General features: G+C 64.3%; 15 protein-coding genes across 21 annotated transcripts in view; 5 read left to right on the top strand and 10 right to left on the bottom strand.

Moving 5' to 3' along the window:
* HUWE1 (HECT, UBA and WWE domain containing E3 ubiquitin protein ligase 1) overlaps positions 1-33,141 on the bottom strand; it is a 91,422-nt gene extending 58,281 nt beyond the window's left edge. The window contains exons 1-33 of the mRNA XM_082300275.1: positions 33,037-33,141; positions 32,168-32,234; positions 31,407-31,479; positions 30,393-30,491; positions 28,850-29,056; positions 28,622-28,774; positions 28,464-28,526; positions 26,665-26,742; positions 26,525-26,572; positions 26,315-26,383; positions 26,105-26,204; positions 25,918-26,018; positions 25,690-25,840; positions 24,282-24,409; positions 24,061-24,201; positions 23,857-23,968; positions 23,649-23,768; positions 23,463-23,564; positions 23,294-23,374; positions 23,075-23,181; positions 21,394-21,571; positions 19,464-19,555; positions 19,156-19,367; positions 16,447-16,504; positions 16,187-16,363; positions 13,886-14,131; positions 12,080-12,213; positions 11,456-11,556; positions 10,523-10,729; positions 9,615-9,831; positions 8,706-8,828; positions 6,885-7,116; positions 4,983-5,210 (exon numbers count right to left, since the gene is read on the bottom strand). Coding sequence (XP_082156401.1) covers positions 4,983-5,210; positions 6,885-7,116; positions 8,706-8,828; positions 9,615-9,831; positions 10,523-10,729; positions 11,456-11,556; positions 12,080-12,213; positions 13,886-14,131; positions 16,187-16,363; positions 16,447-16,504; positions 19,156-19,367; positions 19,464-19,555; positions 21,394-21,571; positions 23,075-23,181; positions 23,294-23,374; positions 23,463-23,564; positions 23,649-23,768; positions 23,857-23,968; positions 24,061-24,201; positions 24,282-24,409; positions 25,690-25,840; positions 25,918-26,018; positions 26,105-26,204; positions 26,315-26,383; positions 26,525-26,572; positions 26,665-26,742; positions 28,464-28,526; positions 28,622-28,774; positions 28,850-29,056; positions 30,393-30,491; positions 31,407-31,451 — 4,110 coding nt within the window. The 5' untranslated portion in view covers positions 31,452-31,479; positions 32,168-32,234; positions 33,037-33,141. The remainder of the gene's footprint in view (positions 1-4,982; positions 5,211-6,884; positions 7,117-8,705; positions 8,829-9,614; positions 9,832-10,522; positions 10,730-11,455; positions 11,557-12,079; positions 12,214-13,885; positions 14,132-16,186; positions 16,364-16,446; positions 16,505-19,155; positions 19,368-19,463; positions 19,556-21,393; positions 21,572-23,074; positions 23,182-23,293; positions 23,375-23,462; positions 23,565-23,648; positions 23,769-23,856; positions 23,969-24,060; positions 24,202-24,281; positions 24,410-25,689; positions 25,841-25,917; positions 26,019-26,104; positions 26,205-26,314; positions 26,384-26,524; positions 26,573-26,664; positions 26,743-28,463; positions 28,527-28,621; positions 28,775-28,849; positions 29,057-30,392; positions 30,492-31,406; positions 31,480-32,167; positions 32,235-33,036) is intronic.
* A 1,323-nt stretch (positions 33,142-34,464) lies between these two features.
* Positions 34,465-63,261, bottom strand: PHF8 (PHD finger protein 8). 3 transcript variants are annotated; one of them, XM_082300319.1, is made up of 21 exons: positions 63,154-63,261; positions 60,383-60,468; positions 59,918-60,026; positions 58,931-59,091; positions 57,725-57,866; positions 56,774-56,960; positions 55,545-55,707; positions 54,391-54,478; positions 52,385-52,491; positions 50,077-50,168; positions 49,431-49,520; positions 48,787-48,948; positions 47,487-47,572; positions 45,765-45,916; positions 44,629-44,714; positions 42,826-42,938; positions 41,512-41,762; positions 39,953-40,048; positions 37,534-37,643; positions 36,425-36,812; positions 34,465-34,729 (listed from the first exon to the last, which is right to left on the bottom strand). In XM_082300319.1, the coding sequence occupies exons 1-21, from the start codon at positions 63,249-63,251 to the stop codon at positions 34,641-34,643; spliced, it is 2,856 nt and encodes a 951-aa protein (XP_082156445.1). In that variant the 5' UTR covers positions 63,252-63,261; the 3' UTR covers positions 34,465-34,640. The 3 variants fall into 3 exon arrangements, with proteins under 3 accessions (XP_082156445.1, XP_082156446.1, XP_082156447.1); XM_082300320.1 differs by having other exon boundaries at positions 41,512-41,758; positions 42,855-42,938; XM_082300321.1 differs by having other exon boundaries at positions 45,765-45,844.
* Positions 63,262-88,212: 24,951 nt separating this feature from the next.
* Positions 88,213-91,596, top strand: TSR2 (TSR2 ribosome maturation factor). The gene is made up of 5 exons (XM_082300339.1): positions 88,213-88,302; positions 88,982-89,072; positions 89,193-89,284; positions 90,393-90,623; positions 91,444-91,596. The coding sequence occupies exons 1-5, from the start codon at positions 88,222-88,224 to the stop codon at positions 91,516-91,518; spliced, it is 570 nt and encodes a 189-aa protein (XP_082156465.1). The 5' UTR covers positions 88,213-88,221; the 3' UTR covers positions 91,519-91,596.
* A 6,563-nt stretch (positions 91,597-98,159) lies between these two features.
* LOC309584313 (metabotropic glutamate receptor 6-like) lies at positions 98,160-119,108 on the bottom strand (the record flags this gene model as incomplete). Its single annotated transcript, XM_082300272.1, has 10 exons — positions 98,160-98,309; positions 102,524-102,915; positions 104,406-104,958; positions 106,942-107,078; positions 108,060-108,257; positions 110,941-111,099; positions 112,784-112,938; positions 115,024-115,159; positions 116,278-116,494; positions 118,614-119,108. The coding sequence occupies 10 exons, from the start codon at positions 119,106-119,108 to the stop codon at positions 98,160-98,162; spliced, it is 2,592 nt and encodes an 863-aa protein (XP_082156398.1).
* A 1,582-nt stretch (positions 119,109-120,690) lies between these two features.
* ABT1 (activator of basal transcription 1) lies at positions 120,691-122,482 on the top strand. 2 transcript variants are annotated; one of them, XM_082300333.1, is made up of 4 exons: positions 120,691-120,710; positions 120,868-121,108; positions 121,412-121,590; positions 122,049-122,482. In XM_082300333.1, exons 2-4 carry the CDS (start codon positions 120,868-120,870, stop codon positions 122,349-122,351), a joined length of 723 nt encoding a protein of 240 aa, XP_082156459.1. In that variant the 5' UTR covers positions 120,691-120,710; the 3' UTR covers positions 122,352-122,482. The 2 variants fall into 2 exon arrangements, with proteins under 2 accessions (XP_082156459.1, XP_082156458.1); XM_082300332.1 differs by lacking the exon at positions 120,691-120,710 and adding an exon at positions 120,729-120,748.
* A 1,282-nt stretch (positions 122,483-123,764) lies between these two features.
* Positions 123,765-135,584, bottom strand: LOC309584312 (methyl-CpG-binding domain protein 1-like; the record flags this gene model as incomplete). The annotated part of the gene is made up of 17 exons (XM_082300271.1): positions 135,479-135,584; positions 134,052-134,173; positions 133,401-133,515; positions 132,604-133,031; positions 131,986-132,071; positions 131,558-131,598; positions 130,665-130,814; positions 129,142-129,276; positions 128,966-129,013; positions 128,800-128,856; positions 128,629-128,706; positions 126,757-126,921; positions 125,565-125,675; positions 125,412-125,492; positions 125,234-125,320; positions 125,056-125,145; positions 123,765-124,211 (listed from the first exon to the last, which is right to left on the bottom strand). Exons 1-17 carry the CDS (start codon positions 135,485-135,487, stop codon positions 123,765-123,767), a joined length of 2,250 nt encoding a protein of 749 aa, XP_082156397.1. The 5' UTR covers positions 135,488-135,584.
* Positions 135,585-136,091: 507 nt separating this feature from the next.
* CXXC1 (CXXC finger protein 1) lies at positions 136,092-155,619 on the bottom strand. 3 transcript variants are annotated; one of them, XM_082300326.1, is made up of 15 exons: positions 155,550-155,619; positions 155,296-155,393; positions 154,475-154,575; positions 153,635-153,738; positions 151,997-152,152; positions 150,065-150,091; positions 149,380-149,526; positions 147,700-147,807; positions 145,517-145,701; positions 143,269-143,476; positions 142,110-142,220; positions 140,515-140,564; positions 140,045-140,141; positions 139,536-139,688; positions 136,092-136,319 (listed from the first exon to the last, which is right to left on the bottom strand). In XM_082300326.1, the coding sequence occupies exons 1-15, from the start codon at positions 155,550-155,552 to the stop codon at positions 136,179-136,181; spliced, it is 1,689 nt and encodes a 562-aa protein (XP_082156452.1). In that variant the 5' UTR covers positions 155,553-155,619; the 3' UTR covers positions 136,092-136,178. The 3 variants fall into 3 exon arrangements, with proteins under 3 accessions (XP_082156452.1, XP_082156453.1, XP_082156454.1); XM_082300327.1 differs by having other exon boundaries at positions 149,380-149,415; XM_082300328.1 differs by lacking the exon at positions 149,380-149,526.
* A 1,179-nt stretch (positions 155,620-156,798) lies between these two features.
* Positions 156,799-159,530, bottom strand: LOC309584310 (uncharacterized protein; the record flags this gene model as incomplete). The annotated part of the gene is made up of 11 exons (XM_082300269.1): positions 156,799-156,853; positions 157,329-157,418; positions 157,485-157,539; positions 157,858-157,924; positions 158,046-158,109; positions 158,263-158,352; positions 158,445-158,585; positions 158,700-158,709; positions 158,799-158,846; positions 159,054-159,128; positions 159,275-159,530. 11 exons carry the CDS (start codon positions 159,528-159,530, stop codon positions 156,799-156,801), a joined length of 951 nt encoding a protein of 316 aa, XP_082156395.1.
* A 2,377-nt stretch (positions 159,531-161,907) lies between these two features.
* Positions 161,908-167,316, bottom strand: LOC309584355 (vacuolar fusion protein MON1 homolog B-like). Of its 2 annotated transcripts, none has more exons than XM_082300325.1 (5): positions 167,185-167,316; positions 164,234-165,205; positions 162,984-163,821; positions 162,724-162,871; positions 161,908-162,100 (listed from the first exon to the last, which is right to left on the bottom strand). In XM_082300325.1, exons 2-5 carry the CDS (start codon positions 165,084-165,086, stop codon positions 161,918-161,920), a joined length of 2,022 nt encoding a protein of 673 aa, XP_082156451.1. In that variant the 5' UTR covers positions 165,087-165,205; positions 167,185-167,316; the 3' UTR covers positions 161,908-161,917. The 2 variants fall into 2 exon arrangements, with proteins under 2 accessions (XP_082156451.1, XP_082156450.1); XM_082300324.1 differs by lacking the exon at positions 167,185-167,316 and adding an exon at positions 165,698-166,238.
* Positions 166,353-167,889, top strand: PTPN18 (protein tyrosine phosphatase non-receptor type 18). Its single transcript, XM_082300336.1, has 5 exons — positions 166,353-166,861; positions 167,138-167,193; positions 167,277-167,488; positions 167,575-167,664; positions 167,759-167,889. Exons 1-5 carry the CDS (start codon positions 166,811-166,813, stop codon positions 167,824-167,826), a joined length of 477 nt encoding a protein of 158 aa, XP_082156462.1. The 5' UTR covers positions 166,353-166,810; the 3' UTR covers positions 167,827-167,889.
* A 61-nt stretch (positions 167,890-167,950) lies between these two features.
* IMP4 (IMP U3 small nucleolar ribonucleoprotein 4) lies at positions 167,951-173,328 on the bottom strand. The gene is made up of 9 exons (XM_082300331.1): positions 173,224-173,328; positions 171,949-172,057; positions 171,486-171,569; positions 170,892-171,001; positions 169,468-169,600; positions 169,126-169,280; positions 168,439-168,533; positions 168,292-168,362; positions 167,951-168,212 (listed from the first exon to the last, which is right to left on the bottom strand). The coding sequence occupies exons 1-9, from the start codon at positions 173,224-173,226 to the stop codon at positions 168,100-168,102; spliced, it is 873 nt and encodes a 290-aa protein (XP_082156457.1). The 5' UTR covers positions 173,227-173,328; the 3' UTR covers positions 167,951-168,099.
* A 162-nt stretch (positions 173,329-173,490) lies between these two features.
* Positions 173,491-175,860, top strand: VMA22 (vacuolar ATPase assembly factor VMA22). Its single transcript, XM_082300335.1, has 6 exons — positions 173,491-173,520; positions 173,948-174,048; positions 174,417-174,520; positions 174,821-174,912; positions 175,098-175,262; positions 175,469-175,860. Exons 1-6 carry the CDS (start codon positions 173,514-173,516, stop codon positions 175,636-175,638), a joined length of 639 nt encoding a protein of 212 aa, XP_082156461.1. The 5' UTR covers positions 173,491-173,513; the 3' UTR covers positions 175,639-175,860.
* Positions 175,861-175,873: 13 nt separating this feature from the next.
* On the bottom strand, positions 175,874-222,274 carry UBA1 (ubiquitin like modifier activating enzyme 1). The gene is made up of 26 exons (XM_082300318.1): positions 222,180-222,274; positions 220,268-220,378; positions 218,607-218,665; positions 213,167-213,335; positions 209,319-209,453; positions 207,929-208,035; positions 206,742-206,832; positions 205,525-205,657; positions 203,910-204,007; positions 203,118-203,264; positions 201,257-201,412; positions 200,110-200,220; positions 198,934-199,014; positions 198,107-198,262; positions 195,794-195,959; positions 193,921-194,117; positions 192,039-192,103; positions 189,133-189,328; positions 187,080-187,154; positions 184,856-185,045; positions 182,674-182,762; positions 182,146-182,238; positions 178,362-178,553; positions 177,661-177,762; positions 177,430-177,530; positions 175,874-176,187 (listed from the first exon to the last, which is right to left on the bottom strand). Exons 2-26 carry the CDS (start codon positions 220,376-220,378, stop codon positions 176,052-176,054), a joined length of 3,156 nt encoding a protein of 1,051 aa, XP_082156444.1. The 5' UTR covers positions 222,180-222,274; the 3' UTR covers positions 175,874-176,051.
* Positions 222,275-223,236: 962 nt separating this feature from the next.
* NDUFB11 (NADH:ubiquinone oxidoreductase subunit B11) lies at positions 223,237-225,660 on the bottom strand. Its single transcript, XM_082300337.1, has 3 exons — positions 225,470-225,660; positions 224,710-224,840; positions 223,237-223,471 (listed from the first exon to the last, which is right to left on the bottom strand). The coding sequence occupies exons 1-3, from the start codon at positions 225,632-225,634 to the stop codon at positions 223,348-223,350; spliced, it is 420 nt and encodes a 139-aa protein (XP_082156463.1). The 5' UTR covers positions 225,635-225,660; the 3' UTR covers positions 223,237-223,347.
* A 270-nt stretch (positions 225,661-225,930) lies between these two features.
* On the top strand, positions 225,931-270,522 carry LOC309584309 (RNA-binding protein 10-like; the record flags this gene model as incomplete). Its single annotated transcript, XM_082300268.1, has 19 exons — positions 225,931-226,004; positions 226,464-226,555; positions 229,132-229,282; positions 232,695-232,898; positions 235,390-235,459; positions 238,973-239,046; positions 242,066-242,152; positions 243,787-243,847; positions 245,908-246,066; positions 249,715-249,875; positions 250,854-250,951; positions 252,164-252,263; positions 254,113-254,308; positions 256,035-256,192; positions 257,078-257,174; positions 258,458-258,549; positions 260,676-260,843; positions 266,416-266,562; positions 270,400-270,522. The coding sequence occupies exons 2-19, from the start codon at positions 226,539-226,541 to the stop codon at positions 270,520-270,522; spliced, it is 2,163 nt and encodes a 720-aa protein (XP_082156394.1). The 5' UTR covers positions 225,931-226,004; positions 226,464-226,538.
* Between the last annotated feature and the right edge of the window lie 2,024 nt (positions 270,523-272,546).

The following is a 272,546-nucleotide window of genomic DNA, read 5'->3' as shown; positions in this document are numbered from 1 at the left end:
GAAAAGCCCGTGCCCATCAGCTGAGGGGCACGGGGGGCACAGGGAGGTCAGTGGGGCACAGGGAGGTCAGTGGGGCACAGGGAGGGGTCAGCGGGGCACAGGGAGGGGTCAGCGGGGCACAGGGAGGTCAGTGGGGCACAGGGAGGGGTCAGTGGGGCACAGGGAGGGGTCAGTGGGGCACAGGCACCCCCGTGCCCCCCCTTTTTCCCCTCTAACCACAGTTTCAAAGCCCCATTTCCCCCCCATTTCCCATCCCAAAATCCCACGTTTTCCTGGGAAAAGCCCGTGCCCATCAGCTGGGGGGGCATGGGGAGGGGTCAGCGGGGCACGGGGAGGAGTCAGGGGGGCACGGGGAGGGGTCAGCGGGCACGGGGAGGGGTCAGCGGGGCACGGGGAGGGGTCAGGGGGGCACGGGGAGGGGTCAGGGGGGCACGGGGAGGGGTCAGCGGGGCACGGGGAGGGGTCGGGGGGCACGGGGAGGGGTCGGGGGGCACGGGGAGGGGTCAGCGGGCACGGGGAGGGGTCAGGGGGGCACGGGGAGGGGTCAGGGGGGCACGGGGAGGGGTCAGCGGGCACGGGGAGGGGTCAGCGGGCACGGGGAGGGGTCAGCGGGCACAAGGGGGGTCAGGGGCACGGGGAGGGGTCAGGGGGGCACGGGGAGGGGTCAGCGGGCACGGGGAGGGGTCAGCGGGCACGGGGAGGGGTCAGCGGGCACAAGGGGGGTCAGGGGGCACGGGGAGGGGTCAGGGGGGCACGGGGAGGGGTCAGGGGGGCACGGGGAGGGGTCAGCGGGCACGGGGAGGGGTCAGGGGGGCACGGGGAGGGGTCAGGGGGGCACGGGGAGGGGTCAGCGGGCACAAGGGGGGTCAGGGGGCACGGGGAGGGGTTGAGGGGGTCCCAAAGATGAAGTTTGGGGTCCCAAGGCCGAATTTGGAGTCCCAAGGATGAGTCTGGGGGTCCCAGTGCCCAGTTGGGGCTCCCAGTGCCCTCCCAGCTCCCACTTTCCCCTCCCAGCTCCCCCTCTCCCTCCCAGTTTGCTCTCCCAGCTCCCAGTTTCCCCTCCCAGTTCTCCCTCCCATCTCCCAGTTTCCCCTCCCAGCACCCAGTTTACCTTCCCAGCTCCCAGTTTCCTCTCCCAGTTCCCCATCTCCCAGCTCCCCTCCCAGTTTGCCCTCCCAGTTTCCCCTCCCAGCTCCCAGTTTACCTTCCCAGCTCCCAGTTTCCCCAGTTCCCAGTCTGCTCTCCCAGTTCCCAGTCTCCCCTCCCAGTTCCCAGTCTCCCCTCCCAGTTCCCAGTCTCCCCTCCCAGCTCCCAGTTCCCCATCTCCTATCTCCCCTCCCAGTTTCCCCTCCCAGTTCCCAGTTCCCATCTCTCCCAGTTCCCAGTTCCCATCTCTCCCAGTTTCCCATCTCTCCCAGTTCCCAGATCCCATCTCCCCCAGTTCGCAGTTCCCATCTCTCCCATCTCTCCCAGTTCCCATCTCTCCCAGTTCCCATCTCTCCCAGTTCCCAGGTCCCATCTCTCCCAGGTCCCATCTCCCCCAGTTCCCAGTTCCCATCTCTCCCAGTTCCCATCTCTCCCAGTTCCCATCTCTCCCAGTTCCCAGTTCCCATCTCCCCCAGTTCCCATCTCTCCCAGTTCCCATCTCTCCCATCTCTCCCAGTTCCCATCTCTCCCATCTCTCCCAGTTCCCATCTCCCCCAGTTCCCATCTCCCCCAGTTCCCAGTTCCCATCTCCCCCAGTTCCCAGTTCCCATCTCTCCCAGTTCCTATCTCTCCCAGTTCCCATCTCTCCGAGTTCCCAGTTCCCATCTCTCCCAGTTCCCATCTCTCCCATCCCTCCCAGTTCCCATCCCTCCCAGTTCCCATCCCTCCCAGTTCCCAGATCCCATCTCCCCCAGTTCGCAGTTCCCATCTCTCCCAGTTCCCATCTCCCCCAGTTCCCAGTTCCCATCTCTCCCAGCTCCCATCCCTCCCAGTTCCCATCTCTCCCAGTTCCCATCTCTCCCAGTTCCCAGTTCCCATCTCCCCCAGTTCCCATCTCTCCCAGCTCCCATCTCTCCCAGCTCCCATCTCCCCCAGTTCCCATCTCTCCCAGTTCCCATCTCTCCCAGCTCCCATCTCTCCCAGCTCCCATCTCTCCCAGCTCCCATCTCTCCCAGTTCCCATCTCTCCCAGTTCCCATCCCTCCCAGTTCCCATCTCTCCCAGTTCCCATCTCCCCCAGTTCCCAGTTCCCATCTCTCCCAGTTCCCAGTTCCCATCTCTCCCAGTTCCCATCTCTCCCATCTCTCCCAGTTCCCATCTCTCCCAGTTCCCATCTCTCCCAGTTCCCAGTTCCCATCTCTCCCAGTTCCCAGTTCCCATCTCTCCCAGTTCCCATCTCTCCCATCTCTCCCAGTTCCCATCTCTCCCAGTTCCCATCTCTCCCAGTTCCCAGTTCCCATCTCTCCCAGTTCCCATCTCTCCCAGTTCCCATCTCTCCCAGTTCCCAGTTCCCATCTCTCCCAGTTCCCATCTCCCCCAGTTCCCATCTCTCCCAGTTCCCATCTCTCCCATCCCTCCCAGTTCCCATCTCCCCCAGTTCCCATCTCCCCCAGTTCCCATCTCCCCCAGTTCCCATCTCTCCCAGTTCCCATCTCTCCCATCCCTCCCAGTTCCCATCTCTCCCAGTTCCCATCTCTCCCAGTTCCCAGGTCCCATCTCTCCCAGTTCCCATCTCCCCCAGTTCCCATCTCTCCCAGTTCCCATCTCTCCCAGTTCCCAGTTCCCATCTCCCCCAGTTCCCATCTCTCCCAGTTCCCATCTCTCCCATCTCTCCCAGTTCCCAGCTCTCCCATCTCCCCCAGTTCCCATCTCCCCCAGTTCCCAGTTCCCATCTCCCCCAGTTCCCAGTTCCCATCTCTCCCAGTTCCTATCTCTCCCAGTTCCCATCTCTCCCAGTTCCCAGTTCCCATCTCTCCCAGTTCCCATCTCTCCCAGTTCCCATCTCCCCCAGTTCGCAGTTCCCATCTCTCCCAGTTCCCATCTCTCCCATCCCTCCCAGTTCCCATCTCTCCCAGTTCCCAGATCCCATCTCCCCCAGTTCGCAGTTCCCATCTCTCCCAGTTCCCATCTCCCCCAGTTCCCAGTTCCCATCTCTCCCAGTTCCCATCTCTCCCAGTTCCCAGTTCCCATCTCTCCCAGTTCCCATCTCCCCCAGTTCCCATCTCTCCCAGTTCCCATCTCTCCCATCCCTCCCAGTTCCCATCTCCCCCAGTTCCCATCTCCCCCAGTTCCCATCTCCCCCAGTTCCCATCTCTCCCAGTTCCCAGTTCCCATCTCCCCCAGTTCCCATCTCTCCCAGTTCCCATCTCTCCCAGTTCCCATCTCTCCCAGTTCCCAGTTCCCATCTCTCCCAGTTCCCATCTCTCCCAGTTCCCATCTCTCCCATCTCTCCCAGTTCCCATCTCTCCCAGTTCCCATCTCTCCCAGTTCCCAGTTCCCATCTCTCCCAGTTCCCATCTCTCCCAGTTCCCATCTCTCCCAGTTCCCAGTTCCCATCTCTCCCAGTTCCCATCTCTCCCAGTTCCCATCTCCCCCAGTTCCCATCTCTCCCAGTTCCCATCTCTCCCATCCCTCCCAGTTCCCATCTCCCCCAGTTCCCATCTCCCCCAGTTCCCATCTCCCCCAGTTCCCATCTCTCCCAGTTCCCAGTTCCCATCTCCCCCAGTTCCCATCTCTCCCAGTTCCCATCTCTCCCAGTTCCCATCTCTCCCAGTTCCCAGTTCCCATCTCTCCCAGTTCCCATCTCTCCCAGTTCCCATCTCCCCCAGTTCCCATCTCCCCCAGTTCCCATCTCTCCCAGTTCCCAGTTCCCATCTCCCCCAGTTCCCATCTCCCCCAGTTCCCATCTCCCCCAGTTCCCATCTCTCCCAGTTCCCAGTTCCCATCTCCCCCAGTTCCCATCTCTCCCAGTTCCCATCTCTCCCAGTTCCCATCTCTCCCAGTTCCCAGTTCCCATCTCTCCCAGTTCCCATCTCTCCCAGTTCCCATCTCCCCCAGTTCCCATCTCCCCCAGTTCCCATCTCTCCCAGTTCCCAGTTCCCATCTCCCCCAGTTCCCATCTCCCCCAGTTCCCATCTCCCCCAGTTCCCATCTCTCCCAGTTCCCAGTTCCCATCTCCCCCAGTTCCCATCTCTCCCAGTTCCCATCTCTCCCAGTTCCCATCTCTCCCAGTTCCCAGTTCCCATCTCTCCCAGTTCCCATCTCTCCCAGTTCCCATCTCCCCCAGTTCCCATCTCCCCCAGTTCCCATCTCTCCCAGTTCCCAGTTCCCATCTCCCCCAGTTCCCATCTCCCCCAGTTCCCATCTCCCCCAGTTCCCATCTCTCCCAGTTCCCAGTTCCCATCTCCCCCAGTTCCCATCTCTCCCAGTTCCCATCTCTCCCAGTTCCCATCTCTCCCAGTTCCCAGTTCCCATCTCTCCCAGTTCCCATCTCTCCCAGTTCCCATCTCCCCCAGTTCCCATCTCCCCCAGTTCCCATCTCTCCCAGTTCCCAGTTCCCATCTCCCCCAGTTCCCATCTCCCCCAGTTCCCATCTCCCCCAGTTCCCATCTCTCCCAGTTCCCAGTTCCCATCTCCCCCAGTTCCCATCTCTCCCAGTTCCCATCTCTCCCAGTTCCCATCTCTCCCAGTTCCCAGTTCCCATCTCTCCCAGTTCCCATCTCTCCCAGTTCCCATCTCCCCCAGTTCCCATCTCCCCCAGTTCCCATCTCTCCCAGTTCCCAGTTCCCATCTCCCCCAGTTCCCATCTCCCCCAGTTCCCATCTCCCCCAGTTCCCATCTCTCCCAGTTCCCAGTTCCCATCTCCCCCAGTTCCCATCTCCCCCAGTTCCCATCTCCCCCAGTTCCCATCTCCCCCAGTTCCCAGTTCCCATCTCTCCCAGTTCCCACCTCTCCCATCTCTCCCAGCTCTCCCGCTGCCCTCCCGGCGGTGCCCACCTGCTGCAGCTGCTGTTGGTTGACGTGCGGCTCCCGCCGGGGCCCCCCCTCGTCGCCGCCGGCCTCGTCGGGCGCGGGTCCCTCCCGCTCGCGGCCCAGGCGCTCTCGCAGCAGCGGCTCCGCGCGCAGGATGTGGCACAGGATGGCCAGCATGGACTCGGCCATGCGCCCGCCGTACACCTTCAGCGGCCGCCGCTGCCACAGCTGCTTGATGCACGCGAACGCCGCCTGGGCACGGCGCCAGCGCGGTCACGGCGCTGCCAGCGCCACGGCGGCACCGCAGAACACCCCCCCAAAGGGTTCCACAAACGGTCCCACAAAGGGTCCCAAAACGCCCCCCAAAGGGTTCCACAAACGGTCCCAAAGTGCCCCAAAGGGTTCCCCAAAGGGTCCCAAAATGCCACCCAAAGGGTTCCCCAAAGGGTCCCACAAAGGGTCCCCAAAGTGCCCCCCAAAGGGTTCCACAAAGGGTCCCAAAATGCCCCAAAGGGTTCCCCAAAGGGTTCCACAAAGGGTCCCACAAAGGGTCCCAAAATGCCCCCCAAAGGGTCCCAAAATGCCCCCCAAAGGGTTCCACAAAGGGTTCCCCAAAGTGCCACCCAAAGGGTTCCCCAAAGGGTCCCACAAAGGGTCCCAAAATGCCCCCCAAAGGGTTCCCCAAAGGGTCCCACAAAGGGTCCCAAAATGCCCCCCAAAGGGTTCCCCAAAGCGTCCCATAAAGGGTCCCACAAAGGGTCCCAAAACGCCCCCCAAAGGGTTCCCCGAAGGATCCCACAAAGGGTCCCACAAAGGGCCCCCGAAGTGCCCCCCAAAATGCCCCCCAAAGGGTCCCACAAAGTGCCCCCAAAGGGTCCCCCAAAGTGCCCACAAAGTGCCCCCCCAAAGTGCTCACAAAGGGTCCCCCAAAGGGTCCCCAGCAGTTCCCAAAATGCCCTTTGGGCGCAGCAAAATGCCCTGTGTGCCCCAAAATGCCCTCTGTGCCCACCAAATTGCCCTTTGGGTGCACCAAAATGCCCCCTGTGCTCCCAAAATCCTCTCTGTGCCCACCAAAATGCTCTTTGGGTGCACCAAAATGCCCTCTGTGCCCCCAAATCCCCATTTCCTCCTCTCCAAGTCCCCATTTCCCACCCCCAAATCCCCATTTGCCCCTCCAATTTCCCCCACGAAATCCCCCCAAAATCCCCATTTGCCCCCCCTTAATTCCCCCTTTCCCACCCCAAATCCCCCCCAAATGCCCCCCAAATCCCCCTTTCCCACCCCAAATCCCCCCCAAATCCCCCTTTCCCACCCCAAATCCCCCCCAAATGCTCCCCAAATCCCCCTTTCCCACCCCAAATCCCCCCCAAATCCCCCTTTCCCACCCCAAATCCCGCCCAAATCCCCCTTTCCCACCCCAAATCCCCTCCAAATCCCCCTTTCCCACCCCAAATCCCCCCCAAATCCCCCCCAAATCCCCCTTTCCCACCCCAAATCCCCCCCAAATCCCCCTTTCCCACCCCAAATCCCCCCCAAATGCTCCCCAAATCCCCCTTTCCCACCCAAATCCCCTCCAAATCCCCCTTTCCCACCCAAATCCCCCCCAAATCCCCTCCAAATCCCCCTTTCCCACCCCAAATCCCCCCAAATCCCCCTTTCCCACCCCAAATCCCCCCCAAATGCTCCCCAAATCCCCCTTTCCCACCCCAAATCCCCTCCAAATCCCCCTTTCCCACCCCAAATCCCCCCGAAATCCCCCTTTCCCACCCCAAATCCCCCCCAAATGCTCCCCAAATCCCCCTTTCCCACCCCAAATCCCCCCCAAATCCCCCTTTCCCACCCCAAATCCCCTCCAAATCCCCCTTTCCCACCCCAAATCCCCCCCAAATCCCCCTTTCCCACCCCAAATCCCCGCCCCCTGCCCACCTTCTGGGTGACCACGAGGAAGCGCAGGGCGCTGAAGGGGGGGTGCCCGTGGGGGGGCCCCTTGGCGGGCAGCGCGTGCGGCGACTCCAGCACCGTGCTGGGGTTCACCATCTTCTCCACCAGCATCAGCCACGCGTCCAGGAACTCGCCCGTGCCGTCGGGGAGGTCGGGGTGCTCCAGGCCCTCGCCCACCGGCACCTTGCCCCCCATGGACAGCGCCCAGTTGAAGGTCCTGCAAGGGGAGGAAGGGGAAAAAGAGAAAAATCGACAAAATAGAAAGGATTTGGAGGTGGTGGGAGGGACCTGCCCATTGCCCATCGCCCATCACCCAGCACCCATCGTCCATTGTCCACTGCCCATCGCCCACTGCCCATCGCCCATCGCCCAGCACCCATCGTCCATTGTCCACTGCCCATCGCCCACCGTCCACTGCCCACCGTCCACTGCCCATCGCCCACTGCCCATTGCCCATCGCCCACCGTCCACTGCCCATTGCCCAGTGCCCATCGCCCACCGTCCACTGCCCATCGCCCATTGTCCACTGCCCATCGCCCACCGTCCACTGCCCATCGCCCATCGCCCACTGCCCATCATCCACTGCCCATCGCCCATCACCCATTGTCCACTGCCCATCGCCCACTGCCCATCGCCCAGCGCCCATTGTCCACTGCCCATCGCCCACCGTCCACTGCCCATCGCCCATCATCCATTGCCCATCGCCCAGCACCCAGCGCCCATCGTCCAGCGCCCATTGTCCAGCGCCCACCCCCCATCACCCACCGCCCATCTCCCACCCCCAGGAGGGCAGCCAGGGAAGGGGCTGGAGGAGAACGGGGGCTGGGGGGTGTGGGAGGGGGCTCAGGGGTGGGAAAAGGGGTTTAGGGGCCAGGGCAGTGCCCAGGGACAGGGGCAGTGTCCTGGGGCAGTGTCCTGGGGCAGTGTCCTGGGGCAGGGGCAGTGTCCTGGGGCTCGTGGTTCAGTGTCTGGGCTCAGTGTCAGCGTCCGGGGCCTGCGGTCAGTGTCCTGGGCCTGTGGTCAGTGTCCTGGGCCTGTGGTCAGTGTCCAGGCCTGCGGTCAGTGTCCAGGCCTGCGGTCAGTGTCCTGGGCCTGTGGTCAGTGTCCAGGCCTGCGGTCAGTGTCCAGGCCTGCGGTCAGTGTCCTGGGCCTGTGGTTAGTGTCCAGGGTCAGTGTCCAGGGTCAGTGTCCAGGCCCCGTGTCCAGGCTGCGGTCAGTGTCCAGGCTGCGGTCAGTGTCCAGGGCCAGTGTCCAGGGTCAGTGTCCAGGCTGCGGTCAGTGTCCAGGGTCAGTGTCCAGGGTCAGTGTCCAGCCTGTGGTCAGTGTCCAGGCTGCGGCCAGTGTCCAGGGCCAGCGTCCAGGCTGCGGTCAGTGTCCAGGGCCAGTGTCCAGGGCCAGTGTCCAGGCTGCGGTCAGTGTCCAGCCTGCGGTCAGTGTCCAGGGTCAGTGTCCAGGGCCAGTGTCCAGCCTGCGGTCAGTGTCCAGGGTCAGTGTCCAGGGTCAGTGTCCAGCCTGCGGTCAGTGTCCAGGGTCAGTGTCCAGGCTGCGGTCAGTGTCCAGGCTGCGGTCAGTGTCCAGGCTGTGGTCAGTGTCCAGGCTGCGGTCAGTGTCCAGGCTGTGGTCAGTGTCCAGGGTCAGTGTCCAGGGCCAGTGTCCAGCCTGCGGTCAGTGTCCAGGGCCAGTGTCCAGGCTGCAGTCAGTGTCCAGGCTGCGGTCAGTGTCCAGGCTGCGGTCAGTGTCCAGGGTCAGTGTCCAGGCTGCGGTCAGTGTCCAGGGCCAGTGTCCAGCCCGGTGTCCGTGGCTCACTCGAAGAGCGCGTTGTGGCCGCCGGAGCAGAGGAATTTCTGCAGCATCAGGTGGTACGGGAACTTGCGCTCGTCGAACAGCATGGGCGACGTGAACCCCACCGAGCAGATGAAGAACGTCAGCCTGGGGGCCGCACGGACACCGCTCAGCCGCTGACCACGGCCGCTGACCACCGGGCAGCGGCACCAGGCACCGGCCCCTGGAGGCTGTGGCCCCTCTGCCCATCCCATCCCATCCCCTCTCCAGCCCCATCCCATCCCATCCCATCCCATCCCATCCCATCCCATCCCATCCCATCCCATCCCATCCCCTCTCCAGCCCCCTCCCCCCTCCCCATCCCATCCCATCCCATCCCAGCCCCCTCCCCCCTCCCCAGCCCCATCCCAGCCCCCTCCCCTCTCCCCAGCCTCCCCACCCATCCCACTCCCACCCCCATCTCCCCATTGCCATCCCCAATCCCCTCCCATCCCCCTCCTGTCCCCCTCCTCATCCTCATCCCAGCTCTTGTCCCCATCCCCGTCCCCTCTTATCCCCATTTTCCCATTCCCATCCCATCCCCGTCCTCTCTTGTCTCCACTCCCATTCCCATTCTGTTCCCATCCCATTCCCTGTTCCCATCCCCATCCCCATTCTCACCCCATCCCTGTTCCCCTCCCCATCCCATTCCCATCCTGTCCCTGTTCCGATTCCCATCCTGTCCCTGGTCCATCCCCTCCTCGTCCCATTCCCATCCCTGCTCCCATTCCCATCCCTGTTCCGTTCCCCTTCCCATCCCCTCCCCATTCCCATCCCCGTTCCCATCCCCGTTCCCATCCCCATTCCCATCCCCGTTCCCATTCCCATTCCCATTCCCATTCCCGTCTCCCCGTTCCCATTCCCATGCCCGTGCCCGATCCCGTGCCCGCTGACCGGAAGCGCGGTGTGGGGGTGTAGGGCGGGGGCTGCCAGCTGAGCCCCTTGGTCAGCAGGCGGGTCAGGGCCGAGGCCGTGGCCCGAGCGGCCGCGGTGGGCGCGGGGGCGGCGGCGGCCGCGTGGTGGCTGCGGCGCTGGCGCACCGGGGAGCCCACGCACAGCTTGACCAGCAGCCCGAAGAGCTCGGCCAGAGCCCGGCCCAGGCGCGACGAGGCTGCGGGGGGCACGGGGGGCACGGGGTGAGACCCTCGGGGGGCACGGGGTGAGACCCCAGGGGGGACGGGGTGAGACCCTCGGGGGGCACAGGGGGCACAGGGTGAGACCCCAGGGGGGACGGGGTGAGACCCCAGGGGGCACGGGGGGCACGGGGTGAGACCCCAGGGGGGCACAGGGTGAGACCCTCGGGGGGCACGGGGTGAGACCCCAGGGGGCACGGGGTGAGACCCCAGGGGGGCACAGGGTGAGACCCTCGGGGGGCACAGGGTGAGACCCCAGGGGGCACAGGGGACATAGGGTGAGACCCTCGGGGGGCACGGGGGGAGACCCTTGGGGGGCACGGGGCACAGAGATGGGACCCTCAGGCCCCCTAACCCATTTTTGGGGTCCCCTAACCCATTTTTGGAACCCCCTAACCCAGTTTTGGGGTCCCTCAGGCCATTTTTGGGGTCCCCAAGCTGTTTCTGGAGCCCCCTAACCCATTTTTGGGGTCCCCTAACCCATTTCTGGAGCCCCCTAAGCCATTTTTGGGGTCCCTCAGGACATTTTTGGGATCCCCCTGGCTGTTTTTGGGATCCCCTAGCCCATTTCTGGAGCCCCCTAACCCATTTCTGGAGCCCCCCAACCCATTTTTGGGGTCCCCAAACCCATTTTTGGGGTCCCCGGGGCGTTTCTGGGGCCCCCCTCACCGGACAGCAGGGGTTTGATCTGTTTGATGCGGGCGGCCATGGCCGGGGTGATCTTGGCCTTGGCTTTGGGGTCGCTGGCGCTGGGCTCGTCCGTCTCCATCGGGGCCAGGGCCTCCCCCTCGAGCCCCATCCCCTCCAGCAGCCCCTGGGCTGGGGGGGGGTCACTGCCCACCCCCCCCGCGGGGCCCGGCCCCTCCGCCTCGCCCTCTGGGGGGGAAAGGGGGTGAGGAACCCACAGAGAAACCCCAAATGAAGCCTGGCCCCCAGAGAGACCCCAAAAACCCAACCCTGCCACAGACAGACCCCAAAAACCCAACCCTGCCACAGAGAGACCCCAAAACCCCAACCCTGACACAGAGAGACCCCAAATGCAGCCTGGCCCCCAGACAGACCCCAATAACCCAACCCTGACACAGAGAGACCCCAAAAACCCAACCTGGCCACAGAGAGACCCCAATAACCCAACCCTGACACAGAGAGACCCCAAAAACCCAACCCCGCCACAGAGAGACCCCAAAAACCCAACCCTGACACAGAGAGACCCCAAAACCCCAACCCGGCCACAGAGAGACCCCAAAAACCCAACCCTGACACAGAGAGACCCCAAAAACCCAACCCAGCCACACAGAGACCCCAAAAACCCAACCCTGACACAGAGAGACCCCAAAAACCCAACCCCGCCACAGAGAGACCCCAAATGCAGCCTGGCCCCCAGAGAGACCCCAAAAACCCAACCTGGCCACAGAGAGACCCCAAAAACCCAACCCCGCCACACAGAGACCCCAAATGCAGCCTGGCCCCCAGAGAGACCCCCCCAGCCCCCCATAAATCCCTCCCAGCCCCCCATAAATGCCCCTCCAGCCTCCCATAACCACCCCCAGCCCCCCATAAATGCCCCCCAGCCCCCCATAAAAGCCCCCCCCGATGCCCCACCTGCCCTGCGGGTGCCCTGGGGGGGGCTGGGCGCTGCCTTCTCCTCCTTGGGCACCAGTTTCTGCATGTCGGCCTGGCCGAACTCACAGCCGGGGGGCAGGCTGGGGGCACGGGGGGCACGGGGGGCACAGGGGGGCACAGGGGGGCACAGGGGGGGACAGGGGGCACGGGCTGTGGCAGCGGCTCCGGCACCGTCACCAGCACCTCCTCCCAGCGCTCCCAGTGCCCTCCCAGCGCTCCCAGTGCCCTCCCCAGAGCCTCCCAGGCTCCCAGTGCCCCCTCCCAGCGCTCCCAGTGCCCTCTTCAGGGCTCCCACTGCCCTCCCCAGAGCCTCCCAGTGCCCCCCCCCAGAGCCTCCCAGTGCCCCCAGTGCCCTCCCCAGAGCCCTCCCAGTGCCCCCAGTGCCCTCCCCAGAGCCCTCCCAGCGCTCCCAGTGCCCTCCCCAGAGCCTCCCAGTGCCCTCCCCAGAGCCTCCCAGTGCCCCCAGTGCCCTCCCAGCGCTCCCAGTGCCCTCCCCAGAGCCCCCAGTGCCCTCTCCGCGCTCCCAATGCCCCCCCCAACCATTCCCAGTGCCCTCCAGTGCCCCCTCCAACCATTCCCAGTGTCTCCCAGTGTTCCCAGTACCTGTTGGGGGTGCAGAGGGACAGCAGCACGGTGCTCTCCCACACCAGCGAGCAGTAGAGCTGGCTCAGCTTGCCCAGCACGCTCAGCCCCAGCTGGGAGCCCCACTGGTTCACCGAGATGGCCCTGATCTCGCTCTGGGGGGCAGTGGGGACCCCGAAACCCCCGTGAGACCCCAAAATCCTCCGGAACCCACCCAAAACCTGCCTGAACGCACCCAAAACCCCCCTGAACCCTCCCAAAACCTGCCGGAACCCACCCAAAATCCTCCTGAACGCACCCAAAACCTGCCGGAACCCTCCCAAAATCCTCCTGAACGCTCCCAAAACCCTCCTGAACGCACCCAAAACCCTCCTGAACGCACCCAAAATCCTCCTGAACCCACCCAAAACCCTCCTGAACCCACCCAAAACCCTCCTGAACCCTCCCAAAATCCCCCTCACCCATTAAGGACGCTCCCCAGCCACCCCAAAATCCTCCCTGATCCCCCAAATCCTCCCTGATCTCCTCAAAATCCCTTTCCAGCCCCCAAACCCCTCCCCAAGCCCCCAGACCCCATTCCAAGCCCCCACACCCCTCCTGAAGCCCCCCAAGCCCCTCCCCAAGCCCCCTGAGCCCTCCTGAAGTCCCCCAAGCCCCTTCTGAAGCCCCCCAAGCCCCTCCCCAAATCCCCAGAGCCCTTCCAAACCCCCCAAGCCCCTCCCCAAGCCCCCTGAGCCCCTCCTCACGCCCCCAAACTCCTCCTGAAGCCCCCAGACCCCATTCCAAGCCCCCCAAGCCCCTCCCTAAGCCCCCCGAGTCCTTCCAAAGCCCCCCAAGCCCCTCCTGAAGCCCCCAAACCCCTCCCCACATCCCCAGAGCCCTTCCAAAGCCCCCCAAACCCCTCCCCGAGCCCTCCTGAAGCCCCCCAAGCCCCTTTAGAAGCCCCCCCCACCCCTTTGGAAGCCCCCCAAGCCCCTTTTAAAGCCCCCCCCCACTCCTTTGGAAGCCCCCCAAGCCCCTTTTAAAGCCCCCCCACTCCTTTAGAAGCCCCCCAAGCCCCTTTTAAAGCCCCCCCACACCCCTTTAGAAGCCCCCCAAGCCCCTTTTAAAGCCCCCCACCCCTTTAGAAGCCCCCCAAGCCCCTTTTAAAGCCCCCCCACCCCTTTAGAAGCCCCCCAAGCCCCTTTTAAAGCCCCCCCCCCCCCTTTAGAAGCCCCCCAAGCCCCTTTTAAAGCCCCCCACCCCTTTGGAAGCCCCCCAAGCCCCTTTTAAAGCCCCCCCCCACCCCTTTAGAAGCCCCCCAAGACCCTTTTAAAGCCCCCCCACCCCTTTAGAATCCCCCCAATCCCCTTTAGAAGCCCCCCAAGCCCCTTTTAAAGCCCCCCCCACCCCTTTTAAAGCCCCCCACACCCCTTTTAAAGCCCCCCACACCCCTTTGGAAGCCCCCCAAGCCCTTTAGAAGCCCCCCAAGCCCCTTTTAAAGCCCCCCCACCCCTTTAGAAGCCCCCCAAGCCCCTTTTAAAGCCCCCCCCCACCCCTTTAGAAGCCCCCCAAGCCCCTTTTAAAGCCCCCCACCCCTTTGGAAGCCCCCCAAGCCCCTTTTAAAGCCCCCCCCCACCCCTTTAGAAGCCCCCCAAGCCCCTTTTAAAGCCCCCCCACCCCTTTAGAATCCCCCCAATCCCCTTTAGAAGCCCCCCAAGCCCCTTTTAAAGCCCCCCCACACCCCTTTTAAAGCCCCCCACACCCCTTTGGAAGCCCCCCAAGCCCCTTTTAAAGCCCCCCCACCCCTTTAGAAGCCCCCCAAGCCCCTTTTAAAGCCCCCCTCACCTGCCCCACGCGGCAGGTGTGCACGAACATCATGATGAAGGCGTGGGCGGCGGTCAGCGCGTGCAGCAGGGGGGTGGCCTGGGCCGAGAGCGTCGCGTCGGGGACGGCGCCGGCGGCCGCCAGCTCCCGCAGCAGCACCGAGCCCCCCGGGGCCTCGATGGGCCGGTGCAGCGGCTCCAGCGCCGAGAGCACGGCCTCGAGCTGTACCAGCCCCTCCTGCAGCACCTTGGGCTCGTGGGACAGGGTCTGGGGGCACAGAGGGGAGAAAGAAGGGACAGAGGGGTCACTGAGGGGTCACTGAACCATCCTGGAGAAGTTTGGGCTCGTGGGAGAGAGTCTGGGGTGACACAGAGGGACAGGGGGGTCAAAGAGGGGACACTGAGGGGTCACTGAACCATCCTGGAGCACCTTGGGCTCGTGGGACAGGGTCTGGGGGGACAGAGAGGGACAGGGGGGTCATTGAGGGGCCTCGAGCTGCACCAGCCCCTCCTGCAGCACCTTGGGCTCGTGGGAGAGAGTCTGGGGTGACACAGAGGGACAGGGGGGTCAAAGAGGGGACACTGAGGGGTCACTGAACCATCCTGGAGCACCTCGGGCTCGTGGGACAGGGTCTGGGGGGACACAGAGAGAACGAGGGGGTCACAGGGGGCCTCGAGCTGCACCAGCTCCTCCTGGAGAGCCTTGGGCTCGTGGGACAGGGTCTGGGGGCACAGAGGGGACAGAGAGGGGACAGGGGGGTCACTGAGGAGTCACAGGGGGGTCACTGAACCCTCCTGCAGCACCTTGGGCTCGTGGGAGAGAGTCTGGGGGGACACAGAAGGGACAGGGGGGTCATTGAGGGGTCACTGAACCGTCCTGGAGAACTTTGGGCTCGTGGGAGAGAGTCTGGGGGCACAGAGGGGAGAAAGAGGGGACAGGGGGGTCATTGAGGGGCCTTGAGCTGCACCAGCCCCTCCTGGAGCACCTTGGGCTCGTGGGACAGGGTCTGGGGGCACAGAGGGGACAGGGGGGTCATTGAGGGGTCACTGAACCGTCCTGGAGAACTTTGGGCTCGTGGGACAGGGTCTGGGGGGACAGAGAGGGGAGAAAGGGGTCATTGAGGGGCCTCGAGCTGTACCAGCCCCTCCTGCAGCACCTTGGGCTCGTGGGACAGGGTCTGGGGGCACAGAGGGGAGAAAGAAGGGACAGAGGGGTCACTGAACCATCCTGGAGAACTTTGGGCTCGTGGGAGAGAGTCTGGGGGGACACAGAGGGGAGAAGGGGGTCACTGAGGGGTCACTGAGGAGTCACAGGGGGTCACTGAACCCTCCTGGAGAGCCTTGGGCTCGTGGGACAGGGTCTGGGGGGGCACAGAGGGGACAGGGGGGTCATTGAGGGGTCACTGAACCATCCTGGAGAACTTTGGGCTCGTGGGAGAGAGTCTGGGGTGACACAGAGGGACAGGGGGGTCATTGAGGGGACACTGAAGGGTCACTGAACCATCCTGGAGCACCTCGGGCTCGTGGGACAGGGTCTGGGGGGACACAGAGAGAACGAGGGGGTCACAGGGGGCCTCGAGCTGCACCAGCTCCTCCTGGAGAGCCTTGGGCTCGTGGGACAGGGTCTGGGGGCACAGAGGGGACAGGGGGGTCACTGAGGAGTCACAGGGGGGTCACTGAACCCTCCTGCAGCACCTTGGGCTCGAGGGACTGAGTCTGGGGGGACAGAGAGGGGACAGGGGGGTCACTGAGGGGCCTCGAGCTGCACCAGCCCCTCCTGGAGCACCTTGGGCTCGTGGGACAGAGAGAGGGGCCATAGAGGGGCCACAGAGAGAGAACACAGGAGAGCCACAGAGTCACCAATGCCTCCTGCAGCACCCTAGGCTGGTGGGACAAGCCCCCCTCGGACGGACTTACAGCCCCCTGAGCCCCCCAGGATGCATTTCCAGCCCCTCTGAGCCCCCCAGGATGGATCTGCAGCCCCCTGACCCCCCCAGGATGCATTTCCAGCCCCCTGACCCCCCCAGGATGCATTTCCAGCCCCTCTGAGCCCCCCAGGATGGATCTGCAGCCCCCTGAGCCCCCCAGGATGCATTTCCAGCCCCTCTGAGCCCCCCAGGATGGATTTGCAGCCCCCCCCCGGATGCATTTCCATCCCTCTGAGCCCCCCACGATGCATTTCCAGCCCCCTGACCCCCCCAGGATGCATTTCCAGCCCCTCTGAGCCCCCCAGGATGGATCTGCAGCCCCCTGACCCCCCCAGGATGCATTTCCAGCCCCTCTGAGCCCCCCAGGATGCATTTGCAGCCCCCCAGGGCCGTACCAGGATGGATTTGCAGACCCCAGCCACGGCCTGGCACGCAGCAGACGTGGGGAAGTCCACGGGCAGGTTGGGCAGCCCCAGGATGGTGACGAGCGGCCGCAGCCCCCGCTGTGCCACGAACTCCTGGCAGTGATCGTCCGTGGTGTTGTTGCTCAGGATGGACTCCACAAACTTCATCTGGGGACACCGGGGGGGTCAGGGGGGGCTGGGGGGGTCAGGGGGGGCTCAGGGAGCAGCAGGGACCCCCCCAGCCCCCTCACCACGTTGAGGATGTAGTCCATGAGCGGGATGGGGATGCGCTCCTCCGTGCCCACCACGCTGGAAGCACAGGGGAGGGGGTGAGGAGGGGGTGAGGAAGGGGGTGTGACCCCCCCCAAACCCCCCAGGACACCAAATTCCCGAGTGAACGAGGCTGGAAAAGCCTTTTGGGAGCGCTGAGGCCGAGCTGTGACTCTGGCAGGGACTGAGCAGCCCCAGGCAGGGTCACCGCGCCGCCTCCCTGCCAGACCCTGCCAGGCCTTTTTTGGGGAGTTTCAGGGGAAAAAAAAAAAAATGGGGATTTTTCCTCATTTCCGGCCTAAACGTCTCCTGGAGCAGCAAAATCTCTGTTCCCTCCAGCTGTCCCTGTCCCCTGGCAGCAGAGCCTGTTCCCCCCTCCCCCTGCTCCCATCAAATCCCAAATCCTGGGATTGTTTCCTGCTCCTGTCAACCCCAAATCCTGGGATTCTCTCCCGTTCCTATCAAACCCCAAATCCTGGGATTGTCTCCTGCTCCTATCCCACCCCAAATCCTGGGATTGTCTCCTGCTCCTATCCCACCCCAAATCCCAGGATCCTCTCCACAGACCCTCCTGTCCAGGCCCTCCCGCCTCTCCCCAGCTCGGTGCCAGCCACGGATCTGCCAAGGCTGAGCTCAACCCCCCCAGACCCAACAAAGACCCAAAACGGAGCCGGGGACACCCCCGCTGGGTGACCTGTACCCCACTGCCCCCAGAGCCGCCCTGAACCCAGCCAAAATCCCCCTGAACGCACCCAAAATCCCCCTGAACGCACCCAAAATCCTCCTGAACGCACCCAAAATCCTCCTGAACGCACCCAAAATCCTGCCTGAATGCACCCAAACCCTCCTGAACCCACCCAAAATCCTCCTGAACTCACCCAAAATCCCCCTGAACCTTCCCAAAATCCTCCTGAATGCACCCAAGACCCTCCTGAACCCACCCAAAATCCTCCTGAACCCACCCAAAATCCTCCTGAACCCACCCAAAATCCTCCTGAACCCACCCAAAATCCTCCTCACCCACCCAAAACCCTCCTGGAACCCTCCTAAACAGCCCTGAACACACCCAAAACCCCCCTGAACTCTCCAAAACCCCCCTAAACCCACCCAAAACTCCCCAGAATCCACCCAAAAACGCCCTGAACCTACCCAAACTCCCCTAAACCCTCCCAAAATCCTCCTGAACCCACCCAAAAACCTCCTAAACCCTCCTGAACCCACCCAAAATCCCCCTGAACCCACCCAAAACCCCTCCTGAACCCTCCCAAGCCCCCTTGAACTCACCCAAAATTCTCCCTGAACCCACCCAAAATCCTCCTGAAGCCTCTCAAAATCCTCCTGAACCCACCCAAACCCCCCTGAACCCTCCCAAACATCTCTAAACGCAGCCAAAATCCTCCTGAACCTTCCCAAATCCCTCCTGAACCCAGCCAAAATCCTCCTGAACCCACCCAAAATCACCCTGAACCCTCCCAAACCCTCCTAAACCCACTCAAAACCCCCTTGAACCCCCCCAAAATCCTCCTGAACGCACCCAAACCCCTCCTGAACCCACCCAAGACTGCCCTGAACCCACCCAAAATCCTCCTGAACTGACCCAAAATCCTCCTGAACCCTCCCAAAATCCTTCTGAACCCTCCCAAAATCCCCTTGATCACCCCAAATTCTCCTGAACCCAACCAAAACCCTCCTGAACCCTCCCAAACTCCCCTAAACCCACCCAAGACCGCCCTGAACCCACCCAAAATCCTCCCTGAATTCACCCAAAATCCCCCTGAACCCTCCCAAAATCCCCTTGATCACCGCAAATCCTCCTGAACCCTCCCAAAATCTTCCTGAACATTCCGAAACCCCTCCTGAACGCACCCAAAACCCCCTTGAACCCACCCAAACCCCTCCTGAACCCACCCAAAATCTTCCTAAACCCTCCCAAACTCCCCTAAACCCACCCAAACCCCTCCTGAACCCACCCAAACTCCCCTAAACCCACCCAAACCCCTCCTGAACCCACCCAAACCCCTCCTGAACCCACCCAAAATCTTCCTAAACCCACCCAAACCCCTCCTGAACCCACCCAAAACCCCCTTGAACCCACCCAAACTCCTCCTGAACGCACCCAAACCCCTCCTGAACCCACCCAAACCCCTCCTGAACCCACCCAAACTCCCCTAAACCCACCCAAACTCCCCTAAACCCACCCAACCCCCTCCTGAACCCACCCAAAACTCCCCTGAACCCACCCAAAATCTTCTTAAACCCTCCCAAACTCCCCTAAACCCACCCAAACTCCCCTAAACCCACCCAAACTCCTCCTGAACCCACCCAAAACCCCCTTGAACCCACCCAAACCCCTCCTGAACCCACCCAAAACTCCCCTGAACCCACCCAAACTCCCCTAAACTCACCCAAACCCCTCCTAAACCCACCCAAACTCCCCTAAACTCACCCAAACTCCCCTAAACTCACCCAAACTCCCCTAAACCCACCCAAACCCCTCCTAAACCCACCCAAACCCCTCCTAAACCCACCCAAACCCCTCCTAAACCCACCCAAACCCCTCCTGAACGCACCCAAAACCCCTCCTGAACTCACCCAAAATCTTCCTAAACCCTCCCAAACTCCCCTAAACTCACCCAAACTCCCCTAAACCCCCCCCTGCACCCCCCAGCACCCCCCCCCAGGGCGCTCACGTCTGGCTGGGCTCGGCCTCGCTCTGCTGCGCGGCGCCGAAGCTCTGCATGGCCTGCACCTCCTCCTCCTCCTCGTCCTCGCTCGAGGCCTCCTCGGCGGCGTGGGGCGAGCGCGGGGGCGGCGCGGCCGCCGTCCCGTCCGCCTTCTGCATCGACGGCTTCTGGCAGATGTACTTGGGGTCGCGGCCCAGGCTGCAGATCTCCTCCAGCAGCTGGAACGGGGGGATGGAGGGAGTCTGGGGTTCAGGGGGAGCCCCTAAAGCCCCAGGGGTGTCCCCCCCGTGCCTCCCCAGCCCCCCCGTCGTCACCTTGATGATGGCGGTGGTGGCGTCGGTCTTGAGCGTGGGCTGGTGCCGCATCAGCTCGTCCACGGCGCTGCCCAGGTTGGAGGCTGTGTCACCTGGGGGCACGGGGAGGGGTGGGGGGTTAGAGAAATGGGGAGGGGGGGGCTGAAGTAAACAGTGACACCCCCAAAAATTGGGGAAGGGGTTAAATGTTAAAGCGGGGGTTGGGTTAAGGGGCTGGTGTGGTCCTGGGGTTGGGCTGTGGGTGCCTCACTGAGAGAATAAAGAGCCCCCCAAAATCCCCCTGGGGTTGGGCTGTGAGTGCCTCACTGAGAGAATAAAGAGAGCCCCAAAATCCCCCTGGGGTTGGGCTGTGGGTGCCTCACTGAGAGAATAAAGAGAGCCCCAAAATCCCCCCGGGGTTGGGCTGTGAGTGCCTCACTGAGAGAATGAAGAGCCCCCCAAAATCCCCCTGGGGTTGGGCTGTGGGTGCCTCACTGAGAGAATAAAGAGAGCCCCCCAAAATCCCCCTGGGGTTGGGCTGTGAGTGCCCCACTGAGAGAATGAAGAGCCCCCCAAAATCCCCCTGGGGTTGGGCTGTGAGTGCCCCACTGAGAGAATGAAGAGCCCCCCAAAATCCCCCTGGGGTTGGGCTGTGGGTGCCTCACTGAGAGAATAAAGAGAGCCCCCCAAAATCCCCCTGGGGTTGGGCTGTGAGTGCCCCACTGAGAGAACAAAGAGCCCCCCAAAATCCCCCTGGGGTTGGGCTGTGGGTGCCCCACTGATAGATCAAAGAGCCCCCCAAAATCCTCCTGGGGTCATTCTGTGGGTGCCTCACTGATAGATCAAAGAGCCCCCCAAAATCCCCCTGGGGTCATTCTGTGGGTGTCCTGCCCCTAATGGAACAAACAGGCCCCCAAAATCCCCCTGGGTCCCCCCCAAATCCCCAAGAGGCCCCTGGGGTCATTTTGTGGATGTCCTACCCCTAATGGAACATAGAGCCCCCCAAAATCCCCCCGGGGTCACTCTGTGTGTACCCCCCCCCGATATAACAAAGAGACCCCCAGCACCCCCAAGAGCCCCTCGGGGTCACTCTCTGGGTGTCCCCCACCAAAACCCCCCAGAGCCCCCTGGGGTCACTCTCTGGGTGTCCCCTCAGCACCCCTGAGAAGCCCCTGGGGTCACTCTCTGGGTGTCCCCCCCAAACCCCCAGAGCCCCCTGGGGTCACTCTCTGGGTGTCCCCCCCCCAAAACCCCCCAGAGCCCCCTGGGGTCACTCTCTGGGTGTCCCCCCAGCACCCCCAAGAGCCCCCTGGGGTCACTCTCTGGGTGTCCCCCCAGCACCCCCAAGAGCCCCCAGGGTCACTCTCTGGGTGTCCCCCCCAAAATCCCCGAGAGCCCCCTGGGGTCACTCTCTGGGTGTCCCCCCCCCAAAACCCCCCAGAGCCCCCTGGGGTCACTCTCTGGGTGTCCCCCCAGCACCCCCAAGAGCCCCCTGGGGTCACTCTCTGGGTGTCCCCCCCAGAGCCCCTCGGGGTCACTCTCTGGGTGTCCCCCCCAGTACCCCCCAGAGCCCCCTGGGGTCACCCTCTGGGTGTCCCCTCAGCACCCCTGAGAACCCCCAGGGTCACTCTCTGGGTGTCCCCCCCAAAATTCCCGAGAGCCCCCTGGGGTCACTCTCTGGGTGTCCCCCCCAAACCCCCCAGAGCCCCCAGGGTCACTCTCTGGGTGTGCCCCCAAAATCCCCGAGAGCCCCCCGGGGTCACTCTCTGGGTGTCCCCCCAGCACCCCCAAGAGCCCCCAGGGTCACTCTCTGGGTGTCCCCCCCAAAATCCCCGAGAGCCCCCAGGGTCACTCTCTGGGTGTCCCCCCCAAACCCCCCCGGGGTCACTCTCTGGGTGTCCCCCCCCATGTAACAAGGACCCCCCAAGCCCCCCAGGGCCCGGGCGCTCACCGAGGGGGTCGGAGCTGCGGCGCCGCCGCATGGCGGGCAGGTAGTCGGGGGACAGCAGCACCTTGAAGAGGCGCTCGAAGGGCTGGCACTGCACGAAGCTCTGCAGCCCGCGCGCGTTCAGGCACAGAGCGCTGAACACGTTGGGCAGCGAGCCCAGCACCTCCCGCGTGGCCGGCACCTGCGGGCAGCCAGCGGCCACTCAGCACCGGGCAGGAGTGGGCACGGGGAGGGGACAGGGAGGGGACAGGGAGGGTGAGAGAGAGAGACAGGGATGGGCACAGGGATGGGACAGGGAGAGTACAGGGAGGGGACAGGGAGGGGCAGAGGGAGGGGACAGGGAGAGTACAGGGAGGGGACAGGGAAGGTGAGAGGGAGAAACAGGGATGGGCACAGGGAGGGCACAGGAATGGGCACAGGGAGGGTAAGAGAGAGGAACAGGGAGGGGCACAGGGAGGGGACAGGGAGGGGACAGGGAGGGCACCGGGAGGGGCACTGGGAGGGGCACTGGGAGGGGCGGGCACAGGGCAGGTGTGCGACAGAGCTCGGGCAGACACTGGGCAGGTAGGACACAGGAGGGCGTGGCACAGGCAGGTGGGAACAGGAGGGCATGGCATGGGCAGGTGTGGCACAGGTAGGGGTGGGGCACAGGCGGGCGGGGCACAGGTAGGGGTGGGGCACAGGTAAGGGTGGGGCACAGGGAGGGGTGGGGCACAGGAGGGTGTGGTATGGGCAGGTGTGGCACAGGGAGGGGTGTGGCACAGGGAGGGGTGTGGCACAGGTGGGGTGGGGCACAGGTGGGGGTGGGGCACAGGTGGGGGTGGGGCATGGACAGGTGCACAGCACACAGGGAACAGGTGTGGGGTGGAGCTGGGGCACGGGTGGCACCCGCACAGGTGGCACCCAGGGGACAGATGTGGGGACGGGTGAGGGCACAGGTGAGAAACACACCCAGGGCAGGTGAGCACAGGGGTCACGGCAGGGACGGGGTCAGACGAGAGGATGGGTGTGGGACAGAAAACGGGACGGAGGCAAAGTGGGTGAGGGGACAGGTGTGACAACAGGGCAGGGGACAGGTGAAGGGACAAGTAAGGGCAACAGATGAGGGGAACAGATACAGGACAGGTAAGAGGACAGGTAAAGGAACAGGTAACGAGACAGAGACAGGACCGTGAGACAGAACAGGTGCAAGGCACTTAATGGGACAGGTGTGAAAACACAGCAACAGCTGAAAGAACGAGTGTGGGGACACACGAGGGGACACATGAGGGGACAGGTGCTGAGAGACACCGGGGAAGAGATGGGAGGACAGGTGAGGGGACAGGGGAGGGGACACGTGAAGGGACAGGGGAGGGAACAGGAAACAGAACACGCAATGAGACAAGTGCGGGGCAGGTAACGGGACAGCTGAGGGAAAGAGGTGAGGAAACAGAAACAGGACAGGTGTGGAGACAGGTAGGGGCACAGGTGAGAGCACAGCTGGGGGCACAGCTGGGGCACAGCCAGGGACACAGGTGTGGGCACAGGTAGGAGCACAGCCAGGGGCACAGCTGGGGCACAGCTGGCTGCACAGGTGCGGGCACAGGTGCGAGCACAGGTGGGAGCACAGCCAGGGGCACAGGTGCGGGCACAGCCAGGGGCACAGCTGGGGCACAGCTGGCTGCACAGGCGCGGGCACACTCACGTCCTTGATGAGCAGCGCGTGCAGCATGACGTCGGTGAGGCCGTTGTCCTGCAGCGAGGACAGCAGCGAGGGCTCCTGGAACACGAACACCGTCACCACCTCGGTCGCTGCGGCGGGAGGAGAGACAGGCGGGCACTGAGGGCGGGCGGGGCACCGGCACGGGGCCCCCAAATCGCTGCCCAGCCCGCGGGGCCCGGGCGGGGCCGGGGCGGGGCTCACCCAGCAGGAACAGCGAGGGGCCGTAGTACTCGGCGTTGCTGATGATGTGCTTCAGCGAGGTGGGCAGCGAGCCGTCCATCACTGCGGGGCACACGGGGGGTCAGTGCCACCCCCACCGCCCCCCTGGGGACGTGGGGGGCACAGTTTGGGGCCATCGGGGTGCACCCACCGTGCCGGATGCCGTCGGAGAAGGCGGGGTCCTGGATGGCTTTTTTGAGGAAGTTCAGCATAGATTTGAGCAAGGCGGCGCGCTGCGGGATGCACTGCACTCCTGGGAGGGGGCACGCGGACGGGTGAGCCCCCCGTGGCACCCCCGGTGTCCCCAGAGGGTCCCCCGGCCCCGGGGGGCACCTACCGCCGCGCGGGGACGGGGTGGCGGCGCTGGTGCTGGGCACGGCGGGCGGCGCCGGCGGCGCGGGGTCCGGCCGGGCTTCGGCCGAGGGGCCGGGGCTGCTCTCCATGGCCACGTCGGTCACTGCGGGGGGACGGTGACACCGGAGGGGTGACCGGGACGTGGCGAGAGGGGGGGGGGGGAACACCCCCAGTGCCGCCCCTCTGCTCACCCTCCATGTCCGTCTCCATGTCCTCGCCCTCGGGGAGGGCGGCGGCGGGCGGGCGCTGCACCTTGGGCTTGATGACGAAGGGACACTCGCGGCGGCACAGATCCACCTCGTGCTGGGGGGTGCAAGGAGGGCACAGAGCCTCAGCACCCCAGAAAACCCACGGAGACCCCGAAACCCCCCCTGGCAGCAGGGTGGGGGCAGCACCTCGAGGCGGTAGATGAAGATGGAAAGGCCGCTGTGCGACTGGAAGGCAGCCATGTCCAGGTTGGTGATGAGATCCACCACGCGCACCGCCCGCGTGACGAACGTGATCTGGTCCTGCTCGTCCCCCAGGAACTTGATCACCTGTGGAGGGTGAGGAGGGCGGTGAGGGGGTCCCCAGGGCAGGTGAGACCCCCCCCCCAAGGAGGACGAGGCCGGCCCACCTTGAGCAGCGCCTCCATCATGCCGCAGGACACGAGGGCCTCGCCGCCCGCGTCGTAGCTGGCCAGGTGGTAGAGGAAGGAGAAGAGCGCCGTGGCGAACTGGTGGGGGTAGGGCTCCATGGAGGGGTCTGGGGGGACAGCACCGTTAGGGCGGCTCGCGCCCCCTGAAGCCCCACACCTGCTCAATGTCTGCCCCACACCTGCCCCACACCTGCCCTGCACCTGCCTGGTGTCTGCCCCACACCTGCTCCATTATCTGTCCCACACCTGTCTCGTTACCTGTCCCACACCTGCCCAGTGTCTGCCCCACACCTGCCCTGCACCTGCCCCACACCTGTCTCATTACCGGCCCTGCACCCATCCCCCCGTCTGCCCCCACACCTGCCCCACGTCTGCCCCTGTTCCTGTGCCACACCTGCCCCACATCTGCCCCTCTTCCTGTGCCACACCTGCCCCACGTCTGCCCCTGTTCCTGTGCTACACCTGCCCCACGTCTGCCCCTCTTCCTGTGCCACACCTGCCCCATGTCTGCCCCTCTTCCTGTGCCACACCTGCCCCACGTCTGCCCCTGTCCCCGTGCCACACCTGCCCCACGTCTGCCCCTCTTCCTGTGCCACACCTGCCCCACGTCTGCCCCTCTTCCTGTGCCACACCTGCCCCACGTCTGCCCCTCTTCCTGTGCCACACCTGCCCCACGTCTGCCCCTGTTCCTGTGCCCCATGTCTGCCCCATGTCTGCCCCTCTTCCTGTGCCACACCTGCCCCGTGTCTGCCCCTGTTCCTGTGCTACACCTGCCCCGTGTCTGCCCCTCTTCCTGTGCCACACCTGCCCCACGTCTGCCCCTCTTCCTGTGCCACACCTGCCCCACGTCTGCCCCTCTTCCTGTGCCACACCTGCCCCACGTCTGCCCCTCTTCCTGTGCCACACCTGCCCCGTGTCTGCCCCTCTTCCTGTGCCACACCTGCCCCGTGTCTGCCCCTGTTCCTGTGCCACACCTGCCCCGTGTCTGCCCCTGTCCCCGTGCCACACCTGCCCTGTGTCTGCCCCTCTTCCTGTGCCACACCTGCCCCATGTCTGCCCCTCTTCCTGTGCCACACCTGCCCCATGTCTGCCCCTCTTCCTGTGCCACACCTGCCCCATGTCTGCCCCACACCTGCCCAGCCCTGCTCCATACCTGCCCAGCCCTGCCCCACACCTGCCCAGCCCCACCCCAGCCCTGCCCCAAACCCGCCCGGCCCTGCCCCAGCCCTGCCCTATGTCTGCCCCACACCTGCCTACTACCTGTCCAGCCCTGCCCCACACCTGCTCCACACCCGCCCCACACCTGCCCAGCCCCACCCCAGCCCTGCCCCACACCTGCCCAGCCCAGCCCCACCCCATGCCCGCCCCCCGGCCGCCCGGCGCTCACCGATCATGGCCTGGATGCAGTTGCGCACCAGCACGGGCAGGAAGCCGTGGTAGGAGGCGGTGCCGGTGCAGTCGATGATGCTGCTCAGCTTCGGGGTGCGCTCCAGGTGCACGATGGACGTCAGCGTCCGCAGCGACGCCGCCTTGATGTCCTGGGGGAGGGCAGGGGGTCAGCGGGGGGGTCGGAGGCGTTCTGGGGGGCTCAGGGAGGGCTCAGGGGGGGTCTCACCATCAGCTGCTTGTCGGTGATCTGCAGCACGTCCACCAGCTCCTCGATGAGCCCGTTGTACAAGATGCTGTTGGCCGACTCCTGCAGCGCGTTGGAGTACACTGCGGGGACGGGGGGGTCACCCCAAAGCCCCCCAGAGCCCCCCTAATCACCCCCCCAATTAACCCAGCCCTTAACGAAGCCCCACCCAGGATGGAGATGGCGTGGAGCCGCGCCTGCACCGCCTGCAGCCGCTTCTTGTGGTTGGAGAAGCCGTGGGCCAGGCGGATGTGGGTGAAGAGCAGCATCTGTGGGGGGGGGGGGGGGACACGAATTTGGGGGGGGTCAGGGAGGGTCTGGGGGTCACCCCTCCCACCCGTGTGTGCCCCCAGGGTCCCCTCGTTGTCACCCCTCACACCTGCTTGTCCTTGGGGATGCTGTACATCTTGGTGAGCGACTCCATGATCTCCGAGGGGCTCTCTGAAATCTGGGGGGGCAGGGGACAGAGAAATTGGGGGGCAGGGGACAGGATTGGGGTACAGAGGGACAAAAGGGCGGTGCAGGGTTTGGGGGGGTCCCAATCAAAGCAGAACTCCCCTCCCCAAATCAAGGTGCCCCCCACGCTCACCTTGTCCAACTGCTCTATGTGGATGTAGTGCAAGGTGGTGCTGGTGGCCTGGGGGGGGTCACAGGAGGTCAAAGGGTGGCCCCAGTGTTTTGGGGGCCTCCTCGTGTCCCCACGTGTCCCCGAAGTTCCCCATCACTCACCCTCTTGTCCACCTTCACCTCGACGCCCGGCTCGGCGTAGAACTCGAAGTGCAGGGTGGTGGCGCTGGGGGGGTATTTCTGGGTGGGGGGGACAGGGGGGTCAGCAGGGTCCCCTCCCCCATAGGGACACAGCCAGGCTGGGGGACACTGGAGGTTTGGCAGAAAGGGGACAAAGGGACACAACGGGAGGGACAAAGCAGGGGGGGACCCTAAATGCGACACAGGGGGGACACGGGAGGCGGTGGGGGGCTCCGGGATGTGACACGGGAGGGACAGGACAACGCTGGGGACACCTTGAGGGGGCATGGGACAGTGCTGGGGACACCCTGAGGGGACAGGGGACAGTGCTGAGAACACCCTGAGGGGACACGAGACAGTGCTGGGGACACCCTGAGGGGACACGGGACAGTGCTGGGGACACCCTGAGGGGACACCCTGAGGGGACAGGGGACAGCGCCAGGGACACCCTGAGGGGACAGGGGACAGCGCTGGGAACATCCTGAGGGGACACCCTGAGGGGATAGGGGACAGTGCTGGGGAAGGTGGGATGGCATCAAGGAGGGGACAAAAGCACACAGGGCGGCATTGGGGATCTCAAAAGGCGTCACAGCGAGATGTGACAGGGTAAACACAACAAAAGGACCCCTGAGCACCCTGAGGGGACACAGGACAGCGCCAAGAGAGCCCCGGAGGGTGCTGGGGGACATTCGGGGCTCCTGAGCTGCAGCAGGGACACACAGGCCAGACCTGGGGAGCCCAGGGCGTGACACGGGCACACAGGACAGCGCAGGGCACCCCAGTATGGCACCAGAGAGAGGGGACAGAGCCCAGAGCAGCCACGCAAAGGGGGCAGGGGACAGCACTGGGGGACCCTGAAAGCAGTGGGGACCCCAAAACGTGACAGGAGAAGACACAGGAGAGCACGGGGGGACCCCGAGATGTGACAGGAGGGGACAAGAAAGAGCACTGGGGGACCGTGAAAGCAGTGGGAGGACCTGAGATGTGACAGAACAAAACACAGGAGAGCACTGGGGGACGCAAAGAGCAGTGGGGACCCAGAGATGTCACAGGAAGGGACAGGGGACAGCACTGGGGGACCCTGAGATGGGACAGGAGGGGACAAGGGACAGCACTGGGGGACCCTGAGATGCGACAGGAAGGGACAGGGGACAGCACTGGGGGACCCTGAGATGTGACAAGAAGCCCAAGACAGTGTTGGGCACCTCAGGATGTGACAAACAGTGCTGGGGGACCCCAAAGCACCCAAAGGTGACACGGGACAGCACAGGGAGACCCCAGGACACAACAACGGGATGTGTGCCAGTGGTGGGGAGCCCAGGGTGGCACCGGGGCACACTGAGGGCATTGGGGGGGACCACGGGACATGAGAAAAGACACAAGAGAGTGCCAGAGCTAGCAGCACACGATAAAGGGATGTGGGATGGTTTGGGGACCCCAAAACAGGACAGAAGGGCACAGGTGAGCTCTGGGGACCCCAGGATGGGACAGGAGGGCACAGGTGAGCTCTGGAGGACCCCAGGGCAGGACAAGGGGGCACAGGTGAGCTCTGGGGACCCCCAGAACAGGACAAGGGGCCAAAAATGAGCTCTGGGGACCCCCAGGACAGAACAAGGGGCCACAACTGAGTTCTGGGGGACCCCCAGAACAAGACAAAAGTACAAAGGTGATTTCTGGAGAACCCCAGGACAGGACAAGAGCACCCAGCCGAGCTCTGGAGGACCCCAGCACAGGACAAGAGCACCCAGCCGAGCTCTGGAGAACCCCCAGGTACCACTCACCATCATGTGCAGGTCCCGGCAGCACTCAGCCAGCCCGAAGCCGTTCTCCTTTCCACCCCAGCTCTGCAGGGAAACCAGCCCAGCTCAGCCCCGCCCTGCTGGGCCCCTCCCCAAACCCCCCAAAAACCCCCCAAAAACCCCCCAAACCCCCGCCCCACCTCGGCCAGGTGCTGCAGGCGGGCCAGCAGGGGCCCGCGGCGCTCGGAGCCCAGGCGGGTGATGTAGTTGGAGCGCTTGCTGAACACGTAGAGCAGGTTGAGCACGGCCAGCACCACGTGCATGTCCGAGGAGGCCAGCAGCGTGGTCAGGTGCTGCGGGGACAGGCGTGTCAGGCAACTGGGGCAACTGGGACAACTGGGGAAGGGGGGGGAAGGGGCCGTGCCCACCTCGATGGAGCTGTAGAGGTGGCGGGAGAAGCTGTACTCGATGAGCAGCGCCGTGAAGTTGAGCAGGGCCAGCAGCAGGGCCTTGAGCGGCTGCCGCTCGGGCCGGTCGCAGGCCAGCATCCAGCTCATGGCCTCCACTGGCCGGCCGGCCTCGGCCAGCAGCGCGTCGAAGCGGTCCAGCAGGTCCACCCAGTGGTACAGCTCGCACTGGGGAGGGGGCACAGGGGGTGAGGAATGGGGCTGGGGGCACAGCCTGGAGCCCTGAGCCCCCCGGGTCCACCCAGAGCCACAAACTCCTGCCCAGCCCTCCCAGTGCACCCAGTGGGGTACAGCTCACACAGGGGGTGAGGAATGGGGCTGGGGGCACAGCCTGGAGCCCCTGAGCCCCCCAGGTCCACCCAGTGGGGTACAGCTCGCACTGAGGGGGCACAGGGGGTGAGGAATGGGGCTGGGGGCACAGCCTGGAGCCCCTGAGCCCCCCACACCCACCCAGTGGGGTACAGCTCGCACAGGGGGTGAGGAATGGGGCTGGGGGCACAGCCCAGGCCCCAACCCAGCCCAGCTCCCCATGAACCCCCCCCCCCACCTCGCAGGGGGGTCCCAGCCCATGAGCCCCCACATCCCCAGGGGGACCCCAGAACCCCAAGGAAGCGCCCCAGCATCCCCAGTTGCCCCCCCAGTAGCAGCTGGGCCCCGTTCCCAACACAGGGCAGGAAAAGAGAGTTCTGCTCTCTGCTCCCGGTGGTTTTGGAATCTGGGGGACAATTTGGGTCCTCCCCAGGTGTTTGGGAGGGAACTGCGGTGCCCCCTGGGCGTTTTGGGATCTGTGGGGTGTCCCCCCGCTGGTTTTTGGGATATTGGGGCTCCTCCTTGGAGTTTTGGAGCTCTGGGACAAAAAAGATCCGCAGCCCAACAGCTCTGGGGGGAGGGAAACGGGGAGGGTCCCTTCTGGGGCACGGGGACAAACTGGGGTACCCCCCACTGGTGACCTGGGGGACTCAGGGGGTGCCCCCTGCCAGTCCAGGGGGGCTGGCTGACACCCCAGGCCCCCTCCCCAGTTCTGGGGCTCCAAAGCAAGCGGGGTCCCAGCCCCGTGCTAGGAAATGGGGGCACCGCTTCGGGGGAGCTGAGAGCACTGCTGAGAATTCCCAGCTGCAGGAAAAGCAATTAAAAAGTGGGGTGACCCCCAAGATTACTGAGAAGGGCAGGAAAGGACCCTTCCTGAGGCTCCACAAAAACCCCCAACTGCAGCACCCCAGGGCTGAGAGCTGAGCAAGGGCTCACAGTGTTCAACCCAAACCAGGGACCCCCCTCACCTGGGGAACACCCTGGGGTACCACCCTCCCATTCTGGGGGTGCCAGGGTGACCCCCCTGCCCCTGGCACTGACCGGTGTGGGGACGAGCTCAGCATCGCCCTGACAACCTCTGGATGATCCCTCCAGAAATTCCGAGGCCTCCATCCTTCTGGACCTCCCCCCCCCAGGTTTTTGGCCCCCCCCAGGTTTTTGGGGACCCCCCCGCAGATTTCGGGCCCCCTCCCACCTTCCCGATGTTCCATGTCTTGATCTGCTGCAGCTCCGTCACCAGCTGCTCGTCACTGCAGCCCTTCAGCTTCTCGATGAGGGCCCGGCAGTCGGCGGGCTGGGGGGGACAGGGAACTCAGCCCCCCGTATCCCCAACCCCCCCCCGATGTCCCCAACCCCCCCCCGATGTCCCCAAACCCCTCCTGATGCCCCCAAACCCCTCCCGCTGCCCCCAAACCCTCCCCATGTCCCCAAACCCCTCCCGCTGCCCCCAAACCCCTCCCGCTGCCCCCAAACCCTCCCCATGTCCCCAAACCCCTCCTGATGCCCCCAAACCCCTCCCGATGTCCCCCAACCCTCCCCACCCCCCCAGGGTGTCCCTGATTCCCCCCCCCACAATCACTGCCCCGATGCTCCTCGAATGTCCCCAACCCCCTCCCGATGTCCCCAACCCCTTCCCAATGACCCCAAACCCCTCCCCATGCCCCCCCCAGACATCTCCGATTCTCCCCCCAGGGTCTGCCTGATCCCCCCACTCCTCGCAGTGTGCCCCCCACAATCACAGCCCTGACACCCCCTGAGTGCCCCCAACACCCCCCGAGTGTCCCCAACACCCCTCAAGTGCCCCCAACCCCCTCCCCAGGTGTCCCCAACACCCCCTGAGTGCCCCCAACAGCCCCCGAATGTCCCCAACCCCCCCTGAGTGTCCCCAACCCTCTCTCCAAGTGTCCCCCCCCCCCCCAGTGAGCGTTCCCCCCTTTCTGAGTGTCCCCAACCCTCTTCCCAGGTGTCCCCAACACCCCCCGAGTGTCCCCAACCCCCTCCCCGAGTGTCCCCAACACCCCCTGAGTGTCCCCAACCCTCTTCCCAGGTGTCCCCAACACCCCCTGAGTGTCCCCAACACCCCCTGAGTGTCCCCAACCCTCTTCCCAGGTGTCCCCAACACCCCCTGAGTGTCCCCAACACCCCCTGAGTGTCCCCAACCCTCTTCCCAGGTGTCCCCAACACCCCCCGAGTGTCCCGTCCCCCTCACCGCCTCCGTGGGGGTTTTCTTCAGCTTCGTCCGATCCACTTTCATTTTGGGGGTTCCGGTCCTCGTGCTCTGCCTGTGGCCACACGAGGGGGGAGGGCGGGGTCGCACCGGGAGCCCCCCCACCCCCAGCGGGTCAAACCCCCTTCCCCTCCCCCCCCCCCCGCCGCTGCGGGGCTCCCCCGTGTCCCGACAGGGCCTCGCTGTCCCGACAGGGCCTCGCTGTCCCGACAGGGCCTCGCTGTCCCGACAGGGCCTCGCTGTCCCGACAGGCGCCGCGGCGGCCGCGGCCGATGACGTCGCGGCACCGGCTGAACAATGAATGTGCAAAACCCCGCCGTGCCCGGGGGGGTCGCCTGGGGGCCCCCCCGAAACCGCCCTCACCCCTCCGCTCCCCCCCTCAATTAACCCCGCGGCGGTGACGAGGGGCTGTAATTAGCGCCTGTAATTAGGGGCTGTAATTAGGGGCTGACGCGGCCGCGTGCCGGGGCTCCCCCGCCCCCCCCCTCCGGTCCCCCCCCCCCCCCTCCAGCCCGGCCGGTTCGGTGACAGTGACGCATCACATTGGGGGGGCAGGGGGGGCCCGGGGGGTGACAAAAACCACCTGGAGGGTCCCGTGCCGTTCTCCCTCCCAAAACAGCTCCGGAAAAACCCCCCCGACAGGAGATCCACCCCCTACCCCTCCCCCACGCTGTCTCACCCCCCCCCCCCAGGAGGTTTTGAAGCCCCCTCCCCCCGGAGGAACCGAGCGGGGCCGCCCTTACCGGGAATCACTCCCAGTCCATCCTCGGCCCGGCCCGGTCGCTGCGAGGGGGAGGGACCCGGGAGCTGCTGGGGGGAGGGGGGGGAAATTGGGGAGGGGGCTGTGAGGTGCTGGGGGGTTTGGGGGTCCCGGGTGAACGGCGGCTGAAGGATTGGGGGGGGGGGGGGGGATGGGCAGCGATAGAGAGGGAGCAGTGAGGGGGTGATGCCAGGAAAGGGATCCCCCAAATCGCAGCGTGTGGGGAGATGAGCGCCGGGAAAAGCCCAGCCCGAAATCAGAGTTAAATACTATAGGGGAAAAGCGCTGGGGAGCCAACGAGGAGACCCCCGAACCCTAAAGGGGCTGAAGAAGAGGGACCCGAAATGCCGGGGGTAAATCCCGGCGAGCTGCAGGAAGAAAACGGGGAACGTGGGGGGGCCCTAAAAGGGTCCCCGAAATGTCGGGAAAGCGCTGAGGGAGACCCTGAGTAATGGGAGGGGACTGAGAGAGCCTAAAAACACCACCGGGGTGCCTAAAGAATGGAAAGGCGAGAGAGCATCGTGAGGGAACCCGTAAAATACGGGGCACCCCTAAAAACGTGAGAAGACTAAATCGGGGTGGGGGGGGCAGCCAAACACCCTAAATCTCGGCGGGGAGCGCCTGAATCCCGGCAAGGGGGTCCCGTACCGGGGGAGCCCCGGGGGGGTCGGGGGAAGGGGGGCCGTGAGGGAGGGAAAGGGGCCCCCAAATCACGGGAGGCCGCTGGGGAGTGGGGGGGGCGGTGGGAGGGGGGGGGCGGGCCCCTCATGACGGAGCCGGGCGCCATTTCCCCCCTGCCGCGGGCCCCGCAGCGGCACCGGGCCGAGCCCCCCGCCCCGCCGGCCCCGGTACCTTCTGCGGGCGGGGAGAGCAGGGGGGGGTCAGAGCCCGGCCCGGGCCCGTCCCGCCGCTGCCGCCGCCGCCATCTTACACTGAGCCCCGGCCGCGGCCCGAGATCCCGCGAGAGCCGCCACAAATCCCGCGAGAGCGGCCGGCGGGACGAGGAGGAGGCGGCGCCGCGGGCAGAGCAGGGGGCGGGACAACGCCGCCGGCAGCCAATGGGAACGCGAGAGGCGCAGGGGCGAAGTCTCGCGAGAGCGCGCCGAGCAGCGGGGCGGGAGCTCGGGGAGCCTCGCGAGATTTCGTGAGGTGTATGGGGGAGGGGAGGGGGGGGTCCCTCACAGATCCCGCCTCGTACCGAGGGGAAAATGGGGGAGGGGGGCGGAGGGTCAAGGGAGGCGAGGCCCTGCCCACCACAGAGGGGCTCAATCCCCCAGCTCCCCTCACAGGCCGCGGGCCCCGCGCCGTTCCCTCAAGCACCGGCACTCACCGGCACACTGATGAGCGAGATCTCGCGAGGCGCTGGCACTGCGGCCCCGAAGCCTCGCGAGAGGCGCGCGGAGAGAAGCGAGACCGGCAACGGGACCGGGCCCGCCGAGGGGGGGGGAGGAGGGCGGGGGGAGCGCGGCCGCTGCCTCAGCGGCGGGAACGGCGGCGGCGCGCGCGGCTCTCGCGAGAGCGCCGGCTGAGGGCAGCGCGAAATCTCGCGAGAGCGCCGGCTGACTGAAGAAGAAGATGATCTCGCGAGAGCGCGGGCTGAGGGGAGCGCGAGGTCTCGCCCGGCGGCGCGCGCTGCGGGGGTCACGTGACCCAGCCGGGGGTCACTTTTTCACCAATTCCGGGATTTTTTTGTTTTGGTTTTTTTTTTTTTTCTCCTTTTTATTCTACAAATACAAAAGGGGGGCGGGGCCGCGGCCTCCGGACACGCCTACAAAACCGGGGCAGCCAATGGGAAGCGGCTCCGCCCCCGTCAATCAACCTGAAGACACTTGGGGGAGGGGCAACAAAAAAAATCCTCAGCGGGGACCAATCAAAAATGGCTCCGCCCCTTCCGCAGCTGTGGGGCGGGGCTTGGCCAATCGCCTGAGCGCGGGAATGAGAAGGCCCCGCCCCCTGCTCAGCCACAGCCAATGGGAGGGCGGGAGCGGCGGAGGGCGGGGCCAGGCTGCAGCCCAACCCTTTAGGGGCGTGGTTTGTAGCTCGTTTTTGTGGGCGTGGCTTGTCGTGGCCACGCCCCCGTGGCGATGGTATTGGCCAGTACAGGCGGTGGGCGTGGCTCGGGCGGCATTGGGGGCGTGGTCTCGGTGGACCCCGTGTTTGTGGGCGTGGTCACGTCGGAAAAGGGGCGGGGCCTGGTGCAAGCCACGCCCTTTTAGCGGGCACACCATCGCTACCACCTCGTGGGCGTGGCCCCGCCAGGCCCCGCCCCTCCGCGCGGCCCCGCCCCAGCTCCTCCCTCACAGCGTGGGTGGGCGGAGCCTGGCAGGGCGTGGTCGCTCTCCAGGCCCCGCCCACCGCGGCCGTGTCCATCCCCTGGGCTCTGCGGTGCCGTGGGCGTGGCCGAGGGTGGGCGGGGCCGGTGTGGCCACGCCCCTGGGCGTGTCCGGGCCCCGCCCTCAGAGCAGCAGTTTCCCGTTGCGGTGGATCTTGAGGATGCGGCCCAGGCGCTGCTTGGCCGTGGCCAAACCCTTCCGCGGCCGCTTCCCTGCGGCGGCACCGAGGCGTCAGCGGGACGGGGCCAGGAACCCCCCAGAGCCCCCAAAACAACCCCTAAACCCCCTCAGAGCCCCCCAAAACCCCCTCAGACACCCTCAGAACCCATTAGAGCCCCCCCAAACCCCTTCAGAGCCCCCCAAAACCTCCAAAAACCCCCTCAGAGCCCCCCAAAACCCCCTCAGACACCTCAAAAATCCCCTCAGAGCCCCCCAAACCCCCTCAGACACCTCAAAAATCCCCTCAGAGCCCCCCAAACCCCCTCAGACACCTCAAATAGCCCCTCAGAGCCCCCCAAGCCCCCTCAGACACTCCCCACAACCCCCTCAGACACCCCCAGACCCCCCTGCAGCTCCCCCGCCCTCTCGGCGCTCCATGAACCGACCCCAAAGTCCTGTCCAGACCCTCTCCGGAGCCCCCAAAGTCCATCAGACCCACCTGGAGCCCCCTCAGCACCCCCAAAATCCTCCAGATCCTCCCCAAAACCCCCTCCAAACTCCCCCTGGAGCCCCCAGACTCCATCAGACCCACCTGGAGCCCCCTCAGCACCCCCAAATCCTCCCCAAAAACCCCCTCAAAACTCCCCCTGGAACCCCAAAAATCTCCCTGGAGCCCCCAAACTCCATCAGACACACCTAGAGCCCCCTCAGCACCCCCAAAATCCTCCACAAAAACCCCTGAAAACTCCCCCTGGAGCCCCCAGACTCCATCAAATCCCACCTGGAGCCCCCTCAGCACCCCCAAAACCCCCAGATCCTCCCCAAAAACCCCCTCAAAACTCCTCCTGGAACCCCAAAAATCTCCCTGGAGCCCCCAAACTCCATCAGACCCACCTGGACCCACCTCAGCACCCCCAAATCCCCCCGGATACCCCCAAATCCTCCCCAAAAACCCCCTCCAAACTCCCCCTGGAGCCCCCAGACTCCATCAGACCCCACCTGGACCCACCTCAGCACCCCCAAAACCCCGTGATCCTCCCAAAACCCCCTCCAAACTCCCCCTGGAACCCCAAAAAGCTCCCTGGAGCCCCCAAACTCCATCAGACCCCACCTGGAGCCCCCTCAGCACCCCCAAATCCTCCCCAAAAACCCCCTCCAAACTCCCCCTGGAGCCCCCAAACTCCATCAGACCCCACCTGGACCCCCCTCAGCACCCCCAAAACCCCCAGATCCTCCCCAAAAACCCCCTCAAAACTCCTCCTGGAACCCCAAAAATCTCCCTCGAGCCCCCAAACTCCATCAGACCCCACCTGGAGCCCCCTCAGCACCTCCAAAACCCCCAAATCCTCCCCAAAAACCCCCTCAAAACTCCCCCTGGAACCCCAAAAAGCTCCCTGGAGCCCCCAGACTCCATCAGACCCCACCTGGAGCCCCCTCAGCACCCCCGGATACCCCCAAATCCTCCCCAAAAACCCCCTCCAAACTCCCCCTGGAACCCCCAAACTCCATCAGACCCCACCTGGACCCACCTCAGCACCCCCAAAACCCCGTGATCCTCCCCAAAAACCCCCTCCAAACTCCCCCTGGAACCCTAAAACTCCCCCTGGAGCCCCCAAACTCCATCAGACCCCACCTGGACCCACCTCAGCACCCCCAAACCCCCCAAATCCTCCCCCAAACCCCCTCCAAACTCCCCCCAGACCCCTCAAAACCCCCCCAGATCACGCCCAGCCCCCTCCCCCTCTCACCGTGGCTGGGGGGGGCGGTGCCAGGGGGTGCCCGGCGCTGGCTCAGGAAGACCCCCGGGGCCATGGGGGTGGGGGCACGGCCCGGCTGAGCCCCGGGGGGGGGTCCCGGCCCCCCCGGCCGCGCCGTGTACTCGTGGTCAGCCAGGCTGGGGGGGTACGGCGGCTCCGGGGGGGGCTCCGGGGGGGGCTCGGCCTCGGCTTCGCCCCCCCCCAGCTCCGCTTCCGGCTCCGGGTCCCCCTCGGGGTCAGGCTCGGGCTCTTCGTCCTCCTCATCCTCCTCTTCTTCCTCCTCCTCTTCCTCTTCCTCCTCCTCTTCCTCCTCGGGGGAGGGGGGCGAGGGGGGGCGGCGCTTGGCCGGGCCCTTCCTGCGCTGCAGCTTGCGGTGCTCCTGGGGGGGGGGAGGGGGGTTTATGGGGGGGTTGTGGGGTCTGACCCCCCCCCCCAAACCACCCTAAATAGCCCCCAAGTGCCAATCGCCTCCAGAACCACCCCCCTGGATCCCCTAAATGCCCCCCCCCAACCCCAAATCACTCTGGACTCCAGAAATACCCCAAAAACCCCCTGCACCCCCCTCAAACACCCCCTGGACCCCCTAAAAGTCCCCCTAAACTCCAATTACCCCCCAAAGTCCCCCCCAGTGCTCCCAGTGCTCCCAGTTCACCCCCTGGGCCAGTCTGACATCCCCAAATCCTCCCCCGACAGCTCCAACCCCCCTGGATTCCCACCCCAAATTCCCCTAAATGCCCTCTAAACCCCAATTCCCCCCCCCCAGTGCTCCCAGTGCTCCCAGTTCACCCCCCTGGGCCAGTCTGACATCCCCAAATCCCCCCCCAACAGCCCCAATCACCCTCAAACCCCCCTGGATTCCCACCCCAAATCCCCCCAGACCCCCTAAGTGCCCCCCTAAACACCAATTCCCACCCCAAAGTCCCCCCCCAGTGCTCCCAGTTCACCCACTGGGCCAGTTTGACACCCTCAAATCCCCCCCCCAACAGCCCAAATCACCCTCAAACCCCCCTGGATTCCAGCCCCAAATTCCCCTAAATGCCCTCTAAACCCCGATTCCCCCCCCCAAAGCCCCCCCAGTGCTCCCAGTGCTCCCAGTTCACCTGCTGGGCCAGTTTGGCGGCGGCGGCCGCCAGCCCGGTCTCCACCGAGGCCACGCGGGTCCCCTCCCGCACCGGGCGGCTCTGGCGGGGCAGCGACGGCGTCACCCGAGCTGGGCACAGCGAGAGAACCCCAGGTGAGGCGGGGGCAGGGGGGGACCCCGAAATCGGACATTGAATAAAGGGGGGACACCCGAAATCGGACACTGAATAAAGGGGGGACACCCCGAAATCTGACGTTGAATAAACGGGGACACCCCGAAATCGGAGCAGGGAATAAAGGGGGGACACCCCGAAATCGGAGCAGGGAATAAAGGGGGGACACCCCAAAATCACACATTGAATAAACGGGGACACCCCGAAATCGGAGCAGGGAATAAAGGGGGGACACCCCAAAATCGGAGCAGGGAATAAAGGGGGGACCCCGAAATCGGAGCAGGGAATAAAGGGGGGACCCCGAAATCGGACACTGAATAAAGGGGGGACACCCCAAAATCACACATTGAATAAAGGGGGGACACCCCGAAATCAGACATTGAATAAACGGGGACACCCCGAAATCGGAGCAGGGAACAAAGGGGGAACACCCTGAAATCGGAGCAGGGCAAGGGGGGAACCCTGAAATTGGAGCAGGGAATAAAGGGGAGACCCCAAAATCAGACATTGAATAAAGGGGGGACCCCGAAATCAGAGCAGGGAATAAAGGGGAAACCCCGAAATCGGATATTGAATAAAGGGGGGACACCCCGAAATCAGAGTAGGGCAAGGGGGGACACCCCAAAATCACACATTGAACAAAGGGGGGACACCCCGAAATCAGAGCACAGGGCAAAGGGAGGAACCCCAAAATCAGACATTGAATAAAGGGGGGACACCCCAAAATTAGAGCAGGGAACAAAGGGGGGACAGCCCAAAATCAGATCCCAAATAAAGGAGGAACCCCAAAATTGGAGCAAGGCAAGGGGGGAACCCCAAAATTGGAGCAGGGAATAAAGGGGGGAACCCTGAAATCAGACATTGAATAAAGGGGGACACCCCAAAATCAGAGCAGGAAATAAAGGGGGGACACCCCAAAATCAGAGCAGGGAATAAAGGGGGGACACCTCGAAATCGGAGCAGGGAATAAAGGGGGGACCCCGAAATCGGACACTGAATAAAGGGGGGACACCCCAAAATCACACATTGAATAAAGGGGGGACACCCCGAAATCAGACATTGAATAAACGGGGACACCCCAAAATCGGAGCAGGGAATAAAGGGGGGACCCCGAAATCACAAATTGAATAAAGGGGGGACACCCCAAAATCGGAGCAGGGCAAGGGGGGAACCCTGAAACTGGAGCAGGGAATAAAGGGGAGACCCCAAAATCAGACATTGAATAAAGGGGGGACCCCGAAATCAGAGCAGGGAATAAAGGGGAAACCCCGAAATCGGATATTGAATAAAGGGGGGACACCCCGAAATCAGAGTAGGGCAAGGGGGGACACCCCAAAATCACACATTGAACAAAGGGGGGACACCCCGAAATCAGAGTAGGGCAAGGGGGGACACCCCAAAATCACACATTGAACAAAGGGGGGACACCCCGAAATCAGAGCACAGGGCAAAGGGAGGAACCCCAAAATCAGACATTGAATAAAGGGGGGACACCCCAAAATTAGAGCAGGGAACAAAGGGGGGACAGCCCAAAATCAGATCCCAAATAAAGGAGGAACCCCAAAATTGGAGCAAGGCAAGGGGGGAACCCCAAAATTGGAGCAGGGAATAAAGGGGGGAACCCTGAAATCAGACATTGAATAAAGGGGGAGCCCCGAAATCAGAGCAGGGAACAAAGGGGGGACACCCCGAAATCGGAGCAGGGAATAAAGGGAGACACCCCAAAATCAGACATTGAACAAAGGGGGGACACCCCAAAATTAGAGCAGGGAACAAAGGGGGGACAGCCCAAAATCAGATCCCAAATAAAGGAGGAACCCCAAAATCAGGCACCAAATAAAACGGGGACACCCCAAAATCAGATCCCAAACGAAAGGGGGACCCCCCAAAATCAGACATCGACCAAAGTGCAGGGACCCCAAAATCAGATCCTGAACCAAGAGTGACACCCAGGCACTGAGCCAAGGGGGACACCCCAAAACGAGACTGTGGCAAAGGGGAGACCCCCCAAAATCAGACTCCAAATCCAGGGAGGGACCCCAAAATCAGACGCTGAACAGAGGAGGAGGAGACGCCCCGAGGGGGTCACCCCAAAATCAGCCCCTGCCCCGAAGGAGGAGGGACCCAGGACCCCCAGGGACCCCAAATCCCCCCCAAACCTCCCCCAAAATCCCTGAATTTCCCCTCAACCCCCCCCTCCCCCCCACCTGAAGCCCCCCAAAACCCCCTCAAGCCCCCCCAGAACCCCCCCAGGACCCCCCCAAACCTTTGGGGCTCCAGGGGGCGTCGTCCGTCACCTTCTTCTTTTTGGGGAGCGATTTGAGGGCGGGGTCGTCCTCGTCTGACTCCAGCGAGGGGTAAACTGGGGGGGGGGGCAGGAAAAGGGGGGGTCAAGGGGGTCCTGAGGGGGTTTGGGGGGGATTTGGGGAGGTTTGGGGGGGTCCTGAGGGGTTTTGGGGAGGTCCTGAGGGGGTTTGGGGGGGATTTGGGGAGATTTGGAGGGGTCCTTGAGGGGGTTTGGGGGAGGTTTGGGGGGTCCTAGAGGGGTTCGGGGGGGGTTCCTGGGGGGGTTTGGGGGGGATTTGGGGAGGTTCAGGGGGTCCTGAGGGGTTTTGGGGAGGTCCTGAGGGGGTTTGGGGGGGATTTGGGGAGGTTTGGGGGGTCCTGAGGGGTTTTGGGGAGGTCCTGGGGGGGTTTGGGGGGGATTTGGGGAGGTTCAGGGGGTCCTGAGGGGTTTTGGGGAGGTCCTGAGGGGGTTTGGGGGGGATTTGGGGAGGTTTGGGGGGTCCTGAGGGGTTTTGGGGAGGTCCTGAGGGGGTTTGGGGGGGATTTGGGGAGGTTTGGGGGGTCCTGAGGGGTTTTGGGGAGGTCCTGGGGGGGTTTGGGGGGGATTTGGGGAGGTTCAGGGGGTCCTGAGGGGTTTTGGGGAGGTCCTGAGGGGGTTTGGGGAGGATTTGGGGGGTCCTAGAGGGGTTTGGGGGGGGTCCTGGGGGGGTTTGGGGAGGTTTGGGGGGATTTGAGGAGGTTTGGGGGGTCCTGGGGGGTCCCTGATGGGGTTTGGGGGGTCCTGGGGGGGTTCAGGGAATCCCTGGGGGGGTTCGGGTGGTTCTTGAGGGGCTTTGGGGGCACAAAAAGGGGGGGGTCAGGAAAGGTTCAGGGGGTCCCGGGGGTGGGATTGGCTCTGGGGGGGGGGTCCTGGGGGTGGGGTTCCCTGGGGGGGGGGGGGCGGGGGGGGGGAGTCCCAGTTGGATCTTGGGGGGATCCTGTGGGGGTTGGGTTCCCTCAGGGGGGGTCCCAGTTGGATCTTGGGGGGACCCCAGGGGTGGGATTCACCCGGGGGGGGTCCCAGGGGGTGGGATTGGCTCTGGGTGGATCCTGTGGGGGTGGGATTCCCTCAGGGGGGGTCCCGGTTCCCTCGGGGGGGGTCCCAGGGGTGGGATTCACCCGGGGGGGGGTTCCCAGTTCCCTCAGGGGGTTCCCAGGGGTGGGATTCACCCGGGGGGGGGGGTCCCGGTTCCCTCAGGGGGTTCCCAGGGATGGGATTCACCCGGGGGGGGGTCCCAGGGGGTGGGATTGGCTCTGGGTGGATCCTGTGGGGGTGGGATTCCCTCGGGGGGGTCCCAGGGGTGGGATTCACCCGGGGGGGGGTCCCAGGGGGTGGGATTGGCTCTGGGTGGATCCTGTGGGGGTGGGATTCCCTCGGGGGGGTCCCAGGGGTGGGATTCACCCGGGGGGGGGGTCCCAGTTCCCTCAGGGGGGTTCCCAGGGATGGGATTCACCCGGGGGGGTCCCGGTCTGTATCCCCCCCCTCCCCGCAGCACTCACTGTACTCGGCGTCCTTGAAGCAGGCCCCCAGGCTGTCCTGCTCGTCCAGGCTGCCCTCGGCCTCGCTGTCCGTGCTCCGCGGGGCTGGGGGGGCTCTGCGGGGCCCCCCCGAGCCCCCGGCCCCGCCCCTGTCGGGCCCGGTGGCCCCTGGCCACCAGCCGGGGGGGCCCAGGGCGGTGCCCGCGGGCAGGTTGGCCATGCACAGCATGCCCTGGATGGCCTCGCGCGTGCTGGGCGACGCGGGCGCCTCGCTGGGGGGGGGCCGGGGGGGGGAAAAGGGGGTTTGGGGGGGTCAGGGCACATCTGGGAGTCCCAAATGGGAGCTCAGACAGCCCCAAAAAGCCTCCAGGGAGCGGCCAAAAAAGGAGCTGTGAGTCCAAATAACGCCCAGGGACCCCCCAAAAACCAACCCATGGTCCCAAATAACACCCAGGGACCCCCCCCAAAAACCCCCAGGGACCCCCCAAAAACCAACCCATGGTCCCAAATAACGCCCAGGGACCCCCCCAAAAACCAACCCATGGTCCCAAATAACGCCCAGGGACCCCCCAAAAACCTCCAGGGACCCCCCAAAAACCAACCCATGGTCCCAAATAACGCCCAGGGGCCCCCCAAAAACTTCCAGGGACCCCCCAAAAACCAACCCATGGTCCCAAATAACGCCCAGGGGCCCCCCAAAAACTTCCAGGGACCCCCCAAAAACCAACCCATGGTCCCAAATAACGCCCAGGGACCCCCCAAAAACTTCCAGGGACCCCTCCAAAGCCCCCAGGGACCCCCAAAACCCAACCCATGACCTCAAATAACCCCCAGGGGCCCCCAAAAAACCTCCAGGGACTGCCCAAAAACCAACCTATGACCCCAAATAACCTCCAGGGACCCCCCAAAAACCTCCAGGAACTCCCAAAACCCAACCCATGACCCCAAATAACCGCCAGGGGCCCCCAAAAACCTCCAGGGACCCCCCAAAATCCAACCCATGACCCCAAACAACCTCCAGGGACCCCCCAAAGCCCCCAGTGACCCCCCCAAACCCAACCCCAGCCCCCCCAAGCCCCCAGGGACCCCCAAAACTCAACCCACGACCTCAAATAACCCCCAGGGACCCCCCCAAAACCCAACCCATGACCCCAAATAACCCCCAGGGACCCCAATAACCCCCAGGGACCCCCCCAAAACCCAACCCGCGACCCCCAAACCAAATCCCAGCCCCCCCTGAAACACCTGGGGACCCCTCCCAGCCCCCTGGGGACCCCCAACTCCAGCTCAGCCCCCCCTCAAAGCCCCCCCCGAGTCCCCCAGGCCCCCCCAAACCTGAGCTGGGGGTACTCGGAGCCCCCCACTTGCCGGCTGGCCTTGAGCAGGTCCAGGATCCCGGCGCTGCCCCCCGCGCCCCCCTCGTCCTCCTCGTCCGTGGTGTAATCCTCCTGGGGGGCAGGGGGTCAGAACCACCCCAAAAACCAGCCCAAACTGCCCCAAACTGCCCCAGACACCCCGGGACCACCCCAAAACTGCCCCAAAATACCTCAAACACCCCGGAACCACCCCAAAACCAGCCCCAAACACCCCAAACCAGCCCAAACTGCCCCAAAATACCCCAAACACCCTGGAACCACCCCAAAACCAGCCCCAAACACCCCAAACCAGCCCAAACTGCCCCAAAATACCTCAAACACCCCGGAACCACCCCAAAACCAGCCCCAAATACCCCAAACCAGCCCAAACTGCCCCAAAATACCTCAAACACCCCGGAACCGCCCCAAAACCAGCCCCAAACACCCCAAACCAGCCCAAACTGCCCCAAAATACCTCAAACACCCTGGAACCACCCCAAAACCAGCCCCAAATACCCCAAACCAGCCCAAACTGCCCCAAAATACCCCAAACACCCTGGAACCACCCCAAAACCAGCCCCAAAATACCCCAAACACCCCGGAACCAGCCCCAAACTGCCCCAAAATACCTCAAACACCCCGGAACCAGCCCCAAAACTGCCCCAAAATACCCCAAACACCCCGGAACCGCCCCAAAACCAGCCCCAAAATACCCCAAACACCCCGGAACCAGCCCCAAACTGCCCCAAAATACCTCAAACACCCCGGAACCACCTCAAAACCAGCCCCAAAATACCCCAAACACCCCAAAACCGGCCCCAAACACCCCAAACCACCCCAAAACTGCCCCAAAATACCCCAAACACTCCAAAACCACGCCAAACACCCCCAAAATACCCCAAAATCACCCCCAAATACTCAGAAATACCCCGAATACCCCAAAAACACCCCCAAAATACCCCAAACACCCCAAACCACCCCAAAACCGGCCCCAAAATCCCCCAAAAACTGCCCAGAGCCCCCCAAAACCCCCCCAGAACCCCCAAAAAACCCCCCCAGACCCCCCCAAAAACTGCCCAAAGCCCCCCTAGGATCCCCCCTGAGCCCCTTGAGGCCCCCAAAGCCCCCCTGGGACCCCCCCAAAGCCCCCCTGGGACCCCCCAAAGCCCCCCAAAGCCCCCCTGGGACCCTCCCAAAGCCCCCCAAAGCCCCCACAAAGCCCCCCAAAGCCCCCCTGGGACCCCCCAAAGCCCCCCTGGGACCCCCCCAAAGCCCCCCCCAAAGCCCCCCTGGGACCCCCCAAAGCCCCCCTGGAACCCCCCCAAAACCCCCCTGGGACCCCCCAAATCCCCCCAAAGCCCCCCAAAACCCCCCCGGGACACCCCCAAAGCCCCCCTGGGACACCCCTGGGACCCCCCAAAGCCCCCCTGGGACCCCCCAAAACCCCCCTGGGACCCCCCCAAAACCCCCCAACCCCCCTGGGACCCCCCAAAGCCCCCCTGGGACCCCCCCAAAACCCCCCAAAGCCCCCCTGGAACCCCCCAAAGCCCCCCTGGGACCCCCCAAAGCCCCCCTGGGACCCCCCCAAAGCCCCCCAAAGCCCCCCTGGGACCCCCCAAAGCCCCCCTGGGACCCCCCCAAAGCCCCCCAAAACCCCCCTGGGACCCCCCAAAGCCCCCCTGGGACCCCCCCAAAGCCCCCCTGGGACACCCCCAAAGCCCCCCAAAACCCCCCTGGGACCCCCCAAAGCCCCCCTGGGACCCCCCAAAGCCCCCAGCCCCACCTCGATGTCGAAGTCGACCTCCCCCGGCTCCCGCACCCGGTTGGGGTCTGAGCAGGGCTTGGCCCGGGGCAGCTTCCGGGGGAGCCCTGGGGGGACCCCAAAAATGGGGGTTGGGGGGGGCAGAGACCCCAAAAACGGGGGGGGGTTGGGGGATTTGGGGAGGGGGGGGGGTGTCTCGGGAGGGCACCCCAAAAATTGGGGGTTGGGGGATTTGGGGGGGGGGGGGGGGGAGGGGGAGGGTCTTAGGAGGGCACCCCAAAAATGGGGGGTTTAGGGGGGTTTGGTGGGACCATAAACCCCAAAATTGGGGGGTTTGGGGGGGTATAAACCCCAAAAATGGGGGGGGTTGGGGGGTATAAACCCCAAAAATGGGGGGGGAGGGGAGGGTCTTAGGAGGGCACCCCAAAAATGGGGGGTTTGGGGAGGTTTGGGGGGGGGGGCATAGACCCCAAAATTGGGGGATTTGGGGGGTTTGGGGAGGACCCTAAACCCCAAAATTGGGGGGGTTGAGGGATTTGGGGGGGGGGGTCTTGGGAGGGCACCCCCAAAATTGGGGGTCTGGGGGGACTTGGGGGGCTGTGAGAGGGGTGGGAGGGGTCCCAAAGGGGCTTTGGGATGATTTGGGGGCTCCAGGGGGGGCTGGGGTCAGGTTTTGGGGGTTTTTGGGGGAGGTTTGGGGGTGGTTTTTGGGTGGTTTGGGGCAGGTTTTGGGGCTGGTTTTGGGGCTGGTTTGGGGCAGTTTTTTGGTGGTTTGGGGCTGGTTTGGGGCAGTTTTTGGGGTGGTTTGGGGCAGTTTTGGGGCTGGTTTGGGGCAGGTTTGGGGCTGGTTTGGGGCAGTTTTTGGGTGGTTTGGGGCAGGTTTGGGGCAGGTTTGGGGCAGTTTTTGGGTGGTTTGGGGCAGTTTTGGGGCTGGTTTGGGGCAGGTTTGGGGCTGGTTTGGGGCAGGTTTGGGGCAGTTTTTGGGTGGTTTGGGGCAGGTTTGGGGCTGGTTTGGGGCAGTTTTTGGGGCAGTTTTTGGGGCAGTTTTTGGGTGGTTTGGGGCAGGTTTGGGGCTGGTTTGGGGCTGGTTTGGGGCAGTTTTTGGGGTGGTTTGGGGCAGTTTTCGGGCGGTTTGGGGCAGGTTTGGGGGTACCCACGGGGCAGGCGGCGGGGGCCCCGCCGGGGGGGGGTCTCATCGATCTGCAGCTCCTCCTCCGAGTCCAGGTCCAGGGGGGAGCTGGGGGGGGAGCAGGGGGGGGATGGGGGGGGCCGGGACCCCCAGAGCCCCCCGGGGCGGGGCCGGCGGGGCCTGCGGGGGAGGGGCGTCAGCGGGGACCCCCTGAACCCCAAAAGCCATCCCAGAACCCCCCAAACTCCCCCCAGGACCCCTCGGTGCCCCCCCCAAACCCCCTGGGACCCCCCCAGATCCCAAAATCCATCCCAGACCCCCCCAAACCCCCCCTGGGACCCCTCAGTGCCCCCCCAAAACCCCCCTGGGACCCCCTGAACCCCCAAATCCATCCCAGACCCCCCCCAAGCCCCCCCTGAGACCCCAAAATCCATCCCAGACCCCCCCAAAACCCCCCCTGGGACCCCTCAATGCCCCCCCAAAACCCCCCTGGGACCCCAAATCCATCCGAGACTCCCCCCAAAACCCCCCTGGGACCCCCTGAACCCCCAAATCCATCCCAGACCCCCCCCAAACTCCCCCTGAGACCCCAAAATCCATCCCAGAACCCCCCAAAACCCACCCAGGACCCCTCAATTCCCCCCCCAAACCCCCCTGGGACCCCCCCAGATCCCAAAATCCATCCCAGACCCCCCCCCCAAATACCCCCCAGATCCCAAAATCCATCCCAGACCCCCCAAAACCCCCCCCGGGACCCCTCAGTGCCCCCAAACCCCCCTGGGACCTCCCCAGATCCCAAAATCCATCCCAGACCCCCCCCAAACCCCCCCTGAGACCCCTCAATGCTCCCCCAAACCCCCCTGGACCCCCAAATCCATCCGAGACTCCCCCCAAACCCTCCCGGGACCCCCTGAACCCCCAAATCCATCCCAGACCCCCCCCAAACTCCCCCTGAGACCCCAAAATCCATCCCAGAACCCCCCAAAACCCACCTGGGACCCCTCAATGCCCCCCCCCAAACCCCCCTGGGACCCCCCCAGATCCCAAAATCCATCCCAGACCCCCCAAAACCCCCCCTGGGACCCCTCAGTGCCCCCAAACCCCCCTGGGACCTCCCCAGATCCCAAAATCCATCCCAGACCCCCCCCAAACCCCCCCTGAGACCCCTCAATGCTCCCCCAAACCCCCCTGGACCCCCAAATCCATCCGAGACTCCCCCCAAACCCTCCCGGGACCCCCTGAACCCCAAAATCCATCCCAGACCCCCCCCAAACTCCCCCTGAGATCCCAAAATCCATCCCAGACCCCCCCCCCAAACCCCCCCTGCGACCCCTCAATGCCCCCCCCAAACCCCCCTGGGACCCCCCCAGATCCCAAAATCCATCCCAGAACCCCCCAAACTCCCCCCAGGACCCCTCAGTGCCCCCCCAAAACCCCCCCTGGGACCCCCTGAACCCCCAAATCCATCCCAGACCCCCCCCAAACTCCCCCTGAGACCCCAAAATCCATCCCAGAACCCCCCAAAACCCACCCAGGACCCCTCAATGCCCCCCCCCAAACCCCCCTGGGACCCCCCCAGATCCCAAAATCCATCCCAGACCCCCCCAAAACCCCCCTGGGACCCCTCAGTGCCCCCCCAAAACCCCCCTGGGACCCCCTGAACCCCCAAATCCATCCCAGACCCCCCCAAACCCCCCCGGGACCCCTCAATGCCCCCCCCAAGCCCCCCCGGGACCCCCCCCGCCCTCACCGAGCCCCCCCATTGGCCAGCAGCAGCTGCGGGTCCCCCTCAGAGTCGGGGTCCGTCTCCTCCGGGCTGGAGCTGGGGGGGTCACCCTGGGGGGGCAGCCCGAGGGTCAGGGGAGAGCAGACCCCAAACCCTCCCCCCCCCAAATCAACCTCCCAGTGCCCCCCAGTGCCTCCCAGTCACTCCCAGTGCCCCCCAGTGCCCCCCCAGTGTCCCCCCAGTCACTCCCAGTGCCCCCCAGTGCCTCCCAGTGCCTCCCAGTCACTCCCAGTCACTCCCAGTGCCTCCCAGTGCCCCCCAGTCACTCCCAGTGCCCCCCAGTGCCCCCCAGTCACTCCCAGTGCCTCCCAGTGCCTCCCAGTGCCTCCCAGTGCCCCCCAGTGCCTCCCAGTGCCTCCCAGTGCCCCCAGTCACTCCCAGTGACCCCCAGTGCCTCCCAGTCACTCCCAGTGCCTCCCAGTGCCTCCCAGTGCCCCCAGTCACTCCCAGTGCCCCCCAGTCACTCCCAGTGCCCCCCAGTGCCCCCCAGTCACTCCCAGTGCCCCCCAGTCACTCCCAGTGACCCCCAGTCCCTCCTAACCCCCCCCAGTTGGCTCCCAGTCACTCCCAGTGCCCCCCAGTGCCCCCCCAGCTCCTCCCAGTGCCCTGCCAGTCCCCCCCCAGTTGCTCCCAGTCGCTCCCAGTGCCCCCCCAGTGGCCCCCAGTCCCTCCCAGTGCCCCCTCAGCTTCTCCCAGTCCCTCCCAGTGCCCCCCAGTGCCTCACCAGTGCCCCCCCAGTTCCTCCCAGTCACTCCCAGTGACCCCCAGTGTCCCCCAGTGCCTCCCAGTCCCTTCCCAGTTCCTCCTAATTCCCCCCAGTTGCTCCCAGTGCCCCCCAGTCCCTCCCCAGTTCCTCCCCAGTTCCTCCCAGTCCCTCCTAACCCCCCCCAGTTGGCTCCCACTCCCTCCCAGTGTCCCCCCCCAGTCCCTCCCCAGTTCCTCCCCAGTCCCCTCCCAGTCCCTCCCAGTCCCTCCCAGTCCCTCCCCAGTCCCTCCCCAGTCCCTCCCAGTCCCTCCCCAGTCCCTCCCAGTCCCTCCCCAGTCCCTCCCCAGTCCCTCCCAGTCTCTCCCCAGTCCCTCCCAGTCCCTCCCCAGTTCCTCCCCAGTCCCTCCCAGTCCCATCCCAGTCCCTCCCCAGTTCCTCCCAGTCCCTCCCCAGTTCCTCCCAGTCCCTCCCCAGTTCCTCCCAGTCCCTCCCAGTCCCTCCCCAGTCCCTCCCCAGTTCCTCCCAGTCCCTCCCCAGTCCCTCCCAGTCCCCCCTCACCTCTTCCTCCTCCTCGGGGGGGGCCGGGGGGGGGTTCGGGGTCCCCCCCTCCTCAGGGGGGCGGGAGGGGGGGAGGGGCTTGCGGGGCCCCCCCTTTTTGGGGACCCCCCAGGGGGGGCCGAAGGGGGTCCCCGACATCCCCGTGCTCTGCTGGAACAGCTCCTGCAGGGTTCCCAGTAAGGCCCAGTGAGTCCCAGTACATCCCAGTAACCCCCCAAAGCTCCCAGAGACCTCCCAGTGCCCCCCCTTAGTCCTTCCCAGTAACTCCCAGTCGCTCCCAGTAACCTCGAAACAGCCTCAATACCACCCCCAGTGCCCCTTCACCCCCCTCCCAGTTCCTCCCAGTGCCCTCCCAGTCCCTCCCCAGTGCCCCCCCATCCTGTCCCAGTCCCTCCCCAGGTCCTCCCAGTCCCTCCCCAGTCGCTCCCAGTGCTCCCCCATCCCATCCCAGTGCCCTCCCAGTCCCTCCCCAGTCCCTCCCAGTGCTCCCCCATCCCATCCCAGTCCCTCCCCAGTCCCTCCCAGTGCACCCCCATCCCATCCTAGTCCCTCCCCAGGTCCTCCCAGTGCCTCCCAGTGCCCCCCAGTCGCTCCCAGTGCCCCCCCATCCCATCCCAGTCCCTCCCAGTCCCTCCCAGTGCCACCTCGGCCAGCCGGATCTCCCTGCCCAGTTCCTTGACCAGCTGTCCCGGCCGCACGGTCTCGGGGATCTCGTGCTCGTGCTCTGCCAGGACCTGGGCGGGAAAGGGTTAAAATGGGGGGGGGGGACCCCCAAAACCTCCCCCAAGGCCCCTGAGACCCCCCCAGAGCCCCCTAAACTCCCCCCCGGGCCCCCCCAAACCCCTCCGGACCCCCCCCCCAGCCCCCCAAAATCCCTCTAAGACCCCCAAACCCCTCTGTGACCCCCAAATCCCTTCAGAGACCCCAGGGCCCCCCCAAATCCCTCTGGAACCCCCCAGGGCTCCCCCAAATTCCTCTGGAATCACCAGGGTCCTCCCAAGTCCCTTTGGACCCCCCCAAATCCCTCTGTGACCCCCCCAAACCCCCTTTGGACCCCCCCAAATCCCTCTGAACCCCCCCCCCAGGGCTCCCCCAAACCCCTCTGTGCCCCCCCCAAACCCTCCATGCCCCCCCCAAACCCCCTTTGGACCCCTCCCAAACCCCTCTGTGCCCCCCCACGGCCCCCCCAAACCCCTCTGTGCCCCCCCCAAGCCCCTCTGTGCCCCCCCAGGCCCCCCCCAAACCCCTCTGTGCCCCCCCCAAGCCCCTCTGTGCCCCCCCAGCCCCCACCTCGCGGCGGGTCCAGGCTCGGAAGGCCCCGGTCAGTGCCCGCGCCCCCAGCACCAGGTAGGCAGCGGGGTGGCGGCGATTCTCCCGCAGCCCTGCGGGGACAGCCCGGGTCGGGATGGGCACCCCAAAACCGGGACGGGCACCCCAAAATAGGGATGGGCACCCCAAAATAACCCCGGATCGGGACGGGCACCCCAAAACCGGGACGGGCACCCCAAAACCGGGACGGGCACCCCAAAATCGGGACGGGCACCCCAAAATAACCCCAAATCGGGATGGGCACCCCAAAACCGGGACGGGCACCCCAAAATCGGGACGGGCACCCCAAAATAACCCCAAATCGGGATGGGCACCCCAAAACCGGGACGGGCACCCCAAAATAACCCCGGATCGGGATGGGCACCCCAAAACCGGGACGGGCACCCCAAAATAGGGACGGGCACCCCAAAATAACCCCGGATCTGGGTGGGCACCCCAAAACCGGGACGGGCACCCCAAAACCGGGACGGGCACCCCAAAACCGGGACGGGCACCCCAAAATAACCCCGGATCGGGATGGGCACCCCAAAACCGGGACGGGCACCCCAAAACCGGGACGGGCACCCCAAAATAACCCCGGATCGGGATGGGCACCCCAAAATAAGGATGGGCACCCCAAAATAACCCCAAATCGGGATGGGCACCCCAAAGTAACCCCGGATCGGGACGGGCACCCCAAAATAGGGATGGGCACCCCAAAACAACTCCAGATAGGGATGGGCACCCCAAAACCGGGACGGGCACCCCAAAATAACCCCGGATAGGGATGGGCACCCCAAAACCGGGACGGGCACCCCAAAATAACCCCGGATCGGGATGGGCACCCCAAAATAACCCCAAATCGGGATGGGCACCCCAAAATAACCCCGGATCGGGACAGGCACCCCAAAACCGGGATGGGCACCCCAAAACCGGGACGGGCACCCCAAAATAACCCCAGATCGGGATGCACACCCCAAAATAAGGATGGGCACCCCAAAATAACCCCAAATCGGGATAGGCACCCCAAAATCGGGATGGGCACCCCAAAATAACCCAAAATCGGGATGGGCACCCCAAAGTAACCCCAGATCGGGATGGGCACCCCCGGATTGGGATGGGCACCCCCAAATCACCCCAGATCGGGATGGGCACCCCAAAATCGGGATGGGCACCCCAAAATCACCCCAAAATCAGGATGGGACACCCTGAAATCACCCTAAAATCGGGATGGGCACCCCAAAATAACCCCGAATCATGATGGGCACCCTGGATCAGGATGGGCACCCCAAAATAGGGATGGGCACCCCCAAATCACCCCAAAATCGGGATGGGCACCCCAAAATTCCCAGAATCGGGCTGGGAAACTCAAAGATATCCCAAAATTCCCAAAACTGGGGATGGGAACCACAGGGGAACCCCAAAATCAGGATGGGAACCCCCAAAATTCCCAGAATCGGGGATGGGACCCTCAGGGGAACCCCAAAATCGAGATGAGGAACTCGGGGATACCCCAAAATTCCCATTCCCAGGCGGCTTTGGAGCCCCCCCAGATGGGGTCAGAGCCCCCCCAAACCCCCCCAGATGGGTTTAGGGCCCCCCCAAATGCCCCCAGATGGGTTTAGGGCCCCCCCCGATGGGTTTAGGGCCCCCCCAAATGCCCCCAGATGGGTTTAGGGACCCCCAGATGGGTTTAGGGACCCCCCAGATGGGTTTAGGGCCCCCCTGGATGGGTTTAGGGCCCCCCTGGATGGGTTTAGGACCCCCCCCCGATGGGTTTAGGGCCCCCCCGGATGGGTTTAGGACCCCCCTGGATGGGTTTAGGGACCCCCCGGATGGGTTTAGGGACCCCCCGGATGGGTTTAGGGACCCCCCTGGATGGGTTTAGGGACCCCCCGGATGGGTTTAGGGACCCCCAGATGGGTTTAGGACCCCCCCCGATGGGTTTAGGGACCCCCCCGGATGGGTTTAGGGACCCCCCCGGATGGGTTTAGGACCCCCCAGATGGGTTTAGGGCCCCCCCGATGGGTTTAGGGCCCCCCTGGATGGGTTTAGAGCCCCCCCGGATAGGTTTAGGGCCCCCCAAACCCCCCCGGATGGATTTATGGCCCCCCCAGATGGGTTTAATGCCCCCCCCCGGTGGGTTTAGGGCCCCCCTGGATGGGTTTAGAGCCCCCTGAGCCCCCCCAATGGGTTTAGAGCCCCCCCTCGATGGCTTTAGAGCCCCTTGAACCCCCCCCATGGGTTTAGAGCCCCCCCGGGTTGCTTTAGAGCCCCCCCGGGCACCCACCTCGGAAGGTGTCCAGCAGGTGCCTCCCCACGTACCAGCAGACGGTCTCGAAATTGGGGAATTTGGCCAGGTCGGGGCTGTTGAGGCGGCGCTGCAGCTCGTAGGCCCTGGGGGGGGCACGGGGGGGGCACGGGGGGGGTCAGGGGGGGCTCGGGGCACCCCATGCACCGCAGGGCTGAGGGCTCCCCAAAATCGCTCACCTAAAATGTCCCAACCATGAGAAAAACGGCTCCCAAAAGGCACTAAAACCCACCTAAAACCCACCAAAATGGCCTGAAACTCACCCAAAATGCCCTAAAACCCACCTAAAACACCCCCAAAATACCCTAAAACCCACCCAAAATGGCCGATAACACCCCAAAATGCCCTAAAACCCATCCAAACTGACCTAGAACACCCCAAAATGCCCTAAAACCCACCTAAAACACCCCCAAAATGGCCTAAAACCCACCCAAAATGGCCTAAAACCCACCCAAAATGGCCTAGAACACCCCAAAATGCCCTAAAACCCACCTAAAACACCCCCAAAATGCCCTAAAACCCACCCAAAATGGCCTAAAACAACCCCAAAATGGCCTAAAACCCAGCTAAAACCCACCCAAAATGGCCTAAAACAACCCCAAACTGACCTAAAACACCCCAAAATGCCCTAAAACCCACCCAAACTGACCTAGAACACTCCAAAATGGCCTAAAACCCACCCAAAAACCCCCAAAATGCCCCAAAATGCCCCCAAATGCCCTAAAACCCACCCAAGCCCCCCAAATCCCCTAAAACCCATCCAAAACCCTCCCAAATCCCCTTAAACCCACTCCAAACCCTCCCAAAATGCCCTCAAAATGCCCTAAAACCCACCCGAAACACCCCAAAAATGCCCCCAAACACCCTAAAACCCACCCAAACTGCCCTAAAACCCACCCAAAACAACCCCAAAATGCCCTAAAATCCATCCAAAATGCCCCAAAAGGCCCTGAAACCCACCCAAAAGGCCCTGAAACCCACCCAAAAGGCCCCCAATAGCCCTTAAAACCCACCCAAAATGCCCTAAAACACCCCCAAAATGCCCCCCAAATGCCCTAAAACCCACCCAAAACCCACCCAAAATGCCCTCAAACCCACCCAAAACACCCCCCAAATCCCCTCAAACCCACCCAAAACTCCCCCAAACTCCAAAAACCCCTTTCAAAAGCCCCCAAAGCCCCTCCCCAGCCCCCTCAAACCCCCCAAAAACACCCCCAAACCCCCCCAAAAAGCCCCCAAACCCTTCCCCAGCACCCCCCAAAACCTCCCCAAAGCCCCCCCAGCCCCCCAAACCTCCCCAAAACCCCAAAGAGCCCCCCCAAAACTCCCCCCAGAGCCCCTCCAGAGCCCCCCAAACCCCAGAGCCCCCCCAAAGAGCCCCCCCAGAGCCCCCCTGGCCCCACAGAGCTCCCCCAGCCCTCCTAAAGAGCCCCCCAAAGCCCCCAGCCCCACAAAGAGCCCCCTCAAAACCCCAAACCCCCCCAAAATCCCCCAAAACCCCCCAAAGAACCCCCTCAAAACCCCAATGAACGCCCCCAAAACCCCCCAGAGCCCCCTCAAAATCCCAAACCCCCCCAAAATCCCCCAAAAGCCCCCAAAGAGCCCCCCAAACCTCCCCAAAACCCCAAAGAGCCCCCCCAAAACCCCAAAGAGCCCCCCCAAAACCCCCCAAAAACCCCAAAGGACCCCCCAAAGAGCCCCCCAAAACCCCAAAGAGCCCCCCCAAACCCCCCAAAACCCCCCAAAGAGCCCCCCAAGCCCCCCAAAACCCCAAAGAGCCCCCCCAAACCCCCCAAAACCCCCCAAAGAGCCCCCAAAGAGCCCCCCCAAAACCCCCAAAGAGCCCCCCCAAACCCCCCAAACCCCAAAGAGCCCCCCCCAAAACCCCCAAAGAGCCCCCCCAAAACCCCAAAGAGCCCCCCCAAAACCCCCAAAGAGCCCCCCCAAAACCCCAAAATCCCCCCCAAAATCCCCCCGCCCCCCACCTGAGCTGGGTGCCGATGTTGAGGCTGTGCAGGAAGTTGCCCCCGAAGGCCAAAGAATCCACGGGGGTGAGCACGGCGTGGATCCAGCCTGGGGGAACAGGGCGCTGGGGGAACTGGGAGCACTGGGAGCACTGGGGGACGGGGAGCTGGGGGAACTGGGAGCACTGGGAGCACTGGGGGACGGGGAGCTGGGGGAACTGGGAGCACTGGGAGCACTGGGGGACGGGGAGCTGGGGGAACTGGGAGCACTGGGGGGACTGGGAGGGACAGGGCGCTGGGGGAACTGGGAGCACTGGGGGACGGGGAGCTGGGGGAACTGGGAGCACTGGGAGCACTGGGAGGGACAGGGCGCTGGGGAAACTGGGAGCACCGGGAGCACTGGGGGACGGGGAGCTGGGGGAACTGGGAGCACTGGGGGGACTGGGAGGGACAGGGCGCTGGGGGAACTGGGAGCACTGGGAGCACTGGGGGACAGGGAACTGGGGGAACTGGGAGCACTGGGAGGGACAGGGTGCTGGGGGCACTGGGAGGACTGGGAGGGACAGGGGGCTGGGGGAACTGGGAGCACTGGGGGCACTGGGAGCATTGGGGCACTGGGAACATAGGGAACATTGGGAGTGCTGGGAGGGGGCACTGGGGGCATGGGGGGCACTGGGGCTGCGTTCAGGGGCCTGTCCCGGTGGCCCTGGTGGCACTGGGGGTGGCCCAGGTGGCACTGGGGGTGCATTCAGGGGCCTGTCCCGGTGGCACAGGTGGCACTGGGGGTGGCCCTGGTGGCACTGGGGGTGGCCCTGGTGGCACTGGGGCTGCGTTCAGGGGCCTGTCCCGGTGGCCCTGGTGGCACTGGGGGTGGCACAGGTGGCACTGGGGGTGCATTCAGGGGCCTGTCCCGGTGGCCCTGGTGGCACTGGGGGTGGCACAGGTGGCACTGGGGGTGCGTTCAGGGGCCTGTCCCGGTGGCCCTGGTGGCACTGGGGGTGGCACAGGTGGCACTGGGGGTGGCACAGGTGGCACTGGGGCTGCGTTCAGGGGCCTGTCCCGGTGGCCCTGGTGGCACTGGGGGTGGCCCTGGTGGCACTGGGGCTGCGTTCAGGGGCCTGTCCCGGTGGCCCTGGTGGCACAGGCGGTCGCTGGGGGCCCCGTGCCCCCCTCACCGGTGGGGATGAAGAGGGTCTGGCCCTGGCGCAGGTGGCACCGGAAGCACCGATCCACCTGGTCCCCGAAGAAGAGCTCGGCCTGGTTCCGGGAGCTGCTCCACGCCTCGAACAGCGCCAGGTTGGCAGCCGAGGGACGCGCCAGGTAAAAGATCTTCTCACCCTGCGGGCACCGGCACGAGCACGTGTGGGGCACGGGGCATGGCACGTGTGGGGCAGCCCCTCGCCCCCATTTATCCCCCCTAAGCCTCCAGCAGCCGCCCCCCAGCCCCTCCAATGCCCGCAGGAATCATCCTGTGGGCACCCCGGGCACCCCAAAAGCCTCTGGAAGCCCCTATAACCCCCCCAAAGCCTCTATAATGCCCCCAAATCCCCTATAAACCCCCCCAAACTCCCTATAACCTCCCCAAACCCCATATAAAACCCCCTCAAATCCCCTATAAACCCCCATAAACCCTCCCCAGGACCCCCTGTACCCGCAGCACGTGGCACCAGGCCGAGGTGCCCGCGCACTCGAGGCCGAAGTCGCTGTAACCACACACCCCCAGCCCCAAATCCCCTATAACCCCCTCAAACCTCCCCAAGTCCCCTATAAATCCCCTACAAATCCCTCCTAAACCCCCTATAACCCACCCCAATTCCCCTATAAATCCCCCCAGGACCCCCCCGTACCCACAGCACGTGGCACCAGGCCGAGGTGCCCGCGCAGGCCACATGGAAGTCGCTGTAGCCGCACACCCCCAGCCCCAAACCCCATATAAAATCCCCCAAAATCCCATATAAACCCCCAAAAATCCCATATAAACCCCCCAAATCCCCTATAAACCCCCATAAACCCTCCCCAGGACTCCCCTGTACCCGCAGCACGTGGCACCAGGCCGAGGTGCCCGCGCACTCGAGGCCAAAGTCGCTGTAGCTGCACGCCCCCAGCCCCAAATCCCCTATAACCCCCTCAAACCTCCCCAAGTCCCCTATAAATCCCCCCTAAACCCCATATAACCCCCCCCAAATCCCCTATAAATGCCCTATAAACCCCCCCAGGACCCTCCTGTACCCGCAGCACGTGGCACCAGGCCGAGGTGCCCACGCACTTGAGGCCGAAGTCGCTGTAACCACACACCCGCAGCCCCAAACCCCATATAACCCCCCAAAATCCCATATAACCCCCCCCAAATCCCCTATAAGTCCCCTATAAACCCCCCCAGGACCCTCCCCAGGACCCCCCGTACCCGCAGCACGTGGCACCAGGCCGAGGTGCCCGCGCAGGCCACGCGGAAGTCGCTGTAGCTGTCCCTGGCCCCCAGCAGGCAGTACTTCTGCACGCTCGGCCGCTCCCGCGCCGACTCCCCCGGCCACAGGTTCTCCACCCACGAGAGCTTGCGCACGATGCGAGGGGTCTGCACCAGGTTGGAGAGCCTGCGGCACCCCGAAATCGGGGTCAGCACCCCAAAAAGGGGGGCAGCAGCTCAAAAAAGGGGGGGCAGGAACCCAAAATCCACATCAGGAGCTCAAAAAGGGGAGCAGGAGCTCAAAAAAAGGGGGCAGGAGCCCAAAATCCACATCAGGAGCCCAAAAGGGGGGAAGGAGCCCAAAATCCACATCAGGACCCCAAAATCCACATCAGGAGCCCAAAAACGGGGGCAGGAGCCCAAAAACGGGGGGGCAGGAGCCCAAAAACCACATCAGGAGCCCAAAAGGGGGGCAGGAGTCCAAAAAGGGGGGGCAGGAGCCCAAAAGGGGGGGGACAGGAACCCAAAAAGGGGGGGGACAGGAACCCAAAGAGTGCAGGAGCCCAGAAAGGGGGGACAGGAGCCCAAAAGGGGGGGGCAGGAGCCCAAAAAACGCAGCACTACTGACCATTACTGGGAGCACTGGGCATTACTGGCTGTTACTGGGAACACTGGGAGTACTGGGCATTACTGGGTGTTACTTGGAGTACTGGGTGTTAATTGGAGCACTGGGCGTTACTGGGAGCACTGGGCGTTACCGGCCGTTACTGGGAGCACTGGGTGTTACTGGGTGTTACTTGGAGCACTGGCCGTTACTGGGAGCACTGGGACCACTGGCCGTTCCTGGGAGCACTGGGAGCACTGGGCACTACTGGCCGTTACTGGGAGCACCGGGAGCACTGGGCATTACTGGCCGTTACTGGGAGCACTGGGAGCACTGGGAGCACCCACCGCGTGTCCGAGAACTCGAGGCCGCAGACGCTCAGTGCCCGCTCGCGCCGGGGCGTGCCCAGGTAGGCCACGAAGTCTCCGAGGCGCATGCGCAGCTCGGCCTGGCGCCCCGTGTCCACCACGGCCACCACCTTGTCGGCCCCTGCGCGCCCCAAAAACCTTCGAGGGGGGCTCGGGGACCCCGAAAACCCCCCCAGAACCCACCCTGAGCCAATCTGTGCACCCCAAAAACCCCCCAAACCCACCCTGAGCCAATCTGTGCATCCCAAAACCCACCCAAAACCCACCCTGAGCCAATCTGTGCACCCCAAAAACCCACCCTGAGCCTCCCTGTGCACCCCAAAAACCCCCCCAGAACCCACCCTGAGCCTCCCTGTGCACCCCAAAAACCCCCCAGAACCCACCCTGAGCCTCCCTGTGCACCCCAAAAACCCCAAAACCCACCCTGAACCTCCCTGTGCACCCCAAAAACCCCCCCAGAACCCACCCTGAACCTCCCTGTGCACCCCAAAAACCCCCCCAGAACCCACCCTGAGCCTCCCTGTGCACCCCAAAACCTTCGAGGGGGGCTCGGGGACCCCAAAAACCCCCCCAGAACCCACCCTGAGCCTCCCTGTGCACCCCAAAACCCACCCTGAGCCTCCCTGTGCACCCCAAAACCCCCCCCAAACCCACCCTGAGCCTCCCTGTGCACCCCAAAAACCCCCCCAGAACCCACCCTGAGCCTCCCTGTGCACCCCAAAACCCACCCTGAGCCTCCCTGTGCACCCCAAAACCCCCCCCAAACCCACCCTGAGCCTCCCTGTGCACCCCAAAAAACCCCCCCAGAACCCACCCTGAGCCAATCTGTGCACCCCCAAAACCCCCCCAGAACCCACCCTGAGCCAATCTGTGCACCCCAAAAACCCCCCCAGAACCCACCCTGAGCCAATCTGTGCACCCCCAAAACCCCCCCAGAACCCACCCTGAGCCAATCTGTGCACCCCCAAAACCCCCCCAAGCCCCCCCCAGACCTTCCCATGCACCCTAAAACGCGAATGGGGACCCCCCAAACCCCCTGGACCCCCCAACCCCCTCCCAGAATGCCACTGGGGCACTGAAGGGATAAGGGGGACCCTGCTGCTGTTGTGGGGTTGTGGGGATCCCCCGACACCCCCAGACCCCCCCAGAGCTCCCCAAAAGCCCCCGAAGCCCCCCCAGACTCACCCACGTGGTGCAGGACGTCGCGGGGGGTGAAGGAGGGCGGGGGCAGGGTCATGCCCAGCCCCTCCTGCCGCGCCACCAGGATGGGCACGCTGAAGCTGTTCTCCTCCAGGTACTCCACGGTCAGCTGGGCCCCGCTGGGCCGCAGCAGCACCTCGTCCGCACTGGGGGGGTGAGACCCACGGGGAGTGACCGGCACCCACGGGGAGTGACCAGCACCCCCTGGGACTGACCGGCACCCACTGGGAGTGACCGGCACCCACTGGGACTGACCGGCACCCCCCGGGAGTGACCAGCACCCACGGGGAGTGACCGGCACCCACGGGGAGTGACCGGCACCCACGGGGAGTGACCGGCACCCCCCGGGAGTGACCGGCACCCCCCGGGAGTGACCGGCACCCACGGGGAGTGACCGGCACCCACGGGGAGTGACCGGCACCCCCCAGAACCCCCTGACTGTGCACTGGGCCCCGCTGGGCCGCAGCAGCACCTCGTCCGCACTGGGGGGGGGGTGAGACCCACTGGGACTGACCGGCACCCACTGGGACTGACCGGCACCCACTGGGACTGACCGGCACCCCCCGGGAGTGACCAGCACCCCCCGGGAGTGACCAGCACCCACTGGGATGGAATGGCACCCACTGGGAGTGAGCGGCACCCCCCGGGACTGACCGGCACCCACTGGGAGTGAGCGGCACCCCCCGGGACTGACCGGCACCCCCCGGGAGTGAGCGGCACCCACTGGGAGTGAGCGGCACCCCCCGGGGACCCCCCAGGACCCCGGACCCCCATGGGGACCCCCCAGTTCCCACAGGGACCCCCTGACCCCTGGCCATGCATGGGGTCCCCCAGGGCGGCAGCACCCGGTCCGTGCTGGGGGGCACAAGGGGCCTGGGCACCCCCAGGAGTGACCCACAGCGGGCACTGACCCACACTGGCACTGACCCTCGCCGGGCACTGACCCACGCCGGGCACTGACCCTGCCCTCACCTGGGGAAGGTGCGCCCGCGCAGCTCCCGGATGAACTGGGCACTGCCAGTCCGGGCCGGACGCCCGGGGTCCTGCTCAGGAGCCTTGGTGGGGCCTCGGCGCCGCTTCACTGCGGGGGCACGGGGGGGGCACGGGAACGGGGGGGGCACGGGAACGGGGGGGGCACGGGAACGGGGAAATGGGGGGATACGGTGGGGACACAGGGACCCCACAGCATCCACACCCATCCCAGTCCCTCCCAGTCCGTCCCAGTCCGTCCCAGTGCCACTCACTGACACAGGGACCCCTGTCCCCCCATCCCAGTCCCTCCCAGTCCATCCCAGTGCCACTCACTGACACAGGGCCCACTGTCCCCCCATCCCAGTCCCTCCCAGTCCCTCCCAGTCTGTCCCAGTGCCACTCACTGATGGAGGGCCCCCTGTCCCCCCATCCCAGTCCCTCCCAGTCCGTCCCAGTGCCACTCACTGACAGAGGGCCCCCTGAGCACGGCGCACTGGGGGCAGTGGTAAAGGTCGATCTCGGCCGCCGCCTCCTCCTCCACCCCCACGCAGCTGTGGGGACACCCCAGTTACTCCCAGTGCCTCCCAGTAACCCCCAGGTAACTCCCCTGTAACCCCCAGTGCCTCCCAGTAACCACTAGGCACCTCCCCAGTCACTCCCAGTAACCACCAGGCATCTCTCCTGTAATGTCCAGTGCCTCCCAATAACTCCCAGGCACCTCCCCAGTCACTCCCAGTGCCTCCCAGTAACCACCAGGCACCTCCCCTGTAAACCCCCAGGCACTCCCCAGTCACTCCCAGTAACCACCAGGCACTTCCCCTGTAACCCCCAGTGCCTCCCAGTCACTCCCAGTGCCTCCCCTGTAACCCCCAGGCACCTCCCCAGTAACCCCCAGTGTCTCCCAGTAACCCCCAGGCACCCCAGAGCTCTCTTTGTACCTCCCAGTCCCTCCCAGACTTCTCCCCATCCCTCCCAGTAACCCTCAGTCCTTCCCCCACTTCTCCCAGTGTCCCCCAGGTCCCTCCCAGTACACCCCAAGTCCTTCCCAGTACCTCTGGACTTGTCTCAATCCCTCCCAGTCCTTCCCAGTACCGCCCCAGTCCCCTCCAGTGCCTCCCACACTTCTCCCAGTCCTCCCCAAACTCATCCCAGTTCTTCCCAGTACCCCCTACCGCCCCCCAACCTTGTCCCAGTCCCCCCCAGTGCCTCCCCAACTTCTCCCAGCCCTTCCCAGTACCCCCCAGGGCCTCCCAAGTCCCCCCCAGTGTCTCCCAGACTTCTCCCAGTCCTTCCCAGTACCCGCCAAGTCCCTTCCTGTACCCCCCAGATGCCTCCCAGTCCTTCCCAAATGCCTCCCAGATGCCTCCCAGTCCTTCCCAGTACCTCCCCGACTTCTCCCAGTGCCTCCCCGACTTCTCCAGTCCTTCCCAAACTTATCCCAGTCTTTCCCAGTACCCCCCAGATGCCTCCCAAGTCCCACCCAGTGCCTCCCAGACCTCTCCCAGTGCCTCACCAAACTTCTCAGTCTTTCCCAGTACCCCCCAAATTCCTTCCAGTACCCCCCAGCCCTTCCCAGATGCCTCCCAGACTTGTGCCAGTGCCTCCCAGTACACCTCAGATGCCTCCCAGTGTCTCCCAGACTTATCCCAGTCCTTCCCAGTACCCCCCAGTGCCTCCCCAACTTCTCCCAGATGCCTCCCAGTGCCTCCCAGACTTGTCCCAGTCCTTCCCAAACTTACCCCAGTCCTTCCCAGATGCCTCCCAAGTCCCTTCCAGTACCCCCCAGATGCCTCCCAGACTTGTGCCAATGCCTCCCAGTACCCCCCAGTGCCTCCCAGTACACCTCAGACTTGCCCCAGTCCTTCCCAGTACCCCCCAGATGCCTCCCAGTGCTTCCCAGTACCCCCCAGATGCCTCCCAGTCCTTCCCAGATGCCTCCCAGACTTCTCCCAGTCCTTCCCAGATGCCTCCCAGACTTCTCCCAGTCCTTCCCAGATGCCTCCCAGACTTCTCCCAGTCCTTCCCAGTACCCCCCAGTCCTTCCCAGATGCCTCCCAGACTTCTCCCAGTCCTTCCCAGTATCCCCCAGTGCCTCCCAGACTTCTCCCAGTCCTTCCCAGTATCCCCCAGTGCCTCCCAATACCCCCCAGATGCCTCCCAGTATCCCCCAGTCCACCCCAGATGCCTCCCAGACTTGTCCCACTCCCTCCCAGTGCCTCCCAGTCCTTCCCAGATGCCTCCCAGACTTCTCCCAGTCCTTCCCAGTACCCCCCAGTCCTTCCCAGATGCCTCCCAGACTTCTCCCAGTCCTTCCCAGTACCCCCCAGGGCCTCCCCGACTTCTCCCAGTGCCTCCCAGACTTCTCCCAGTCCTTCCCAGTACCCCCCAGGGCCTCCCCGACTTCTCCCAGTGCCTCCCAGACTTCTCCCAGTCCTTCCCAGTACCCACCAAGTCCCTTCCAGCACCCGCCAGGTGCCTCCCAGTCCTTCCCAGTACCTCCCAGACTTCTCCCAGTCCTTCCCAGTATCCCCCAGTGCCTCCCAGACTTCTCCCAGTCTTTCCCAGTATCCCCCAGATGCCTCCCAGTATCCCCCAGTCCACCCCAGATGCCTCCCAGACTTGTCCCACTCCCTCCCAGTCCTTCCCAGATGCCTCCCAGACTTCTCCCAGTCCTTCCCAGTACCCCCCAGTCCTTCCCAGATGCCTCCCAGACTTCTCCCAGTCCTTCCCAGTCCCCCCCAGTGCCTCCCCGACTTCTCCCAGTGCCTCCCAGACTTGCCCCAGTCCTTCCCAGTACCCGCCAAGTCCCTTCCAGCACCCGCCAGGTGCCTCCCAGTCCTTCCCAGTACCTCCCAGACTTCTCCCAGTCCTTCCCAGTATCCCCCAATTTCTCCCAGTCCTTCCCAGATGCCTCCCAGTGCCTCCCAGACTTCTCCCAGTCCTTCCCAGCACCCCCCAGATGCCTCCCAGTGCCTCCCAGACTTGTCCCAGTCCTTCCCAGTACCCCCCAGATGCCTCCCAGTATCCCCCAGTCCACCCCAGATGCCTCCCAGTGCCTCGCAGACTTGTCCCACTCCTTCCCAGTACCCCCCAGTCCTTCCCAGATGCCTCCCAGACTTCTCCCAGTCCTTCCCAGTATCCCCCCAGTCCTTCCCAGATGCCTCCCAGACTTCTCCCAGTCCTTCCCAGTACCCCCCAGTGCCTCCCACGCTTGTCCCAGTGCCTCCCAGTCGCACCTGCCATGGAACCAGTCCTGGCAGCCGTCGCACTCGATCATGAAGCGGGTCACGTCGTAGGGCAGGCGGCACAGGCAGTACACGGGCACCGAGGCCATGGCCGGGCCCCCCGGGGCACCCCCGACCCCTACGGACCCCTACGGACCCCCCCGGACCCCCCCAGCCCGGGACATCCGCCCGCTGCTCTCCGGACCCCCAAAATCCACCCCCCCCCCCCCAAAAAACCCCTCCAAACAACCCCAAAACTCCCCCCCACCAAAAAAAAAACCAACCCAAAAAACACCCCCCCGCAAAAAAAAAACCCACAACTGCTCTACAGGGGAGCCCCTAAAAACACCCCCAAACCCCCCCAAATCGAGCAATTGGGGGGCACAACCCCCCCTCCCCCCCCCCCCCCCCCAAAAAAACCCGCTACGGGCCGGGAGCACCCCAAAAAGGCCTCTGGAGCCTTGGGGTCCCCCCGAAAGGATTTATGGCGGCCTAAGAGCCCCCCCCCCAAAAGGCTCTAGAGGTGGTGGGAGACCCCTCCCAGGGTCACCGGGGGTCTGGGACCCCCCCCCCCGAGGGTCTGTAGGGCGCAGAGCCCCCCAAAAAACGCCCACAAACCCCCCCCCGCTCTACGGGGCCCGGGGCCACCCTCAGAGGGGCCTGGAGCCTCCGGGGACCCCCAAAAGGGCCGCGGGGCCCGGGGGCCCCTCACGAGCTCTGTGGGGTCCCGGCCGCCCCTTCCCCCCGCGCTGGGGGGTCCCCGAGATCCTCCAAAGGCTCGCGGGACCCCCCAAAAGCTTTCGGGAGCCCCAAAAAGCCCCCGACCCCCCCCCAAGGCTGGCGGGACCCCCTCGAGGCCTGCGGGACGCCGCGAGGCCTGCGCCCCCCCCCAGCCGCCACCTCCCGACTAGGCCGCAGCCCGCCCCGGCCAGGCCCGGCGCTTCTGGAGGCCGCTCCGCCGCCGCCGCCCGCTCGCCGCCGCCGCTCCCGGCCCGGGCCCGGTGCTGCCGCCGCCGCCGCGGCCTCTGCGCGCTCCGGCCGCCCGGGAAAGTTTTATTCAAACGCGGAAACGGGGAGGGAGAGGGCGGGGCCCTGACGCCATTTTGACCGCGTCGCGCCGCCATCTTGGGAAGGGCGCGGGCGCCATTTTGGGAAGGACGGAACGCCCCCATTGGGTGTGCGGTGGGGGGGGCGGAGCCGCCATCTTGGGAGTGGCGACGCCGTCGCCCTATTGAGTGTGGCGGGGTCGGCCGCCATCTTGAGTGTGGCGAGCCGGCCGCCATCTTGGGAGTGGCGACGCCGTCGCCCTCTTGAGTGTGGACGAGGGTCGGCCGCCATCTTGAGTGTGGCGAGCCGGCCGCCATCTTGGGAGTGGCGCGCACCAGCCACGCTTTTATTTCTTAAATTTTAAGACTTTTTTTTCCTCTTTTTTCGCGCTTTTTAACAATTCTCCCCGCAAACGAAACGCCTTCCCCCACCCTCTCGAACCAGAACACCCGTGAATTCACCCCGAAAGCTCGCTGGCTGGTGAAGGGGTGAGGTAGATGAGCGGAAAACACGACAAAATGACCCAAAAATGGGCTGAGGGAGGAGGGGAGGAGTGAGGGAGGGGCTGTTGCACCAGTACGACCAGTATGGAGGGGGTGGGGCACCAGTCCAACCAGCTCCCCTCTGCCGTGAGGAATTCCCGGCCTGTGAGGGGTTTGGGGTGAAAAAACGGGAATTTGGGGGGTCCTGAGGTGTTTTGAGGAGAAACAAAGAAATTTTCGGGCAAATGAGGGGGAGGATGAGAGGTTGGGGTTCGACCGTTCGTGTTTTGGGGTGAAACGAGGTGAAAGTTTGAGGCTTAAAAATTGGGGTGGTTTCGTGTGGGGACAAAAAGAGCGACAGGCCCTAAAAAATGTGGGGGTTTTTGTGTGAAATGAGGAGATTTTGGGGCTGAAAATTGGGGTGAGATGCTGAGGGGGGAAGGGGAGGCCATGGAAAAAGGGAGGTTTGGGGTGAAATGAGGAGATTTTGGGGTCAGAAAGTGAAAAAGGGAGAGGGGAAGGCCATGAAAAAAGGGAGGTTTGGGGTGAAATGAGGAGATTTTGGGGTCAGAAAGTGAAAAAGGGGGAGGGGAAGGCCCTAAAAAAGGGAGTTTTGGGGTGAAATGTGGAGATTTTGGGGTCAGAAAGTGAAAAGGGGGGAGCTAGGCCCCCAAAAAGGGAGTTTTGTGGTGAAATGTGGAGATTTTGGGGTCAGAAAGTGAAAAAGGGGAGCTAGGCCCCAAAAAAGGGAGTTTTGGGGTGAAATGAGGCAATTTTGGGGTCAGAAAGTGAAAAAGGGGAGCTAGGCCCCAAAAAAAGGGAGTTTTGGGGTGAAATGAGGCAATTTTGGGGTCAGAAAGTGAAAAAGGGAAAGGGGAAAGCCACAAAAAAAGGGAGTTTTGGGGTGAAATGAGGAGATTTTTGGGTCAGAAAGTGAAAAAGGGAAAGGGGAAAGCCACAAAAAAAGGGAGTTTTGGGGTGAAATGAGGCGATTTTGGGGTCAGAAAGTGAAAAAGGGGGAGCTAGGCCCCAAAAAAAGGGGGTTTGGGGTGAAATGAGGCGATTTTTGGGTCAGAAAGTGAAAAAGGGAGAGGGGACGGCCCCAAAAAAGGGAGTTTTGGGGTGAAATGAGGCGATTTTGGGGCTAAAAAATGGGGTCACCTCATGCAGAGGGGGGGGGGAAGGTCCAAAAAAGGGGATTTTGGGGTAAAAGAAGGGGATTTGGGGCAGAAAATCGGGGTCACCTCCAAAGGGGTGGGTGGGGCACAAAAAAAAGGGGAGTTTTGGGGTGAAATGAGGGGATTTGGGGCAGCAGAAAATGGGGTCACCTCGGGGGGGAGGAGTGAAAAGGGGGAACGACCCCAAAAAAAGGAGTTTTGGGCTGAAATCCGGAGATTTTGGGGGCAGAAAAGGGATTGGAGCCAGGTGGAACAAAAAAGGGAGGATTTGGGGTCAAAATGAGAGGGGTTTGGGGCCAGAAATTGGGGGAGGGGCTGGGAGGGGGGGTCCTGTACCCTAAAAAGGGGATTTTGGGGGTGAATTGAGTGGGTTCAGCCCATGGGGGGGGGGGGGGGGGCGGCAAAAAAAAGGGGAATTTGGGACAATTTGAGGGTAAAATAAGGGAATTTGGGGGCCATCAATAGGAGTCACACCACGGCAGGGAGTCAGGCCCCAAAACAGGGAGAATTTTGGGGTGAAACGAGGGGATTTAGGAGCTGGAAATTTGAGGGGGGGGGGGTTGGGGGTGAAACGAAGCGAATTTGGGGGGGGGGGGGAGGGGCCAAAAATTTGGGGTCGGTTTTTTTGAGGGGGGGTGGGGCACGAGCCCAAATTGGATGGGGGGGGTTGGGGGGGGGGGTCCCGGGACCCCTCCTCACTCGGCCCCCGGGGGGAGGGGGCTGCCCCCCCCGCGCAGGGCGGGTTTGGGGGGGGGCAGCTCCCCCCATTTTCGGGGGGTCCCGCGGGCGCCGCGCAGGGTGGAGACCCACGAGGAGGTGGCCTGGGGGGGGAGGGGGGGGTCAGGTTTTGGGGATCCCCCACCCCCCCCCCAAAAAAAAGGGGAGGTAAAGAGACCTTCCCACCCCCCCCCCCAAAAAAAAAAAAAAAAAGGAGTGTGGGGACCCTCGCAGGCCCCAAAAATGGGGTGCAGGACCCCCCAAAAATCCCCCCCAGACCCAAAAATGGGGTGGAGGACCCCCCAAAAATCCCCCCAGACCCCCAAAATCCCCCAACCCCCTAAAAATGGGGTGCAGGCCCCCAAAAATCCCCCCAGATCCCCAAAAATGGGGTGCAGGCCCCCAAAAATCCCCCCAGATCCCCAAAAATGGGGTGCAGGACCCGCCAAAAATCCCCCCAAACCCCCCAAAATGGGGTGGAGGACCCCCCAAAAATCCCCCCAGACCCCCCAAAATGGGGTGGAGGACCCCCCAAAAATCCCCCCAAACGCCCCAAAATGGGGTGGAGGACCCCCCAAAAATCCCCCCAGACCCCCAAAATCCCCCAACCCCCTAAAAATGGGGTGCAGGCCCCCAAAAATCCCTCCAGACCCCAAAATGGGGTGCAGGACCCCCCAAAAATCCCCCCCAGACCCAAAAATGGGGTACAGGACCCCCCAAAAATCCCCCCAGACCCCCAAAATGGGGTGCAGGACCCCCCCAAAAATGCCCCCAGACCCCCAAAAATCCCCCCAGACCCACAAAAGTCCTCCCAGACCCCCCAAAATGGGGTGCAGGACCCCCAAAAAATCTCCCCCAGCCCCCCCAAATGCCCCCAACCCTCCTAAAATGGGGTGCAGGTCCTCCCAGTCCCCTCATAAATCCCCCCCAGGCCCCCCAAAATCCCCCCAGCCCCCTAAAAATGGGGTGCAGGCCCCCCCAGTCCCCCAAAAATCCCCCCAGATCCCGAAAAGTGCCCCCAGACCCTTAAAAATGGGGTGCAGCCCCCCCCAAAAATCTCCCCAGCCCCCCAAAAATGGGGTGCAGGCCCCCCCAACCCCCACAAAGATCCCCCCAGACCCCCCCAAATTCCCCCCCAGCCCCCCAAAAGTGCCCCCCACCCCCCCCACCTGGGCCCGCGCCGTGTCCTGAACCCACTCATCCACCAGCCGGTGCAGGTCGTCGGTGAAGAGCCCCTTTTTTGGGGGGGCCGGGGGGGTCGGGGGGCCCGGGGAGGGAGCGGAGGCCTCTGCGGGTGGGGGAGGGGAGTTTGGCAAAGAGAGGGGGGAGGGGAAGGTGCCCCAGGTCCCACCCGCACCCCAAAATTCCCAAAGTCCGCACCCCAAAATCTCCCCCTGCACCCCAAATGCCTCCTCCCCAAACCAAGGAGCACCCCAAAAAAGCCCTTCGGGCAGCCTGAGAATGCTCGCACCCCAAAACCCTCCCTTTGCACCCCAAAACCCCCCCTTCGCACCCCAAAACCCTCCCTTCGACCCCAAAACCCTCCCTTCGCACCCCAAAACCCTCCCTTCGACCCCAAAACCCCCCTTTGCACCCCAAAACCCCCCCTTTTCACCCCAAAACCTCCCCTTCGACCCCAAAACCCCAGCTCTGTACCCAAAATCACCCCTTTGCACCCCAAAATCCCCTCTTCGCACCCCAAAACCTCCTCTTCTCACTCCAAAACCCCCCCTTCGATCCCAAAACCCCCCTTCGACCCCAAAACCCCACCTCTGTACCCAAAATCCCCTCTTTGCACCCCAAATCCCCCCTTTGCACCCCAAAACCTCCCCTTCGATCCCAAAATCCCCCCTCTGTATCCCAAATCCCCCCTTCACACCCCAAAACCTCCTCTTCTCACCCCAAACCCCCCTCTGCACCCCAAAATCCCCTCTTTTCACCCCAAATCCCCCCCTTCACACCCCAAATCCCCCCTTCACACTCCAAAATCCCCCCTTTACACCCCAAAATCCCCTCTTTTCACCCCAAATCCCCCCCTTCACACCCCAAAATCCCCCCTTCACTCTCCAAAACCCCCTTTGAACCCCAAAATCCCCTCTTTATACCCCAGACCCCCCCTTCACACCCCAAAATCCCTCTTCACACCCCAACCCCCCCTCTGCACCCCAAAATCCCCTCTTCGCACCCCAAAACCCTCCCTTCGACCCCAAATCCCCCTTCACACCCCAAACCCCCCCTTCACACCCAAAATCCCCCCTTCACACCCCAAATCCCCCTCTTTTCACCCCAAATCCCCCCCTTCACACCCCAAATCCCCCTCTTTACACCCCAAACCCCCCCTTCACACCCCAAATCCCCCCTTTTCACCCCAAATCCCCCCCTTCACACCCCAAAATCCCCTCTTTTCACCCCAAATCCCCCCCTTCACACCCCAAAATCCCCTCTTTATACCCCAGACCCCCCTTCACACCCCAAATCCCCCCTCTTTACACCCCAACCCCCCCCTTTGAACCCCAAAATCCCCTTTTTTCACCCCAAACCTGTCAGGGCCGCGCCCCGGCCCCGCCCTCGCGCCCGGGCCCCCCGAGGCCGCCGCGGGGAAGCCCCGAGGCCGCGCTGGGGGGGGGTCCCGCCGCCCCCTCCCCATTTCGGGGGGTCCCCCCGGGCCTCTTTGAGGGCTCGGAGCCGCCGGTGCAGCTCCCGCAGCTCCCGGTCCTGGCGCGCCCGCAGCTCCAGCACCTCCTGGATGTGCCTGGGGGGGTCACAGGGGGTCCCCAAAACCTGCCCGGGACCCCCAAAATCCCCCCGGGACCCCCAAAACCTCCCCGGGACCCCCAAAATCTCCCCGGGACCCCCAAAATCCCCCCAGGAGCCGCCGGTGCAGCTCCCGGTCCTGGCGCGCCCGCAGCTCCAGCACCTCCTGGATGTGCCTGGGGGGGCCGGGGGGGTCGCAGGGGGTCCCCAAACCCTCCCCGGGACCCCCGAAACCTCGTCGGGACCCCCAAAACCCCCTCAAAACCTCCCCAAATCCCCCAAATGCCCCCCAAAACCTCCTCGGGACCCCCAAAATCCCCTCAAAACCTCCTCGGAATCTCCTCGGGACCCTCCAAAATCCCCTCAAAACCCCCCCAAAACAGCCTCAACCCCCCCCAAAACCTCCTCGGGACCCCCAAAATCCCCTCAAAACCTCCTCGGAATCTCCTCGGGACCCTCCAAAATCCCCTCAAAACCTCCCCAAAACAGCCTCAAACCCCCCAAAACCTCCTCGGGACCCCCAAAATCCCCTCAAAACCTCCCCAAAACCTCCTCGGGACCCCCCAAAGCCCCCTCAAAACCTTCCCAAATTCCCCAAGTTCCCCCCAAACACCCAAAACCTCCTCAACCCCCCCCCCAAACCCTCCTTGGGACCCCCAAAGCCCCCCCAAACTCCCCCGAAGCCTCTTCGGGACCCCCAAAACCTCCCCAAATCCTCCCAAAACCTTCTCGGGACCCCCAAAGCCCCTCTAAACCTCCCCAACCCCCCAAAATCCTCCTCGGGAACCCCCAAACTCCCCCCAGGACTCCCGGTCCTGCCACACCCGCAGCTCCAGCGCCTCCTGGATGTGCCTGGAGCAGTCGGGGGGGTCCCCAAATGCCCCCCAAAATCCTCCTCAAGACCCCCCAAACCCCCTCAAAACCTCCCCAAATTCCCCAAGCCCCCCCCAAACTCCTCGGGACCCCCAAAATCCCCTCAAAACCTCCCCAAATCCTCCTCAAATCCTCCCAAAACCTCCTCGGGACCCCCAAAGCCCCCCCAAAACCTCCCCAAATCCCCCAAATGCCCCCCAAAATCCTCCTCGGGACCCCCCAAACCCCCTCAAAACCTCCCCAAATCCTCTCAAAACCTCCTTGGGACCCCCAAAATCCCCTCAAAACTTCCCCAAATTCCCCAACCCCCCACAAAACCTTCTCGGGACCCCCAAAATCCCCTCAAAACCTCCCCAAAACCTCCTCAAAGCCCCCCAAAATCCTCCTTGGGACCCCCAAAACCTCCCCAAATCCTCCCAAAACTCCTCGGGACCGCCAAAACCCCCTCAAGACCTCCCCAAATCCCCCAAATGTCCCCCAAAACCTCCTCAGGACCCCCAAACCTCCCCAAAACCTCCCCAGAACCTCCTCAAAGCCCCCCAAAACCTCCCCAAAACCTTCTCGAGACCCCCAAAACCCCCTCAAAACCTCCCCAAATTCCCCAACTCCCCCCCAAACTCCCTCTAAACCTCCCCAACCCCCCCCCAAATCCTTCTCGGGACCCCCAAAACCCCCTCAAAACCTCCTCAAAGCCCCCCCAAATCCTCCTTGGGACCCCCAAAACCTCCCCAAATCCTCCCAAAACTCCTCGGGACCCCCAAAACCCCCTCAAAACCTCCTCAAAACCTCCTCAAAGCCCCCCCAAATCCTCCTTGGGACCCCCAAAACCTCCCCAAATCCTCCCAAAACCTTCTCGGGACCCCCAAAACCTCCCCAACCCCCCAAAATCCTCCTCAGGACCCCCAAAGCCCCCCCAGGACTCCCGGTCCTGCCACGCTCGCAGCTCCAGCGCCTCCTGGATGTGCCTGAGGGGTCCGGGGGGGTCCCCAAATCCCCCAAATGCCCCCCAAAATCCTCCTCAAGACCCCCCAAACCCCCTCAAAACCTCCCCAAATTCCCCAAGCCCCCCCCAAACTCCTCGGGACCCCCAAAATCCCCTCAAAACCTCCCCAAATCCTCCTCAAATCCTCCCAAAACCTCCTCGGGACCCCCAAAGCCCCCCCAAAACCTCCCCAAATCCCCCAAAGCCCCCAAAATCCTCCTCGGGACCCCCCAAACCCCCTCAAAACCTCCCCAAATCCCCTCAAAACCTCCTTGGGACTCCCAAAATCCCCTCAAAACCTCCCCAAATTCCCCAACCCCCCACAAAACCTCCTCGGGACCCCCAAAATCCCCTCTAAACCTCCCCAAAACCTCCTCAAAGCCCCCTAAAATCCTCCTTGGGACCCCCAAAACCTCCCCAAATCCTCCCAAAACTCCTCGGGACCCCCAAAACCCCCTCAAGACCTCCCCAAATCCCCCAAATGCCCCCCAAAACCTCCTCAGGACCCCCAAACCTCCCCAAAACCTCCCCAGAACCTCCTCAAAGCCCCCCAAAACCTCCCCAAATCCTTCTCGGGACCCCCAAAACCCCCTCAAAACCTCCTCAAAACCTCCTCAAAGCCCCCCCAAATCCTCCTTGGGACCCCCAAAACCTCCCCAAATCCTCCCAAAACCTTCTCGGGACCCCCAAAACCCCCTCAAAACCTCCCCAACCCCCCAAAATCCTCCTCAGGACCCCCAAAGCCCCCCCAGGACTCCCGGTCCTGCCACGCTCGCAGCTCCAGCGCCTCCTGGATGTGCCTGAGGGGTCCGGGGGGGTCCCCAAATCCCCCAAATGCCCCCCAAAATCCTCCTCAAGACCCCCCAAACCCCCTCAAAACCTCCCCAAATTCCCCAAGTCCCCCCCAAACTCCTCGGGACCCCCAAAATCCCCTCAAAACCTCCCCAAATCCTCCTCAAATCCTCCCAAAACCTCCTCGGGACCCCCAAAGCCCCCCCAAAACCTCCCCAAATCCCCCAAATGCCCCCCAAAATCCTCCTCGGGACCCCCCAAACCCCCTCAAAACCTCCCCAAATCCTCTCAAAACCTCCTTGGGACCCCCAAAATCCCCTCTAAACCTCCCCAAAACCTCCTCAAAGCCCCCCAAAATCCTCCTTGGGACCCCCAAAACCTCCCCAAATCCTCCCCAAATCCTCCCAAATCCTTCTTGGGACCCCCAAAACCCCCTCAAAACCTCCCCAAATCCCCCAAATGCCCCCCAAAACCTCCTCAGGACCCCAAAACCTCCTCAAAGCCCCCCAAAATCCTCCTTGGGACCCCCAAAACCTCCCCAAATCCTCCCAAAACCTTCTCGGGACCCCCAAAACCCCCTCAAGACCTCCCCAAAACCTCCTCAAAGCCCCCCAAAACCTCCTCAGGACCCCCAAACCTCCCCAAAACCTCCTCAAAGCCCCCCAAAATCCTCCTTGGGACCCCCAAAACCCCCTCAAAACCTCCCCAAAACCTCCTCAAAGCCCCCCAAAATCCTCCTTGGGACCCCCAAAACCTCCCAAAACCTTCTCGGGACCCCCAAAACCCCCTCAAAACCTCCTCAAAGCCCCCCAAAATCCTCCTTGGGACCCCCAAATCCTCCCAAAACCTTCTCGGGACCCCCAAAACCCCCTCAAAACCTCCCCAAATTCCCCAACCCCCCCCCCCAAAACCTCCTCAGGACCCCCAAAGCCCCCCCAGGACTCCCGGTCCTGCCACACCCGCAGCTCCAGCGCCTCCTGGATGTGCCTGAGGGGGTCCGGGGGGGGGGGGTCCCCAAATCCCCCCAAACCCCTCCAGGACCCCCCAAATCCCCCCCCAGAAGCCCCCCACTCACTTTTCCCGCAGCCGCCGCAGCTGCTCCCGCAGGGCCTCGTCCTCGGGCTCCGAGTCGCCGTCGCTGCTCAGGGGGGTCTCGGGGGACCCCGGGGGGAGCAGGGGGGCCCCGGGGGGGTGCGGGGGTCCCCCCAGCCCCCCGCTCTCGCTGCCCGAGCTGGGGCCCCCCCAGTCGCCCTCGGGGTCGGGGGGGTCGGGGGGCGGCTGGGGGAGGGAGGGGGTGACAGGAGATGGATGGGGGTGAAGAGGGGGGGATTTGGGGGGCTTGGGAGGGGGCCTTGGGTGTGATTTGGGGGTCCCTGGGGCATTTTGAGGGTCCCTGGGGCTGTTTTGGGGTCCCTGGGGCAGTTCTGGGGGTCCCTGGGGCAGTCTGGGGGGGGTCCCTGGGGCAGTTCTGGGGTCCTTGGGACATTTTGGGGGTCTCTGGGGCAGTTTGGGGGTCCCTGGGGCAGTTTGGGGGGGTCTCTGGGGCAGTTTGGGGGGGGTCTCTGGGGCAGTTCTGGGGTCCTTGGGACATTTTGGGGGTCTCTGGGGCACTTTGGGGGTCCCTGGGGCAGTTCTGGGGTCCCTTGGGACATTTTGGGGGTCTCTGGGGCAGTTTGGGGGTCCCTGGAGCAGTTTTGGGGGGTTCGTGGGACAGTTTCAGGGTCCTTGGGACATTTTGGGGGTCCCTGGGGCAGTTTGGGGTCCCTGAGGCAGTTTGGGGGGGTCTCTGGGGCACTTTGGGGGTCTCTGGGGCAGTCTGGAGGGGTCCCTGGGGCACTTTGGGGGTCCCTGGGGCCGTTTTGGGGTCCCAGGGGCAGATTTGGGGGCACTGTAGGTTTTTGGGGGGGTCCCTGGGGCCGTTTTGGGGTCCCAGGGGCAGATTTGGGGTCCCAGGGGCAGATTTGGGGTCACTGTAGGTTTTTGGGGTGTCCCACGGGTGGTTTGGGGGGGTCCCCAAGGGCACTTTGGGGTCCCCAACACCCACCTGGCAGCGGCCTCGCCTCGGGGGGTCCCCGAGTTCCTCTGGCTCCTCTGCGGGACGGGGGGAGCGTAAATGGGGGGCACAGGGGGGGCACAGGGGGGCACACGGGGGTGTGAATGAGGGGTGTGAATGGGGGGCACAGGGGGGGCACGGGGGGGCACACGGGGGTGTGAATGGGGGGCACACGGGGGGCACAGGAGGGCACACGGGGGTGTGAATGGGGGGTGTAAATGGGGGGCACACGGGGGGCACAGGGGGGTGTGAATGGGGGGCACACGGGGGGCACAGGGGGGGCACACGGGGGGCACACGGGGCTGTGAATGGGGGGCACAGGGGGGGCGTGATTGGGGGGCACAGGGGGGGCACAGGTGGGGTTTAGGGGTACATGGGGGGGCACAGATGGATCCCACGGGGGGCACAGGTGGGGTTTAGGGGTACACGGGGGGCACAGATGGATCCCACGGGGGGCACAGGTGGGGTTTAGGGGTACACGGGGGGCACAGATGGATCCCACGGGGGGCACAGGCGGGGTTTAGGGGTACATGGGGGGGCACAGATGGATCCCATGGGGGGCACAGGCGGGGTTTAGGGGTACATGGGGGGGCACAGATGGATCCCACGGGGGGCACAGGCGGGGTTTAGGGGTACATGGGGGGGCACAGGCGGGATTTAGGGGTACACGGGGGGGCAGAGGTGGGGTTCAGGGCTCCCCGCGGGTTTCGGGGTGCCCCCGTACCTGTGTGGGGGTCCCCCCCCCCGGCGGGGGGGCGCAGGCGCCGGGCCCAGCTCTTGAGGCGGCGGCCCCAGGCCTTGCGGGGGCTGCGCAGGCGGGGGCACAGCCCCAGCGGGAAACCCCCCCCCACGGGCGGGGGGCGGGCGGGGGGCGGCGCTGCCTGTGGGGGATGGGAACGGGAACGGGCGTGGGAATGGGGATGGGAATGGGAATGGGATTAGGGGTGGGAATGGGATGGGGATGGGGGTGGGAATGGGATGGGAATGGGAACGGGGGTGGGGGTGGGGATGGGATGGGATGGGGATGGGATTAGGGGTGGGAATGGGATGGGGATGGGGGTGGGAATGAGAACGGGAATGGGAACGGGGATGGGGGTGGGGATGGGATGGGAATGGGAACGGGCGTGGGAATGGGAACGGGAACGGGCGTGGGATGGGATGGGAATGGGAACGGGGGTGGGAATGGGATGGGAATGGGATGGGAATGGGAACGGGAACGGGCGTGGGATGGGATGGGAATGGGATGGGATTAGGGGTGGGAATGGGATGGGAATGGGATGGGAATGGGAACAGGAACGGGCGTGGGATGGGAATGGGAATGGGAACGGGGGTGGGAATGGGATGGGATTAGGGGTGGGAATGGGATGGGAATGGGAACGGGAACGGGAGTGGGATGGGATGGGAATGGGAACGGGGGTGGGAATGGGATGGGGATGGGGATGGGGGTGGGAATGGGATGGGAACGGGAACAGGATGAGATGGGAACAGGGGTGGGAATGGGGGTGGGATGGGGGTGGGGGTGGGAATGGGAATGGGATGGGATGGGGATGGGGGTGGGAATGAGAATGGGAATGGGAACGGGGATGGGGGTGGGAACAGAAATGGGATGGGAATGGGAACAGGAAAGGGACGGGATGGGAATGGGATGGGGATGGGAACGGGGGTGGGATGGGGGTGGGAATGGGAACAGGGACGGCAACGGTGATGGGAATGGGATGGGATGGGAATGGGAATGGGAATGGGAACGGGGATGGGATGAGGAATGGGGGTGGGAATGGGGGTGGGGATGGGAATGGAATGGGAATGGGGGCAGGAATGGGAACAGGGATGGGAATGGGGAATGGGGGGGAGAACGGGATGGGAACAGGAATGGGAACAGGAACAGGGCGTCAGCGCGGCCAGGGGACACGGGGCTCCGCGGGGTCTTGGGGTTGGGGGTTTGGGGACGCCAAGATTTTGGGATTGGGGGGAACACGGGGGGCTGGGAGCCTGGGATCATCGAGGTCTTGGGGTTTTGGGGGACATCGGGGTTTTGGGTTTGGGGGACATCAGGAGCATGGGGGGTTGGGCTTGGGGTCATTGAGGTCTTGGGGCTGGGGTTGTGGGGTCATTGGGATGTTGGGGTTTGGGGTTCAGGGCCACCGAGGACTCAGGGTGTGGGGGGCAGGGAGGTCCTGGGGTTGGGACCAGTCACTCCTGGTCTTCAGGGAACACCAAGGTCTTGGGGTTTGGGTTTGGGGGACACCAAAATTCTGGGGCTGGGGACAGTGGCCTCTGGCCCTTGAGGGCCACCGAGGCTTTGGGGACAGGAGGACACCTGGAGCGCGGGGGTGTCCAGCTCTTGGGGTGCGGTCACTCACCTCTGGTCCCGGGGATCCCTCCTGTCCCCAAGGGCCGGTGACGAATGTCCCCAGTCCTTGGGGGTCACCTGGCTCCGGGGCTCCGGTGATGGTGGTCACTGGCTCTGGGGACACGGCCGGCTCGGGGGGGTCAGGCACGGCCGGTTCCGTGTCCCACGGGCCAGTGGCCACTGTCCCCTGTCCCTGGGGGACGGCCGGCTCCGCATGCCCAGGGGCGAGGGGCTCTGCTCCTCGGTGGCCATCGGGCTCCGGGCGTTTGGGGACAGCCACGTCCGGGCGCCCGGCTCCCTCCTGCTCCCCAGGGCTGGGGACGCTTCCTCGGGGAGCCCCCGGGTCTCGGGGGTCGGGCTCGGTCCCCTGTGGCGCCGCGGGCTCTGCCACCTCCCGGGGGCCGGTGACAACTGTCGCCGGTGCTTGGGGGACACCGAGCTCCTCGGCCTTGGGGACAGCCGAGCCCTGGCCCTCGGGGACATCCCGGGCTCTGGGGACCCCCGTGTCCAGCCCCGCCGGCCCGTCCTGCTCCGGCGCTGCTCCGCTCTCCTCTGTCCCCGGTCCCGGAGGAGCCCCTTGGGACGTCCCTGGGGCTCTCCGGGCGGGCGGGGGTCCCCCGGGGCCTGCGGGGAGGGGACACCCCGGTCAGGGATGGGGTGGGGGTGACACCCCCGGCGCCGGGGGGGCGGTGGCGGGTCCGTGTCCCCCCCCCAGCCCTGGGGACGCACCGGTGGCCTCGCGGTTCCGGATGGTTCGGTTGATGCAGAACCTCCAGCGCCCCACGGGCGACGATTGGGGGGGGGGGCCTTCACCTGGGGGGGGCGGTGGCGAGGGGTCAGCGGGTGGGGGGCGACCCCAGCCCCCTCCCCTTCTCCCCTACTCACCACCCGCTGCCGGCTCCGGGGGTCCCACCTGGGGGGAGACACATTGGGGGTCAGTGGGGGGGGTCAGTGGTCTGGGGAGGGTCAGGGGTGAGCCCGGGGGGGGAGGGGGAGCACCTGGGGGTCCGGGGCGGGGGTCCCGAGGAGGCCCCGGGCCTGCGCCACGATGGCCTTGAGCTCCTCCACGAACTTGTCCCGCTCCCCCTCGAGCACAAAGTTGTCCTCGACCTGCGGGGGGGGGACACAGATTGGGGGGGGGGGCGTGGGTTGGGCAGGGAGGGGCTCGGATCAGGGATGGACACGGGCTGGGGAGGGGGACACGGATGGGGAGGGGGGACATGGATTGGGGAGGGGGACACGGACTGGGAGAGGGGACAGGGACTGGGGAGGGGGACACGGACTGGGAGAGGGGACAGGGACTGGGGAGGGGGACACGGACTGGGAGAGGGGACAGGGACTGGGAGAGGGGACAGGGACTGGGGAGGGGGACACGGACTGGGAGAGGGGACAGGGACTGGGAGAGGGGACAGGGACTGGGAGAGGGGACAGGGACTGGGGAGGGGGACACGGATGGGGAGGGGGACACGGATTGGGGAGGGGGACACGGATTGGGGAGGGGGACACAGACTGGGAGAGGGGACAGGGACTGGGAGAGGGGGACACGGATGGGGGAGGGGGACACGGATGGGGGAGGGGACAGGGACTGGGAGAGGGGGACACGGATGGGGGAGGGGGACACGGATTGGGGAGGGGGACACAGACTGGGAGAGGGGACAGGGACTGGGAGAGGGGGACACGGATGGGGGAGGGGGACACGGATGGGGGAGGGGACAGGGACTGGGAGAGGGGACAGGGACTGGGGGGCACCATGTAGCAGGCGATGTCCTCGGGCGCGTCCCCGTCGGCGTCGAACTTGAAGGTGACCATCTTGCTGTCGTGGGTCTCCAGCTGGCACTCCACCGTGTTGTCCCCGGCCGAGGACACCTGGGGGGCAGGGGGGGACGCTCTGTCCGTGCCCAGCTGGCCCCACGCAGCCCCCCGGCCGTGGCCCTGACCTGCAGCACGGTCAGCTGGAAGCGGGCGGGGCGCTGGCACGAGGCGCGGCGCTGCTGCCGGCCACGCGGCGCCTCGGGGACGTCGGGGACGCGCAGCAGGGACGCGGCGGCCTCGGCGGGCACCGAGGGCTCCTCGGGGCCGGGCTGTGGCATCGGGGATGGCGGTGGCATCTCTGGGGCCGGTGGCATCGCCGTGGCTGGTGGCATTCCTGGGACGGGTGGCATCGAGGACGGTGGTGGCGGCTCTGGAGTTGGTGGCACCCCTGGGGCTGGTGGCATCGCCATGGCTGGTGGCAGCACAGATGGAGGTGGCAGCCCCGGGGCTGGTGGCATCATGGGTGGGGGTGGCATCCCTTGGGCTGGTGGCACCCCCTGGGCTGGTGGCATCACCATGGCTGGTGGCATCGCCATGGCCGGTGGCATCTCTGGGGCTGGTGGCATTGCCATGGCCAGTGGCATCTCTGGGGCTGGTGGCATCCCTTGGGCTGGTGGCATCGCCATGGCTGGTGGCATCACGGATGATGGTGGCATCTCTGGGGCTGGTGGCATCCCTTGGGCTGGTGGCATCCCCATGGCTGGTGGCATCTCTGGGGCTGGTGGCATCCCTTGAGCTGGTGGCATCACCATGACTGGTGGCAGGACAGACAGCGGTGCCATCCCCGGGGCTGGTGCCATCCCAACAGTTGGTGGCATCCCTGGAGCTGGTGGCAGCCCCAGAGCTGGTGACATCCCCAGCACTGGTGGCATCCCTGGCACCAGCTGCGGCTGCACGGTGGGGACTGGCTGCGGTGGCATCCCCTGGGCTGGTGGCATCCCGGATGGTGGTAGCATTCCTGGACCCGGTGGCATCCCGGGGGCTGTCGGTGGCATTCCAGGGCCCGGCTGCAGCCGCACGATGGGGACCAGCTGCGGTGGCATCCCAGGTGGGGGTGGCACTCCTGGACCAGGTGGCATCCCTTGGGCCGGTGGCACCCCCAGAGCCGCTGGCATCCCGTGGGTCGGTGGCACCCCCAGAGCCGCTGTCACCGCCGCGGCCGGTGCCATTCCAGCTGGAGGTGCCGCCCCTTGCGCTGGTGGCACTCCAGGAGCTGCTGTCACCCCCGCTGCCACTCCCGGTGCCACCCCCGGCCCCGGTGCCCCGGGTGCCACCTGTGGCTGTGACCCCGCTGCCACCGCGCCCCCCCCGCAGCCGCAGGCGATGCCAACCCCCGGCTCCCCCTCGGGTGGCTCCAGGGCGGCCCCTCCGGCTCCGTCCTCCGACGTCCCCTCGGTCCCTTGGGTCACCTGCAGGACACGGGGGGGTGGCGGGGGGGGGGTCCAGACCCCCCAGGACCCCCCAGGACCCCCCAGGACCCCCCAGCGTGACGGGCACTTACCGCTGGTGGCACCGGGGGGGCCGCCCCGTCCTGGGGGTACCCCCAGAGCTGCGGCTCCGGTGCCGCGGGGACGTCCCGGGGGGGGCGGCCGCTCTCCGGGAGCCCCTCGGCTGCGGGGAGGGAGCGAGGGGGGGTCACTGGGGGGGCTCACAGGGGTAGGGGGGCAGTTTTGGGGGTTGGGGGCAGCCCAGGGGTCTCACTGGGGGCAGGGGGTTCATGTTTTGGGGGTTGGAGGCAGTTTTGAGGGGGTCTCACCATGGTGGGGGGGGGGGCAGTTTGAGGGGCTGGGGGCAGTTTTGGGGAGCTGGGGGTAATTTCAGGGGGCTGGGGGCAGTTTTGGGGGTCTGGGGTCTCGCCAGGGGCAGTTTTGGGGAGCTGGAGGTAATTTCAGGGGGCTGGGGGCAGTTTTGGGGGTCTGGGGTCTCACTGGGGGCAGTTTTGGGGAGCTGGGGGTAATTTCAGGGGGCTGGGGGCAGTTTTGGGGGTCTGGGGTCTCACTGGGGGCAGTTTTGGGGAGCTGGGGATAATTTCAGGGGGCTGGGGGCAGTTTTGGGGGTCTGGGGTCTCACTGGGGGCAGTTTTGGGGAGCTGGGGGTAATTTCAGGGGGCTGGGGGCAGTTTTGGGGGTCTGGGGTCTCACTGGGGGCAGTTTTGGGGGTCTCACTGGGGGCAGTTTTAAGGGGCTGGGGTCTCACCGGGGGCAGTTTTGGGGGTCCAGGGGCAGATTTGGGGGTCCGGGGGCAGTTTTGGGGGTCTCACCGGGGGCAGTTTTGGGGGCCTGGGGGTCTCACCGGAGACATTTTTGGGGGTCCAGGGGCAGTTTTGGGGGTCCAGGGGCAGCCCAGGTTTCTCACTGGGGGCAGTTTTGGGGGTCTCACCGGGGACATTTTTGGGGGTCCAGGGGCAGTTTTGGGGGTCCAGGGGCAGCCCAGGTTTCTCACTGGGGGCAGTTTTGGGGGTCTCACCAGGGACATTTTTGGGGGTCCAGGGGCAGTTTTGGGGGCCTGGGGGTCTCACCGGGGACATTTTTGGGGGTCCAGGGGCAGTTTTGGGGGTCCGGGGGCAGTTTTGGGGGTCTCACCGGGGCCGGGCGGGGGCTGCTCCCGCAGGTGCTGATCCACCTCGGTGTCCTCGCTCTCGGGGCCCCCCCGGCCCTCGGGGCCCCCCCGGCCCTCCGCCTGCTGCTTCCTCTCCCGCGTCTTCCGCACCAGCGCCAGCCGGTCCCGGATGGATTTGGCCACGGCCTTGGAGTCGCTCTCGTGGAAGAACCCGGATTTCACCTGAGGGGGCAAAATTTGGGGTGGCCGGGGCTGGGAAATTGGGGTGGAAAATCGGGGGTGGGGGAGCACCGAGAGCCGGCGGCGCTGGGGGGGCTCGGGATCAGTTCCAGGGGGTGCCAGGGGGAATTTGGGGGGGTCCTTGGCTTTGGGAGAGGTTCAAGAGGAGGTTGAGGGAGGAATTTTGGGGGGAAATTGGTTTTGGGAGAGGTTCAAGGTGACGTTCAGGGATGAATTTTGGGGTGATTTTTGTTCTGGAAGGGCTCAAGAAGAGTTGGAGGCGCCAACTGTTGGGTTCACGGGTGGGTTTGGAGATTTGGTGACTTCAGGAGGGGTCACCGGTGAGTTTGGGGGGCTCGTGGGTGAATTTTGGGGCATCGCTGCCTTCTGGGGTGTTCAAGGTGAGGTCCAGGGATGAATTTTGGGGCGTCCCTGCCTTTGGGGGTGTTCAAGGTGAGGTCCAGGGATCAATTTTGGGGCAACCCTGCCTTTGGGGGTGTTCAAGGTGAGGTCCAGGGATCAATTTTGGGGCGTCCCTGCCTTTGGGGGTGTTCAAGGTGAGGTCCAGCGATGAATTTTGGGGCAACCCTGCCTTTGGGGGTGTTCAAGACAAGCTCGAGCGGCAATTTTGGAGGTTCATCGAGTTTGGGGAGAATCGAGACAAACCAGGGGCCGACCCGGAGGGGTTTTGGGGTCGCTCCCTCACCATCTCGTAGGCCACCTCCTCGGGGACATCGGCCTCCAGGTTGAAGCTGAACTCGATGGCCTCGTTGTCCTTGTGCTTCCCCTTGAGCTTCTTGGGGTCCTCCACCCAGAGCCGCAGCGCCAGCGCCGGGTCCAGCCCCGCGTCGTCCTCGGCCAGCTCCACGCGCAGCCCCGTGTCCTCGGCGAAGAACGCGTGGTCCAGCAGGTCCCGGATGGACAGCCTGGCGTGGGGAGGGGGATTCGGTCAGCCCTGGGAGGCCCTGGGGGGTTCCGTGGGGGTCCCGGCTCCCCCCATCCCACCTCTCAGCCTTGTTCTGCCGGATGCAGCCCTCGATGATCTCCTTCACCTCGGGGTCCGTCACCTTGTGGAAGCTCGCCGGCTTGATGCCCTGTGGGGAGGACACGGTGCCGGGGGGCTCCGGGGGGAGGTTTGGGGGGCTCGGGGGGCGCGGGGGGCACGGGACACCCACGCTGGTGACTTTGCGGTAGATCTGGGCGGCGTTCTGGCACTCGGAGTAGGGGTACTCGGACGTGCCCATCTCCAGCATGCACATCCCGAAGGCGTAGACGTCCACGGACTCGTCGTAGCGCTCCTCGTACATCTCGGGGGCCATGAACTCGGGGGTCCCTGCGGGGCGGGCGCTCAGGGGGGGCGGTTCCCCGAGTGGGGGGGTTCCCCGAGGGGGGGTTCCCCGGCGGCGCTCACCGATGACGCTCTTGGCAAAGGACGTGCGCATGAGCGTGGCCAACCCCAGGTCGCCGATCTTGACGGAGCCGGTGGGGCCGGTGATGAAGATGTTGTCGCACTTGAGGTCGCGGTGGATGATGGGCGGCGTCCGCGTGTGCAGGAACTGCAGCCCCTTGAGGATCTGCCGGCACCAGCTCCGCAGCACCTTGGGCTTCATCACCTTGAACCTCTTGAGGTACCTGCGGGGTCCCGTCAGCCACGGGCGGCCCCAGCCCGGCTTCCCCCCGGCCCCCCGAGCCCCTGACTCACGTCTTGAGGGTGCCCGAGGTCATGAGCTCGGTGACGAGCACGATGCACTTCTTGCCGCGCAGCGAGGACTCCCAGGAGTCGTAGAAGCGGACGATGTTGGGGTGCTGCAGCCCCTTGAGCATCTCGGCCTCCTCCTTGAAGCGCTGCTGCTCCGCCTTCGTCAGCTTCCGGTCCTGGGGGGCACAGACCCACCCCCAGACCCACCCCGGCGGCCGGCGTCGGCTCCGAATTCCGGGGTCATCGTTGTCAGCCCCCAGCCCCAGTACCGTCATCATCATCATCATCACCATCATCATGCTCTAACTCCAGTATCATCATCATCATCACCATCATCACCATCATCATCCTCTAACTCCAGTATCATCATCATCACCATCATCATCATCATCCTCCAGCTCCAGTATCATCATCATCGTCATCATTATCGCCACCATCATCATCACCATCATTGGCGTCATTAGCACCATCATCATCCCCCACCTCCAGTGTCATCAACATCGCCATCATCATCATCATCACTGTGATCATCATCATCATCGTTGTTATTCTCTAAATCCAGTATCATCATCATCATCACCACCATCATCATCATCCTCCAACTCCAATATCATCATCACCATCATCACCATCTCCCACCTCCAGTATCACCATCATCATCACCATCATCACCATCTCCCACCTCCAGTATCACCATCATCATCATCACCATCATCCTCATCGTCACCATCATCATCCTCATCATCACCACCATTATCCCCAGTCCTCAGGGTCATTGGCAGCATCATCATCACCATCGCCATCATCACCATCATCATCACCCTCATCCCCACCCAGTGATGAATTTTGGGGTGTCCCAGTGCCTGGGAGGGGCTCAAGCCGAGCTCAAAGGTTCACGGGTGGATTTTGGGGTGTCCCAGTGCCTGGGAGGGGCTCAAGCCAAGCTCAAAGGTTCACGGGTGGATTTTGGGGTGTCCCAGTGCCTGGGAGGGGCTCTAAGGACCAGCTGTGGGATTCCAGGCTGGATTTTGGGGATCACTGCGGTCGGAAGAGCCCCGGGCTGAGTCTGAGGAGCCAATCCCACCCCTGGCACGGCTTCCCCACCAACCCCAGGGGCCGGTCAGGAGATTCCCCATGAACTTCGGGCCGTCCCCATCTTTGGAAGAGCCTCAAACCCCCCCCAACAACCCAGCCCGGCTCCCACCGCGCACCCTCCCACCCCAAAGGCGCCCAATCCCACCTCCCACCCCCCAACTGGCCACCCCCACTCGCCCACACTCGCCCTGCCCGGCTCGGGGCTCACCTGCAGCTCACACCAGGCCACCTCCACCCAGGTGTCGGTGTCGAAGCCCTTGAAGACCGTCTTGAAGGCGCCGCGCCCCAGCTCGATGTCGAACTTGAGGAAGCGGCCGCCGGGCGAGGTGGCCACGGCCTTCATCTCCGCCTCCTCCTCGCCCTCCTCGCCGCCCCCCCCGAGCCGGGGGTCGCCCCGCGGGCCGGGGTCGCAGCGCTCGCCCCGCTCCTCCTCCTCCAGCACCTCCACGCTCTTGCGGAAGAAGCGTTTGGGGGGGGACGCGGGGGTTTTGGGGTCCCCCAGGTCGGCGGCCATGGCTGTCCCCACCCCACCCCACCCCCCCCCAAGAAAATTTGAGGGGGTGACCCCACTCTGCCCCCCCCCCCCGCGCGCCCCCTCCCCAGCCAGAGGTGGCTCGGCTGCCCCTATGGATGGGATGGGGGGGGAAGGGGTGTCCGGGGGTGGTTTAGGGGGTCTGGGGGGGTCACCTCGATTTTAGGGGTGTCACCCCCTCCCCACCCCCCCCCCCCCCCACCTCGGGTGTCACCGGCGGTGGCCGCGTCACCCCCTCCCCCCCCGCCGGGGAGACAAAGAGGCTTCGGTGGGGTGGGGGGGGTAATTAGAGGGGGCGGGGGGGAAGGGGGTAATTGATAAGGGCAGCGGGGTTAATTGGGGGGGTCCCCGAAATCTGGGGGGGGTGGAAGCATCCCCCCGGCCCCCCCCCCGCACAGCGGCTGCTCTTCCTGCGGAGGAAGGACTTCCGGGGGCAGCCCCCCCCCCAAAAGGATGCTACAGGTACGCCCGCCCCCAAGGATGCTGGAGGTACCCTCGGCCCCCCCGGCTGCCATAGGTACCCCCCTATGGCCCCCCCGTGCCCCCGGAGCCCCCCTGTGCCCCCCATGGAGCCCCGATAGCCCCCCCAGGAGCCTGCACGGAGCCCCCAGCCCCTATAGCCCCTATAGCCCCCCATACCCCATAGAGCCCCCAGCCCCTATAGCCCCTATAGCCCCCCTATACCCCATAGAGCCCCCAGCCCCTATAGCCCCTATAGCCCCCTATACCCCATAGAGCCCCCAGCCTCTATAGCCCCCTATACCCCCGAGAGCCCCCAGCCCCTAAAGCCCCTCTACCCCCTCCTACACCCTCCCAGCCCCCGTAGACCCCCAGCGTCCCTATAGCCCCCCTAGAGCTTCTACACATCCCTCCAGCCCCTGGGAGCCCCCCACCCCCTATAGTGCCCTCACATTGCCCCTGTGCCCCATGGCCCCCATAGCCCCCCTGTGCCCCATAGCCCCCTGTGCCCCTGTGCCCCCATAGTCCCCCTGTGCCCCATAGCCCCCATAGTCCCCCTGTGCCCCATAGCCCCCTGTGCCCCTGTGCCCCATGGCCCCCCTGTGCCCCATAGCCCTCATAGCCCCCCTGTGCCCCCATAGCCCCCATAGCCCCCCTGTGCCCCCATAGCCCCCATAGCCCCCCTGTGCCCCATAGGCCCCTGTGCCCCCATAGTCCCCCTGTGCCCCCATAGCCCCCATAGCCCCCATAGCCCCCCTGTGCCCCTGTGCCCCCATAGTCCCCCTGTGCCCCCATAGCCCCCATAGCCCCCCTGTGCCCCATAGCCCCCCTGTGCCCCCTGTGCCCCCATAGCCCCCCTGTGCCCCATAGCCCCCATAGCCCCCTGTGCCCCATAGCCCCCATAGCCCCCCTGTGCCCCCATAGCCCCCTGTGCCCCATAGCCCCCCTGTGCCCCATAGCCCCCCTGTGCCCCCATAGCCCCCATAGCCCCCTGTGCCCCATGGCCCCCCTGTGCCCCATAGCCCCCATAGCCCCCTGTGCCCCATGGCCCCCCTGTGCCCCATGGCCCCCCTGTGCCCCCATAGCCCCCATAGCCCCCTGTGCCCCATGGCCCCCCTGTGCCCCCATAGCCCCCTGTGCCCCCATAGCCCCCTGTGCCCCATGGCCCCCCTGTGCCCCATAGCCCCCATAGCCCCCTGTGCCCCATAGCCCCCCTGTGCCCCCATAGCCCCCTGTGCCCCCATAGCCCCCCTGTGCCCCCATAGCCCCCCTGTGCCCCATAGCCCCCTGTGCCCCCATAGCCCCCGTGTGCCCCCATAGCCCCCATGTGCCCCATTGCCCCCATAGCCCCCTGTGCCCCATAGCCCCCCTGTGCCCCCATATCTCTCTCCCCTGTGCCCCCATAGCCCCCCTGTGCCCCATATCCCCCATAGCCCCCCTGTGCCCCATATCCCCCATAGCCCCCCTGTGCCCCATAGCCCCCATAGCGCCCATAGCCCCCGTGTGCCCCCATATCCCCCCTGTGCCCCATAGCCCCCATATTCCCCCTGTGCCCCATAGCCCCCCTGTGGCCCCATAGCCCCCCCCTGTGGCCCCATATCCCCCATATCCCCCCTGTGCCCCCATAGCCCCCCTGTGCCCCCATAGCCTCCATATCCCCCCTGTGCCCCATAGCCCCCATAGCCCCCCAGGGCCCCATATTCCCCCATAGCCCCCCGGGGCCCCATAGCCCCCATAGCGCCCATAGCCCCCATAGCCCCCGTGTGCCCCCATATTCCCCCTGTGCCCCATATTCCCCCTGTGCCCCATAGCCCCCCTGTGCCCCATATCCCCCATATCCCCCCTGTGCCCCCATAGCCCCCCTGTGCCCCCATAGCCTCCATATCCCCCCTGTGCCCCATAGCCCCCATAGCGCCCATAGCCCCCATAGCCCCCTGTGCCCCCATATTCCCCCTGTGCCCCATAGCCCCCATAGCCCCCCTGTGCCCCATAGCCCCCCCTGTGCCCCATAGCCCCCATATCCCCCGTGCCCCCATAGTCCCCCTGTGCCCCCATAGCCCCCATAGCCCCCCTGTGCCCCATAGCCCCCTGTGCCCCTGTGCCCCCATAGCCCCCCTGTGCCCCATAGCCCTCATAGCCCCCTGTGCCCCCTGTGCCCCCATAGCCCCCTGTGCCCCATAGCCCCCATAGCCCCCCTGTGCCCCCATAGCCCCCTGTGCCCCCTGTGCCCCCTGTGCCCCCATAGCCCCCCTGTGCCCCATAGCCCCCATAGCCCCCTGTGCCCCATGGCCCCCCTGTGCCCCATAGCCCCCATAGCCCCCTGTGCCCCATGGCCCCCCTGTGCCCCATGGCCCCCCTGTGCCCCCATAGCCCCCATAGCCCCCTGTGCCCCATGGCCCCCCTGTGCCCCCATAGCCCCCTGTGCCCCCATAGCCCCCTGTGCCCCATGGCCCCCCTGTGCCCCATAGCCCCCTGTGCCCCCATAGCCCCCATAGCCCCCCTGTGCCCCCATAGCCCCCCTGTGCCCCATAGCCCCCCTGCGCCCCATAGCCCCCCTGTGCCCCATAGCCCTCATAGCCCCCCTGTGCCCCCATAGCCCCCTGTGCCCCATGGCCCCCCTGTGCCCCATAGCCCCCATAGCCCCCTGTGCCCCATAGCCCCCATAGCCCCCCTGTGCCCCATAGCCCCCTGTGCCCCTGTGCCCCCATAGTCCCCCTGTGCCCCCATAGCCCCCTGTGCCCCCATAGCCCCCATAGCCCCCTGTGCCCCCATAGCCCCCTGTGCCCCCATAGCCCCCCTGTGCCCCATAGCCCCCATAGCCCCCTGTGCCCCATAGCCCCCATAGCCCCCTGTGCCCCATAGCCCCCCTGTGCCCCATAGCCCCCTGTGCCCCATAGCCCTCATAGCCCCCGTGTGCCCCATATTCCCCCTGTGGCCCCATAGCCCCCCCTGTGGCCCCATAGCCCCCCCTGTGGCCCATAGCCCCCCTGTGGCCCCATAGCCCCCCCTGTGGCCCATAGCCCCCATATCCCCCATAGCCCTCCTGTGCCCCATATCCCCTCTGTACCCACATGCCTGTCACAGCCCCCTGTGCCCCCATATCCCCCATATCCCCCCTGTGCCCCCATAGCCCCCCTGCTCCCCTTATCCCCTCTGTACCCACACGCCTGTCAGAGCCCCCTGTGCCCCCAAATCCCCCCGTGCACCCTCCCACCTGCTGCCCCCACCCCTCAGGTCCCCTTTACCCGGCCCCAACGCCCCCAGACCCCCCCCCAAGCCCCCCAGCCCCCAACCCCGCCCCCACCGCGTCACATGACTGCCTCCGCGCGAGGGCTGTCGGGAGCTGTAGTCCCGTCCGGCCTCTGCCCGAGGCCACGCCCCCCGGTGCCCCGCCCACCCACTGCCACGCCCCTGCGCTTCCATCGGTGCTCCGCTCGCGGGTTCGGCGCTCGGCCGCGCGCCCTGCGCAGCGCCGTCATGGCGGCCCCCGGCGTGGAGGCGCGGGCGCTGTTCGCGGAGGGGGTGCGGGCCGTGCTGGGGGGGTGGGCGGCGCTGCAGGTGAGGGGGACACCTGGGGGGTACCTGGGGGGGCTCTGGGGGTCTCTGGGGACAGGTGCGGGCCGTGCTGGGGGGGTGGGTGGCGCTGCAGGTGAGGGGGGCTCTGGGGGGGCTCTGGGGCCGCTCAGGGATATGGGGGGGCGGGACACTGAAGGACGCACAAGGTCTGGGGGTGACGGGGAGCACTGGGGGTGGTGACGGGCTGCGGGGGGGGTGGAACATCGAGGGGGGGCTCGGCTCGGGGTGTCCCCATGTCCCCCCCCTCGGTGTCCCCATGTCCTCCCCCCTCCCGGGTGTCCCCATGTCCCCCCCGGATGTCCCCATGTCCCCCCCCCGCCCCCGTGGTGTCCCCATGTCCCCCCCCTCGGTGTCCCCATGTCCCCCTCCCCCCTCGGTGTCCCCATGTCCCCCTCCCCCCTCGGTGTCCCCATGTCCCCCCCCTCGGTGTCCCCATGTCCTCCCCCCTCCCGGGTGTCCCCATGTCCCCCGCCCCCGCGGTGTCCCCATGTCCCCCCCCCCCCGGGTGTCCCCATGTTCCCCCCCCCGCCCCCGTGGTGTCCCCATGTCCCCCCCCTCGGTGTCCCCATGTCCCCCTCCCCCGGATGTCCCCATGTCCCCCCCGGGTGTCCCCATGTCCCCCCCCCGTGGTGTCCCCATGTCCCCCCCGGTGTCCCCACAGCTGGCGGTGGCCCAGGGCTTCGGGGGGCCGCAGGGCCCCGAGAAGGCGGCGTGGCTCGGCTCGGCGCTCCTGGACTTCTTCACCCAGAACGGTGCGGGCCGCCCCTCCCCCACCCGGGGGGGGGGGGGGGCACGGTGGGGGGAGGGGGGGAGGGTCCGGAGCGGGGGAGGGGCAGCGGTGACGCTTCCCCACCGCCCCTCCCCCACTGCAGCTGAGCTGGAGCAGGAGGAGGTGGAGGATTTCCTGGCCGAGGTGATGGACAACGAGTTCGACACGGTGGTGGAGGACGGCAGCCTGCAGCAGGTGGGCTCCCAGTATGGACCAGTATGGACCAGTGCGCTCCCAGCAGCTGCTCAGCCTCCCCCAGTCACTCCCAGTACATCCCAGTTCATGCTTAGGCTGCTCTCAGCATCTTTTAGTGACCTTGGTCCCTTCCTGGTACCCTTGGTTGCTTCGTGGGTGCTCCCAGTAGCTCCCAGTGTAAACCAGTATGGATTAGCATGTTCCCAGCGGCCACTCCCAGTAGCTCCCACTATAAACCAGTATGGACTAACATGTTCCCAGCGGCCGCCCCCAGTCATTCCCAGTACACCCCAGTTCATGCTCAGGCTGCTCTCAGCATCTTTTGTGAACTTGGTCCCTTCCCGGGTGCTCCCAGTAGCTCCCACTATAAACCAGTATGGACTAGCATGTTCCCAGCACCCACCCCCAGCCACTCCCAGTAGCTCCCACTATAAACCAGTATGGATTAGCATGTTCCCAGTAGCTCCCACTATAAACCCATATGGACTCGCATGTTTCCAGTGGCCGCCCCCAGCCACTCCCAATAGCTCCCAGTGTAAACCAGTATGGACTAGCATGTTCCCAGTGGCCACCCCCAGTAGCTCCCACTATAAACCAGTATGGACTAACGTGTTCCCAGCGGCTGCCCCCAGTCACTCCCAGTACACCCCAGTTCATGCTCAGGCTGCTCTCAGCATCTTTTGTGACCTTGGTCCCTTCCCAGGTGCTCCCAGTAGCTCCCAGTGTAAACCAGTATGGACTAGCATGTTCCCAGCACCCACCCCCAGCCACTCCCAGTAGCTCCCACTATAAACCAGTATGGACTAGCATGTTCCCAGCAGCTGCCCCCAGCTGCTCCCAGTAGCTCCCACTATAAACCAGTATGGACTAGCATGTTCCCAGCACCCACCCCCAGCCACTCCCAGTACACCCCAGTTCATCCCCAGCCTCTTACCACCATCCTTCAGTGCTCCCAGCACCTCCCAGTATTCCCAGTACTCTTCTACTTCCTCCCAGTCCATCCCACTTTCACACATCAGCCCTCAGCACCCCCCCAGCCCCATCCCAGTATGTCCCAGTGCCCTGCCGGCTCCTTCCCAGTCCATCCCAGTGTTCCCCTCCCGTGCAGGTGAGCCGGGAGCTGCTGACGCTTTTCGCCCGGGCGCGGGGGGGGGACGTGGGGGGGGTGGGGGCGGCCCTGGGGGCTCTCGCCCGCCGTGGCCCCGCCCTGGCCGCCGCCCTGGCCACCGCCCGGCCCGGGGGCGACCCCGGCAGCCCCCCCGGGAGCCCCCCCACAGCCCCCCAGAGCCCCCCGGAGCCAGGGGAGCACGAGGAGGAGGAGGAGGAGGAGGAGGAGGAGGTGAGGGGGATGACGTCATGGGAGCTGATGACGTCATTGGGGGGGTTTCAGATTTGGGGGTGCTGATGATGTCATCAGAGCGGGTGGGGCCGGGGGGATGAGGTCATGGGGGGTCATTCTGGGGAGTGATGATGACGTCATTAAATTGGGGGGGGTGGTGATGATGACGTCATTAAATTGGGGGGTGGTGACTCCACGGGACCCCCACGTGAGGGGGGGGGGGCTGGGGGTGCTGATGATGTCATTAAATTGGGGGGCCCTGGTGCTGATGACGTCGTTAAGTTGGTGGGTGGTGGTGATGATGTCATTAAATTGGGGGGTGCTGATGGCGTCATTAAATTGGGGTGGTGCTGATGACATCATTAAATTGGGGGGTGGTGATGACGTCATTAAGTGGGGGTGGTGCTGATGACGTCATTAAATTGGGGGGTGGTGACTCTGCAGGACCCCCAAGTGAGGGGGGGCTGGGTGGTGATGATGACGTCATTAAATTGGGGGTGGTGCTGATGACATCATTAACCTGTGGGCGGTGATGACGTCATTAAATTGGGGCGGTGATGTCACAGCTTGGTTGAAGGGCCCCGGTGATGATGTCATTCCGTCCTGATGACGTCATCCAATGGGCGGAGCCTGGGGAGGAACCCCGGGGTGGGGGCGGGGCAGTGATGGCGGCACCAAATGGAGGGAGGGGCACATGGGGGGACCCCCCCCCCCCCGAGGGAAGGGGAGGGGCACTGATGATGTCACCAAGGGCGGGAGTGTGTGTGACGCTGATGACGTCACAGACCACATTGATGACGTCGTTCTCCCCCCTCCCCAGGCGATGCAGTGCGGGACGCCCCCTCCCCCCCCGGACGGCTGGACCGTGGTGCGGGGGGGGCGGCGGCGGCGATGATGGGGGAGGGGTGTCCTGTGCCCCCCCCCAGGCTTGGGGGCGCCCCTCCCCCACCCCGCTCCCCAACCTGGGGGGGAATAAAGGCCCCTCCCCCCCCCGGGGGTGTGGGAACAGCGCTCGTGTGGTTCTTGGGGGGAGGGGCCACACCGAGAGCCCCCGGCCCTACTGGGACTGCAGAGACTGCTCCCAGTCTCACCCAGTATAACCCAGTACCACCCACCCGGCCCCCCCCCCCCCAGTATCGCCCAGTCCCTCCCAGTACAACTCAGCCCCTCCTAGTATCAACGGGTCCCTCCCACTATAACCCAGTCCCTCCCAGTATCGCCCGGCCCCTCCCAGTATCGCCCGGCCCCTCCCAGTATCGCCCGGCCCCTCCCAGTATCGCCCAGTCCCTCCCAACATAACTCAGTCCCTCCCAGTATCGCCCGGCCCCTCCCATTATCACCCAGTCCCTCCCAGTATAACGCAGTCCCTCCCAGTATCGCCCAGTCCCTCCCCCAGCCCCTCCCGTCATGGCGGCCTCTGTCTGGGCCTCAGGGCAGTGGGGGGGCGTGGCCTCCTCCCCGCGCGCTGTGATTGGCTCTCACTTTGAATGGGTGCACACGCCTCTCTCCTTATTCCCGCGGTGATTGGTTACCGGGGGCGAGGTCGAGCGGCGATTGGTCAGCCAGACTCAAACCGGGTGGATACGGGCGGTGATTGGTCGCCGCCGGTCGGGTGGGCGGGGCGAGGCGGGAGGGCGGGAAGACGCGGCGGCGATGGCGGCGCGGCTGGAGCGCGCGAGGGGGTGAGCGCGCGAACCCCCCCCCCCCCCCCCCCCGGGACCCCTGAGGGCTGCCCGGCCGCCATCTTGGATCGGGGGCGTCCGGCGCGGCTCCCCCCAACCCTACGGCAGCCCCGGGGGCTTCGCTGGGTTCCTCTGGGGTCCCTGAGGGTTCACCGGGTCCTCACGGCGTCCCTGAGGTGACGCCCACCCCCACACGAGCCACTGCGGTGTTTCCGTGCCCTCACGCGTCCTCAGTGGTTCTCCGCTGCTTGTCTCCATGTCCCCACTCGCGTCACTGCGGGGTATCGGGGGGATCTATTCCTTTCCACTCATGTTTGCGGGGTGTCCCCCCGTCCCCACACGTATCCCGGTGTCCCCAGGGCGCTGGCAGCGCTCGAGGCCGCCCTGGCCTTGGAGGAGGAGGAGGGTGATGTCCCCGCTGTTGTCCTGGTGGAACATCAAATGGTGAGACCCGCGGCACCTCAAAATACACCCACGGCGCCCACATCTCCCCCACAGCTGTTCTTGGCTTCTCCATTTGCCCTCTAACATTCTCATATCTTCTCTAAAGTTACTTGTGACCCCCCAAATTCCTCACAGCCCCCCCCCCCCATCTGGCCTTGAGGCTTCTAGTGACCCCCACATTTATCCCCTAAACCTTCCTGACCACCCCATTTTCTGCCCTCGTCTCTTCCCCTATGTATTTTCTCGAATCCTTTCTCAGTTCTCCTTTTCGCACCCCATTTTTGCTCCATATCTCTCACACCTGGGGCAGGGATTTGGGGGTTCCTGGGTCCACTTGGGGAGGGGTTGGGGATTCCCAGGTCCCTTTTTGGGGGTTCCTGTGTCCAGTTTGGGGGTTCCCTGACCTTCCCCAAACCTCCTGACCCCCCAAACCTCCTGATCTCCCAAACCTGCTCCCCCGACCCCCAAAACCTCCATGACTCCCCCCTAATCCCCCCAAATCTCCCTCTGACACCCCAAACCTGCCCCCCAGGACACCCGTCGGAAGCAGAAGCTGCTCCTGTCCCAGCTCCGGGTGCTGAAGCTGCTCCTGGGGGTCATCGAGAGCCCGGGGCTGCCCCCAGCCCCCACCAGCCTGCGTGAGCCCCCCAAAACCCCCTGAGCCCCCAAACTGAACCCCAAAGCCCCTTTTCTTCCCAAACTCTGGGTCCTCTCTGAGCCTCCCCAGATCTGTTATGGGGGTGCTGAGAAAGTGCCCCTTGCACTGGAGGACTGAGGGAGCCCAAACTGGGGGGTTTGGGGGTTCCCGACCACCCAGGCCCCCTTTTGGGGGAGGCTTTAGGGATTCCTGGTCACCTGGGTGCCCTTGGGGAGGGGGCTGAAAGGGTATTTGGGGATTCCCAAATACCTGGGTGTCCTTTGGGGGTTCCTGGGTCTGGTTTGGGGGGTTCAGGGGTTCCAAGGTCCCCTTTTGGGGGTTCCTATGTCCAGTTTGGGGATTCCTGGGCCCACTTGGGGAGGGGTTGGGGATTCCCAAGTCCCCTTTGGGAGTTCCTGTGTCCAGTTTGGGGGGTTTAGGGGTTCCCAGGTCCCTTTTGGGGGGTTTCTGTGTCCAGTTTGGGAGGTTTAGGGGTTCCCAGGTCCCTTTTGGGGGGTTTCTGTGTCCACTTTGGGAGGTTTAGGGGTTCCCAGGTCCTTTTTAGGGGGTTTCTGTGTCCAGTTTAGGGGCTTCAGGGGTTCCCAGGTCCTTTTTAGGGGGTTCCTGTGTCTGGTTTGGGGGGTTCAGGGGTTCCCAGGTCCCCTTTGGGAGTTCCTGTGTCCCGTTTGGGGGGTTCAGGGGTTCCCAGGTCCCTTTTGGGGGGTTCCTGTGTCCGGTTTAGGGGCTTCAGAGGTTCCCAGGTCCCTTTTAGGGGGTTCCTGTGTCCAGTTTGGGGGGTTCAGGGGTTCCCAGGTCCCTTTTAGGGGGTTCCTGTGTCTGGTTTAGGGGCTTCAGGCGTTCCCAGGTCCCATTTTGGGAGTTCCTCTGTCCAGTTTGCGGGGTTTAGGGGTTGCCAGGTCCCTTTTAGGGGATTCCTGTGTCCAGTTTGGGGGGGTTCCCGGGTCCCTTTTTGGAGAGTTTTGGGGTCCTCCCTTTTGGGGCAGGGCTTTGGGGGTTCCTGGGTCCACTTGGGGACGGGTTGGGGATTCCCAGGTCCCCTTTTGGGGGTTCCTGTGTCCACTTTGGGGGTTCCTGGTCCCTTTTGGGGAGTTTGCAGGTTCCCGGGTCCCCTTTTGGGGGGTTTTAGGGTCCCCCTGCCTTTGGGGGGGGCTGACACGGGCCCCCCCTCAGGCGAGGCGGCGGCGGCGGCGCGGGGCCGCTGGCGGGAGCTGAAGGCTCGCTACGGGGAGGCCCTGGGGGCCCTGGGGGGGGCCGTGCCCCCCGCCCTGGCACAGCTGGACAGGGGCCGGCGGCTGCTGCAGCGCGGGAGGGCGGCCCTGGGGGCCCGGCTGGAGCAGGTACAGGGGGGCTGGGGGGGTCCTGGGGGGGCAGTGTGGGTTCCAGGGGTCCTGGGGGGGCAGTGTGGGTTCCAGGGGTCCCAGGGGTGCTGGAGGGGTGCTGGGGGCACAGTGTGGGTTCCAGGGGTCCCAGGGGTGCTGGGGGCACAGTGTGGGTTCCAGGGGTCCCATGGGTGCTGGGGATGGGGCTGGGGGCACAGTGTGGGTCCTGGGGGTCCCATGGGGATGGGGCTGGGGGTACAGTGTGGGTTCCAGGGGTCCCATAGGTGCTGGGGCGACAGTGTGGGTCCTGGGGGTCCCATAGGTGCTGGGGCGACAGTGTGGGTCCTGGGGGTCCCAGGGGGGCTGGGGGCACAGTGTTGGTCCCAGAGGTCCCATGGGTGCAGGGTCCTGGGGGTCCCATGGGGGGGTCTGGGGGCTCCCATGGGTGCTGGGGGGTCTGGGGGCTCCCATGGGGGGTCTGGGGGCTCCCATGGGTGCTGTCCCTCCCCCCCAGCAAGAAGAGCTGCGGGTGAAGCTGCGCGAGGCCACAGAGAGACGGGACCAGGTGAGACTGGGGGGCACCCTTGGGGTCCCCCTGCCCTGGGGGGGCTCCTGGGGGGTCCCCTCACCTTGGGGTGCCCCTTCCCCGCGGGGGGGGGTCCATTTGGGGGTTCCCTCCCTTTTCGGGTCTCTTTTCTCCATTTTGGGGTCTGCCCCAGTTTAGGATCTCTTTAGACCCCAGTCTGGGATCTTTCCTGCCCAGTTTGGGGTCTGAATCCCCCCAGTTTGGGACTTGTTTCTTCTCCAGACTGGGGACTCATCTGCCCCAGTTTGGGATCTTTTCCTCTCGAAATTTGGGGTCTTAGTTCCCCCCAGTTTGGGGTCTCTTTTTCCCCCAGTTTGGGGTCCCTTTCCCCCCAGTTTGGGGTCTCTTCCGCCCCAATTTAGGATCTCTTCAGACCCCAGTCTGGGATCTTTTCCCCCCAATTTGGGGTCTCTTTCACCCCCAGCTGCTCCGGCGGGTTCAGGAGCGGCGCCTGCAGCGGCTGGGCCGGCAGGAGGCGCTGCGGAGACTGCGGGGGACAGCGGCCAGGTGGGGGATGGGGGGACAGGGAGGGGACAGGGGCCGGGGGGGGATGGGGGGACAGGGAGGGGCCAGCGGCCAGGTGGGGGATGGGGAGACAGGGAGGGACAGGGGCCGGGGGGGGATGGGGGGACAGGGAGGGGACAGGGAGGGGACAGGGGCCAGGTGGGGGATGGGGGGACAGGGAGGGACAGGGGCCGGGGGGGGATGGGGGGGACAGGGAGGGGCCAGGGGCCAGGTGAGGGCCAGGAAGGGGCCAGGGAGGGAGAGGGGACAGGGGAGGGCCAGGGCCAGGTGAGGGATGAGGGAGGGGCCAGGGAGGGACAGGGGTGAGGGGGGAACCGAGAAGCGGGGACAGGTGAGGGTGGGGACAGGAGGGGAGCATTGGGGGGGCACAGGTGAGGAGGGTCGGGTTTGGGGTCCGGGGGTCCCTGGGATTTGGGTGGGGGGAGGGTGCAGGGTTCCTCAGAGAGACCCAGGAGTTTATGGGGACCTCCAACATGGGGGGGGGGGTTCTCAGGGTGGGGAAGGGGTCTTGGGAGAGACCCCGGACATTGAGGAATGTCCAGAAGCACCCAGTGGGTGTCCAGGTGGGGCTCCTGGGATAGTGGGGGGGTCCCAGGGGTTTTGGGGGGTGGTCGTGTACCCCCCGCCCCCCATGCACTGCCATTGGCTGCAGGGTGGAGGCCTCGTGCCAGCTGTACCAGGCCCTGGCGGGGGTCCGGGTGCTGCCCCCCTCCCCAGGGACCCCCGAGCTGGAGCTGGAGCTGGAGCTGGGGCCCCCCCCCGGCTCCCCCCATTCCCTGCCCCCCCTTCAGCTGAGCCTCAGCCCCGGCGGGGGGGTCCGACTGCAGGTGAGGGGCTGGGGGGGGGCTGGGGGGGATTTGGGGTCTTGAGGGGGGAAATTGGGGGGTGCTTGGGGGATGAGGGGGCACTGGGAGGGCCTGGGGGGGATTTGGGGGAGCACTTGAAGAGCTGGGGGGGAAATGTCTGGAATTCTTGGGGGTCGGGAAGGTTGTGGGGATGCACTTGGGGGGTTCTGGGGAGTTTTGGGGTCTCACCACCCCCCCCCTTTTCCCCCCAGGGACCCCCCCCGGGGCTGCCCCCTCCCCTGGGCCCGGGGCTGCTGGAGCTGCAGCGGCGCTGCTGGGAGGGCTGGAGCCTCTGGGCGGAGGTGACGCACCTGAGGAACAGGTGAGGGGGCCTGGGGGGGCTTTGGGGGGCACCTGGGGGGGCTGGGGGGCACCTGGGGGGGTTTGGGGCAGCTCTGAAGGGTCTGGGGGGAGTAACTGGGGGGGTAGAGGGCATTTGGGAGGTTCATTGGGGGGATTGGGGGGTTTTTGTAGGAGGCCAGGGGGTCTTTGGGGCAGTCCTGGGGGGCTTTGGGGTAATTAGCAGGGTGGGGAGCACTTGGGGGGTCAGTCAGGGGGGCTGGGGGTTAATTGGGGGGCTCTTTGGGGGACCCCAACGCCCTGGTGACCCCGCTGTGCCCCCAGGTTTGCCCTGGACTGGCAGCCGGAGTTGGGGCTCCTGCGGGTCCTGGGGGGCCCCCGGGGGGCCGAGACCCTCTGGACGCTGGAGCTGGAGCCGGGGTACCCCAAAAATGGGGGGGTGCGTCTGCTGCCCCCCCCCGCGGGGGCCCCCCCCCTCCCCGTGAGTTCTTTGGGGGTGTCCTGGGGGAGCTTGGGGGTCTCTCGGAGGGGGGTGGGGGGGTCTGGGGGGCAATCTGAGGGTCCCTGGAGGTGGGTGGGGGTCCTGGGGGGGCACCTGGGGGTGCCTGGGGGAAGTTTGGGGGGTCCCAGGGACACTGGGAGGTCCTGGGGGTGGTTTTGGGGTCCCTGGGGGGGTCTGAGGGCAGTTGGGGGGGGTCCCAGGGACACTGGGAGGTCCTGGGGGTGGTTTTGGGGTCCCTGGGGGGGCTGTGGGTGTCCAAGGGGGCTCTTGGGGGTCCCAGGGGCACCCCAGGGATGGGTTTGGGGGGGCTCTCGAGGGGGCACATGGGGGGGTCCTGAGAGTGACCCCCTCCCCCCCCAAACCCCCTTTTCCTCCACAGCCACCCCCAGACCCCCCCACTCTGACCCAGTGGCTGGAGCTGCTGGTGGGGGGAGGGGTCCCTGAGGGGTCCCCAGCATCCAAATCCTGCTGAAAACGGGGGATCCCCCCTCCCAAAAAAAAACCCCCTCCCCATAAAAACCCCCAATAAACTCCCTGCACCCCTTTCCCAGCTCTGCCTCACCCCAAAAACAACGGGATTTCGGGGCTTTTGCAGGAGCAGCTTTATTGTGGGGAGGGGGCGCCGGGGCCAGGGGGCTGCGGGGGTTTGGGGGTGCCCCGGGTGGGGGGGGGTCCCTACGGGGGGGGGTCGGCGCGGGGCCGCTTGGGCTGATTGCGCTCGGGGTGCAGCAGGATCACGTAAACCTTGGGCGCGTAGAGGAGCCCCAGCGGCACCGAGGCCGACAGGCTCATGGACACGGTCAGCGTGGCCATCTGCACGTGCACCTGCGGCCCGAAACGGCCCCCAAAATCCCTCTGAGCCCCAAAAACGGCCCCCAAAATCCCTCTGAGCCCCAAAATCCATCTGAGCCCCGAAACAGCCCCCAAAATCCCTCTGAGCCCCGAAACAGCCCCCAAAATCCCTCTGAGCCCCAAAATCCCTCTGAGCCCCAAAATCCCTCTGAGCCCCAAAAACGGCCCCCAAAATCCATCTGAGCCCCAAAAACAGCCCCCAAAATCCCTCTGAGCCTCAAAACGGCCCCCAAAATCCCTCTGAGCCCCGAAACGGCCCCCAAAATCCATCTGAGCCCCAAAATCCATCTGAGCCCTGAAAATGGCACCCCAAAATCCATCTGAGCCCCGAAACGGCCCCCAAAATCCCTCTGAGCCCCAAAATCCCTCTGAGCCCCGAAACGGCACCCCAAAATCCCTCTGAGACCCGAAAACGGCACCCCAAAATCCCTCTGAGCCCCAAAAACGGCACCCCAAAATCCCTCTGAGCCCCAAAATCCCTCTGGGCCCCGAAACGGCCCCCAAAATCCATCTGAGCCCCAAAATCCATCTGAGCCCCAAAACGGCACCCCAAAATCCATCTGAGCCCCAAAATCCCTCTGAGCCCCAAAAACGGCACCCCAAAATCCCTCTGAGCCCCAAAATCCCTCTGAGCCCCGAAACGGCACCCCAAAATCCCTCTGAGCCCCAAAATCCCTCTGAGCCCCAAAACGGCCCCCAAAATCCCTCTGAGCCCCAAAAACGGCACCCCAAAATCCATCTGAGCCCCAAAACGGCACCCCAAAATCCATCTGAGCCCCGAAACGGCCCCCAAAATCCCTCTGAGCCCCGAAACGGCACCCCAAAATCCCTCTGAGCCCCAAAATCCATCTGAGCCCCAAAACGGCACCCCAAAATCCCTCTGAGCCCCGAAACGGCACCCCAAAATCCCTCTGAGCCCCAAAAACGGCACCCCAAAATCCCTCTGAGCCCCAAAATCCCTCTGAGCCCCGAAACGGCCCCCAAAATCCATCTGAGCCCCAAAATCCATCTGAGCCCCAAAACGGCACCCCAAAATCCCTCTGAGCCCCGAAACGGCACCCCAAAATCCATCTGAGCCCCAAAATCCCTCTGAGCCCCAAAAACGGCACCCCAAAATCCCTCTGAGCCCCAAAATCCCTCTGAGCCCCAAAACGGCACCCCAAAATCCCTCTGAGCCCCAAAATCCCTCTGAGCCCCAAAACGGCCCCCAAAATCCATCTGAGCCCCAAAAACGGCACCCCAAAATCCCTCTGAGCCCCGAAATGGCACCCCAAAATCCCTCTGAGCCCCGAAAACGGCACCCCAAAATCCCTCTGAGCCCCAAAATCCCTCTGAGCCCCGAAATCCCTCTGAGCCCCAAAATCCCTCTGAGCCCCAAAAACGGCACCCCAAAATCCATCTGAGCCCCAAAATCCCTCTGAGCCCCAAAAACGGCACCCCAAAATCCCTCTGAGCCCTAAAAACGGCACCCCAAAATCCATCGGAGCCCCAAAAGGGTGCCCCAAAATCCCTCTGAGCTCCAAAATTCCTCTGAGCCCAAAAAGGGCCCCCAGGGGACCTCCAAATCCCCTCACTGACCCCCAAATCTCCTCAGGGACTCCCAGGGACCCCCAAATCCCCTCAGGGACCCCACAAACATCCCCCAAATGCCCTCAGGGGCTCCCCAAACCCCCTCAATGACCCCCCAAATCCCCTCAGTGACTCCCAGGGACCCCCAAATTCCACTCAGTGACCCCACAAACACTCCCCAAGTGCCCCCAGGGGCCCTCCAAATCCCCTCAAGGACCCCCAAATCCCCTCAATGACCCCCCAAACCCCCTCAGTGACCCCCAAACCCCCTCAGTGACCCACAAATCCTCTCAGTGACCGCACAAACATCCCCCAAACCCCCTCAATGGCCCCCCAAATCCCCTCAATGGCCCCCCAAATCCCTTCAGTGACCCCCCAAATGCCCTCAATGACCCCCCAAAGCTCCTCAATTACCCCCAAATCCCCTCAATGACCCCCCAAATCCCCTCAGTGACTCCCAGGGACCCGCCAGCTCCCCTCAGTGACCCCCAAACACTCCCCAAGTGCCCCCAGGGACCCCCCAAACCCCTCAGGGACCCCCAAATCCCCTCAATGAGCCCCCAAACCCCCTCAGTGACCCCACAAATCCCCTCAGAGACCCCACAAACATCCCCCAGATCCCCTCAATGACACCTCAGATCCCCTCAGTGACCCCCAAATCCCCTCAGTGACCCCCAGGGACCCCACAAATCCCCTCAATGACCCCCAAACACTCCCAAGGACCCCCCAAACCCCCTCAATGACCCCACACCCACCCCCCAAACCCCCTCAATGACCCCCAAACCCCTCAATGACCCCCCAACACCTCCCAAGTGCTCCCAGGGACCCCCCAAACCCCTCAATGACCCCCAAACCCCTCAATGACCCCACACCCACCCCCAAACCCCTCAATGACCCCCAAACCCCCTCAATGACCCCACAAACCCCTCAATGACCCCCAAAACCCCTCAATGACCCCCAAACCCCCTCAGTGACCCCCAAACCCCTCAATGACCCCCAAAACCCCTCAATGACCCCCAAACCCCCTCAGTGACCCCCAAACCCCTCAATGACCCCAGAAACCCCCTCAATGACCCCCCCAACACCTCTCAAGTGCTCCCAGGGACCCCCCAAACCCCTCAGTGACCCCCAAACCCCCTCAATGACCCCCCAAACCCTCTCAATGACCCCACACCCACCCCCCAAACCCCCTCAATGACCCCCAAACCCCTCAATGACCCCACAAACCCCTCAATGACCCCACACCCACCCCCAAACCCCCTCAATAACCCCCCAAAACCCCCTCAATGATCCCCCAAACCCCTCAATGACCCCCCCAACACCTCCCAAGTGCTCCCAGGGACCCCCTCAATGACCCCTCAATGACCCCACACCCACCCCCAAACCCCCTCAATGACCCCACAAACCCCCCAAACCCCTCAATGACCCCCAAACCCCTCAATGACCCCACAAACCCCCCAAAACACCCCCCCCCAACACCTCCCAAGTGCTCCCAGGGACCCCCCAAACCCCTCAGTGACCCCCAAACCCTCTCAATGACCCCACACCCACCCCCCAAACCCCCTCAATGACCCCCAACCCCCTCAATAACCCCCCAAAACCCCCTCAATGATCCCCCAAACCCCTCAATGACCCCCCCAACACCTCCCAAGTGCTCCCAGGGAACCCCCAAACCCCTCAATGACCCCCAAACTCCCTCAATGACCCCACACTCACCCCCCAAACCCCCTCAATGACCCCCAAACCCCTCAATGACCACCAAACCCCTCAATGACCCCTCAAACCCCTCAATGACCCCCACAAACCCCTCAATGACCCCCAAACCCTCTCAATGACCCCTCAAACCCCTCAATGACCCCTCAAACCCCTCAATGACCCCCAAACCCCTCAATGACCCCCCCCAACACCTCCCAAGTGCTCCCAGGGACCCCACAAACCCCTCAATGACCCCCAAACCCTCTCAATGACCCCACACCCACCCCCTAAACCCCCTCAATGACCCCCAAACCCCTCAATGACCCCCCCAACACCTCCCAAGTGCTCCCAGGGACCCCCCAAACCCCTCAGTGACCCCCAAACCCCATCAATGACCCCACACCCACCCCCAAACCCCCTCAATGACCCCCAAACCCCTCAATGACCCCCAAACCCCCTCAATGACCCCCCAAACCCTCTCAATGACCCCCAAACCCCTCAATGACCCCACACCCACCCCCAAACCCCCTCAATGACCCCCAAACCCCCTCAATAACCCCCAAACCCTCTCAATGACCCCACACCCACCCCCAAACCCCCTCAATGACCCCACAAACCCCCTCAATGACCCCCACAAACACCTCCCAAGTGCTCCCAGGGACCCCACAAACCCCTCAATGACCCCCAAACTCCCTCAATGACCCCACACCCACCCCCTAAACCCCCTCAATGACCCCCAAACTCCCTCAATGACCCCACACCCACCCCCCAAACCCCCTCAATGACCCCCAAACCCCTCAATAACCCCCAAACCCCTCAATGACCCCCACACCCACCCCCCAAACCCCCTCAACAACCCCCCCAAACACCCCCCCCGCCCCCCCTCAACCACCCCCCACCCCCCAAATTTTCCCCGCGCTCACCCTCTCCGCCGACTGCGCGGCGCCGAAGAAGATGGGGCCGAAGGCGAGCCACACCACGCACGTGGTGTACATGGCGAAGCCGATGGGCTTGGCCTCGTTGAAGGTCTCGGGGACGCCGCGCGCTTTCACGGCGTACACGGTGCAGGTGAGCATCAGCAGCAGCGCGTACGCCAGGCACGCCAGCGTGGCCCCCTCGGCCATGTCGCACCTCAGCACCCCCCGCGCCGCCTCGGGGTCGGGGGTCCTGCCCATCTCGTAGTCGATGAGGGCGTGAGGTGGTCGCACCAGTAGCCAAGTGGCCGCGGCCACCAGCTGCAGGCCGCTGAGCGTGAAGGTGATGACCAGCTGCGAGGTGGGGCTGATGAAACGCGGCGGCGTCACCGAGCGCTTCCCTGGGGAGGGGGGGGGGACACACGGTGGGGTTTGGGGGTGAGGGGTGGTACCCCCGGAACTCGCCTGGATTGAGGGGGTTGGGAGGGGCGAGTCCAGCCCAGGTCCCTGGGGGTATTTGGGGGGTCCCTGGGGGTATTGGGGGCACACGGTGGGGTTTGGGGGTGAGGGGTGGTACCCCCGGAACTCGCCTGGATTGAGGGGGTTGGGAGGGGCGAGTCCAGCCCAGGTCCCTGGGGGTATTTGGGGGGGTTTTTGCCGGTATTTGGGGGGTCTCTGGGGGTATTTGGGGGGTCCCTGGGGCTATTTGGGGGTCCCTGGGGGTGTTTGGGGGGGTTTTTGCCGGTATTTGGGAGGTCCCTGGGGGTATTTGGGAGGTCCCAGGGGGTATTTGGGGGGTTTTTGCCGGTATTTGGGGGGTCCCTGGGGGTATTTAGAGGTCCCTGGGGTATTTGGTTTTTTTTTTTTTTGCTGGTATTTGGGGGTCCCTGGGGGTATTTGGGGGTCCCTGGGGGTATTTGGGGGGTCCCAGGGGGTATTTGGGGGGGTTTTGCCGGTATTTGGGAGGTCCCTGGGGGTATTTGGGGGGTCCCAGGGGGTATTTGGGGGGTTTTTGCTGGTATTTGGGGGTCCCTGGGGGTATTTGGGGGTCCCTGGGGCTATTTGGGGGTCCCTGGGGGTGTTTGGGGGGTTTTTTGCCGGTATTTGGGAGGTCCCTGGGGGTATTTGGGGGGTCCCAGGGGGTATTTGGGGGGTTTTTGCCGGTATTTGGGGGGTCCCTGGGGGTATTTAGAGGTCCCTGGGGTATTTGGGGTTTTTTTTTTTTGCTGGTATTTGGGGGTCCCTGGGGGTATTTGGGGGTCCCTGGGGGTATTTGGGGGTTTTTTGCTGGTATTTGGGGGTCCCTGGGGGTATTTGGGGGATCCCTGGGGGTATTTGGGGGGGGTTTGCCGGTATTTGGGGGGTTTTTGCTGGTATTTGGGGGGTTTTTGCTTTATCGCTGCCCAGGGCTGAGAAGGAGGATTTGGGGAGGAGAGGTTGGGGGTCCCTGAGGGGCTTTGGAGGTCCCTGGGGTCTGCCCCACCTGGGGGGATTCCTCCCTGGAACCCCAGAACTCTTGGAGGCCCCGTAAGTCCCCTGTGCCCTTGGGGACAGCGTGGGGCACTGCCCCTTGTCCGGCAGCTGCTGCCCCTCACCCCAGGCTCCCACCCCCTGTGCCCCCCACCCCCTGTGCCCCCCTCACCCTGTGCCCCCCTCACCCTCACCCTGTGCCCCTCTCACCCTCACCCTGTGCCCCTCTCACCCTCACCCTGCTCAAAGATGCGTCCAATGCAGTCGGTCTTGGTGCCCAACACGGCGTGGGTGAGACCCCAGCCCCTCACCCCTCACCCTGTGTCCCCCCATGCCCCTCACCCCTGTCCTCACGCCCCCGCCGTGCCCCCCAGCCCCTCACCCCAGTCTCCTGCCCCTCCTGTGCCCCCCAGCCCCTCACCCTGCTCGAAGATGCGGTAGATGCGGTTGGTCTTGGTCAGCAGCGCGGCGTAGGTCAGGCTCATGCCCATGCCCAGGAAGAGGCGCCGCAGGGCGCACACGCCCACGCCGGGCTCGGCTACCATGAGGAAGGTGATGGCATAAACCAGCGCGATGCCGGCCAGCAGCACGTAGCTCAACTCGCGGCCCGACGCTTTGACGATGGGCGTCTCGTGGTGCCGCACGAAGGTGGCCAGCACGAAGGCGGTGGCCATGAGCCCCAGCGTGGCCAGCGCCAGCGGCACGGCGGCGCACGGGTCGGCCCAGCGGAGGCGCAGCACGGGCGTGGGGCGGCAGGCGGTGCGGTTGCGCGTGGGGCGCAGGTGAGGGGCGCACGGCAGGCAGGTGAGCAGGTCGGCCCGGTACTGGTAGCCCCCGCAGAGCTCGCAGTGCCAGCAGCACGGCACCCCCTTCACCGGCTTCTTGCGCTCGCCGGGGCCGCACGGGAGGCTGCACACGGACGGCGGCGGCGACGACGAGGAGTTGGGACCCCCGCCCCAGGCCATGGCGTCCTCCTGGGAGGGGGGAACGGGGACGGGGTGCGCTGTGGATGCTCTGGATTGGCGCTGTGAGCGCCCTAAAACTCGGCGTGGGCAACTTAAAACTCGGTGTGGGCAACTCAAAACTCGGCGTGGGCAACTCAACACTCCCCAGGGGCACCTCTGCATGGGCACCTCAAACCTCGGCATGGACACTCCAACCCCCCCCCGGACACCCCAAACCCTTTATGGACACCCCAAACCTCCTCATGGACACCCCAACCCCCCCCCTGGACACCCCAAACCTCCTCATGGACACCCCAAACCTCCTCATGGACACCCCAACCCCCCCCCTGGACACCCCAAACCTCCTCATGGACACCCCAAACCCCCCCCCCGGACACCCCAAACCCTTTATGGACACCCCAAACTCCCCCCCGGACACCCCAAACCCCTCATGGACACCCCAAACCCTTTATGGACACCCCAAACCCCCCCCTGGACACCCCAAACCCCCCCGGACACCCCAAACCCCCCCGGACACCCCAAACCTCCTCATGGACACCCCAAACCCCCCTGGACACCGCAAACCCCCCCATGGACACCCCAAACCCCCCTCTGGACACCCCAAACCCCCCATGGACACCCCAAACCCCCCCCCAGACACCCCAAACCCTTTATGGACACCCCAAACCCCCCCATGGACACCCCAAACCTCCTCATGGACACCCCAAACCCCCCCCTGGACACCCCAAACCCTTTAAGGACACCCCAAACCCCCCCATGGACACCCCAAACCTCCTCATGGACACCCCAAACCTCCTCATGGACACCCCAAACCCCCCCCCGGACATCCCAAACCCCTCATGGACACCCCAACCCCTCCCCTGGACACCCCAAACCCTTTACGGACACCCCAAACCTCCTCATGGACACCCCAAACCCTCCCCTGGACACCCCAAACCTCCTCATGGACACCCCAAATCCCCCCATGGACACCCCAAACCCTTTAAGGACACCCCAAACCTCCCCATGGACACCCCAAACCCTTTATGGACACCCCAAACCTCCTCATGGACACCCCAAACCCTCCCCTGGACACCCCAAACCTCCTCATGGACACCCCAAATCCCCCCATGGACACCCCAAACCCTTTAAGGACACCCCAAACCTCCCCATGGACACCCCAAACCCTTTATGGACACCCCAAACCTCCCCATGGACACCCCAAACCCTTTATGGACACCCCAAACCCCCCCCGGACACCCCAACCTCCCCCTAGACACCCCAACCCCCCCTGGACACCCCAAACCCTTTATGGACACCCCAAACCTCCTCATGGACACCCCAAATCCCCCCATGGACACCCCAAACCCTTTAAGGACACCCCAAACCTCCCCATGGACACCCCAAACCCTTTATGGACACCCCAAACCTCCTCATGGACACCCCAAACCCCCCCCGGACACCCCAACCTCCCCCTAGATACCCCAACCCCCCCTGGACACCCCAAACCCTTTATGGACACCCCAAACCCCCCCATGGACACCCCAAACCCCTCATGGACACCCCAAACCTCCTCATGGACACCCCAACCCCTCCCCTGGACACCCCAAACCCCTCATGGACACCCCAACCCCCCCCCGGACACCCCAAATCCCCCCATGGACACCCCAAACCCTTTATGGACACCCCATGGATCCCCCAACCCCCCCCCCATAGACACCCCCCCAAGGGGGAACAGGAGCTCCCCCACCCAGTGCCCCCAGTTGCCCACTGGGACCCTCCCAGTTGACCACGGGGGTCACAGGAGGCCACAAGGGGCCACCCAAAGGGGGCCCAGGTGTCCAGAGGAGACCCCCACCCCACGGCCATCCCACCCACCCCTCCAGGGCACCCAGGGAAACCCCAACCCAGTGCCCTCAGGTGGGACCCTCCCAGTTGATGATGGGGTCACGGGGGGCACCCACGGGGGGCACCCAGGGGTGCCTGGGGGGGTCTGGGGGGTCCCGGACCCACCTGCAGGTGCAGGCCCTGCACCCACTGGCCCACGGCCCGGTAGGCGCCGCTGCCGTTGCCCCCCTGGAACTGGAAGATGTCGTAGCGCCCGGGGGCGTCCCCGTTCTCGTTGAAGGACACCGGCGTCCCCGCGCTGCCTGCGCACCAGTACGGACCAGTAGAAACCAGTATGGACCGGTAGAAACCAGTACGGACCGGTAGAAACCAGTACAGACCGGTAGAAACCAGTAGGGACCGGTAGAAACCAGTAGGGACTGGTAGAAACCAGTAGGGACTGGTATAGGTCAGTGACCCCCCCCCCCCCCCAGCGTCAATGTGACCCCACTTACAGGGCAAACCAGTGCTCCCAGTATGGCCATCAGTGCCTCCCAGTTCATGCCAGTAAGGCCCCAGTGCCCCACAGTTCCCTCCCAGTATATCCCAGTGCTTCTCAGTATGTGCCAGTATGCTCCCAGTGCTCCCAGCCCCCTCCCAGTACATCCCAGTACGCTCTCCAGTGCCCCCTACCCCCTCCCAGTGCCCCCCAGCATATCCCAGTACATCCCAGTACATTCTCCAGTGCCCCTACCCCCTCCCAGTGCCCCCCAGCATATCCCAGTGTCTCCCAGTACATCCCAGTACACTCTACAGTGCCCCCTGCCCCCTCCCAGTGCCCCCCCAACATATCCCAATGCTTCCCAGTATGCTCCCAGTGCTCCCAGCCCCCTCCCAGTACATCCCAGTATGCTCTCCAGTGCCCCCAGCCCCCTCCCAGTGTCCCCCCAGCATATCCCAGTACATCCCAGTACATTCTCCAGTGCCCCTACCCCCTCCCAGTGCCCCCCAGCATATCCCAGTGTCTCCCAATACATCCCAGTACGCTCTCCAGTGCCCCCTGCCCCCTCCCAGTACCCCCCCAACATATCCCAGTACATCCCAGTACGCTCCCAGTGCCCCCTACCCCCTCCCAGTACCCCCCCAACATATCCCAGTGTCTCCCAGTACATCCCAGTACGCTCTCCAGTGCCCCCAGCCCCCTCCCAGTGCCCCCCCAGCATATCCCAATGCTTCCCAGTATGCTCCCAGTGCCCCCAGCCCCCTCCCAGTGCCCCCCCAGCGCCTCCCAGTGCCCCCAGTACCGTTGAAGGCCACCCTGCGGATGTGGGTGAGCAGGCGGCGCCCGTCGGGGGGGTCCATGTGGGCACAGAGCCCCCCCCCCGGGCAGGCCTCGCCCAGCAGCGAGTGCAGCCCGTGCGCCATGGCCAGCACGGCGTCGATGACGAACTGCACCTTCCCCTCCTGCTCGTAGGGCGAGTCCCGCCCAATGCGCTCCCGGCCTGTGGGGTCAGGGGCAATTCAGATCCCAAACATCACCCCAAAACCAGCATGGGCACCCCAAAACTGCCATGGGCACCCTAAACCAGCATGGGCACCCCAAACCTGCCAAGGGCACCCCAAACCCGCCATGGGCACCCCAAAACTGCCATGGACACCCCAAACCTGCCATGGGCACCCCAAAACTGCCATGGGCACCCCAAAACCAGCATGGGCACCCCAAAACTGCCATGGACACCCCAAAACTGCCATGGGCACCCCAAAACTGCCATGGACACCCCACCTTCCCCTCCTGCTCGTAGGGCGAGTCCCGCCCGATGCGCTCCCGGCCTGCGGGGCAGGGCTGGGTCAGACCCCAAACATCACCCCAAACCTGCCATGGGCACCCCAAACCCGCCATGGGCACCCCAAACCTGCCAGGGGCACCCTAAATCTGCCATGGGCACCCCAAAACCTGCCAGGGACACCCCAAACCCGCCACGGACACCCCACCTTCCCCTCCTGCTCGTAGGGCGAGTCCCGCCCAATGCGCTCCCGGCCTGCGGGGCAGGGCTGGGTCAGACCCCAAACATCACCCCAAAACCAGCATGGGCACCCCAAACCTGCCAAGGGCACCCCAAACCCGCCATGGGCACCCCAAACCTGCCATGGACACCCCAAACCTGCCATGGGCACCCTAAACCTGCCATGGGCACCCCAAAACTGCCATGGACACCCCAAAACTGCCATGGGCACCCCAAACCTGCCATGGACACCCCACCTTCCCCTCCTGCTCGTAGGGCGAGTCCCGCCCGATGCGCTCCCGGCCTGCGGGGCAGGGCTGGGTCAGACCCCAAACATCACCCCAAAACCAGCATGGGCACCCCAAACCCAGCATGGGCACCCCAAAACTGCCATGGACACCCCAAACCTGCCATGGGCACCCCAAAACTGCCATGGACACCCCAAAACCAGCATGGGCACCCTAAACCTGCCATGGGCACCCCAAAACCAGCATGGGCACCCTAAACCTGCCATGGGCACCCCAAAACCAGCATGGGCACCCTAAACCTGCCATGGGCACCCCAAACCCGCCATGGACACCCCAAAACCAGCATGGGCACCCTAAACCTGCCATGGGCACCCCAAAAACAGCATGGGCACCCTAAATCTGCCATGGGCACCCCAAACCTGCCATGGACACCCCAAACCTGCCATGGGCACCCCACCTTCCCCTCCTGCTCGTAGGGCGAGTCCCACCCGATGCGCTCCCGGCCTGCGGGGCAGGGCTGGGTCAGACCCCAAACATCACCCCAAAACCAGCATGGGCACCCCAAAACTGCCATGGGCACCCCAAAACCAGCATGGGCACCCCAAACCTGCCATGGACACCCCACCTTCCCCTCCTGCTCGTAGGGCGAGTCCCGCCCGATGCGCTCCCGGCCTGTGGGGTCAGGGGCAATTCAGATCCCAAACATCACCCCAAAACCAGCATGGGCACCCCAAACCTGCCATGGGCACCCCAAACCTGCCATGGGCACCCCAAAACCAGCATGGGCACCCCAAACCTGCCATGGACACCCCAAACCTGCCATGGGCACCCCAAAACCAGCATGGGCACCCTAAACCTGCCATGGGCACCCCAAAACCAGCATGGGCACCCCAAAACCAGCATGGGCACCCTAAACCTGCCATGGGCACCCCAAAACCAGCATGGGCACCCTAAACCTGCCATGGGCACCCCAAACCCGCCATGGACACCCCAAAACCAGCATGGGCTCCCTAAACCTGCCATGGGCACCCCAAAACCAGCATGGGCACCCTAAATCTGCCATGGGCACCCCAAACCTGCCATGGGCACCCCAAACCCGCCATGGGCACCCCACCTTCCCCTCCTGCTCGTAGGGCGAGTCCCGCCCGATGCGCTCCCGGCCTGTGGGGTCAGGGCTGGGTCAGACCCCAAACATCACCCCAAACCTGCCATGGGCACCCCAAAACTGCCATGGGCACCCCAAAACCAGCATGGGCACCCTAAACCTGCCATGGGCACCCCAAAACTGCCATGGGCACCCCAAACCCGCCATGGGCACCCCAAAACTGCCATGGACACCCCAAACCCGCCATGGGCACCCCAAACCCGCCATGGGCACCCCACCTTCCCCTCCTGCTCGTAGGGCGAGTCCCGCCCGATGCGCTCCCGGCCTGTGGGGTCAGGGGCAATTCAGATCCCAAACATCACCCTAAACCCACCACGGGCACCCCAAACCTGCCAGGGGCATCCCAAACCCACCAGGGACACCCCAGACCTTGGGCTGGGGTACCTGTGGGGTCTCTCTGGGGTCTCTCTGGGGTCCCTGTGGGGTGGGGGTCCCTGTGGGGTCTCTCTGGGGTCCCTGTGGTGTCGCTATGGGGCCGCTGTGGGGTGGGGGTCCCTGTGCGGTCCCTATGGGGCAGGGGTCCCTATGGGGTCCCTGTGGGGTCCCTGTGGGGCGGGGGTACCTGTGGGGTCCCTATGGGGCCGCTGTGGGCCGGGGGTCCCTATGGGGTCCCTATGGGGCAGGGTACCTCTGGGGTCCCTGTGGGGTCTCTCTGGGGTCCCTATGGGGCGGGGTCCCTGTGGGGTCCCTGTGGGGTCCCTATGGGGTCCCTATGGGGCGGGGTCCCTATGGGGCGGGGTCCCTGTGGGGTCCCTATGGGGCGGGGTACCTGTGCACTTGCGCACGGCGCCGCCGGGGCCCCCCGCGGGCTCGCTGTGGGTCGCGCCGTGGGGCAGGCGGCAGTTGAAATCGTCCTCCCAGAACTCGTGGAACCAGAGGTTGCGGCGGTTGTTCTCCAGAGAGCGCGACGTGAAGTACTCGTCAAAGCCTGCGGGGCACGGGGAGCACAGAGGGGCACGGGGAGCACAGAGGGGCACGGGGAGCACAGAGGGGCACGGGGGAGCCCACGGGGGAGCACAGAGGGGCACGGGGAGCACAGAGCGGCACGGGGAGCACAGAGCGGCACGGGGAGCACAGAGCGGCACGGGGGAGCACAGAGGGGCACGGGGAGCACAGAGCGGCACGGGGGAGCCCACGGGGGAGCACAGAGGGGCACGGGGAGCACAGAGCGGCACGGGGAGCACAGAAAGTCACACAGGGTCATGGGGGACCCCATGGGGGCACGGGGAGCCCAGAGGGGCACGGGGAGCCCACAGAGCCATGGGGGAGCCCAGAGGGTCATGGGGGACCCCATGGGGGCACGGGGGAGCCCAGAAGGGCACGGGGGAGCCCAGAAGGGCACGGGGGACCCTACAGGGGCACGGGGAGCCCACAGAGCCATGGGGGAGCCCAGAGGGTCATGGGGGAGCCCAGAGGGGCACGGGGAGCCCAGAGGGTCATGGGGGAGCCCAGAGGGGCACGGGGAGCCCACAGAGCCATGGGGGAGCCCAGAGGGTCATGGGGAACCCCACAGGGGCACGGGGAGCCCAGAGGGGCACGGGGAGCCCACGGGGGCACGGGGGTGCCCAGAGGGTCATGGGGGTGCCCAAAGGGTCATGGAGGAGCCCACGGGGGTGCCCAGAGGGGCACAGGTACCCCACAAAGTCACACAGGGTCATGGGGAACCCCACAGGGGCACGGGGAGCCCAGAGGGGCACGGGGAGCCCCGGGTGCCCCCACAGCACCCCCAACCCCCCCACGTCCCCCCAGTGATCTCCAGTCCCACCCCAGTTTGCCCCAGTCTCTCCCAATCGCCTCCCAGTGCCCCCTAATCACCTCCCAGTCCCTCCCAGTGCCCCCCAGTCCCTCCCAATCACCTCCCAATCCCTCCCAGTGCCCCCCAGTCACTCCCAGTGCCCCCTCATTGCCCCCCAGTCCCCCCCAATCACCTCCCAGTGCCCCCCAATCACCTCCCAGTCCCTCCCAGTGCCCCCCAGTCCTCCCCAGTCACCTCCCGGTGTCCCCCAGTCCCTCCCAGTGCCCCCCAGTCACCTCCCAGTCCCTCCCAATCACCTCCCAGTGCCCCCCAATCACCTCCCAGTCCGTCCCAGTCACCTCCCGGTGCCTCCTAATCACCTCCCAGTGCCCCCCAATCACCTCCCAGTCCCTCCCGGTGCCCCCCAATCACCTCCCAGTGCCTTCCGGTGCCCCCCAGTCCCTCCCAATCACCTCCCAGTACCTCCCAATCACCTCCCAATCCCTCCCAGTGTCCCCCAGTCCCTCCCAGTGCCCCCCAGTCACCTCCCGGTGCCCCCTAATCACCTCCCAGTCCCTCCCGGTGCCCCCCAGTCCCTCCCAATCACCTCCCAGTGCCCCCCAATCACCTCCCAATCACCTCCCAGTGCCTCCCAATCACCTCCCAGTGCTCCCCAATCACCTCCCATTCACCCCCCAGTGCCCCCCAATCACCTCCCAGTGCCCCCCAATCACCTCCCAGTCCCTCCCAGTCACTCTCAGTGCCCCCCAGTCACCTCCCAGTCCCTCCCGGTGCCCCCCAGTCCCTCCCAGTCCCCCCCAATCACCTCCCAGTCACCTCCCAGTGCCTCCCAGTGCCCCCAGTGCCCCGCGCTCACCGGGCACCGAGGCGCGCTTGGGCAGGATGGTGATGGCCCCGTGCGCCGCCTCCTCCAGGCCCTGCACCGGGGCCATCTTGGCGCCCCAGCTGTCCGAGCCCACCCACGAGAAGTGGCCCGAGAGGTTGGCCAGGGTGGCCGCCTCCAGCACCCGCCTGCGGGACACGGCTGCTGGGGAGACTGGGATGGACTGGGAGGGGCTGGGGGGCTGCTGGGATGGCACTGGGGGAGACTGGAGATGGCTGGGGGGCTGCTGGCATGGACTAGGGGCACTGGGGGGTTACTGGGAGGGGCTGGGATGGGTTGGAGGGGCTACTAGGATGGACGAGGGGCTACTGGGATGGGCTCAGAGGCTACTGGGATGGGCTAGGGGCTACTGGGATGGGCTAGAGGCTACTGGGATGGGCTAGGGGCTACTGGGATAGACTAGGGGCTACTGGGATGGACTCAGAGGCTACTGGGATGGACTCAGGGGCACTGGGGGGTTACTGGGAGGGACTGGAATGGGTTGGGGGGGCTACTGGGATGGACTCAGGCTACTGGAAGGGACTGGAATGGACTCAGGGGCTACTGGGATGGACTGGGGGCACCGGGGGGTTACTGCGAGGGACTGGAATGGGTTGGGGGGCATTGGGGCGCACTGGGGTGCACTGGTGTGTACTGGCGTGCACTGGTGTGCACTGGTGTGTACTGGTCTGTACTGGTGTGCAGTGGTGCGCACTGGGGTGCACTGGTCTGTACTGGTGTGTACTGGTGTACAGTGGTGTGCACTAGTGTGCACTGGTGCGCACTGGGGTGCACTGGTGTGTACTGGTGTGCACTGGGATGCACTGGTGTGTACTGGGGCGCACCGGTGTGTACTGGGGCGTACTGGTCTGTACTGGTGTGTACTGGTGCGCACTGGGGTGCACTGGTGCGCACTGGTCTGTACTGGGGTGCACTGGTTTGCACTGGTGTGTACTGGTCTGTACTGGTGTGTATTGGTGCGCACTGGTCTGTACTGGTGTGCACTGGTGTGTACTGGTCTGTACAGGTGCGCACTGGGGTGCACTGGTCTGTACTGGTGAGTACTGGTGCGCACCGGTCTGTACTGGTGTGCACTGGTGTGTACTGGGGCGCACTGGTGCGTACTAGTGTGTACTGGTGCGCACTGGGGTGCACTGGTGTGCACTGGGATGAACTGGTGTGTACTGGGGCGCACTGGTGCGTACCGGTGTGTACTGGTGCGTACCGGTCTGTACTGGTGTGCACCGGTGTGTACTGGTGTGTACTGGTGTGCACTGGGATGCACTGGTGTGTATTGGGGCACACCGGTGTGTACTGGGGCGCACTGGTCTGCACTGGTGTGTACTGGTGTGTACTGGTGTGTACTGGTGTGCACGGGTGCGTACTGGTGCGCACTGGTCTGTACTGGTGTGCACTGGTGTGTACTGATACGCACTGGTTTGTACAGGTGTGCACTGGGGTGCAATGGTCTGTACTGGTGTGTACTGGTGCGCACTGGTGCGTACTGGTGCGTACTGGTGTGTACTGGTGCGCACTGGTGCGTACTGGTCCATACTGGTGCATACCGGTGCGCACCAGTCTGTACTGGTCCGTACTGGTGCGCACTGGCCTGTACTGATCTGTACTGCTGTGCACTGCTGCGCACCGGTCTGTACTGGTCTGTACTGGTGCGTACCGGTGCGCACCGGTCTGTACTGGTGTGCACTGCTGCGCACCGGTCTGTACTGGTGCGCACCGGTCTGTACTGGTGCGCACCGGTTCATACTGGTCCGTACTGGTGCGCACTGGTGTATACCGGTGCACACTGGTGCACACTGGTCCGTACTGGTGCGCACTGGCGTATACCGGTGCACACTGGTGCACACTGGTCCATACTGGTCCGTACTGGTGTGCACTGGTGTATACTGGTCCGTACTGGTGCGCACTGGTGTATACCGGTGCACACTGGTGCACACTGGTCTGTACTGGTGTGCACTGGTGCACACTGGTCCGTACTGGTGTGCACTGGTGTATACTGGTCCGTACTGGTGCGCACTGGTGTATACCGGTGCACACTGGTGCACACTGGTCCGTACCGGTGCGCACTGGTGCACACTGGTCTGTACTGGTGCGCACTGGTGTATACTGGTCCGTACTGGTGCGCACTGGTGTATACCGGTGCGCACTGGTGCACACTGGTCCGTACTGGTGCGCACCGGTCCATACTGGTCCGTACTGGTGCGCACTGCTCTCACCGGATGTCGTCCTCGTTGGCGAAGATCACCACCCCGCGCGCCGTCGACGTCTCCATCAGGCGCCCGATGACCTTGGCGAACTCCCCCGGCTTCGGCTCCCGCGGGATCTTGATGGACTGAGCGATGCACAGGCCCCCTGCACCAGTATGGACCAGTACGGACCAGTATGGACCGGTACGGACCGGTATGGACCAGTATGGACTGGTATGGACTGGTATGGACTGGTACCACCCTTCCCACAGTGGCTCACCAGTGGTCACTGAGGGGGCAGCACCTCCCCCCCCCCCCCCCCCCAGAAATCACCCTCCCAGTACATCCCAGTATGGCCCAATGCCCTTCCCAGTATAACCCAGTGCCTCTCCCAGTATAACCCAGTGCCCTCCCAGTATAACCCAATGCCCCTCCCAGAATAACCCAGTGCCCTCCCAGTGCCCCTCCCAGTATAACCCAGTGCCCTCCCAGTGCCCCTCCCACTATAACCCACTGCCCCTCCCAGTATAACCCAATGCTCCCAGTGCCCCTCCCAGTATAACCCAGTGCTCCCAGTGCCCCTCCCACTATAACCCCGTGCCCCTCCCAGTATAAACCAGTACTCCCAGTGCAACCCAGTGCCTCTCCCAGTATAACCCATTGCTCCTCCCAGTATAACCCCATGCTCCCAGTGCCCCTCCCACTATAACCCAGTGCTTCTCCCAGTGCTCCCAGTGCCCCTCCCAGTATAACCCAGTGCTCCCAGTGCTCCCAGTGCCCCTCCCAGTATAACCCAATGCTCCCAGTGCCCCTCCCACTATAACCCAGTGCTCCCAGTGCCCTTCTCACTATAACCCGGTGCCCCTCCCAGTATAACCCAATACTCCCAGTGCCCCTCCCACTATAACCCAGTGCCCCTCCCAGCATAACCCAATGCTCCCAGTGCCCCTCCCACTATAACCCACTGCCCCTCCCAGTATAACCCAATGCTCCTGGTGCCCCTCCCACTATAACCCAGTGCTCCCAGTGCCCTTCTCACTATAACCCGGTGCCCCTCCCAGTATAACCCAGTGCTCCCAGTGCAACCCAGTGCCTCTCCCAGTATAACCCACTGCCCCTCCCAGTATAACCCAATGCTCCCAGTGCTCCCAGTGCCCCTCCCAGTATAACCCAGTGCTCCCAGTGCCCCTCCCACTATAACCCACTGCCCCTCCCAGTATAACCCAATGCTCCCAGTGCCCCTCCCAGTATAACCCAGTGCTCCCAGTATAACCCAGCACCCACCAGCCTCGCGGGAGCTCTGCACGAAGGCCTCGACGCCGCTCTCGCCGTAGTTGCCCTCCGAGGCCAGCGTGCTGACGTAGCTCCAGCCCAGCGCCCGCACCACGGCCACCATGGCCTGCGCCTGGTACGAGTCCGGCGGCACCACCCGCGAGAAGAACTCGTAACGGCCGGGGTCCGACAGCTCGGGGGCCGTGGAGGCGTAGCTGATCTGGGGGATCTGGGGACATCGGGGACATCAGGGACACGGCAGGGACGGGGGGCATCGGGGGCATGGCAGGGACAGGGGCATCGGGGGGCTCAGGGACGGGGGGCATCAGGGACATTGGGGGGCTCAGGGACACGGCAGGGACACGGCAGGGACAGGGGGCATCAGGGACATCAGGGACGAGGGCATCGGGGACATCGGGGACATTGGTGACAGGGAGGGAGAGGGGGCATCGGGGACATGGCAGGGACACGGCAGGGAGAGGGGGCATCGGGGACATGGCAGGGACAGGGGGCATCGGGGACACGGCAGGGACAGGGGGCATCGGGGACACGGCAGGGACGGGGGGCATCGGGGACATGGCAGGGACAGGGGCATCGGGGGGCTCAGGGACGGGGGGCATCAGGGACATTGGGGGGCTCAGGGACACGGCAGGGACACGGCAGGGACAGGGGGCATCGGGGACACGGCAGGGACAGGGGGCATCGGGGGCATGGCAGGGACAGGGGGCATCGGGGGGCTCGGGGACAGGGGGACATCAGGGACACAGCAGGGACATGGCAGGGACAGGGGGCGATGGGGACACGGCAGGGACGGGGACATTGGGGACATCGGGGGGCTCAGGGACACGGCAGGGACACGGCAGGGACAGGGGGCATCGGGGACATCAGGGACGAGGGCATCGGGGGGCTCAGGGACGAGGGCATCGGGGACATCGGGGACATTGGTGACAGGGGGGCATCGGGGACATCAGGGACATGGCAGGGACACGGCAGGAACAGGGGGCATCGGGGACATCAGGGACACGGCAGGGAGAGGGGGCATCGGGGACATGGCAGGGACAGGGGGCATTGGGGACACGGCAGGGACAGGGGGCATCAGGGGCATCGGGGGGCTCAGGGACAGGGGGGTATCGGGGACATCGGGGACATGGCAGGGACACGGCAGGGACGGGGGGGCATCGGGGGACTTGGGGACATTGGGGGTACAGCAGGGACATGGCAGGGACAGGGGGGCATCGGGGGGCTCGGGGACAGGGGGGCATCGGGGGCATCGGGGACATCAGGGACACAGCAGGGACACGGCAGGGACGGGGGGCATCGGGGGCATCAGGGACATGGCAGGGACGGGGGGCATCGGGGGCATCAGGGACATCAGGGACAGGGCAGGGACGGGGGGCATCGGGGGCATTGGGGACATCGGGGACATTGGGGACACAGCAGGGACAGGGGGGCATCGGGGACATGGCAGGGACAGGGAGCATCGGGGAAATCGGGGACATTGGGGACACGGCAGGGACAGGGCAGGGACAGGGGGGCATCGGGGGCATCAGGGACATGGCAGGGACAGGGCATCAGGGACATTGGGGACATCGGGGACACAGCAGGGACAGGGGGGCATCGGGGAAATCGGGGACATCAGGGACACGGCAGGGGGGCATTGGGGGAGTTTGGGGGGCACAGGGACACGGGGGGACACCCAGGGGTCCGCCAGCTCGGGGGCTCAGCCCCAGGCCTGGGGGGCTGGGGACAAGGGGACACGCGGGGGCCACTGGGGACACGCAGGGGACCCGGTGCTGTGGGACCCCCCCTCGCTGTCCCTGTCCCTGTCCCTAATCCCCCCTAATCCCCCTGGGCCATTTGCTGCCGTCCCAGGGGATTGTGGGTAACACCCGGGGAAGGTTCTGGAAGGGACCCGAGGCGGGGGAGGGGGGAGGACAGAGGGGGACCAGGTGTCCAAGCCCCCCCTGACAGGGAGTGGACACCATGGGGACACTGTGGGGACACTGCTGTCCCATGTCCCCTCAGGGTCCCCCCCATCCAAAGAACCCCCACGTTCCCCCAAAAGTCCCCAATGCCCCCCAACACCCCACTGACCACAAAGAGCTGCTGGACATTGGCCACCAGGATGGACACGGAGCTGGCCAAGTCCCCAAAGCCCCTCCATGTCCTGTCCATGTCCCCAAAGCCCCTCCATGTCCCCAGTGCCCCCTGAGCCCCCCAGCTCACCGCGAAGAGCCGCTGGACATTGGCCACCATGATGGACACAGAGCTGGCCGAGTCCCCAAAGCCCCTCCACGTCCCCCAAGCCCCTCCATGTCCCCAGTATCCCTCCGAGCCCCCCAGCTCACCGCGAAGAGCCGCAGCACGTTGGCCACCATGATGGACACGGAGCTGGCGGACGCCCCGATGACCCCGACCAGGCGCTCGGGCGGGGGCCGGCGCGGGGCCGAGCCGTCGGGGCAGCGTCCCTCTCCGCCCTCGGGGGGCAGGAGGCTGCGCACGAAGCTCAGCGCCTGCTCCAGCGCGTAGGTGTCCCTGGAGCAGGTGTCCAGGATGCGGGCACCCAGCGTCAGGTTGGGCAGCACGCGGGGGTCGCCGTTAACGCGGTCCAGCGCGTACAGCATGGCCTCCAGCCGGTGGATGCCCTTCTCCTTCTTGACCGGCCCGCAGGGCACCCCGGCGGGGCCGCGGGCGTGCACCGGGAACAGCCCCCCCAGCGTCAGGTCGCCCTCCAGGCGGATGGCGTGGGGCTGCGTGGGGGCCGGGGGGCAGCGGCCTGGGGGGCACAGGGCCAGCAGCAGGGCCAGCAGCGGGGCCAGCAGCGGGGCCAGCAGCGGGGGCATGGTGGGCTGGGGACAAAGAGAGGGGGCTTAGGGGGTGCCGGGGGGCAGAGGTGGTACCCCGTGGGGCGGGGTGGGGGGACACGGGGACCCCCGGTGGGGTCACCAGGGTGGGCAGTGGAGGTGGTACCCCGTGGGATGGGGGCTGGGGGGGCACGGGGACCCCCGGTGGGGTCACCAGGGTGGGCAGTGGGGGTGGTACCCCGTGGGATGGGGGCTGGGGGGGCACGGGGACCCCCGGTGGGGTCACCAGGGTGGGCAGTGGGGGTGGTACCCCGTGGGATGGGGGCTGGGGGGGCACGGGGACCCCCGGTGGGGTCACCAGGGTGGGCAGTGGGGGTGGTACCCCGTGGGGCAGCGGTGGCTCCCCGTGGGGCGGGTGGTCCCCCAGGGAGCGGGGGGGTCACGGGGACACTCAGGGGACAGCGGGGGGGTTACGGGTGACACTGGGAGGGCACCCAGGGGGTGAGGGGTGGGGGGCGTCACCCCCTGGGGTGGGGGGACGCCCTATGGGGGGGAGATCTCTGTGGGGTGGGGAGGGGGTAACGACACCCACTGGGGTGGGGGGGGACACCCCGTGGGGCAGGGCCACCCCCAGGGTGGGGGGCAGCTCCCCATGGGGTGGGGGGGGTCGGTGCCCACCTCGGAGGGAGGTTTGGGGGTCCCCAGCACCCCCCAAATCCCGCTCACCTGGGCTGTGGGTGCTCCGCTCCCTGCGCAGCCGCTGGGGACTGCGGGGTGGGGGCCGCCCCTGTCCTGGCCCCCCCCAAATCCCCCCCAAATCCCCCCCCGGGGTCCCTCCAGATGCTGATGGGGAAGGGAGGGCCCCCCCCCCAGCCCGGCTTGGCCAAACTCCCACAATCCCCCGGCCCCCCCCCAATTAAACCAGATGTTAATTATTCCGGGGGGGGGGGGGGGGGGAGGGGATTAGGGGTGTGCCCCCCCCCAACACATCCCCTGGGGGTCCCACGGTGGGGCTGAGCCCCTCGGGGGGCTCGGGGGGGCCGGGAGGGCCCTAATCCCCCCCAGCTGCCGGATTAGGGGGGGTGGGGGATAATCCACTGCTCAGCCGCAGCCGGGACCCCCCCAGCACCAGAGGAGGGGGGGACACGGGACGGACGGGGGGGGGGACACGGGGGGACTGAGGGGGCTTTGGGGGGTCGGGGGGGACATGGGGGGGCTGAAGGGACCTGGAGGGACAAGGAGGGGGCACTGGGGAGGGGGCTGAGGGACTGCAGGGGGGGTCAGTGGGTCTGGGGGGGTCAGTGAGTCCCGGAGGGGGGGTCAGTGGGTCCCGGGGTGGGTCAGTGGGTCCCGGGGTGGGTCAGTGAGTCCCGGGGGGCTGCGGGGGGGGGCACTGGGGGGGTTCGATGGGGCCCAGAGCGGGCGGGACCGTTCCCGCCAAAACTCCCCCTCAGCCGTTCCCGCCCAAACCGCGGCGCGGGCTTCCCGCCGCCGCCAGGCCACGCCCCCAACGGGAGCCACGCCCCCGCGCGTAACCACGCCCCACCCAATAAGCCCCGCCCTTGACACTAGCCTCGCCCCCCGTGCTTTACGGCTTTTCCGCGACACTCCCGGCCCGGGCTAGCGGCACTTTACGGCGGGGTAAGTGTTTTACGACGGCGAGCGGCAGCGTTGTCGGGGTGCGGGGGGGGCGGGGGCGGCTCCGGGGGGGCCCTTCGGGGGTCCCGGGGGGGGAATCGGGGGTGCGGCAGAGCCTGGGGGTGGCCGCCCCCCTTTAACTCCCTCCTGCCCATCGCAGATGGCCGGGGCCGAGCGGGACGCGCACGGGAGGGGCGAGGAGGAGGAGGAGGAGGAAGAGGAAGAAGAGGAAGAAGAAAAGGAGAAGGAAGAAGAGGAGGGTCCCGAGGACCCCCCCCCAAAGCCGGTGGTGCCGGGGGTGCTGTACTTGTCCTTCCTCCCGCCGGGCTTCGGGCCCCGCCAGGCCCGGGCGCTGCTGCGGCCGCACGGGGAGCTGGGCAGGGTCTTCCTGCAGCCCCGCGGTGAGTCCGGGGGTCCTGGGGGGGGTCCTGGGGTGCCAAGGGGTCCCACAGAGCCCCTCCTGGCACCGGCAGTGGGTGGGGAGGGGGTGTCAGGGCACCCTGGTGGGCTCAGGGGGGGCCGGAGGGGGGCTGGTGTCCCCACAGAGCCCCTCAGGTACAGAATGGGGGAGGGGAGGGGGGGGTCAGGTCCCCTCCCAGGTCAGTGACACCCTTGAGGGGGGTTCAGCCCCCCAAGCTGGGGGGGTTCAGCCCTCCCGGGGGTCTCAGCCCCCATTTCTCATCTCACCTCCCCCCCCCCCCCAGGAGGGTCCGTGCGGCGGCGGCGGCAGCGCCCGGGGGGGCCCCCGGCGGTGGCGTTCGCCGAGGGCTGGGTGGAATTCCGGGACAAGCGAGCGGCCAAACGCGCGGCCAAAATCCTGCACGGAGCCCCCATGGCCCCCCGGCCCCGCAGCCCCTTCCGCCACCACTGCTGGAGCATCAAGGTGCTGGGGGGGGGGACCCGAGGGGGTCCTGGGTGGTCCAGAACCCTTTTAGGGGGGGTTGGATCCCTGCTGGGGGGGGGTCAGACCCTTGGGTGCCCCGGGGGGAGGGCAGAGGGTGGCGGGGGGGGGGGCACCTGTGGGTTTGTGGGCAATGGGGACCTTTTATGGAGGGGGGGTTGGGGGAGCTCTGGGTCTCTTTTTGGGGGGGTCTTGGATGCTGGTGACCCAATGGGGGGTTTGGGGTTCAAGGGGGTCTCGGACACTGGGGGGGGGTCCTTGAGGGGGTGGCGGGAGGATGGGGGGAGGGGACAGCCCGCGGGGTGGGGGCTGGGCTGTACTGGGGACCCTTCCTCCAGCAGGTGAGGGGGGGCTTTGAGCACCCCAAACGCTGATGGGGGGAGGGGGTGTCTGAGGCTGTTTGGGGGTCCCCTGACCTCTGCCCATCCCCCCCCCCCCAGTACCTGCCCGGGTTCCGCTGGCCCCACCTGAGCGAGCGGCTCAGCTACGAGCGCCAGGTCCGGGCCCAGCGCCTGCGGGCCGAGGTGGCCCAGGCCAAGCGCGAGGGGGGGTTCTACGCCCGCCGCGCCCCCAAAGCCACCAAAGACCCCCCCAAAACCTCCGGAGACCCCGCGGCCCCTCCCCCGACCTGGGGCTTCACCCAAAGACCCACCGAGGAGGAGATTTGGGGGCGCAAAGCTCAGCCCCCCCCGGCCGCGCCCCCCCGGCGGCTGCTGGAGAAGGTGTTTGGGGGGGGGAGGTGAGACCCCCCTCAAATCTGGGAAGGTCCCTTGGGCCGCCAGGGCCCCCCTCGGGACCCCCACCCCTTTCTCAAGGACTACGGAATGTTTTCTTTTTCTCCTTAAAACTTTTTTATTACTTTTAACAAAAATAATTCCTCGCGGTCTCTTTAAATTCTGCTGAGGGGGGCGGGGCCAAGGGGAGGGGGCGGGGCCAAGGGGAGGGGGCGGGGCTATGGCTTCAGCGCGAATCTCCCTGAAGGCAGCGCGGGGGGAGGAGCAAAGAATGGGCGTGGCTTAAGCAGCGCAGGCCACGCCCCTCGCGGTAAAAGGGGCGTGGCCTAAGCAGCACAGCCCACGCCCCCTCGCGGTGAAGGGGCGTGGCCTGAGGGAAGCAACAGCAGGTGATTGGCGCGCGTGGGTGGGGCCTGGCCCGAGGGGCGGGGCCTGCGAGAGCCACGCCCCCTCCCCGCGCCTTAAACAGGACACTTAAATCTCTACGGGGGTGGGGGAAGGGCAGGGCTCTTAAAGGGGCCGCGCCCCCATTTCGGGGGGCGGTTCCAGTGTCAAAAATAGAAGCTCTGGGGGGGGGATGGGGGGGTGGGGGAGGGGCCCCAGTATGGCACTGGGGAAACGGGAGAACGAACGAACTCGGGGCCCCATAAACCTGATGTCCCCAAACCTGGGGGTGGGGGGTGAACCCCCCCGAAATGGGTGCTGGGGGCACCCCAATATCCCTGGGAAACCAAGCAGGGGGGAGTGGTACCAATCTGGGGACTCCCCTCCCCCCCCCGCCCGAAATGCCACTACTGGGGTCCTTCAGCCTCGTGGTGTCACTGGGGGAGGGGGGCGGGGGCAGCTGGGGTCCCCAAAATCGGGGTGTGACCCTGGGGTCCCCCTGAACCCCCACACGGCGGGGTCCTGGATCCCCCCAAGCCTGGGGGGCACCCCGGGATCTCCCCAGTGCCTCTCGGGGAGTCGAGGGGTGCCAGTCCCACCCTGGGGACCCCCCCGGGGACCCCCGCAACGCCAGCGCCCCTCCCCCACCGCACCCTCGGGCTCCATCCCCAAATCCACTCCCCGCCCCAAAGGTGCAACACCCAAACCCTCCTCCCCACACCCACACCCCCCCATTTTAGTTCCTTCCCCCCCCTTTTTTCCTCTCCTTTTCCTTCCCCCCCCCCCCAAATTTTGTCCCCCGATTTGCTCCACCCCCAATTCCACCTCAACCCTCACTTCCCAAATTCCCACCCCCCTCCCCACCCCAAATTTTGGTTCCTTTTCCATTTGGTTTCCCTTCCCCCACCACCTCCATCCCCATTTCCTTCCCACCAACATCCCCCTCCCCAAATCCATTTTCCCACATCCTTCACTGCCCTCCCTTCGCTCCCATCCGCTCCCCCTCCCCCCCGCCCCCTCCTCAAATCCCCCCCTCCCTCAGTGCCCCACCCCCGCCAGCATCAGGCAGGGCCGGCAGCTTCGCCCCCCCCTCACCAGCACGTGGCAGCGGGGGGCGGGGGGCCGGGCCGGGGGTCCCGGGGGTCCCGGGCAGGGCCCGTAGGCTTCCAGGTCACAGAGCAGCTCCACCAGGTCGAGCACGGAGCGCAGGGGGGGGCGCCGGGCTAGCACCTCGTGCCCGGGGGGCACCGGGCGGCCACGGGCCACCAGCACCCGGAACGCCAGCCCCGGGTTCAGCAGCACGGCGGCCGCGGCCATGGGCGAGCGGGGGCAGCGCTGAACGAGCCGCAAGCCCCGAGCCGGGCACGGCCCGGGACCGCCGCCATCGCCCCCCACCACTCCCCAGTGCGCCGGGAGGGGGATCTCGGCCAGTTCCTCCAGGAAGGAGCCGGGCCAGAGCTGGGGGGCGGGGGGCAGCGGGAGGGGCTGCGGGGGAGAAGGGGTTAATGGCGTGGGGGGGACGCTCGGGAGCGCCGGGAGCCCCCCCAAGAACCTCGCGATTCCCTCCCCCCTCCCCCCAGCCAGAAGGGTCCTCCCCCATTCTAAACACCCCCCACCCCCGGCTTCGAGACCAGCCCTAAAATGCCAAGGAACCTCCCAAAAACCCCAAAATCCACCCAAAAAACCCTTCTCCAGCTCCCCAGGACCACAAAACCTCTCCCCCCTCCCAAAAAACCCTTCCTCAGCTCCCCAAACCCCTTCCCCCTCCCAAAAACCCCTTCCTCAGCTCCTCAGAAACCGCGAAACCCTCCCAAAAACCTCTTCTCCAGCTCCCCAGGACCCCAAACCCCTTCCCCCTCCCAAAAACCCCTTCCCCAGGACCCCAAACCCCTCCCCCCCTCCCAAAAACCCCTTCCTCAACTCCCCAGGACCCCAAAACCCCTCCCAAAAACCCCTTCCTCAGCTCCCCAAACCCCTCCCCCCTCCCAAAAACCCCTTCCTCAGCTTCCCAAACTCCTCCCCCCTCCCAAAAACCCCTTCCTCAGCTTCCCAAACTCCTCCCCCCTCCCAAAAACCCCTTCCCCAGGACCCCAAACCCCTCCCCCCCTCCCAAAAACCCCTTCCTCAACTCCCCAGGACCCCAAAACCCCTCAAGGTCCCATTTCTCAGGGTGCCACCCCCCCTCACCCATCCCCTCTAAAGCCCCCCCCAGGAAACCCCTCCAGAACCCTCTCAACCCATTGAGAGCCCCCCCAGGACACTCTGAAGAGCCTCAGGACCCCCTAAATTCTCCAAGCTCCCCCTGCCCGAGGGTCCCCCCCTTCCTCACCACTCGGCTGCCTCCCTCCTCCTCTTCCTCCTCCTCCTCCTCACTCTCATCCAGCACCACCAGCGGGGCAGGGGGGGGCCGGGGGGGCACCTGGGGGTGACAGCAGAGGCTCAAGAGGGGCTTGGGGGGGTCAGGGACCCCCTCCCCACCCCCCCAAACCTCAGAGCCCCCCCCATACCGGCACCAGGGACGCGCTGGGCTGCGGCTGCTCCTGCTTCACGCGGGGGGTGGCGGCGATCAGGACCCCCAAATCCCCCGGGGGGGGCTGGAAAAGAGGGGGAAGGGGCGTTAAGGGGCGTTATGGGGGGGTCCCAAGCACCCTGAGGGGGTTCAGGGGGTGCCGGGGTCCCACTCACCCTTTCGGGGGCAGCGCTGGGCTCCGGGGGGGCCCCTTTGAGGCGGGGGGCCGAGGCGATGAGGAGCCCCAGGCGGGGGTCCTGGGGGGCGGGGGGGGTTAGAGGGGGCCCCCAGGTGTCCAGGGGGGGTCCCAAGCGGCCGGAGGGTCTCACCTCGAGGCGGGGGAGGGGTCCCACCTCCTCCTTGACGGGGCAGAGGCGCAGGGGGGGTCCCGGGAGGGGCCCGGGGCCCTGCTCAGCCCCCCCCAGCGGCTCCTCCTTGTCCTGTGGGGGAGGGCACAGAGGGGGAGGGGCACGTCAAGGGGACCCCCGGCAGCCACGTGGGACCCCCAGTCCCCCAGACAGGAGACCCAAGTGTCTGGGAGGGACCCCCACCCCCTAAAAAGGGACCCGGGTGTCTGGGAAGGACCCCCCCCCCCCCACCTCATCCCCCGTGGGGAAACTGAGGCACACACAAGCATTGGGGTCACGGGGGGGAGGGGCGCGGGTCCGAGGCAGCTGGGGGTCCCCAAAACCCCCCCAAGGCCCCTCCCGCGGGGGGGGGTGGGGTGCCTGGACACCTGGGTCCCCTCCCCCGACGCCTGGGTCCCCCGAGGGGGGAGGGTCCATGCAGAGCGAAGCAGCGAAGCGAGCACAGCCAAGGGGGGAGGGGGGGGCGGGGGGGCGAGGCTCCCATGGGGGTCAGAGGAGCATTTTGGGGTCCCCCCTGAGCAGAGGGGGGGTCCCATTACCTTGCGGGGGGGGCGGGGCAGGCGGCGGCTCCGGGCGGCGGCGCGGGGGGGCCGGGGGGGCCGGCGGCGGCGGGGCCTGGACGAGGGGAGGGGGCGGCCGCTCCAGGGGGGCCCCCAGCGACCCCCCCCCACCGGCAGCAGCCGCCTCTGCGCCAGGAGAGAGACCTCAGAGGGGCTGGGGCACCCCGAATTCCAAGGGGGGAGGGATGTGGATTGGGGAGGGGGCACAGATGCAGGAACACCCCCCCCCGAGGGAACCCCACCCCCCCCACAAAGGAACCCAGGGTGAGCCCCCCAAAGCCAAGCGATGCAGAAGGACCCAGGCGTCTGGGTGACCCCCCCCCAAAAACAGGACCCAGGCGTCCAGGAGCCAACCTGGCTGCCAACCAACCCCTTCCTCCCATCCCAAACTTGTCCATACTGGTCCAAACTGGGCCACGCGCCCGAGGCGGGCGGAGGGGGTGATGGTGGGGGGAGCCCGAGCCTTGCGCGTGCCTCAGTTTCCCCAGCCAAAGGAATCGGGTCACCGAGGAAGGGAGCGCAGAGGATGGCTGGGGCTTGCTGGGAGGTTACTGGGAGGTTACTGGGAGGAAGCACTGGGGGGGGGCACCCACCATAGCACAGCGCAGGCACTGCCTCCAGCGGCACTTCTGGCGCTTGAGGTTCTGCCCCCCGAACTTGGGCTTGTCCCGGCAGAAGTCGCAGCGGCCGCAGTCGGCCGGGCGCCGGCAGGCTGTGCACACCCCGCAGCGCCGGCTGGCCCGGCTCCGCACCCCCCGCTGCCGGCAGAGAGCGGCGTCACCCCCGGGGGTCCCCAAATGTCCCCAAGACCCACCACGGGAAGGGAGGGGAGAAGGGGAGGGGATGTTAGTGCGGGAGCAGCTATTAGGAACGTTACGGTAAACGCGGCGGTATTAGGGGTATTACGGCAGCCGGGCAGCAGCGCGTTAGGCCGAGGCAGATATTGGGTGGGAGCAGCTATTAGAGGCATTAAGGTATCTGAGCCCCAGTATGTGGGGTATTACGGTATCTGCGCCCTGCTATTAGGGTACCTGAGACCTAATTAAACCTGGAGCGGTAATTAAGAGCATTAGGGTAACTAAACCCTGCTCTTGGGGGGGGTTGTGGTACCCCAACCCCATTATCTGGGGCATTACGGTACCTGCACCCCACTATCAGGATCCCTTGGACCCCGCTTTTCAACCCGGACCACTTCCTAGGAGATTTATGGTAACCAAACCCCGCTCTTAGGGGGTACCTGAACCCCATTATTTGGGGTGTCACAGCGCCCCAACCCCAGTCAGGGTCGCTCAGAGCTCCCCGACAGCTGTGAACAGCTCTTGGGGTGTCACAGTGACCTGACCCCAGCATTAGGGGTATTATGGTAGCGGCACCCCACAATTCGTGGGGTTTGAATGTGCTGAACCCCAATGCTCAGCCTTGGAACAGCTCATGGGGTGATTACGGTACCTGCACCCCAATATTCCATGGCCTGAACCCCCGGCACTGGGGCTGGGACAACCTTTAGGATAATTACGGTACCTGCACCCCAATATTCCATGGTCTAAACCCCAGCAATGGGGCTGGGACAGCCTTTAGGATAATTACGGTACCCGCACCCCAATATTCTATGGCCTGAACCCCAGCACTGGGGCCTAGGACAGCCTTTAGGATAATTAAGGTACCTGCACCCCAATATTCCATAGCCTGAACCCCAGCACTGGGGCTGGGACAGCCTTTAGGATAATTGCGGTACCTGCACCCCAATATTCCACAGCCTGAACCCCTGCATTTGGGCTGGGACAGCCTTTAGGATAATTACGGTACCTGCACCCCAATATTCCACAGCCTGAACCCCAGCACTGGGGCTGGGACAGCCTTTAGGATAATTATGGTACCTGCACCCCAATATTCCACAGCCTGAACCCCAGCACTGGGGCCTAGGACAGCCTTTAGGATAATTACGGTACCTGCACCCCAATATTCCACAGCCTGAACCCCTGCATTTGGGCTGGGACAGCCTTTAGGATAATTAAGGTACCTGCACCCCAATATTCCATAGCCTTAACTCCAGCAATGGGGCCTAGGACAGCCTTTAGGATAATTATGGTACCTGCACCCCAATATTCCATAGCCTGAACCCCAGCATTGGGGCTGGGACAGCTTTTAGGATAATTATGGTACCTGCACCCCAATATTCCACAGCCTGAACCCCAGCACTGGGGCCTAGGACAGCCTTTAGGATAATTATGGTACCTGCACCCCAATATTCCACAGCCTGAACCCCAGCACTGGGGCCTAGGACAGCCTTTAGGATAATTACGGTACCTGCACCCCAATATTGCCCCCTTTTCCAGGCCCTTATATTAAGGGCATTACGGCTCCCCCCCCCCCCCGCCCCTAATAGCTGCCCCGGGAGGGGCGGGGCCAGGGGTAGAGGGGGCGGGGCTAAGGGGCAGGGGGCGGAGCCAGGGGCTGTCACTCACCCCAGCCCCACCGCGGGGCCCGGGGGGCTTCGGGGGTCGCCCCGGCTTCTTCTTCTCCTTCCCCTTGGTCAGCGGCTTCTGGGAGGGAGGGGGGTCAGTGGGGGGGGGCGGGGGGAGGGGCTGGGGGGTCCCGGATGTGCTCTGGGGGTGGGGGGTGGGGGTCCCACTCACTCTCTGCCGGGTGCTGGAGGCGTCACTGGGCTCCCTCTCCACGGGGGGCTTCCACTTCTGGGGGGAGGGGGGGAAATGGGGGTGAGGGGGGGGCACCCAGGGGTCCAACCCCACCCAGGACATCCAGGGGTCCCGGCTGTGCCACCCCCGGGGGTCCCGCACTCACCTCTGTCAGGGGCCGCGGACTCTGGGTCTTCTTGGCCGCCCTGGCTTTCTGGGGTGGGGGGGAGGGGGGTCAGGAGGGGACATCAGGGGACACCCCAGGGTGCGGCAGGAGGTGCCAGGGGGTCCCCGAGGTGCTCGAGGGGGAGGGGAAGGTGAATTGTGGGGGGGTGGTCGCACCTTGGGGCGCAGGCAGCGGCGCCTCAGGCAGCGCCACTGGCGCTTGAGGCCGGGCTGCAGCCGGCGCAGGCAGATGCAGCAGCTGCCGCAGTCCTCGGTGCTCAGGCAGCCGGCGCAGGAGCCGCAGCCCAGGCCCTGCGGGGACACGGGGCACAGAGCGGGAGAACACGGGTAAATGTGGGAGAAAATAGGAAAATATGGGAAAATGTGCAACCACAGACAGGGGGACACGGGGACAGGGGCAGCAGTCCAGGCCCTGCGGGGACACGGGGCACAGAGCGGGAGAACACGGGTAAATGTGGGAGAAAATAGGAAAATATGGGAAAATGTGCAACCACAGACAGGGGGACACGGGGACAGGGGCAGCAGTCCAGGCCCTGCGGGGACACAGGGCACAGCACGGGAGAACATGGGAAAATGTGGGAAAATATGGGAGAATATGGGAGAATATGGGAAAATATGGGAGAATGCACAGCCACAGACAGGGGGACACGGGGACAGGGGCAGCAGCCCAGGCCCTGCGGGGACACGGGGCACAGAGCGGGAGAACACGGGTAAATGTGGGAGAAAATAGGAAAATATGGGAAAATGTGCAACCACAGACAGGGGGACACGGGGACAGGGGCAGCAGTCCAGGCCCTGCGGGGACACGGGGCACAGAGCGGGAGAACACGGGTAAATGTGGGAGAAAATAGGAAAATATGGGAAAATGTGCAACCACAGACAGGGGGACACGGGGACAGGGGCAGCAGCCCAGGCCCTGCGGGGACACGGGGCACGGCACGGGAGAACATGGGAGAATATGGGAAAAAATAGGAGAAAATAGGAAAATATGGGAAAATGTGCAACCACAGACAGGGGGACACGGGGACAGGGGCAGCAGTCCAGGCCCTGCAGGGACACGGGGCACGGCACGGGATAACATCAGAGAACACGGGAAAATGTGGGAAAACAGAAAAAAATGTGGGAAAACACCGAAAAACGTGGGATAACGTGGGTGAATGTACAGCCACAACCAGGGTAGGGGGGGACAGGGCTCAGGTGACCATGGCAGGATATGGGAGAAGGTGGGAGAACACAGATAAACGTGGGAAAACACGGGAAAACACAGGAGAAAATGGGAGAAAACGGGAGAAAATGGGAGAAGGCACAGCCACAGCCAGGGGACAGTGGGAAGGCAGAGAGCACAGGAGCCGCACCCAGGCCCCGCAGGGAACGTGGGGTGACACCCGGTAACACCCAGCAACGAGGGGGCATCAGAACACAGCAGAGCCGGTAACGTTAATTAACGCAACTAACGCTTAATTAGCACGGGCTAATATTAATTAACGTGGGTGTCGTCAGACAGTGAAGGAGGGGACACCAAGGAGGGGACAAGGAGGTGACAAAGAGGTGGCAAAGGGGACACCCAGCCCAGCAGCAGCCCAGGGGTGCGGGTGACACCCGCGGGGGAGGGAGGGTGACACGAGGAGGGGGTGCTGGTGGCACTGGGGGGGTGACAGCGGCACGGGGGGGGCCGGTACCTTCTTGACGATGCGCAGGCAGCGGCGCAGGAGGCACTTGGGGGTCGGGCCGGGCCCGGAGGGGCCCCCGGGGGGGTTGCGGGCGCAGGCGCTGCAGATGCCGCAGTCCTCGGGGATGCGACAGGCCTGGCACGAGCCACAGCCCACCCGCTGTGGGGAGGGGGTGTCAGGGGTCTGGGGGGCACGGCAGCGCCACAAAGCCCACCCTGAGGGACTGGGGGGGCACGGCAGTGCCACAAAGCCCCACCCTGAGGGACTGGGGGGGGCACAGCAGAGCCACAAAGCCCACCCTGAGGGACTGGGGAACACCCAGGGGCACGGCAGCCCCCAAACCCCCACCCTGAGGGACTGGGGAACACCCAGGGGCACGGCAGCCCCCAAACCCCCACTCTGAGGGATCTGGGGGGGCACAACAGCACCCTAAACCCCCACTCTGAGGGATCTGGGGGGGCACAGCAGCACCTCAAACCCCCACCTGAGGGACTGGGGAACACCCAGGGGCATGGCAGCCCCCCAAACTGCCCTCTGAGGGACTGGGGAACACCCAGGGGCACGGCAGCCCCCAAACCCCCACCCTGAGGGACTGGGGAACACCCAGGGGCACGGCAGCCCCCCCAACCCCCATCCAAGGGATCTGGGGAACACCCAGGGCCATGGCAGCCCCCCAAACTGCCCTCTGAGGGACTGGGGAACACCCAGGGCCATGGCAGCCCCCAAACCCCCACCCAAGGGATCTGGGGAACACCCAGGGGCACGGCAGCCCCCAAACCCCCACCCAAGGGATCTGGGGAACACCCAGGGCCATGGCAGCCCCCAAACCCCCATCCAAGGGATCTGGGGAACACCCAGGGGCACGGCAGCCCCCCCAAACCCCCCCAAGGGACTGGGGGTACCTTGTAGAATCGCTGCTCCCGGTTGAAGTCTCGTCTCTGGGCTGGGGGGAGATGGAGGAAGGGGGTCAGGGTCACCCCAATTTACCTGGGATTCCCCCCCAGAGCCCTCCAAGCTCCCTGAGTCCTCCCCTTCCCCCCCCCCCCCCCCTCGGCTCTGCTCCCCAGGATGGTCCAAAACAGAGGAAAAAGGAGGCAAGGAACGATCAGGGAGGAGGAAAGGGAAGTTCCAGAGGAATAAAATGAGGATAATCACAGGGTGGAAGCAATTCAGGGGACGATGATGATAATGGGAAAAAACCACAGGGAATGAAAGACAAGAAGAGGGAAATGAGTATGAGAAAAAGAAACAAAAAGCTCTGAAAGGGGGGAAAAAGCCTCAGAAGGAGCAGGAGCGTGAAGAGGATGAGGGCGCTGAGGCCGAAGCTCACCACGGCAGTCAGGGCAGAGCCAGCGGCAGCGGCGCTGGGGGGGCAGCGACACCCCCGGGAAGAGGCTCTGGCAGCCGGCGCAGAGCCTGCGGGGGAGGGGGCGGCATTTTGGGGGGGGCAGGGGGACCCCAACACCCCCACTGCACCCCCCAGCCCCCAGGGATCCCACAACCCCCCCGAGGGAACCCCCCTACCCTGATTTTCTCCCCAGTGACCTCCCCTAGGGAACCCCTGGGGACCCCCTCCCTCCCTTGGGACCCCCACCCTTCCCTGGGACCCCTCCTGGGCTATCCCCTCTCTCCCTTGGGACCCCCACCCTTCCCTGGGACCCCTCCTGGGGACCCCCACCCTTCCCTGGGACCCCTCCTGGGCTATCCCCTCCCTCCCTTGGGACCCCCACCCTTCCCTGGGACCCCTCCTGGGCTATCCCCTCCCTCCCTTGGGACCCCCACCCTTCCCTGGGACCCCTCCTGGGGACCCCCACCCTTCCCTGGGACCCCTCCTGGGGACCCCCACCCTCCCCTAGGACCCCTCTCCCCACACTGAGTTCCAGGGGACCTCCACCCCCACCTAGGGGACCCCACGACCCCCAGGGACCCCCCCCAGTCCCCCACTCACGCCACCACCCCGTCCTGGGGGGGCTCCGGGGGCGGCCGCTTCCGGGTCCTGCGGAGGGGGGGCTCCGGCGGGGGAGTGGCCTCAACGGGAGGGGGCGTGGCCTCGACTGGCGGGGGCGTGGCCTGAGCCAGCAGAAGCAGCGCCTGGACAGGAGGGGGCGGGGCCACGACCGGAGGGGGCGGAGCCTGCGCAGGGAGGGGCGGGGCCTGAACCGATGTGGGCGGAGCCTGAATCGATGGGGGTGTGGCCTGAACCGATGCGGGCGGGGCCTGAACCGATGCGGGCGGGGCCTCCTGTGGCAGGGGCGGGGCCTTGTCGGTCTCAGCCCCGCCCACCTCCACCTCCTCCTCCTCCTCCTCCTTCTTGACGATTGTGGGGGGCTCCGGGAGGGGCCCGGCGGGCAGGCGCCATTTGGGGCTCTTCCTGGGCTGAGAGGCAGAAAACGGTGGGGGAGGGGTGTCACAGGGTGCAGGGAGAACCCCTTGTGACCCCCCTCCCCACTTCTAGACCCCCCCATTACTGTCCCTCCCCAATTTAGGGACCCCCCCCGCCCCCAGTTCAGGGTCTCCTCAAGCCTTCCCCCTTTTTCTCACCCCCCTCTGCCCCATTTCTTTCTCCCCCCACCCCAATTCCTCTCTTGCTACGGGACTCCCCCTCCCCACTTTAGGGATGACCCCCCCTAACCCCAGGGGAGCTGCAGCTTCCCCTCCCCCCCCCCCCACCCCCCAGGCTCTTTTGGGGTTTTCACGCCCCCTCCCCAGGTTTTTAGGGCCCCTCCTGGGTTCCAGCCCCCGTACCCGGCTGGGGCCAGGCCGCCGCAGCCCCGATTTGAAGTCGAAGTTGCTCAGGTCGTGCCCGGGGCCCAGGAACCGCCGCAGCTCGATCTTGCTGCGGAACTTCTGCCCTGTGGGGCTGCCGGGGGTCTCGGGTCACGGGGGGGGGCCCAAAACCCAAGGAAGGGGCCCCAAAACCGAGGGGAGGGGACCCAGAACCCGGGGAAGGGGTCACTGATCCCGAGGGAGCCTCCAGATGCCAAAGGGAAACAGGGGGAGGAATGGGAAAAACAGCGGTGGGGGGGGTCCCAACACAGCTCAGGAGACCCCAAAACTCCTGCTGCGGTCCCAAAAAGGCCCCCCCGATCCTCAGAATGGCCTGGACAAAACCGAGGGCACTGGAAATATTTGGGGGTGCAGCGCTGGGGGGAAGAAGGGGACACTGAAGCAGCCCCGGGGAGCTCCTGGAGAGGGTGGGGGATGGCAGAGGGGCCCTGAACCCCCCCTGGGGGGTGGGGGCTTAGGGGGAAGCCCCCAAACTGACGGGGGGATGGGAGGAAGGAGCTGCACGTGGGGGTGAAAGGGCAGAACCGGCGCCAGCCGCGGTCCGCGGTGCCCTTGGGTGGGGGGGGGGGGGGTTGGGGGAAGGGGGAAACGGGGCTGGGGGAGGGGCACCTCCTGTAGTAGGTGTCGCTGCGGCCGCTGGTGGCCCCGGATTTCCGAAAAGCTTCGCGGCGCTGCCAGCCCGGGCCCAGCGCCGGGCACTCGGACCAGCCCTCCGCCATCCTGCGGGGGGGCTGAGACCCCCGGGCACCGGGGTGGGGGTGGGAGTCAGGACCCCAAACATCCCCGGACCCCGCCCCCAAACACGGCCCGGCCGCGCCCCCTCCCCCACGTGATTCCATTGACCCCCCCCTCCCCCCCTTCCCGCACGCAGCTCCCCTCCCCCACACAAACACATCCCCAAATCCGCCCCTCCCCCGCAGGAGGAACCCCCAAAACCTGCTCTTCTCCTCCTCACAAAGAGCCCCCAAAAGCCCCCCTCAAAAACAGCCTAAAAATGCCCCTCAAAACCACCCCAAACTGCCCCTCAAAAACAGCCCAAACTGCCCCTAAAAACAGCCCAAAACTGCCCCTCAAAAACAGCCCAAACTGCCCCTAAAAACAGCCCAAAACTGCCCCTCAAAAACACCCCAAACTGCCCCTAAAAACAGCCCCAAACTGCCCCTAAAAACAGCCCCAAACTGCCCCTCAAAAACACCCCCAAACTGCCCCTAAAAACAGCCCAAAACTGCCCCTCAAAACAGCCCAAAACTGCTCCTCAAAACCAGCCCCCAAACCTCCCCTTCTCCTCACAAACAGCCCCCAAAACCCCCCTCAAAAACAGCCCAAAAATGCCCCTAAAACCAGCCTAAAACTGCTCCTCAAAAACAGCCCAAAACTGCTCCTCAAAACCAGCCCCAAAACCTCCCCTTCTCCTCACAAACAGCCCCCAAAACCCCCCTCAAAAACAGCCCAAAACCCCCCCCCAAAACCACCCCAAAATTCCCCCTCCCCCTCACAAGCAGCCCAAACTCCCCCCCTCAAAAACACCCCAAAACTCCCCTTTCTCCTCACAAACTGCCCAACCCCCCCCAAACTGCCCCTCACAAACAGCCCCAAACCCCCCCTTCCCCTCAAAAACACCCCAAACCCCTCTCTTCGCCTCACAAACAACCCCAAACCCCCCTTCCCCTCAAAAACACCCCAAAACCCTCTCTTCGCCTCACAAACAACCCCAAACCCCCCTTCCCCTCAAAAACACCCCAAACCCTCTCTTCGCCTCACAAACACCCCAAAACCCCCCCTTCCCCTCAAAACCACCCCAAAACTCCCCCCCACCATCCCAAAAAACCCCCAAACTCCCCCCCCCATCCCAAACGACCCCCAAACCCCCCTTCCCCCTCAAAACTCCCCTCCTCGCGCCCCTTCCCCCACACAAACGCTCCCCCCCCGCTCCCCTCAGGGCCCGCCTTTCCCTCCCGGCCGCGTCTCCCCGCTGGGATCGCTCACCCTGCCCCCTCCACGCCCAAGCCCGGTCCCGCAGCCCCCCAGCCCCTCACCGTGCCCATCCGCCTCCGCCTGTGGCGCAGCTCTTCCTCTTCCTCCTCCTCTTCCCCCTCCTCTTCCTCCGGCGACGCCGCGAGGCCGCGGGGGGCGGAGGGGGCGGGGCCCCGCGCCGGAAGAGGAAACGCCGGGCGGGAAGAGAAGGGAGGGCGGTGCTCTGGATCACGTGACGCGGCATCCACCAATGGGGATGCGCCCCGCGCGGGAGGGGCGGGGCGATACGCGACTGGCGGAGCGGGGCGGCAGCACGTGACGCGGAAAAGGCGGGCTATGCTAATGAAGCGCGCGTGTGGGCGTGGTTATGCTAATGAGCACCGACGAGGCCCCTCCGCCCCATTGGGAACCCCCCCCCCCAAGGACGCTGCTCCCATTGCCCACCCCTCCCCCCCTGGGGATCCCCACGGCCTCTGCAGGATGTGGGGGGGCACCGAAACTCGGGGGGGGGGTCTCGAAGGTTCTCAAAAAGGGCCCCCCCAGGAGCCCCGAGATCCCAGAGGAGCCCCCATTTACCCCACGGACCCCACAGATCTCGTGGACGACCCCCGAATGCCGCTGATGCCCCCCCCCCCCCCCAGACACCCCCAGACTCCTTTTTCACACCCGATTTATTGGGGAATGGGGAGGACCCAGGAAGCAGGGCGTGGGGGGGATGTGGGGAGGGGATGTGGGGGGGTCGTGGGGGTCCCGGGGGGGTGGTCAGCGGTCCGAGCGCAGGTCGGTGGTCAGCGGGTCGTGCTGGATGGTCTGGTGCAGCATCAGCGCCAGCAGCCCGGCACGGTTGGTCATGGCCGCCCGCACGTTGCGCTCCTGCTCGAAGAGCTCGTCCAGCTTGTACCACTGCGGGACAGGGACCGTGAGGGGACGGGGACAGTGAGGGGACAGGGATGGTGAGGGGACAGGGACGGGGATGGTGAGGGGACGGGGATGGTGAGGGGACGCTGAGGGGACAGGCATGGGGATGGTGAGGGGATGGGGATGGGATGGGGCTGGGGAAGGGATGGCGAGGGGATGGGGAAGAGATGGGGAGGGGACAGAGACAGTGAGGGGACAGGGACAGCACAGGGATGGGGATGGTGAGGGGATGGGGAGGGGACAGGGAAAGTGAGGGGATGGTGAGGGGATGGGGATGGGGACAGTGAGGGGATGGGGACGGACAGAGAGGGGACGGGAACGGTGAGGGGACGGGGAGGGGAACAGGGAAGGTGAGAGGAGAGGGATGGTGAGGGGACGGGGACAGTGAGGGGATGGGGACAGGGACAGGGAGGGGACGGGGACAGGGAGGGGACGGGGATGGTGAGGGGATGGGGACAGGGACAGGGAGGGGACGGGGACAGGGAGGGGATGGGGATGGTGAGGGGACGGGGATGGGGAGGGGACAGGGGGACACAGGGCAGCGTGGGGACAAAGGGACAGGGGACAACGTGGGGACAAAGGGACAGGGGACAATGTGGGGACAAAGGGACATGGGACAATGTGGAGACAGCGCAGGGACGGGACAGGCTGGGGACAGAGGGACATGGGACAGTGTGGGGACAATGTGGGGACAGTGCAGGGACAGGGGACAATGTGGGGACAAAGGGACAGGGGACAGTGTGGGGACAATGTGGGGACAGTGCAGGGACAGGGGACAACGTGGGACAGGGACAGGGGACAGGCTGGGGACAGAGGGACATGGAGATGCAGGACAGGGCTGGGGGCACGGGGACAGCACCAGTGACAAGGGGACCACCCGTGGGAGCATCAGTGAGGACACAGGGACCCCCCCTGGGGACACGGGGACAAGGTGAAGGACATCACTGGGGACACGGGGACAGCCTTGGAGCCACCACTAGGGATACAGGGACACCACAGGGGACATTGTCAGGGACACAAAACACCCTCAGGGACAGAGGGACACCCGTGGGAGCATCGCTGGGGGAACGGGGCCACCCCCAAGGACATTCCTTGGGACACGGGGACACCTTTGGGGTCACCATGGAGGACATCTGGAACCCCGTGGGGACACGGGGACACCCCTGGAGCCACCACAGGGGACATCTGGAACCCCTTGGGGACACGGGGACACCTTCAGGATCACCATGAAGGACACCTGGAACCCCCTCGGGACATGGGAACCCCTTTAGGGTCACCACGGGGGACACTGGGAACCCCCTGAGGACACGGGGACACCTTTGGGGTCACCATGGAGGACATCTGGAACCCCGTGGGGACACAGGAACACCTTTAGAGCCACCACAGGGGACATTGGGAACCCCCTGGGGACACGGAGCCACCTTTAGAGCCACCATGGGGGACATCTGGTACCCCCTGGGGACATGAGAACACCTTTAGGGTCACCACAGGGGACATTCGGAACCCCTTGAGAACACGGGGACACCTTTAGGGTCACCATGGAGGACATGAGAACCCCTTGGGGACATGGGGACACCCCTGGAGCCACCACAGGGGACATTGGGAACCCCTTGGGGACACAGGAACACCCTTAGGGTCACCATAGGGGACATCTGGAACCCCTTGGGAACATGGGGACACCTTTAGGGTTACCATGAAGGACACCTGGAACCCCCTGGGGACACGGAAACACCTTTAGGGTCACCACAGGGGATATTTGGTACCCTTTGGGGACACAGGAACACCTTTAGGGTCACCACGGGGGACATTGGGAACCCCTTGGGGACACGGGGACACCTTTAGGATCACCATGAAGGACACCTGGAACCCCCTCGGGACATGGGAACCCCTTTAGGGTCACCACGGGGGACACTGGGAACCCCTTGGGGACACCTTTAGGGTCACCATGGAGGACATCTGGAACCCCGTGGGGACATGGGGACACCCCTGGAGCCACCACAGGGGACATTGGGAACCCCTTGGGGACATGGGGACACCTTTAGGGTCACCATGAAGGACACCTGGAACCCCCTCGGGACACAGGAACACCTTTAGGGTCACCACAGGGGACACTGGGAACCCCCTGAGGACACGGGGACACCTTTAGGGTCACCACGGGGGACATTTGGTACCCTTTGGGGACACAGGAACACCTTTAGAGCCACCATGGGGGACACTGGAACCCCCTGGGGACACGGAGCCACCTTAGGGTCACCATGGAGGACATCTGGAACCCCCTGAGAACACGGGGACACCTTTAGGGTCACCACAGGGGACATTGGGAACCCCCTGGGGACATGGGGACACCTTTAGGGTCACCATGGAGGACATGAGAACCCCTTGGGGACATGGGGACACCCCTGGAGCCACCACAGGGGACATTGGGAACCCCTTGGGGACACGGGGACACCTTTAGGGTCACCATGAAGGACACCTGGAACCCCCTCGGGACACAGGAACACCTTTAGGGTCACCACAGGGGACATTGGGAACCCCTTGGGGACACGGGGACACCTTTAGGGTCACCATGAAGGACACCTGGAACCCCCTCGGGACATGGGAACACCTTTAGGGTCACCACGGGGGACATTTGGTACCCTTTGGGGACACAGGAACACCTTTAGAGCCACCATGGGGGACACTGGGAACCCCCTGGGGACACGGGGACACCTTTAGGGTCACCATGGAGGACATCTGGAACCCCTTGGGGACACAGGGACACCTTTAGAGCCACCATGGAGGACATCTGGAACCCCTTGGGGACACGGGGACACCTTTACGGTCACCACAGGGGACATCTGGAACCCCCTGGGGACACGGAAACACCTTTAGGGTCACCACAGGGGACATTGGGAACCCCTTGGGGACACTTTTAGGGTCACCATGGGGGACATCTGGAACTCCCTGGGGACACTTGGAACCCCTTTAGGGTCACCACAGGGGACACTGGGAACCCCTTGGGGACACGGGGACACCTTTAGGGTCACCATGGAGGACATGGGAACCCCTTGGGGACACAGGGACACCCCTGAAGCCACCAGGGAGATGCGGGAACACCTTTGGGGGATGCGCTCGGTGCCTCCCGTCGGGGACACGGGGACACTTTGGGGACACTTTGGGGACGCTTTGGGGACGCTGGCACCCCCGGGCGGTGCCACCCACCACGCGGACGCGCTCCAGGTCCACCTCGGCGCGGCGCAGCTTCTCCCAGCAGTAGTGGCGGTGGCACTTGCGCTTGGGCACGCGGCAGAAGTCCCCGGTCAGCTCGAAGACGTCGCGCACCAGCGGGCAGCCGCACACCTCGTCCGCGGGCACCTGGGCGGGCACGGGGTCAGCGCCGGCCTCGGGACACCCCGAGCTCCTCTGCCACACCGTGTCCACCTCGGGGGCCTGGGAGTGTCCTGGGCACTGCCCATCTCCTGTGCCCCCAAACCCCCCTCTGTGCCCCCAAACCTGCCCCTCAGTGCCCACCTTGGGGTCCCGGGAGTGCTCGGGGCACAGATCCCCTAAATCCCACCCCAAAACCCCCTCAGTGCCCCCAAACCCTCCCCAGTGCCCCCAAACCTGCCCCTCAGTGCCCACCTTGGGGTCCCGGGAGTGCTCGGGGCACAGATCCCCTAAATCCCACCCCAAACCCCCCTCAGTGCCCCCAAACCCCCCTCAGTGCCCACCTTGGGGTCCCGGGAGTGCTCTGGGCACAGCACCTGCAGCCGCTTGCAGTAGGTTTTGCTCTGGGGGTTGTAAACGTCACAGAACAGCCGGGTGGCCCTGGGGGGACACAGGAGGTGACCTGGGGGGGGGTTGGGGGGGGACGCAGGGGGCTGAGGGACCCCCCCCAAACAGCCACAACCCACCCAGGGTGGTCCCATGCCATTCCCAGGAGGATTTAGGGGGCTGGGACCCCCCCCTTGACCCCAAAGCCCCCCCTGGGTGCTCCCACCCCATTCCCAGGAGGATTTAAGGGGTTGGGACCCCCCCCGTGACCCCAAAGCCCCCCCTGGGTGCTCCCACCCCATTCCCAGGAGGATTTATGGTGCTGGGACCCCCCCCTTGACCCTAAACACCCCCCTGGGTGCTCCCACCCCATTCCCAGGAGGATTTAGGGTGCTGGGACCCCCCCCGGTGCCCCCTCCCCACTCACCCCTCGATGCGGGTGGGGTACATGGACCCGAAGGACGTTTGGCTCTCGTACTGCAATGGGGTGGGGGGGTCACGGGGGGGGGGCAGGGATGGGACCCCCGAGACCCCCAGCCCCTATAGAGCCCCCTCCCCCCCCCCCCCCGAGCCCTCCCATAGGGTCCCCAGGGCCCCCCAGCCCCTACAGAGCCCCCCCAGGGCTCCTTCGCAGGGTCCCCCCCCCGGCCCCCCAAAGGGATCCCTGGGACCTCTGTAGGGTCTGGGGGTGGTGCCAAGCCCCCCAAATTGTCCTAAAAGGGTCCCTCAGGAGCTGAGAGAGTGCCAGAGATCCCATGGATGATCCCCACAGATCCCAGGAGCCCAAGGAATCCCGTGGATGATCCCACAGACGATCCCATGGACCCCAGGACCCCTCAGAGTCCCATCTATCCCATGGATGATCCCACGGATGATCCCATGGACCCCAGGAACCCAGAGAGTCCCACAGATGATCCCATGGACCCCAGAGAGTCCCATACATCCCATGGGTGATCCCACAGATCCCACGGATGATCCCATGGGCCTCAGGAACCCAGAAAGTCCCACGGACGATCCCACAGATCCCATGGACCCCCCAGAGTCCCACACATCCCATGGACGATCCCACAGATCCCATGGATGATCCCATACATCCCATGGACGATCCCACAGATCCCAGAGTCCCAGATGTCCCATGGATGATCCCACAGATCCCAGAGTCCCACACATCCCATGGACAATCCCACAGATCCCATGGATGATCCCATAGATCCCACGGATGATCCCACAGATCCCGGGACCCCCCAGAGTCCCATACATCCCATAGACGATCCCATACATCCCACAGACAATCCCACAGATCCCAGGACTCCACAAAGTCCCACACATCCCATGGATGATCCCACAGATGATCCCACAGATCCCAGGACCCCCCAGAGTCCCACACATCCCATAGACGATCCCATATATCCCATAGATGATCCCACAGATCCCACAGAGGATCCCACAGATCCCAGGAACCCCCAGAGCCCCACACATCCCATGGATGATCCCACAGACGATCCCACACATCCCAGGACTCCCTGGAGTCCCATACATCCCATAGACGATCCCATACATCCCATGGGTGATCCCACAGATCCCACAGACGATCCCACAGATCCCAGGACCCCCCAGAGCCCCACACATCCCATGGATGATCCCACACATCCCACAGAGGACCCGACAGATCCCAGGACCACCCAGAGTCCCATACATCCCATGGGTGATCCCACAGATCCCAGGAACCCAGAGAGTCCCATACATCCCATGGATGATCCCACAGATCCCACAGAGGATCCCACAGATCCCAGGACCCCCCAGAGCCCCATACATCCCATGGGTGATCCCACAGACGATCCCACAGATCCCAGGACTCCCTGGAGTCCCACACATCCCATGGATGATCCCACAGATCCCAGGAACCCACAAAGTCCCACACATCCCATGGGTGATCCCACAGACGATCCCACAGATCCCAGGACCCCCCAGGACCCCCTGGAGGTGCCCGCAGCCCCGGCAGGTGCCCGCAGCCGGGCACACCTTGGCGTAGCAGCGCTCCATGTGCCGCAGGGCCACCTTGGGGTTGATGGGGTGGCCGCAGGACACGCAGAAGATCTGCAGGTCCGTGTCCTCGCTGTCGCCCTCCGTGCTCTGCGGGGTCAGGGGGCACCCACGGAGCGGGGTGAGATGGGGTCAAGGGGTTTGGGGGCACCCGGGTGCTCCAGGGAGGGGTCACGGGGTTTGGGGGGGCACCTTGGTGTTTATGGGGTACCCAAGGATTGGGGAGGACCCAGGGATTGAGGGGGAACTCGATGGGTTTGGGGGCGCTCCAGGGAGGGGTCAAGGGGTTTGGGGGGGACCAGGGGGCACCAGGACGAGGCTCAGGAGGGACCCAAAGATTTGGGGGAACCCAGGGTTTGGGGGGGATTCGATGGGTTTGGGGACACCCAGGTGTTTGGGGGGGAACCAGGAAGAGGCTCAGGAGGGACCCAGGGACTGGCGGGGACCCAGAATGGGGAGAACTGAAGAGTTTGGGGGCACCCAAGGGTCTGGGTGGGACCAGGGTGGGACCAGGGTGGGGTTCAGGAGGGACCCAGAGATTTGGGGGGGACCCAGAACGGGGAGAACTGAAGGGTTTGGGGGGTCCCAGGTGTTTGAGGGGACTCAGGAGGGACCCAGAGATTTGAGGGGGGACTCGATGGGTTTGGGGGTGCTCCAGGGAGGGGCCAAGGGGTTTGGGGGGGACCAGGGGGCACCAGGACAAGGCTCAGGAGGGACCCAGGGACTGGCGGGGACCCAGAATGGGGAGAATTAAAGGGTTTGGGGGTACCCAGGGGTCTGGGTGGGACCAGGGTGGGACCAGGGTGGGGTTCAGGAGGGACCCAGAGATTGGGGGGCACCCAAGGGTCTGGGTGGGACCAGGGTGGGGCTCAGGAGGGACCCAGAGATTGGGGGGGAACCCAGAACGGGGAGATTTGAAGAGTTTGGGGGCACCCAGGGGTCTGGGTGGGACCAGGGTGGAACTCAGAGATTGGGGGGGGAACCCAGAACGGGGAGATTTGAAGAGTTTAGGGGCACCCAGGTGTCCACAGAGGAGCAGAGGGGGCTCAAGCGGGACCCAGAACGGGGAGAACGAGCGGGTTTTGGGGACGCCCAGATCTGCGGGAGGGTGCCCGGGGGTGCCCGGGGGTGCCCCCACCTCCTCGTCCTCGCGGGGCGGGTGGCCCTTGGCGCGGGCGATGAGCCCCTCGAGCTCGTGGAAGCGCCGCTCCATCTCCTGCAGCCGCAGGCGCGCCTGGTGCTGCTCGCGCCGGATCCGCTCCAGCAGCCGCTTGCCGTGCTCCTCGGCCACGCACGGGCTCTGCTGCCACTGCTGGATCCGCTGCGGCAGGATCTCGTAGATCCGGCTGGGATCGGGGGGAGGAAAGGGTTAATGGGGACCCTGGGATCTGCTGCGGCAGGATCTCGTAGATCCGGCTGGGATCGGGGGGCAAAGAAAGGGTTAATGGGGACCCTGGGATCCCTGGGATCCACTGCTGGATCCACTGCGGCAGGATCTCGTAGACTTGGCTGGGATCAGGGGGGGAAAGGGTTAATGGGGACCCCGAGATCCCTGGGATCCACTGAGGTGGGATCTCGTCGATCCAACTGGGATTGGTGGGGAAGGGTTAATGGGGACCCCAGGATCCACTGAGGTGGGATCTCTGGGATCCGGCTGGGATCGGGGTGGGGAAGGGTTAATGGGATCCCCAGGATGCAGTGCCAGGATCCCGTGGATCCAGTTTGGGATCAAGCGACTGAGAAAGTCTGTACTGGTCTGTACTGGTCTATACTACTCTGTACTGGTTTATACTGGTCCATACCATTCCATACTGGTTTATACTGGCTTGTACTGGTCTATACTACTCTATACTGGTTTGCACTGGTCTATACTATTCTGTACTGGTTTATACTGGTCTGTACTGGTCTATGCTACTCTATACTGGTTTGCACTGGTCTATACTATTCTGTACTGGTTTATACTGGTCTGTACTGGTCTATGCTACTCTATACTGGTTTGTACTGCCCTATACCATTCTGTACTGGTTTATACTGGTTTGTACTGGTCTATGCTATTCTATATTGGTTTGTACTGCCCTATACCATTCTGTACTGGTTTATACTGGCGTGTACTGGTCTATTCTGCTCTATACTGGTTTGCACCGCTCTGTACCATTCTGTACTGGTTTATACTGGCGTGTACTGGTCTGTTCTGCTCTATACTGGTTTGCACCGCTCTGTACCATTCTGTACTGGTTTATACTGGCTTGTACTGGTCTATACTACTCTATACTGGTTTGCACTGGTCTATACTATTCTGTACTGGTTTATACTGGTCTGTACTGGTCTATGCTACTCTATACTGGTTTGCACTGGTCTATACTATTCTGTACTGGTCTATGCTACTCTATACTGGTTTGTACTGCCCTATACCATTCTGTACTGGTTTATACTGGTTTGTACTGGTCTATGCTATTCTATATTGGTTTGTACTGCCCTATACCATTCTGTACTGGTTTATACTGGCATGTACTGGTCTATTCTGCTCTATACTGGTTTGCACCGCTCTATACCATTCTGTACTGGTTTATACTGGTTTGTACTGGTCTATGCTACTCTATATTGGTTTGCACCGCTCTATACCATTCTGTACTGGTTTATACTGGCGTGTACTGGTCTATTCTGCTCTATACCGCTCTATACTGCTTTGCACTGGTTTATACTGGTTTGCACTACTCTATAGCCTTCTGTACTGGTTTATACTGGTTTGTACTGGTTTATACCGCTCTATACTGGTTTGCACTGGTCTCTACCACTCTGTACTGGTTAATACCGGTACATACCTTTCTGTACTGGTCTATACTGGTTTGTACTGCTCTATACCACTTTATACTGGTTTGCACTGCTCTGTACTGGTTTGCACTGCTCTATACCATTCCATACTGGTTTATACTGGTTTGCACTGTTCTGGACTGGTTTATACCACTCTATACTGGTTTGCACTGCTGTATACCATTCCGTACTGGTTTATACTGGTCTATACCGCTCTATACTGGTTTGCACTGCTCTATACCATTCCGTACTGGTTTATACTGGTCTATACCACTCTATACTGGTTTGCACTGCTGTATACCATTCCGTACTGGTTTATACTGGTCTATACTACTCTATACTGGTTTGCACTGCTCTATACCATTCCATACTGGTTTATACTGGTTTGTACTGGTCTATACCGCCCTATACCAGTTTGCACTGCTCTATACCGTTCCCTACCGCTTTATACCAGTACGTACCATTCTATACTGGTCTATACTGGTTTACACTAATCTATACAGGTCATTCCTAGTTTACGCTGCTCTACACCGCTCTGTACCGGTCCATACTGGTCCGTACTGGTCCGTACTCACTTGGCAGCCAGTTTGATGCCGCAGGCCTCGCTGCAGTACTTGGAGGGCGGGCGCGCGGGGCGGGTGCAGCCGGGGCCCAGGCACTGCCCCAGCCCCGCGGGGTCCCGGGCATCGGCGCGCTCGGGGTGCCCCCGGCGCTCGCGGTGCCGCGCCCGCTGCCGGTGCCGCTTGTAGCGCTCCTCCTTCTGCACCAGTGAGCACCAGTTAGCACCAGTTAGCACCAGTCAGCACCCAGTAACCACCCAGTAACCACCCACTAATCACCCAGTGCCGCGCCCGCTGCCGGTGCCGCTTGTAGCGCTCCTCCTTCTGCACCAGTGAGCACCAGTGAGCACCAGTTAGCACCAGTCAGCACCCAGTAACCACCCAGTAACCACCCACTAATCACCCAGTGCCGCGCCCGCTGCCGGTGCTGCTTGTAGCGCTCCTCCTTCTGCACCAGTGAGCACCAGTGAGCACCCAGTAACCACCCAGTAACCACCCACTAATCACCCAGTGCCGCGCCCGCTGCCGGTGCCGCTTGTAGCGCTCCTCCTTCTGCACCAGTGAGCACCAGTGAGCACCAGTTAGCACCAGTCAGCACCCAGTAACCACCCAGTAACCACCCACTAATCACCCAGTGCCGCGCCCGCTGCCGGTGCCGCTTGTAGCGCTCCTCCTTCTGCACCAGTGAGCACCAGTTAGCACCAGTTAGCACCAGTGAGCACCCAGTAACCACCCACTAATCACCCAGTAAGCACCCAGTAACCACCCAGTGCCGCGCCCGCTGCCGGTGCTGCTTGTAGCGCTCCTCCTTCTGCACCAGTGAGCACCAGTGAGCACCAGTTAGCACCAGTCAGCACCCAGTAACCACCCAGTAACCACCCAGTAACCACCCAGTAACCACCCAGTGCCGCGCCCGCTGCCGGTGCCGCTTGTAGCGCTCCTCCTTCTGCACCAGTGAGCACCAGTTAGCACCAGTCAGCACCCAGTAACCCCCCACTAATCACCCAGTAACCACCCAGTAACCACCCAGTGCCGTGCCCGCTGCCAGTGCCGCTTGTAGCGCTCCTCCTTCTGCACCAGTGAGCACCAGTGAGCACCAGTTAGCACCAGTCAGCACCCAGTAACCACCCAGTGCCGCGCCCGCTGCCGGTGACGCTTGTAGCGCTCCTCCTTCTGCACCAGTGAGCACCAGTTAGCACCAGTCAGCACCCAGTAACCACCCAGTAACCACCCAGTAACCACCCAGTGCCGCGCCCGCTGCCGGTGCCGCTTGTAGCGCTCCTCTTTCTGCACCAGTGAGCACCAGTTAGCACCAGTGAGCACCCAGTAACCCCCCACTAATCACCCAGTAACCACCCAGTAACCACCCAGTGCCGCGCCCGCTGCCGGTGCCGCTTGTAGCGCTCCTCTTTCTGCACCAGTGAGCACCAGTTAGCACCAGTCAGCACCCAGTAACCCCCCAGTAACCACCCAGTAACCACCCAGTGCCGCGCCCGCTGCCGGTGCCGCTTGTAGCGCTCCTCTTTCTGCACCAGTGAGCACCAGTGAGCACCAAGTAACCCCCCACTAATCACCCAGTAACCACCCAGTAACCACCCAGTGCCGTGCCCGCTGCCAGTGCCGCTTGTAGCGCTCCTCCTTCTGCACCAGTGAGCACCAGTGAGCACCAGTGAGCACCCAGTAACCACCCAGTAACCCCCCACTAATCACCCAGTAACCACCCAGTAACCCCCCACTAATCACCCAGTAACTCCCCAGTAACCCCCCACTAATCACCCAGTAACCACCCAGTAACCCCCCAGTGCCGTGCCCGCTGCCGGTGCCACTTGTAGCGCTCCTCCTTCTGCACCAGTTAGCACCAGTGAGCACCCAGTAACCACCTACTAATCACCCAGTAACCACCCACTAATCACCCAGTAACTCCCCAGTAACCCCCAGTGCCGGTGCCCACTGCCAGTGCTGCCTGTAGCACTCCTCCTTCTGCACCAGTGAGCACCAGTAACCCCCCAGTAACCCCCCAGTGCCGCACCCGCTGCTGGTGCCGTTCGTAGCGCTCCTCCTTCTACCCCAGTACCCCCCAGTACCCACCCAGTGCCCACCACGTACAGCCCAGAGCCCTCCCAGCGGCCCTTCCCATCAACCCTCGGAGCCTCCCAGTAACCCCCAGTAGCTCCCAGTGCCCCCCAGTAACCCCCCACCTTCTTGTCCGACTTCTTCTCGCGCCGCTTGACGTGCTTGACCTTCACGGCGCGTTTGCGCAGGACGGGGTCCAGGAACGGCGCGTCCTCGGCGTCGCTGAGCCAGGGCTGCCGGGACCGGGCACACGTCGGGCACGCGGTGGGCACACGGTGGGCACGCGGTGGGCACGCGGTGGGCACACAGCGGGGACACGGTGGGGACATGTCGGGCACGCGGTGGGGACACGGTGGGGACACGCGGGGGGACAGCCCCGATGCACCTCGGGGCGCGGCCTGGGGCGGGGACGTGCCAGGGCACACCTCGGGGATGCCCCTGACGTGCCAGAACACTCTGGGGATACCCTGGATGTGCCAGGACACCCTGGGGACACCCCTGACTGTGCCAGGGCTGGGGACACCCCTGACTGTGCCAGGGCACTCTGGGGACACCCCTGACTGTGCCAGGACACCCTGGGGATACCCCTGACTGTGCCAGGGCTGGGGATACCCCGGATGTGCCACGACACCCTGGGGACACCCCTGATGTGCCAGGGCACCCTGGGGACACCCCTGACTGTGCCAGGGCACCCTGGGGATACCCTGGATGTGTCAGGACACCCTGGGGATACCCCGGATGTGCCAGGACACGCCTCAGGGACACCCCTGACTGTGCCAGGGCACTCTGGGGACACCCCTGATGTGCCAGGACACTCTGGGGATACCCCTGACTGTGCCAGGGCACCCTGGGGACACCCCTGACGTGGAAGGGCACCCTGGGGACACCCCTGACTGTGCCAAGGCACTCTGGGGATACCCTGGATGTGCCAAGACACCCTGGGGACACCCCTGACTGTGCCAAGGCTGGGGATACCCCTGACTGTGCCAGGACACTCTGGGGACACCCCTGACTGTGCCAGGGCACCCTGGGGACACCCCTGACTGTGCCAGGACACCCTGGGGACACCCCTGATGTGCCAGGGCACCCTGGGGACGTTTGGGGACGTCTAGGCACACGTCCTGACACACCTGGAGCTCACCGTGATATGCAAAAGCACCGCTGAACAGCCTAAACCAGGCTTAAACAGCCTAAAACCAGGCTTAAACCAGGCCTAAACGGCCTAAACCAGGCTTAAACCAAACCCAAATGGCTTAAACCAGGCCCAAACAGCCTAAAACCAGGCCTAAACCAGATCTACACAGCCTAAAACCAGGCCTAAACAAACTAAACCAGGCCTAAACCAGGCCCAAATGGCCTAAAACCAGGCCTAAACAGCCTAAACCCGGCCCTGACACACAAAGCCACCCCTAAACAGCAGAAGCTCGGAGGGACCTGGGGGCAACCGGAGCGCCCAAGGGGTACTTGGGGTGCCCGGGGGGGCGGTTTTGGGGTCCCAGGGGGATTTTGGGGTCCCGGGGGGGCGGTTTTGGGGTACCAGGGGGCAGTTTTGGGGTGCCCGGGGGGGCAGTTTTGGGGTCCTGGAGGAGCAGTTTTGGGGTCCCGTGGAGCAGTTCTGGGGTACCAGGGGGCGGTTTTGGGGTGCCCAGGGGGGGCAGCTCTGGGGTACCAGGGGGCGGTTTTGGGGTGCCCAGGGGGGGCAGTTTTGGGGTACCAGGGCGGGCAGTTTTGGGGTGCCCAGGGGGCGGTTTTGGGGTGCCCGGGGGGCGGTTTTGGGGTGCCCAGGGGGCGGTTTTGGGGCTCACCAGGCCGTGCTCGTCGAAGGCGCCGGCGCAGAGCTCCTGGTAGAGCCGGGGGTCGAGGGGCAGCTCCTCGTCCGAGAGGCTCTCGGGGGGCCCCGGCCCCAGCTGCGACTTCAGCAGCTCCAGGTCCCCCTCGCGCCCCCGCGCCAGCTGGGGGGGGGTCAGCACCGCCAGGGACCCCCCCGGACCCCCCCACGGTACCCCAGGACCCCCCCATGGCACCCCAGAACCCCCCCCCAAGGACACCCTCATCAGATGGGGGGGGGCAGCACCGCCAGGGACCCCCTGGGACCTCCCCATGGCACCCCAGGACCCCCCCCCAAGGACACCTTCATCAGATGGGGGGGGGGCAGCACCGCCAGGGACCCCCTGGGACCCCCCCAAGGCACCCTGGGACCCCCCCCTTGTGCTCCCACAGCAGTCGGGGGGGGCTCAGCCCCACCAGTGACCCCCCCAAGGCACCCCAGGACCCCCCCATGGCACCGTGGGACCCCCTTGCAGCAATCGGGGGGGGGGGTCAGCACTGCCTGGGCACCCCCACCCCAGGGCCCCCCCCCAGCACCCCAGGGGGACCCAGGATTTTGGGGTGGCCCTCCCCGCCCCCCCCCCCCCCCCCCCCAAGCCAGGCCTGGCCCCTCCCCCCCTTCCCCTCCCCTCCCCACCCCCCCCCAGGGCCCTGGGGACTCACCGAGGTGGGGAAGTACTTGTAGGACTCCTGTGGGGACACGATGGGGACACGTCAGGGACACACGGACACAGGGACACACGGACAGGGGACACAGGGACCCACGGACAGGGGACACAGGGACACACGGACACAGGGACACACGGACAGGGGACACATCAGGGACACACGGACAGGGGACAAAGGACACAGGGACACACAGACAGGGGACACGTCAGGGACACACGGACAGGGGACACAGGGACACACGGACAAGGGACACAGGGACACACGGACAAGGGACACAGGGACCCACGGACAAGGGACACAGGGACCCACGGACACGGGCACATGGGACACAGGACCCAGGACCAGGGTGGCACAGAGACACAGGGACATGGGAACACGGGACAGAATAACACAAGGACATGGGACAGGGTGACACAGGGACATGGGACACGGGGACACGGGAGAGGGTGGCACAGGGACACGGGGACATGGGACAGGGAGACACAGGGACACGGGACAAGGTGACAGAGGGACGCGGGACACTCGGGGACACAGGGACACAGCGGGGACACGTCAGGGTGGCACAGGGACATGGGGACAGGGTGACACAGGGACATGGGACACTTGGGGACACAGGGACAGGGTGACAAAGGGACACGGCGACACAGGGACACGGGGACATGGGACACGGGGACACAGGGACACGGGGACAGAGGGACCCAGGGACATGGGACACAGTGACCCAGGGAGATGGGACAGGGTGACCCAGGGAGATGGGACACTTGGGGACCCAGGGACACAGCAGGGACACGTCAGGGTGGCACAGGGACATGGGACAGGGTGACAGAGGGACAGGGGGACAGGGTGACACAAGGACACACAGACACAGGGACATGGGGACAAGGTGACCCACGGACACAGGACAGGGTGACACAGGGACATGGGACACTCAGGGACCCAGGGACACAGCAGGGACACGTCAGGGTGACACAGGGACACGGGACAGGGTGACAGAGGGACATGGGGACAGGGTGACACGGGGACACACAGACACAGGGACAAGGTGACACAAGGACACGGGGACATGGGACAGGGTGACCCAGGGAGATGGGACACTTGGGGACCCAGGGACACAGCAGGGACACGTCAGGGTGGCACAGGGACATGGGACAGGGTGACAGAGGGACAGGGGGACAGGGTGACACAAGGACACACAGACACAGGGACATGGGGACAAGGTGACCCACGGACACAGGACAGGGTGACACAGGGACATGGGACACTCAGGGACCCAGGGACACAGCAGGGACACGTCAGGGTGACACAGGGACACGGGACAGGGTGACAGAGGGACATGGGGACAGGGTGACACGGGGACACACAGACACAGGGACAAGGTGACACAAGGACACGGGGACATGGGACAGGGTGACCCAGGGACATGGGACACTCGGGGACACAGGAACATGGAATAGGGTGACACAGGACATGGGACACTTGGGGACCCAGGGACACAGCAGGGACACGTCAGGGTGACCCAGGGACATGGGACACGTCAGGGTGGCCCAGGGACACAGCAGGGACACGTCAGGGTGGCACAGGGACACAGCAGGGACACACAGAGCAGCTCGGTGGGGGCACACGTGAGGAACAGGGGACGTGCCACAAGCGCGCCACATCCAGCACACGGGACAGGGTGACAAAAGAGCCACGGGGACAGCGCAGGGTGGTGACAAAGCACGGGGTCACAGCACGGGATGGGTGACACACGGGCACGGGATGGTGACAGAGCCACGGGATGGGGACACACGGGCACGGGATGGTGACAGAGCCACGGGATGGGGACACAGCGACAGAGAGCCAGGCTGGGGACACGCCGGGGACACGCCGGGGACACCTCAGGGACACCTCAGGGACACGCCAAGGCCACCCCGAGCGTCCCCTCACCCGTGCCCGCAGCTGGCACTGCCGCAGGCGGCACTTCTGGCGGATTTTGTTGGGGCCCCCGAATTTCTTCATGTCCCGGCAGAAGTCGCACTGGCCGCAGTCCTCGGGGCGCCGGCACGCCTCGCACTCGCCGCACATGCGGGCAGAGCGCTTGATCTGCGGGGGTTTGGGGGGGTCAGGCACCCCAAAAAACCCACCAGGGATGCCCCAAAACACAAAAGCCACCAGGGACACCCCAAAAAACCCACCAGGGACACCCAAAAAGCCATCAGGGAAACCCCAAAACCCAGCCATGGTCAGCCCTGCCTCGCACTCGCCGCACATGCGGGCAGAGCGCTCGATCTGTGGGGGTTTGGGGGGGTCAGGCACCCCGAAAAACCCACCAGGGATGCCCCAAAAGCCATCAGGGATGCCCCAAAACACAAAAGCCACCAGGGACACCCCAAAAAACCCACCAGGGATGCCCCAAAATTAACCAGGGACACCTCAAAACCCAAAATTCACCAGCGACACCCCAAAAAACCCACCAGGGACGCCCCAAAAGCCATCAGGAAAACCCCAAAACCCACCAGGGATGCCCCAAAACCCAAAATTCACCAGGGACACCCCAAAACCCATCAGGGATGCCCCAAAAGCCATCAGGGACGCCCCAAAAGCCATCAGGGACGCCCCAAAAACCACCAGGGACGCCCCAAAACCCAGCCATGGTCAGCCCCACCTTGCACTCGCCTCCCATGCAGGCCGAGCGCTCGATCTGAGGGGGCTTAGGGGGGTCAGGCACCCCAAAAAACCCACCAGGGATGCCCCAAAATTAACCAGTGACACCTCAAAACCCAAAATTCACCAGCCACACCCCAAAAAACCCATCAGGAAAACCCCAAAACCCACCAGGGATTCCCAAAAACCCACCAAGGACACCCTAAAACCCACCAGGGATGCCCCAAAATTAACCAGAGACACCCCAAAAGCCATCAGGGATGCCCCAAAAGCCATCAGGGATGCCCCAAAAGCCACCAGGGACGCCCCAAAAGCCACCCAAAGATGCACCCAAGGACACCCCAAAACCCAAAACCCACCCAAACCCCAACCTGGGGGGGTGTCCCAGGCACCTGGAGCGGGTCAGGGGTCACCCAAATCTCCCCCAAAACACACCCAGGCCTCTGGTGCCCCCCCAAATCCCCCTCCGGAAGGACTCAGGCACCTCCCAGCCTTGGGGTCTGCCCCGTTGTGGGGTCCCCACGTTGTGAGCTGACTCCAGAGTTGTGCCCAGGACCCCCAAACGCCCCCAGAGCCATCCCCAGGACCCCCAGACCTCCCCCAGAGCCGTGCCCAGGACCCCCAGACCTCCCCCAGAGCCGTCCCCAGGACCCCCAGACCTCCCCCAGAGCCGTCCCCAGGACCCCCAAATGCCCCCAGAGCTGTGCCCAGGACCCCCAGACCTCCCCCAGATCCATCTCCAGGACCCCCAGACCCCCCCAGAGCCGTTCCCAGGACCCCCAAACGCCCCCAGAGCCGTTCCCAGGACCCCCAGACCCCCCCAGATCCATCCCCAGGACCCCCGGACCTCCCCCAGATCCATCCTCAGGTCGCCCAGACCCCCCCAGGGCCCCTTGGCCCCCAGACCCCCCCAGAGCCCACCTTGGCCGCCCGGCCCTGCTCCAGCTCCTGCCCCTTGGCCCCCTCGTGCTCCTTCTCTCGCCACTTCTTGTGCCGGTACCGGATCTCCAGGGACGGGTCCTTCTCTGGGGATGGGGTCAGAGAGACCCTGAGCCCACCCCTGAGCCCATTCCCACCCCAAATCCCACCCCAAATCCCACCTCTGCTGCTCAGACCCCTCCCCTGAAGGATCCACGTCTCCCCCCTCCCCAATCCCAGCCCAGCCCCCTCCAATCTGCGACTCAGGACCCCAAAAACCGACACCGACAGCTCCAAAACCGCACTCAGGGCTCTGAGACCCTCCCCAAAAACCACCCGGACCCCCCCAAAGTGTCCCTGGAACCCCTCGGATCAGCCCCCCCAGCCCCCCTCACCGCAGCCCAACACTCTTGGATGGCCCCAGAGCCTCCCAGAGCCCCCCAAAGCCCCCCTGGGTCCCCTCACCATGGCACTGCCACTCCTGGATGGCCCCTCAGAGTCCCCCAGAGCCCCCTCACCGCGGCACTGCCGGCAGTATCACACTCAGATGGACCCCCAGAGTCCCCCAAAGCTCCCCCCAGAGCCCCCAAAAACCCCCCAGGAGCCCCCCAGAGCCCCCTCACCGCGGCACTGCCGGCAGTACCACACTCAGATGGACCCCCAAAGCCCCCCAGAGCCCCCCTGGTGCCCCCCAGAGCCCCCTCACCGCGGCACTGCCGGCAGTACCACACTCGGATGGACCCCCAAAGCTCCCCCCAGAGCCCCCCTGGTGCCCCCCAGAGCCCCCTCACCGCGGCACTGCCGGCAGTACCACACTCAGATGGACCCCCAGAGCCCCCTCACCGCGGCACTGCCGGCAGTACCACTCGCGGATGGCCTTGGCCATGCGCTCGGTGATGTTGATGCAGTCCCCATGGAACCACTCGTTGCAGTTGTCGCAGCCGCTGCGGGGTGGGGAGGGGAGGGGGAGACACCGAGACCCTCAGCTCCCTCCCCCCCACCCCCAAAACAGCCCAAAGGGACTCTGCACCCCCCGTGCTGCTTCAAGAGACCCCCTCCCACACCCCCGGGAACAAAGACAGCCCAGGACCCCCAGCCCTGTGTCCCCCCCCCGCCATGGAAAGCGCCCCTCCCCCAGAGCCCTCCCATGGCAAAGCAGCCGGGACCCCCCCAGACCCCCCCTCACACCCTGGAGCACCCGGGGACCCCCCGGAACCCCCCTCACACCCTGGAGCACCCGGGGACCCCCCCGGACCCCCCCCTCACACCCTGGAGCACCCGGGGACCCCCCCGGACCCCCTCTCACACCCTGGAGCACCTGGGGACCCCCCAGACCCCCCCTCACACCCTGGAGCACCCGGGACCCCCATTCCCCCCTCACACCCTGGAGCACCTGGGGACCCCCCCGGACCCCCCCCCCCCCACATCCTGGAGCACCTGGGGACCCCCAGACCCCCCTCACACCCTGGAGCACCTGGGGACCCCCAGACCCCCCCCTCACACCCTGGAGCACCTGGGGACCCCCAGACCCCCCCCTCACACCCTGGAGCACCCGGGACCCCCCCGGACCCCCCCCTCACACCCTGGAGCACCTGGGGACCCCCATTCCCCCCCTCACACCCTGGAGCAGCCGCGGACCCCCATTCCCCCCATTCCCCCCTCACATCATGAAGCAGTTGATGTCGGGCTTGCGGCACACGCAATAAACCGGCGCATTCTCCTCCCCGCCCGGGGCCGCCTCCGCGTCCGAGAACTCGCTGTCCTGGAGGGTAACGGCGGCGGGGGGGGGTGTCAGGGCCTGGGGGGGGCACCCCGCCGCCAACAGACACCCCAGACACCCTGCCCACCCCCCAACCCCCTCGCTCCCCACCGCAGACCCCGCCCGGGCCCGCACAAAGCCCCGGTTCCCCCTCCCCACCATCGCCGCCGCCGCCGCCGCCACCGAGGGACGCTCCCGGCTAGGCCAAGCCACGGCCGGAAGCGAGGGCGCGTCCAACTTCCGCTTCCGGGTGAGGGTGCGCCCGCCCACAGCATGGCGGCGGCCAGGGCGAAGAATGGCGGCGGCCAGAGGGAGGCGCCATGTTCGGGGCAGGCGTCACCCAAAGAAATACGCGAGAGACAGCGGCGATGGGACAGCGTTTATTGGGGGACATGGGGGGCACTGGGGACATGGGGGGCACTGGGGACATGTGGGGACACTGAGGGGACAATGGGGGCACTGAGGGGACAATGGGGGCACTGGGGGCATGGGGGACCATGGAGGGGCTACTGGGGACACTGGAGGGTGTACGGGGACATGGGGGACACTGGGGGGACACTGAGGGGACATTGGGGGCATGGAGGGACATGGAGGGGCTACTGGGGGCACTGGGGGGTGTACGGGGACATGGGGGGCACTGGGGACACGGGGGGACACTGAGGGGACACTGGGGACATGGGGGGACATTGGGGGGACATGGGGGGCATGGGGGGCATGGGGGGCACTGGGGACATGTGGGGACACTGAGGGGACAATGGGGGCATGGGGGGCCATGGGGGGCACTGGGGGGCCATGGAGGGGTTACTGGGGCCACTGGAGGGTGTACAGGGACATGGGGGACATTGGGGGGACATGGGGGGCATGGGGGGGCTACTGGGGGCACTGGGAACATGGGAGGACATTGGGGGGCACTGGGGAGGTCTGGGAGACAATGGGGGCACAGGGGGACATGGGGGGCATTGGGGGGACACGGGGGAGAATGGGGACACGAGGGGGACTTGAGGGGACACTGGGGACATGAGGGGGGAGGCTTCGGGATCGGAGGGGGACATGGAAGGACATGGGGGGGACGTAGGGGACATGGCAGCGAGGGCAGTGGGGAACTGGGGCACGGGAGGACGCAGGTGCTGTGCAGGTGGCACACAGGTGGCACAGGGGGTGGCACAGGTGGCACACAGGTGGCACAGGGGATGGCACACAGCTGTGGCACAGGGGGTGGCACAGGTGGCACACAGGTGGCGGCACACAGGTGGCACAGGGGATGGCACACAGCTGTGGCACAGGGGATGGCACACAGCTGTGGCACAGGTGGCACACAGGTGGCACACAGGTGGCACAGGGGATGGCACACAGCTGTGGCACAGGGGGTGGCACAGGTGTCCCCCGCGTCCCATCCGTCTCGTCCCCGTCACTCTGGCGGAGCCTCCAGGGGGCGCTGCAGCTCCTGCAGCTCCTCTGCCAACCTGGGGGCGGGGCCAGAGGAAGGGGTGGGGCTGCAGGTGGGCGGGGCCCATGCCAGGGCCACACCTGTCCCACACCTGTCCTGGGGGGGGTCACACACCTGTCCTGGGGGATGGCACACACCTGTCCTGGGGGGGGGGTCACACACCTGTCCGGGGGGGGTCACACACCTGTCCGGGGGGTCACACACCTGTCCGGGGGGGGTCACACACCTGTCCTGGGGGGGGGTCACACACCTGTCCGGGGGGTCACACACCTGTCCGGGGGGGGGTCACACACCTGTCCTGGGGGGGTCACACACCTGTCCTGGGGGGGGTCACACACCTGTCCGGGGGGTCACACACCTGTCCGGGGGGGGGTCACACACCTGTCCTGGGGGGGGGTCACACACCTGTCCGGGGGGGGTCACACACCTGTCCGGGGGGGGTCACACACCTGTCCTGGGGGTCACACACCTGTCCGGGGGGGGTCACACACCTGTCTCGGTGCTGCAGGCTCAGCTGCTGCCGGCTCAGCTCCACCTCCAGACGTTGCTCCGCCCCCTCGTGCTCCTGCCGCACCAATCCCCTGCGGGAACGGGGGTTAGGGGGCGGGGCCGTGCGGGAGGGGGCGGGGCCGGAGCTGGGCACTCACATGACCACGGGGACCTCTGCTCCCAGGTGCTCCTCGGCCTCCGTCAGGCAGCGCTCTGGGCAAGGGGGGGACACTGGTCAGCCCAAGGCGACACACCTGGGGCTGGGGGGGGCTACGGTGTCCGGGGGGTCACTCAGGGGCTTGTGAGGGAGGGGCTCAGGTGCCCGAGGACAAACAGCCAGGTGCCCGAGGCTCAGCCAGGTGTTCCATGGGGGGAGCTCGGGAGGTCACTCAGGTGTTGGGTGAAGTCACTGAGGTGTCCAAGGGCATCCCTCAGGTGCCCAGAGGTGTCACGGGGGTCATTCAGGTGCCAGGAGGGACACTCAGGTACTTGAGGGGGTCCTGGGGGGTCACTCAGGTGTTGGGGGCTCACCCCAGCTCAGCCACTTCTCCCGCATCTTCTCCAGGTGCATCAGTTCAGCCTCCAGGTGGGCTGGGGTCTGTGTGGGGACACGGGTGGGAGGGGGACACAGGTGTGTGTGTGTGACCCCTGGCTGTGCGAGGGCACCCAGGTGTGTGAGGGACCCCCAGGTGTGTGAGGGACCCCAGCCCGGGGCTCACGTGCGTGTCCCACAGGTGCTGGAGCTCCTCCGTGATGGCCTCGAGCTGCTGGCAGTACTCCCACCTGGGGGTGAGGGGACACGGGGGTGACACAGCGGGCACGTGACCTGCGTGGGTCACCTGGTGCTGCCCCCAGCCCCACCTCTGTCCCCCAATCCCACCCGTGTCCCCCAGCCCCACCTGTATCCCCAGCCCCACCCGTGTCCCCCAGCCCCACCTGTGTCCCCGGCGCAGGTGTCGGAGCTGCTCCCACTGCTGCTCTGTCCCTTCCAGGTCCTGCTGCTGCTCCAGGCAGAGCCTCCTGTGCCTGCGGGAGTCAGGGGTCACCAGGTGTGTTTGGGGGGCAGTCAGAGGTGGGCACAGATGAGGTTGAGGAGGGTCACAGGTGTCCCCACTCACCTCTGACCTTTGGCCTCCACATCCTTTCCCTGCAGCTGCGCTCTCCACAGTGACTCTGGGGGGGTTGGGGGGTCAGGACGGTGCCGGGGGTCACAAGGGTTGAGGTCAGGGAGGTTGGAGGGGATCAGGGGGGTTGGAGGGCTCAGGGAGGATTATGGGGGGTCAGGGGGGTCCCTCTGTGGAGGGGACACACAGGAGGGGTCACCCCCTCTGGGGGAGGTGGGAGTGCCACAAGGGTCAGGGAATTGTGGGGGCCAGGAAGGATCTGGAGGGGTCAAGGGGGTCAGAGGTTCAGGGGGCATCAGGGGAAGGTTTGGGAGGGGGCACAAAGACCCCAGGGCCCCCTGGGCTCACCCTGGGCCTGCTTCCAGAGCCCCTCCAGCGCCTCTTCGTGCTGCTCCACTGTGGGGAGGGGGGAGTCAGCTGGGACCAGGGACTCCTGAGCCCTCTGTGCCCACGAGCCCCTCAGGGTCCCTACGTAGCACCCAACCCCAGACCCCTCTGTGTGTCCCCAGCCCTCAGTGTCCCCCTCCAGACCCCTCAGAGATCCCCCAGCCCTCTCAGTGTCCCCCTCCAAACCTCTCAGTGTCCCCCCCCCAGGTGACTCACGCTGCTCCAGGTTCTGGCGCAACCCCTCACTGTGGTCTTGTGCCTTCAGCAGCTCCTGCGCCATGGCCTGATGGACTGTGGGACACGGTGGGATGGACAGAAGGACGTGTGGGACATGGGGAGATGGGGAGACATGGCGAGCCCATGAGGGAGCATAGGAGGACATGAGGGACATGTGGAACACGGGAACATGGGAGGAACACAGGGCTCCTCAGGCTCACCTTTCTTCAGGCTGTGGATCTGCCTCAGCACCATCTCCAACCGTGGGTTCCCCCCAGGGGGACCTGAGGGGGGAACTGGGCAGGACACAGGGACACCGTGTCCCTTAAGGACACCTGGGAGCACCTTGTCCCTGGGACGGGGGGACACGGACACACACGGTGGTCTCAGGGGGTCTCGCCCGTAGAGCCCCTCGCTGCGTGGGTCCATGTCCATCACTGCAGCCTGGAGGGACACGGTGGGGACATAGGGGTACATGGGAGGGAACATGGGCGACACGGGGGATGATGATGGTGGGCGCTGCTTTGTCCCCTCCTGTCCCCTTGTCATCTTCTTCGTTCCCCTTTTCCCACCCTCAGCCCCACGTTTTCTGTCAACGTTTCACCATTTCCTCCCTCCTCCTCTTTTCTCTCTCTTCTCCCCAGTTCCCCCCCAGTTCTGTCGCCTCCTTCCTCCAGTTCCTTCTGCCTCTGTCCCTTCCATCTCTGTCCTTCCTTTCCTTCTCCAGTCCTTTCCCCTCTTGCTCCATTTTCTGTCACCCATCCCCTTTCCAGTCCCCTTTTCACACTTTTTCTCTCTTGTATCTTTTCACTTTGTTTCTTTTCATCACCCATTTCTCCTCACCTTCTGCAGCTTTGTCAGCTCCTCCCCTTCCCTTTCCCTCACATTTTCCTGCCCTTTTCCCCTCAGGTTTTCCTACCTTTTTCCTCTCACATTTTCCTGTCCTTTCCCCCTCACGTTTTCCCGCCCTTTCCCCCTCAGCTTTCCCCCTCACGTTTTCCCGCCCTTTCCCCCTCACGTCTTCCCGCCCTTTTCCCCTCACATTTTCCTGCTTTTCCCCCTCATTTTCCCCCGTTTTCCTACCCTTCCCCCTCATGTTTTCCTGCCTTTTCCCCCTCCCATTTTCATGCCTTTTCCCTTCATATTTTCCTACCTTTTTCCTCTCACATTTCCCCACCCTTTCCCCCTCACGTTTTCCCGCCCTTTCCCCCTCAGCTTTTCCCCTCAGGTTTTCCTGCCCTTTCCCCCTCACGTTTTCCTGCTTTTCCCCCTCAGCTTTTCCCCGTTTTCCTACCCTTCCCCCTCATGTTTTCCTGCCTTTTCCCCCTCCCATTTTCCTACCTTTTCCCTTCATATTTCCCTACCTTTTTCCTCTCACATTTCCCTGCCCTTTCCCCCTCAGGTTTCCCCCTCACGTTTTCCTGCCCTTTCCCCCTCAGCTTTTCCCCTCAGGTTTTCCTGCCCTTTTCCCCTCACATTTTCCTGCTTTTCCCCCTCAGCTTTTCCCCGTTTTCCTACCCTTCCCCCTCATGTTTTCCTGCCTTTTCCCCCTCCCATTTTCCTACCTTTTCCCTTCATATTTTCCTACCTTTTTCCTCTCACATTTCCCTGCCCTTTCCCCCTCAGGTTTCCCCCCTCACGTTTTCCCGCCCTTTTCCCCTCAGCTTTTCCTGCCCTTTCCCCCTCACGTTTTCCTGCTTTTCCCCCTCAGCTTTTCCCTGTTTTCCTACCCTTCCCCCTCATGTTTTCCTGCCTTTTCCCCCTCCCATTTTCCTACCTTTTCCCTTCATATTTCCCTACCTTTTTCCTCTCACATTTCCCTGCCCTTTCCTCCTCACGTTTTCCCGCCCTTTCCCCCTCAGCTTTCCCCCTCACGTTTTCCCGCCCTTTCCCCCTCAGCTTTCCCCCTCACGTTTTTCCACTTTTTACCCTCACGTTTTCCTGCTTTTCCCCCTCAGCTTTTCCCCGTTTTCCTACCCTTCCCCCTCATGTTTTCCTGCCTTTCCCCCCTCACATTCTCATGCCTTTTCCCTTCATATTTTCCTACCTTTTTCCTCTCACATTTCCCTGCCCTTTCCTCCTCGTGTTTTCCCGCCCTTTTACCCTCACGTTTTCCTGCTTTTCCCCCTCATTTTCCCGTTTTCCTAGCCTTTCCCCTCATGTTTTCCTCCCTTTGCCCCCTCACATTTTCATGCCTTTTCCCTTCATATTTTCCTACCTTTTTCCTCTCACATTTCCCTGCCCTTTCCCCCTCAGGTTTCCCCCTCACGTTTTCCCGCCCTTTTCCCCTCACGTTTTCCGACCATTTTCTGTCCACTCTTCGTCCTCATTTCTGTCTCCTTTTCCAGCTGTTTCTGTCCTTTCCTGATGCCGTTTTCTGTTTCCTTTCCACCCCCAGTCTGTCACTTCTTCCAGCCTTTTCTCTTCCCTCTTTTCTGCTCCCTTTCCCGTCTATTTTTGCCCTCCATTTCTAGTCACCTCTTCCAGCCTTTCCTGTCACATTTTCCCACCGTTTTCTCACGTGTTTTCCCACTGAATTCTATCCCCTCCTCCCTCTCTTTTCTGTCCCATTTTCCCTCTTTTCTGTCCCCTCTTACCCACCTTTTTCCGTCAGGTTTTCTCCCCATTTTCTCTCCCGCATTCCCCTCATTTTCAGTTCCCTTTCCCCCCTCCTCTGTCCCATCTCCCCCCTGTTCTCATCTCCTCTCCCCCTTTCCTTCACCCCCTCAGCCCTCAGGCTGTGTCCCTGCCATCCCCCCACCCCTGTGTTCCCGTCCCCCCGTCCCCTCACCCTTCAGGACGTGTCCCCTCATCCCCCAGTCCCCCCGGACTCAGGACTCTCCCCGGGGTCTCAGTGTTTATTGTCAGCCCTCGGGCTCGGGCCCCTCGGGGCGCGTGGGTGCAGCAGTGAACGGTGCCGGGTAGCGGATGAACAGCCAGTCCTCCTCCTTCTTGAGCCAGCGCAGCAGCTTGGTCAGCACCGCGATGGCGCCTGCCTTCGTCACCAGCGGGCTGAAGCAGCTGTACAGCTCGAACTTGCTGGTCACCTGTGGGAACCCACGCCTGTTAATGGTGGGACCTACTGGTGACACTGCCAGTGAGCATCCCATTAACTGTGGGATCTACTGGTGACACTGCCAGTGAGCATCCCATTAACTCTGGGATCTACTGGTGACACTTCAAGTGAGCATCCCATTAACTGTGGGATCTACCGGTGACACTGCCAGTGAGCATCCCATTAACTGTGGGACCTGCTGGTGACACTTCCAGTGAGCATCCCATTAACTGTGGGATCTGCTGGTGACACCGCCAGTGAGCATCCCATTAACTCTGGGATCTACTGGTGACACTGCCAGTGAGCATCCCATTAACTGTGGGACCTGCTGGTGACACTTCCAGTGAGCATCCCATTAACTCTGGGACCTACTGGTGACACTTCCAGTGAGCATCCCGCTGACTGTGGTTATGCCACCACATCCCGTTAACTCTGGGACCTCCTGACAGCGCTGACACCCAGCATCCCGTTACCGGTGGGATCTCCCGACAGCCCCACCAGCCAGTGACACCCGTTAACTCTGCAATCTTCCCACGACAGCACTGCCGACTCCGGGACCTCCTGACAGAGCTGCTTTCTGCTCCCTCTGCTGCTGGCTCCTTCCCCGCAGCTCACCCAGGCCAGGAGCGTCTCCTTCTCAGCCACGTGGTAGAGCAGGCGCAGGGGCCGGTGCGGGCTGTGCACGCGGCTGTGCAGGTAGTGGTACAGGTCGAAGAGCCGGTGCTGCTCCTCCTCGCTGCTGTAGGGCTCCTCCAGCTCGGGGCTGCCGCCAGTGAGGGAGGAGGAGGGGGGACACGGGCGTCAGGTGAACACCGGCGACACCCCCGCCCCCCCAATTCTGGGGTGTATCCCCCCCTCCCCTCCAATCCCCGCACCTGGTGAACTGCGGCAGCTGCTGCATCTCCTCTGGCCCCTCCAAGGGCTTGTAGAGGAAGTGCCGGAGCTCGGGGGCGCCGGGGCGGGACGGGCCGTACCCCGCTCCCCCGCGCACGGCCGCGGCCAGCTCGGCCAGCCAGCCCTGCGCCCGCAGCGTGTCCTCCAGCTGCCGCCGGCACGCGGCCGCCGCGTAGAAGCCTTCGCGCTCCGTGGACAGCAGGATCAGCGTCACGCCGCCGCCCTCCTCCTCCTCCTCCTCCTCCTCCTCCTCGCCGAGCCGCGCCGCGTAGGCGTAGAAATAGCCGTCGGGGTTGAAGCGGGGCAGGCACACGGGGGTCCACACCTCGCCCGCCCCCGCGCCCGCCCCGCCGCCCAGCAGGTTGAGCAGCAGGTGCAGGTCGCTGGCGCAGAGCCGCCCGCCCTCGGCCAGCGCCCGCTGCCGCGCCGCCGTCACCAAGCGGCCCCGGGCCGCCAGCACGGCCAGGGCGGGCGCGGGGCGAGCGGCGGCGGCGGAGCGGCGCAGGGCCCCGGACACGGCGCGGCGCAGCCCCCCGGGCAGGGGCAGACACCGCGCGGCCCCCAGCAGCAGCCGCCCGTCCGCCGCCGCCCCGCACAGCAGCCGGTCCAGCACGGCCTCGGCGCCCGCCAGCAGCCGGCGCAGGTCGAAGCCGCGGCGCCGCGCGAAGACGCGGGCGATGCCCCCGCGGGTCAGCAGCGACAGGATCTGCTCGTGCACGAACGCCAGCTCCCGCCGCAGCTGCGCCGCCGACTGCCGCGTGCGCGACACCGACACCAGCAGCAGCGGGCCCCGCTGCTCGAACACCAGCGTGCGGTCCTCTGCGGGGCAAGAGAGGGGACGCGGCGGTCACACGCGGTGCGGGGACGCGGCGGGGCTCGGGGGAATGGGTGTTTTGGGGGGGGGGCAGATGTAGCTGGCTGGGTGTTGTTAGGGGGAATGTGGTTGGTTTTGGGTGGCTGTACCAAGGGAGGTTGTTTTTTGGCAGGGTGGCAGTACGCCGGAAGGGGTTTGGGGGGGAGGAGAGCTTTGGGGGGCTGGTTGTGCCTGGCGGGGCTGTTTTGGTAGATTCGGCTGTAGCTAGGAGAGGTGGTTTTGGGGGTGGGATGTTGTGTTTGGAGGGGCTGTTTTGAGCAGGGATGGCTGTTCCTGTGGGGGCTGTTTCAGGGGTACCTGGGGGCGGGACTGTGCAGGTTTGGGGCTTCCATATCCACCCCCCCGCTGCCCCCGTACCGGAGCAGATGGCACGGATGGCGTTGCCGCCGCTCTGGATGAAGGACACGAGGGCCATCATGACACCCATGGTGGCCGCCAGTGCCTCCTCGTTGCCGTGCCGGGAGTAGATCGGCTTCCCGGCCTCGCTGAGCACGAACACGTGTTTGCGCCGCGCCCGCCAGCCCGCAGCCGCCACGTCCTCGTCCGCGCCGCGCCGCCCGCCCGGGCCCGACGTGGCCGCCGCCGCCGTCACTGCCGCCGTCACCTCCTCCTCTTCCTCCCCGGGGTGACACGCTGGGGATGTCACCGCTGCCGTCACCTCCTCCTCCTCTTCCTCCCCGGGGTGACACGCTGGGGATGTCACCGCTGCTGTCACCTCCTCTTCATCCCCTACGGGAGGACATGCTGGGGACGTTACTGCCATGGTCATCTCCTCCTCCTCACCAGGTTGAACGCCCGGGGATGTCACTGTTGCTGTCACCGCTGCTGTCACCTCCTCCTCATCCCCAATGGGGAGACACTCCAGGGATGTCACCGCTGTGGTCACCTCCTCGTCCTCACCGGGATGACACCCCTGGGACGTTATGGCTGCTTCTACTGTCACGGCTGCCACCACATCCTCGTCCCTGCCGCACGGCCCACCTGGGGATGTCATGGCCACTGCCACCTCCTCCTCCTCCTTCTCACTGGGGTGGCACCCCAGGGACACTGTGGCTGCCACCACTGCTGCCATCTCCTTGTCCTCCTCATCCCCGGCAGGGTGACACGTGGGTGACGGCATGGCTGCCACTGCTGCCACCTCTTCCTCCTCATCCTGCCCACTGCGGTGACCACTCGGGGCCGCCGTGTCCTCTGTCCTCACCGGGTCCATCTCCGCCACACCTGTGACCAGCAGGGGGCGCCGGGGCGGTGCCTGCGCACCTGAGCGGCCCCGCCCTGCCCCCACCCAGGGAGGCTCCGGGGTCCTGGGCGCTGCCCCCGCCAAGGCACCTGTGGGGGGCGTGGGGTGGGGTCCGCAGGGGGCGGGGCTCCACCGGCCCCGCCCCGCCCCCAAACCACGCCCTGTGGCCACACCCCCTGCCCCATCCAGTAGGCGCCAGCCCTGGTGGTCTTCCCACTAGGCCACGCCCACGGGCACCAAGCCACGCCCCCACAGAGACTGACCCCGGAACACCCCACAGCCACACGTGTCTCCCAGGCCCCGCCCCTACAGCGAAGCCCCGCCCACACAGCACCAAGCCCCGCCCCCTGCAAGCAGCACGGTCCGGTAACCCCGCCCCCCGGGGGGGTCTGCTAAGCCACGCCCCCAGAAAGGAGCCACGCCCCGGGACCCTCGGGGCCGCCCCGCCCCCTCACAAAAGCCCCGCCCCCCGGCGCGATCTCCCCCCGGCCGCGCTGGCCCCGCCCCGCGCCGCGCCCGCCCCCTCCGGCCCCGCCCCCTCCGGCCCCGCCCCGCGCTGTCCCCGCCCCGCGCGCGCTCACCGGCCCCGCTGCCGCTCCCGCCGCCACCGCCGCTTCCGGGGCCGCCGCGCCGCGCGCCCCGTGACGTCACCGCGCCACCACCCCCACCAATCAGCACGCGGCGCGGGGGAAGGGGGCGCGGCCGCCGCACGCCGACCAATCAGCGAGCGCGGGGCGGGACCGGGGGCGGGGCCTAAGGAGTGACGCCTCTTTTGGCGGGTTCTCCCGCTCCGCCCCCTTCCCGCGTTACCCTGTGACGTCACACGGGGCGGGGCCTGCACGGTCAGCCTCGTGACAAGGGGCGGGGCCAGGGGGACCCCAAAGGGCTTTAGGGGACCCCAGAGGTTCTATAGGCACCCCCAAAGAGCTTTAGGGGACCCCAGAGGTTCTATAGGCACCCCCAAAGGGCTTTAGGGGACCCCAGAGGTTCTATAGGCACCCCCAAAGGGCTTTAGGGGACCCCAGAGGTTCTATAGGCACCCCCAAAGACCTTTAAGGGAGCCCCAGAGGTTCTATAGGCACCCCCAGCACAGCTTTAGGGGGCCCAGAGGTTCTACAGGCACCCCCAAAGAGCTTTAGGGGGCCCCAGAGGTTCTATAGGCACCCCCAAAGGGCTTTAGGGGGCCCCAGAGGTTCTATAGGCACCCCCAGCACAGCTTTAGGGGGCCCAGAGGTTCTATAGGCACCCCCAGCACAGCTTTAGGGGGCCCCAGAGGTTCTATAGGCACCCCCAGCACAGCTTTAGGGGGCTCAGAGGTTCTATAGGCACCCCCAGCACAGCTTTAGGGGGCCCATGCAGCACCGCAGAGGCTGCAGGATCCATAAGGAGCCGCAAAATCTCTACATCGGCCCCGGGGGGAGCCTCACAGAGGCTCTATAGGGTCTGTAAAGACCCCCCAAGAGCATTAGGGACCCCAAGAAGCCCCGCAGAGCCCCTAAACCGTCTCTGCAGATGCTGCAGTGTCCATAGGGCCCCCCAGGACCCCCCAAAGGTGCCACAGGGACTCCCCTGGGGGAGCTTCAGGCCCCCCCTCGGGTGCAGCCCAGGGGCGCGGCTCCAGCCGGGGGCGGGGCCTGGGGGCGACTGAAAACCCCTCAGGTCCCCTCCGTGCCCCGCACACCTGAGACCCCCCGATGGCTCCTCCACCGCCCCCCGGCCACCTGAGCCTGGCCCGCGGGGTCCAGGTGAGAGGGAGCACGGGGAGCACGGAGACCCCGGGACCGGGGGGTGCAGCCGGGAGCTCAGGGGGCCGCGGGCATCCGGGGCGGGGTGGGGGCACGAGGGCGGCCGCGACACTTCCTGCCCCCGGAAAGGGGAAGTGAGAGCAGAGACCCGGCTGGCCTGGGGGGGGGCCGGGGGACACCCCAAGAGATCGGGGGGTCCTGAGAAGTCCGGGGGAACGCGGCAGCTCCGGCAACCCCCATTTGGGGGGGGCCGCAGGTGACCCCCTGCCTCCGCAGCCCCCCCTGTACCAGGACGCCGTGGCCCGCCGGGCCCTGAGGCCCACCTTGCTCAGGTGAGTGCTGGCGGCTGCTCCGCTTCTGGGGACGGGGGGGCCGGGCAGGGTCCCTTCCCTGGCGGTGCCTGCCCTGTGCCCAGGAGCGTCTCGGTGCCGGCCGAGCCCCCCGCGCCCCCCGCCATGGAGGTCACCTACGCCGTGGTCAACAAGCCCCGCCGGGGGGGCGGGGCCGCGGGACGAGGCCCCTCCCCCTTGGACCGAGACCACGCCCCCTTCACACGAGACTCCGCCCCCTCGGGCACGTGCTCGCTCCCGGGCAGCCCCGTGCGCCGCCCCTCCCCCAGCCCGGCAGGTGAGTGGGGGTCGGGGGGGGGGGGTCCCAGGGGTCCCCAGGACAGAGGGGTCTGACCCTGGTTACCCCCCCCCCCACCCCCCCAGGCTCCCCCAGACCCACTGACGGCGCCTACGAGGTCGTGACGCCCCCTGCAGAACCCCCCCCCGCAGACCCCGGCAGCGGCCCCTGCCTCGGTGAGCATGGGGGGGGGGTCCCCGGTGTCCCGGGGGGGTCAGAGGATGGACAGCAGTGTCCGGCCCTGCCTCACTGATCCCCTCCCCTCCTCAGGGTTTAACTTCCGCATCGGGAAGCCCAAGGGCCCACGGGACCCCCCGGCCGAGTGGTCCCGGGTGTGAGGGGGGGGCCGGATCCCGGGGTACCCCCCTCACCTCCGCAGAGGAGGGGCCACAGCAGAGCTCGGCCGGTCCTTACAGAGGCCGACTTAGAGAAAAACCATTTATTGTGCCAAATAAAAACCCATTCCCATCGACCCAGTCGTGCCCAGGGGCAGTCCCGGGCGTCCAGAGGGGGCTCAGCTGCCGAGGTGCTCTCAGCTCTCCAGGTGGGTCCCACCTGCCCGGGGGGGTCCCGGGGGGGTTCTCCAGGTGCTCGGGAGGGTCCTGGGGGGCTCAGGTGGCGCTGAGCAGGCGGCGCTTGGGGGCCGTGGCCGTGTACGGGTGCCAGCGCCACTCCACATCGGCCGCGTCCCCCTGCTCCAGGGTCCCCAGGCGGATCAGGTACGCTGGGGCGGACACGGGAGGGGGGTTGGGACACTTGGGGACACAGGGGGACCCTCTTAGGGGACAGTAGGGGACACTCACGCCGCAGCTGGAAGCGGGGTCCCACCTCCTCCAGCTCCACCGTCCGGCCCCGGCGCCGGTACACGTGGTTCCTGTGGGGAGGGGGGGGGTCAGAGAGGCCCAGCGGGGGGGTCTGTCCGTGTCCCCGTGTCCCCACGCGTCACCCACCGCACTAAAATGACGTCGTCCTCGTTGGCGAACGTCACCACGCGGCGGCTGTCGGGGCGTGGGACGGGGAACAGGTGCTTCAGGATGGTCCCAACCTAAGGGGGGGCAAGGGGGGCAGGAACGAGGTCACCCCACCCTGGGCACCTCCTGTGTCCCCCCAGTGTCCCCAACCTCAGGGGGGCAAGGGGGGCAGGAACGGGGTCACCCCACCCTGGGCACCTCCTGTGTCCCCCCAGTGTCCCCAACCTCAGGGGGGCAAGGGGGGCAGGAACGGGGTCACCCCACCCTGGGCACCTCCTGTGTCCCCCCAGTGTCCCCAACCTCAGGGGGACAAGGGGGGTAGGAACGGGGTCACTCCACTGTGGGCACCTCCTGTATTCTCCCACTGTCCTCAGCGGGGACAACGGGACAGGAACGGGGTCACCCCACCCTGGGCACCTCCTGTGTTCTCCCAGTGTCCTCAACTTAATGGGGACAATGGGACAGGAACGGGGTCACCCCACCCTGGGCGTTCCCCTCAGTGTCCCCAACCTAAGGGGAGCAATGGGACAGAAACGGGGTCACCCCACCCTGGGCACCTCCTGTGCTCCCCCCAGTGTCCCCATTTCCTCCCCCATGTCCCCTCAGACCCCTCACATCCCCCCAGGTGTGTGTCCCCCCCCATTCCCAGTGCCCCCCTGGCCGTACCCTTTTTCCCAAAGCGGAATCCAGGCGCAGCAGCAGCAGATGGGGGGCGGCCAGCGGGGCCCCCCCGAGCCCCCCGACCTCCTGGCGCAGCACGGCCCCGCTCAGGGTGAAATGGGCCGTGGGGCCGTGGGGCAGGTGGGACACGGTCAGCCCGTCTGGGGGGCGGGGCCTGCTCAGGACACACCCCTCAAGCAGGCCACGCCCCTCACACCAACCCCACCCACTCACCCCCCTAAGCCCCACCCCCTACAAGGAGAGACCCCCACCCCAAAAACAGAACCCGCAGCTCCCCACCCCCTGAGGGCCCCCTGAGGGCCCCGGCAGCCCCTCCCCCGCACTGACCGGGCCGCCCGCGGGTCTCGTGCAGCACCAGCAGGTCGGTGACCCCCGCGGCCCGGCAGGCCCCGACCAGGGCGCCCAGCTCGGCCCGGCCCCGGTTCATCCTCCGCGCCCCCGGCAGCAGCAGGCACAGCTCCTGGGGACAGCGGGGCACCGGGCGGGGTCAGCGGGGACGTGCCCGCCGTGCCCCGCCCCGCTGGTGTCCCCCACCTGTGCCACGCCCCGCTGGTGTCCCCCCACCTGTGCCACGCCCCGCTGGTGTCCCCCACCTGTGCCACGCCCCGCTGGTGTCCCCCCACCTGTGCCACGCCCCGCCAGTGTCCCCCCACCTGTGCCCCGCCCCACTGGTGTCCCCCCACCTGTGCCACGCCCCGCTGGTGTCCCCCCACCTGTGCCACGCCCCGCTGGTGACCCCCACCTGTGCCACGCCCCGCTGGTGTCCCCCCACCTGTGCCACACCCTGCTGGTGTCCCCCCACCTGTGCCACGCCCCGCTGGCGTCCCCCACCTGTGCCACGCCCTGCACAACCACACCCACCCTAAAGCCACAACCTCACCGAGGCCACGCCCCCATGGGAGAGCACCCACAGGGGGTGGGGTCAAGGGGCTCAAGATGGGCCATGCCCACCCCAGAGCCACACCCAGAGCGAGCCACGCCCACCCCTGAGCCACACCCAAACCCAGCCACGCCCACCCCAGAACTGCACCCAAACCCAGCCACGCCCACCCCAGAGCCACACCCAAACCCAGCCACGCCCACCCCAGAACTGCACCCAAACCCAGCCACGCCCACCCCAGGAGCCACACCCAAACCCAGCCACACCCACCTGGGAACCACACCCAAACCCAGCCACGCCCACCCCAGAGCCACACCCAAACCCAGCCACGCCCACCCCTGAGCCACACCCAAACCCAGCCCTGCCCACCCCTGAGCCACACCCAAACCCAACCACGCCCAGCCTCGAGCTCCACCCACTGCTGGTCGAGCCCATCCCAGAGCCCCACCCAGCTCTGGCCACACCCACCCCAGAGCTCCACCCAGCTCAGGCCAAACCCACCCCAGAGGCCCACCCACATTGGGCCACACCCACCCAGAGCCCCGCCCATCTTGGGCAACACCCACCCAAAACCCTGCCCAGCTTAGGCCACACCCAAACCTGGCCACACCCACTGCAGAGCCCAACCCAGATTGGGCCACACCCACCCAGAGCCCTGCCCAGCTGTGGCCACACCCCAAACTGGCCACACCCACCCAGAGCCCCACCCAGCTGTGGCCACGCCCATGCCCGGCCACACCCACCCAGAGCCTCGCCCAGCTGTGGCCACACCCCAAACTGGCCACACCCACCCAGAGCCCCACCCAGCTGTGGCCACACCCACCCAGAGCCCCGCCCAGCTGCAGCCACGCCCATGCCTGGCCACACCCACCTTGGCGAAGAGGCGCAGGCGGGCGCTGGGGTCCCGCGAGGTTGTCACCATCACCTTGGGGGGCTCCAGCCCCGCCCACCGGTACTCGTCATCCTGGCCACCTCCCGTCTCTGGGGGCGGGGCTTTGTCAGGCCACGCCCCCTCCAGCCACAGCCACGCCCACCCTGGGGGCAGCTGAGCCCCTCTGGGGATGTTGGGCTGATTTCAGTGACTCCGTTTTGGGGGGATTTTGGGCAATTTGCGACTCGGTTCGGGGGGAAATGGGGCACATTTGCAGCCCAGATTGGGAGTGTTGGCACAATTCAGTTTGGGGTGGGTTTAACCTTATTTGGTGAAATTGAAAACCCACAGAGAATTTGGGACAAACGTGGCAAATTCGATCCCGAAGCCGGGGCCGCTCTGTTTTTTTGAGGTCCTTTTTGGGCTGCCTCCATCCTGCTCCACGATTCCCCTCTCCCCGTTTTGGGGCCCAGCTCACCCTTCAAGGGTCTCACCTGTCCCCCACCCCTGGGTTTAGGAGTTTCGCTCCCCTCCCCCCCCCCCATTTGGGGGTCCCTCTCCCTGCCCCCTCCCCAATTTGGGGGTCCCGCTCACCCCCCGGGGCATCGAAGTCGAACTCGAGTTCCTTCTGCAGTGCCAGCGCCTCGTGCCGCAGCTCCGTGGGCAGCAGCCGGTTCTCTGGGGGGAGAGGAACGGAGGGGGCTCGGACAGGACCCCCGACCCTCCCGATTTCAAATACCCCAGCCCCTAAACACGGCCCCCAGCCCCAAATAAACCCCTGCCCCCACAACACCTCTAGTCTCCCCCTCAACTCCTCTTTAACACCCTCAAACACCCCCCAATCCCCTTCAAATCCCCTTCATCCCTCCAAGCTCCCCTTAACTCCTCCAAACCTCCTGTGCTGCCCCCAAATCCTCTTTTATCTAACCCCCCCTTAACTCCTCCCAAATCCTCTTTAACCCCCCCCCAAACTCCTCCCAGCCCCTCTTTACCCCTTTCCCCCCCCTCCCACCCCTCTCTCATCCCCTCCTCGGCCTTTCCGGCCGTGTCCCGGTACCGTCCAGCGCCCGCCGCAGGCTCTCCCTGCGCTCCCGCTGCCGCTGCTGCTGCTGCTCCCGTGCCCGGCGCTGCAGGTACTCCCGGCGCTCCCGGGCCTGGCGCCGCAGCTGCAACACCGGGACAGAGGTGACACCAGGGCAAAGGTGACACCGGGACAGAGGTGAAACCGGGACAGAGGTGACACCGGGACAGAGGTGACACTGGGACAGAGGTGACACCGGGGCAAAGGTGACACCAGGACAGAGGTGAAACCGGGACAGAGGCAACACCAGGGCAAAGATGACACTGGGACAGAGGTGACAGCGCAATAGAGATGACACCGGGACAGAGATGACACCGGGACAGAGATGACACCGGGACAGAGATGACACCGGGATAGAGATGACACCGGGATAGAGGTGACACCGGGACAGAGATGACACCGGGACAGAGGTGAAACCGGGGCAGAGATGACACCGGGATAGAGATGACACCAGGGCACAAGTGACACCAGGATAGAGGTGACACCAGAATAGACATGACAACATGGTAAAGGTGACACTGGGACAGAGATGACACCGGGACAGAGCTGACACTGGGATAGAGGTGACACCGGGATAGAGGTGACACCAGGGCAAAGGTGAGACCGGGGCAGAGATGACACCGGGGGTGACACATGGGAGGGGTGTGGGGAAGGGGCTGGGAGATGAGAGATGGGGGACACGGCGGGAGCACTGAGGGGGGACTGGAGGCGGCATCGAGGGATGGGAGGGACGCGGGGGGGACAGCGGTGACATGGGGGGGACGGCAGGTAAGGAGGGGGTGCATGAGGGATATGTGGGGACACTAGGGAGGGGGGAAAGTGCCCCTTGTGGGGGTCACGGGGAGATGAGAGGATGGGGACACGGCGGGAGCGCTGAGGAGGGACTGGAGGCGGCAGCGAGGGACGGGGGGGACATGGGGGGGACAGGAGATAAGGAGGGGGCGCATGAGGGGGATGTGGGGACACTGGGGAGGGGGGAAAGTGCCCCTTGTGGGGGACATGGAGAGATGAGAGATGGGGGACACGGCGGGAGCGCTGAGGGGGGACGAGGCGGCCGCGAGGGATGGGAGGGACGCGGGGGGGACAGCGGTGACATGGGGGGGGACAGGAGATAAGGAGGGGGCGCATGAGGGGGATGTGGGGGCACTGGGGAGGGGGCAAAGCGCCCGTTGTGGGGGACATGGAGAGATGAGAGGATGGGGGACACGAGACCCCCGCGACCCCCGCCCCAAATCCCCCCTGCCCCCTCACCATGGTCGCGGCCGCTCCGCTCCGCGCCGCTCCTCGCACGCCGGCACCTCCCAGCACCGCCGCCGCCCATTGGCCGAGCGCCGACGGACCAATAGGAGCGCGCGATGCTGCCGGAAGGGGCGGGAAACGCTGCGCCCTCACCCAAGATGGCGGCTTGGTCGGCGTCACCCCGCCTCGCCGCCGGCCCCCACACAGGCCCCGCCCCCCGGCCGCTGATTGGCCGAGAGGCGCCGGGACCGGCTGTGATTGGACGAGGCGGGGCCGGGCCTGAGGGCGCGGCGCGGGCGGCGATGGCCGGTGAGGGCGGCCCGGGGGCTCCGGGGGAGCGGGGCTGCTTGGGGGGGTCTCCGGCGACTCGGGGGTGTTTGGGAGGGGTCTCCCGGGGCCTGAGGGTGTGTGGGGTGGTCTCAGGGGGCCCCAAGGGTGTTTGTGGGGGTTTCTGAAGGCCCGCGGGTGTTTTGATGGGGTCTTTTGGCGGGGGGGGGCGAGGGTGTCTGGGGAGTCTCCGAGGGCCCGGGGGTGTTTTGGGAGGCCCGGGAGTGTTTTGGGGGGGTCTCCGGGGGTGTTTTGGGAGGCCCGGAGGTGCTTTTGGGGGGTCTCCGGGGACGTTTTGGGAGGCCCGGGGGTGTTTGGAGGACGCCGGGCCGGTCCCTGGGCGGTTTTGGGGGGTCTGGGGGAGCCCGTGGGGTCCCCCCGGGGGTCCTGAGCCGTGTCCCCCCCCCAGGGTCGCTGTCGCTGGCCCTGGACGCGGCCGCGCTGGAGGTGATGGAGGCGCTGGAGCTGCTGCAGCAGCGCCGGGAGCAGCTGGAGGAGCACCTGCGGCAGGTGAGGGGACACAGCGGGGACACAACAGGGACACACCACCCCTCGTGGGGACACGTGTGAGGAGCTGCCACCTGCCACAAGGACACACCTGGAGGGTGTCACCCACCCCAGGGATGTGCCAACCCCACGGGGACACGGCTGGGGACACACGGGGGTGGGGGGCACACGTCACCCACCCCCAGGACGCTCTGTGGGGACAAAAAGGGACGTGCCACGGGGTCACGCTCTCCATGCACGTGGCCCCCACGGCCCTCTGTGTCCCCCCAGCCCATGTCCCTGTGTCCCTCCAGGGCTGTCCCTGACCCTCTGAACCCCCCTGGGGTGGCTGTCCCTCTGCTGTGTCCCCAGTGTCCCCACTGTTCCTCCAGGGCTGGCTGTCCCTGGCTCAGGCCCGTTACTCCCTGGGCTGTCACCGCGTCTCGTCCCTGCAGTACGGGGCCACCATGGTGCCCCGAGTCCGTGTGTGCCGCAGGTGGGGGACAGAGGGGGATGGGGACACTGCTGGGGGGATGGGGACACTGCTGGGGGGATGGGGACACTGCTGGGGGGACATTGGGGGATGGGGACACTGCTGGGGGGGACAGGGACACAGGGAGGGATGTGAGGGGACACTGGGGACACTCAGTGGAGGGGGACACTCAGCGGTGTCCCCAGTATGGGGAGGTGACCCAGGGGTGACACTGGTGCCCCCAGTGTGGGGGGGTTCAGGGGGGTGCCAGTGGGGTGCTGGGATGTCCCTATGGTGACGCTGTCCCCACCGTGTCACCCCCAGGCAGGACCCCGAGGGACGCCCCCGCTTTGAGGAGGTGCCTGGAACGGGGGGGGACCCCGAGGACCCCGACCCCCAGCAGGATGGGGGTGACGGTGAGGGGGGGGCTGGGTGCTCCCCGGGAGGGGGTTCTGGGGTCCCTTGGGGGGTCCCCAGTGGGTGCTGGGGGCAGATTGGGGGTGCTGGGGGGGGAATTTGGGGGGTGGGGGGGGATGTTGGGGTGCTGGGGGGGTTCCTCAGTGGTTTTGGGGGGGGTCACTGACCTTTCTCTGTCCCCCAGGGCTGCGGCAGCGCCGGGGAGCCCCAGACAAAGGGGGAGCCCTGGACAAAGGGGGGGCTCCAGACAAAGGGGGAGCCCCCGCCCGGCCCCCCCCGGACCCCCTGGGCTGGTTTGGGGTGCTGGTGCCCCCCAGTCTGCGGCAGGCGCAGGGCAGCTTCCAGAAGGGTGAGAACTGGGGGAAACTGGGAGCAACTGGGGAGGTCCAAAGCGAGGGTGGGGTTCCCCAAAAAAACCCAGGGAGGGTCCCAAGAACGGGGGGGCAATGCCCCAAAGCGGGGGTGTCCCCAAAGAACGACGGGGGTCCCCCAGAACTGGAGAGGGCCTGAAGGTCGTGACCCCTGTGACCTCCTCGGTGTCCCCGTTGTCCCCAGGGGTGACGCTGGCCGTGGAGGTGGCCGAGCTCCAGGCCACCGTGGAAGCCGCGGCCACGCGGTACCGGCAACTCCTGCGGCAGAAACGTCACCTGGCCGGGGACAGCGGGGACAGCGAGAGCCCCCCGGGAACCGCTGGGGACACCGAGGGTGAGGCGGCGACCGCGTGACACGAGGACACGTCCAGAGGTGACACCACCGGGACACGGGTGACACGGGGGGGGGTGACACGGGGCTGTGCTGGCCCTCCCCAGGTGACGCCGTGAGCGACACGGAGGAGCCCCGAGCCCCACACGTCCCCCCATCCCCCCGATGTCCCCAATAAATCCACGCCGCCATCACGGGGCTCGTTCCTCACGGCTGCCACGTGCCGGCCGTGCCACGTGACTCGAGCCACGCCCCCCCTTTTTTTTTTTGCCAAGGTCTATGTTTATTGGGCGGGACCCTGGCCCCGCCCCCAAACCCCGCCCTCACCCAGGGGGCGGGGCTGACACGACGACGACTATTGGTGGGGAAAGGGGGCGGGGCGTGACGAGGGGGCGGGGCCCGTGCGGAGAGGAGGGGCGGGGCCGGCGGGCGCCCCCTAGCGGATGGTGTAGCGCACGTAGGGCACCTCGATGTCGGCGTCGCTGTCGTCGTTGCAGCACAGCTCGAACACGAGCGCCTTGACGTGGCGGCCCAGCTTCTTCTTGGACACCCGTGTGACGATCTCCGTCATCCTGCGGGGACGGGGGGACACGCGCTGGGACACGGGGATAGGGGGCACGGGGATGGGGGGCACGGGGATAGGGGGCACGGCGGGGGTGGGGATGGGGGATAGGATCTCCGTGTGGGGATGGGGGACATGGCAGGGGCACGCGCTGGGACACGGGGCACGGGTGTGGGGCACGGGGATGGGGGCATGGCGGGAGTGGGGATGGGGGGTAGGATCTCTGTCATCCTGTGGGGACGGGGGGGACACGCGCTGGGACACGGGGCACGGGTGGGGGGCACGGGGATGGGGCACACGACGGGGGTGGGATGGGGGGAGGGGGGGTAGGATCTCCGTCATCGTGCGGGGATGGTGGGGGACATGGAGGGATGTGGAGGGATGTGGGACAGTCTCTGTCATCCTGAGGGGACGGTGGGGGATGTGGAGGGACATGGAGGGATGTGGGACAGTCTTTGCCACCCTGTGGAGACTGTGGGGGATGTGGAAGGACGTGGCAGGGACACGGGACAGTGTCTGTCATCGTGCGGGGCCGGTGGGGGACATGGAAGGACATGGCAGGGACGTGGAGGGACGTGAAAGGACATGGGACAGTCTCTGTCATCCTGAGGGGGTTGTGGGGGACATGGAGGGACGTGGGACAGTCTCTGTCATCCTGAGGGGGCTGTGGGGGACATGGAGGGACGTGGGACAGTGTCTGTCATCCTGAGGGGACAGTGAGGGACGTGGAGAGACATGGCAGGGACATGGAGGGATGTGGCAGGGATGTGGGACAGTGTCTGTCATCCTGGGCAGGGGAACAAGGGGGGACGTGGCAGGGACACGAGGCCAGGACGTGGCAGGGACTTGGCCCATGATCTGTGTCCATCCCAGGGTGACACAAGGAGGGGACACAGTGACCGCCAGGCCACCCCAGCACCCAGAGGGGATGGGCACCCTGTGGGGAGGGGACACGGCCTGGCCCTGTCCCACTCACCCCCTCCCCAGGACGTGGCTGTGTCCTTCCCCCAGACCTCCTGTCCCCCTGAGCCCCTGGCCGTGTCCCCTCCCTGCTGTCCCTGCTGTTCCCAGTGTCCCTGCTGTCCCCAGTGTCCCCAGTATCCCCGCTATCCCCAGTGTCCCCACTGTTCCCGCTGTCCCCAGTATCCCCGGTGTCCCCGCTGTCCCCCCGCTGTCCCCAGTGTCCCCAGTGTCCCCGCTGTCCCCAGTCCCCCCGCTGTCCCCAGTATCCCCAGTATCCCCAGTGCCCTACGGTTGGTCGTGGCGCTCGCGCAGCTTCGCCGCCGGCATGAAGAAGGAGTAGAGCATGGAGACGCCCTGGGACAGCATGGTGATCTCCAGCCGGTGCTCCTTCTGCGGGGACAGGGGGGGACAGCGGGGCCGTGGGGACATCGCCCACCACGGGGGCTTCACCTTCCCCCCACCCCCATCTCCCTGGGCTGCTCCCCAGCTCCTCCCAGTCCATCCCAGTCCCTCCCAGTACCTTGAAGTAGGCGAGGAATTGGCGCAGGGTCATCTCCCGCCCGTCGGGCTGCAGGCCCTGCACCTCGAACCGGTCCCACAGCGTCCACTCCACCTCATAGTACTGGGGACAGCGGGGCACGGTCAGAGCCGAGGGGGGGCAGGGCCGTGGGGGGACCAAACCCCCTCTGGAAGTGACCCCCAGCCCCAATGCGGCCCCACACCCCACTGAAAGCAACCTCAGCCCCACTGCGGCCCCAAACCCCTCTGAAAGCAACCTCAGCCCCACTGCGGCCCCAAACCCCTCTGGAAGTGACCCCCAGCCCCACTGCGGCCCCAAACCCCACTGAAAGTGACCCCAGCCCCACTGTGGCCCCAACGCCCCTCTGAAAGCGACCCCAGCCCCACTGTGGCCCCAAACCCCTCTGGAAGTGGCCCCAAACCCCTCTGAAAGTGACCCCCAGCCCCACTGTGACCCCAAACCCCGTCCGGCTGTACCCCCCACCCCTCAGTGATCCCAAACCCCCCTCAGTGACCCCAAACCCCCTCCGGCCTCACCCTCCACCCCTCAGTGACCCCAAACCCCCCTCAGTGACCCCAAACCCCCTCCGGCCTCACCCCCCACCCCTCAGTGACCCCAAACCCCCTCCAGGCCGTGCCCCCCACCCCTCAGTGACCCCAAACCCCCTCCAGGCCGTGCCCCCCACCCCACAGCATCCCCACCTTGTTGCGGGGGCAGGCGAGGGGCTCGGAGAAGCCCACGAAGGGCAGGGCCAGGTTGAGGAAGGCGTTTTTGTAGGAACTCAGGCGCCGGTGGCCCTGCACCAGCTTGTAGAGCTCCAGGCACGCCAGGCCCACCACGGCCGCCGTGGTGGTGGCGATGGCCGGGATGATCTTCCCCGCGATCAGCTTGCTCTGGGACACAAAGGGATGGAGGCGTTTTGGGGTGAGGGGGAGATGGCCCCAAAAACCAGCCCGAGGGTCCCCACAGGGCACCGGAATCACACACACACACACACGGGCTCTGTGTGTGCCCCACACACCCCACAGGAAATGCTGGGACACTGCACGGGAGCCCCAGCAGCTGTAATGCCCCATAGAGACCCCGGTGACACCCCAGAACAAATCCTAAACACGACACGGGAGCCCCAGCACCCGTAACACCCCATAGAGACCCCGGTGACACCCCATAACAACCCCTGGAACACCCCATAGAGACCCCGGTGACACCCCAGAACAACCCCTGGAACACCCTGTAACAACCTTGGAACACCCCACAGCCCCCCAGCACCCGTAATGCCCTATAGAGACCCCAGTAACACCCCATAGAGACCCCAGTAACACCCCAGAACCACCCCGGTGACACCCCATAACAACCCCAGTGCCTCCCAAACCCCTCTCCCAGTGCTCCCAGTGCCCCCAAACCCCTCTCCCAGTGCTCCCAGTGCCGCCCCCAGCCCCTCTTCCAGTGCTCCCAGTGCCCCCAAACCCCTCTCCCAGTGCTCCCAGTGCCCCCTCCAGCCCCTCTCCCAGTGCTCCCAGTGCCCCCAAACCCCTCTCCCAGTATCCCCCAGTGCCCCCAAACCCCTCTCCCAGTGCTCCCAGTGCCCCCTCCCCAGCCCCTCTCCCAGGGCAACTCTGGCAGCCTCCCAGTGCCCCCCAGTGCTCCCAGTGCCCTCCAGCCCCTCCCTCAGTGCCCCCAGTGCTCCCAGTGCCCCCCAACCTCTCCCTCAGTGCTCCCAGTGCCCCCCAAACCCCTCCCCCAGTGCCCCCAGTATCCTTCAGTGCCCCCAAACCCCTCTCCCAGTATTCCCCAGTGCCCCCCAGCCCCTCTCCCAGTGCTCCCAGTGCCCCCAAAACCCTCTCCCAGTATCCCCCAGTGCCCCCAAACCCCTCTCCCAGTGCTCCCAGTGCCCCCAAACCCCTCTCCCAGTGCTCCCAGTGCCCCCCCAGCCCCTCTCCCAGTGCTCCCAGTGCCCCCTCCGCAGCCCCTCTCCCAGGGCAACTCTGGCAGCCTCCCAGTGCTCCCAGTGCCCTCCAGCCCCTCCCTCAGTGCCCCCAGTGCTCCCAGTGCCCCCCCCAGCCCCTCTCCCAGTATCCCCCAGTGCCCCCAGCCCCTCTCCCAGTGCTCCCAGTGCCCCCAAACCCCTCTCCCAGTGCTCCCAGTGCCGCCCCCAGCCCCTCTTCCAGTGCTCCCAGTGCCCCCAAACCCCTCTCCCAGTATCCCCCAGTGCCCCCAAACCCCTCTCCCAGTGCTCCCAGTGCCCCCCCAGCCCCTCTCCCAGTGCTCCCAGTGCCCCCCCAGCCCCTCTCCCAGTGCCCCCAGTGCCCCCAGCCCCTCTCCCAGTGCCCCCAAACCCCTCTCCCAGTGCTCCCAGTGCCCCCAAACCCCTCTCCCAGTGCTCCCAGTGCCGCCCCCAGCCCCTCTCCCAGTATCCCCCAGTGCCCCCAAACCCCTCTCCCAGTGCTCCCAGTGCCCCCCCAGCCCCTCTCCCAGTGCTCCCAGTGCCCCCAAACCCCTCTCCCAGTGCTCCCAGTGCCCCCCCAGCCCCTCTCCCAGTGCTCCCGGTGCCCCCAAACCCCTCTCCCAGTGCTCCCAGTGTCCCCAAACCCCTCTCCCAGTGCTCCCAGTGCCCCCAAACCCCTCTCCCAGTGCTCCCAGTGCCCCCCCAGCCCCTCTCCCAGTGCTCCCAGTGCTGCCCCCAGCCCCTCTCCCAGTATCCCCCAGTGCCCCCAGCCCCTCTCCCAGTGCTCCCAGTGCCCCCCCAGCCCCTCTCCCAGTGCTCCCAGTGCCCCCAAACCCCTCTCCCAGTATCCCCCAGTGCCCCCAAACCCCTCTCCCAGTGCTCCCAGTGCCCCCTCCGCAGCCCCTCTCCCAGGGCAACTCTGGCAGCCTCCCAGTGCCCCCCAGTGCTCCCAGTGCCCTCCAGCCCCTCCCTCAGTGCCCCCAGTGCTCCCAGTGCCCCCCAACCTCTCCCCCAGTGCCTCCCAGTGCCCCCAACCCTCCCTCAGTGCTCCCAGTGCCCCCCAAACCCCTCCCCCAGTGCCCCCAGTATCCTTCAGTGCCCCCAAACCCCTCTCCCAGTATTCCCCAGTGCCCCCCAGCCCCTCTCCCAGTGCTCCCAGTGCCCCCAAACCCCTCTCCCAGTGCTCCCAGTGCCCCCAAAACCCTCTCCCAGTATCCCCCAGTGCCCCCAAACCCCTCTCCCAGTATCCCCCAGTGCCCCCAAACCCCTCTCCCAGTGCTCCCAGTGCCCCCCAGCCCCTCTCCCAGTGCTCCCAGTGCCCCCAAACCCCTCTCCCAGTGCTCCCAGTGCCCCCTCCAGCCCCTCTCCCAGTGCTCCCAGTGCCCCCTCCAGCCCCTCTCCCAGTGCCCCCCCCAGCCCCTCTCCCAGTATCCCCCAGTGCCCCCAGCCCCTCTCCCAGTGCTCCCAGTGCCCCCCAGCCCCTCTCCCAGTGCTCCCAGTGCCCCCCCAGCCCCTCTCCCAGTGCTCCCAGTGCCCCCTCCAGCCCCTCTCCCAGTGCTCCCAGTGCCCCCTCCAGCCCCTCCCAGTGCCCCCCCCAGCCCCTCTCCCAGTATCCCCCAGTGCCCCCAGCCCCTCTCCCAGTGCTCCCAGTGCCCCCCAGCCCCTCTCCCAGTGCTCCCAGTGCCCCCCCAGCCCCTCTCCCAGTGCTCCCAGTGCCCCCTCCAGCCCCTCTCCCAGTGCTCCCAGTGCCCCCTCCAGCCCCTCTCCCAGTGCTCCCAGTGCCCCCTCCAGCCCCTCTCCCAGTGCCCCCCCCAGCCCCTCTCCCAGTATCCCCCAGTGCCCCCAGCCCCTCTCCCAGTGCTCCCAGTGCCCCCCAGCCCCTCTCCCAGTGCTCCCAGTGCCCCCCCAGCCCCTCTCCCAGTGCTCCCAGTGCCCCCTCCAGCCCCTCTCCCAGTGCTCCCAGTGCCCCCCCCAGCCCCTCTCCCAGTGTCCCCAGTGCCCCCCCAGCCCCTCTCCCAGTATCCCCCAGTGCCCCCAAACCCCTCTCCCAGTGCTCCCAGTGCCCCCCAGCCCCTCTCCCAGTATCCCCCAGTGCCCCCAGCCCCTCTCCCAGTGCTCCCAGTGCCCCCTCCCCAGCCCCTCTCCCAGTGCTCCCAGTGCCCCCTCCCCAGCCCCTCTCCCAGGGCAACTCTGGCAGCCTCCCAGTGCCCCCCAGTGCTCCCAGTGCCCTCCAGCCCCTCCCTCAGTGCCCCCAGTGCTCCCAGTGCCCCCCAACCTCTCCCTCAGTGCTCCCAGTGCCCCCCAAACCCCTCCCCCAGTGCCCCCAGTATCCTTCAGTGCCCCCAAACCCCTCTCCCAGTATTCCCCAGTGCCCCCAGCCCTTCTCCCAGTGCCCCCCAGCCCCTCTCCCAGTGCCTCCCAGTATCCCCCAGTGCCTCCCAGTGCCCCCAGCCCCTCTCCCAGTGCCCCCCAGTGCCCCCAGCCCCTCTCCCAGTGCCCCCCAGTGCCCCCAGCCCCTGTCCCAGTGCCCCCAGTGCCACCTTGTGCCGGTCGGCCGGGGGAATGTCGTAGTTCTCTGCCCGCAGGTTGGAGGCAGCCACGATGAAATCCATGTGGAAATTGGTGTCATCGTCCTGCGGGCACCGGGGGCACCCGGGGGGTCAGGGGGGCACCCAGGGGGTGGTCAGAGGGGCACCCAGGGGGGCCAGGGGGCACCCGGGGAGCTCAGGGGGAGCACCCAGGGGTGGGGAGGGGCACCCAGGGGGGGTCAGGGGGCACCCAGGGGGGTCAGAGGGTACCCAGGGGTGGGGGGGAGGGGCTTCCAGGGGTGGTTGGGGGGCACCCAGGGGTACGGGCGATGCCTGGGGGGGTCAGAGGGGCTCCCAGGGGGGTCAGGGTGGCACCCAGGGGTGGGGTGGGGGGGGGGTGCACTGAGGGGAGCTGCGAATGCCACCCTGAGGGAGGGACTGGGAGCACTGGGGGGCACTGGATGAGGGGCTGGGGGGCCCCCGGGGGTGGCTGGGGGGCACCCAGGGGGGTGGTGTGGGGGCGGGGCAGGCAGCACCCACCTTCTCGAAGTCGATGGGGAACATTCGGAAGCCCGGGAGCTCCTCGGGGCTGGGCAGCGACGCCTTCAGCTCCTCCAGGCGCCCGTCGTCTGCGGGGAGGGGGCACACGTGGCACCCACGGCACCCACGGGACCCACGGGGCATCCTGGCACCCACGGGGCACCCATGGGGTACCCACGGGGCACCCACGGGGCACCCACGGGATCCACGTGGCACCCACGGCACCCACAGGGCACCCACGGGACCCACAGGGCACCCACAGGGCACCCACGGGGCACCCACGGGACCCACAGGGCACCCACAGGGCACCCACGGGGCACCCACGGGACCCACAGGGCACCCACGGGGCACCCACGGGGCACCCACGGGACCCACGGCACCCACAGGGCACCCACGGGGCACCCACGGGGCACCCACGGGACCCACAGGGCACCCACGGGGCACCCACGGGGCACCCACGGGACCCACGGCACCCACAGGGCACCCACGGGGCACCCACGGGGCACCCACGGGACCCACGTGGCACCCCGGCACCCACAGGACCCCCCCAGGACCCCCACGGGACCCCCACAGGGCACCCCAGCACCCACGGGACCCCCACAGGACCCCCACGGGACCCCCACAGGGCACCCCAGCACCCACGGGACCCCTGCGGCACCCCTGGCACCCGGTGCCCCCAGTGCTCCCAATACCTCTCAGTGCCTCCCAGTGCCCCCCCAGCCATACCCAGCATGGTGCTGGCACTCTGCAGCTCCTGGGCCAGTGCCCCCAGTGCTCCCAGTGCCCCCAGTGCTCCCGGTGTCCCCATTCCCCCCAGTGCCCCCAGTGCCCCCCAGTGCTCCCAGTGCCCTCTGGCCGAACCCAGCGCGGTGCTGGCGCTCTGCAGCTCCTGGTCCAGTGCCCCCAATGTTCCCAGTGCCCCCAGTGCCCCCATTCCCCCCAGTGCCCTCATTTCCCCCAGTGCCCCCCAGTGCTCCCAGTGCCCTCCGGCCGTACCCAGCATGGCGCTGGTGCTCTGCAGCTCCTGGTCCAGTGCCCCCAATGTTACCAGTACCCCCAGTGCTCCCAATGCCCCCATTCCCCCCAGTACCCCCAGTGCCCCCATTCTCCCCAGTACCCCCAGTGCTCCCAATGCCCCCATTCCCCCCAGTACCCCCAGTGCCCCCATTCTCCCCAGTACCCCCAGTGCTCCCAGTGCCCTCATTCCCCCCAGTGCTCCCATACCCCTCCAGTTCCCCCATTCCCCCCAGTGCCCCCCAGCGCTCCCAGTGCCCTCCGGCCGTACCCAGCATGGCACTGCTGCTCTGCAGCTCCTGGTCCAGTGCCCCCAATGTTCCCAGTACCCCCAGTGCTCCCAGTGCCCCCATTCCTCCCAGTGCCCTCATTCCCCCCATGCCCCCAGTGCTCCCAGTGCCCCCATTCCCGCCAGTGCCCCTACTGCCCCCCATTCCCCCCAGTGCCCCACGTGCCCCCTGGCCATACCCAGCACGGCACTGGTGCTCTGCACCTCCTGCTCCAGTGCCCCCCATTCCCCCCGTTCCCCCCAGTGCTCCCAGTACCCCCAGTGCCCCCAGTGCCCCCCAGTGCCCGCGGTGCCCCCGGCCGTACCCAGCGCAGCACTGGTGCTCTGTACCTCCTGGTCCAGTGCCCCCCAGTTCCCCCAGTGCCCCCCAGTGCCCGCAGTGCCCCCGGCTGTACCCAGCACAGCACTGGTGCTCTGTACCTCCTGGTCCAGTGCCCCCATTCCCCCCAGTTCCCCCCAGTTCCCCCAGTGCCCCCCAGTGCCCGCAGTGCCCCCGGCTGTACCCAGCACAGCACTGGCGCTCTGTACCTCCTGGTCCAGTGCCCCCATTCCCCCCAGTTCCCCCAGTGCCCGCGGTGCCCCCGGCTGTACCCAGCGCAGCACTGGTGCTCTGCACCTCCTGCTCCAGTGCCCCCCAGTTCCCCCAGTGCCCCCCAGTGCCCGCGGTGCCCCCGGCCGTACCCAGCGCGGCGCTGGCGCTCTGCAGCTCCTGGTCCAGTGCCCCCCAGTTCCCCCAGTTCCCCCCAGTGCCCGTGGTGCCCCCGGCCGTACCCAGCGCGGCGCTGGCGCTCTGCAGCTCCTGGTCCAGTGCCCCCCAGTTCCCCCAGTTCCCCCCAGTTCCCCCAGTTCCCCCAGTGCCCGCGGTGCCCCCGGCCGTACCCAGCGCGGCGCTGGCGCTCTGCAGCTCCTGGTCGGACACGTGGATGCGCACGCCGGCCTTGGGGGCGAAGGGGGGCACTCGGACGTGGCGCAGCAGCTCGGCCACGGCCGCCCGGTCCCGCGAGCCCGCGATGCCATAGCTCTGGGCAAAGAGGTTCGCGGCCGCCACCACGTAGTCCAGGTGCAGGGGCTGGGGGGCAGCGGCACAGCGGCGTCACGGGGGCACCCACGGGGCACCCACGGGGCACCGGGTGCACCCAGAGCGGGCAGGTGACAGCTAAAGGTGATGGGGTAGCACTAAAGAGGGATGGGGGACACCCAGAGCAGACAAGTGGCACCCAAAGGTGACGGGGTGGCACGAAAGGGGCATTAGGTGGCACCCAGAGCGGGCAGGTGACCCAGCCCCACCCGTGGGTGACACAGCCCCACCCAAAGGTGACAGAAACCCCACCCATGGGTGCCATCCCCTCCCGTGGGTGCCATCCCCTCCCGTGGGTGCCATCCCCACCCATGGGTGACACAGCCCCTCCCGTGGTTGCCATCCCACCCGTGGGTGCCATCCCCTCCTGTGGGTGCCATCCCCTCCCGTGGGTGCCATCCCCACCCGTGGGTGACACAGCCCCACCCATGGGTGACACAGCCCCTCCCGTGGGTGACACAGCCCCTCCCGTGGCTGCCATCCCACCCATGGGTGCCATCCCCACCCATGGGTGCCATCCCCTCCCGTGGGTGCCAGCCCCACCCGTGGGTGCCATCCCCACCCGTGGGTGACACAGCCCCACCCGTGGGTGCCATCCCCACCCATGGGTGCCATCCCCTCCCGTGGGTGCCATCCCCTCCCGTGGGTGCCATCCCCACCCATGGGTGACCCAGCCCCACCCGTGGGTGCCATCCCCACCCGTGGTTGCCATCCCCACCCGTGGGTGCCATCCCCACCCGTGGGTGCCATCCCCTCCCGTGGTTGCCATCCCACCCGTGGGTGCCATCCCCACCCGTGGTTGCCATCCCCACCCGTGGGTGCCATCCCCACCCGTGGGTGCCATCCCCTCCCGTGGGTGCCATCCCCACCCGTGGTTGCCATCCCCACCCATGGGTGACACATCCCCACCCGTGGGTGCCATCCCCACCCGTGGGTGCCATCCCCACCCGTGGGTGCCATCCCCACCCGTGGGTGACACATCCCCTCCCGTGGGTGACACATCCCCTCCCGTGGGTGCCAGCCCCACCCATGGGTGACACATCCCCTCCCGTGGGTGCCATCCCCACCCGTGGGTGACACATCCCCTCCCGTGGGTGACACATCCCCTCCCGTGGGTGCCAGCCCCACCCATGGGTGACACATCCCCTCCCGTGGGTGCCATCCCCACCCGTGGGTGACACATCCCCTCCCGTGGGTGCCATCCCCTCCCGTGGGTGCCATCCCCACCCGTGGGTGCCATCCCCACCCGTGGGTGCCATCCCCTCCCATGGGTGCCATCCCCACCCGTGAGTGCCATCCCCACCCGTGGGTGCCATCCCCATCCGTGGGTGCCATCCCCACCCGTGGGTGACACATCCCCACCCGTGGTTGCCATCCCCTCCCGTGGGTGCCATCCCCACCCGTGGTTGCCATCCCCTCCCGTGGGTGCCAGCCCCTCCCGTGGGTGCCATCCCCACCCGTGGGTGACACATCCCCACCCGTGGGTGCCATCCCACCCGTGGGTGCCATCCCCACCCATGGGTGACACAGCCCCACCCATGGGTGACACAGCCCCTCCCGTGGGTGCCATCCCCACCCGTGGGTGCCATCCCCACCCGTGGGTGACACAGCCCCTCCCGTGGGTGCCATCCCCTCCCGTGGGTGCCATCCCCACCCGTGGGTGCCATCCTCTCCCGTGGGTGCCATCCCCTCCCGTGGGTGCCATCCCCACCCGTGGGTGCCATCCCCTCCCGTGGGTGCCATCCCCACCCGTGGGTGCCAGCCCCACCCGTGGGTGCCATCCCCACCCGTGGGTGACACACCCCCACCCATGGGTGACACAGCCCCACCCGTGGGTGCCATCCCCACCCATGGGTGCCATCCCCACCCGTGGGTGCCATCCCCACCCGTGGTTGCCATCCCCACCCATGGGTGACACATCCCCACCCGTGGGTGCCATCCCCACCCGTGGGTGCCAGCCCCACCCGTGGGTGCCATCCCCACCCGTGGGTGCCATCCCCACCCATGGGTGCCAGCCCCACTCACGTTGTCGGGGTCGAACACGAGCGGGTGGGGGCAGCGCTTGGGCCCCGACCAGAACAGCGTCCCCGAGTTCGTCTTCTGCAGGGGCGGGACAAAGGCAGCAGCTTAACGAGGCTCTTAATTAGGGTTAATGAAGCTCTCAATGGGGGTTAATGAAGCTCTTAATTGAGGTCAATGAGGCTCTTAAGAGGGGTTAATGAGGCTCTTAATTAGGGTTAATGAGGCTCTTAATAGGGGTTAATAAGGCTCTTAATTGGGGTTAACGGGGCTCTTAATGGCGATTAATGAGGCTCATAATAGGTGTTCATGAGGCTCTTAATTGGGGTTAACGAGGATCTTAATTGAGGTTAACGAGGCCCTTAATTGGGGTTAATGAGGCTCATAATGGGGTTAATGAGGCTCTTAGTTGGGGTTAATGAGGCTCTTAAGGGGGGGTTAATGAGGCTCTTAATTGGGGTTAACGAGGCTCTTAATTGGGGTTAACGAGGCCCTTAATTGGGGTTAATGAGGCTCATAATAGGGGTTAATGAGGCTCTTAGTTGGGGTTAATGAGGCTCTTAAGGGGGGGTTAATGAGGCTCTTAATTGGGGTTAATGAGGATCTTAACTGGGGTTAACAAGGCTCTTAATGGGGTTAATGAGGCTCATAATAGGGGTTAATGAGGCTCTTAGTTGGGGTTAATGAGGCTCTTAATTGGGGTTAATGAGGCTCTTCATTGGGGTTAATGAGGATCTTAACTGGGGTTAACGAGGCTCTTCATTGGGGGTAACGAAGCCCTTAATTGGGGTTAATGAGGCTCATAATAGGGATTAATGAGGCTCTTAATTGGGATTAAGGATGCTCTTCATTGAGGTTAACGAGGTCCTTAATTGGGGTTAACAAGGCTCTTAATTGGGTTTAACGAGGTTCTTCATTGGTGTTAATGAGCACTTAATTGGGGTTAATGAGATACTTAATTTGGGTTAACGAGGGAACTGGGGTCAACGAGGTTAATTGAGGTTAATGAGGGAATTGGGATTAATGAGAAATTTGGGTTAATGAGAAAATTGTGCTTAATGAGATTAATTTAAGTTAATGAGATAATGAGTTAACAAAGAAACTAACTGCCTTAATGAAGCAATTAATTAGGTTAACAAAGTACTAAAGATTATTGAGATAATTAACGGCATTAACGAGGTGATCCCACCTGTCCCGGGGGAAGTTGAGCAGCAGCCGGCGGATGTTGGGGTTAACGAGGGAATGAGGGTTAATGAGACCATTCATTGGGCTAATGAGGTCATTAATTGGGTTAACGAGGTCATTAATTGGGCTAACAAGGTAATTAACTGGGCTAATGAGGTAATTAACAGGTGCCCACCTGTCCTGGGGGGAAGTTGTGCAGCAGCCGGCGGATGTTGGGGTTAACGAGGGATGGGGATTAATGAGATAATTAGGGTTGAAGGAGATAATGGGGGTTGAGGAGGTCATTAATTGGGCTAACGAGGTCATTAACCAGGTTACTGAGATAATTAACCGAGCTAACGAGGTAATTAACAGGTGCCCACCTGTCCCGGGGGGAAGTTGTGCAGCAGCCGGCGGATGCTGGGGTTAATGAGGTAATGGGGATTTAAGAGGGTAATGAGGGTTGAGGAGGTCATTAACCAGGCTAATGAGGTAATTAATGAGATAATTAACAAGGTGATCCCACCTGTCCCGGGGGAAGTTGTGCAGCAGCTGGCGGGTGTTGGGGTTAACGAGGTAACGGTGGTTAATGAGGTAATGGGGATTTAATGAGGTAACGGGGGTTGAGGATGTAACGGTGGTTAGTGAGGTAACGGGCATTTAAGGAGGTAATGGGGGTTAATGAGGCCATTAATGAGGCTAAGGAGGTAATTAATGAGCTAATTAACCTGTCCCAGGGGGAAGTTGTGCAGCAGCTGGCGGGTGTTGGGGTTAACGAGGGAATGGGGCATTGAGGATGTAACGGTGGTTAATGAGGTAACGGGCATTTAAGGAGCTAATGGGGGTTAATGAGGTCATTAACGGGGCTAAGGAGGTAATTAATGAGCTAATTAACCTGTCCCGGGGGGAAGTTGTGCAGCAGCTGGCGGATGTTGTTGCTGTACTGGCGGTGCCAGTGCCGGCACGCCCAGGCCACGCAGTCGGGCCACGCCCGGGGCCGGTCGCTGACGAGGCTGCGCTGGACGGCCTCGAGCACCTCCAGCGGCTGCGTCCCGGCCAGGCGGAGGGTGCGCTCCAGGAACTTGGGGTCCCTGTGGGGTGGGAAATGGGGGTTATGGGGTGTCACTGGGGGGTTATGGGGTGTCACAGGGGTTATGGGGTGTCACAGGGTGTCACAGGGGTTATGGGGTCCCGGCCAGGCGCAGGGTGCGCTCCAGGAACTTGGGGTCCCTGTGGGGGGGGAAATGGGGGTTATGGGGTGTCACAGGGGTTATGGGGTGTCACTGTGGGGTTATGGGGTGTCACTGTGAGGTTATGGGGTGTCACAGGGGTTATGGGGTGTCACAGGGGGGTCACAGGGGTTATGGGGTGTCACAGGGGTTATGGGGTGTCACAGGGTGTCACAGGGGTTATGGGGTGTCACAGGGGTTATGGGGTGTCACTGTGAGGTTATGGGGTGTCACAGGGGTTATGGGGTGTCACAGGGGTTATGGGGTGTCACTGTGGGGTTATGGGGTGTCACAGGGTGTCACAGGGGTTATGGGGTGTCACAGGGGGGTTATGGGGTGTCACAGGGTGTCACAGGGGTTATGGGGTCCCGGCCAGGCGCAGGGTGCGCTCCAGGAACTTGGGGTCCCTGTGGGGGAAATGGGGGTTATGGGGTGTCACAGGGGGGTTATGGGGTGTCACAGGGTGTCACAGGGGGGTCACAGGGGTTATGGGGTGTCACAGGGGGTTATGGGGTGTCACAGGGGTTATGGGGTGTCACTGTGGGGTTATGGGGTGTCACAGGGGTTATGGGGTGTCACTGTGGGGTTATGGGGTGTCACAGGGTGTCACAGGGGTTATGGGGTGTCACTGTGGGGTTATGGGGTGTCACAGGGTGTCACAGGGGTTATGGGGTGTCACTGTGGGGTTATGGGGTGTCACAGGGTGTCACAGGGGTTATGGGGTGTCACAGGGGGGTTATGGGGTGTCACAGGGGTTATGGGGTGTCACAGGGTGTCACAGGGGTTATGGGGTGTCACTGTGGGGTTATGGGGTGTCACAGGGGCTATGGGGTGTCACAGGGGTTATGGGGTGTCACAGGGGTTATGGGGTCCCGGCCAGGCGGAGGGTGCGCTCCAGGAACTTGGGGTCCCTGTGGGGTGGGAAATGGGGGTTATGGGGTGTCACTGGGGGGTCACAGGGGTTATGGGGTGTCACAGGGTGTCACTGGGGTTATGGGGTGTCACAGGGGTTATGGGGTGTCACAGGGGTTATGGGGTGTCACTGTGAGGTTATGGGGTGTCACAGGGGTTATGGGGTGTCACAGGGGTTATGGGGTGTCACTGTGGGGTTATGGGGTGTCACAGGGTGTCACAGGGGTTATGGGGTGTCACTGTGGGGTTATGGGGTGTCACAGGGTGTCACAGGGGTTATGGGGTCCCGGCCAGGCGCAGGGTGCGCTCCAGGAACTTGGGGTCCCTGTGGGGGAAATGGGGGTTATGGGGTGTCACAGGGTGTCACAGGGGTTATGGGGTGTCACAGGGGGTTATGAGGTGTCACAGGGGTGTCACAGGGGTTATGGGGTGTCACAGGGGTTATGGGGTGTCACAGGGTGTCACAGGGGTTATGGGGTGTCACTGTGGGGTTATAGGGTGTCACAGGGGGGTCACAGGGGTTATGGGGTGTCACAGGGGGTTATGGGGTGTCACTGTGAGGTTATGGGGTGTCACAGGGGTTATGGGGTGTCACAGGGTGTCACAGGGGTTATGGGGTGTCACAGGGGTTATGGGGTGTCACTGTGGGGTTATGGGGTGTCACAGGGTGTCACAGGGGTTATGGGGTGTCACAGGGGTTATGGGGTGTCACAGGGTGTCACAGGGGTTATGGGGTGTCACTGTGGGGTTATGGGGTGTCACTGTGGGGTTATGGGGTGTCACAGGGTGTCACCGGGGGTTTTGGGGTGTCACAGGGGTTACGGGGTGTCACAGGGGGGTTTTGGGGTGTCACAGGGGTCCCAGCTGGGTGAAGGGTCCCCTCCAGGAATTTGGGGTTCCTGGGGCCGGGGGTGATGGGGGTGTGGGGGATGAGCAGGGAGCTGTTCGGGTACCCCCAGATGGGGGTGACGTGGGGGGAGCCCGGTGGGATTTGGGGGATTCCTGGGGGATTTGGGGGATTTCTGTGGGATTTGGGGGATTCCTGGGGGATTTGGGGGATTCCTGTGGGATTTGGGGGATTCCTGGGGGATTTGGGGGATTCCCGTGGGATTTGGGGGGATTCATTGGGATTTGGGGGGGTTCATTGGGATTTGGGGGGATTCCTGTGGGATTTGGGGGATTCCTGGGGGATTTGGGGGATTCCTGTGGGATTTGGGGGATTCCCGTGGGATTTGGGGGGGTTCCCATGGGATTTGGGGGGGTTCATTGGGATTTGGGGGGGTTCCCGTGGGATTTGGGGGGATTCATTGGGATTTGGGGGGGTTCCTGTGGGATTTGGGGGATTCATTGGGATTTGGGGGATTCATTGGGATTTGGGGGATTCCTGTGGGATTTGGGGGGATTCCTGTGGGATTTGGGGGGATTCATTGGGATTTGGGGGATTCCCGTGGGATTTGGGGGGGTTCATTGGGATTTGGGGGGATTCCTGTGGGATTTGGGGGGGTTCATTGGGATTTGGGGGGATTCATTGGGATTTGGGGGGGTTCCCGTGGGATGTGGGGGATTGCTGTGGGATTTAGGGGGTTCCCGTGGGATTTGGGGGATTCCTGTGGGATTTGGGGGGGTTCCCGTGGGATTTGGGGTCCCCTCCCCCGCTCACATCAGGTACTGGTTCACGTTCTCGGCCGGCTGCTTGAAGAGCCCCTCGAACTCGTCACGGGCCCACTGCAGGGGGGAGGGGCTGTCACCGGGGGGGGTCCGGGCAGCCGGGACCCCTCAGAACCCCAAAACCAGAACCCCCAAACCAGAACCCCCCCAAAACCAGGAACCCCCAAACCAGAACCCCCCAAACCAGAACCCCCCAAAACCAGAACCCCCCAAACCAGGAACCCCCCAAACCAGAACCCCCCAAAACCAGAACCCCCCAAAACCAGAACCCCCCAAACCAGAACCCCCCAAAAACCAGAACCCCCCAAAACCCAGAACCCCCCCAAACCAGAACCCCCCAAACCAGAACCCCCCAAAAACCAGAACCCCCCAAACCAGAACCCCCCAAACCAGGAACCCCCAAACCAGGAACCCCCAAAACCAGAACCCCCCAAACCAGGAACCCCCAAAGGGCACCCCAGGACCCCCCAGCCAGCCCCCAACCCCCCAAGTACCACCCTGGCACCGCCCGGCCCGACACACCTGGTGCCCCCCACACCTGTCCAGGTGCCCCTGGGCACGGCCGGACACACCCACCCAGTGCCCCCCACACCCACCCAGTGCCCCCCACAGCTGTCCACACCCACAGGTGCCCCTGGGCATGGCCGGACACACCCGCCAGGTGCCCCCACACCCACCCAGTGCCCCCACACCCACCCAGGTAACCCCACACCCACCCGGTGCCCCCACACCCATCCACTCCCATCCAGGGCCCCCACACCCACCCAGTGCCCCCAGAGCTGCCGGGCACCCCTGGACACGGCCGGACGCACCCACCAGGTGCCCCCACACCTGTCCACACCTGCCCAGTGCCCCCACATCAACCCAGTGCCCCCGCACCCACCTGGTACCCCTGGGCATTGCTGGACACACCCACCCGGTGCCCCCACACCTGTCCACACCTGCCCAGTGTCCCCACATCCACCCGGTACCCCCACACCCACCTGGTGCCCCCACACCCACTGGGTACCCCTGGGCACAGCCGGACGCACCCACCCAGAACCCCCACAGCCCTACCAGGCACCCCTGGACACGGCCGGACGTACCCACCAGGTGCCCACACACCCATTCAGTGCCCCCACACCCATCCACTCCCATCCAGTGCCCCCACACCCACCCAGTGCCCCCAGAGCTGCCAGGCACCCCTGGGCACGGCCGGACACACCCACCCAGTGCCCCCACACCCACCTGGTCCCCCCACACCCACCAGGTACCCCCACACCTGTCCACACCCAGCTGGTACCCCACAGCCACCGGGCACCCCCGGGCACGGCTGGACGCACCCACCCAGTGCCCCCACACCCACCGGGTACCCCCACACCCACCTGGTGCCCCCACAGCCACCCAGTGCCCCCACACCCACCCAGTGCCCCCAGAGCTGCCAGGCACCCCTGGGCACGGCTGGATGCACCCACCCAGTACCCCCACACACCCACCGGGTACCCCCACACCCACCTGGTGCCCCCACATCCACCCAGTGCCCCCAGAGCTGCTGGGAACCCCTGGGCACGGCCGGACGCACCCACCCAGTGCCCCCACACCTGTCCACACCTGCCCAGTGCCCCCACATCCACCCGGTACCCCCACACCCACCCAGTGCTCCCACACCCGCCGGGCACCCCCGGGCACAGATGGACGCACCCACCAGGTGCCCCCACAGTTGTCCACACCCACCAGGTGCCCCCACACCCAGCCGGTGCCCCCACACCCACCAGGTGCCCCCACACCCCCCAGGTGCCCCCACACCCAGCCGGTGCCCCCACACCCCCCAGGTCCCCCCACACCCAGCCGGTGCCCCAGAGCCGCCGGGCACCCCCGGGCACGGCCGGACGCACCTGCAGCGTGTGCTCGATGGCGTTGGGGAAGTTCTTGAGGGTGCAGATGGGAATGGCCTTCTCGGGGGGGTCCTGGCTCGAGCTGTAGGACTCGCTCAGGAACGGGATCACCACCTGCACGTTGCCCTTCGTGCCCAGCGTGCCCGACTCCAGCAGCGGCTTCCGGTAGTAAACGCAGCGCCGGTCCATGTAGAGCCCTGCCAGGAGCCCCAATCACCCGTGGGGCACCCCCAAATTGGCTGTGGGGCAGCCTGAATCACCCGTGGGGCACCCCTGGGGCTGTGGGGTACCCCAAATCACCCGTGGGGCACCCCTGGGGCTGTGGGGTACCCCAAATCACCTGTGGGGCACCCCAAATCACCCATGGGGCACCCCTGGCGCTGTGGGGCACCCTCGGATATGGGGTATGACCAGGGGTTATGGGGCACCCCACAGTAAACACAGTGCCAGTCCAGGTACGGCCCTGCTGGGACCCCAAATTGGCTGTGGGGCACCCCTGGGGCTGTGGGGCACCCCAAATTGGCTGTGGGGCACCCCAAATCACCCGTGGGGCACCCCTGGGGCTGTGGGGCACCCCAAATCACCTGTGGGGCACCCCAGATTGGCTATGGGGCATAAGCAGGGGTTATAGGGCACAAGCAGGGCCTATGGGGCACCCCATAGTAAACACAGTGCCAGTCCATATAGAGCCCTGCCTGGGACCCCAAATCAGCTATGGGGCAGCCCCAGCTATGGGGCACCCCAATAGTAAACACAGTGCCAGTCCGGGTACAGCCCTGCCTGGGGCCTCTGGGTCAGTTATGGGGCACCCCCGGGGCTATGGGGCACCCCAAGGGCCATGGGGCACCCCAAGGGCTATGGGGCACCCTGAGCTTTGGGGCACCCTGAGGGGCTATGGGGCACTCTCAGATATGGGGCACCCTGAGGGGCTATGGGGCACCCTCAGCTATGGGGCACCCCAGAGGCTCTGGGGCACCCCAAGGGCTATGGGGCACCCTGAGCTTTGGGGCACCCCAGGGGCTATGGAGCACCCCGAGGGGCTATGGGGCACCCCAAGGGTGGCTATGGTGGCACCCGAGGGGCTATGGGTCACCCTCAGCTTTGGGGCACCCCAAGGGCTATGGGGCACCCCAAGGGCTATGGGGCACCCCAGGGGCTATGGGGCACCCCAGGGGCTATGGGGCACCCTCAGCTTTGGGGCACCCCAGGGGCTCTGGAGCACCCTCAGCTATGGGGCACCCTCAGCTACGGGGCACCCCAGAGGCTCTGGGGCACCCTCAGCTTTGGGGCACCCCGGGGGCTCTGGGGCACCCCAAGGGCTCTGGGGCACCCTCAGCTATGGGGCACCCTCAGCTTTGGGGCACCCCGGGGGCTCTGGGGCACCCCAAGGGCTCTGGGGCACCCTCAGCTTTGGGGCACCCCAAGGGCTCTGGGGCACCCTCAGCTATGGGGCACCCTCAGCTTTGGGGCACCCTCAGCTTTGGGGCACCCTCAGCTCTGGGGCACCCTCAGCTCTGGGGCACCCTCAGCTTTGGGGCACCCCGGGGGCTCTGGGGCACCCTCAGCTTTGGGGCACCCCAAGGGCTCTGGGGCACCCTCAGCTATGGGGCACCCTCAGCTTTGGGGCACCCCAAGGGCTCTGGGGCACCCTCAGCTCTGGGGCACCCTCAGCTATGGGGCACCCTCAGCTATGGGGCACCCTCAGCTTTGGGGCACCCTCAGCTATGGGGCACCCCAGGAGCTATGGGGCACGACCAAGGCTCCTTGTAGCCCCCCAAAGGTCCTTGTAGCCCCCCACGGGTCCCTCCAGCACCCCTGGAGGTCTCTGCGGCCCCCCGGAGCCCCCCCAGAGCCCGCGACCCCCCGAGCTCACGGGCATCCACGTTGTCCAGGGCGTTGGCGACGCCGTCCAGCCCCTCGAAGAAGTCGTCGTCGTAGACGCGCTCGGTGTCGGGGCCCACGCGGTCGGTGCGGCTGCAGACGCGCAGCGCCGGGTTCATCTCCCGCGCCGCCGCCGCCGCCCGCTCCGACTTCAGCTTCTGGAGAGGGAAACAGCTGGGCTGTGAGCCCCGCCCCTTGGGACACGCCCTCTTAAGCCACGCCCCTTCCCCCAATCCAATCACGCATCCAAGGAACTCAAGCGATGATGGTGAGCGTGAAACTCAACTGTTGGTGTTGGCCGAGAAACTCAACTGTTGACATCGGCCAAGAGACTCAACCGTAGACATTGAGCACAAAACTCAACCATTGGTGTTGGCCAAGAAACTCAACCGTTGACATTGAGCACAAAACTCAACCATTGGTGTTGGCCAAGAAACTCAACCGTTGACACTGGCCAAGAAACTCAACTGTTGACATTGAGCACGAAACTCAATCGTTGACATTGAGCAGGGAACTCAACTGTTGATGCTGGCTGAGAAACTCAACTGTTGGTGTTGGCCGAGAAACTCAATCGTTGATGTTGACCAAGAAACTCAACCGTTGACATCAGCCGAGAAACTCAACCATAGACACTGAGCAGGAAACTCAACCATTGGGTGTTGGCCAAGAAACTCAACCGTTGATGTCAAGCATGAAACTCAATCGTTGATGTTGGCCAAAAAACTCAACCGTTGACATTGAGCAAGAAAACTCAACCACTGGGTGTTGGCCAAGAAACTCAACTGTTGATGTCAAGCATGAAACTCAACTATTGGTGTTGGCTGAGAAACTCAACCATTGACATTGAACACGAAACTCAACCATTGGCGTTCGGCACAAAACTTAACCATTGGTGTTGGCCGAGAAACTCAACCGTTGACATTGACCAGGGAACTCAACCGTTGTTGTTGGCCGAGAAACTCAACCATTGATGTTGGCCAAGAAACTCAACCATTAACCTTGGCCAAGAAATTCAACCGTTGACACTGACCAAGAAACTCAACCATTGACATAGGCCAAGAAATTCAACTGTTGACATTGGCCAAGAAACTCAACCGTTGATGTCAAGCATGAAACTCCATCATTGACATTGACCAAAAAACTCAACTGTTGATGTTGACCAAGAAACTCAACCGTTGATGTCAAGCATGAAACTCCATCATTGACGTTGGCCAAGAAACTCAACCGTTGGCACTGAGTATGGAACTCAACCGCTGACGTTGGGTACGGAACTCAACCGTTGACATTGGCCACGAAACTCAATGGGTGACGTTGGCCCAAGAAATTCAATCGCTGATGTCAAACATGGAACTCAACCACTGATGCTGAGCACAAAACTCAACTGCTGCCGTTGGCCAAGAAATGCAATCGTTGGCATCAACCAGGAAACTCAACCGTTGGCGTTGAGCACGAAATTCAATTGTTGAGGTCGGCCAAGAAACTCAACCGTTGACGTTGGCCCAAGAAATTCAACTACTGGCATTGACCAGGAAACGCAACTGTTGGCGTTAGCCAGGAAACTCCTGGCATTGACCAGGAAATGCAATCGTGGGCGTTAGCCAGGAAACTCAACTGCTGACTCTGAGCACGAAACTCAACCGTTGACCTTGGCCAAAAAACTCCACCATTAATGTCAAGCATGAAACTCAACCGTTGACATTGGCCAAGAAACTCAACCGTTGACATCAGCCGAGAAACTCAACCATTGACATCAGCCGAGAAACTCAACCATTGACATTGGCCAAGAAACTCAACCATTGACATAGAGCACGAAACTCAACCGTTGACCTTGGCCAAAAAACTCAACCGTTGATGAAAAACACAAAACTCAATTGTTGACGTTGACCAAGAAACTCAACCATTGATTTTGGCCAAGAAACTCAACCGTTGATGTCAAGCATGAAACTCAATTTTTGGTGTTGGCCAAGGAACTCAACCATTGATTTTGGCCAAAAAACTCAACCATTGACATTGACCAGGAAACTCAGCTGTTGCCATTGACCAAGAAACTCAACCGCTGACCTTGGCCAAGAAACTCAACCTTTGATATTGACCCAGAAACTCAACCATTGATATTGACCAAGAAACTCAACCACTGATGTTGACCCAGAAACTCAACCGTTGACCTTCTCCAACTCACCGGCAGCACCTTGAGGATGGCTGCCCAAACTCCTCCCTCTCAGGCCCCTCCCCCTCGCCGCCCACCTCCAGCTTGGTGCTGGCCAAGCCGCCGCCGACCAACGCCGCGGCCGTTCCCGCCCCTCACCGTGACGTCCCAGGGCCGGAAGAGGAACTGGCGGTTCAGGTTGGACTTCTCGATGGTGTCCATGTCGGTGACGGTGACGCTGCCCTCGGGGCCGCAGCCCAGCCCCACCATGGCGAAGTTCTTGAGCAGCTCGCAGCCGATGGCCCCCGCCCCCACCTGCCGGGGACACGCGGGGACGTGTGGGGACAGGGGATGAGGTGGCCCAGGGGGGTTGGGGACACAGCACGAGGTGGCCCAGGGGGGTTGGGGATGTGCGGGGACAGAGAACGAGGTGGCCCAGGGGCGTTGGGGACGTGGGGGGACAGAGGATGAGGTGGCCCGGGGGGGGTTGGGGACACAGCACGAGGTGGCCCAGGGGGGTTGGGGATGTGCGGGGACAGGGAACGAGGTGGCCCAGGGGGGTGGGGGACACAGCACGAGGTGGCCCGAGGGGGTTGGGGACACAGCACGAGGTGGCCCAGGGGGGTTGGGGACACACGAGTGGGAAAGGGATGGGGGTGAGGGGACACTTTAGGACGCTCCTGAGGACACTCAGAGGACACTCGGACAGAGTTGGGGACATCAGGGACACTGAGAACGTGAGGAACAACCAGGAAGCGTGTGAGGACACCGGGGCGCACCTAAGGGACACCTGGGGACACTATGGGTGGCCCAGGAGGGCTGGGGATGGGTGGGTGGGTGGGAGAGGTGGCACCTGACAAACGCACCAAGAGCAATTTGGGGACATTTGAGGAACAGGTGACAACAGAAGACACTGAGGGACAATGGAGGATGTGGGTGGGGACGTGGGTGGGGACATGGGTGGGGACATGGGTGGGGACACTGACCACGAAGTACTTCTGGGCGCCCAGCTTGGCCTGCAGCTCGGCCCCGAACACGGCGATCTGCCCGTCGTAGCGGCTGTTGCGCTGGGGACAGGGTGGCACCGGGCTCAGCTGCCTGTGTGCCACCCCCGGGGCCACAGAGCCACTGCGAGGTGGTGGCCCAAGGGGTGACACCCGCCATAGCCCAGTGGCCTCAAGGAATGACCACCCGCAGGTGCTCGCTGGCCACCCTGACCCCACGAGGCACCTGCTGACCCCGATGGGTGAGCGATGGGTGTCCCCCAGTAAATGTCCTCCAAGCGATGTCGCCCCATGGTGACACCTCCCAGGGGTGTCCCCCAGGCCCCCAGGGGTGTCCCCCAGGCCCCCAGGGTGTCCCCAGGCCCTCAGGGGTGTCCCCTAACCCAAAGAGTGTCCCCAGCCCCTCAGGTGTCCCCCAGACCCCTTGGGTGTCCCCAGGGTGTCCCCAGGATGTCCCCCAGCCACCCAGGGGTGTCCCCTAACCCAAGGGGTGTCCCCCAGCCCCTCAGGGGTGTCCCCAGGGTGTCCCCAGGGTGTCCCCAGCCCCTCACCAGCCAGCACTGCTCCTGGGGTGTTCCCCAGCCCCCCAGGGGTGTCCCCAAGGTGCCCCCAGCCCCCCAGGGGTGTCCCCAAGGTGTCCCCAGTCCCCCAGGGTGTCCCCAGGGTGTCCCCAGCCCCTCACTGGCCGGCACTGCTCCTGGGGTGTCCCCAGCCCCCCACGGGTGTCCCCAGGGTGTCCCCAGACCCCCAAGGTGTCCCCAGGGCATCCCCAGCCCCTCACCGGCCAGCACTGCTCCTGGGGTGTTCCCCAGCCCCCCAGGGGTGTCCCCAAGGTGTCCCCAGTCCCCCAGGGTGTCCCCAGGGTGCCCCAGCCCCTCACTGGCCGGCACTGCTCCTGGGTGTTCCCCAGCCCCCCAGGGGTGTCCCCAATGTGTCCCCAGGGTGCCCCCAGACCCCCAGGGTGTCTCCAGGGTGTCCCCAGCCCCTCACCGGCCGGCACTGCTCCTGGGGTGTCCCCAGCCCCCCAGGGTGTCCCCAGGGTGCCCCCAGGGTGCCCCAGCCCCTCACCGGCCGGCACTGCTCCTGGGTGTTCCCCAGCTCCCCAGGGGTGTCCCCAAGGTGTCCCCAGGGTGCCCCCAGGGTGCCCCAGCCCCTCACCGGCCGGCACTGCTCCTCGGTGAGCAGCGTGTCGCGGTTCTCCTCGGGCAGGCACTCGAGCGCGTCGAAGTAAAGCCACTGCGTGATGGGAGTGAACTTCCCCGACACGGCCTGGGGGACAGGGACACGCGGGGACACGTCAGGGACAGGTGGGGACATGGCACGGACAGGCGGGGACATGGAAGGGACAGGTGGGGACACGGCAGGGACAGGTGGGGACATGGAAGGGATAGGCGGGGACACAGAAGGGACAGGTGGGGACAGGGCAGGGACAGGTGGGGACAGGGCAGGGACAGGACAGGGCACCAGGGGACACGGAAGGGACAGGGCAGGGACAGGGCAGGGACAGGGCAAGGACAGGGCAGGGACAGGGCAGGGACAGGGCAAGGACAGGGCAGGGACAGGGCAGGGACAGGGCAGGGACAGGGCAGGGACGGGCCAGGGACAGGGCAAGGACAGGGCAGGGACGGGCCAGGGCAAGGACAGGGCAAGGACAGGGACGGGCCAGGGACGGGCCAGGGACAGGGCAGGGACAGGGCAGGGACAGGGCAGGGACCGGCGGGGACATAGAAGGGACAGGTGGGGACATGGCAGGGACAGGCGGGGACACAGAAGGGACAGGACAGGGACAGGACACATCAGGGACAGGGGGGGACAGGGCAGGGACAGGACAGGGCACCAGGGGACACGGAAGGGACAGGGCAGGGACAGGGCAAGGACAGGGCAAGGACAGGGCAAGGACAGGGCAGGGACAGGGCAGGGACAGGGCAAGGACAGGGCAGGGACAGGGCAGGGACAGGGCAAGGACAGGGCAGGGACAGGGCAAGGACAGGGCAAGGACAGGGCAGGGACAGGGCAGGGACAGAGCAGGGACAGGGCAAGGACAGGGCAAGGACAGGGCAAGGACAGGGCAGGGACAGAGCAGGGACAGGGCAGGGACGGGCCAGGGACAGGGCAGGGACAGGGCAAGGACAGGGCAGGGAGCTCAGGAGAAGCCCCGGTGACGCCACCGGGGCCAGCGCGGTGACCCCAGGGCACCCAAGGACGAGGTTGGGCAGCGCCAACTCCAACTGGGACCCAGCTGTGACACCTGGGACGGGTGGGGCCGGGCACCCCGGGGTGGCCCCGGTGGCCACAGCTGCGGTACCTTCATGACCTCCTGCGCGGCCAGGCCGCCGATGAAGGCGTTGACCGGGGCCAGGTCGCCGGTGGCCTGGAAGGCCAATTCCCGCACCAGCTCCTCGTCCAGCTCCGCGCCGGCCGCCACCTCCTTGGTCAGGGCCAGCACCTCGGCGGCGTCACCCTGCGGGGGCAACGAGGGGGACACGGCCTTGGGGACAGCGCCGGGGACGCCGGCCAGGGGCCACCAGCAGCAGAGGCGGCGCTTGGTGGCCTTCACGGCCTCGGTGGTGGCCCCACGGTGGCCCCAAAGGCCACTGGCAGCGTTTGTGACAGCTCCAAATGATGTCCCCAAGAGGGACCATGGGGGGGGGGGGGGCTGTCGGTGCAGGGCCTGGGGGGGGCACGTCCCCAATGGCCCCGCGAGCCCCAATGGCGCTGATGTGCCCAACGTGCCCAGTGTGCCCAGTGTGCCCAATGGCCAATGGCGCTGATGTGCCCAACGTGCCCAGTGTGCCCAATGGCGCTGATGTGCCCAACGTGCCCAGTGTGCCCAATGGCGCTGATGTGCCCAACGTGCCCAGTGTGCCCAATGGCCAATGGTGCTGATGTGCCCAACGTGCCCAGTGTGCCCAGTGTGCCCAATGGCGCTGATGTGCCCAGTGTGCCCAGTGTGCCCAATGGCCAATGGCGCTGATGTGCCCAACGTGCCCAGTGTGCCCAATGGCCAATGGTGCTGATGTGCCCAACGTGCCCAGTGTGCCCAATGGCGCTGATGTGCCCAACGTGCCCAGTGTGCCCAATGGCGCTGATGTGCCCAACGTGCCCAGTGTCCCCAATGGCCAATGGCGCTGATGTGCCCAACGTGCCCAGTGTCCCCAATGGCCAATGGCGCTGATGTGCCCAACGTGCCCAGTGTGCCCAATGGCCAATGGTGCTGATGTGCCCAACGTGCCCAGTGTCCCCAATGGCGCTGATGTGCCCAACGTGCCCAGTGTGCCCAATGGCCAATGGTGCTGATGTGCCCAACGTGCCCAGTGTGCCCAATGGCGCTGATGTGCCCAGTGTGCCCAGTGTGCCCAATGGCGCTGATGTGCCCAACGTGCCCAACGTGCCCAGTGTGCCCAATGGCGCTGATGTGCCCGATGTGCCCAATGTGCCCAACATCCCCAATGTGCCCAACGTGCCCAATGTGCCCCATGTGCCCAATGCCCAACGTGCCCCATGTGCCCCATGTGCCCAATGTGCCCAACGTGCCCAATGCCCAATGTGCCCAATGTCCCCAATGTGCCCAGTGTGCCCCATGTGCCCAATGCCCAATGTGCCCAATGTGCCCAACGTCCCCAATGTGCCCAATGCCCAATGTGCCCCATGTCCCCAATGTCCCCAACGTGCCCAATGCCCAATGTGCCAACTGCCCAATGCCCCCAATGTCCCCAATGTGCCCAACGTCCCTAATGTCCCCAATGTGCCCAATGTCCCCAACGTGCCCAATGGCGCTGATGTGCCCGATGTGCCCAATGTGCCCAACGTGCCCAATGTCGCCAACGTGCCCAACGTCCCCAATGTGCCCAATGCCCAACGTCCCCAATGTGCCCAATGCCCAACGTCCCCAATGTGCCCAATGTCCCCAATGTGCCCCATGTGCCCAATGCCCAATGTGCCCAATGTGCCCAACGTCCCCAATGTGCCCAATACCCAATGTCCCCAATGTCCCCAACGTGCCCAGATCCTGGAAAGGCTCCTCCGTGTCCCCAGCACCCTCCATGCCCCCGACACCGCTGACCTCTCCCCCCGCCCCATTGTCCCCCCGCAGTCCCCCCAGTATCCCCAGTATCCCCAGCATCCCCAGTATCCCCAGTCCCCCCAGTATCCCCAGTATGTCCCACCTGGTGCCGTGGCCGGGGGGCGCGCCCGTGCTGCCGCAGGAAGCGGTGCAGGCCCTGCCAGGCGCGGTGCAGCACCGGGGGCCGCTCGGCTTTGCCGAAATCCGTCACCAGCAGCTCGGGCTCGGCCAGCGCGTCCCGCAACCGTTTCTGGGATGGGACACACCAGTAGAAACCAGTAGAAACCAGTACAGCCCGCTATAACCCCCCCCAGCGCGTCCCCCAACCGTTTCTGGGATGGGACACACCAGTAGAAACCAGTAGAAACCAGTACAGCCCGCTATAACCCCCCCAGCGCGTCCCACAACCGTTTCTGGGATGAGACACACCAGTAGAAACCAGTAGAAACCAGTACAGCCCACTATAACCCCCCCAGAGCGTCCCGCAACCGTTTCTGGGATGGGACACACCAGTAGAAACCAGTAGAAACCAGTACAGCCCAGCACAATGCCCCCAGCGTGTCCTGCAACCATTTCCGGGACAGGGAGGGGGCCAAGTGCCATCCCAGCATAAACCAGTATAACCCAGTACAGCCCAGTAAAACCCCAGTGCCCCTGGCTCCCTCCCAGTCCCTCCCAGTGCCCACCAGTCCCTCCCAGTGCCGCCCAGTCCCCTCCCAGTGCCCCCCAGGCTCCTCCCAATGCCCTCCTAGTCCCTCCCAGTGCCCCCCAGTCCCCTCCCAGTCCCTCCCAGTGCCATCCAGTCCCCTCCCAGCGCCCCCCAGTCTCCTCCCAATACCCTCCTAGTCCCTCCCAGTGCCCCCCAGTCCCTCCCAGTGCTCCCAGTCCCACTCACAAAGTGGATGTGCTTGGGCATCTTGACCTGGCTAACGATGCCCCCCCGCACGTAGTCCCCGTAGCCGCTCGTGTCCCCGATGCTGAACGTGTAGGGCCCTGGGGACAGGGGGGTCACTGGGGCGCCCCGGGGCACCCCAAAAACGGATCCGGGGGTCCAGGGCACCCCAAAAATGGGTCCGGGGGTCCGTGGCATCCCAAAAATACACCCAGGTGTCTGGGGCACCCCAAAAACGGATCCGGGGGTCCAGGGCACCCCAAAAATACACCCAGGTGTCCAGGGCACCCCAAAAATGGGCCCGGAGTCCAGGGCACCCCAAAAATACACCCAGGGGTCCGGGGCACCCCAAAAATGGGCCTGGGGATCCAGGGCACCCCAAAAATGGGTCTGGGGCACCCCAAAAATGGGTCCGGGGGTCCGGGGCACCCTAAAAACTGAGCCCTGGCTCTGGGACACCCCAAAAAGTGGCCCCCAGGTGACCGGGACACCCCAAAAAGGGGCCCAGACCCCCCAAAAAGGGCCCCTGACTCCCCCCCAGACCCCCCAAAAAAGGCCCCTGACCCCCGAGACCCCCCAAAAAGGGCTCCAGAGCCCCCCAGGCTCCCCAAAAAGGGTCACTGGTGACGAGGACACCCCAAAAGGGGCCCAGAGCCCCCAAAAAGGGCCCCTGACCCCCCCATGCCCCTCAAAAAGGGCTCCAGACCCCCCAAAAAAGGCTCCTGACCCTCCCCCAGACACCCCAAAAAGGGCCCCAGAGTCCCCCAGACCCCCCCAAAAGGGTCACTGGTGACTAGGACACCCCAAAAAGGGCCCCAGAGACCCCCAGACACCCCAAAAACGGCCCCAGACGCCCTCAAAAACGGCCCCAGACCCCCCAAAAAAGGCCCCTGACCCCCCCAGACACCCCAAAAAGAGCCCCAGAGCCCCCCAAAACCCCCCAAAAAAAGCTCCAGACTCCTCCAGATCCCCCAAAAATGACTCCAGACCCCCCCAACCCCAAAAAGGGCCCCAGACCCCCCAGAAAGGGCCCTAGACACCCCCAAAAAGGGTCACTGGTGACTAGGACACCCCAAAAAGCACCCCCGACCCCCCAAAAAGGGGCCCAGAGCCCCCAACAAAGGCCCCTGACCCTCCCCCAGACGCCCCAAAAAGAGCCCCAGAGCCCCCCAAAACCCCCCAAAAAGGGCCCCAGACCCCCCCCCAGGCTCCCCAAAAAGGGCCCCAACCCCCCCAAGAAGGGCCCCAGACCCCCCCGACACCCCAAAAAGGGTCACTGGTGACGAGGACACCCCAAAAGGGGCCCAGAGCCCCCAAAAAGGGCCCCTGACCCCCCCATGCCCCTCAAAAAGGGCCCCAGACCCCCCAAAAAAGGCCCCTGACCCTCCCCCAGACACCCCAAAAAGGGCCCCAGAGCCCCCCAGACCCCCAAAAATGACTCCAGACCCTCCCAGACACCCCAAAAAGGGCCCCAGACCCCCCCCCAGGCTCCTCAAAAAGGGCCCCAAACCCCCCAAAAAGGGCCCCAACCTCCCAAAAAAGGGCCCCAGACTCCCCCAGACCCCCCAAACAGGGCGCCGTGCCCTCCGTGCCCCCCGTGCCCGCCGGGCAGGCGCACCCAGCACGCGGATCTCCACGGGCCCGCAGCGGTTCAGCTCCTCCATCCCCTCCACCTCCGTGAAGGTGACGAAGTCGCCGCTCTCGAAGCCGTGACGCGCCTCGTCCAGGCAGGTCACCTCCCCCGGGCACCCCTGCGGGCACACGGCGGGTGAGGGGAGCCAGGAACACCCCTGGGCACCCCTGGAACCCCCCTGGGCACACCTGGAACCCCAGAAACACCCCTGGGCACCCCTGGAACCTCCCCGGGCACCCCTGGAACCCCCAGGGCACCCCAGGAACCCCCCTGGGCACCCCTGGAACCCCAGGAACACCCCTGGGCACCCCTGCAACCCCAGAAACCCCCCTGGGCACCCCAGGAACCCCCCTGGGCACCCCTGCGGGCACACGGGGGTGAGGGGAGCCAGGAACACTACTGGGCACCCCTGGAACCTCCCCGGGCACCCCTGGAACCCCCAGGGCACCCTTGGAACCCCCCTGGGCACCCCTGGAACCCCCCATGGCACACGGGGATGAGGGGAGCCAGGAACACCCCTGGGCACCCCTGGAACCCCAGAAACCCCCCTGGGCACCCCAGAAACCCCCCCCAGGCACCCCTGCGGGCACACGGGGGGTGAGGGGAGCCAGGAACACCCCTGGGCACCCCTGGAACCCCCCAAGAACCCCCAGGGCACCCCAGGAACACCTCCCGGGCACCCCTGGAACCCCAGGAACCCCCCTGGGCACCCCTGTGGGCACACGGGGGTGAGGGGAGCCAGGAACACCCCTGGGCACCCCTGGAACCTCCCTGGGCACCCCTGGAACCCCCAGGGCACCCTTGGAACCCCCCTGGGCACCCCTGGAACCCCCAGGGCACCCCAGGAACCCCCCTGGGCACCCCTGGAACCCCAGAAACACCCCTGGGGTGGCACAAAGGGGACAGAGACGGTGCTGGGGGGACCTGGGCACCCCAGGGGTGGCACAGAGGGGACACAGAAGGTGCTGAGAGGACCCCGGAGTGGCACAAAGGGGACACAGGAGGTGCTGGGGGGTCACAGGGCACCCCTGGGGTGGCACGAAGGGGTCACAGGGGGTGCTGGGGGGTCACAGGGCACCCCTGGGGTGGCACAAAGGGGTCACAGGGCACCCTTGGGGTGGCACAGAGGGGTCACAGGGGGTGCTGGGGGGACACAGGGCACCCCGAAAGGCGCCACGGGCACCGCGGAGGTGCCCCCGTACCTTGGTGACCATGGACACCATGGCACTGAGGGGCTGCTCCCCGTTGGCATCGCTCACCACCATGTCCTCCCCGAAGTCACAGAAGAGCTGCCTGCGGGGGGGGTCAGCGGGGAACCCCAAAAGAGCCCCCCTTGTACCCCCTGTGCCCCCCATGTACCCCCTGTGCCCCCCCACGTACCCCATGTACCCCCTGTGCCCCCCATGTACCCCCTGGGCCCCCTGTGCCCCCCATGTACCCCCTGTGCCCCCCATGTACCCCCTGTGCCCCCCCACGTACCCCATGTACCCCCTGGGCCCCCCATGTACCCCCTGTGCCCCCTGTGCCCCCCATGTACCCCCTGTGCCCCCCACGTACCCCATGTACCCCCTGTGCCCCCCATGTACCCCATGTACCCCCTGTGCCCCCCATGTACCCCCTGTGCCCCCCCACGTACCCCCTGGGCCCCCTGTGCCCCCCATGTACCCCCTGTGCCCCCCATGTACCCCCTGTGCCCCCCCACGTACCCCCTGGGCCCCCTGTGCCCCCCATGTACCCCCTGGGCCCCCCATGTACCCCCTGGGCCCCCCCAGTCCCCCCTGTACCCCCCATGCCCCCCGTGCTCCCCTGGTGCCCCCTGTGCCCCCCGTGCCCCCCCGTGCCCTGCATGCCCCCCATGCTCCCCCCAATGCCCCCCGTGCCCCTCCATGCTCCCCCCGTGCCCCCCACAGTGCCCCCTTTGCCCCCCGTGCCCCCCTGGTGCCCCTCCGTGCCCCCCCATATCCCCCTGTGCCCCCATGCTCCCCCCAGTGCTCCCTTTGCCCCCCCAGTGCCCTGCGTGCCCCCCGTACCCCCAGCGCCCCCCCTGCTCCCCCCACTGCCCCCTGTGCCCCCCATACCCCCCCTGCTCCCCCTGTGCCCCCCAGTGCCCCCCCGTACCCCCACTGCCCCCTGTGCCCCCCATGCTCCCCCCACTGCCCCCTGTGCCCCCCATACCCCCCCTGCTCCCCCAGTGCCCCCCAGTGCCCCCCCGTACCCCCAATGCCCCCTGTGCCCCCCCATGTATGCCCCATACCCTCCATGCCCCCTGTACCCCCCATGCTCCCCCCTCTGTGCCCCCTGTGCCCCCTGTGCCCCCCCATATCCCCCATGTACCCCCCATGCCCCCTTTGCCCCCCCCGTGCCCCCCGTGCCCCCCGTGCCCCCGTACCCGAAGAGCCCGCGGGTATCGGCCACCACCAGTTTGATGCCGTGGCTGTGGCAGAAGTCGCCCACCCAGAGCTGCTCCTCCAGCGGAGAATTGGTCAGGACCACCACCTGCGGGGGAGGGGCAGCCACGTCACCTGTGGGCACCTGGGCACACCTGGGTACACCTGGGATACACCTGGGGGCACCTGGGTACACCTGGGCACACCTGGGCACACCTCGGATACACCTGGGGGCACCTGGGTACACCTGGGCACACCTGGGCACACCTGGGATACACCTGGGCACACCTGGGGTACACCTGGGCACACCTGCGGGCACCTGGGCACACCTGGGATACACCTGGGTACACCTGGGATACACCTGGGCACACCTGGGATACACCTGGGTACACCTGGGTACACCTGGGGGCACCTGGGTACACCTGGGCACACCTCGGATACACCTGGGTACACCTGGGGGCACCTGGGTACACCTCGGATACACCTGGGGTACACCTGGGCACACCTGCGGGCACCTGCGGGCACCTGGGCACACCTGGGTACACCTGGGCACACCTGGGTACACCTGGGTACACCTGGGTACACCTGGGGGCACCTGGGCACACCTCGGATACACCTGGGGCACACCTGGGCACACCTGCGGGCACCTGGGCACACCTCGGATACACCTGGGGCACACCTGGGCACACCTGGGGGCACCTGTGCACACCTGGGGCACACCTGGGCACGCCTGAGGGGCACCTCAGCACAGCTGCTTCACCTGGGGCACACCTGGGGCACACCTGGGGCATAGCTGGGCCACACCTGGGCACACCCAGGCCACACCTGGGCACACCTGAGTCACCCACTTGGGTCACCTGAGCCACCCACAGGTGGGCACCCCCGGCTGAGAGGGCACCCCTGGCCCCACAGAGGGCACCCCCAGCCCCACAGAGGGCACCCCCAGCCCCACAAGGGGCACCCCCAGCCCCACAGAGGGCACCCCCAGCCCCACAGGGGGCACCCCCGGCCCCATGGGGGGCACCCCCGGCCCCATGGGGGGCACCCCCAGCCCCACAGAGGGCACCCCCAGCCCCACGGGGGGCACCCCCGGCCCCACAGAGGGCACCCCCAGCCCCACAGAGGGCACCCCCAGCCCCACAGAGGGCACCCCCAGCCCCACAGAGGGCACCCCCAGCCCCACAGGGGGCACCCCCGGCCCCATGGGGGGCACCCCCGGCCCCATGGGGGGCACCCCCAGCCCCACAGAGGGCACCCCCAGCCCCACGGGGGGCACCCCCGGCCCCACAGAGGGCACCCCCAGCCCCACAGGGGGCACCCCCAGCCCCACAGAGGGCACTCCCGGCCCCACGGGGGGCAGCCCCAGGTGTGCCCGGCGGTGCCCGCAGGTACCTGGAAGGTGCCCAGCAGCTCCTGCGACAGCGGCTCCCGGCTGCTGCTCACGGCCACGTAGGAGTTGAGCTCTGCCAGGCGCGGCAGCGTCGCCTCCGCCCGGCTCCGGCCCACGTCCTCCTCCCGCAGGTAAAACTGGGGAAAAAGGAGGGGTCAGGGGGCTGGAACCCCAAAAGAACCCCAAAACTGCCTCAAAATAACCCAAAACTGCCTCAAAATAACCCCAAAATAACCCAAAATAACCCAAAATACACCAAAACAACCCCAAACCCCACATCCTCCTCCCGCAGGTAAAACTGGGGGAAAAGGAGGGGTCAGGGGGCTGGAACCCCAAAAGAGCCCCAAAATACACCAAAACCGCCTCAAAATAACCCCAAAATAACCCAAAACACCTCAAAATAACCCCAAAATAACCCCAAAATACCCCCAAACCCCACATCCTCCCCCCGCAGGTAAAACTGGGGGGGAAAAGGAGGGGTCAGGGGGCTGGAACCCCAAAAGAACCCCAAAATAACCCAAAACTGCCTCAAAATAACCCAAAACTGCCTCAAAATAACCCCAAAATAACCCAAAATAACCCAAAATACCCCCAAACCCCACGTCCTCCTCCCGCAGGTAAAACTGGGGGGGAAAAGGAGGGGTCAGGGGGCTGGAACCCCAAAAGAACCCCAAAATAACCCAAAAACGCCCCAAAATAACCCCAAAATAACCCAAAATACACCAAAAAGAACCCAAAATACCCCCAAACCCCACGTCCTCCTCCCACAGGTAAAACTGGGGAAAAAGGAGGGGTCAGGGGGGCTGGAACCCCAAAAGAACCCCAAAATAACCCAAAAACGCCCCAAAATACACCAAAACCGCCTCAAATAACCCCAAAATAACCCAAAACACCTCAAAATAACCCCAAAATAACCCCAAAATACCCCCAAACCCCACATCCTCCCCCCGCAGGTAAAACTGGGGGGGAAAAGGAGGGGTCAGGGGGGCTGGAACCCCAAAATACGCCCAAAATACCCCAAAACCGCCTCAAAATAACCCCAAAAGAACCCCAAAACTGCCTCAAAATACCCCAAAACCGCCTCAAAATAACCCCAAAATAACCCCAAAACTGCCTCAAAATAACCCAAAACCGCCCCAAAATAACCCAAAAACACCCCAAAATACACCAAAACCGCCTCAAAACAACCCCAAAATAACCCCAAATACCCCCAAACCCCACGTCCTCCTCCCGCAGGTAAAACTGGGGAAAAAGGAGGGGTCAGGGGGCTGGAACCCCAAAATACGCCCAAAATACCCCAAAAACCGCCTGAAAATAACCCCAAAACTGCCTCAAAATAACCCAAAACCGCCTCAAAATAACCCCAAAATAACCCAAAACTGCCTCAAAATAACCCAAAATAACCCAAAATAACCCAAAACTGCCTCAAAATAACCCAAAATAACCCAAAATACACCAAAACAACCCCAAATACCCCCAAAATAACCCAAAACCACCGCAAAATACACCAAAACCGCCTCAAATAACCCCAAAATAACCCAAAACACCTCAAAATAACCCAAAATACACCAAAACAACCCCAAATACCCCCAAACCCCACGTCCTCCTCCCGCAGGTAAAACTGGGGAAAAAGGAGGGGTCAGGGGGCTGGAACCCCAAAATAACCCAAAACCACCCCAAAATAACCCAAAACAACCCAAAATACCCCAAAACCGCCTCAAAATAACCCCAAAAATACCCCCAAAAACACCCCCAAAAAACCCCCAATTTCTGCCCAAAAACCCTCAAATTCTGCCCAAAAATCCTCAAACTCTGCCCAAAAACCCCCAAATTCTACCCAAAAACCGCCAAATTCTATCCAAAAAACCCCAAATTCTGCCCAAAAACCCCAAACTCTGCCCAAAACACCCCTAATGCTGCCCCCAAAACTCCAAATTCTAGCCAAAAAACCCCAAACTCCACCCAAAAACCCCCAAACTCCACCCAAAACACCCCAAATTCTGCCCAAAAAAACCCAAATTCTCCCAAAAACCCCCAAACGCTCCCCAAAAACCCCAAATTCTCCCAAAAACCCCCAAACTCCACCCAAAAACCCCAAATTCTCCCCAAAAACCCCCAAACTCCACCCAAAAACCCCCAAACTCCACCCAAAAACCCCAAATTCTCCCAAAAACCCCCAAACTCCACCCAAAAACCCCCAAACTCCACCCAAAAAACCCCAAACTCTGCCCAAAAACGCCCCAAACTCTGCCCAAAAACGCCCCAAACTCCACCCAAAAACCCCCAAACTCCACCCAAAAACCCCCAAACTCCACCCAAAACCCCCAAACTCCACCCAAAAACCCCCAAACTCCACCCAAAAACCACCAAACTCCACCCAAAAACCCCAACTTCTCCCCAAAAACACCAAATTCTCCCCAAAACCACCAAATTCTCCCCAAAAACCCCCAAATTCTACCCAAAAACCCCCAAACTCCACCCAAAAACCCCCAAATTCTCCCCAAAACCCCCCAAACTCCACCCAAAAACCCCTAAACTCCACCCAAAAACCCCAAACTCCACCCAAAAAACCCCAAACTCTCCCCAAAAACCCCCAAACTCCACCCAAAAACCCCCAAATTCTCCCCAAAACCCCCAAACTCTCCCCAAAAAACCCCCAAGCTCTCCCCAAAAACCCCCAAACTCCACCCAAAAACCCCCAAACTCCACCCAAAAACCCCCAAACTCCACCCAAAAACCCCCAAACTCCACCCAAAACCCCAAACTCCACCCAAAAACCCCAAACTCCACCCAAAAACCCCCAAACTCCACCCAAAACCCCCCAAACTCCACCCCAAACCCCCCAAATTCTCCCCAAACCCCCCAAATTCTCCCCAAAACCCCCCAAATTCTACCCAAACCCCCCCAAACTCCGCCCAAAAACCCCCAAACTCCACCCAAAAACCCCCAAACTCCACCCAAAACCCCCCAAACTCCACCCAAAACCCCCAAACTCCACCCAAAAACCCCCAAACTCCACCCAAAACCCCCCAAACTCCACCCAAAACCCCCAAACTCCACCCAAAAACCCCCAAACTCCACCCAAAAAACCCCAAACTCCACCCAAAAACCCCCAAATTCTCCCCAAAACCCTCAAACTCCACCCAAAAACCCCCAAACTCCACCCAAAAACCCCAAACTCCACCCAAAACCCCCTAAACTCCACCCAAAAACCCCCAAACTCCACCCAAAACCCCCAAACTCCACCCAAAACCCCCCAAATTCTCCCCAAAACCCCCAAATTCTCCCCAAAAACCCCCAAACTCCACCCAAAAACCCCAAATTCTCCCCAAAACCCCCAAATTCTCCCCAAAAACCCCCAAACTCCACCCAAAACCCCCAAATTCTCCCCAAAACCCCCCAAACTCCACCCAAAAACCCCTAAACTCCACCCAAAAACCCCCAAACTCCGCCCAAAAACCCCAAACTCCACCCAAAAACCCCCAAACTCCACCCAAAACCCCCCAAACTCCACCCAAAAACCCCCAAACTCTGCCCAAAAACGCCCCAAACTCTCCCCAAAACCCCCAAATTCTGCCCCAAAACCCCCCAAACTCCACCCAAAAACCCCCAAACTCCACCCAAAAACCCCCAAACTCCACCCAAAAACCCCAAACTCCACCCAAAAAAACCCAAACTCCACCCAAAGCCCCCCAAACTCTCCCCAAAACCCCAAAATTCTCCCCAAAAAACCCCCAAGCTCTCCCCAAAAACCCCCAAACTCCACCCAAAACCCCCAAACTCCACCCAAAACCCCCCAAACTCCACCCAAAAACCCCCAAATTCTCCCCAAAACCCCCCAAACTCTCACCTGGGACGCCAGGTCGCTCCAGCTCGCGGGCTCGGGGTCGTGCAGCGTGACCGATTTGACCCCGCCCAGGACCAGGTTTTTGGCCACCTCGACGCCCAGGCCCCGTAGCCCCGAGACCAGCACGTTGGAGGTCTGCATGCGCTTCATGGCCTCGTGGCCCAGCACGTACCTGGGGGGGACAGAGGGGGCCCCAAAAAGGTCATGGGGAGCCCTAAAAATCCCCTGAAAACCCAAAAGGGTCATTGGGGGCCCCAAAAAGGTCACTGGGAACCCAAAAAGTCACTGAGAACCCAAAAGGGTCATTGGGAGCCCCAAAAGGTCATTGGGGGCCCCAAAAAGGTCACTGGGAACGCAAAAATTCACTGAGAACCCAAAAAAGGTCACTGGAAACCTCAAAAAGGTCATTGGGAGCCCCAAAAATCCCCTGAAAACCTAAAAGGTCATTGGGGGGTCCTAAAAGGTTACCGGGAGCCCCAAAAATCCCCTGAAACCCCAAAAAGGTCCTTGGGAGCCCCAAAAGGGTCATTGGGATCCTCAAAAACTCAACGGGATCGCCAAAAATCCACTGAGAACCCAAAAAGTCATTGGGGGCCCTAAAAGGTCATTGGGGGGCCCTAAAAGGTCATTGGGGGGCCCTAAAAGGGTCATTGGGGGCCCCAAAAATCCCCTGAAAACCCCAAAGGTCATTGGGAGCCCTAAAAGGGTCATTGGGGGCACTAAAAGGTCACTGGGAGTCCTAAAAGGGTCATTGGGAGCCCTAAAACTCACTGAGAACCCAAAAAGGTCACTGGAAACCCCAAAAGGGTCATTGGGAGCCCCAAAAATCCCCTGAGAACCTAAAAGGTCATTGGGGGCACTAAAAGGTCCTTGGGAGCCCCAAAAATCCACTGAAAACCCAAAAGGGTCATTGGGAGCCCTAAAAGGTCATTAGGGACCCTAAAAGGTCATTGGGAGCCCTAAAAGGTCATTGGGGGCACTAAAAGGTCACTGGGAACCCAAAAATCCCCTGAAAACCCAAAAGGGTCATTGGGGGCCCTAAAAGGTCATTGGGAGTCCTAAAAATCCACTGAGAACCCAAAAGATCACTGGAAACCCCAAAAGGGTCATTGGGGAGCCCCAAAAATCCCCTGAAAACCCAAAAGGGTCATTGGGGGCCCCAAAAAGGTCACTGGGAACCCAAAAAGTCACTGAGAACCCAAAAGGGTCATTGGGGGCACTAAAAGGTCACTGGGAGCCCCAAAAATCCCCTGAAAACCCAAAAGGGTCATTGGGAGCCCCAAAAGGTCATTGGGAGTCCTAAAAGGGTCATTGGGAGCCCTAAAAGGTCACTGGGAACCCAAAAATTCACTGAGAACCCAAAAGGGTCATTGGGGGCCCCAAAAATCCCCTGAAAACCCAAAAGGGTCATTGGGAGCCCTAAAAGGGTCATTGGGGGCCCTAAAAGATCATTGGGAGCCCCAAAAGGGTCATTGGGAGCCCTAAAACTCACTGAGAACCCAAAAAGGTCACTGGAAACCCAAAAGGGTCCTTGGGAGCCCCAAAAGGTCATTGGGGAGCCCTAAAAGGTCACTGGAAACCCCAAAAGGTCATTGGGAGCCCTAAAAGGGTCATTGGGGGACCCTAAAAGGTCATTGGAGTCCTAAAAGGGTCATTGTGAGCCCTAAAACTCACTGAGAACCCAAAAAGGTCACTGGAAACCCCAAAAGGGTCATTGGGAGCCCCAAAAATCCACTGAGAACCCAAAAGGGTCATTGGGAGCCCCAAAAATCCACTGAGAACCCAAAAAGGCCACTGGAAACCCCAAAAAGGTCATTGGGAACCCCAAAAATCCCCTGAAAACCCAAAAGGGTCATTGGGAGCCCCAAAAGGTCATTGGGGGCACTAAAAGGTCATTGGGGGCACTAAAAGGTCATTGGGAGTCCTAAAACTCACTGAGAACCCAAAAAGGTCACTGGAAACCCCAAAAGGGTCCTTGGGAGCCCCAAAAATCCACTGAGAACCCAAAAGGGTCATTGGGAGCCCCAAAAGGTCATTGGGAGCCCCAAAAAGGTCATTGGGGAGCCCCAAAAATCCACTGAGAACCCAAAAAAGCCACTGGAAACCCCAAAAAGGTCACTGGAAACCCCAAAAAGGTCATTGGGAGCCCCAAAAATCCCCTGAAAACCTAAAAAGTCATTGGGATCCTCAAAAACTCAACGGGATCCCTAAAACCTCAAGAGGATCCTCAAAAGCTCACTGAGACCCCAAAAAGGTCACTGAGACCCCAAAAAGGTCACTGGGACCCCAAAAACTCACTGAGACCCCAAAAACTCACTGAGACCCCAAAAACTCACTGAGACCCCAAAGCTCAGCGGGAAAAACCCTAAAGGCTGTGGGGACCCCCCCAATTCAAGCACGTCGGACTCATTGCCCTAAATTCCTAAAAAAACCCCAAATCTACGGGAAAACCCCAAACTATGGGGACCCCCAAATCCCATAAAACACCCCAAATTTATGGGGAAATCCCAATCTATGGGGACCCCAAATCCCATAAAACCCCCCAAATTTATGGGGAAATCCCGATCTATGGGGACCCCAAATCCCATAAAAAACCCCAAATTTATGGGGAAATCCCCAATCTATGGGATCCCCCAAATCCCAAAAAAACCCCCAAATTTATGGGGAAACCCCAAATTTATGGGGAAATCCCAATCTATGGGGACCCCAAATCCTATAAAAAACCCCAAATTTATGGGGAAAACCCAAACTATGGGATCCCCCAAATCCCATAAAAAACCCCAAATTTATGGGGAAATCCCAAATTTATGGGAACCCCAAACCCCATAAAGAGCCCCCAAATTTATGGGGAAACCCCAAATTTACGGGAACCCCAAATCCTAAAAAAACCCCCAAATTTATGGGGAAATCCCAATCTACAGGGACCCCAAATCCCATAAAAAACCCCCAAATTTATGGGGAAATCCCATCTATGGGGACCCCAAATCCCATAAAAAACCCCAAATTTATGGGGAAATCCCATCTATGGGGACCCCAAATCCCATAAAACACCCCAAATTTATGGGGAAATCCCAATCTATGGGGACCCCAAATCCCATAAAAAACCCCAAATTTATGGGGAAATCCCATCTATGGGATCCCCCAAATCCCATAAAAAACCCCAAATTTATGGGGAAATCCCATCTATGGGGACCCCAAATCCCATTAAAACCCCCAAATTTATGGGGGAAATCCCAATCTATGGAGACCCCAAATCCCATAAAAAACCCCCAAATTTATGGGGAAATCCCAATCTATGGGGACCCCAAATCCCATAAAAAACCCCAAATTTATAGGGAAATCCCATCTATGGGAACCCCAAATCCCATAAAAAACCCCAAATTTATGGGAAAACCCCAAATTTATGGGAACCCCAAATCCCATAAAACCCCCAAATTTATGGGGGAACCCCAATCTAAGGGGACCCCAAATCCTAAAAAAACCCCAAATTTATGGGGAAATCCCATCTCTGGGGACCCCAAATCCCATAAAAAACCCCAAATTCATGGGGAAATCCCAATCTATGGGATCCCCCAAATCCCATAAAAAACCCCAAATTTATGGGGAAATCCCATCTCTGGGGACCCCAAATCCCATAAAAAACCCCAAATTCATGGGGAAATCCCAATCTATGGGGACCCCAAATCCCATAAAAAACCCCAAATTTATGGGGAAACTCCAAATTTACGGGAACCCCAAATCCCATAAAACCCCCCAAATTTATGGGGAAATCCCGATCTATGGGGACCCCAAATCCATGAGAATCCCAAAGCCCCCTGGGGACCCCAAAACCACCCGGGATGCCAAAATCCCTCCTGGGGACCCCAAAACTCAAATTTGAGACCCCAAAACCACCCTTGGAGACCCCAAAACACCCCTTGGATACCCCAAAACCCCCCTCAGATACCCCAAAACCACCCCTGGGGACCCCAAAACCCCCCTGGGGACCCCAAAAAGCCCCCAGGGCCCCAAAAATCCCCCCCTGGAGACCCCAAAACTCCACCTGGAAACCCCAAAACCCCCCTCAGATACCTCAAAACCACCCCTGGAGACCCCAAAACCCCCATGGGGACCCCAAAACCCCCCTTGGCTACCCCAAAACTCCACCTGGAGACCCCAAAACCCCCCCAGGGGACCCCAAAAACACCCTGGGGACCCCAAAAACACCCTTGGCTACCCCAAAACTCCACCTGGAGATCCCAAAACTCCACCTGGAGACCCCAAAACTCCTACAGGGGACCCCAAAAACACCCTGGGGACACCAAAAACACCCTTGGATACCCCAAAACCACCCCTGGGGACCCCAAAACCACCCCTGGGACCCCAAAAGCCCCCTTGGCTACCCCAAAACTCCACCTGGAGACCCCAAAACTCCACCCGGAGACCCCAAAACACCCTCTAGAGACCCCAAAACACCCTCTGATACCCCAAGACCACCCCTGGGGACCCCAAAAGCCCCCTTGGCTACCCCAATACTCTACCTGGAGATCCCAAAACCCCCCCAGGGACCCCAAAACCACCCTTGGGGACCCCAAAACCCCCTTTGACTACCCCAAAACTCTACCTAGAGATCCCAAAAACTCCACCTGGAAACCCCAAAACCATCCCAGAGACCCCAAGACCACCCCTGGGGACCCCAAAACCCCCCTTGGACACCCCAAACCCCCCTTGCATACCCCAAAACTCCACCTGGAGACCCCAAAATCCCCCAAGGAGACCCCAAAACCCCCCTGGGGACCCCAAAACCACCCCTGGGACCCCAAAACCCCCCTGAGGACCCCAAAACCACCCTTGGCTACCCCAAAACTCCACCTGGAGACCCCAAAATCCCCCCTGGGGACCCCAAAACCACCCCTGGGGACCCCAAACCCCCCCCTGGGACCCCAAACACCCCTTGGGGACCCCAAAAGCCCCCTTGGCTACCCCAATACTCCACCTGGAAACCCCAAAACCCCCCTCGGATACCCCAAAATTCCCCCAAAAACCCCAAAACCACCCCTTGGATACCCCAAAACTCCACCCGGAGACCCCAAAACCCCCCTGGGGACCCCAAAACCCCCCCAAAGACCCCAAAACCCCCCTTGGATACCCCAAAATCCCCCCTGGGACCCCAAAACCCCCCCAGAGACCCCAAAACCCCCTTTGGCTACCCCAAAACTCCACCTGGAGATCACAAAACCCCCCTCGGATACCCCAAAATCCCCCCCCGAGACCCCAAAATCCCCCCCCAGAGACCCCAAAACTCCCCCAGAGACCCCAAAACCCCCTTTGGCTACCCCAAACCCCCCCTGGAAACACCAAAACTCCCCCTTGGGTACCCCAAAACCAACCCTAGGGACCCCAAAACCCCCCCTGGGGACCCCAAAATCCCCCTTGGTGCCCCCAAACCGCCCCCGTCACTCACAGCTGGCGGGAGTAGAGCCCCTCATCGATCTCGGCCTCGGCCCCGTTCTTCGCCATTCCCTGGGGACACGGGGGGACAGCGGCGTCACCGGGGGGCACCGGGGCACGGGCGGGGGGCACCGGAGATGCCAGGGGGCATGGGAGGGGTGGGGTCACTCGGTGGTGACCAGAAAGGTGGGCAGGTGACACCCAGAGGGTGACAGCGCCCATGGGGAGGGGATATTGGGGACATGGAGGGACGTGAGTGACCCCCAAGAGCCGCAGGTGACACCCTGTGGGTGACAGCACCCGTGGGGAGGGGACATCAAGGGACACGAGTGACCCCCAAAACACCCCAGTGACACCCTGTGGGTGACAGCACCCGTGGGGAGGGGACATCAAGGGACACGAGTCACCCCCAAGAGCCCCCGGTGACACCCTGTGGGTGACACTGCCCATGGTGAAGGGACATCAAGGGACACGAGTCACCCCCAAAACACCCCAGGAACACCCAGAGGGTGACAGCACCCGTGGCGAGGGGACATCGGGGACCTGGGGGACACGTGTGACCCCCAAGAGCTGCAGGTGACACCCTGTGGGTGACACTGCCCATGGTAAAGGGACATCGAGAGACACCTGTGACCCCCAAAACCCCCCAGTGACACCCTGCGGGTGACAGCACCCATAGTAAGGGGACATCGTGAGACACGAGTGACCCCCAAGAACCCCAGGTGACACCCAGAGGGTGACAGTGCCCATCCTGAGGGGACAGTGGGGACCCAGGGGACATGTGTGACCCCCAAGAGCTGCAGGTGACACCCTGTGGGTGACAGCGCCCATGGTGAAGGGACAGGGGGGACCCAAGTGACCCCCAAAACCCCCCGGTGACACCCTGTGGGTGACACTGCCCACGGTGAAGGGACATTGGGGACCTGGGGGACACGTGTGACCCCCAAGAGCTGCAGGTGACACCCTGTGGGTGACAGTGCCCATCATGAGGGGACATGGAGGGACAAGAGTGACCACCAAAACCCCCCGGTGACACCCAGAGGGTGACAGCACCCATGGTGAAGGGACAGGGGGGACCCAGGGGACACGTGTGACCCCCAAAAGCTGCAGGCCACACCCTGTGGGTGACAGCACCCATGGTGAGGGCACATCGAGGGACAAGAGTGACCCCCAAAACCTCCCAGTGACACCCTCTGGGTGACAGCACCCGTGGGGAGGAGACATTGGGGACATCGTGGGACACGTGTGACCCCCAAAACCTCCCAGTGACGCCCTGTGGGTGACACTGCCCATGGTGACGGGACATCAAGAGACACGTGTGACCCCCCCAAGAGCCGCAGGTGACACCCAGAGGGTGACAGTGCCCATGGTGAGGAGACAGTGGGGACCCAGGGGACACATGTGACCCCCAAGAGCTCCCAGTGACACCCTGTGGGTGACAGTGCCCATGGGGAGGGGACATCAAGGGACACGAGTGACCCCAAAAACCCCCAGGTGACACCCTGTGGGTGACAGCGCCCATGGGGAGGGGACATTGAGGGACACGAGTCACCCCCAAGAGCTGCAGGTGACACCCTGTGGGTGACAGCGCCCATGGGGAGGGGTGTCACGAGTGACCCCCAAACCCCCCGGTGACACCCAGAGGGTGCCCCGGCCCGCGGGGGTGGCACTCACGTTGGTGGGGGTGACGCTGGGGGACACGGCGGGGGCAGGGGCACGGCTGGAGCCCGTCGGTGGCTCAGACCCAGAGACGCGGCGCTTCTTCGACAGCGGGGAGCTGGACATCTGCGGGCAAGGACACGGTCAGGGGACAGCTGGGGACAGCTGGGGACAAGGACAGGGTCAGGGGACAGCTGGGGACAAGGACAGGGTCAGGGGACAGCTGGGGACAAGGACAGGGTCAGAGGATGTTTGGGGATATCTGAGGACAAGGACAGGGTCAGGGGACATCTGGAGACAAGGACAGGTCAGGGGATGTTTGGGGACAGCTGGGGACAAGGACAGGGCCAGAAGATGTTCGGGAACATCTGAGGACAAGAACAGGGTCAGGGGACAGCTGAAGACAAGGACAGGTCAGGGGATGTTTGGGGACATCTGAGGACAAGGACAGGTCAGGGGACATCCATGGACAGGTGAGGGGATGTTTGGGGACAGCTGAGGACAAGGACAGGGTCAGGGGACACCCAGGGACATCTGGGGACAGGGACAGGGGCAAGGGACACCCAGGAACATCTGGGGACAGGGACAGGGGCAAGGGACACCCAGGGACATCTGAGGGCAAGGACAGGTCAGGGGATGTTTGGGGACATCTGGGGATAAGGACAGGGGCAGGGGACACCCAGGAACATCTGGGGACGAGGACAAGTCTGGGGACAGCTGGGGACAAGGACAGGGGCAGGGGATGTTTGGGGACAGTTGGGGACAGGTCAGGGGACACCCAGGGACATCTGGGGACACGGACAGGGTCAGGGGATGTTTGGGGACATCTGGGGACAAGGAGAGGGGCAAGGGACGTCTGGGGGGCAAGGACAGGGGCAGGGGATGTCTGGGGACACCTTGGGACAAGGACAGGTCAGGGGACCGCTGAGGACAGCAAGGAACTGGACATCTGGGGCCAGAGTCAGCAGCCCTCTGGGGACAGAGGGGAACTGGACATCGGGGGACAGAACACAGCCAGGGTCCCACGGGGCCACCGGGAGAGCCACGGGGGGCAGGAGGTGCCACCTGTGGTGCCACGAGGTCCGGTGACCCCCGGCGTGGGTGGCACTGAGGAGGACACGGTGACCCACGGGGTGACAACAGAGCCCCGGGTGGCAGCGGGGACGGGGCCAGGGGGTGGCACGGGGTGACACGGAGGGCGGTGGGTGCCGCCGGAGGTGGCACCGGGCATGGAGAGGGGGATGCTGCAGGGTGACACCGAGAGACACCGCGGACAGACAGGGTGACACCAGGGGAACGGGGTCACGGGCGGGGCCGCCGGGTGCCACAGCCGCTCTGTGCCACCGCTCGGGCCCGCCCGAGGGCCACCAGGGAGGGCCAGGGTGACACTGGGGGACACGGAGGGACGGAGTGCGACAGCGGATGGCACCGCACGCTGCGAGGCGACACTCGGGGACACGGGCAGGGTGGCACTAAGGAGCAATGAGGGACACCGGACCACACCAGCACCCGCAGCAGCCGCACACCGCAATGGGCTCCCAGCACCGAGGGCCCGCGGGGTCCCGGGCGCCGTCCCCGGGGCCAACCCCGCTCTCGGGGCCGCTCTTCGCGGGGATTCCCCATTAACCGGGGGGGAGGGGGGGGTCCCAGTCCCGGTGGTCCCACTGGGGGGTTCCCCATCCCCGGGAGGCGCTTTCCCAGTCCCGGGGATCCCTGAGGGGAAGTCCTAATCCCGGCCCGGGTTCCTCATCCTGAGGGCTCCCGCCAGGGACCCGGTTCCCCCATCACGGCTCCCCCCGCCCCCCTCAGGCCCGGCGCCGGGTCTCCCAGCGCGGGGCCGGACTCGCGCGCCCCGGGGCCGCTCCCCCGCGTTCCCCCAGCCCGGGGCACCCCCCGAGGACCCCCGGGATCCGCCCCGGCCCCGCACCAATGTCGCTGTCCAGGCCCCGCCGCCGGGTCCCGCCCGCTCCGCTCGGCTCCTCCGCGACAAGATGGCGGCCGCGGCCGCTGCCACCCGCCGCCCCCTCCCTGCGCGCGGCCGGCCACGCCCCCCGCGCTCTCCCATTGGTCTGCTTCTCCCGGCGCTCCGCTCCTATTGGCCGTCGCCTCCCGCCACCGCCCGCCCCCTCCCTTCCCCGCCTCACCCGACGCGGGGATTGGGCGGGCGCGCCCCGGCTGGCCACGCCCCTTTCCTGCCGCAGGGCCCGGATGGGGAAGGCCCCGCCCCCTGCGTGCATACGGAATGAGCCGAGCGCGGCCTCGTGACTCGGCGCGGCGCGCGCCGCCCCGACGGCGGCCGACAGGGGACACGGGGTTGGAAAGGGCGGAGCACGGGCGGGGGGCTGTGGGTGGGTCTGCGGAGGGGGGTAAGGGAGGTGTAGGAACCCATGGGGGGCTGTAGGAATTTAAGGGGGGGTTGTGTGGGGCTCGAGAGAACCGTGAGAGGCCCGTAGGAGCTTTTAAAGAGCGCGGAGAAAGCCACGGGAGATTTTACATAGCGTCACGCCGGATTACACAACTCCGCGAAAACGCGAGAAAAAAATACAGAAGATTTTGGGAGCTTCTAACAGCGCCTGTGAAGTTCTCCTAAATTATATGGGGACTTACAGGAATCTGTAGGGGACCCGCCGAGCCGCAGGGGGCTGTGGGGATGCTCCAACGTGGACAACCAGGGGAGTGCGGAGGAGCTGAGGGGGCTATAGGGGCCGAGCGGGGTCTATAGGGGCCGAGCGGGGTCTATAGGGCCCTATAGGGTCCCACTGGCAGTTCTGTGGGGCTGCGAGGGCCCCCAGAGGGGGCTGAAGCGGCCGTAAGGAGCCGTGAGGGGCCATAGGGCCACAATGGGCGGGGCCGTGGGAACGAGGGCGCCATTTCCGCGCGTTGTCGCCGCCTGGTGACGTCACGGAGGCGCAAGGGCCGCTGGGAAATGTAGTCTTCTGTTCTCTCCGGCCGCCCCCCTCTCCCCAAAATAAAAAGTCCAGGAGTCGGAGGGGACGCAGCGCTTTATTCCCAAAGGGACCCTCCCCAGCCCTCGAGACTCCTGGGGGGGATTTGGGGGTCCGGGGTCACTCTGGGGGGGATTTGGGGCTCCGGGGTCACTCCTGGGGGGGCAGAGAGAGGCGCTCGGGGTCGTAGTAGTTGGAGGTGAGCAGGGGCAGCCCCCGGCGCTCCCGTTCCCGCACCTGGATCTCGGCCTCGCGCCGTGCCCACTGCTGCAGCCTGTGGGGAGGGGGTGGGGAGGGGCAGGTGAACCCCCCCAACCCCCCCTCAGATCCCCCAAACCTTGGGGATCCACGGGGAGATCCCAACCCCCCACCAGGCATCCAATTCCCACCCCCCTCAAGCACCCAGGGGTCCCTAGAGGTCCCCGTGCACCCCCTCAGAGCCCACCCTAAGCCCCCCCAGCACCTACAGCCCCCCCCCCCAAACCCCTACGGGGCTCTGGAGCCCCCAAAATCCTCTCACAGGTGCCCCAAATCTTCTCCCCCAGCCCCCCATGGGCTCCTATGGACCCCCCCCCCCAGAGCTTCCGAGGACCCTGCAGACCCCAAAGGCTCCAGCGAGGCTCTTGTGGGCCCCAAAACTCCCTCGGGAGGTCCCACAGAACTCTCAGCAAACCCCTACAGCACCCACAGCCCCCTTAGGAACCCCCTACAGTGCCCAAAACCCCCTTAGAAACCCCCTACAGCCCCCTTAGAAACCCCCCACAACACCCACAGCCCCCTTAAAAATCTCCTACAGCACCTACAGCCCCCTTAGAACCTCCCTACAGCGCCCAAAACCCCCTTAGAACCTCTCTACAGCGCCCAAAACCCCCTTAGAACCTCTCTACAGCGCCCAAAACCCCCTTAGAACCTCCCTACAGCGACCAAAACCCCCTTAGAACCTCTCTACAGCGCCCGAAACCCCCTTAGAACCTCTCTACAGCGCCCAAAACCCCCTTAGAACCTCCCTACAGCGCCCAAAACCCCCTTAGAAACCCCCTACAGTGCCCAAAACCCCCTTAGAAACCCCCTACAGTGCCCGAAACCCCCTTAGGACCTCCCTACAGTGCCCAAAACCCCCTTAGAAACCCCCCACAACGCCCACAGCCCCATTAGGAGCCCCCTACAATACCCTCAGCCCCCTTAGAAACCCCCTACAGCGCCCAAAACCCCCTTAGAAACCCTCTACAACCCCTTAGGAACCCCCATTAGCACCCACAGCCCCCTTAGAACCTCCCTACAGCACCCAAAACCCCCTTAGAAACCCCCTACAGCACCCTGAGCCCCCTTAGAAACTGCCCACAGTCCCCTTAGGAACCCCCTACAGCCCCCAGACCCCAAAAGCATCACTGGAACCCCTCCCCCACAAACTCCCCAGCAGCTCCCTCGGGGCTGTCGCCCTTCCCCGTCACCCTGGGGAGATTTTTTGGGTTTTTTGGGGTTTTTGGGGTGAGCGCCCCGCCCCTCACGGACCCGTAGTCGGGCAGGTAGTGCAGGAAGACGGAGCCCAGGACGATGGCGACGGAGACGCCGGCCAGGAACACGGCGCGCATGTTGAGCGCGTCGGCGGCGGGGTCGGCAGAGAAGCCGTGGAAGTCGGGGTTCTGCTCGGGGGGAGGGGAGGGGGAGGGGCCTGCTGAGCCCCCCAGCCCCGCCCAGGGACCCCCAGGTGTGTCCCCCCTCCCCCAATTCGGCACAAGCCACGCCCCTCCCCTGCCCCACCCAGGGACCCCCAGGTGTGTCCCCCCTCCCCCAATTCGGCACAAGCCACGCCCCTCCTTGGCCACCCCCAGGGACCCCCAGGTGTGTCCCCCCTCCCCCAATTCGGCACAAGCCACGCCCCTCCTTGGCCACGCCCAGGGACCCCCAGGTGTGTCCCCCTCCCCAAATTGGGCACAAGCCACGCCCCTCCTTGGCCACGCCCAGGGACCCCCAGGTGTGTCCCCCCCCAATTGGGCACAAGCCACGCCCCCAGCCCCACCCACCCCGTGCCTGGCTAAGCCCCGCCCACAAGCACGCCCCGCCCACAAGCCCCTCCCACCCAACCAGAGCCATTCATAAACTCCCAAAGCCCCGCCCACCACAGTGAAACCACGCCCACTCCGTCCGAAACCACGCCCCCTCCCCTTCCGCCAATCCACTCCCACCAAAGCTCCGCCCCAAGCCCCGCCCCAGACCACGCCCCCCCGCCATCCCCGCCCCAAGCCCCGCTCGCCCTTGGCCACCCGCGCACCTTTCTCTGCGCCACCAGCATCGGCTCCTCGTCGTGCGCGTCGGCTCCGAGCGGCCGCGGCAGCGCCACGGCCCCGGGCGGCCCCGCCGAGCGGCCCCGGGCCCCGCCGGGCATCGCCGGCATCGCCCGCAGCGCCCTCAGCGCCCTCAGCGCCCGCGCTGCCATCTTGCCCCGCCGCTTCGCCCCGCCTCTTCCGCTCGGTCGGACCAATCGCGACCGCGCACCGGCGCCGCGTCCCTCCCCCGCGCCGCGCAGCCAATCACAGCCCGGCGCTGATTTTGTCCCACCCACTCCCTCGCGGTGGCCCCGCCTACTTTTGCACCGCAGCCAATCACAGCGCGCCGTAGCGCTGCACCGCCCCCCTCTGCGGTGTTAACCAATAAGAACGCGGGTTGCGCGGATCGGCGGGAGCGCGGCCCAATGGAAGCGCGGCGGGGGCGGGCGCTCGGGCCGGGCCTGGCTGAGCGGGAGCGCTGCCGCCATTTTGGTGCTCGGGAGCGGCGGCGGCGGCGGCGGAGCCCGGGAAGGTCGGAAGGTGCGGGCGGGGCTGGGCGGGACGGGCCTGCCCGGGATGGGGCGGGGTCTGTGGGGAGGGCCGGAGGGTGACCGGAATAGTGCGGGGCTGACCGGAATGGGAGGGGCTGACCGGGAGGGGCGGGACTGACCGGAACTCCCGGTGCGATTTGTGAGGGAGGTGCTGCGAGAGCGGGACGCGGGGATAACATTTGCATGCTAATTAGGAGGCGTGGAGTCGTGTGCTAATTAGGGGGCGTGGTTTGTATGCTAATTAGGGGCGGGGCACGAGGGTGGGCGTGTGTGTTCCTCGTCCTCTGCCCAGCTCCCAGTGGCCCCCAGTTCATCCCAGTTCGACCTTAATTTTGTTCCGTTTATCCCCTGGAGCAGCTCAATTTCTCATAGAATTTCTCAGTGATTTCTCTCGGTTCATCCTAGTACAGCGCCAGTTCATTCACGTTTATTTCCCTTGAAATCCCAGCTTCCCAGTACCTCCCAGTTGCCTCCCAGTTGCCTCCCAGTCTGCCCAGTTGCTGCCCTCGCAGGCGCTGGCACCATGGAGTACGAGCGCAGGTACGGGGGGGGGGCACCTGGGGATCCCCCAAATTCAGGACTGAGGGGAGGGGAACACCTGGGGAGCTCTTGGGGGACATTCCGGGACCCCCACGGAGCAAAACTTTGATATTTTGGGGGTCCCCAAGAGGGTGAGGGGACTTTGGGAAGGGAGGGCACATTTGGGGGCACCTCAGGGGGCATTTAGGGTCTCCCAAAAGAGTTGATGGCACTTGAGGGAGCTTTTGGGGACCCCTAAGGGTGGCCGGGGCCTTTTGGGGTCTCTGAGGGGCAGATTTGGGGGACCCTCAAGAGTTTGGGGGGGCACCTGACCCCAACCCCTCTTTGGGCATTTTGGGGTGACTGAGGGGCAGATTTGGGGGCCCTCAAGAGTTTGGGGGGGCACATCTGACCCCCAGCCCCTCTCTGGAGCCTTTTGGGGTGACTGAGGGGCAGATTTGGGGGCCCCTCAAGGTTTTGGGGGGCACATCTGACCCTCAGCCCCTCTTTGGGCATTTTGGGGTCTCTGAGGGGCAGATTTGGGGGCCCCTCAAGGTTTTGGGGGGCACATCTGACCCTCAGCCCCTCTTTGGGCATTTTGGGGTCACTGAGGGGCAGATTTGGGGGGCCCCTCAAGGTTTTGGGGGGCACCTGACCCCAACCCCTCATTGGAACCTTTTGGGGTGACTGAGGGGCAGATTTGGGGACCCTCAAGGTTTTGGGGGGCACCTGACCCCAACCCCTCTCTGGGGCCTTTTGGGGTGACTGAGGGGCAGATTTGGGGACCCTCAAGAGTTTGGGGGGCACCTGACCCCAACCCCTCTTTGGAGCCTTTTGGGGTGACTGAGGGGCAGATTTGGGGGACCCTCAAGGTTTTGGGGGGGCACATCTGACCCCCAGCCCCTCTTTGGGCATTTTGGGGTCTCTGAGGGGCAGATTTGGGGGGCCCTCAAGGTTTTGGGGGGCACATCTGACCCTCAGCCCCTCTCTGGGGCATTTTGGGGTGACTGAGGGGCAGATTTGGGGGCCCCTCAAGAGTTTTGGGGGGCACCTGACCCCAACCCCTCTCTGGGGCATTTTGGGATCACTGAGGGGCAGATTTGGGGGGCCCTCAAGAGTTTGGGGGGGCACATCTGACCCTCAGCCCCTCTCTGGAGCCTTTTGGGGTGACTGAGGGGCAGATTTGGGGGACCCTCAAGGTTTTGGGGGGCACATCTGACCCCCAGCCCCTCTTTGAGCATTTTGGGGTCACTGAGGGACAGATTTGGGGACCCTCAAGGTTTTGGGGGGCACCTGACCCCAACCCCTCGTTGGAGCCTTTTGGGGTCACTGAGGGGCAGATTTGGGGGCCCCTCAAGAGTTTTGGGGGCACCTGACCCCAACCCCTTGTTGGAGCCTTTTGGGGTGACTGAGGGGCAGATTTTGGGGACCCTCAAGGTTTTGGGGGGCACATCTGACCCTCAGCCCCTCTCTGGGGCTTTTTGGGGTGACTGAGGGGCAGATTTGGGGACCCTCAAGGCTTTGGGGGGGCACCTGACCCCCAACCCCTCTTTGGGCATTTTGGGGTCACTGAGGGGCAGATTTGGGGGCCCCTCAAGAGTTTGGGGGGCACCTGACCCCAACCCCTCGTTGAAACCTTTTGGGGTCTCTGAGGGGCAGATTTGGGGGGCCCCTCAAGGTTTTGGGGGGCACATCTGACCCCCAGTCCCTCTTTGGGCATTTTGGGGTGACTGAGGGGCAGATTTGGGGACCCTCAAGAGTTTGGGGGGGCACATCTGACCCTCAGCCCCTCGTTGGAGCCTTTTGGGGTGACTGAGGGGCAGATTTGGGGGATCCTCAAGGTTTTGGGGGGCACATCTGACCCTCAGCCCCTCTTTGGGCATTTTGGGGTCTCTGAGGGGCAGATTTGGGGACCCTCAAGGTTTTGGGGGGCACATCTGACCCCCAACCCCTCTTTGGGCATTTTGGGGTCTCTGAGGGGCAGATTTGGGGCTCTCAAGAGTTTTGGGGGGCACATCTGACCCTCAGCCCCTCTTTGAGCATTTTGGGGTGACTGAGGGGCAGATTTGGGGGCCCCTCAAGGTTTTGGGGGGCACCTGACCCCAACCCCTCTCTGGGGCCTTTTGGGGTGACTGAGGGGCAGATTTGGGGGACCCTCAAGAGTTTGGGGGGGCACCTGACCCCCAGCCCCTCTCTGGAACCTTTTGGGGTCTCTGAGGGGCAGATTTGGGGGACCCTCAAGAGTTTGGGGGGCACCTGACCCCAGCCCCTCTTTGGGCATTTTGGGGTGACTGAGGGGCAGATTTGGGGGACCCTCAAGGTTTTGGGGGGCACCTGACCCCCAACCCCTCGTTGGAGCCTTTTGGGGTCTCTGAGGGGCAGATTTGGGGGAGCCTCAAGGTTTTGGGGGGCACATCTGACCCTCAGCCCCTCTTTGGGCATTTTGGGGTGACTGAGGGGCAGATTTGGGGGACCCTCAAGGTTTTGGGGGGCACCTGACCCCAACCCCTCGTTGGAGCCTTTTGGGGTGACTGAGGGGCAGATTTGGGGCTCCTCAAGGTTTTGGGGGGCACATCTGACCCCCAACCCCTCGCCAGGGGTGGCCGTGGGGACCGGACGGGGCGTTACGGGGGTGCCCCGGGCGAGGACGGCTCCCGCAGCCAGCGTGACCACGACTATCGCGATATGGACTACCGTGGCTACGGGGGCCCTCCGGAGGGACCCCCCTCTGCTGGGACTCCCCCCCAGGTGGGTGCTGGGTGCTGGGGAGGGCTCACCCTGCAGCAGGTGGGTGCTTGGGGATTTTTGGGGTGGTTTTGGGGATGCTGGGAGGATTTGGGGGGAGGATTTTGGGGAGTTTTGAGGGGGTTGGGGGTTCTTTGGGGGGAGATGTGGGGATTTTTGGGGAGAATTTTGGGAGGATTTTGGGGAATTTGGGGGGGTTTTGGGGTTTTTTTGGGAGATTTGGGGATTTTTGGAGTGGTTGTGGGGATGCTGGGAGGATTTGGGAGGATTTTGGGGAATTTGGGGGTCATGGGAAGATTTTGGGGGTTTTTTTGGGGAGATTTGGGGATTTTTGGGGAGGATTTGGGAGGATTTTGGGGAATTTGGGGGTTTTGGGAAGATTTTGGGGGGGTTTGGGGGGTTTTTTGGGGAGATTTGGGGATTTTTGGGGAGGATTTGGGAGGATTTTGGGGAATTTGGGGGGGTTTTGGGGTTTTTTTGGGAGATTTGGGGATTTTTGGAGTGGTTGTGGGGATGCTGGGAGGATTTGGGAGGATTTTGGGGAATTTGGGGGTCATGGGAAGATTTTGGGGGTTTTTTTGGGGAGATTTGGGGATTTTTGGGGAGGATTTGGGAGGATTTTGGGAGGAATTTGGGGGTCTTGGGAAGATTTTGGGGAGACTTGGGGGGGTTTTGGTGTTTTTTTGGGAGATTTGGGGATTTTTGGAGTGGTTGTGGGGATGCTGGGAGGATTTTGGGGAGGATTTGGGAGGATTTGGGGGAATTTGGGGGTCTTGGGAAGATTTTGGGGAGATGTGGGGGGGTTTTGGTGTTTTTTTGGGAGATTTGGGGATTTTTGGGGAGGATTTGGGGATGCTGGGTGGATTTGGGGGGGGATTTGGGAGGATTTTGGGGAGTTTTGAGGGGGATTTGGGGGGTTTTGGGGGGAGATTTGGGGATTTGAGGATTTTTGGGGGATTTCTGGGGGGGTTTGGGGAGGATTTTGGGGAGGATTTGGGAGGATTTTGGGGAATTTGGGGGTTTTTTGGGGATTTTGGGGAGATTTGGGGGGGTTTGGGGTTTTTTTTGGGAGATTTGGGGATTTTTGGGGAGGATTTGGGAGGATTTTGGGGAATTTGGGGGTTTTGGGAAGATTTTGGGGAGACTTGGGGGGGTTTGGGGTTTTTTTGGGGGAGATTTGGGGATTTTTGGGGAGGATTTGGGAGGATTTTGGGGGTTTTGGGGAGATGTGGGGGGGTTTTGGTGTTTTTTTGGGAGATTTGGGGATTTTTGGTGAGGATTTGGGGATTTTGGGGGATTTGGGGGGGGATTTGGGAGGATTTTGGGGAGTTTTGAGGGGGATTTGGGGGGTTTTGGGGGGAGATTTGGGGATTTGAGGATTTTTGGGGGATTTCTGGGGGGGTTTGGGGAGGATTTTGGGGAGGATTTGGGAGGATTTTGGGGAATTTGGGGGTTTTGGGAAGATTTTGGGGAGACTTGGGGGGGTTTGGGGTTTTTTTTGGGGAGATTTGGGGATTTTTGGGGAGGATTTGGGAGGTTTTTGGGGAATTTGGGGGTTTTGGGAAGATTTTGGGGAGATTTGGGGGGGTTTTGGTGTTTTTTTGGGAGATTTGGGGATTTTTGGAGTGGTTGTGGGGATGCTGGGAGGATTTTGGGGAGGATTTGGGAGGATTTTGGGGAATTTGGGGGTCTTGGGAAGATTTTGGGGAGTTTTGAGGGGGATTTTGGGGTTTTTTTTGGGAGATTTGGGGATTTGTGGTTTGGGGGATTTCTGGGGGGGTTTTGGGGAGGATTTGGGAGGATTTTGGGGAATTTGGGGGTTTTGGGAAGATTTTGGGGAGATTTGGGGGGGTTGGGGGTTTTTTGGGGGGAGATTTGGGGATTTTTGGGGAGGATTTGGGAGGATTTTGGGGAATTTGGGGGTTTTGGGAAGATTTTGGGGAGACTTGGGGGGGTCTTGGTGTTTTTTTGGGAGATTTGGGAATTTTTGGAGTGGTTGTGGGGATGCTGGGAGGATTTTGGGGAGGATTTGGGAGGATTTTGGGGAATTTGGGGGTTTTGGGAAGATTTTGGGGAGATTTGGGGGGGTTTGGGGGTTTTTTTGGGGAGATTTGGGGATTTTTGGGGAGGATTTGGGAGGATTTTGGGGGTTTTGGGGAGATGTGGGGGGGTTTTGGTGTTTTTTGGGGAGATTTGGGGATTTTTGGTGAGGATTTGGGGATGCTGGGGGGATTTGGGGGGGGTTTGGGAGGATTTTGGGGAGTTTTGAGGGGGATTTGGGGGGTTTTGGGGGGAGATTTGGGGATTTGAGGATTTTTGGGGGATTTCTGGGGGGGTTTGGGGAGGATTTTGGGGAGGATTTGGGAGGATTTTGGGGAATTTGGGGGTTTTGGGAAGATTTTGGGGAGATTTGGGGGGGTTGGGGGTTTTTTGGGGGGAGATTTGGGGATTTTTGGGGAGGATTTGGGAGGATTTTGGGGGTTTTGGGAAGATTTTGGGGAGTTTTGAGGGGGATTTTGGGGGTTTTTTTGGGAGATTTGGGGATTTGTGGTTTGGGGGATTTCTGGGGGGGGTTGGGGAGGATTTGGGAGGATTTTGGGGAATTTGGGGATTTTTGGGAAGATTTTGGGGAGACTTGGGGGGGTTTGGGGGTTTTTTTTGGGAGATTTGGGGATTTTTGGGGAGGATTTGGGAGGATTTTGGGGAGATTTGGGGGTCTTGGGAAGATTTTGGGGAGACTTGGGGGGGTCTTGGTGTTTTTTTGGGAGATTTGGGGATTTTTGGAGTGGTTGTGGGGATGCTGGGAGGATTTTGGGGAGGATTTGGGAGGATTTTGGGGAATTTGGGGGTCTTGGGAAGATTTTGGGGAGATTTGGGGGGGTTTGGGTTTTTTTTTGGGGAGATTTGGGGATTTTTGGGGAGGATTTGGGAGGATTTTGGGGAATTTGGGGGTCTTGGGAAGATTTTGGGGGTTTGGGGGTTTTTTTGGGGAGATTTGGGAGGATTTTTGGGGTGGTTGTGGGGATGCTGGGAGGATTTTGGGGAGGATTTGGGAGGATTTTGGGGAATTTGGGGGTCTTGGGAAGATTTTGGGGGTTTGGGGGTTTTTTTGGGAGATTTGGGAATTTGTGGTTTTGGGGGTTTCTGGGGGGGGTTGGGGAGGATTTGGGAGGATTTGGGGTTTTTTTGGGGAGATTTGGGGATTTTTGGGGTGGTTGTGGGGATGCTGGGGGGATTTTGGCTGGATTTGGGTTTTTTTGGGTAGATTCGGAGATTTTCCGCGTGCTTGTGGGGATGCTGGGGGAGTTTTGGGCTTCTTGGGGGGGATTTGGGGAGATTTGGGGGGGGGATTTGAGAGGGATTTGGGGGTTTTTTTGGGGGAGATTTGGAGAGATTGGAGACTCTTCCCTCCCAGGCCTCCTACGAGAATTCGGAGCACCCCCGGAAGCGGGAACCCCCCCGGGACCCCCCTCGGGACCCCCCGGCGGCCCCGGCGCTGCCGTTCGGTGCCGATGGCGATTACCGGGACCAGGACTACCGGGAGGGCGCCGAGGAGGAGCCGCGGGCCAGCACCATCGTCATGCTGCGCATGCTGCCGCAGGCGGCCACCGAGAACGACGTGAGCCACGCCCCCTCCCGGGATGGCCACGCCCCGTTTAGAATGGCCACGCCCCGTTTAGGGTGGCCACACCCCGTTTTGGATGGCCACGCCCCACTTAGGATGGCCACGCCCCATTTAGGGTGGCCACACTCCATTTAGGATGGCCACACTCCATTTAGGATGGCTATGCCCTGTTTAGGGTGGCCCCGCCCCATTTAGGGTGGCCCCGCCCCGTTTAGGATGGCCACGCCCTATTTAGGATGGCCACGCCCTCCGTGATGGCCCCGCCCCGTTTAGGGTGGCCACGCCCCATTTAGGGTGGCCACTCCCTATTTAGGGTGGCCATACCCCGTTTAGGGTGGCCACGCCCCATTTAGGTTGGCCCCGCCCCATTTAGGGTGGCCACACCCCATTTAGGGTGGTCCCACCCCGTTTTGGATGGCCACACCCCGTTTAGGGTGGCCCCGCCCTGTATAGGGTGGCCACGCCCTGTTTAGGGTGGCCCCGCCCCATTTAGGATGGCCACGCCCCCATTTAGGGTGGCCACGCCCCATTTAGGGTGGCCACACCCCGTTTAGGATGGCCACGCCCCATTTAGGGTGGTCCCACCCCGTTTAGGGTGGCCACACCCCGTTTTGGATGGCCACGCCCCATTTAGGATGGCCACGCCCCGTTTAGAATGGCTACGCCCCGTTTAGGGTGGCCCCGCCCCGTTTAGGGTGGCCACGCCCCATTTAGGGTGGCCACACTCCATTTAGGATGGTTATGCCCTGTTTAGGATGGCCACGCCCCATTTAGGGTGGCCCCGCCCCGTTTAGGATGGCCACGCCCCCCGTGATGGCCCCGCCCCGTTTAGGGTGGCCCCGCCCCATTTAGGGTGGCCACGCCCTGTTTAGGGTGGCCATACCCCGTTTAGGATGGCCACGCCCTGTTTAGGATGGCCCCACCCCATTTAGGGTGGCCATGCCCCATTTAGGTTGGCCACACCCCATTTAGGGTGGCCACGCCCCATTTAGGGTGGCCACACCCCGTTTTGGATGGCCACGCCCCATTTAGGATGGCCCTGCCCTGTTTAGGGTGGCCACGCCCCATTTAGGATGGCCCTGCCCCGTTTAGAATGGCCACACCCCATTTAGGGTGGTCCCACCCCGTTTAGGATGGCCACACCCCGTTTTGGATGGCCACGCCCCATTTAAGATGGCCCTGCCCTATTTAGGATGGCCCCACTCCATTTAGGGTGGCCACGCCCCATTTAGGGTGGCCACACCCCGTTTTGGATGGCCCTGCCCTATTTAGGATGGCCCCACCCCGTTTAGGGTGGCCACACCCCATTTAGGATGGCCCCACCCCATTTAGGTTGGCCACACCCCGTTTAGGATGGCCACGCCCCATTTAGGATGGCTATGCCCTGATTAGAATGGCCACGCCCCATTTAGGATGGCCACGCCCCATTTAGAGTGGCCACGCCCCATTTAGGATGGCTATGCCCTGTTTAGGATGGCCCTGCCCCGTTTAAGATGGCCCCGCGCCATTTAGGTGGCTACACCCTGTCTCGGGATGGCCACACCCAATTTAGGATGGCCACGCCCCATTTAGGACGGCCACACCTAATCTGGGATGGCCCCGCCCTGTTTAGGATGGCCCCACCCCTTTTAGGATGGCCCCACCCCATTTAGGATGGCCACGCCCCATCTGGGATGGCCCCGCCCTATTTAGGGTGGCCCCACCCTGTTTGGGATGGCCCAGCCCCATTTGGGATGGCCACACCCAATCTGGGCTGGCCCCGCCCCTTTCTGCACTGGCCACGCCCCATCCATGCTAGCCCTGTGCTAATCTGGGCTGGCCCCGCCCCCTGCACAATGGCCCCGCCCCATCTGGAGTGGCCCTGTGCCAGTCTGCGATGGCCCTGCCCCCTTCACGATGGCCCCGCCCCATCTACAGTGGCCCTGTGCCAATCTGGGCTGGCCCCGCCCCCTTCACGATGGCCCCGCCCCTTTCAGAGTGCCCTGTGCTAATCTGGGCTGGCCCCACCCCCTCCATGGTGGCCCCGCCCCTTTCAGCGTGCCCTGTGCCAATCTGGGCTGGCCCCGCCCCCTTCACAGTGGCCCCGCCCCATCTGGAGTGGCCCTGTGCCAGTCTGCGACGGCCCCGCCCCCTTCACACTGGCCCCGCCCCTTTCAGCGTGCCCTGTGCCAATCTGGGCTGGCCCCACCCCCTTCACGATGGCCCCGCCCCTTTCAGCGTGCCCTGTGCCAGTCTGGGCTGGCCCCACCCCCTTCACAGTGGCCCCATTCCCTCCATGGTGGCCCCGCCCCCTGTGCCCACCCTGTCCCTTAGGCCACACCCTGTGACCCCCTGGCGACCCCTGCCCCACACCTGAGCCCCCCCAGGAGATCTTTTGGGGGCTCCCAGGTGTGACCTGGGCGGGGTTTGGGCGGTGCCCAGCCCCCGGTGCCCCCCGGGTGCCCCCCGGGCGCTGACGTGGGCGCTGTGCCCATGTCCCCCCCAGATCCGGGCGCAGCTGCAGGCGCAGGGGGTGCAGCCCCGCGAGGTGCGGCTGATGCGCAACAAGTCCTCAGGTGAGTCTTACCTGGGCACCTCCCTGCTCACCTGGGCACCCCTGGGCACTTCTGGGCACCTCCCTGCTCACCTGGGCATCCCTGGGCACTCCTGGGCACCTCCCTGCTCACCTGGGCACCCCTGGGCACTCCTGGGCACCTCCCTGCTCACCTGGGCATCCCTGGGCACCCCTGGGCTCCTCCCTGCTCACCTGGGCACCCCTGGGCACTTCTGGGCACCTCCCTGCTCACCTGGGCACTGCTGGGCACTCCTGGGCACCTCCCTGCTCACCTGGGCATCCCTGGGCACCTCCCTGTTCACTTGGGTACTTCTGGGCACCTCCCTGTTCACCTGGGTACCCCTGGGCACCTCCCTGTTCACCTGGGTACTGCTGGGCACCTCCCTGCTCACCTGGGCACTGCTGGGCACCCCTGGGCTTCTCTCTGCTCACCTGGGCACCCATGGGCCCTTTGCTCACCTGGGCACTGCTGGGCACTCCTGGACTCCTCCCTGCTCACCTGGGCACCCCTGGGCACCTTTCTGTTCACCTGGGCACTGCTGGGCACCTCCCTCCTCACCTGGGCACCCCTGGGCTCCTCCTTGCTCACTTGGGCACCCCTGGGCCCGTCCCTGCTCATTTGGGCACTGCTGGGCACCCCTGGGCCCCTCTCTGCTCACCTGGGCACCCCTGGGTCCCTCCTTGCTTACCTGGGCACCCTTTAGGGTGGGGGGCACCCAGGGACACCTGGATCACTTGCAGGGGGGTGGGTCCCTGCCCTGCCCATCCCCAGGGGCACCCAGGGGTGGTGGTCTCGTGCTCAGGGGCACCCAGGGGTGCTGTGGCAACTTTTAGGGGCACCCAGGGGTGCTGTGGCAACCTTTAGGGGCACCCGGGGGTGCTGTGGCAATCCTTAGGAGCACCCAGGGGTGCTGAGCTACAATCAGGGGGCACCCAGGGGTGCTTGTCCTTCCTTTAGGGGCACCCAGGGGTGCTGATCCCATCTCTAGGGGCACCCAGGGGTGCTGTAGCAACCTTTAGGGGCACCCAGGGGTGCTGTGCTACACTCAGGGGGCACCCAGGGGTGTCTGTCCTGTCCTTAGGGGCACCCAGGGGTGCTTGTCCTGTCCTTAGGGGCACCCAGGGGTGTCTGTCCTGTCTTTAGGGGCACCCAGGGGTGTCTGTCCTGTCCTTAGGGGCACCCAGAGGTGCTGATCCCGTCTCTAGGGGCACCCAGGGGTGCCTGTCCCCTTATCAGGAGCACCCAGGGGTGCTGTAGCGATCTTTAGGAGCACCCAGGGGTGCCTGTCCTTGCCTTAGGGGCACCCAGGGGTGCTGATCCCATCTCTAGGGGCACCCAGGGGTGCCTGTCCCCTTATCAGGAGCACCCAGGGGTGCTGTAACGATCTTTAGGAGCACCCAGGGGTGCCTGTCCTTGCCTTAGGGGCACCCAGGGGTGCTGATCCCATCTCCAGGGGCACCCAGGGGTGCTGTGCCATACTCAGGGGGCACCCAGGGGTGCCTGTCCTGTCCTCAGAGGCACCCAGGGGTGCTGTGCCATACTCAGGGGGCACCTAGGGGTGCTTGTCTTTCCTTTAGTGGCACCCAGAGGTGTCTGTCCTGTCCTTACAGGCACCCAGAGGTGCTGATCCCATCTCTAGGAGCACCCAGGGGTGCTGAGCCACACTCAGGGGGCACCCAGGGGTGCTGAGCCACACTCAGGGGGCACCCAGGGGTGCTTGTTCTCTCGCTGGTGGCACCCAGGGGTGCGGCTCCTGTTCCCCAGAGGCACCCAGGGGTGCTGGTCCCATCCCCAGGAGCACCCAGGGGTGCTGGTCCAATCTTTAGGGGCACCCGGGGGTGTCCATCCGTTTCCCAGGGGCACCCAGGGGTGTCTGTTGTCTCCTCGAGAGCACCCAGGGGTGCTGTGCTGCAACTGGGGGGCACCCAGGGGTGCTGATCGTTTTCTCAGAGGGGTCGGTCCAGTCCTTACGGAGCACCCAGAGGTGCCTGTTCCTCCCAAAGAGCACCCAGGGGTGCTGGTTGCGTTCTCAGGGGCACCCAGAGGTGCTGGTGTCATTTCTAGGAGCACCCAGGGGTGCTGGTCCTTTCTTAGGAGCACCCAGGGGTGCTGGTCCCATCCCCAGGGGCACCCAGAGGTGCCTGTCCCGTTCTCAGGAGCACCCAGAGGTGCTGGTCCCGTTCTCAGCGGCACCCAGGGGTGCTGGTCCCTTCTTAGGAGCACCCAGGGGTGCTGGTCCCGTTCTCAGCGGCACCCAGGGGTGCTGGTCCCTTCTTAGGAGCACCCAGGGGTGCTGGTCCCTTTTTAGGAGCACCCAGAGGTGCTGGTCCCTTTTTAGGAGCACCCAGGGGTGCTGGTCCCGTTCTCAGCAGCACCCAGGGGTGCTGGTCCCATCCCCCGGGGCACCCAGGGGTGCTCATCCCCTCCCTAGGGGCACCCAGGGGTGCTGCACCAGACTCGGGGGGCACCCAGGGGTGCCCGTGTCTTCTCTGGGGGCATCCAGGGATGCCAGAGCCAAAGCCAGGGGCGCTGGTTGTGTTGCCAGGAGCACCCAGGGGTGCCGCGCCCTTCCCCAGGGGCACCCAGAGGTGCTTGTCCTCTCCCTAGGAGCACCCAGGGGTGCTGATCCCATTTCTAGGAGCACCCAGGGGTGCTCATCTCCTCCCTAGGAGCACCCAGAGGTGCTTGTCCTCTCCCTAGGAGCACCCAGGGGTGCTGATCCCACTCCTAGGAGCACCCAGGGGTGCTCATCCCCTCCCTAGGGGCACCCAGGGGTGCTGCACCAGACTCGGGGGGCACCCAGGGGTGCCAGATCTCTTCCCAGGGGCACCCAGGGGTGCCTGTCCTCTTCCTAGGAGCACCCAGGGGTGCTGATCCCATTCCCAGGAGCACCCAGAGGTGCTGCACCAGGCTCGGGGGGCACCCAGGGGTGCCAGAACCCTCCCCAGGAACACCCAGGGGTGCCAGACCCCTCCCCAGGAGAACCCAGGGGTTCCAAACCCCTCCCCAGGGGCACCCAGGGGTGCTGATCCCATTCTTAGGAGCACCCAGGGGTGCCAAACCCCTCCACAGGAGCACCCAGGGGTGCTGATTCCCTTCCCTGGAGCACCCAGGGGTACCAAACCCTTCCCCAGGGGCACCCAGGGGCGCCAGGCCCCTCCTCAGGGGTGCCAGACCCCTCCCCAGGGGCACCCAGGGGTGCTGATCCCATTCTTAGGAGCACCCAGGAGTACCAAACCCCTCCCCAGGAGCACCCAGGGGTACCAGACCCCTCCCCAGGAGTACCAGACCCCTCCCCAGGAGCACCCAGGGGTGCTGCACCAGACTCAGGGGGGGCACCCATCCTCTCGAGGGGCCACCAGCAGCACCCTCAGGGCATCACTTTGGGGGTCCCCCGAGGCTCCCCGAGTCACCCCCGGCTGCCCCAACCCAGCTCAGGGAGGAGGGGGTGGGGGTGGGGTTCCAGCAGCACCCATGGGTGCCCCCCTGCCCCTCCCCCCCCACCCGTTGCAGGTCAGAGCCGCGGATTCGCCTTCGTGGAATTCCATCACGTGCAGGAGGCGGCGCGGTGGATGGAGGCCAACCAGGTGGGGGAGGGGCGGGGGGAGGGGCCAGGGGTGGGGGAGGGGCGGGGCCAACCGGGTGGGGGAGGGGCGGGGGAGGGGCCAACCAGGTGGGGGAGGGGAGGGGGCGGGGCCAACCAGGTGGGGGAGGGGCGGGGGGCGGGGCCAGGGGTGGGGAGGGGCGGGGCCAACCGGGTGGGGGAGGGGCGGGGGGAAGGGGCCAACCGGGTGGGGGAGGGGCCAACCAGGTGGGGGAGGGGCGGGGGAGGGGCCAACCGGGTGGGGGAGGGGCGGGGCCAACCAGGTGGGGGAGGGGGCGGGGCCAACCAGGTGGGGGAGGGGCCAAGGTGGGGGAGGGGCAGAGAGGGGGGTCAGAGGTGGGGGAGGGGCCGGGGGTGGGGGAGGGGTAGCCCAGTGAAGTTCTATGGTGGAGGTTACTGGTTTGTACTGGTGACTCGCAGTGCGCCCAGTCTGAGCTGTGATGGTGTCCCCAGTTTGAGTCCCAGTTTGTGCCCAGTACAAGCCCCAGTGTGCCCAGTTTGAGTCCCAGTGTGCCCAGTTTGAGCTGTGGTTACGGGTCCAGTTTGAGCCCCAGTGTGCCCAGTTTGAGCTGTGGTTATGGGTCCAGTTTGAGCCGCAGTGTGCCCAGTTTGAGCCGCAGTGTGCCCAGTTTGAGCTGTGGTTACAGGTCCAGTTTGAGCCCCAGTGTGCCCAGTTTGAGCCCCAGTGTGCCCAGTTTGAGCTGTGGTTACGGGTCCAGTTTGAGCCCCAGTGTGCCCAGTTTGAGCCCCAGTGTCCCCAGTTTGAGCCCCAGTGTGCCCAGTTTGAGCTGTGGTTATGGGTCCAGTTTGAGCCGCAGTGTGCCCAGTTTGAGTCCCAGTGTGCCCAGTTTGAGCTGTGGTTACAGGTCCAGTTTGAGCCCCAGTGTGCCCAGTTTGAGCCCCAGTGTGCCCAGTTTGAGCTGTGATGGTGTCCCCAGTTTGAGCCCCAGTGTGCCCAGTTTGAGCTGTGGTTACGGGTCCAGTTTGAGCCCCAGTGTGCCCAGTTTGAGCCCCAGTGTCCCCAGTTTGAGCCGCAGTGTGCCCAGTTCGAGCCGCAGTGTGCCCAGTTTGAGCTGTGATGGTGTCCCCAGTTTGAGCCCCAGTGTGCCCAGTTTGAGTCCCAGTGTGCCCAGTTTGAGCTGTGGTTATGGGTCCAGTTTGAGCTGCAGTGTGCCCAGTTTGAGCCCCAGTGTGCCCAGTTTGAGCCCCAGTGTGCCCAGTTTGAGCTGTGTTATGCGTCCAGTTTGAGTCCCAGTTTGTGCCCAGTATGAGCTGGGGCCAGCTCTGGTGCCCCCATTCACACCCTGGTGCCCCCCTGGTGCCCCCCAGATTTGTGTCCCGGTGCCCCCCGGTTCCAGCTCTGGTGCCCCCCAGATCCACCCCCTGGTGCCCCCCTGGTGCTCCTCTGGTGTCCCCTTGGTGCCCCCCCAGTTCACCTCCTGGTGCCCCCCACTTCCAGCTCTGGTGCCCCCAGATCCACCCTCTGGTGCCCCCCCCGTTCATGTCCTGGTGCCCTCCTGGTGCCCCCAGATTCGTGTCCTGGTGCCCCCCCCAGATTCACCCGCTGATACCCCTCTGGTGCCCCCCCCGTTCATGTCCTGGTGCCCCCTTGGTGCCCCCCCCCCAGTTCACCTCCTGGTGCCCCCCAGTTCCAGCTCTGGTGCCCCCCCCAGATTCACCCCCTGGTGCTCCTCTGGTGCCCCCCAGTTCATGTCTTGGTGCCCCCTTGGTGCCCCCCCAGTTCATGTCGTGGTGCCCCCCCAGTTCGTGCCTGGTGCCCCCCCAGATTCCCCTCATGGTGCCCCCAAACTCCCACCCTGGTGCCCCCCAGATTCAAATCCTGGTGTCCCCCTGGTTCATGTCCTGGTGCCCCCCAGTTCCAGCTCTGGTGCCCCCCAGATCCACCCTCTGGTGCCCCCCCAGTTCATGTCCTGGTGCCCCCCTGGTGCCCCCAGATTCGTGTCCTGGTGCCCCCCCCAGATTCACCCGCTGATACCCCTCTGGTGCCCCCCCAGTTCATGTCTTGGTGCCCCCTGGTGCCCCCCACATTCAAATCCTGGTGCCCCCCAGTTCCAGCTCTGGTGCCCCCCAGATTCACCCCCTGGTGCTCCTCTGGTGCCCCCCAGTTCATGTCTTGGTGCCCCCTTGGTGCCCCCCCAGTTCATGTCTTGGTGCCCCCCCAGTTCGTGCCTGGTGCCCCCCCAGATTCCCCTCATGGTGCCCCCAAACTCCCACCCTGGTGCCCCCCAGTTCACCTCCAGCTGCCCCCCTGGTGCCCCCCAGATTCAAATCCAGGTGTCCCCCTGGTGCCCCCCTGGTTCATGTCCTGGTGCCCCCCACATTCAAATCCTGGTGCCCCCAGATCCACCCTCTGGTGCCCCCCCAGTTCATGTCTTGGTGCCCCCTGGTGCCCCCCACATTCAAATCCTGGTGCCCCCCAGTTCCAGCTCTGGTGCCCCCCAGATCCACCCTCTGGTGCCCCCCCCAGTTCATGTCCTGGTGCCCTCCTGGTGCCCCCAGATTCGTGTCCTGGTGCCCCCCCCAGATTCACCCGCTGATACCCCTCTGGTGCCCCCCCAGTTCATGTCTTGGTGCCCCCCTGGTGCCCCCCACATTCAAATCCTGGTGCCTCCCACTTCCAGCTCTGGTGCCCCCCCCAGATTCACCCCCTGGTGCCCCCTTGGTGCCCCCCCAGTTCATGTCCTGGTGCCCCCTTGCTGCCCCCCCAGTTCATGTCCTGGTGCCCCCCCCAGTTCGTGCCTGGTGCCCCCCCAGATTCCCCTCATGGTGCCCCCAAACTCCCACCCTGGTGCCCCCCAGTTCACCTCCAGCTGCCCCCCACCCTGGTGCCCCTAAAAACGAGTCCTGTGTGTCCTCCCCGTGCCCCCCCTGTGCCCCCCCCGGGCCAGGCTGGGGCACCGCGTGTCCCCTGTGCCCCCCTGACCCCCCCTGTGCCCCCCTTGACCCCCCTGTGCCCCCCTGACCCTCCCTGTGCCCCCCAGGCCGGGCTGACCCTGCTGGGGCACCGCGTGTCCCTGCACTACAGCGACCCCAAACCCAAGATCAACGAGGACTGGCTCTGTGCCAAGGTGGGGGGCACCGGGGGGCATTTGGGGGGGTCCTGAAGAGATTTTGGGGGGAAATTGAGGGGTTTTGGGGGGGTTTAGGGTGGGCACAAAGGGGTTGGGGGGCACCGGGGGGCACCGGGGGGCACCATGGGGAGAGGATTTGGGGGGTCCTGAAGGGATTTTGGGGGGGAATTGAGGGGTTTGGGGGGGTTTAGGGTGGGCACAAAGGGGTTGGGGGGCACCGGGGGGGGGATTTGGGGGGGTCCTGAAGCAATTTTGGGGGGCAATCGGGGATTTTGGGGGGGTTTAGGGTGGGCACAAAGGGGTTGGGCACCGGCGGGCATTCGGGGGGTCCTGAGGCGATTTTGGGGGGCAATCGGGGATTTTGGGGTGGTTTAGGGTGGGCACAAAGGGGTTGGGGGGCACTGGGGGGGTGGGGGTGTCCTGGAGGGGGGAATTTGGGGGGTCCTGAAGAGATTTTGGGGGGAGGTTTAGGGTGGGCACAAAGGGGTTGGGGGGGCACTGGGAGGCACCGGGGGGCACCGGGGGGCATTTGGGGGGGTCCTGAAGGGATTTTGGGGGGGAATTGGGGGTTTTGGGGCATCTTGGGGGATTTTGGGGTGGGCACAAAGGGGTTGGGGGGCACCGGGGGGCACCAGGAGGGAAGATTTGGGGGGTCCTGGGGGGTTCTGAAGCGATTTTGGGGGGAAATCGGGGTTTTTGGGGTGGTTTTGGGTGGGCACAAAGGGGTTGGGGGGGGGTCCAGGGGGGTTCAGGGCGGTTTTGGGGTGTTCCGGGCAGTTTTTGGGGTGGTTTTGGGGTGTTTGGGGCAGTTTTTGGGGGTGTTTTGTGCAGTTTTTGGGGTGTTTTGTGCAGTTTTTGGGGTGTTTTGTGCCGTTTTTGGGGTGTTTTGTGCAGTTTTTGAGGGTTCGGGGCAGTTTTTGGGGTGGTTCAGGGCAGTTTTGGGGTGTTCAGGACGGGTTTTTGGGGTGGTTTCAGGGCAGTTTTGGGGTGTTTTGTGCAGTTTTGGGGTGTTCTGTGCAGTTTTTGGGGTGTTTTGTGCAATTTTTGCGGTGTTCAGGGCAGTTTTGGGGTGTTTTGTGCAGTTTTTGGGGTGTTCTGTGCAGTTTTTGGGGTGTTTTGTGCAGTTTTTGAGGGTTCAGGGCAGTTTTTGGGGTGGTTCAGGGCAGTTTTGGGGTGTTTTGTGCAGTTTTGGGGTGTTCTGTGCAGTTTTTGGGGTGTTTTGTGCAATTTTTGCGGTGTTCAGGGCAGTTTTGGGGTGTTTTGTGCAGTTTTTGGGGTGTTCTGTGCAGTTTTTGGGGTGTTTTGTGCAGTTTTTGAGGGTTCAGGGCAGTTTTTGGGGTGGTTCAGGGCAGTTTTTGGGTGTTTTGTGCAGTTTTGGGGTGTTCTGTGCAGTTTTTGGGGTGTTCAGGGCAGTTTTTGGGGTGTTTTGTGCAGTTTTTGGTGGTTCGGGGCAGTTTTTGGGGTGGTTCAGAGCGGTTTTTGGGGTGTTTGGGGGCAGTTTTGGTGGTTCAGGGCGGTTTTTGGGGTGTTTTGTGCAGTTTTTGGGGTGTTTTGTGCCGTTTTTGGGGTGTTTTGTGCAGTTTTTGGGGGGTTCGGGGCACTTTTGGGGTGTGACTTTTTGGCGTTCTCAGTGTGGGGTGCAGAACTTCAAGCGACGCGAGAAATGTTTCAAGTGCGGCGTCCCCAAGGCCGGTGAGTGACCCCAAATCCCGGGGTTTTAGCCCAAAATCTTGGGGGATCCCCCTCCCTCCCCCACCCCGAGACCCCGAAATTGCTCCAAAGCTCCCCAAAATTCTCGGGGTTCTCCCCAAGACTCAGAGAACCCCCAGGTTTTGGGGTTGAACCCCGGGTTTGGGGTGCAGTCACCGATTTTTGGGGTTTTTTTGGGGATTAACTTCAACTTTTGGGGTCCAATCACTGATTTTGGGGTTTTTTTGGGGGTTGAACCCTCAGTTTTGGGGTTTTTTGGGGGTTGAACCTTCAGATTTTGGGGTTCAATCACTGATTTTGGGGGGTTTTGGGGTTGAACTCTCAGTGTTGGGGTTTTTTGGGTTTAAGCTTCTGATTTTGGGGCTTGATCGCTGATTTTGGGAGTTTTTGGGGTTTAACCCTGGATTTTGGGGTCCAATCACTGATTTTTGGGGGTTTTTTGGGTGTTTAACTTCAACTTTTGGGGTTCAATCACTGATTTTGGGGTTTAATGTTCAGTTCTGGGGTTTAACCCCAGATTTTGGGGCTCAGTCGCTGATTTTTGGGGGTTTTTTGGGGTTCAATCACTGATTTGGGGATTTTTGGGGGTTGAACCTTCTGATTTTGGGGCTCAATCGCTGATTTTGGGTTTTTTGGGGGTTCAGTCACTGATTTTTTGGGGGTTTTTTTGGGTTTAATTTCAAATTTTGGGGTCCAATCACTGATTTTTGGGGTTTTTGGGGTTGAACCCTCTGTTTTGGGTTTTTTTTGGGGTTGAACCTTCAGATTTTGGGGTTCAATCACTGAGATTTGGGTTTTTTTGGGGTTAAGTCACTGATTTTGGGATTTTTTGGGGTTCAATCACCGATTTTGGGGGTTTTTTGGAGGGTTCAGTTACTGATCTGGGTATTTTTGGGGGGTTTAACCCCATATTTTGGGGTTCTATCACTGATTTTTGGGTTTTTTAGGGGTCCAATCTCCGATTTTGGGGTTTTTAGGTGTCCAATCCCCGATTTTGGGGTTTCTTGGGGTCCAATCCCCAATTTTGGGGTTTTTTTGGTGTCCAATCCCCAATTTTGGGGTTTTTTGGGGTCCAATCCCCAATTTTGGGGTTTTTAGGTGTCCAATCCCCAATTTGGGGTTTTTTTTGCGGTCCAATCCCCAATTTTGGGGTTTTTAGGTGTCCAATCCCCAATTTTGGGGTTTTTTTGGGGTCCAATCCCCAATTTGGGGTTTTTTTGGGGGTCCAATCCCCGATTTTGGGGGTTTTTTAAGGTCCAATCCCCGATTTTGGTGTCCAATCCCCAATTTTGGGGTTTTTTTGGTGTCCAATCCCCAATTTTGGGGTTTTTTAGGTGTCCAATCCCCAATTTTGGGGTTTTTTAGGTGTCCAATCCCCAATTTTGGGGGTTTTTTAGGTGTTCAATCCCCAATTTTGGGGTTTTTTGGGGGTTCAGTCACCGATTTTGGGGTTTCTTGGGGGTTCAGTCGCCGATTTTGGGGGTTTTTTGGGGTGCAATCCCCAATTTTGGGGTTTATTTGGTATCCAATCCCCAATTTTTGGGTTTTTTTGGGGTCCAATCCCCAATTTTGGGGTTTTTTAGGTGTCCAATCCCCAATTTTGGGGTTTTTAGGGTCCAATCCCCAATTTTGGGGTTTTTTAGGTGTCCAATCCCCAATTTGGGGTTTTTTTTGGGGTCCAATCCCCGATTTTGGGGGTTTTTTAGGGTCCAATCCCCGATTTTGGGGTCCAATCCCCAATTTTAGGGTTTTTTAGGTGTCCAATCCCCAATTTTTGGGTTTTTTAGGTGTCCAATCCCCAATTTTGGGGTTTTTTAGGTGTCCACTCCCCAATTTGGGTTTTTTTAGGTGTCCAATCCCCAATTTTTGGGTTTTTTAGGTGTCCAATCCCCAATTTTGGGGTTTTTTTGGTGTTCAATCCCCGATTTTGGGTTTTTTTTGGGGTCCAATCCCCAATTTTGGGGTTTTTTAGGTGTCCAATCCCCAATTTTGGGGTTTTTTGGGGTTCAGTCACCGATTTTGGGGTTTTTTTTGGGGTGCAGAGGCCGAGCAGAGGGGTCCGGGGGGGCCCCGGCCGGAGCTGGTGCCGGGGGGGGGCGGGGGGCTGCTGCCCCTCCCCCAACCCTACGGCCCCACCCTTGGGGGTCCCCCCGGGGGGGCTCAGGGGGGCACCGAGCCCGGAGCTGACAACGCCAACGACAGTGAGTGGGGGAGGGGCGATTGGGGGGATTTGGGGGGATTTTGGGGAGATTTGGGGGGATTTTGGGGGGTTTTTTGGGAGATTTGGGGGAGTTTTGAGGGGGATTTGGGGTTTTTTTGGGGGATTTTGGGGGTCTTGGGGGGATTTTGGGGGGGGATTTGGGGGATTTTGGGAGGATTTTGGGGGAGATTTGGGGGTTTTTGGGGATCTTGGGAGGATTTGGGGAAGATTTGGGGGGGATTTGGGGTTTTTTTTGGGGGGGATTTGGGGGGATTTGGGGTTTTTTTGGGGGGCGATTTGGGGGTTTTGGGGGTCTTGGGAGGATTTGGGGAAGATTTGGGGGGATTTTGGGGGTTTTTTTGGGAGATTTGGGGGAGATTTGGGGGGATTTGGGGGTTTTTGGGGGTCTTGGGAGGATTTGGGGAAGATTTGGGGGGATTTTGGGGGTTTTTTGGGGGATTTTGGGAGGATTTTGGGGGAGATTTGGGGGATTTGGGGGATTTTGGGAGGATTTTGGGGGAGATTTGGGGGTTTTTGGGGGTCTTGGGAGGATTTGGGGAAGATTTGGGGGGATTTTGGGGTTTTTTTTGGGAGATTTGGGGGAGATTTGGGGGTTTTTGGGGGTCTTGGGAGGATTTGGGGGAGATTTGGGGGGATTTTGGGGGGATTTGGGGGATTTTGGGGGGGATTTGGGGGATTTTGGGAGGATTTGGGGGAGACTTGGGATTTTTGGGGGTTTTTTTGGGAGATTTGGGGGGATTTTGGTTTTTTTGGGGGGCAATTTTGGGGTTTTGGGGGTCTTGGGAGGATTTGGGGAAGATTTGGGGGGATTTTGGGGGGAATTTTGGGGATTTTGGGAGGATTTTGGGGGAAATCTGGGGGTTTTTGGGGGTCTTGGGAGGATTTGGGGGAGATTTGAGGGGATTTGGGGGGGATTTGGGGGATTTTGGGAGGATTTTGGGGGAGATTTGGGGGTTTTTGGGCGTCTTGGGAGGATTTGGGGAAGATTTGGGGGGATTTGGGGTTTTTTTTTGGGAGATTTGGGGGGATTTGGGGGGTTTTTTGGGGAGATTTGGGGGGATTTGGGGCTTTTTTGGGGGGCGATTTGGGGGTTTTGGGGGTCTTGGGAGGATTTGGGGAAGATTTGGGGGGATTTTGGGGTTTTTTTGGGGAGATTTGGGGGAGATTTGGGGGCATTTGGGGGTTTTTGGGGGTCTTGGGAGGATTTGGGGGAGTTTTGAGGGGGATTTTGGGGGGGATTTGGGGGATTTTGGGAGGATTTTGGGGGAAATTTGGGGGTTTTTGGGGGTCTTGGGAGGATTTGGGGGAGATTTGGGGGGATTTTGGGGGGGATTTGGGGGATTTTGGGAGGATTTGGGGGGATTTTTGGGGGTTTTTTTGGGAGATTTGGGGGGATTTTGGTTTTTTTGGGGGGCAATCTTGGGGTTTTGGGGGTCTTGGGAGGATTTGGGGAAGATTTGGGGGGATTTTGGGGTTTTTTTGGGGAGATTTGGGGGGATTTTGGGGATTTGGGGGTTTTTGGGGGTCTTGGGAGGATTTGGGGAAGATTTGGGGGGATTTTGGGGTTTCTTTTGGGAGATTTGGGGGGATTTTGGTTTTTTGGGGGGAGTTTTGGGGGGGATTTTGGGGCTTTTTGGGGAGATTTGGGGATTTTTGGGGGGCCTTTGGGGATTTTGGGAGATTTTGAGAGGATTTGGGGGAGTTTTGAGGAGGATTTGGGTTTTTGGGGGGAGATTTGGGGATTTTTGGGGAGTTTTGGGGATGCTGGGGGGGTTTTGGGAGGATTTTGGGAGGATTTGGGGGAGTTTTGAGGGGGATTTGGGGTTTTTTTTTGGGAGATTTGGGGGGGTTTGGGTTTTTTGGGGGGGATTGGGGGGATTTTGGGGGTCTTTGGAGGATTTGGGGGAGATTTGGGGGGATTTGGATTTTTTGGGGGGGGAATTTTGGGGGTTTTTTTGGGAGATTTGGGGATTTCTGGGGTGGTTTTGGGGACGCTGGGGGGATTTGAGGGGGATTTTGGTTTTTTGGGGGGGCGAAATTTGGGGAGGATTTGGGGTTTTTTGGGGAGAGTTGGGGTTTTTTGGGGAGAGTTGGGGGTTTCTGGGGTTTTTTGGGGACGCTGGGGGGGTTTGGGGAGGATTTGGGGGGAGGGGCCCGAGGGGGTTTTGGGGCGTTCCTGAGCTCCTTGGGGGGGTCCTGGCGCGGATCTGGGGAGGGCCGGAGGGACCCAGCTGTGCCCAGCTGTGCCCAGGGGTGCCCAGGGGTGCCCAGTGCTTCCAGTATCCCCTCAGGTGCCCCCAGGTGTGCCCAGGTGTGCCCCAGGTACCCCTAGATGCCCCCAGGTGTGCCCAGGTACCCCCAGGTGTGCCCCAGGTGCCCCAGCTGTGCCCCCAGGTACCCCCAGATGCCCCCAGGTGCCCATGCTGTGCCCGCAGCTGTGCCCAGGTGTGCCCCAGATGTACCCCAGGTACCCCCAGGTGTGCCCAGGTGTATCCCAGGTGTGCCCCAGGTACCCTCAGGTATCCCCAGGTACCCCCAGGTGCCCCCAGGTGTGCCCAGATGTGCCCCCAGGTACTCCCAGCTGTGCCCAGGTGTGCTCAGGTGTGCCCCAGGTGCCCCCAGCTGTGCCCAAGTGTGCCCAGGTGTGCCCCCAGGTGCCCGCAGGTGCCTGCAGCTGTGCCCGCAGCTGTGCCCAGGTGTGCCCCAGGTGCCCCCAGGTGTGCCCAGGTACCCCCAGGTACCCCCAGGTGTGCCCCCAGGTGCCCCCAGATGCCCCCAGGTGCCCCCAGCTGTGCCCAGCTGTGCCCAGGTGCCCCCAGCTGTGCCCAGGTGTGCCCCAGGTGCCCCCAGGTGTGCCCAGGTACCCCCAGGTACCCCCAGGTGTGCCCCCAGGTGCCCCCAGATGCCCCCAGGTGCCCCCAGCTGTGCCCAGCTGTGCCCTAGGTACCCCCAGCTGTGCCTGCAGCTGTGCCCAGGTGTGCCCCAGGTACCCCCAGGTGTGCCTCAGGTGCCCACAGGTGCCCCCAGCTGTGCCCAGGTGTATTCCAGCTGTGCCCAGGTGCCCCCAGCTGTGCCCAGGTGTATTCCAGCTGTGCCCAGCTGTGCCCAGGTGTATTCCAGCTGTGCCCAGGTGTATTCCAGCTGTGCCCAGGTACCCCCAGGCGCCCCCAGCTGTGCCCAGGTGTATTCCAGCTGTGCCCAGGCACCCCCAGCTGTGCCCAGGTGTATTCCAGCTGTGCCCAGGTGCCCCCAGCTGTGCCCAGGTGTGCCCAGGTGTGCCCCAGGTGTGCCCAGGTGTGCCCAGGTACCCCCAGGTGTGCCCCCAGGTGCCCCCAGATGCCCCCAGGTGCCCCCAGCTGTGCCCCAGGTACCCCCAGCTGTGCCTGCAGCTGTGCCCAGGTGTGCCCCAGGTACCCCCAGGTGTGCCTCAGGTGCCCGCAGGTGCCCCCAGCTGTGCCCAGGTGTATTCCAGCTGTGCCCAGGTACCCCCAGGCGCCCCCAGCTGTGCCCCCAGCTGTGCCCAGGTGTATTCCAGCTGTGCCCAGGCGCCCCCAGCTGTGCCCAGGTGTATTCCAGCTGTGCCCAGCTGTGCCCAGGTGCCCCCAGCTGTGCCCCGCTGTGCCCGCAGCCATCATCCTGCGGAACCTGCACCCGCAGAGCAGCCTGGAGTCCATCCTGGCCGCCCTCGCCCCCTTCGCCGCCCTCTCGGCCGCCAACGTGCGCGTGATCAAAGACCGGCAAACGCAGCTGAACCGCGGCTTCGCCTTCGTGCAGCTCAGCACCATCGTGGTGAGCACTGGGAGGCACTGGGAGGCACTGGGAGGGGCATTGGGGGCACTGGGATAGCACTGGGAGGCACTGGGAGGGGCATTGGGGGCACTGGGAGGCACTGGGAGGCACTGGGAGGGGCATTGGGGGCACTGGGAGGGACTGCAGGGGACTGGGAGGAACTGGGGAGGGACTGGGAGGGACTGGGAGGGGACTGGGGAGGGATTGGGGGGCACTGGTTGGGCACTGGGAGCGCTGAGATGGCACTGGTTGGGCACTGGGATGGCACTGGGATGGCACTGGGATGGCACTGGGAGCACTGGTTGGGCACTGGGAGCACTGGGAGGCACTGGGAGGGGCATTGGGGGCACTGGGATAGCACTGGGAGGGACTGCGGGGGACTGGGAGGCACTGGGAGGACTGGGAGGGACTGGGAAGGGGACTGGGGAGGGATTGGGGGGCACTGGGAGGGACTGGGAGGGACTGGGGAGGGACTGGGAGGAACTGGGGAGGCACTGGGAGGAATTGGGAAGGGACTGGGAGGGACTGGGGAGGGATTGGGGGGCACTGGGGGGACTGGGAGGGGCTGGGATGGCACTGGTTGGGCACTGGGAGCGCTGAGATGGCACTGGGATGGCACTAGGATGGCACTGGGAGCACTGGGAGCGCTGGGATGGCACTGGTCGGGCACTGGGATGGCACTGGTTGGGCACTGGTTGGGCACTGGGAGCACTGGGATGGTACTGGGAGCACTGGGATGGCACTGGTCGGGCACTGGGAGCACTGGGATGGCACTGGGAGCACTGGGATGGCACTGGGAGCACTGGGCTGGCACCGGTGGGGCGCTGGGAGCACTGGGCTGGCACCGGTGGGGCGCTGGGCTGGCACTGGTCGGGCACTGGGAGCACTGGGCTGGCACCGGTGGGGCACTGGGAGCACTGGGCTGGCACTGGGAGCACTGGGCTGGCACCGGTGGGGCGCTGAGGCCGGTGCCCGCAGGAGGCGGCGCAGCTGCTGCAGATGCTGCAGGCCCTGCACCCCCCCCTGCACATCGACGGCAAAAGCATCAACGTGGAGTTCGCCAAGGGCTCCAAGCGGTGAGCGCCGGGCACCGGGCCTGGCACCGAGCCCTGGGCACCGAGCCCTGGGCACTGAGCCCTGGGCACGGGCACCGAGCCCCTGTGCACCGAGCCCTGGGCACGGGCACCGAGCCCCTGGGCACTGAGCCCCTGGGCACTGAGCCCTGGGCACTGAGCCCCTGGGCACGGGCACTGAGCCCCTGGGCACTGAGCCCCTGGGCAAGGGCACTGAGCCCCTGGGCACTGAGCCCCTGGGCACCGAGCCCCTGGGCACTGAGCCCTGGGCACGGGCACCGAGCCCCTGGGCACTGAGCCCTGGGCACTGAGCCCTGGGCACCGAGCCCTGGTTATGGGCACTGAGCCCCTGGGCACCGAGCCCCTGGGCACGGGCACTGAGCCCCTGGGCACTGAGCCCCTGGGCACTGAGCCCTGGGCACTGAGCCCCTGGGCACCGAGCCCCTGGGCACGGGCACTGAGCCCTGGGCACTGAGCCCCTGGCACTGAGCCCCTGGGCACTGAGCCCCTGGGCACTGAGCCCCTGGGCACGGGCACTGAGCCCCTGGGCACTGAGCCCCTGGGCACTGAGCCCTGGGCACTGAGCCCCTGGGCACCGAGCCCTGGGCACGGGCACCGAGCCCTGGGCACTGAGCCCCTGGGCACCGAGCCCTGGGCACGGGCACTGAGCCCCTGGCACTGAGCCCCTGGGCACGGGCACTGAGCCCTGGGCACTGAGCCCCTGGGCACTGAGCCCTGGGCACTGAGCCCCTGGGCACCGAGCCCCTGGGCACGGGCACTGAGCCCTGGGCACTGAGCCCCTGGGCACCGAGCCCCTGGGCATGGGCACTGAGCCCCTGGGCACCGAGCCCCTGGGCACGGGCACTGAGCCCTGGGCACTGAGCCCTGGGCACTGAGCCCCTGGGCACCGAGCCCCTGGGCACGGGCACTGAGCCCTGGGCACTGAGCCCTGGGCACTGAGCCCCTGGGCACCGAGCCCTGGGCACGGGCACTGAGCCCCTGGCACTGAGCCCCTGGCACTGAGCCCCTGGGCACTGAGCCCCTGGCCCCGCCCCTGGGCACTGGCCCCGCCCCTGGCCCCAGCCCCGCCCCTGGCCCCGCCCCCTGCCCTGTGCCACTTCCAAGCCCCTCCCCTCACCCCTCAAGCCCCTCCCCTTCCCTTTAAGCCCCTCCCCCACCCCAAGCCCCGCCCCTGAGCCGAGGCTCCGCCCCCAGGGACGTGCAGGGGGCGGGGCCTGGGGAGGGGCCCCCCCGCGCCAGCGCAGCCTCGGTCGCCTCCACGGCCATCGCAGCGGCCCAGTGGGCACTGTCCCAGGTGAGCACAGGTGGGCACAGGTGGGCACGGGTGGGCACTGTCCCAGGTGGGCACAGGGGCGTGGCCGCAGGTGGGCACTGTCCCAGGTGAGCACAGGTGGGCACGGGTACAGGTGGGCACTGTCCCAGGTGAGCACAGGTGGGCACGGGTGGGCACGGGTGGGCACAGGTACAGGTGGGCACTGTCCCAGGTGAGCACAGGTGGGCATGGGTGGGCACAGGTACAGGTGGGCACTGTCCCAGGTGAGCACAGGTGGGCACGGGTGGGCACTGTCCCAGGTGAGCACAGGTGGGCACAGGTGGGCACAGGTACAGGTGGGCACTGTCCCAGGTGAGCACGGGCGAGCACAGGGGGTGGGCACTGTCTCAGGTGAGCAGAGGTGGGCACGGGCACAGGTGAGGAGTGGGCACTGTCCCAGGTGAACACTGGGCACAGGTACAGGTGGGCACAGGGGCATGGCCGCAGGTGGGCACGGGCACAGGTGAGGGGGATGGGCACAGGTACAGGTGGGCACTGTCCCAGGTGAGCACAGGTGGGCACTGTCCCAGGTGGGCACAGGTACAGGTGGGCACTGTCCCAGGTGAGCACAGGTGGGCACAGGTGGGCACAGGGGGTGGGCACTGTCCCAGGTGAGCACAGGTGGGCACAGGTACAGGTGGGCACTGTCCCAGGTGGGCACAGGTGGGAACGGGCACAGGTGGGCACTGTCCCAGGTGGGCACAGGTGGGCACGGGTGGGCACAGGTACAGGTGGGCACTGTCCCAGGTGGGCACAGGTGGGCACAGGTACAGGTGGGCACTGTCCCAGGTGGGCACAGGTGGGCACGGGTGGGCACAGGTACAGGTGGGCACTGTCCCAGGTGGGCACAGGGGCGTGGCCGCAGGTGGGCACGGGCACAGGTGAGGGGGATGGGCACAGGTACAGGTGGGCGCTGTCCCAGGTGGGCACAGGGGCGTGGCCGCAGGTGGGCACGGGCACAGGTGAGGGGGATGGGCACAGGTACAGGTGGGCACTGTCCCAGGTGAGGGATTTGGGTGTGACCGTGGAGTGGGTGGAGCCTGTGGCCCAGGGGGTGTGGCCATGGAGTGGGCGGGGCTGGGTGTGGGCGTGGCTTTGGGTGTGGCCAATGGGGAAGGGGCTTTAAAACAAAGGGGCGTGGCCTGGTGTGCAATGGGGGCGTGGTTTGCTCGCTGTGGGCGTGGCCTGGTGGGCAATGGGGGCGTGGTTTGTTCGCTGGGGGCGTGGCCTGGTGGGCAGTGGGGGCGTGGTTTCACGTGAAGGGGGCGTGTCCTATTAAGGCCCCGCCCCCAGGCAGCCGCCAGTGGTGATGCAGCTTCAGGGGGTGTGGCAATGGAGTGGGCGGGGCCTGTGCCCCCGGGGGCGTGGTTTTGGGTGTGGCCACGGAGTGGGGCGGGGCCTGTGGCCCGGGGTGTGGCCACGGAGTGGGCGGAGCCTGTGGTCCCGGGGGCGTGGCCTTGGGTGTGGCCACGGAGTGGGCGGATCCTGTGGCTCGGGGGGGCGTGTCCTTGAATGTGGTCGTGGAGTGGGCGGGGCTGTGTGTGGGCGTGGCTTTGGGCGTGGTCGTGGAGTGGGCGGGGCTTTGGGTGTGGGCAGGGCCAATGGGGAGGGGCTTTAAACAACGGGGCGTGGCCTAGTGGCCAATGGGGGCGTGGCTTGCTTGTTGGGGGCGTGGTTTCCCCTCAAAGGGGGGGTGGCTTCCCTCGAAGGGGGGGGGCGTGGTTCCCCTCGAAGGGGGGGCGTGGTTCCCCATGAAGGGGGCGTGGTTCCCCTCGAAAGGGGGCGTGGTTTCCCTCGAAGGGGGCGTGTCCTGACGCGGCCCCGCCCCCAGGCGGCTCCCGGCGCTGACTCGCCCTGGGCGGGGGGGGAGGAGCCCGGCGCTGACTTCGGCGGTTTCTACCAATCGGAGGAGGCCTTTCCCGGCCCCGCCCTCTACGGCCCCGCCTACCTGAAGGGAGCCTCGGCCCCGCCCCCCGGGCCCGCCCTGCCCGGCCCCGCCCCCGCCAAGGCCGATGGCCCCGCCCCCGGTGAGTGCTGCCCCCACGGCTGCGGGGGCTCCTGTCCCTGCCAGCTGTGCCCAGCTGTGCCCAGCCCCTCCAGGTGTGCCCAGCCCCTCCAGGTGTGCCCAGCTGTGCCCAGCCCCTCCAGGTGTCCCCAGGTGTGCCCCAGGTGTGCCCAGCCCCTCCAGGTGTGCCCAGGTGTGCCCCAGCTGTGCCCAGCCCCTCCAGGTGTCCCCAGGTGTGCCCCAGGTGTGCCCAGCCCCTCCAGGTGTCCCCAGGTGTGCCCAGGTGTGCCCCAGGTGTGCCCAGCCCCTCCAGGTGTCCCCAGGTGTGCCCAGCCCCTCCAGGTGTCCCCAGGTGTGCCCAGCCCCTCCAGGTGTGCCCAGCCCCTCCAGGTGTGCCCAGGTGTGCCCCAGGTGTCCCCAGGTGTGCCCCAGGTATGCCCAGCCCCTCCAGGTGTGCCCCAGGTGTCCCCAGGTGTGCCCAGGTGTGCCCAGTCCCTTCAGGCATGCCCAGGTGTGCCCCTGGTGTGCCCCAGGTGTGCCCAGTCCCTCCAGGTGTCCCCAGGTGTGCCCCAGGTGTGCCCAGCCCCTCCAGGTGTGCCCAGTTCCTCCAGGTGTGCCCAGGTGTGCCCCAGGTGTGCTGAGGTGTGCCCAGTCCCTTCAGGCATGCCCAGGTGTGCCCCAGGTGTGCCCAGTCCCTCCAGGTGTCCCCAGGTGTGCCCCAGGTGTGCCCAGGAGAGCCCAGGGCCCCTTCAGGTGCCCCCAGGTGTGCCCAGTCCCTCCAGGTGTCCCTAGGTCTGCCCAGGTGTGCCCAGGTGTCCCCAGGAGAGCCCAGGCCCTCCAGGTGTGCCCAGCTGTGCCCAAGTGTGCCCAGTCCCTTCAGGTGTCCCTAGATGTGCCCAGGTGTGCCCAGCCCCTCCAGGTGCCCCCCGGTGTGCCCAGGTGAGGTCCCCTCTCCCTCTCCAGCTGTGCCCAGGTGTCCCCAGGCCCCCCCCAGGTGTGCCCACGTGAGGTCCCCTCCCTGTCCAGGTGTGCCCAGGTGTGCCCAGGCCCCCCCCAGGTGTGCCCAGGTGTGCCCAGGTCCCCCCCAGGTGTGCCCACGTGAGGTCCCCTCCGTGTCCAGCTGTGCCCAGGTGTGCCCAGGTCCCCCCCAGGTGTGCCCAGGTGAGGTCCCCTCTCTGTCCAGGTGTGCCCAGGCCCCCCCCAGGTGTGCCCAGGTGAGGTTCCCTCCGTGTCCAGGTGTGCCCAGGTGTGCCCAGGTGTTCCCAGCCCCTCCAGGTGCCCCCAGCTGTCCCCAGGTGTGCCCAGGCCCCCTCCAGGTGTGCCCAGGTGTGCCCAGGCCCCCCCCAGGTGTGCCCAGGTGTGCCCAGGTCCCCCCCAGGTGTGCCCAGGTGAGGTCCCCTCTCTGTCCAGGTGTGCCCAGGCCCCCCCCAGGTGTGCCCAGGTGTGCCCAGGTCCCCCCCAGGTGTGCCCAGGTGAGGTCCCCTCTCTGTCCAGGTGTGCCCAGGCCCCCCCCAGGTGTGCCCAGGTGTGCCCAGGTGTGCCCAGGTGTTCCCAGCCCCTCCAGGTGCCCCCAGCTGTCCCCAGGTGTGCCCAGGCCCCCTCCAGGTGTGCCCAGGTGTGCCCAGGTGTGCCCAGGTGTCCCCAGCCCCCCCACCCCAGGTGCCCCCCCAGGTATCCCCAGGTGTGACTCCTTCCCCTCCCCCCCCGCCCGATGACGTCATGTCCTGAGCGCTTGGCGCCCCCTGCAGGCCCGGAGGAGCCGGCCCAGGACCCCACGGGGGGAGGGGGAGGGGCCGCTGGGGGAGGGGGGGGGCCCTTCCCCCCCCGCGCCCCCCCCGGGGCCACCCCCTACCCCTCCCCCACCGCCGAGACCCCCGCGGCGACACCCCCGGGACCCCCCGGGCAGGTGGGACCCCAAAATTGGGGGGGAGGGGTCTGGAAAGGGAGGGGGGGAGGGGGGGAACCCCAAAAATTTGGGGGGGGGGGGGGTCTTAAAATATGAGGGGGGGGAGACCCCAAAAGTCTTGGGGGGAGGGGAAGAAAAAGGACCCAAAATTGGGGGGGAGGGGGGCTTAAAAGTGAGGGGGAGACCCCAAAAATTGAGGGGGGGGACCCCAAAATTGGGGAAAATGGGGGGGGGGAGGTTAAAATGGGGGAGACCCCAAAAAAAGGGGGGGGGGGCCAAAAAGGGGGGGGGGTCAAGGGGGGATTTTGGGGCAGATTTTTGGGGGGGTTCACGGGGATTTTGGGGATTTGGGGGGAATTTTTGGGAGAATTTTGGAGGATTGGGGGGGGTTGGGGGAATTTTGGGGCGGATTTTTGGGGGGGTTCAGGGGGATTTTGGGGATTTGGGGGGGAATTTGGGGGGGTTCGGGGGAATTTTGGGCATTTTTGGGGGAATTTGGGGGGGTTCAGGGGGATTTTTAGGGATTTTGGGGGGAATTTGGGGGGGTTCAGGGGGATTTTGGGGGGGTTCAGGGGGATTTTTAGGGATTTTGGGGGGAATTTTGGGGGGGTTCAGGGGGATTTTGGGGGGGTTCAGGGGGATTTTTAGGGATTTTGGGGGGGTTCAGGGGGATTTTTAGGGATTTTGGGGGGAATTTGGGGGGGTTCAGGGGGATTTTTAGGGATTTTGGGGGGAATTTTGGGGGGGTTCAGGGAAATTTTTTAGGGGTTTTTGGGGGAATTTGGGGCGGATTTTTGGCGGGATTTTAGGGGGGTTCAGGAGAATTTTTGGGGGGGGATTTGAGGGATAATTTTGGGGTCCTCCCCTCCCCCCCCCCCCCCCCAGACCTACTCGGGGCCTCTCAAGGCCGAGACCCCAAACGCCGCCCCCGCGGGGCCCCCCCCGGCCGCCCCCCCCAGCAGCGAAGGCTACGGCCAATACCGTGAGTGGGGCTGGGGGGTTTTGGGGGATTTGGGGGGTCTTGGGGGGGTTTGGGGGGGATTTTGGGGGGTCCTGGGGGGGGTTGAGGGGTCCTGGAGGGATTTGGGGGGGTCCTGGAGGGATTTGGGGGGGTCCTGGAGGGATTTGGGGGGATTTGGGGGGGTCTTGGGGGGTCCTGGAGGGATTTGGGGGGGTCCTGGAGGGATTTGGGGGGATTTGGGGGGTCTTGGGGGGTCCTGGAGGGATTTGGGGGGGTCCTGGGGGGATTTGGGGAGGATTTGGGGGGTCCTGGGGGGGCTTGGGGGGGTTTGGGGGGGGTTTGGGGGGATTTGGGGGGGGTCCTGGGGGGGATTTGGGGGGGTCTTGGGGGGGTTTGGGGGGGTCTTGGGGGGGATTTGGAGGGGTCCTGGAGGGATTTGGGGGGGATTTTGGGGGGTTTGGGGGGGATTTGGGGGGGTCCTGGGGGGGTTTTTGGGGGGTTAGGGGGGGTCTGGGGGGTCCTGGGGGGGTTTTGGGGGCGGGTTGGGAGGGGTTAGGGGGGATTTTGGGGGCACTTGGGGGGATTTTGGGGGGTCCTAGGGGGGTCTGGGGGGGTCCTGGGGGGATTTGGGGAGGATTTGGGGGGTCCTGGGGGGATTTTGGGGGGGGTCCTGGGGGGGTTTGGGGGGATTTGGGAGGATTTGGGGGGTCCGGGGGGGATTTGGGGGGGGTCCTGGGGGGCTGTGTTGGGTTTGGGGGGGGGGGTGGTGTTGGGGGGATTTGGGACCATTTTGGGACAATTTCGGGACAATTCCAGGACAGTTTTGGGACAATTTTGGGGAAATTTTGGGACAATTTTTGAGGTAATTTTGGGACAATTTTGAGGTAATTTCGGGACAATTTTGAGGCCGTTTTGGGACGATTCTGGGGCAATTTTGGGGAAATTCTGGGACAATTTTGAAGCCATTTCAGGACAAGTTTGGGGAAATTTTGAGACAATTTCAGGACAATTTTGGGGTAATTCTGGGATAATTTTGGGGTAATTTCGGGGATAATTTTGGGGTAATTCTGGGATAATTTTGGTGCAATTTCGGGGAAATTCTGCAACAATTTTCGTACAATTTTGAGGCAATTCTGGGACAACTCCAACCCTTCCAAACCCCAAATCCCTGCACTGGACACCTCGGAGTTTCCCAAAATTTTGGGGGAAGATCCCAAAGATTTCGGGCACCTCCCAAAAATTGGGGAGACCCCTCCCCCTCCCCCCCCCCCCCAAAAAAAAACGCCCCCTCCCCCCCCCCCCAGCTGTTCCAGATGTTTCCACGTACCAGTACGACGAGACCTCGGGCTACTACTACGACCCCCTCACGGGGCTCTACTACGACCCCCACTCCCAGGTTTGGAATTTGGGGGTCCCCCGAGAGCTCGGGGTGAAATTTGGGGTGAAAAAAGCCAAATTTGGGGTGAAAAAAAAAACCCGGTGATTTTTTACCCCTGCGAACGCCCATTTCGAGCCGGGAAGTTTTTTTGGGGTGAACCCCCTGGATTTTGGGGTTTGGGGTTTGGGGGTGGTCAGTGGGAGGGTTTGGGGTGTGGGAGAGAGTTTTCATTTTTTCCTGGTGGATTTTGAGCCAAAAAATAGCATTTTAGGCCCAAAAATGACGATTTTGGCCTAGCAACAATTTTGGGGTAAAACGCTGGATTTGCGGCATTTTTTAGGGCTCGGATCAGAAACTTTTGGGGTGCAGAGAGAAATTTTGGATACAAGAGATATCTTCAACCTTTCTCACCCAAATTTTGGGGTTAAACCCCAGAATTTTAGGTCCAAAAATGGTAGTTTTGGCTTAGCAGCAATTTTGGGGTAAAAGCCCTGGATTTAGGGCATTTTTTAGGGTTTGTGTGGGGTCAGTGGAAGGTTTTGGGGTGCAGAAAAAAATTTTGGGATACAGGAAACATTTTTAATCTTATCCAGCCAGAATTTGGGGCTCAAAACCGGGAACTTTAGGCCCAAAAACGGCAATTTTGGCCTAGAAACCATTTTGGGGTAAAACCCCCGGATTTTGGGTGGTTTTTGGGACTTGTGTGAGTTCAGTGATCGGTTTTGGGTTTTAGGCTGGAATTTGGGGTGTGGAGAGAAACTTTGGGGTGCGGGAGAGAGTTTTAACTTTTTCCAGGCGAATTTTGAGCTGAAAAATGGAATTTTAGGCCCAAAAATGACACTTTCGGCCTAGAAACTATTTTGGGGTAAAAACCCCGGGTTTAGGGCTTTTTTTAGGCTTTGGATCAGGAGCTTTTGGGGTACAGAAGGAAATTTTGGGCTACAGGAAACATTTCCAACTTTTCCCAGCCGAAATTTGGGGCTAAACCCGGGAATTTTAGGCCCAAAAACAGCGATTTTGGTCTAGAAACCATTTTGGGGTAAAACCCCGGATTTGGGGCTTTTTTTAGGGTTTGGATCAGAAACTTTTGGGGTAGAGAGAGAAATTTTGGGCTACAGGAAATATTTCCAACCTTTCCCACCCAAATTTGGGGCTAAAACCAGGAATTTTAGTCCCAAAACTGGCGATTTCGGCCTAAAAACCATTTTGGGGTAAAACCCCTGGATTTTGGGCATTTTTTAGGCTTTGTGTGGGGTGAGTGGAAGGTTTTGGGGTAGAGAAGGAAATTTTGGGCTACAGGAAACATTTCCAACTTTTCCCAGCCGAAATTTGGGGCTAAACCTGGGAATTTTAGGCCCAAAACCGGCGATTTTGGTCTAGAAACCATTTTGGGGTAAAACCCCGGATTTGGGGCTTTTTTTAGGGTTTGGATCAGAAACTTTTGGGGTACAGAAACAAATTTTAGGATACAGGAAACATTTCCAACCTTCCCCACCCAAATTTTGGGGTTAAACCCCAGAATTTTAGTCCCAAAAACGGCGATTTCGGCCTAAAAACCATTTTGGGGTAAAACCCCTGGATTTTGGGCATTTTTTAGGCTTTGTGTGGGGTCAGTGGAAGGTTTTGGGGTAGAGAAGGAAATTTTGGGCTACAGGAGACATTTCCAAGCTTTCTCAGTCGAATTTGGGGCTAAACCCGAGAATTTTAGGCCCAAAAACGGCGATTTTGGTCTAGAAACCATTTTGGGGTAAAACCCCGGATTTGGGGCTTTTTTTAGGGTTTGGATCAGGAGGTTTTGGGATACAGAGACAAATTTTGGGCTACAGGAAATATTTCCAACCTTTCCCACCCAAAATTTGGGGCTAAAACCGGGAATTTTAGGCCCAAAAACGGCGATTTCAGCCTAAAAACCATTTTGGGGCAAAACCTCCAGATTTTGGTTTTTTTCCTTTTTTTTTTTACAACATCACCGCGAACTTCCACCTTCCAAACCCAAACTTTCAGGCCGTGCCAAGATCTCTTTGCTTCTTTCAGCCAACCTGGGACCCCAAACCGCCGGGATTTGAACCCAAAAATCCTTGGGTTTGAGGGGGGGGTTTTTTGGGGTGAAAACCAACGATTTTGGGGTTTTTGGCTGCCCGCAGTATTACTACGACGCGGGGGCGGGGCAGTACCTGTACTGGGATGGCGACAGACGCACCTACGTGGCCGCACCCCCCGCTGAGCCCCCCCCGGGACCCCCCGGGACCCCCGGGACCCCCAAAGAGCCCAAGGACAAAAAGGAGAAGCACAAAACCAAAACGGCGCAGCAGGTGGGGGAGGGGCGGGGATGGGGGAGGGGCAAAAATGGGGGGGGAGGGGCGGGAATTGGGGGGGCAAAATGGGGGGGGAGGGGCGGGGATGGGGGAGGGGCAAAAATGGGGGGGGAGGGGCGGGGATGGGGGAGGGGCGGGAGGGGGGGGGGGAGTCCAAAATGGGGGGGAGGGGCGGGAATTGGGGGGGGAGGGGGGGGCAAAAATGGGGGGGAGGGGCGGGAATTGGGGGGGCCAAAAATGGGGGGTGGGGGGCTAAAAATGAGGGGGGAGGGGCGGGAGTGGGGGAGGGGCGGGAATTGGGGGGGGGAGGGGGGGTCTAAAAATGAGGGGGGAGGGGCGGGAATGGGGGAGGGGCGGGAATTGTGGGGGCCAAAAATGGGGGGTGGGGGTCTAAAAATGGGGGGGGAGGGGCGGGGGCGGAGGCAGAAATTGGGGGAGGAGGGGCGGGGATGGGGGAGGGGGCGGGAGTGGGGGGGAGGGGCGGGAATGGGGGGGGAGTCCAAAAATGGGGGGGGAGGGGCGGGAATTGGGGGGGGAGGGGGGGCCAAAAGTGGGGGGGGAGGGGCGGGAATTGGGGGGGCCAAAATGGGGGGGGAGGGGCGGGGATGGGAGAGGGGCGGGAATTGGGGGGGGAGGGCGGGTCTAAAAATGGGGGGGGAGGGGCGGGGGGGGAGGCAGAAATTTGGGGGGAGGGGTGGGGATGGGGGAGGGGCGGGAGTGGGGGAGGGGCGGGAATGGGGGGGGAGGGGGGGCAAAAATGGGGGGGGAGGGGCGGGAATTGGGGGGGGAGGGGGGGTCTAAAAATGGGGGGGGAGGGGCGGGGGGGAGGCAGAAATTGGGGGAGAGGGGTCCAAAAATGGGGGGGGAGGGGCAGGAATTGGGGGGGAGGGGCGGCGTTAATTGGGGGAGGGGCGGGGATGGGGGAGGGGCGGGCGGGAATTGGGGGGGGCCAAAAATGGGGGGGAGGGGCGGGAATTGGGGGGGGAGGGGCGGGAATTGAGGGGGGGAGGGGGGGCCAAAAGTGGGGGGGCAGGGGCGGGAATTGGGGGGGCCAAAAATGGGGGGGGAGGGGCGGGAATTGGGGGGGGAGGGGCGGGGATGGGGGGGCCAAAAATGGGGGGGGAGGGGCGGGAATTGAGGGGGAGGGGGGGCCAAATATGGGGGGGGAGGGGGGCCAAAAATGGGGGGGGAGGGGCGGGGGCGGAGGCAGAAATTGGGGGAGGAGGGGCGGGGATGGGGGAGGGGCGGGAGGGGGGGAAGGGCGGGAATGGGGGAGGGAGTCCAAAAATGGGGGGGGAGGGGCGGGAATTGGGGGGGGAGGGGGGGCCAAAAGTGGGGGGGGAGGGGCGGGAATTGGGGGGGGCAAAAATGGGGGGGGAGGGGCGGGAATTGGGGGGGGAGGGGGGGCCAAATATGGGGGGGAGGGGCGGGAATTGGGGGGGGAGGGGCGGGAATTGAGGGGGGGAGGGGGGGCCAAAAGTGGGGGGGCAGGGGCGGGAATTGGGGGGGAGGGGGGGCCAAATATGGGGGGGAGGGGCGGGAATTGGGGGGGGAGGGGGGGCAAAAATGGGGGGGGAGGGGCGGGAATTGGGGGGGAGGGGGGGCCAAATATGGGGGGGGAGGGGCGGGGATGGGGGGGGGGGGCGAAAAATGGGGGGGGAGGGGCGGGAATTTGGGGGGGAGGGGCGGGAGTGGGGGAGGGGCGGGCGGGAATTGGGGGGGCCAAAAATGGGGGGTGGGGGGCTAAAAATGAGGGGGGAGGGGCGGGAATGGGGGAGGGGGAGTCAGAAATTGGGGGGGGGTCCTGAAAATGAGGGGGGTGGGGAACCCAAAATCCCCCCCAACCCCCCCCGTTTCTCCTCTCCCCGGCTGCTCTGGGGGGCTCTGGGTGCTCTCTGGGTGCTCCCGGGGCTCTCTGGGGGTCTCTGGGCTCCCTTGGGTGCCCCCCCAGCCCCCAAACCCCCCTCATTTCTCTCCTCCCCAGCTGCTTTGGGGGGCTCTGGGTGCTCCTGGGGATTTCTGGGGGTACCCTGGGTTCTCTTGGGGGTCTCTGGGGGCGCCCTGGGTGCTCCTGGGGGTGCTCTGGGGGGCTCTGGGTGCTCCCGGGGCTCTCTGGGGGTGCTTTGGGTGCTGCTGGGGGGGCTCTGGGTGCTCTTGGGGGTCTCTGGGCTCCCTTGGGTGCCCCCCCAGCCCCCAACCCCCCTCATTTCTCTCCTCCCCAGCTGCTTTGGGGGTCTCTGGGTGCTCCCGGGGGTCTCTGGGTGCTCTCTGGGTTCTCCTGGGGGTCTTTGGGTGCTCTCTGGGTGCCCCCGGGGGTCTCTGGGGGTACCCTGGGTTCTCTTGGGGGTCTCTGCGGGTGCTTTGGGGGTCTCTGGGTGCTCTTGGGGGTCTCTGGGTGCTCCTGAGGGTCTCTGGGTGCTCCTGGGGCTCTCTGGGGGTGCTTTGGGTGCTGCTGGGGGGGTCTCCCGGGGGTCTCTGGGTGCTCCTGGGGGTCTCTGGGGGTCTCTGGGCTCCCTTGGGTGCCCCCCCAGCCCCCAACCCCCCCCATTTCTCTCCTCCCCAGCTGCTTTGGGGGGCTCTGGGTGCTCCGGGGGTCTCTGGGTGCTCCCGGGGGTCCCTGGGCGGGCTCTGGGTGCTCCCGGGGCTCTCTGGGGGTGCTTTGGGTGCTCCTGGGGATTTCTGGGTGCTCTTGGGGGTCTCTGGGTGCTCCTGGGGGTCTCTGGGGGTCTCTGGGCTCCCTTGGGTGCCCCCCCAGCCCCCAACCCCCCCCATTTCTCTCCTCCCCAGCTGCTTTGGGGGGCTCTGGGTGCTCCGGGGGTCTCTGGGTGCTCCTGGGGGTCTTTGGGTGCTCCCGGGGGTCTCTGGGGGTGCCCTGGGTTCTCTTGGGGGTCTCTGGGGGTACTTTGGGTGCTGCTGGGGGGGCTCTGGGTGCTCCTGGGGATTTCTGGGTGCTCCCGGGGGTCTTTGGGTGCTCTCTGGGTGCCCCCGGGGGTCTCTGGGTGTACCCTGGGTTCTCTTGGGGGTCTCTGCGGGTGCTTTGGGGGGCTCTGGGTGCTCTCTGGGTGCTCCTGGGGGTCTCTGGGTTCTCCTGGGGGTCTCTGGGGGTGCCCTGGGTGCTCCTGGGGGTCTCGGGGGGTCTCTGGGCTCCCTTGGGTGCCCCCCCAGCCCCCAAACCCCCCTCATTTCTCTCCTCCCCAGCTGCTTTGGGGGTCTCTGGGTGCTCCCGGGGGTCTCTGGGGGCGCCCTGGGTGCTCCTGGGGGTGCTCTGGGTGCTCTCTGGGTGCTCCTGGGGGTCTCTGGGGGTCTCTGGGTGCTCCTGGGGGTCTCTGGGGGTCTCTGGGCTCCCTTGGGTGCCCCCCCAGCCCCCAAACCCCCCCCCCATTTCTCCCTTCCCCGGCTGCTTTGGGGTGCTCTGAATGCTCCCGGGGGTCTCTGGGTGCTCCCGGGGGTCTCTGGGTGCTCCCGGGGGTCTCTGGGGGTACCCTGGGTTCTCTTGGGGGTCTCTGGGGGTGCTTTGGGTGCTGCTGGGGGGTCTCTGGGTGCTCTTGGGGGTCTCTGGGTGCTCCGGGGGTCTCTGGGTGCTCCCGGGGGTCTTTGGGTGCTCTCTGGGTGCTCCCGGGGGTCTCTGGGTGCTCCTGGGGATTTCTGGGTGCTCCTGAGGGTCTCTGGGTTCTCCTGGGGGTCTCTGGGTGCTCTCTGGGTTCTCCCGGGGGTCTCTGGGGGTCTCTGGGCTCCCTTGGGTGCCCCCCCAGCCCCCAAACCCCCCTCATTTCTCTCCTCCCCAGCTGCTTTGGGGGGCTCTGGGTGCTCTCTGGGTGCTCCCGGGGGTCTCTGGGTGCTCCCGGGGGTCTCCCGGGGGTCTCTGGATGCTCCTGGGGGTCTCTGGGGGTCTCTGGGCTCCCTTGGGTGCCCCCCCAGCCCCCAACCCCCCCCATTTCTCCCTTCCCCGGCTGCTTTGGGGTGCTCTGAATGCTCCCGGGGGTCTCTGGGTGCTCCCAGGGGTTTCTGAGGGTGCCCTGGGTTCTCCTGGGGGTCTCTGGGTGCCCTCTGGGTTCTCCTGGGGGTCCCTGGGCGGGCTCTGGGTGCTCCCGGGGCTCTCTGGGGGTGCTTTGGGTGCTGCTGGGGGGTCTCTGGGTGCTCTTGGGGGTCTCCCGGGGGTCTCTGGGTGCTCCTGGGGGTCTCTGGGCTCCCTTGGGTGCCCCCCCAGCCCCCAAACCCCCCTCATTTCTCTCCTCCCCAGCTGCTTTGGGGGGCTCTGGGTGCTCCTGGGGGTCTCTGGGTGCTCTCTGGGTGCTCCCGGGGGTCTCTGGGGGCGCCCTGGGTGCTCCTGGGGGTGCTCTGGGTGCTCTCTGGGTGCTCCCGGGGGTCTCTGGGTGCTCCTGGGGGTCTCTGGGTGCTCTCTGGGTGCTCCTGGGGGTCTCTGGGGGTCTCTGGGCTCCCTTGGGTGCCCCCCCAGCCCCCAACCCCCCCCATTTCTCCCTTCCCCGGCTGCTTTGGGGTGCTCTGAATGCTCCTGAGGGTCTCTGGGTGCTCCCAGGGCTCTCTGGGGGTGCTTTGGGTGCTGCTGGGGGGTCTCTGGGTGCTCTTGGGGGTCTCCCGGGGATCTCTGGGTGCTCCTGGGGGTCTCTGGGCTCCTTTGGGTGCCCCCCCAGCCCCCAAACCCCCCTCATTTCTCTCCTCCCCAGCTGCTTTGGGGGTCTCTGGGTGCTCCTGGGGGTCTCTGGGTGCTCTCTGGGTGCTCCCGGGGGTCTCTGGGGGCGCCCTGGGTGCCCCCGGGGGTCTCTGGGGGTACCCTGGGTTCTCTTGGGGGTCTCTGCGGGTGCTTTGGGGGTCTCTGGGTGCTCTTGGGGGTCTCTGGGTGCTCCTGGGGCTCTCTGGGGGTGCTTTGGGTGCTGCTGGGGGGGTCTCCCGGGGGTCTCTGGGTGCTCCTGGGGGTCTCTGGGGGTCTCTGGGCTCCCTTGGGTGCCCCCCCAGCCCCCAAACCCCCCCCATTTCTCTCCTCCCCGGCTGCTTTGGGGGGCTCTGGGTGCTCCGGGGATTTCTGGGTGCTCCCGGGGGTCTCTGGGGGTACCCTGGGTTCTCTTGGGGGTCTCTGGGGGTGCTTTGGGTGCTCCTGGGGATTTCTGGGTTCTTCTGGGGGTCTCTGGGCTCCCTTGGGTGCCCCCCCAGCCCCCAACCCCCCCCATTTCTCTCCTCCCCAGCTGCTTTGGGGGTCTCTGGGTGCTCCTGGGGATTTCTGGGTTCTCCTGGGGGTCCCTGGGCGGGCTCTGGGTGCTCCCGGGGCTCTCTGGGGGTGCTTTGGGTGCTGCTGGGGGGTCTCTGGGTGCTCTTGGGGGTCTCCTGGGGGTCTCTGGGTGCTCCTGGGGGTCTCTGGGCTCCCTTGGGTGCCCCCCCAGCCCCCAAACCCCCCTCATTTCTCTCCTCCCCAGCTGCTTTGGGGGTCTCTGGGTGCTCCTGGGGATTTCTGGGTGCTCCTGGGGGTCTCCCGGGGGTCTCTGGATGCTCTTGGGGGTCTCAGGGGGTCTCTGGGCTCCCTTGGGTGCCCCCCAGCCCCCCCGTGCCCCCCCAGATCGCCAAGGACATGGAGCGCTGGGCGCGGAGCCTGAACAAGCAGCGCGAGAGCGGCCGCAGCGCGGGGCCCCCCCCGGCCCCCCGGGAGGACGAGCGGCGCGAGGCGGCGGCGGCCGATGCCGGTTACGCCATCCTGGAGAAAAAGGTGGAGTTTGGGGGGGATTTGGGGTGGATTTGGGGAGTTTTGGGGGTTTTGGGGAGTTTGGGCGGCGGCGGCCGATGCTGGTTACGCCATCCTGGAGAAAAAGGTGGAGTTTGGGGGGGTTTTGGGGAGGTTTTGGGGGGGTTTAGGGGGTTTTGGGGAGTTTGGGTGGCAGCGGCCGATGCTGGTTACGCCATCCTGGAGAAAAAGGTGGAGTTTGGGGGGGATTTGGGGAGTTTTTGGGGGTTTTGGGGAGTTTGGGCGGTGGCGGCCGATGCCGGCTGCGCCATGCTGGAGAAAAAGGTGGAGTTTGGGGGGGATTTGGGGGGGTTTTGGGGGGGTTTAGGGGGTTTTGGGGAGTTTGGGTGGCAGCGGCCGATGCCGGCTGTGCCATGCTTGAGAAAAAGGTGGAGTTTGGGGGGTTTTAGGGGGTTTTTGGGGGAGTTTGGGCGGTGGCGGCCGATGCCGGCTGCGCCATGCTGGAGAAAAAGGTGGAGTTTGGGGGGGTTTTGGGGGGGTTTTGGGGGGGTTTAGGGGGTTTTGGGGAGTTTGGGCGACAGCGGCCGATGCCGGTTACGCCATCCTGGAGAAAAAGGTGGAGTTTGGGGGGTCTGGGGTCAGATTTGGGGGGATTTGGGGGGGTTTTGGGGGTTTTGGGGGAGTTTGGGTGACAGCGGCCGATGCTGGTTACGCCATTTTTGGGAAAAAGGTGGAGTTTGGGGGGGTTTTGGGGAGTTTTTGGGGGTTTTGGGGAGTTTGGGCGGTGGCGGCCGATGCTGGTTACGCCATCCTGGAGAAAAAGGTGGAGTTTGGGGGGGATTTGGGGAGTTTTGGGGGAGTTTTGGGGGGTTTTGGGGAGTTTGGGCGGTGGTGGCCGATGCTGGTTACGCCATCCTGGAGAAAAAGGTGGAGTTTGGGGGGGGTTTTGGGGGTTTTTGGGGGAGTTTGTGGGGGTTTTGGGGAGTTTGGGCAGCGGCGGCCGATGCTGGCTGTGCCATCCTGGAGAAAAAGGTGGAGTTTGGGGGGGATTTGGGGGGGTTTTGGGGAGTTTTGGGGGGTTTTGGGGAGTTTGGGCGGCGGCGGCCGATGCTGGCTGCGCCATGCTGGAGAAAAAGGTGGAGTTTGGGGGGGTTTTGGGGGGGTTTTGGGGGGGTTTAGGGGGTTTTGGGGAGTTTGGGCGACAGCGGCCGATGCCGGTTACGCCATCCTGGAGAAAAAGGTGGAGTTTGGGGGGTCTGGGGTCAGATTTGGGGGGATTTGGGGGGGTTTTGGGGGTTTTGGGGGAGTTTGGGTGACAGCGGCCGATGCTGGTTACGCCATTTTTGGGAAAAAGGTGGAGTTTGGGGGGTCTGGGGTCAGTTTTGGGGGGATTTGGGGAGTTTGGGGGTGAGTTTGGGGGGGGTTTGGGGGTTTTTGGGGAGTTTGGGTGGCAGCGGCCGATGCCGGCTGCGCCATCCTGGAGAAAAAGGTGGAGTTTGGGGGGGATTTGGGGGGGTTTTGGAGAGTTTTTGGGGGTTTTGGGGAGTTTGGGCGGCGGCAGCCGACGCTGGTTACGCCATTTTTGGGAAAAAGGTGGAGTTTGGGGGGGTCTGGGGTCAGATTTGGGGGGATTTGGGGGGGTTTTGGGGGTTTTGGGGAGTTTGGGCAGCGGCAGCCGATGCCGGCTGTGCCATCCTGGAGAAAAAGGTGGAGTTTGGGGGGGATTTGGGGGGGTTTTGGGGGGGTTTAGGGGGTTTTGGGGAGTTTGGGCAGCGGCGGCCGATGCTGGCTGTGCCATGCTGGAGAAAAAGGTGGAGTTTGGGGTGGTTTTGGGGGGGTTTTGGGGGGTTTTGGGGAGTTTGGGCGGCGGCGGCCGATGCTGGTTACGCCATTTTTGGGAAAAAGGTGGAGTTTGGGGGGTCTGGGGTCAGTTTTGGGGGTGAGTTTTGGGGAGTTTTTGGGGGTTTTGGGGAGTTTGGGTGACAGCGGCCGATGCCGGTTACGCCATTTTTGGGAAAAAAGTGGAGTTTGGGGGGGATTTGGGGGGGTTTTGGGGAGTTTTTGGGGGTTTTGGGGAGTTTGGGCAGCGGCGGCCGACGCCGGTTACGCCATTTTTGGGAAAAAGGTGGAGTTTGGGGAGTCTGGGGTCGGTTTTGGGGGGATTTGGGGGGGTTTTTGGGGGTTTTTGGGGAGTTTGGGCGGCGGCGGCCGATGCCGGCTGCGCCATCCTGGAGAAAAAGGTGGAGTTTGGGGGGATTTGGGGGGGTTTTGGGGGGATTTGGGGGGGTTTTTGGGGAGTTTTTGGGGGTTTTGGGGAGTTTGGGCGGTGGCAGCCGATGCCGGCTGTGCCATCCTGGAGAAAAAGGTGGAGTTTGGGGGGGATTTGGGGTGGTTTTGGGGGAGTTTAGGGGGTTTTTGGGGAGTTTGGGCGGTGGCGGCCGATGCCGGTTACGCCATTTTTGGGAAAACGGTGGAGTTTGGGGGGTCTGGGGTCAGATTTGGGGGGTTTTGGGGTTTTGGGGGTTTTTGGGGGGGTTTAGGGGGTTTTTGGGGAGTTTGGGCGGCGGCGGCCGATGCTGGTTACGCCATCCTGGAGAAAAAGGTGGAGTTTGGGGGGGATTTGGGGGGGTTTTGGGGAGTTTTTGGGGGTTTTTGGGGAGTTTGGGCGGTGGCGGCCGACGCCGGCTGCGCCATTTTTGGGAAAAAGGTGGAGTTTGGGGAGTCTGGGGTCAGATTTGGGGGGTTTTGGGGTTTTGGGGGTTTTTGGGGGGGTTTAGGGGGTTTTGGGGAGTTTGGGTGGCAGCGGCCGATGCCGGCTGCGCCATCCTGGAGAAAAAGGTGGAGTTTGGGGGGTCTGGGGTCAGTTTTGGGGGGATTTGGGGGGGTTTTGGGGAGTTTTTGGGGGTTTTGGGGGAGTTTGGGCGGCAGCGGCCGATGCCGGCTGCGCCATCCTGGAGAAAAAGGTGGGGGCTGGGAGGATTTGGGGGCGTTTTGGGGGGGTCAGAGAGGTTTGGGGGGGGGGGTTGGGGGGCGGTTTTGGGGGGGTTTTGGGGGTTTTTGGGGAGTTTGGGCGGTGGTGGCCGATGCCGGCTGCGCCATCTTGGAGAAAAATTGGGGTCTGGGGGCTTTGGGGGGGGTCAGAGGGGTTTGGGGGGGGCTTTAGGGGGTTTTGGGGGGGGTCAGAGGCGTTTTGGGGAGGTTTGGGGGCAGTTTTGGGGGATTTGAGGGGGTCAGAGGGATTTGGGGGGGTTTTGGGGGTGGTTTTGGGGGATTTGGGGCGGTTGGGGGGGGGTTGGAGGAGGCAGAGGGGGATGGGGGGGCTGTTCAGGGGGATTTTGGAGAGATTTGGGGCTGTCAGAGCGATTTTGGGGGGTTTGGGGGGGTTTGAGAGGGGTCAGAGGGGGTTTGGGGGGGGTTTAGGGGCAGTTTTGGGGGTTGAGGGGGTTTTGGGGTGGTTTTGGGGGGGCTTCATTTCATTTAGAAAAGGCTGAAAAATTTATGGGGGCTTTGGAGGGGTTTTGGGGGGGGTCAGAGGGGTTTTGGGGGGGGTTTGGGGCAGTTTGGGGGGGATTTAGGGGGTTTTGGGGGGCTTTGGAGGAGTTTGGGGGGTCTTTGGGGGGGTTTGGGGGGGGGTCTGTGTTTATTGGGGGGAGGGGTTTGGGTGCCTTGGTGGTTTTGGGGGCCCTCAGGGTGGCTCTGGGGGGGTTTTTTGGGGGGGGGGTTTCAGGGTGAATTTGGGGGCTTTTGGTGGCTTTTGGGAGCTCTTTGGGGCTTTTGAAGCTCTGAGGGTTCTGGGGATGTGGCTGGGGGGACATTGGGGATTTTGGGGATCCCCCTTTGACCCCTCCCTGACCCCCCCAGGGCGCTTTGGCCGAGCGGCAGCACCTCCCCCTGGAGCTGCCCCGGCTGGGGGGCGACGAGCGCCTGGTGAGACCCCCCCAAATTACCCCTGAGACCCCAAAAACCCCCCCAAAATACCCCTGAGACCCCCAAAAACCCCCCCAAAATACCCCTGAGACCCCCAAAAACCCCCCCAAAATACCCCTGAGACCCCAAACACCCCCAAAATACCCCTGAGACCCCAAAACCCCCCAAAATATCCCTGAGACCCCCAAAACCCCCCCAAAATATCCCTGAGACCCCCAAAATCCCCCCAAAATACCCCTGAGACCCCAAAACACCCCCCCAAAATACCCCTGAGACCCCAAAATACCCCCCAAAATACCCGAGACCCCCAAACCCCCCAAAATATCCCTAAGACCCCCAAACACCCCCCCAAATTACCCCTGAGACCCCAAAATACCCCTGAGACCCCCAAACCCCCCCAAAATACCCCTGAGACCCCCAAAACACCCCCAAAATACCCCTGAGACCCCAAAATACCCCTGAGACCCCCAAAACCTCCCCAAAATACCCCTGAGACCCCAAAACCCCCCCAAAATACCCCTGAGACCCCAAAACCCCCCCCAAAATACCCCTGAGACCCCCAAAACCCCCCAAAATATCCCTGAGACCCCAAACACCCCCAAAATACCCCTGAGACCCCCAAACCCCCCCAAAATATCCCTGAGACCCCAAAACCCCCCCAAAATACCCCTGAGACCCCCAAAAACCCCCCCAAAATACCCCTGAGACCCCAAAACACCCCCAAAATACCCCTGAGACCCCCAAAACACCCCCAAAATATCCCTGAGACCCCCAAAACCCCCCCCAAAATATCCCTGAGACCCCCAAACCCCCCAAAATACCCCTGAGACCCCCAAACCCCCCCAAAATATCCCTGAGACCCCAAATTACCCCTGAGACCCCAAAATACCCCTGAGACCCCCAAAAACCCCCCAAAATATCCCTGAGACCCCCAAAACCCCCCAAAATATCCCTGAGACCCCAAAATACCCCTGAGACCCCCAAAAACCCCCCAAAATATCCCTGAGACCCCCAAAACCCCCCCCCAAAATACCCCTGAGACCCCAAAACCCCCCCCAAAATACCCCTGAGACCCCAAAATACCCCTGAGACCCCCAAAAACCCCCAAAATACCCCTGAGACCCCCAAAACCCCCCCAAAATATCCCTGAGACCCCCAAACACCCCCCCAAAATATCCCTGAGACCCCCAAAACCCCCCCCAAATACCCCTGAGACCCCAAAACTCCCCCCAAAATATCCCTGAGACCCCCAAACCCCCCAAATTACCCCTGAGACCCCCAAACCCCCCCAAATTACCCCTGAGACCCCCAAACCCCCCCAAAATATCCCTGAGACCCCAAAACCCCCCAAAATACCCCTGAGACCCCCAAAACCCCCCCAAAATACCCCTGAGACCCCAAAATCCCCCCAAAATACCCCTGAGACCCCCAAACCCCCCCAAAATACCCCTGAGACCCCCAAAACCCCCCCAAAATATCCCTGAGACCCCTAAAACTTCCTGAAACCTCCCCAAAATACCCCTGAGACCCCCCTGAGACCCCCCAAACCCCCTGAAACCCCCCAAAATCCCCCAAGACCCCCCCAAATCTCCCTGAACCCCCTAAAACCCCCCTGAAACCCCCTGAGACCCCCTAAAACTCCCCTGAACCCCCCCAAAACCCCCTGAGACACCCCCCAAAACCCCCTCAACCCCCCCCGACCCCCTTTTATCCCCCCAAAATCCTCTCAAACCTCCCCTGACCTCCTTTTATCCCCCCAAAATCCCCTCAAACCTCCCCTGACCCCCTTTTATCCCCCAAAAACCCCTTCAAATCCCCCAAAACCCCCTTTTATCCCCCTCAAACCCCCCCTGACCCCTTTTATCCCCCTCAAACCCCCCCTGACCCCCCTTTTATCCCCCTCAAACCCCCCGACCCCTTTTTATCCCCCTCAAACCCCCCCTGACCCCCTTTTATCCCCCAAAAACCCCTTCAAATCCCCCAAAACCCCCTTTTATCCCACTCAAACCCCCCTGACCCCCTTTTATCCCCCTCAAACCCCCCCTGACCCCCCTTTTATCCCCCTCAAACCCCCCCTGACC

Source organism: Coloeus monedula, assembly GCF_965178545.1.
Source record: "Coloeus monedula genome assembly, chromosome: 39".
NCBI lineage: Eukaryota > Metazoa > Chordata > Aves > Passeriformes > Corvidae > Coloeus > Coloeus monedula.
Note: the sequence above shows the minus strand (reverse complement) of the source record. Positions and strands in the feature narration are given on the sequence as shown.

Coding starts and splice junctions, on each gene's coding strand:
- PHF8 (XM_082300319.1), bottom strand. CDS start 63,251: ATGGCCTCGGTGCCCGTGTACTGCCTGTGCCGCCTGCCCTACGACGTG. Junction 41,763..42,825: donor TCCGAGTACCCCCAGCTCAG/GTTTGGGGGGGC, acceptor GCCCCCCCCCAG/CGAGGCGCCCGCGTCGCCCA. Junction 40,049..41,511: donor CTTCAAGGACGCCGAGTACA/GTGAGTGCTGCG, acceptor CCCCCCCCCCAG/TTTACCCCTCGCTGGAGTCA.
- TSR2 (XM_082300339.1), top strand. CDS start 88,222: ATGGCGGCCCCCGGCGTGGAGGCGCGGGCGCTGTTCGCGGAGGGGGTG. Junction 88,303..88,981: donor GGGGGTGGGCGGCGCTGCAG/GTGAGGGGGACA, acceptor GTGTCCCCACAG/CTGGCGGTGGCCCAGGGCTT. Junction 89,073..89,192: donor GGACTTCTTCACCCAGAACG/GTGCGGGCCGCC, acceptor CCCCCACTGCAG/CTGAGCTGGAGCAGGAGGAG.
- ABT1 (XM_082300333.1), top strand. CDS start 120,868: ATGGCCGGGGCCGAGCGGGACGCGCACGGGAGGGGCGAGGAGGAGGAG. Junction 121,109..121,411: donor GGTCTTCCTGCAGCCCCGCG/GTGAGTCCGGGG, acceptor CCCCCCCCCCAG/GAGGGTCCGTGCGGCGGCGG. Junction 121,591..122,048: donor ACCACTGCTGGAGCATCAAG/GTGCTGGGGGGG, acceptor CCCCCCCCCCAG/TACCTGCCCGGGTTCCGCTG.
- CXXC1 (XM_082300326.1), bottom strand. Junction 149,527..150,064: donor ACAAGTACTTCCCCACCTCG/GTGAGTCCCCAG, acceptor ACCCCCCCCCAG/CTGGCGCGGGGGCGCGAGGG. Junction 136,320..139,535: donor ACCTGGAGCGCGTCCGCGTG/GTGGGTGGCACC, acceptor CCTGTCCCGCAG/TGGTACAAGCTGGACGAGCT.
- LOC309584355 (XM_082300325.1), bottom strand. CDS start 165,086: ATGGACCCGGTGAGGACAGAGGACACGGCGGCCCCGAGTGGTCACCGC. Junction 163,822..164,233: donor CATCCGTGCCATCTGCTCCG/GTACGGGGGCAG, acceptor CTTGCCCCGCAG/AGGACCGCACGCTGGTGTTC. Junction 162,101..162,723: donor AGGAGACGCTCCTGGCCTGG/GTGAGCTGCGGG, acceptor GGGTTCCCACAG/GTGACCAGCAAGTTCGAGCT.
- PTPN18 (XM_082300336.1), top strand. CDS start 166,811: ATGGCTCCTCCACCGCCCCCCGGCCACCTGAGCCTGGCCCGCGGGGTC. Junction 167,489..167,574: donor CCCCTCCCCCAGCCCGGCAG/GTGAGTGGGGGT, acceptor CCACCCCCCCAG/GCTCCCCCAGACCCACTGAC. Junction 167,665..167,758: donor CGGCAGCGGCCCCTGCCTCG/GTGAGCATGGGG, acceptor TCCCCTCCTCAG/GGTTTAACTTCCGCATCGGG.
- IMP4 (XM_082300331.1), bottom strand. Junction 169,281..169,467: donor CGAGACCCGCGGGCGGCCCG/GTCAGTGCGGGG, acceptor CCCGCCCCCCAG/ACGGGCTGACCGTGTCCCAC. Junction 168,363..168,438: donor GACGACGTCATTTTAGTGCG/GTGGGTGACGCG, acceptor CCCTCCCCACAG/GAACCACGTGTACCGGCGCC.
- VMA22 (XM_082300335.1), top strand. Junction 174,049..174,416: donor TGGAGGAGCACCTGCGGCAG/GTGAGGGGACAC, acceptor CTGTTCCTCCAG/GGCTGGCTGTCCCTGGCTCA. Junction 175,263..175,468: donor GCAGGGCAGCTTCCAGAAGG/GTGAGAACTGGG, acceptor CGTTGTCCCCAG/GGGTGACGCTGGCCGTGGAG.
- UBA1 (XM_082300318.1), bottom strand. CDS start 220,378: ATGTCCAGCTCCCCGCTGTCGAAGAAGCGCCGCGTCTCTGGGTCTGAG. Junction 185,046..187,079: donor TCGTGTTCGACCCCGACAAC/GTGAGTGGGGCT, acceptor GCTGCCCCCCAG/CCCCTGCACCTGGACTACGT. Junction 178,554..182,145: donor CCCCGGCCGACCGGCACAAG/GTGGCACTGGGG, acceptor TTTGTGTCCCAG/AGCAAGCTGATCGCGGGGAA.
- NDUFB11 (XM_082300337.1), bottom strand. CDS start 225,634: ATGGCAGCGCGGGCGCTGAGGGCGCTGAGGGCGCTGCGGGCGATGCCG. Junction 224,841..225,469: donor TGCTGGTGGCGCAGAGAAAG/GTGCGCGGGTGG, acceptor CCCCCCGAGCAG/AACCCCGACTTCCACGGCTT. Junction 223,472..224,709: donor CACTACCTGCCCGACTACGG/GTCCGTGAGGGG, acceptor CCCTCCCCACAG/GCTGCAGCAGTGGGCACGGC.